This window comes from Anser cygnoides, chromosome Z (genome assembly GCF_040182565.1).
Source record: "Anser cygnoides isolate HZ-2024a breed goose chromosome Z, Taihu_goose_T2T_genome, whole genome shotgun sequence".
In the NCBI taxonomy this organism is placed as follows: domain Eukaryota; kingdom Metazoa; phylum Chordata; class Aves; order Anseriformes; family Anatidae; genus Anser; species Anser cygnoides.
Window position 1 is genome coordinate 78,408,049 of NC_089912.1, and position 288,358 is coordinate 78,696,406.

A 288,358-nucleotide genomic window follows, 5' to 3' on the forward strand; every position below is an offset into this window, starting at 1 on the left:
GCGCTCTGATAGCTGTGAAAGGAGAGCTTGCTTTTTCCCTGGAGGAGGGCAGAATTAGCCACAGCAAATGGAGTTTTACATTGGTGTTGCAGTTTGTTTATGCCCTGAGATACCCGGGGTGATTTATTTTATCTACCCGTGTAACGGCTGGCTTATCTACTGCAACTGCCAGCTCCAATCTAGCAAGTGGAGCTGACTGAGAAAAGCTGCGTGAAGTTATATACACCTGTCACCCACTTGCAGCTACCAGCACGTTACGTGAGGGCACAAGAGCAGGGAATAGCACCGGCACGTGGAGACATGCCCAAGCCCAAACCGTAATTTTCTCTGCAGATATTTGCGGATCACTGCTCTTAGACACAGAACTAGACAACTTACAACACTTCAAAAATCACAGAATTCTTAAAAAGCCTGTGTCGTCGGGGTGGTTTTTTGGAACTGGAAGAATGTTAACAGGGATTTGTAAGGGAGATGGAGTGAAAATGATTAGTTTTGAGGGGGGAAAAGATTCCAGAGGAAAAAAAAAAGAAAATAGCAGATTTGCAGATAATTTGTCGATAAGCTAACAAGCTACCGGCGGCGGGGGGGCAGACCACGGCCGGGCATTTGGCGAACCCCCCCGGCAGCCCCTCGGTGCGCCCGGCGGCGCCCCCCGGCTGCCGACGGAGGGGCCGGTGGTGGGCAGGGCAGAGCCGCCGCGTCCCTCCCCTCGCCGCGGCTCCCTCCCGCCGGCTGGGGGCGGCCGGGTCGGCGCTCGCCGGGATCCCAAACCCTCCTCCCTCGGCGCATGGTGGCGGCGGGGCCGCAGCGCGGAGGAGCCGCCGGGGAGCGGGCGCTGCCCGGCCGAGGTGAGGCGGAGGAGGAGGAGGAGGAGGAGGAGGAGGAGGAGGAGGAGGAGGAGGAGGGAGGGAAGGAGGGAGCGGGGCGCTGGCAGCGCTCCCTTTCCGTGCCCCCGGGAGAGCGCCCGGGGCCGCGGGCACGGCGCCGAGGCGGCGGCGGGGATGGAGGCGGAGAGCTCCGGGAGGGCGCCGGCGCTGCGGGGAAGGGGAAGGGGAACCGGGGATGGTGCCGGCGCCTTGCTCACCCCACCCCCGTGCGGCTTTTTTTCGTCCCCCCGCCCCCCGGGGCGATGCTGGTTGAGGGGTCTGGGGGCGGTTTGTTCCCTGGGGTCCTGCGGGGCAGGGAGCGGAGCGCAGGGCGCGGGTGTCGGTAGAGGGCTGCTGGCCCGGCGCCGGGGGTTGGAAGTTGCGGCCGGCGCGGGCTGGCAGCGCTGTGTCCCGCCGGCAGGCGTGGTGGCAGCGGGGCCGGGCTGCTCCGTCCCGGCGAGCTCGAGCTGTGCCCGAAGCGAGCGCGCGGGACGCTGCGGATGCACAGATCCCGCCGGGAGATGCGTTACGGGGAGTAACCGCGACAATGAAAAGCTCCGGCTGACCTCGTCTGGAAGAAAATGTTATATATGTGAATTAAAAGGTTTGGCGTTCTTAGGAAAACATTCCTAGGCACCATTACAGATATCTTGCTGTCAGCTCCGTCCCCGTCCCGCACTGGGTTCTGGCTATACAAGCTCACACCTGCAGAAGCCCTGTTTTTTTCAAGGGGAAGGTTGGCTTTCGGTCAGGGAAACCTCACAGAACTGTAACTCACCGAGGCCTAAATATCTACTGTGCACAAAGAGGGGTTTATCAGAAAGCATCAGTGACACTAAATCAATACTCCTCTTTATTCCTCTGAATAAAACATGCTACAAAGGTGTAATCCTAATTAATCTCTGGCATCTTTCTGAGTATTTTTCTTTTTTCCAGCCACTGTTAGATGCAGGGTATCTGCATCTGCTCTGTCACGGCCATTGCTAATGAAAGGGTTTTATCTCGGACACAGTTTCATGGCACTGTTACATGATTTTCATTGTGTAGGCTAACTGCAACCACTACGGCGTTACTCACATCTCTGCTTTCTTCACAAGTTTTCTCTGTCTTGGTCATAGGGTGTTTTTAAACAGTACTTAGGAAATTGCTCACTTTATCTGTGTTTTTTTTTTTATTTTTATTTTTTTTTAGTTAATCATCTGTTTCTGTTAAGCATTCTAGGACATGCTTGGGTGATGATGTACCTGCATATTGGGCAAGTAACAGTAGTGGGTCGATTGTTTTTAAGAATATAATTTACTGTGACTGGACACAGCATTTCTGCACAAGAACATTATATTCCTTTTCTTCCTATTCAATCAAAGCGTGTTCCACCACATCACCTAAGTTGTTCTTGATTGTGCTGTGCTGGCAAGCTTGGGTTGGGAGTACGGAAAGCAAAGGCTGAAAGGAAGCCAGTAATTGCTGTGGTCCATTTTTGTGTTGTAGCCTGTAGTTGTGCACAGTGCTTGTGGTGCTGTGTACTCCAGCAGGGCAGTGACAGATGAAGTGCTGTAGGTCACTGCACAGCCTGGAAGAGCCTCGCTGGGCTGCGGGTCATCCTGTAGCTGGCACCAGGCAAAAAACCCAGTGTCTTGTTTTGTGTACTGCAGTGGTGTAGGCAGTGTTTTCTAAATAATCATTAGATGGAAAGGAGGATTCATGATTTTTCTGAGTGATCTGAAGAACACAATGACTATTAATCAAGCTTTGTATTTCCACAAGTTTCTCCTGTGTTAGATGCGCTCAGTACCAGTTGGATGGCTCCCCAGTGAAAGCAAAGCAGTGTTTGTGACTGGAGGCTGCGTTGAACATGGGGTGGAAGCTCTTAGCTGACTCAATCCATCCCTAGCCCTGAGCAAGCTCCTGGTTCTCCGTGGTAGGCGACAACCAGTTTGTAGGACTTTCTTCCTCGTCACCTTCAAGCCAGCTCGTTACAGGGCAGGAATGAGAAGCAGTTGAGTCCCCATTCCTTCCTTCCCATCAGTGGGGGCTCTCCCCATGTCTTGCCTTCTTGCCCCTTTCTTCTCTGCTTTCAATGCTTCCCTTCACCCACAACAGTTCCCATTTCACTCCTTTCTGCTGAGGGGATAAATTGTGTGGGGTGTCAGCGTTTTTAACTGGCTTGGGAGCAAGGGCAGAGGCGGTGAGTGGCTGGAAGGTATTACCAGCTGTCAGAGCTCTTTCTTTGATGCAGAGGCAATTGCTGATGTGATTATAGTTGACAAGTCTGGTAAGTTTTGACTGGGCCATTTCCAACTTCTGGTTTTCCAGTTTTCACAAAAATTGATAGAATTCTCCCAGGTCATAGTGTCCAAAATCTTCCCTGTAAATGCAGAACTAAAAGGGTGTGTTATTCCAAAATCATTGTGGCACCTACAGGTGAACTGGAATTAAATTGAATTTACGGCCTTAGTAAAGACAGGGAAAAAACTAGTGTTGTTATTATTTGTCTGCTTACATTGCTTGGGAGGTATGGAAATACACCTTCATGGCTCTGAAAGCTATAGCAGTTCTATTATTTTATTTTTAAACAATCTTCTAATTAAATAATTTCAGTCATTTTCATGCTATGTTGTTGATCATAGTTAATGCATTTCGGAAAATACTGCTGATCTGAGATTTTTCTTAATTGTCTTACTTTCTCCCTAGGTTTAGACTTTAGGAGGTCAGACATAGATCACAGATAAGCATTTTAACACCACTTAATCAGAGAATAAAATAATCAATTTTCCTAGAAGTATTTTTCTAGAAGAAGGTTTTGTGGAAAGTAACTCCAAAGAAAATAAATCCATAATGAAAAAATAATTAAGGTATAAATTTGCTGCAAAATTCGAGTAAGTGGCTGCAAATGCAACCAATATGTGTGAGCAGATCAGGAATATACCTGGAATTCTGAACTTAGGGAATACATGTAGCACTTGAGCAATTACCTTTTCCATGACCAAGCACAATAAATCACAGTAGAAGATAATTAGAGACAGCTGTGTTTTTGACATGATCACTAGAATCCTGTAAATGTAAAACATAAATAAATTAGTCTGTTGGTAAAGATTAATTTCTCCAGTTTTCCTTGTCTCCTGGTCCTCAGAATCATACAAAAACTTTCTCTCAATTTGGAGCTTTCTGGTCAAATTAGATGTGAGCTCTTCACAGGAGAATCCAGAACATTTAAACATAGCTGCGTGGGTAGAGTGCTGCAACAATATTTGTTCCTTGAAACATTTTTTATTTGGATCAGTTTAAATATTTTGTTTGTTTGCATGTTTTGTTTTTTAAGGGTTGAGGGCTTCTGGTGAAAGCATGGAAACTAAATGATAAACTCTGAAATACTGTCAAAAGAGAAAAAAAATGTCTTGGAGAAAACATTGTATAGCGTTGCAACCATCTGAGATGACTAAGTTACAACTGAACCCCAACACACAAGGAAACTGTACTTTAAACTGGTTTTCAGATCATTTTTGCCTCTTGAAGAAAAGATTAATGAAAAAATTTTGCCAAAGCAGCTGTACAGCTTCCTTTATCATTGGTGTCAATGTCCCATTTCAAGTTATATTGCCTTAATACCGTCATATTATTTTAAAGACTGGAGATATAGTTAGATCCATGTTATATACATGGTATGTGTAGTCTTATCTGTGAAAATGTTTTGGTTTTGAATTAGCATTAGAGTTCATTAATTGGCCTTCATTATGCAAACACCTGACATTGCATGTTTTGTATGTGCTCTCATGCATCATTTATGACAATTCACCATTAACAATAGCTATGCTGTTGCTTTGTTCTAGATGAATAATAGTAAGTTTTGTAGATAAAATCATTTAATGGGCTTTAGTACAATTGATATTTATTATAAAATTTTATTGTGTGTCATTGGCCTTTTCATCTTGCAAGAATTTTTTGGATCCAAACTAGACTCATATGTTATGTTGCTTTAGGATAATTATTTTTAGTTTACTGCTAATAGAAAGTGCGAACATGTTAATTTTAGCAATTATAACTTGGATGTCATTTGAACTGAAATGTTGCAATGGTTTGTTAAAGGCCATTCAGGTTTTAAAGTAGTTTCATTTAAGGAGTGTGACTTCTTAAGGTAGCAGGGACTATGGATAGCTGTGGCACAACTTCATTCAGTTTCTAGTTGTAATCCCATAAACCTGTTTGGAAAGAATCACCTGTGATGTGGGAGGATAAATTCAGGCTCTGTATTTGATCTTCTGTTGAGACTGCAGATAGGGTGCCAGTTGGTGCCATCTGTGTTTATAGATTTTGCAATGGTATTCACCAGAAGATTATTTGAAAAGCAAATAAGTTTACATAGGTCAGTGAATTGCAGTTTGCAAGGCTTACATCTGGGATCATTGTAAACACTTTTTTCGGAGTTTGCACTGAGCCTTCTTTCTCAGAAACTGACTTCTTTACTAGAGTGTGTGGTGGTGCTAATGCACTGGGTTTATATGCTTTCAAATACATTTGAGAGAAGCTTTATTTTAATGGTTGCGTGCTTGTGTGTTGGTATCTTAGAACGTGTTTTCCTTTGATAATGTCCTATGCAAACAGAAATTTTGTGGAGAGAAAGCTGTAAAAAAAGAGTGATTTTATATTTAGTCTTTTTTTTTTTTTCTGAAACAAGTGACATATATGCAGTGTTGTAAACATAGTTACTGTTTTTTGCAGTAAAGCATGTGTAAAAGACAAAGTGCTGCAAATGAAGGTTCAATCTGTCAGATGTCTGGAGCTTTATATCGGGTTTACATGGGAAGAGTTTTGTAGCAGGGGAGTTGCAGGGGTGGCCTCTGTGAGCAGAGCCCAGCAGCTGCCCCATGTCAGACCAGAGCCAGCTCCAAACAGCTGCAAAAGGGACCCACTGCTGGCCAGAGCTGAGCCAGGGAGAGACACTGGTTGGGCCTTTGGGAGAGGAGATTTAAGGAAGGGAAAAATGGTGTGCTACAGCAGCTGAGAGAGAGGAGTGAGAAGCAGCCCTGCAGCCCCCGGGTGAGTGCAGCAGGAGGGCAGGAGGTGCTCCAGGCAGGCAGCAGCAGTTCCCCTGCGGCCTGTGGAGAGGCCCCTGGTGGAGCAGGCTGTCCCCCTGCAGCCCACGGGTCCCACACGGAGCAGATCTCCACGCTGCAGCCCGTGGAGGAGCCCCCGGTGGAGCAGGTGGATGTGGCCTGGAGGAGGCTGCGGCCCATGGAGAGCCCCCGCAGGAGCAGGCCCCGGGCCGGAGCTGCAGCCCGTGGAGAGGAGCCCACGCAGGAGCAGGGGTCTGGGGGGAGCTGCCGCCCGTGGGGGACCCGTGCTGGAGCAGTTTGCTCCTGGGGGATGGACCCCGTGGTACGGAGCCGTATGGGAGCAGTTCTTGGAGAGCTGCTGCCTGTGGGCAGCCCCTGCAGGCTCAGTTTGGGAAGGACGGCATCCCGTGGGAGGGACCCGGCGTGGGGCACAGAGTGACCATGACCAAAGAGACGAAGCGCCAGGGCCTGACCACAGTCCCCATTCCCCTGCATCGCTTGGAGGGGGAGGATTTGAAAGAGGGTGGATGGGGGAAAGTCTTTTTAATTTGCTTCTAGTTTCTCACTGTTGTAGTCTGCTAGAGATAGGCAATAAATATAATCTCCCTATGCTGAGTCTGTTTTACCTGTGAGGATAATGGGTAAGTGATATCCCTGTTGCTTCTTGCCTTTTATTTCAAACCTTGAGCCTCTTCTCCCCCTTACCTTTTGAGGAGAGCGAGTGAGAGAGTGGCTGTGGTAGAGTTCAGCTGCCCAGTAGTGTTAAAACCACTGCAAGTTCACTGAAACAAGATTTCTACAGAATGTCTCAAGAAAGTTCTTTGCATGCAAAGAACAGCATCTTTTTGTACAGCTGTTTAGTATTTATAAATAGTGTGCATTGAATAGTGCTTGTAATCAGCGGAGAGCACCTTATGCGAATTCTCAACTTCAGCCTTCCATTGATCTAATTTATATCACAGAATAAGACAGGAAGTATATGTGGTTGATGTGACAATTTTAGCAATTGCAGCTGCGTTTCAGATGAGACAACTGATAAAACCTGACCATCATTCTGCACAGGTGGGCCTGGGTAATTTAAAGTTTATAAGAAAATTCTGGTTAGAAATGAGAGCACTTAAATGGAAATTTCAAATGTAGGTTCTAGTTTAAATATTTTAATGTACTTTTTATGTACCTTTTTTATATGTTGAAATTGGTTGCACATATGTTAATTTTAAATTCAGTCATTTGAGGACTTGTTTCTGTGCTTTTAAGAAATCATTTTAACTTGTGAGTTCAACATGAAGTAGTGGGCCAAGTTTGGCATGATAGTGAGGTTATAGTTTTATGCTCAATACAAAGTTTAATGCAATGTCCTCTCCCTGTTCCCTCTGTGCATTGATTTTTTTCATGATAGTGCTGCTCTGGTATGGCTTACCTTTCAAGAGTTAACTAAGATCTCATTTTTCCCTCTGTTTTAGGTTTTCTTTAGGCTACTAATAGACATAGTACATGACAGCTGGAGTGCAAGATTTTCCACAGACTGGCCAGCTGATTGCTCTGTTGAGATGCTAGATAATTGAGTGGAGGTAGCCAGTTTTCAGAAATGTGCATGAGGCTTGTGTTGAGCATACATGTTTATTCAGTCATTAGTCATGATCATGACTGCATAAAATCAGTGTAATTACCTTCAACCAATCTTTATATCTAAGTGACCCAGACCACATTCCATGACAGCCCTGACAGCTTGAATTAGAGCTTGCCTTTTATCGCAGCCAAATTTGGAGAACAGAAATATCCAGTCTCTCTTGAGTTTGCTCAGTGCAAGAATGGGACATGTTAACGTGAAAGGGTGAAAGTCCAGACTAAAACAGAGCATTAGGAATGCTCTAATTCTTTGATGCTTGACTAGTCCATATCAGCATAATTTATATAGTTTTGCTGTTTCATATTGCATGCATTATGCAGTGAATACACGATCTGTTACTTCCAGGCTGCATCAGCACTCTTGTACATGCGCATAGTATGCATCTGCTTCCAATGCATGTTTGAGGGATATCTGGAGAAGGTTAGAAAAAAGAAGCCCATGCTTTTGGTACAATTCATCCAGCTTTTGGATGCTCCTAGACTTCCTTTCTTTCCACAAGCTTCTTGGATACGGCCAGGGAGGGGGTCTGTATAAAAAGCTTGTGTATGAGCAGGCTGCTTGTAACCTTGTCTTTCCAAGGCAGCCCTGTAACTCTGTTTTTGTTTGTCATCACTGGACAGAAGAGGTTCTGATTCAAGTCCCAAGCAAATAATGAGGGAAGTGATTGTTGTGCTTTGCTCTTGTGCTGGTGCGGCCTCACCTCAAGCACTGCATGCAGTTTTGGGTACCACAATATAAGAAGGGCATAAAACTATTAGGGAGCTTCCAAAATGGTAACAAAACGGTGAAGGGTCTAAAGCGATAAGACCCAAGGGAATGGCATGGAGCTGCAACAGTGAAGGTTCAGGCTGGATATTAGGAAAAGGTTCTTCACCGAGAGGGTGGTCGGGAACTGGAACAGGCTCCCCAGGGCAGTGGTTATGGCACTGAGCTGCTGGAGTTCACGAGTGTCTGAACAACACTCTCAGACGTAGGGTTTAAATTTTAGGTAGTCCTGTGTAGTGACGTGTTGGACTCAATGATCTTTGTGGGTCTCTTTCAAGTTGGGATATTCTATGAGTCATATTCTATGAAATGATCACAAAAAGACAGGATAGAAGAAACCTTATGAATTATCCAATCCATTCATCTGCTTCAAGTTAGGAACATCTGTATCTGTCATATGTGACTTGTTCTTAAGGGACTCAGCAATCTCTCTAACATCATCTTGCCATGGGAAATTTTTCTTTTCATATTATCCAATTCATGCCTTTCTTGTTGTAGTTTAACACCATCCTACATCTGTCATGGACGGAGAAGACAGTTGTTTTTCTTATCGAGTGTTTTTATTGGGTTACTTCTTACTGCTTTTACTGTAGTCTGCTTTTTCTTTAAGCTCAGTTCTTTCACCTCAGAGTTTTTTTTTTTTTTCTTGCACACCAGTTATTTTAGATGTATTTCTTGGGTGATCTTTCATTGTTTCACATCTATTTTGAAATTTTCAGCCCAAATTAAGACTCCATATGATCTGAGGCTTTAATGACGTTGAATAAAACTCAATGAGATCCTCTTCATATTTGCTGAAATAATGTTTTTGCAGCACTGTAACTCTTTTTTCATGTTTAGGCAGATCCTCATCTGAGGACAAGTGTTTTAAGACATCATTCTCACTGTTTGTTTTATTGCTTATTGTTTCAGCCTGACTGCTGCATCTTGCACACTTCTTACTGAAGATGACACTATTTGTCAGGTCATTCTTCTACTTTGAGTTCTCATCTCTTCCTCTAACAAACATGCTACCTTCTCTAGGTTATCATTATCTGCTAATATGATAGGTTACTTTTTTTCTGGATCTGTATGGTGTGGACAAATATTTTTGGTAACCCTAACTTACAAAAGGAAAGACATTTTTGGCTAAGTCTATTTTTTTTCTAAATGTAGCTATCCTTTTCATGGAAGGAAATGTCATAGAGAAAAATAAAGTATTTTCATTGTAGAGCAAGTGGTTTAAATTAGCCATCTGTATTGAAGAATCTGTGGAATGAAAAATTCACCAGACTTCTGATGATCCTGTAGATTGGGAAAAGCAGTTCATGCAGATATTAATGCTCAGAGAGAAACCTCCTTTCTCCTGAATTCTTTCAGTTAGTTTACAGGTGATGGTGATAACATTTTTCATAAGAAACTGTTGGCCTCCATCCTTAGTTATTTTTGTGATATTAATACTAGACCATTGTGTAATCAATACTTTTTGAAAAATGCAGTTTTGGGGGTAGCAGCTTTAGTTCTTTAGTACAGGTTGTGTCTGAAAGAGGAAAACGGAAGGGACAAACTCTGGCAAAATTAATTATCTGTAAGAAGGCAGGTTAAAAAATAATTTAAGGAATAGGTTGAGGAGCAGGAAGTCTTCTCAAAAGTTTATAGGACCAACAGATTATTGGGAAATAAAAAAGAATATTTGGGGAAGGTGAGGCGATAGTAGAAAACATTTTAAGTTTTGCTCTTTTTGTTTGTGGTGGAAGAAATGGATGGAAGTTTCTGCAAGGGAGTACTTTTTCATGGGAGACTAGTTAGAAGGTCAGTTGCCATCTGAAATGTTTACAGGAGGTACAGAAAACTGACTCAAATAAAATAATTGCTAAATGTACCATGACATTTTCTGTAAAATGCTTTGGTAACGAAGGACTGAAAATGGTAAACGTGTGGCAGTTTCGGTCAGATTCCAGGGGAGATTCAGGGAACCACAAACCAGTGCGCCTGCAGTCTGTGTGGTGTGTACCAAGGAGTAGGCATGGTGGACACATGCATAAATATGAGATTAGAGAACATGAATTTTTCAAGGGGAATTAATACATCATAAACCTGGAAGCATATAGATAATGGAGATGGGGTTGATTTTTAGGTTTCTGAGATTTCAGAAAGGTTCCTAAGGAAAACAAGCAGCTATCATCGTGCAGAAAAGCAATGCTTCTTGCATGGGCAAGAAAGAAAACAAACAAACAAAAAAAAAAGGTGGACATAAACAGTTTGTTGTTACAACAGCGGGAAGTTACCAGTGTAGATGTGCATGGATCTGTCTGTTCATTTGCCAGTGCTGTTCATTTGTTCATATGTGATTCGGAAGAAATGATAGATGATAGAATTTGCACATGCTGTTTTGTTATTCAGGGTAGCGAACATGGGCACAAATACTTTATAAGACCAAGTAACTGGGCAGTGAAACAGTATATGCTGTAAAACAGACTGACTTTTGCTTATAAAGTGATGGCCTCTATGCTGACTGTTATCTTGTGGATATAAGAACATACACTTGTAATAAATGTTTCTGTGAGTATGTCACAGTCAAAACAAAACAAAAAACCGGAATGTTAGGAATCTGCCATTTGTATCCTGGGGGTACATCTTGGGTATTATCTGCATTTCTGGACCACCATGTCAAGAAGGTTCAAGTGGAACTGGGAAAAAACTACAGAAGTTCTACAAGGGCAATTGCAGATGCTTAACGCCTTCTGTGCAAAGAACATTTAAGTTGATGAGGAAAATAGACAACTGGGGAGGCAATGATAGTTTTATAAAATCATGCATGGTATGCTGAGGCTGGTAGGGATCATTGTTTCTCCTGGTTCAATAATGGGCATATCAATGAAACTAGCAGGTGTTGGGTTCAGAACAGCAAAAAGGAATATTGTTTTCACTCACACATCATTAACTTGTATAACTCTACAGGATGTGGTGGATACTGAAAATTTATAGTGATTTGAAGGGAGACTGGACAAAATGAATGGAAGAAAAAGTCTGTAGAGTATTATTAAATACATAAGCATGACCTCTGACTTTGAAAGTCGCTGAGCTGCAAATTGTTGGAGACTGGAGAGTATTTGGGGAAAGTATGACTAAATGCTTACACTATTCTTATCCTCTTCCCCAGACATCTGCTTTTGGCTGCTTTTGGAGACAGGGGTACTGGGTAGAAGATTTGACCTGGCATAAGTTTAGATTTGTCTTTTTAAATTGTAAAAACTCAAGACACATTTTTCTGTGAGTTAAAAGCTCAGGGTAGCATCTGCAAATATTGTACTTTGTAGACCAAAAGCCTCCTGTTCATTTTCTTTATAATTTAAGACAGAAGTACATTTTTAACAAAACACAAAAATTACCATGAACATTTGTATGTCTCCTGCCAGTTGGCGTCAACTACAAATTAAGTTTCATTTCAGTCATGCTAAACTGCCAGATGAGATAATACATATTGTCTCATTTAGGGAATCTAAGCAGCTATGTCTGTCATACTTGCTTGGTTTTTCTGATTTATTTTCTCTAACAGTTGTGTGAATTTTTAATTAATACGAAAGTTTTGCATTTCTTAGGCTGTCTCCCTTCTATTACAGGTACCTTTGTAACTGCTGGCATGAATACAAAATATGTGAGATTCCCTACAATGTTAGAGAAAAGATTGAAAGCTCTTGTGTCTCCAAACAGGACAGAGAGCTGTAGAGGAAGAAGAATGCTGTGCAGCTTACCTTTCTACAAACACTGATTTACTGGGTTCTTAGAGCATAGATTCAGTGGTATATCCTAAGGGCACTTACCAGCACATTAAAAAAGTGTAGTCACATGACGCAAAGATGTAGCGTAAACATACCTTGTCAACCCAAATTTTAGCCATCTTGTACTAGCAGGTGTTCTGCTATGTCACATACTGTTTGTCTGTCTACAACTGATAATGCCAGGCCAGGTATTGTTTGTCCTACTGCAGCTGGTGCAAAGTCCTCGTGAATGCAATATCCTGTGCTCTGGCAAATGTGACAGAATAGTGATTGTGTCCACACCTGCTCTGGGGTGAATTTTTGCTGCGTGGTGATCGTACCAGATGGTGATGTACCAGATGGCAATCTGGCATTAATGAACATGGAGCCATGTGCTGCACATGCATACTTTAGTGTTCTGTCAAGTATTGACAAAACTAACGTACTATCGCTGTTTTTTCTAAGGTGACAATGAAAGTTAAATTACCAACACTTCTGTTCCAGGCTGTATCAGCCGGCTTCTTCGTGTCTGACCACCTAAATGTTCCCTCTATTTTTCTGCTGCCAAATAAACTATTTTATCCTCCTTTTCTCTGTAGTTCGAGACATGGGGGAAAGCAACATTGCCTGAGGGGGAAAGCCTGTGCAGTGATTATGCTGCCATAGAGCGTTTTTCATATTGGGTATTAGCCTATTTTGTATGCCATCGATGTTAGCAGTGGCTGAATTCCCAGGTTATCCTGTGCTGCTGCAGTGGAGGCCAGGTTACAAAGGCAAGGATCATGCAGGTATTAGGAAGTTCCTTCCTGAGCCTTTGTAGTCTGTTCCCACGTATGCTGATGAAATATGATGATCGAGAACTCCATACAGTTCACTTCACGTACCGAAATGAGCTTTATTGAAGTACGTGGCTTTGGAGGCGGGGAGGGCAGGACTGCACAGAGGTCTGAGAGGCAACATTTGGGTTTGTGTAGGTGAGGCTGTTGAATTTTGTTGTAAATAGCAGTGAGTGCTGTTTTGTTATGGTTGGGGTGTTTGCATGTAGTAGTTCGTTTGATCTCTGCATGTTGAGTGAATGGTAATTAATGTTACTACAGCAGAGTTATTTTATGACCACCTTAAGAATAAACTGTAGGAAACCCCAGAAGTATTCGTATCTTCAAATGTCATCATCTGATACCTGTAAATGTTTGAACTGGTAATGTATTTGCACACAGCGAATACAGTTCTGTTCTGACAGTTTATTAAAGCTGTGCCAAACACTTTTAATCATAGTCAGCAGCATTGCAGCTGTGTATTCCTGAATTGATAAAGGAAGATAAATCTTCTGTTTAGACTGGAAAGTGGTTTAACTTTTCTGCTGCACTAAAACACCTCTCATGTATGGACAGGGGAAGGCTCAGCCATGTCATTAGCTAATTATACCTCTGAGAAATCTCTCAGATATTGTGAAGCCACTGTTCAGATACCTACCTTTAGCTGAAAAGTAATGCAGGGTTCTTTGCCAGAGAATCAGGGAATGTATTGAAGGGATTCATACGTTGGATATAATATGTGAAAACAATCCAAAAGAAATAGTTTTAATATATATATATATTTTCATTTAGCCTTTTGCTAAAGGCTGAGAAACTTAGCTAAGTAGCTGAGAAACTATTGCAAAAAAGGCCTTCTATCTTGCTGTCAATCAATACATCGACTGGTCAATGAACTCAGACCTAGTATCCATAATAATGATTCTTCCACCAAATCTTTATGTAACTAGTCCATTTTTTTTTTTTAGGATACTGTTAAATATTCTTTTTGGAGGTTAGAGTATGGAAGGGAGATCATCAATTAATTGATGCTCTTAAAAGTCTTTACTATCATCCTTCCCTCCTCTAATAATCATGGATAAAATTCAGAGTGTAGCAGAAATGTTAATATTAAGGCTTATCTGTCAAAGTTGTCAGACACTCTTGTTCTTTATTCTTTACTGTATGATTCCTAAAGGTGTAAAAGCAAGATGCTCAGCAAGTTCTAACATTGTCATAAAAATAATTTAATAACCAATTAACAAATCTTCCATTTGAAGTTTTTTGTTCTGAATCCTATTCTATGGCTGTAGAGTTTTTTGCCAAGGGATAGCATACATATGAGCTGATGTTTGTTTCACTTTCCATTCATGTTTGCTCTTACAACTAAATAGAACGTATTATTTTACTGACTACAAAAACATTCTGCAGTGAGGGTGTTTGAAATTCAGATTTGCATGAAATGAGCCAGATAACTTGGAAAATGTCCCTTTCCAGTCTAATTTTCTTGACCATAAAGACTGAACAAAGATGAAGATTGATCAAAATCAGTTCTCTCATTACTCACCTGTGTTTTTCTGTATCTGATAATGTGAAAGTTTATTTATAAGACCTGTGCCTTGCTCTCTGAGCGAAGACATTCATCAGCTAAGGGGAGTAGTGTACATAGCCATCTTTGTGAACACATATAATATACCCCATGTTATCTCTGAAATCTTCAGACATTATGACCCATTTCAGGCAGATGTTGGTCTGATAAATGAAGAATGGGTAATTAGAGTCCCATTGTGTAGCGTGGTGAACTGGTTTGCAATCTAGGGGAAAAATTATCTGATGGTTATTTTTGTGGGCTGGCTTAGACCATTAGGTGCCCCTCCTCCATCAAATTCTCAAAAAAAAAAAATATATATATATATATATTTTTTTTTTTGAAATCAGTGTTTTATAATGTTACTTTCCCATGGTTTCCTGCAAGGCCTCAGAAACTCAAAAATTCTCCTTATTCAGAGAGGAAACAGGTATGGTCTAGTGTTAGTGTTTTTACTTTTTAAATGAATGGTAATTGATAAGAGTAGCTAAAAACAGTAACAGATAAGCACTAGCTACGTGTTCGCAGCCATTGTCTAGAACAGTGCTGCACGCAGGGCAATGTCCTCATAAAGAGAGGAGCAGGCAGAAGGTCTAAGGGAGGGTGTGAGGGTGAACACAAAGGGCTCAACATGGACTCTGAAATCTGTGTGTGAGAAACAAATGTTGTACCTTCTAATCTGTGTTTATCTCATTACCAGATGGTGGAAGTAGTCTGTCTGCTGCTCTCGCAGTGTAACTACTGTCCTGTTTAAACAATAATAAATATGTCCACCCACTGGTTCTGTTTGCCATTCAAAACCGGTGACTTTGTAAAGGCTCTTAACTATATAGTATAGTACCATTCTGGTTTTGCATATTACTGTCTATTTTTTTCATACTGGATGAATTGTATGTTACAGTAGCTCTGGATTTAGCTAGTTTCAATTAAAATTTTCTTTTGTTGTAACATGCACATACTGTTACTCCATTAATGGTTAAGTAATGTAGTAATATTCTTCATTTACGAACCACGAGAAGAATGAAAATTGCTGCTCAATGTTGTCCTTAATGGGTAGAGGCAGATCCACTTTTTAAGCTTGAAATCTTAATTTTTTCTGTGCACACTTTATTTTTGTTTGGCCTTCATGTGACTGAGATACAGATTTCAAGAGGAAAATTGCTATATATGGATATAGTCAGCGTAAACCTGTATATGCAGCAGAAGCTTGATCTTTTTTTTTTTTCCCTCTGAAGTTTGCATGCTCTCACAGTGGAATAAATGATTCAGTATATTGTACCTCCCCCAGAATCATGGCTCTGCTGAAGGCCAGTTTTTTTTTTGAATGGCTCCTATTTCATCTACTTTGTTTTGAATATAGCACATGGTTCTTTATAAGGGCGGTTTTACTTCAATAGTATTCCTTACCTGACAGCCAGTTAGAGGGGAACCAGTAATTGAGTGAAAGTTTTCATATCTCTTCTCTAATTTAACAGTCAGGAAGTACTGGGTTGTCTTTTCCCTTTTTCTTAGATGTATGGATGTTTGTAATTTGTAGGCTGGAACAAGTTGATCCACACCCACTTCTGTGGTTGTCGGCTATGGCTCAGAGAGGTCGGCAATTCTGAGGGCTTCTCCATGTGGAAGTTTTAAAAAAATAAATGAAGCAGTCAACAGAAGACTTCATGTAAGCACAGATTTGTTGCTTTGGAATTATTTGGGGGTCAAAGTCTGAGCAGAGGCCAGTAGCTACTCTATTCAGTCTGGCCATGGTAGTAGTTCTTGAGGTGGTAGTAACCATTTGGGGAATGTCTATTTTTCTAGCCATATGTTAGTGATCTGAGCATTGCCCTGAGTGGGCCGCTTCATGATTACTGTGTGTGACTTTCGGGAGGGAGTGTGTGGTCCAAGAGACCTCACAGATTTCCTGGATGCGGCCCACGCTGTAGTTGTATCTGTTATTTATTATATCCTTTCAGAAATAGAAGATAAACTAGTTTCCCTAATGATTATGTGGGTTGTTTTTTTCCCTTTTTTTTTTTTAACGGTTAAATGAGTTTTTGCCTTTAGAGGGAAACTGTTTTGGCTCCCTTTCGCTTATTTTTCTGTGCAGTGGTGTTCTTGCTCAGCTCAGTTGGAAGATTCACTACCTACACATTTGTTTGTTCCAGGATATGGTAGATAATTATTTAAATATGTAAACAGTTCAGTTTTTAACATTTGTGCTGTCTGAAAAATATTATAAAAGCAAGTGCCTGAGCATTGGAATTTTTATTTAATATAATTATAATAAAAATATATGATTACTTGTTACATAATTATCTTCTGGAATGTATTTCTAGTCTTATGTACAGAGATGGAGTCTTAATTTTGTTGATTAGACATTTAAAAATATTATTTGGCCATAATTGACATGATTTCTTAAATTATTTTTTAAAATTCAGAGTTGACTCTTGTGCAGAACTAATATATTATTTTTCAGGACAAGAATCTGTTAAGAAAATACTAGCAGATATACACATCACAGTATCCCTCATTCAGCATCCAGCTTCCCAAATTAGAAATTTCAGCAGAAAAACCACTCTGCTGAGCTTTATCTTGAAAATGCTATTTAATATTATGCAGCTATGCAGTTTGAACTGAAAAGCAAGTGGGACTGAGAAACCTAAAAACTGTTAATATTTAAAGAAGTGGGAGAATACACAAGGTCTGAGTTTGAGATAATAATGAAAAAGATCAATTCTAATTACATCTGTGAAAATATTCTAAGGACCAATAAAGGGACAAAAACATTTTTTCCCTGTTTTATAACTTGCCTTTCTGTCTTGGAAAACATGTACGTTTGTTTGAATTGCAGGCAGTTTGAGGTACCTGTTACAAATAGATGCTGACAGAATCAAAGTCATTGAGAGGAAGGTATTGAAAAGATCAGAAGGTCAATGGGATTATTTTTGAGCAAAACAAAACTTCACCACTGTTTAACAAAGACACTAAGAGTTTAAAGAATAAGTTTAAAGAAACAAGGTGATATTTGGTTGAAATGAAGAAAATGTAGGATATGTGTCAATGTAACTCTGTATATTGAAATTCTGTTTTTTGGAACTTCTCCCTGTCAAATACTAAAAATTGCATAAGTTATATTAAAATTAAATAGGATATTCTGATCACAAAGCAATGCTGTAATGAGCTGTCATTCATTGACCTAGACTAACCAGACTGTCTTCTCCCAATCTCCAATTTCTAAGAGCAGGTTTTTTTAACACAGCTTAATTATTGCTAAAGTTCACTGCTTCTTGAGCATGCATTGGAAGCTTTGTTGAAAATATTCACTGAATATTGATCTTAATATACAGAACCTGGAGTCTCACTGCAATAGTCAGATGGGTAGGTCTGCAGTTAACCCTTTCACAGCCCATCACTGGGACTTTCTTCCTTGCTATGTGTTTAGACTGGCTTGTTTTGCATGATTTTTCCCCTCTCATGTGTTTCTTTTTTTTTTTTTTATTTAGTAATGTGGTTTTCCCTGTCATGTGGTCTCCTGTCTTTCTTGAAGCCCATTAGTCATAAGCAGAGAGGGAACTGAACTAGAGGAATTGCAGATTGTGCCCTCGTGAGAACTCCGTGGTCCCACCGTGCATTCGGGCTAGGTACTTGTCCACTGGATGTGTGGCCATGTGAGGAGGGGACACGCGTTGGTTGTGGAGTGAGAGATAACACCATAGCTGTTTTGCCAACTGGGATTTGTACATTTGGATAGTATGAAGGTGTATACACGTTTATTTACAATTGAATCTTTAGGAAAGTATGTGTCTTGCAGTAACCAAAAAAGTGGATGCTCAGTTTCATTGAATGTTCACCAGACATAGCAATACAACTCATTTTTCTTAGAGCAGGTGCATTTGAAGCCACTTATTTTGAAAGGATGGACTAGTTCTGGGGACTTAGTATACTCTGGGTGCTAGTGATGGTACAGCTCGTAGAAAAGTTCCCTTTCTTTCATAAGTGTTGATGTGAAGATAATGTTTATAACACCTTTCATTGGAACTCCAAATGCAATGACAATTAAATACATTGGAAAAAAAAAAACAAACAGCAAATACAGCCTGTGTTTTAAAACTTGGGGAAATGTTGATGCAGATTGTTTTAAACAGGAGGAACAGCTGAGCTCTTTCCACTCCCTTTCCATAGCCGCAAAACTATATCCCCTCTTGTGAATTAGTCAATACCACTCACAACATACTTATCTGATAACTCTGGGTCCAACCATGTTGTAGTCATACGTTCTTCTGCTGTTTCCAGTGTTTCCTGAATAGGTGAGGTGTGGCACACAGCCATAAAGTGTGGTTTATTAAATTAATTGTCTGTGATAAATGCCACTTTTAAAGATATGAAGCACTTTCAGACTTCACAATTTTAGACAGTTTTCTGTGACTGTTTGCTTTTAAGTTAGTGCATTTACAGTTAATATTTTGAAAAGACGAACACTGTCTAATAATGCACAAAATTAGTCCTTAAAGGCAAAGATAGCTTAGCCATTTTTACAGCTATCCTTTCATCTCATTGCTGACTTATGAGGCTTTCTTAATGCATGAATGATTTTATTAGGTAGACTTTTTTTATTTGTCGTCTGACTTCTACAGAAAAACAAAGTCCTGAGACTGCATGTCAGCAGCTTTGGAGAGGAGATACAGTGCAGGGAGCTCATTGTGTGGTATCAAATGATCAGTGTGTAAAAGCCTCCAATCATTTAATGGCCACTTCTATACTCCCGTGAAGAGTCATGTTGTGTATGCTGGTTTGCTTTTAATCTCAGAATAGCCGAGGGAAACCTAATGTTCTTCTTTTGTCGTTGCTTTAAATCTCTTCCATTTTTGCAGAGTTACCATGCCTTTCAACTCTTCAGAGGCTGAATCTAGACACAGCTTGGGAAATGTTTGATTTTGCTCAGAAGAGGCTGGAACTGATCATATTGACTTAGTTGAGGTTAGGTTTTCTGAGTACTTGGTGAATAGGAATTTTCCTCTGTAAAACTGAATTGAAAAATAATATTTCAGTTACTTACAGAAGTCTAATTCAATATATATGCGTGTGTATATATATATATCTATACATATATTAAAATACAGGATAAAAAAACTCCAATCCTTAAAATAGGGTAAGTCTAAGTAATACTTACATCATGAGTTGTTTGTGATAAACATGCGGGTACTTTCAGAAGAGCTGTAGTTGTGAAAATGAGGGGAAACAGTTCCATTTTGGGGGGAAGATGAGTTTGTTAGATAATGCCTTGAGCATTGCATCTAATTCTTTCTCTTCAGGAATGATTATGGATTAATTTTGTGTAGAGCTTTTCTTTTTAAGGTCATTATGCACTATTGAGTTCATGTTGATGAGAGCTTGGGGTCTTCCTGAAGTTATCTTGATAGGTGACTGACACCTAAGAAATGTAGTCTTCCATTACTTTGTAAAACTCTGCTTACTAACTTGATGGTAAAATATCAGTATCAATTCTAAAGGAGTTTATGCTGAAAGTTTTAGTAAATCTAGGAATAGCTGCTGACAGCCTTTAGCTAGGGAATACTTGTATTTTGAGTTTATATGGATCTTTTGATCTAAACTGAAAGAAAAGTATTCTTCTTAAGTGTTGAAAGGCAGAATACCAATTTGGCAGTGATCGTGTTTCAGTGCAGGTGGAGATTTGACTTAAGGTTATATAAGTATTATGCACGGTAAGAGGAAATGAATTGAAATGTATGGTTTCCAGCCATCAAGTTTATACATATTAGATATACTTATGATCATGTATGTGAGAATAAATTAGTTCTGCATGTGCAGAAATTCAAAATGGAAACTGGAATGTTAAAAAACCAAACCAGCGTAGCTGATGTAGTCACTGCTACAGCTCTTTTTCAGCAGTAACTGTACCATGCCCACTTTCAGTTGCCATAAAACTCTGGAGGAACGTCCAGGCACTTTCTTTGTGAATTATTAAAGAGTACAGAATTGCCAGAGGGCCTCTGGATCCTGAAGCCTGTTCCCCAGCTGTTGAATGCAGCTATTTAAGAGATTTACAGTTTTCAGATATTTCCAGAGTATCTCTTTGCCCACCATGATACACAACTCATAATGCTTCCTAATGCCACCCACCAAATTCTGCGTGCCCACATAAGACAGCCAAATATCTGTAGTAGGCTTCAAACATACAAAAATCACTTTTTTAAAAAAAATTATTATTTCTCCACATTTATCCTTTGTATTTGAGTTTCTTAGGATTGGATAACAATCAGTGTTCTCAGAACTCAGTCTCATCGTGTTTCACCTCCCAGGTGACTTAAGTCTTTGGGCACTGGCTGTTGATAATTTATCGTTGTATTGTGTAAAGAAGTGCTCTATACAGGGTTGCACTCAAACTGTTGGAAAAAGGTAATCAGAACTATACATTTTAGCTTGTTGTGATAGATCACTGTCTATACAAAGGGGAGCCAGCTGCAAATCTTGTTTAAACCAAGAGTCTGCCCCATGGGTGTAATTGTCCTGATCCCTGGATTAAGGTCTGTGGAAGCTGAATTTACTGTATCAGGAACAAATCAAACTGCAGCTTTACAGTTGTGGAGTTACTAGATAAAAATGGTGCAACTGTAAATGAGAGTGCAAAACCAGCAAGGATTTTATTAGACAGAGTTGTTCAGTATTTGGAAGAGGCAGCGTAGCTCTTTTCACAGGTTTATAACAAAACAGATTCCAGTCCAGTAACGTCAGCCATTAAACAGCATCCTTTAAAATCCCCCAGGCCAAAAAAGTGCATCCAGAAAATTTGGAAAAGCGGAGCATCAAGTTCCCTGCTTTGTTAATGTAACTTTCATCCCCTTCCTCACCCCCTCTTCCTCCATTTTTTTTGTTTACTTTTGGCAACGTTTCAGAGACTAGAAGATGACATCAGTGCTATGTCTCTTATTTTATTAGATTACATGGGATGACTTAATGTTGTACAACAGACTTGTGGGCTGGATCTGTATGTTTTCTTTGCGGGCTGCTAGGGAAGAGAGGCTAGGAAGCCAGCTGGATGTACAAACAGGGTGGGTGGACTGTGCTGCCAGCTGTGAGCGGTCGGATTGCTGTTGCTGCCTGAGGAGGTAAGAGCACACTGATCTTGGTGGGCTAGGGGTAGACCAGAAACCATCAGTGGCTCCTCTCCCGTCACCAGCAGCTTCAGCCTGACCCTCTGCATCAGGCTGCAGTAGGCAACTTTAAGGTAGGACATCATGCTGTCTGTCTGTGATGGGATTGAATTAATAGGTGCTGAGAGCTGTGTTAATAATTATTATGGGGTTGTGGAAAGTTTGTCTGATCAAATTAAGCTGGTAATGTTTTTACACGACGCGACGAGTTCAAGTGATAGATAAAGATGTAATAGACTTCGGTCAACACACATTTTTGTTCACAAAGTAGAAGAAAGCAAAATCAAAGCATGAGCTTTGATCTGGCTAAATGACCAGTGCCCAGTGTAACTGTAAATACGGTGTTGACATTGGTTGGGTTTCCGGATAAGCTGCTGGGCTATTCACTGATGTTTTTATTGGTGACATAAACCAAAACATTGCATTACCCATATCAGACCTTGAAGAGTCACAGAACCAGAGCTTATGAGGCCTGAAGGGATCCCATGGTCAGGTAGTGTGGCTTCCTGGGCAAAGGGAGGCATTAGGACACTTCCGAATTAATTCTTATTTGAGCTGCAACATAGAGCTTTCCAGGTGAATTTAAAACTCACCAGTGATGGCAGGGAAAGGAATGACTTTCCAGTGGCATGAAAAATAACAGAAAATGACAGTGATGTGGGTAGATTGGCAAGCTGAGTCCAGCTAATGACAATTCTCAAGTCAAAGTTGTAGAGAAAGGAAACAAGAATACAGGTAACTCTCACATGGTATGTGTGAAATGTGGCACCTCCAAATGGAGGGTCACAGGATAACGAGCTAAACACGAGCTCTCAACAGAGCAGTATGCCCAGAAAGTACTAATGTGATCCCTAGATATAAAAAAAATAAGGTGTTCTGAGTAAGAGTAGATAATACAGAGATTATGTCATTTATTTGGTACTCTACAACTGCTACTGGAATACCATGCTATTGCCCACAAATCAAAGAAGATATTGATGGTGGACAGAGAAGAGCCAGAAAAAAATCTATAGAAGACTGAATAATGTGCCCTGTAGTGTATTTATTTGGTTTAGGGTGTCAAGAATCAAGATCTGAATTAAGGTTACAACTTCCTTCCCACCCCCCCACCCCACCCCCCCCAAAAAAAAAAAAAATAGACTGTAATTCAACACAATTATTTCAGGAAGTCATGTACTGTGGTGGTCTTACTTTGCTAGGCAGTTGAACACCACAACCACTCTCTCACTCCCTCTCCTCAGAAGAGGAGGGGAAGAATAAAAGGAAAGAAACAACTCACGGTTTGAGATGAGGATACTTTAATTAAAGGAAAAAATAATTATTAAGGAAAAATTATTAATAATTAAACAATTTAACTAAAGGGAAAAAGGGAAGGGGAAAAAGGGAGGAAAAAAAAACCAACAAAAAAACAAGTAAAGGCTGTGTGGAAGTGCAGAAATACTTCCCACTAATGAGCGATGCTTGACCACGTCCTTGAAACAGGGCCTCAACGCACATAGCCGTTGTTCGGGAGGACAGACATTTTCACGACGAGAGCCCACCCCTCCCCTCTTCTTCCTTTTCCCACCTCTTATTGCTGAATGCGACATCATATGGTATGGAATATCCCTTTGGTTGGTTTAGGTTTGGTCTACTGCCCTGGTGATGTTCCTTTCTCACTTTTTGCCCGCCCCCTAGAAGGGTTAGAGAGAGTCCTGATGCAGTGCCAGCACTGCTCAACAGCAGACACAACACTGGTGTAATACCCCTGCTGTTCTAGCTTGAAGTGCAGAGCACAGCACTGTATGGGCTGCTGCAGGGAAAGTTAACATCCCAGCCAGACCCAGAACAACCTGCACCCCTTATTCCATAACATTTGTGTCGCTCTCAGGCCCCCCATACTTTAGCATATAAGTTTTCTCATCACCATTGTTCCTTGTCCTTTAACAGATTAATAAGTAGGTATATCTTTTCATTCTATGGGTCCTTCTCAAAAAATGTTCTTAAAACTGTTGATGATTTAGTCTTCATCTGCCAAAGTGGTCACTCAGGGCAGGCAGAGTTGGATGTCTGGGCGCCAGCACCAGCTTAGCTCAAGTCCTTGTTGCACTTGCCTGGTTCCTTGCAAAGGTGACCCGTTGTTGATCCTGCAGTGTCTTCCTACAACATATAACTTAGGTCACAGATTAGTTTTCTCCCAAGGTTAAATCTTCTTGAGGCACGCACCTGATATCCCCATTCTTTTGCATGACCCAACAGGTATACTCTGGTCCTTGGGCGAAGACAGTCCCACAAGTGGGTTTGCCTTTTCCCGAGGCAGGAGCAACCCACACCGCCTTCCCCATCCACTTCCCTGCATACACTATGGGGACTTTAGCTCCTTTCACTGTGCATAGGGGTTTTGTTTCAGCAGAACCAGGACTGCTGTCAGACCCCCTGTTGTTAACTAGCCAAGTGGCTTCTGGTAGGTTTATGTCCCATTGTTTCCATGTCCCGGTACCCAATGCTAGTAACATAGTTTTTAACAGTCCATTGTACCTCTCAACCTTCCCAGAGGCTTGTGGGTGATAAGGGATGTGATACACCCACTCAATACCATGCCTTTTGGCCCAGGAGGTGTCAAGGTTGTTTCGGAAATGACTCCCATTGTCAGACCTAATTCTCTCTGGTGTACCATGATGCCACAGCACTTGCCTTTCTAGGCCCAAGACAGTGTTTGGGGCCGTGGCATGGTTTATGGGGTATGTTTCCAGCCACCCAGTAGTTGCTTCTGCCATGGTGAGTATGTACCGTTTGCCTTGGAGGGTTTGTGGGAGTGGTCCGATATAGTCAATTTGCCAGGCCTCATCATATTGAAACCCTAGCCACCTCCCCTATTCCAGGGAGATTTTACCTTCATGGCTCTCTTGATTGCAGCACAGGTCTCACACTCATGGGTAACCTGTGTGATGGCCTCAATGGTCAGGTCCACCCCTCAATCACGAGCCCATCTGTATGTGGCATCCCTCCCCAGATGTCCTGATGTTTCATGGGCCCATCGAGCTACAAACAGCTCACCTTTACGTCCCCAGTCTAGGTCCACCTGAGCCACTTCAATTTTTGAAGCTCAATCCACCTCTTCATTTTTCTGATGTTCTTCAGTAGCATGACTCTTGGACATGTGGGCATCTACATGACGTACTTTTACATCCAGGTTTTCTACCCGGGCAGCAATATCTTGCCACAGGGCAGCAGCCCAGATAGGTTTACCTCTGCACTGCCAGTTGCTCTGTTTCCATTGCTGCAGCCACCCCCCCAGAGCATTTGTCACTATCCATGAGTCAGTGTAGAGATACAGTACTGGCCATTTTTCTCTTTCGGCAATCTCTAGGGCCAGTTGTATGGCTTTTACTTCTGCATACTGACTCGACTCGCCTTCCCCTTCCATGGCCTCCACAACTCGTCATATGGGACTCCACACAGCAGCTTTCCATTTCCGTTGGCTCCCTACCACATGGCAGGATCTGTCAGTGAACAACACATACTGCTTTCTGTCTTCAGGCAACTCATTACGTGGTGGTGCCTCTTCAGCATGGGTTACCTCTTCTTTTGGCTCTGCGAAATCTCTGCCTTCCGGCCAGTCCATGATCTCTTCCAGGATTCCTGGGCGATTAGGTTTTCCCATTCGAGCCCGCTGTGTAATTAACGCTATCCACTTACTCCACGTAGCATCAGTCGCATGGTGTGTAGTGGGAATTTTCCCTTTGAACATCCAATGTAACACAGGTAGCCGTGGGGCCAAGAGGAGCTGTGCTTCTGTACCCACAACTTCTGAAGCAGCTTGAACACCCTCATATGCCATTAGTATCTCTTTTTCAGTTGGGGTGTAATTGGCTTCTGATCCTCAATAGCCCCAGCTCCAGAAACCCAGAGGTTGACCTCAAGTTTATTCTGGGGTTTTCTGCCAGAGGCTCCAGGTGAGGCCATGCTCCCCAGCTGCAGTGTAAAGTATGTTTTGCACAGCTGGTCCGGTACGGACAGGCCCAAGGGCTACTGCATGAGCTATTTCTTGTTTGATTTGTTCAAAGGCCTGTTGTTGCTCAGGGCCCCAGTCAAAATAGTTTCTCTTTTGAGTCACTCAATATAGAAGACTCATAGGCTGACTGTAACCTGGAACATGCATTCTCCAGAATCCCACAAGGCCTAGGAAAGCTTGCGTTTCTTTTTTGCTAGTTGGCGGAGACATTGCCATTATTTTGTTGATCACATCCATCGGAATATGGCGACGTGCATCCTGCCATTTTACCCCCAAGAAATAGACTTCCTCTGCAGGTCCCTTGACCTTACTCTGTTTAACGGCAAAACCAGCTTTCAGGAGAATTTGGATTGCTTTCTTCCCTTTCTCAAAAATTTCTTCTGTGTTGCCCCACACGAGGATGTCATCAATGTACTGCAGGTGTTCAGGAGTTCAGGTGTTCAACTTTTGACACAGTTCCCCACAACATTCTCCTCAGGAAACTGGCTGCTCGGGGCTTGGACTGGCGTACGCTTCGCTGGGTTAGAAACTGGCTGGATGGCCGGGCCCAGAGAGTTGTGGTGAATGGAGTCAAATCTGGTTGGAGGCCGGTCACTAGTGGTGTCCCCCAGGGCTCGGTACTGGGGACGGTCCTCTTTAATATCTTTATCGATGATCTGGATGAGGGCGTCCAGTGCACCCTCAGTAAGTTTGCAGATGACACCAAGCTAAGTGCGTGTGTCGATCTGCTCGAGGGCAGGAAGGCTCTGCAGGAGGATCTGGATAGGCTGGAGCGATGGGCTGAGGTCAACTGTATGAAGTTCAACAAGGCCAAGGGCCTGGTCCTGCACCTGGGGCGCAACAACCCCAAGCAGAGCTACAGGCTGGGAGATGAGTGGCTGGAAAGCTGCCTGGCCGAGAGGGACCTGGGAGTATTGGTTGATAGTCGGCTGAATATGAGCCAGCAGTGTGCCCAGGTGGCCAAGAAGGCCAACAGCATCCTGGCCTGCATAAGAAGCAGTGTGGCCAGCAGGTCTAGGGAAGTGATTGTGCCCCTGTACTCGGCTCTGGTGAGGCCGCACCTCGAGTACTGTGTTCAGTTTTGGGCCCCTCGCTACAGGAAGGACATGGACGTGCTCGAGCGAGTCCAGAGAAGGGCAACGAAGCTGGTGAGGGGTCTGGAGAACAAGTCTTACGAGGAGCGGCTGAGGGAGCTGGGCTTGTTCAGCCTGGAGAAGAGGAGGCTCAGGGGCGACCTTATCGCTCTCTACAGTTACCTTAAAGGAGGCTGTAAAGAGGTGGGGGTTGGTCTGTTCTCCTACGTGCCTGGTGACAGGACGAGGGGGAATGGGCGAAAGTTGCGACAGGGGAGTTTTAGGTTGGATGTTAGGAAGTACTTCTTTACCGAAAGGGTTATTAAGCATTGGAACGGGCTGCCCAGGGAGGTGGTGGAGTCAGCATCCCTGGAGGTCTTTAAAAGACGTTTAGATGTAGAGCTTAGCGATATGGTTTAGTGGAGTACTTAGTGTTAGGTCGGAGGTTGGACTCGATGATCTTGAGGTCTCTTCCAACCTAGAAATCTGTGATACTGTGATACTGTGAGAATTTGGATTGCTTTCTTCCCTTTCTCAAAAATTTCTTCTGTGTTGCCCCACACGAGGATGTCATCAATGTACTGCAGGTGTTCAGGAGCTCCCCCTTGTTCCAGTGCAGACTGGATCAGTCCATGGCAAATGGTAGGGCTGTGTTTCTACCCCTGGGGCAGTCGATTCCAGGTGTATTGGCATATTGCCCCTCCAAGTGAAAGCAAACTGGTCTGCATGCTGCTGCCAAAGGGACGGAGAAAAATGCATTAGCAATATCAATTGTGGTGTACCACTTGGCTGCCTTTGACTCTAGTTCGTACTGAAGTTCTAGCATGTCCGGCACTGCAGCACTCAGCGGTGGCCTGACTTCGCTCAGGCCGCGATAGTCCACCATTAGCCTCCGCTCTCCGTCAGACTTTCGCACTGGCCATATAGGACTATTAAATGGTGAGCGAGTCTTACTGGTCCCTCCTTGGCTCTCCAGCCGATGAACCAACTCATGGATGGGGATCAGGGAGTCTCGGTTGGTGTGATATTGCCATCGGTGCACCGTTGTGGTAGCGATTGGTACCTGTTCTTCAGCCTTTAGCAATCCTACAATGGAAAGGTCTTCTGAAAGGCCAGGCAGGGGTGACAGCTGCCTAATCTTCTCTGTGCTCAAAGCAGCTATGCCAAAATCCCACCGGTACCCTTTTGGATCCTTGAAGTACCCTCTCTTAAGGCAGTCTATGCCAAGGATGCATGGACCCTCCGGGCCAGTCACAATGGGATGCTTTTGCCACTGATTCCCAGTTAGACTCACTTCAGCTTCCAATACAGATAGCTTTTGGGATCCCCCTGTTACTCCAGAGATACAGATGAGTTCTGTCCCTTGGTAGCCTGATGGCATTCAGGTACATTGTGCACCAGTGTCCAATAGAGGTGGACACGGTTTAGTTCTGTTAGGTGCCATTTGTGGTCGTCAGCGTGTTTGGGGCTGGAACACTGTTTTCTCCTTCTCTGAAAAGCTCTTTGAGAGGAAGGAGGGCTGTGGGGAAACTGGGAGCACTCTGCATGCTGGGGAGTCATTTCTCCCCGTGCTGAGGTTGACACAAAACTTCCCAATCTCCTCAACCTTTCCCTTTCGGCCTTCCAACAGGCCCCTGACTCCGAGTGCCTGCAGCTGCAGGTTCCCTCCCAGCGCAGGTCTGTGTTTCAGTGCATGGGGCGTTTCTGGATGTGTCTCCTACAAGAGTCGGGAGCGTGAGTGTGCAAAAGTAGCGCCGTCCCCTGGGCTTTTGTTTTTAATCAGTCCCAGTTTGCTTCTGGCAGTCAGGTTTGTAACCAGGAGGTAGCCAAGCCCACTGGGAAGAAGTTGGCCTAAAGTGAGCTGTGATGACCAGCCCTGGCAAGGCTGGTGCGTGGGAGAAATGTGCAGCAAAGCTATGAGAGGCGCTTAATTTCCCAGGTAGAAAGCATGGTTCTCTTTGATTTCCAGCAGCGGGGCAGCCCCCCCAGCGGCTGCACGTTGGGTGCGGAGCGCATGTCAGGAAGGGGAATTTCCTCAAGCAGTTCCATCAGAGCAGATGAGGTTTTTGCGTTAAGTGTTCTTCCTTCCTTATACACCTGTGGTCCCTTGGTAAAAGAGGGAGCAAACTGGTTTCCAGACTCACACCTGCAGACACCGGTCTTAAATTAGGACCCTTAATCTGCTTTGAAATACTCTTGATGCCAGTGTCTGAAGAAGCGGAGGCTGGTGCACTCGCTCCTTCTGCAAAAGGCAAAGCCCCCCAAGGTTTCCCCAGGAAGGGCAGGAAAAAGCAGCCGATGAGGTTGTGAATCAGAACGTTTATTTGAGCAGCATTAGAGAGAGACATGGGATGGGGTGGGGTGGCGTGGAGGCGTGCCGAGCTCTCTTTGTCCATAGCTGCAGGGCCCGTTGTTGTGCTTGTAGGACCACAGTAGGGTAGAGACGGGGTCCTTGTGTGCTTCCTGCTCCTTCGGTGGCTGCGGTTGTAGAAAGCTGCAGCAGCTTTCAGGTCAGTGGCCGTGGATGGATTGGGCAGAGGAGGGAAGGGAGAGTGGCACACCTTGGTGTGCTCGGGGCTCTGTGATGGGGTGAGAAAGGAAAATGATCAAAAAGAGCAGCCCCAGCCCATGGCCAGGAGCAGTCCCAGCCTCCCTGCGTGAGGCACTCGCAGCCTGACAGCAAGGCCGTCCTGCCTGTGTCTCCCTGACAGCCAAGAGTCAGCCGTGTTGGGCCAAGCCCATCACCTTCCCGCAGGCAGTGAGACCGGGGAGGGGAATGGGTTGGGGTGATCTTATCTGTCCTGGAGAGCGTGGTGAATTCTCCATCAGAGTGCTGGAAGAGAGAGGCCAGGAGTGTGCCATGGCTTCATTCCCTCACTCTCAGTGAGTCCACCTGTAATAGAGGAGGTGACAAACAGAGCAGGCACCCCCTGCCAACACTGAAAGCCATCCCTTCCTCCCTGAGCAAGGCTCTCCCAGCCTCACTCCAAGGCTGTCCATCTCACGTCTCCCTGACGGCCAGGAGATGCCCCTCGTAGCCCAACCGTGTCATCTTCTGGCATGCTGTGAGACTGTGGTGGGGTATGGCTTGGGGATCGCTTACCTGTCCTGTAGAGTGTTGGCAGCTCTTCCTTCCAGCTGAATTCTCAAGGGCAGAGAGGCCAGGAGCGTGCCGTGGTCTTGTCCCATCGCTGTGTGTTTCTGGCTGAAAGAGAAGAAGCACCAAACAGAGCAGCATCCCCCTGTGACCACGGGCAGCCCCTGCCTGTCTGCCCAAGAGTCTCTAGCGTCTCACCGAGGCTGTCCGTGTCCCGTCGTCCTGATGGAGTGGTCACTGCTGTCCTGGTCCAATCGTGTCACCTGGCTGCTTGCTGTGAACCATGGTAGGTGTGGGTTGGGGCAATCTTACCTGTCCTGTAGAGCGTTGGCAGCTCTTCCTTCCAGCTGAGTGGTCGAGGGCAGTGAGGTCAGGATTGTGCCGTGGTCTGGTCCCATCTCTCTGTGATTCTGGCTGAAAGAGAAGAAGCACCAAACGGACCAGCAGCCCCCTGTGACCACGGGCAGCCCCTGCCTGTCTGCCCAAGAGTCTCTAGCGTCTCACCGAGGCTGTCCGTGTCCCGTCGTCCTGATGGAGCTGTCACTGTCGTCCTGGCCCGAGCGTGTCACCTGTCTGTTTGCTGTGGACCCTGGTAGGTGTGGGTTGGGGCGATCTTACCTGTCCTGTAGAGCGTTGGCAGCTCTTCCTTCCAGCTGAGTGGTCGAGGGCAGTGAGGCCAGGATCGTGCCATGGTCTGGTCCCATCGCTGTGTGTGTTTCCAGCTGTTAGAGAGGAAGCCAAAAGAGAGCAGCCTTCCCCTGTGGCCAGGAGCAGACCATGCCTCCCAGCCTAAGGCTCTCCCAGCCTGACATTAATGCCGTCCATCCTGTGTCTCCTGACAGCCAAGAGTCAGCTGTGTTGGGCCAAGCCATCACCGTCCGGCCGGCAGTGAGACCGGGGAGGGGAATGGGTTAGGGCTGTCTTATCTGTCCTGTAGAGTGCTGGCATCTTTTCGAGCTGAGTTGTCAAGGGGAGAGAGGCCAGGAGTGTGCCGTGGTCTGGTCTCATTGCCGTGTGTGTCTGGCTTTAAAAGAGCAGGAAGAAACCGCGCAACGTCCCCCTGTGACCATGGGCTGCCCCTGCCCAAGGGTCTCCAGCGTCTCACCACATCCGTCCGTCTTCCCATCATCCTGATGGAGTGGTCACTGTCGTCCTGGCCCAATCGTCTCACCTGGCTGCCTGCTATGAGACCATGGTAGGGTGTGGGTTGGGGTGATCTTACCTGTCCTGTAGAGCGTTGGCAGCTCTTCCTTCCAGCTGAGTGGTCGAGGGCGGTGAGGCCAGGATTGTGCTGTGGTCTGGTCCCATCGCTGTGTGTTTCTGGCTGAAAGAGAAGAAGCACCAAACGGAGCAGCATCCCCCTGTGACCACGGGCAGCCCCTGCCTCTCTGCCCAAGAGTCTCTAGCGTCTCACCGAGGCTGTCCGTGTCCCGTCGTCCTGATGGAGCGGTCACTGCCGTCCTGGCCCGAGCGTGTCACCTGTCTGCTTGCTATGAGATCATGGTAGGGTGCGGGTTGGGGTGATGTTACCTGTCCTGTAGAGCGTGGGCTATTGTGTGGCACAGTGCTGGAAAGGAGTGGCCAGGTGTGTGCGGTGGTTTGGTTTGGTCAGTGTCCTGTAGGGTGCTGAAAGCCGTTTGAGGTGTGGGCCTGAGGAGAGAGGAGAGACGAGCTGAGTTCCTCTGGCTGAGTGTGTGTCCAGAGCTGAGGCTGGAGCAGCAGGAGCAGGCAGCTGAGCAGCCTCCCTGTCAGCACGGGCAGCCATCTCAGGCCTGCGTGGCCGTTGGGGCCAGTGTTCCGGGGCCGAGGCCGTCCGCGCCCCTTTGTGACAGGGGGCACCCCCTGCCTGCTGTGACATGGGCAGTGCATCACTGCGGGGTGGCAGCAGGTGATACGGAGCCCAGGCCTGGGCCGGGTGGTGGAAAAGGCGCCCAGGGGTGTGTGCAGGGCTGCAGGGCCGTGCCAGCAGGCTGTGGGAGTGTGCTGGGGTCCGGGTGGGGCTGTGCTGCCTGCCCTGCAGAGCTCTGAGAGCTCCCCGCCGAGGGGGAGAGGCCAGGAGCGTGTCCCGGTTCCGTCCCATCGCTGCCTGTGCGTGCGGCTGGAAGAGGAGAGGCAAGCAGAGAGGAGCCCCCCGGCTGCCCCCCATCGCCGCGCAGGGGGACACGTCTGTTCCTGCCCACCGTGGAAGCACGAAGGAAGAACTAAGTGAATAATAAACATGGAAAAGCCCAAAGCCCCGGGTTGTGATTCTGGGGAGGGGAATCGAGTAGCTGTAGCAGAAATTGCTTTGAAATGAACTTTATTTCAGCTAAAGAGTAAAGTTGAGGAAAAACTAAGAAATCCCAAAACTCTACTAAAAATGAAAGCAGCTGAAGTGGTGTCAATTTTATACGTCATTTGCAGGGACGCTTCCCTTAACAGAAAGGATACTCCTAAAGGAAACTCTGAAGGACATCGTTAAGATCAGTCTGACCTCTAGTCTTGGTGTGACCAAAATCAGTCCAATTCTGGTCAGAATTCTGCCTGACGTCATGCAGAGGGGCTCTGCTGAAGCCAGCGGAGCTCCCCACGCAGTGGGTCCCCAGCCCCAGCGACAGACTTCAGTGACCCTTGTTGGTCGCTTACCAGGACAAAGTGGCATTTGGCTTCGTTTGACCATAAGTGAATGCACGGAGCTTGCAGAGCAGCTTCCATGTTGCTGCATGAGCACATCAGGCCGTTGGGAAGTTCAGCCCGCGTCCTTGCGGAGAGCCAGGTTAGAATAAAGCAGGCAATTGTAATGGGAATGAGGGAACACTGCCTGGATGGCCTGCTGCCTCCCCATAAGAAGGAGAAGGCATTTCTATACAGAGTATTTTCTCCTCCTTTCCCTACCCACAAATACCAAACGTGTAAGAGTAAGTCAGAGGTTTCTTCCCCAAGAAAAAGACGGGGAAAGTGTGCTGAAGGGCACGGCACATTGCAGAGAACAGTGACCGATCTGGAGGTGAGAGAGGCTGCAGCGCGCAGTGGGAGGCACACCCAAGGCTGTCCAACGTGGCCCTGGATCCCGCTGAACAAAACTGCTGTCAGGGACGTTGCAGCTCTCAGCTCCCAGCTGTTCCAGCCCAGGGTTTGCTCTTCCCTTGCCCCTCAGGGTGCAGCAGGCTGCGGTTTGCCAGCTTTGCCATGTTCTTCGGCTTTCTCTCTGGAAAAAGGCATTCTTGGCGTTCCATTTTTGCCTCTGCAGGGGGAGTCCCTCGTGGCACCTTTGGCCCAGGCTGGGTCAGCTGGAGCACCTCCCCACAATCTGTGGGGCGGAGGGGGGAATGGCAGCCCTCTGGGGAGAGGCTGGCGGTGGTGTGGCACGCACAAGGCTCAGGCGGCTGGAGCGCAAGCACGCTGTGCAGTGGCTGCTGAGCCCCTTGTGCGCAGCGAGGTGCCGGGGGGGGTTCTGTCCTTGCAAGGCTCTGCAGAGATGTTCCTCTGAACCACGTGTGGCTGGAAACATGCCTGCTGTTGTAATCCAGTTCAATTTAACTGGAGTTAAATCCAGGTGGAGGCCGGTCACTACTGGCATCCCCCAGGGCTCAGTACTGGGGCCAGTTCTCTTTAATATCTTTATCGATGATCTAGATCAGGGGATCAAGTGCACCCTCAGTAAGTTTGCAGATGACACCAAGTTAGGTGCCTGTGGCGATCTGCTCGAGGGCAGGAAGGCTCTGCAGGAGGATCTGGATAGGCTGGACCGATGGGCTGAGGCCAACTGTATGAAGTTCAACAAGGCCAAGTGCCGGGTCCTGCACCTGGGGCGCAACAACCCCAAGCAGAGCTACAGGCTGGGAGATGAGTGGTTGGAAAGCTGCCTGGCAGAGAAGGACCTGGGAGTACTGGTTGATAGTCGGCTGAATATGAGCCAGCAGTGTGCTCAGGTGGCCAAGAAGGCCAACAGCACCCTGGCTTGCACAAGAAACAGTGTGGCCAGCAGGTCTAGGGAAGTGATTGTCCCCCTGTACTCGGCTCTGGTGAGGCCGCACCTCGAGTACTGCGTTCAGTTTTGGGCCCCTTGCTACAAGAAGGACGTCGAGGTGCTCGAGAGAGTCCAGAGGAGGGTGACGAAGCTGGTGAGGGGTCTGGAGAACAAGTCTTACGAGGAGCGGCTGAGGGAGCTGGGCTTGTTCAGCCTGGAGAAGAGGAGGCTCAGGGGAGACCTCATCGCTCTCTACAGGTACCTTAAAGGAGGCTGTAGTGAGGTGGGGGTTGGTCTGTTCTCCCATGTGCCTGGTGACAGGACGAGGGGGAATGGGCGCCAGGGGAGGTTTAGGCTGGATATTAGGAAAAGCTTCTTTACCGAAAGGGTTGTTCGGGATTGGAATGGGCTGCCCAGGGAAGTGGTTGAGTCACCATCCCTGGAGGTCTTTAAAAGACGTTTAGATGTTGAGCTTAGTGAGATGGTTTAGTGGAGGACTTGTTAGTGTTAGGTCAGAGGTTGGACTCGGTGATCTTGGAGGTCTCTTCCAACCTAGATGATTTTGTGATTCTGTAATCCTCTAAGTAGGGGGCTGAACTTCAGTGGGAGCTGGGACGTGTCTGAGCAGGGTCAGTGCCACAGTCAGGCTGTGACCCAGCCAAAAAGCTCTGTCTCTTCTTGGCTTCTATTGCAGGAGTCTTTTTGGGCAGCAGCGAGGATGGGCCCGGAGCAGTTGATGGACAGCAGAAATGTGGCAAAAAGTTTTTTTTCCAGTGACTGCTGGAACCTCCTTGAATGATGAAGTGGGGGAGCAGGATCTGGAGGCTGTGCTGCTGCTTGCACTTGACTTCCCCCCCCCAGTGCCTCTGCCCAGTGCTGCTGCATCCTGCTGCAGGCACCCCTTGGCAGAGAAGCAGCGCGTCAGAGGCTCTGCTGGCTGGCAGGCATGCCTGGGAGTGAAGGATAAGCATTTATCCCGGTGTAAAACAACCAGCACTTTCCCAAGTGTATAGTAATTTGCTTGTGGAATTAAGTACGGAAAGATCACAGAATCCCAGAACGGCTGAGGTTGGCAGGGAGCTCTGAAGATCATCCGGTCCCAGCCCCTGCCCAGCAGGATCACCTGGAGCATGCTGCACAGGGTGGCATCCAGGTGGGTTTGGCTACCTCCAGAGAAGGAGACGCCACAGCCTGTCTGGGCAAAAGATAACATAAAGTGTCCGAGTGAAGAGCTGCTGAAGCCCTGAGGACCCAACACCAAGAAGATGTTTCCCCCTCCTATTGGCAGAGCCTACCTGAAGGTGAATTGTAGTAAGGTCAGGAGTTCTGGAAACCCGGAATCCCCTGGCAAGACTTGAGGAACTTCCCTGGGCACTGACCCTGCAAGGGGGACTGCCCACAGTGCCCGCACAGCCTGCAGAAGGGGCAGGGGAAGCAGGCACCGACCTTAGGGTCTGAGCAAGCTGCTGCAGGTGGGGAGCTCACTTATGCACAGCCTTGGCTCCATGGTCGTGGTAACCAAGGAGGTTTTTCAGCCCCTCGGTCATGGTTAAGCATTTAGTTTTGTTAGGGAATGCCTCACGGAAGAGGGGCATGTTGTATTCCAAAGCCAAATGCCTTTAATAGAGCTGTGCAAATGAAGTGACTGCTTTACCTCCACCTTCTCTCCAGCGGTTGAGAATTCCTTGGAGATGCTTTCCTTTATTAACAAGAGGAGTGTCTGCTCTGCCAGAAGCTGAGAAGAAGCAGGCTGCCTATTTCTGGAGGACAGAGTTACAATAGGCTTTGCAGCCGCCGAGGCACAGTTTCAGGATTTCCTGTCTGAGCTTTGCAGGTGCCGTGCTTGTCAGGTTGGCTCCTGGACTAAACTTGTCAAACATCAGCTCTCCCAGTCTGATTTTTTGCCTTGTGGCTTCCTGGTGGGTCCTGAGAGGGAGCACAGCACCGTTACGCTTTCTTATTGGTGCCAGGAAAGGACCAGGTATGTAAACGCAGGTCTACTGTAGTTTTTTTGCTGATAAAACAACGCTAAGCTCACTGAACTGGACTGGCAAGTACTCTAAATGAGAGTTATTCTACTGAGAGGATTTCCAGCGACCTCAGGATTTGCCCCATAGATAAAGGCAGCAAGGTCCTGAAGCAAATTCAGAGAAGTGGAGTTCAGATATTACCTTGGGCAACAAAGCCCTTCTCTTCTGTCTGACAAAAAGCAATCCACTTGTTAGATGGTTCTGGACGTGCCAAGAAGAACCTTCCACCAACAGGAAGCAAGCCCTCGAAGACAGCAAACCCCAATGACGCGCCCGAATTCCTTGCTAATTTGAGCACAATAAATATCTTCCTGACCAATCTATTGGCTTCCTCTGCCCCTCTCTCTGAAGCCCAGAAGGACTGCAGTGCAGGTTTAATGGACAGTGTTTGTAAGAGGCAACCCAGGTGTTTGAAGTGTGCAGAAAACCCAGTCACATCCCGTTCTCAGTCCTCAAATTGGTATAAAATGCTGATTGCAAAAGAAGTGACGGGAAGGTGTAGTTCTGACGATGTATCCAGAGGTCGGCTCCAAGGAGTAGAGCCATTTTTGATGGGCTGCTGCAGGGAAAGTTAACATCCCAGCCAGACCCAGTACAAGTACATAAGAGGCTTATCTAGCTCCATAGGGTAGGCATCTGTTTCACTTGCTGGTCAGAAGATCACATTAGCTATATCTGGAGGTGTGTGTATTTCCACAGGGGCCATGTGGCAAAATCTTGGCTTTCATATGGCAGATTCTGGGCTAATCCGTGCAACATACAGTCCTGGTGGACATTGATGTATCTCAGGATGTTGCACTTTGAGAACTACAGAAGAAGTCCTAACAAAAACAACAATAATAAAATAGTGATGATTGAAATTGGCTGAGCTGCAGGGCTGCTTTCACGTAACTCAGGATAACCAGTCCCTGTCTGAGTGTGCTTTCTGTACTGGTGAGCTTGTTTTCGGGTAGCCCCTCCTGCAGCATGGTCACCTACACACAGCTGCAGTATCACCATGTTTAACCAGCCTAGTGGACCACTAGTGCTCACCTCGGAGTCAATCTGTGGTCTAGAATTTGTTCCCCTCACAAGCCTGAACATTTTTTTTGGAGATTTCTCTTGTATGAAATAATTGAGGTCTTGAAGACCTCAATATAATGGAGAACATCTGTAAATCCAAATAATTTCTCTAGTTATAGTACTCTTTGATAATATACTGTGGCAGCCAGGGACTGCTTTATTTATACCTGCCATGTCTTATTTCCAGTTTCAGACACCAACACATGTATTTGATTTCTTCAAAAATAATAAAAAAGTAAAAATCAAAGTGCCCTTCCCAGCTGCAATACATGAATTCTTAAGGCCAGAAGGCAAGATATCTTGCTGGATCTGTTGTCGTTGTCATTTAATTGTACGTCCATTTCAGGCACTGGTTTTGGCATACTTTCATTTGCAGAGTGCTCTGTTTGATATTTAAGTCTTTTCTTTTCAGCATAACATTTGCTTTTTAACCAAAAAGAGGCGGGGGAAAAAAAAAAGCAATTAAAATTCTTTTTTGTGCTTCCCTGACAAATTAGCTTTACTTGAGATCCCCTATGGTACAGAAAAATAAAAACAAACCTTGATCAGATGTAGTGCCTTGAAGAAAATCCTGAATTATGCTGTGAAACAAGCCTTTATAATATATTGATTTAAATCTAGAGACACATCTGGATTCTTAGCTTAAGAAAAATAGTACAATGCTTTATTAGCTGATGTAACTGATTTCAGATGTTAAAAAAGCAAATGAAAGATGTCTGAGCAATGTAGACTTACCATTATTTTGCAAAAAAACCAATAGATTAAAAACAGAGTCAAAGTGCAAAATGAAGTCAAAATGCTAGAAATGTCAGATAAGGCCTGGTTCATGCTAAGATTTTCAGTCTGAGTATGTAAAGACTTTTACCTAATAAGAAAAGGAGGGAATAATCAGTTGTTTCCTGCAATTAACCGATCTGCCTGCAGGATGATAATTAAAATGAGTCATATGTAAAAGGAAATTGAGTCTTTCTCTCACTTGACTCATTTTTCTTCCATAAATTTCTTTTCAGAATGGCTTGCTTTAGAATTCTGCCAGAAATTGATATAACATTATAGTTAGACATTAAACTGCTGGGTGCAATTTCAAAGCAATTCCGTGTACAAATGCCATGTATAGGTGAAAAATTAGGCACTGGATTCATGTCACCTGAGCTTAGTGCCTGCAACGTTTGTAGTTAGTGTGAGAGAACTGGAGGTGTCAGAGGGAACGGTGGGGCTGGCAGAGTTAGCCCATGGAAGGTGTTGCTCATGTACTGCCTCCTGCTGGAGCAGAAACACCTGGCTGAAGGGTGGTGGTCATCTCTACCAAGGTTGGATCCTCTCTTGAGGACACACAGGTGTGCTCTGCCCTGCAGTCCCACAGCATATCCAGTTGAAGAGGTGCCACCTCCACCTACCTTTGGCTGGTAGATGGGGAGCTTGCATGGAAAATGGGCAACCTGTATTGATGTCCTGCTGTGGGCTGGGGAGCCCATGTCCAGTCACCACTGCTAGCTTGCTAAGGGAGAAGATGTGAAGAATCTGCACCTCGTATTGAAGATAAACCACTCATTCTAAGAGTAACAGAGTCAGGAAGACAAGGAGGGGAGAAAATGGTTGAAGGAGTCTGATACTGTGCATTTTTTTAGTCTGTGTCTGCAGTTGGGAGTGGGGAGTTATGGTTTCTGGTCCCTATGCTTAAGATCATGACTGTATTTAGGCATATTTGATATAGGTGTGTGTGAGTGTATATATACATTTTCTTAATGTATTAAATATGTTTTTAATTTATATTAATATATATAAGATGCTCAAAGAGCCTAGGAAGTGTGAAGTACCATGTCCATCCCATGATTTAAGCACAGTTATGGATTTATCTACTAGTGTTGATGAAGCTGGGTGTCGGGCTTCTGGTGCCGTTCTGCACATGCCAGGAGCTGCTGAAAGAAACTCTGAAGCCCAGCAAAGAGCTGACTGCTCAGCTGTTGGTGCCTGTGGGGCAGACAGGTAGGCTGCTGCAGTGTTGTCTTGTTTGACTTGTATTTCAGAAGCGCACTCCCTCTGAATTCTAATTTTAAGTGCCAGCGTAAGCAACATGGTGTTAATTTGACATACCTAATTACCAGCTGTGGCTGGTAAGTTCACTTAAAATATCACCAGAAAAAATTGAATTATGCTGTATTTGCTAATATGTTTTGGAAGTATGTGATGTATCCTTTGTTTATCGCTGTGATACATTCCTGAGTATTCAAGGCCTGATTATTTTCAAGGAGCTGAAAACCATTGGCTCCAGTAAAAGGAGTGTACAATGAGCAGTTCAGTGGAAGATGTACTGCTTGCTATCCCTGGCTGGTTTTTATCATAGATAAAAGGGAACTGGTCTTGTTTTTCTTAAACATGCTAGGATTAGAGGTGAAGTTTGTCTCTTCTGTAACATGTCTTCTGCTTTGGTACTCACTTAAGACTGTTTACTTGGAGCTGTGCTAATATATGTTGGTTATTTTTTTCCAAAGAGATAGTAAAAAATTCATTTTTAAAAGTTGGTTTTGTTCTCTAAAATTGGCTATTCTCTTCTGAAAAAATCCAAAAGAGTAATCTCTGTGATTCAAGAAATGGAGATTTATCCAGCAACTGAGTTAAAATATTTCACCAGGTAAACTTTTCAGGGATTTTTTGATGTTGTTCGGTAGGATTGTAAAGCCTTTAATTGTGAAAATTAGTTTCTTGGATGATAAAGAATGAAAAATAGTGTTCAGACCACCTGGTTCCTAGTTGATAATTAAAGTGAGCCTTAAGAAAGTTACTTCATATGTAAATGTTTCCATTTGCTAGTGGCTATCCTATATATTTCCACATCAAAGGAAATAGGCTGCAAATAGTTTTTTAAGACTAACTGACTTATTCTTTCTGCAGACTGAAAGAGTTAATGTTTAAACACATTGAACCAAGGGGTTAACATCTCTTCAAGTGATTGTTCAGACTGGTTAAATATTTTGCCAATTAAGAAGCAATAGATTTTATCTTTCCCTCTAGAGTGTGTGTGTGTGTGTTTGGGGGTTGTCAGAACTTGATCATTTTAGCAGTTACACTCGCTGTAAGCGGCTTATACTTATTGACTGAATTCTTGGTCTGAAGAGAACATTTTCTGAAATATAGTGGAATCTAATTTTATTTCACATTGTTGCCAGAGAAAGGATTATTGAGTTTTGCTTGTTAGAGACGCAGATGACAGATGCACTGACACAGAAATACATATATATTGCAGATGGATTTAAAATCTGGACTGTCTTTGAAGCTGTTTGAATTTATCCTGCATAAACTGAGAACTGACCTTCACTGTACTTAGTGTGTAAGTAGCATAGTAGCCAAATGAGGCTTAACTAAAACCATGAAACCTGACAAATTTGCTCTGCAACACCTGCAGTATGAGATTGACACGCAGAAGAGAGCTAGAAAGAAAAGGACTAGTTTTGTATGGTATCCAATCAGGAAAAGGAACAGGTTTTTCTTCTGTAAGAAGAGAGCAGGTTGTATCTATTTAAAACAAAAGAACAGAAACAAAACACATTTTTCTAGGAAGGTAAGTCTTGCTGTGGTTGGGTAGAAACAAAGCGGGACTGCTAAAGGCACACAGGATGGCCTTTTCCTGATTTTTTTTTTTTTCCTTTTATTTGGGTTGCTGATCATCTCAAAGGAACATAAATGAAGAATGTCTTCTGACCCTGGGAACTAAAACATCCTTCTATTTCCAATGGTATTCAATGCAGGCATGTTTTGGGAAGCATGCTTTTGAAATGATCAATAAAAAGTGCCTCTGGGTTGCTTCTTGATGTGTTGTGGCCAGTGGTTCTCTTGTGGCGTGACTCTTGTTGTTAGACTGAATGCTGTTAGCCTACTTTTGCTTTTTTTGTTATATGCCTGTTTTTCTGTGCAGTATGACTTCATGCATTTCTGCTGCTCCCAGAATTACTGGAATCTTTGTGTCATTATCTCATCTGCAACAAGAACTACTGTATTTGTATTAACTACTTGTGGTAAATTTTTGGTAACTAGGTGCTTTGCTTGAAAGCTTGGAAATCCTTTATAAAAGGGTGGTTGGTTTTCTTTTTTTGGTCATTGTTGGTAAAATCTCCACCCTCTTAAGAGAAGAGCTTGCCAATTCTCTTTCTTTTGAAGAAGGATGCAAATGAAGTCTTATCTGAAGACAGATTTCTTTATCTCGATTGGGACAGGAGGTTCTTCCAATGTCACCATTTACTTTGTTATCACTCTAGAAGGATAAAGGTCTGTTTTCCATAATGGCCAGCTGTTGATGTTTCTTATCAGGAGTTAATTTAGTTTCAGAGGGTATCCACCCTTGCAGTTCTGAAGCTTGGGCATCACATTTACCCATAACACTGTTTTGGCACTCTCTTTTAAGTAGGTTTATTCAGGTGGTATGGGGCAAATAATTTTTGGGGGTCATTTGACCACTGAAAAGCATCTGGTGATGTTCAGAACAGTGGTAAATGGAAAGATTTTATAACTGTTTTCCTTTCTGAATTAAAAATTACATAACAGAAGTGCTTTATCACTTGGGGCATATTTCAAGTGATCAGATATGGGTTCAGATATAATCAGGGAAATTAGTTAGTTACCTGGTAGATAAGTTTAGGCTAATGAAACTCCTGTTCTTTAATTAAGCTTTTTCTGAACTACAATTTAGAATACATGTGGTATTTTAGGAGATCCTGTGTGCTTGCATAGTGGAAATGAAAGTTGTAGGTTTATTATTATTTTTTTGGTTTGTTTTGTTTTTGTAATGTTAAGAATTCTAAAAAAAAAAAATAGGCAGTAAATCATTAGCTGTTATTATCATACTCTTTAAAGTTATCTATGTTTTGTCATTTGAGAAAAGCAGTAGCCTATAAGTACAATATTCTGTGGAAGCATCATGTTTTCCAATAAAACTGTGAAACATTCATTTGTCCCCGAAATGGGATAATTTTATGCACATATTTGTAATATATCTATTTGCTGGTTACTACACAATATACTGTGAACACATCTATGGCAAAGTATTTAGGACACATAGTGTCCTTATGGAAAACTTTAGTACTTTAACACTTTAGTTTGAAGATGTTTTTTTTTTTTTTAATTAAATGCTGTGCTATGAACTTAACTGTTCTTCTGTTACTCAGTAAGAAGGAGTGCATGGTTTTATTTATGTTAAGCTGTTGTGCTCTTCAGTCAGTTAAAACAAACAAGCAAGCACATAACATTTTTAGGTAGGTCTCCTAAATCTGAAGGAGTTTCTGTTTATGTTCTGCTGTAACTGAAGAAAGCCTTGGCATGAACAATTACCGAGACCATGTATTTTTTCACTACTGCAGTTTTAATAGAAAGCAGAGATGTCTGGAGTCATCAGCAGAAATGAATGCATGGGCGTGACTTCTGTCAAAAGATACAAGAAGAAAAACTGCAGGGGAGACAAATTAAAGGTGTTTTAAAATCCTGTGGGTGAAGCAGCCTTTTCAGATGGTACTTAAACTGAGCATTCTTGTGAGCTGCCCAGTGTCTTCATCCTGAAACCTGAGTGAGGGCTAATGACTGTTCACAGGGTGAAGTTCCTGCCTCTGCTGCTGACCAGTGCTTCTCTTCCCTTCTCCCTGACTTGGAAGAAAGCTATCCAAGCTTTTAAGTGTAGTGTCCTACTAAGAGGGTCTATCAAGTGCTGGTGTAAGGGAGGGGAAGAGGTTGAACTAAGCAGCCAGGTGCAAGGGAAGAGGAGAAATGAGGGTAAGGAGCGACAGAGGGGAGGAAGGCATCTTGTTTCCTTTTGGATGGCAAGAAGCCTCCAAACTGGCTCAACTGCTCCTGAAGCTGCAATCTTGGGGTTATTTGCAAGCCTTCAAACCAGCCCTCTTTCTTCTACCAGATGCTTTTCCTTTTGGGTGCAGAAGGGGCTACTCATCATTTTGATCAAAGGAGGTCAGTGGACAGAGAAGACTGTAAGATGTATGAGAGGCTTTAGGAACAGATCTCAGTCTTGGCTGCCTCTAACAGCCACGACATGTCTGAAGTCATGAAACCATCCTTGTTCCGCTTCAGATCAAAGCTTTGCAATCTGCTCCCCATCTTACTTCTACTTCCAGATAATTGGGGACAAGCACAGCAGGACGCTGTCTGTCTGACACTTCCAAATAAATTCTTAATGTGGAGATTCCTCTTCAAAGCATTCCCCCTTCACCGTCCCCAGTGGTTATTCTTCGCAGATGGAAGGAAGCCATTTTGTTTTCACAATTTCTGCTGTTACCATTTGATTCTCCCCCGGGTATCTCTTTTTCCAGAATTACAGTAGCAATAATGTTAGTTTTGGAAAGAAAAATACTCAGTTCTGTTTTTTTGGAAATCTTAAGTAGTGCTTTGTGCAAAAAGGAGAGCTGTGGTGCTGTGGCTGCTGTGTATAGTACTCTGGATTGAGGAGTGACTTGGAGACATGGCACTGGCTGTGTGGAGATGGGTCTTTCCAGGTACAAGGCTACGCCTTAGAAAAACATTGACAGAAGACACTGCTGTCTGCAGCAAGGAGTAAGTGATACCACAGAAACAAAGCTCCTCCTGAGACCTACCAAAATATTTGGTGTCTCACAGAGGCATACTCGGTGACTGAGTTACTGATCCAGTGATTACGGATGTCTCTCTTCCACATCCTCATCTGCTGCAGGGATTGTACACATCTGCATCTATTGGTGGCAGAGCAGAACATATGTTGGGAGGGGTCTTCCTGATTCATTTCAGGGTATAGGCATTTGAGGATCCCCTGCATTTACACTCTGGAAGAGAGTGGTTCATGTGCTGCAGATGTGCACTGGTGAGTATGTTGGTACTCGTAATGAAAACTGCAGAGCGATTCCCCTATACAAGGTGAACCAGAGCTTCCAGTCTCTTTGCCAGCTGGCCACACTCCCTGCAAAGGACGACAGATCAGCTCCTGTGTGACAGTGGCAGGGTACGTAGTGCACTGTAAGCCCTGCTGGTAGGTTTGCGATCGATCTCTATGCATCTCTATGCATGCTGTGTGCAATGGGTTACAGTGGGAAGTGTTATTTGCTGGTTGTTTTTTTTCTTTTTCTGTCTTGTTTTTCTTTGTACTTGGATAAGGCTGTACTTGGATAAGTTTTTTTTGTTCATTTTTTTTTTTAACATGTAATGTATATACTTAAGTCATCTTTTCATTGGTCTCCTGTAACGGAATAAAAGACAGGACTACAGGCTAGCCCTAATACTGTCTATACCTTTCTGTCTGGAGAACTCTTCTCTCTCTCTCTCTCTCTCCTTTTGTTTCTTTTTTTTTTTTTTAAAGGAAACACTAAAGCCTTACAAATGCACCTTGGCAGATGGAGTTTACTGGTGAATAGCAATCTTCTATTTGAGTTCATGTGAATTTAAAATGAGTGTTTGGATGATGTGGTACGTTGCTGGACTAGGCTCCAGAAAGAAGTGAGCAAATGGGTGTACTGGTTTATGTAAAGTCCATCAGTTAAATACCATGCTAAACACGTGAAACGTAATGACTTTTTATGAGACTTTTGGGTAAAAGTATGATGAAATACAGATGATATTAGCACATTCAAGAAAAGTATTCTTTGCAAGGATCCTAACATTAAATGTTTCCTTAAGGCACAAATTTTATTCCAACCCTGCTGTTTATAGATTGTGACTTGATTTCTCCCAACACTATATTAAAATATCTTGCTGTATGTAGAGATCTAGTACATCTCCACTGGGAGATTTTATTTGAATTTGAGCACTTTCGTAGGAAAAAATAAATGTTTCTTAATCATAAAACCATTTCTTGTAACTGTCATGCCCACTCAGTCTATTATATTAACTCAAAAACTCTTCTGCCTTCATTTTAATATCAATATTGTCCTTACAAGCTTTCTGCCCAGAACAGTTGTACAACTTGACAGACAACTAGATCCTTATTCAAGCACTAGTTCAGTATTGTGCACATTCCTTTTTCAGTCTCGATCCCCTTGCAGATATTATATCTAATTTCTGTAGAAGCACAGGACAGGCAGAAAACCGGAGAAGAAAAGAGCAGACAAAGGAGGACGATGTTGGTTTGCCACGTGCTGTATGTCTGCACCTGAAGACTAATTCTGTTCTCTGCTTCCTGGAGGCATGAGTCCCACTCAAATGGATCTGTAGATGTGTATGTAAGGAAAAAAGAAGAACTGTAATGTTTACCCCTAACTTTGTTTTCTTTATAGGATAGGTTTGCATAGACTCTGCTTAGTTACCTATCTAAACAGTGAAATGGACCTCTTGGAGTTTGAATTTGTTTCTAGGTAGAGCATAGCTTGCATTGCAGAAAGATGAATGAATTAGAAGTTTGCTAAAAATAATCTGCAACTTAGGAAATCACCTTTTACTGGATGATGTAGGGTACGTTATAGTATGATACAGCTTTCCAGAATGGCGTGAAGCACAACAAAGGTAACCAACTGCATCAACAGATTCAGAGACAAGTGACAAGCAGGCTTTTCCGTTTTATTTTCCTTTGTGGCAGGCTTAACTTTTGGTGGCTTATCAGTGAGGAACTGGATTTGCTGTTACCTTTTGACTTTTCCAGCTGCACTCTTACTTCAGTTCAGTCTGTGCTATCCGTGGCTTCAGGCTATTCTAGGCTTCTACACAGATGAGAAAGCAAACAACTCCTGACATCCAAAACCAAACTAAAACAAACCCCCCTGTAAAAAAGTTTTCTGTGCCTTTTTTACCTCTGCTCTGCCATACTCTGTTTTGGGATTTGAGATAATCCTTACTGAAGTTCTATATACTGTCCCCATCCAGCAAACTATAAAGCAGTTAATGCATGATTAATTGTCTTTGCTAGTTAAGTGGGACTTGACATCTTTGTGGGATGTCAAAAGAAAGTAAGTTTCCTTTATAATTTCAAAAAGTGGGATGGTTTCAGTAAGGAGAACTTTACATCCAGTGCCTGGAAAGTTTTCAGAGATATTTGAGAGGGATGAATAAATTTTTTTAAATCATAGAATCAGAATATCCTGAGTTGAAAGGGACCCATAAGGATCATCAAGTCCAACTCCTGGCACCACACGGGTCTGCCCAAAAGTTTAGACCATGTGACTAAGTGCACAGTCCAATTGCTTCTTAAATTCAGACAGGCTTGGTGCAGTGACTGCTTCACTGGGGAGCCTGTTCCAGTGTGCGATCACCCTCTCGGTGAAGAACCTCTTCCTGATGTCCAGCCTAAACTTCCCCTGCCTCAGCTTAACACTGTTCCTGCAGGTCCTATCACTGGTGATTACGGAGAACAGGTCACCTGCCCCTCCACTGCCCCTTGCGAGGAAGTTGTAGACTGCGATGAGGTCCCCCCTCAGCCTCCTCTTCTCCAGGCTGAACAGGTCCAGTGACCTCAGCCGTTCCTTATACATCTTCCGCTCTAGGCCCTTCACCTTCTTCGTTGCCCTCCTCTGGACACTCTCCAACAGTTTCATGTCCTTTCTGTACTGTGGTGCCCAGAACTGCACACCGTACTCGAGGTGAGGCCGCACCAGCACAGAGTAGAGCGGGACAATCCCTTCCCTCGACCGACTAGCAATGCCGTGCTTGACGCATCCCAGGGTAAGGTTGGCCCTCCTGGCTGCCAGGGCACACTGCTGGCTCATATTCAACTTGCTGTCAACCACAACCCCCAGATCCCTCTCTGCGGGGCTGCTCTCCAGTGTCTCGTTGCCCAGTCTGTTAGTATAGCCGGGGTTGCCCTGTCCCAGGTGCAGGACCCGGCACTTGCTTTTGTTAAACTTCATGTGGTTGGTGATCGCCCAGCTCTCCAATCTGTCCAGATCTCTCTGCAAGGCCTTTCCACCCTCATCCGAGTCCACAACTCCTCCAGGTTTGGTGTTGTCAGCAAATTTGCTCAAAACACAGTATCACAGTATCACAGATTTCTAGGTTGGAAGAGACCTCAAGATCATCGAGTCCGACCTCCGACCTAACACTAAGTACTCCAGTAAACCATATCGCTAAGCTCTACATCTAAACGTCTTTTAAAGACCTCCAGGGATGGTGACTCCACCACCTCCCTGGGCAGCCCATTCCAATGCTTAATAACCCTTTCGGTAAAGAAGTACTTCCTAACATCCAACCTAAAACTCCCCTGTCGCAACTTTCGCCCATTCCCCCTCGTCCTGTCACCAGGCACATAGGAGAACAGACCAACTCCCACCTCTTTACAGCCTCCTTTAAGGTAACTGTAGAGAGCGATAAGGTCGCCCCTGAGCCTCCTCTTCTCCAGGCTGAACAAGCCCAGCTCCCTCAGCCGCTCCTCGTAAGACTTGTTCTCCAGACCCCTCACCAGCTTGGTCACCCTTCTCTGGACTCGCTCGAGCACGTCCATGTCCTTCCTGTAGCGAGGGGCCCAAAACTGAACACAGTACTCGAGGTGCGGACACCTTCTAGTCCTACATCCAAATCGTTTATAAAAACATTGAAGAGGACTGGCCCTAAAGTGGAGCCTTGGAGGACCCCACTAGTGACCATCTGCCAGCCAGATGTGGCCCCATTTACCACAACCGTTTGAGCCCTGCCTGTCAGCCAATTGCTCACCCATCGTATGATGTTTTTGTTAAGTTGTATGCTGGACATTTTGTCCAGTAGGATCCTATGGGAAACCATGTCAAAAGCTTTGCTGAAGTCCAAAAAGACCCCATCAGCTGGTCTCCCTTGATCGACTAGATGGGTGATCTTATCATACAAGGAAATCAAAGTTGTTAGGCAGGACCTACCCCTCATGAACCCATGCTGGCTGGGACCAATGACTGCATTGTCCCCCAGGTGCGCTTCAGTAACTTCAAGGATCATCCTCTCCGTAATTTTACCAGGCGCTGACTTGAGACTGACAGGCCTGTAATTGCTAGGGTCTTCTTTCTTACCCTTCTTGAAAATTGGAACAACATTTGCCAGCTTCCAGTCTACTGGGACCTCTCCAGATTCCCAAGATCGCCGAAAAATAATTGAGAGAGGTCCTGCGATGACATCAGCCAGCTCTTTAAGCACCCTGGGATGAATCCCATCCGGACCCATGGACTTGTGTGGACCCAGGTGGAGCAGCAAATCCCGCACACGTTCAGGGTCGGTTGGGAGTTTGTCATTCCCACCATCATGGTCCTCCAGCTCAGGGCACCCTGGGTCCCAAAGCCCATCATCAGTGTTGAAGACAGAGGCGAAGAAGGCATTAAACGTCTCTGCTTTACCTATGTCATTGTCCGTGAGGAGACCTTCCCCATCAAGTAGCGGACCTATGTTTTCTTTGGTTCTCCTTTTTCTGTTCACGTATCTAAAAAACCCTTTTTTATTGTCTTCCACAGACATGGCCAGTTTCAACTCTAGTTGGGCTTTGGCCACACAAATTTTCTCCCTACAAACACGAACAGCATCCCTGTACTCCTTCCTCATTGCCTGACCCTCCTTCCAGCAGCCGTATACTTTCTTTTTTCGCCTAAGCTCCAGTAGAAGATCCCTGGTCAGCCAGGCCGGCCTTCTGCCCCGCCTGCCTGCCTTCCGATATTTTGGAATCGTCTGATCTTGTGCTTTTAGGAGGTAGTGCTTAAAGATTGACCAGCACTGATGGACACCAATGCCATCAAAAGCAGTTTCCCAGGGGACCTTGCTGAAATGAAACCTTGGAATTCAATGCTTATGCAAAGTATGGTTTTTATCAGTAATTTACATATAATTATTTTCTGTCTTCGTCTTTAGAACATTTTATTCCTGCTTCCAAAGCTTCCTTATTTTTTCTATTTTCCTGGACCATCACCATTCTCAGTCCTTGTGGCCCCTGAAAGAGGAAATGCAGATGGTATCAGTTTTGAACAAAAGCAGGTAAGGTTTTTACCTGCTAAATGGTGATGTGTCAGCCTCCATCTTGTAGGTTTGAGGGTTTTTTGCTTAGTTTTGGGTTTGCTTAGTTTTAAATCCAACCATTGACTTCTGAAGTCACTCCAAGGCATACGTTTTCACAGCATCTCCTCAACTGCCGACAGACAGACTTGTTTTAGAGGCTTATTCTCAGTGAGGAAAACTTTACAGCAGGGCACATGACATGGTCACTATCCTGTTGTTTAAAGGCAGCCATCTGTTTACTTTTGAAAAGTGTGGGAACTGTGAAGGAGCCGACTTCGCAAATTTGCGTAAACAAAACTCAATGAGGCTGTCAGGGAAAAAACAACATCCACATATACTACTGAAATGAAGATTCTGCAGATGGGCCTGGTGAGATTATTTCTAGATGTGTAAATTGGTACTTTTTCCAAATGAATTACAACTGATGCTTTACCAATTATCCTGCTTAATCATTTAAAGAATAATTGGGGTATTTACAGATAATTCATTTTCTATCTAGAGCTTTTGTTTTGCATATGTATCAAATAATTAAAAAAAAAAAGTTGAATTTTGGGCAGTGGAAAAGCAATGTGGTATGTCATCTCTTAAAAAAAAAAAAAAGGAGAAGATAACAGGAGGCTGCCAAGCATAGACCTACCTAGAAAATTTTTGTAAGAATACAGACGTCTCTGTCCAGCTTTTGTAGATTGTCTACTTTTAAATAGCCCCAACAGTAGAAAATATTGAGATTAAAGAACAGTGTACTCTGCTTTTGTGCTTTGAGTTCTTTTGCTTCTGAAATCTGGTTTTCCCAATGCTCTGTAAAGATTACATGCAGTAAACTGACTATGTTTTGGTTGCTATGAACAAATGAGGAATTTGAAAACACAGAAACAAGAAAGGAGAAATTGATCCTGGTGTTACACAGGAACATCTGTCTGGAGTTTCAAAGGCAGCTAGCAATCAGCTAAGGCAGATTTTCTGTCTGGCTGTGTGAGGACTGTGTGAGCTGTTGTGTCTATATTGAAGCTGCTATTGTTCTCCTGCTGTGAAATGACAGATGGATGTGTCTATTCTGAGAGATTTGTGACTTTTGGCTGACTCGTGCTTTCAGAATTCATGCATAATAGAGCTTGCTCTAGTCCTTCAAGAGGGAAGAAAAACAAAAATGGGGAAAAAAAAAGCAACAAATGAAACATATGGTGCCAGTCTGTATTGTGAAATCATCAAAAGTATATTTCTATCTTCTTTTTGAAGACCGGTTATTTTTCTGACGGGGAGCTATTGGCTTTTGGTTTATTTCTGGGAGGATGTAGCATATCCAGCACATGTATATGGTCTCCTTTGACTGAGATAAAAACATAAAAAAATATTGTGCTATTCTAAAGTATTTACATAACCAATCAATGCTGAAAATCTGGATCCTCAATAAAAATAATGATGACGAAGACAGAATTTATTAACAGTTTGAGAAGGGAAAGTATATAATTCAGAAATACATGTTGTGTTTTTATTGATTAGTTTTCTAATTAAGTGAGTTGGCTTTACTTCATATGTAGCATGTATATGTATGATAATTGGGTTAATGAATATATTGTATGTATATGAAAACAGGGCTTTTGTGGCTGAGTCTTATTAATACATTCATCTATACTCAGCACAGATAAATGTGTTTCTGTCTTGAACTAAATGATCTTAGCATTAAAAAAGGAGATGGAATGAGCACTGCTCTTGGAACTTCTAAAGGAAACGTACTACCAGATTAATTGGGATAATTGTTACAAAGCAAAACTGGATGCTGATGCGTACTGCTCAGTTTGCAGTTGTTTAGTTTAAACACTGGAATTTTTGCTTCTATAACGTTTCCTCTGCAAGTTTGTGAATCGCTAAGGCAATCCATTGGTCAAGTATGCACTACTGTAATTGTTTAAACTGAGAGCTATAAACCATCCTTCTGGAGTGAACGGTCTGTTTAAACGAAGTGTTTATTTAAGCTTTGTACAAACAAATACCTAATGAAGAGCTATATATTGTAAAAGAGGAAAACATGTAGTGGGCTGTGGGTCAAGGCACCATCTTTCTTTTCCAGGATGTTTTGTTGTCACATTAATAGTAGATATATATTATTAATTGATTGGAAAGCCAGCTATTTAGTTAAATATTTGACTTGTCTTTTCTCATGGTATGCTTTAGACAGGTGTGTTACAGCATGTCTCTGTGTTACTGTTAGTACTATACAGAACAGCTGAGGGAACTGAATGAGGCAGCGTGTTGTATACCTGGACATGTGGCAAAGCATTGGTGGAAGCATATTGCTTCCAGAGCATTAGTCTGAGTCAGCAAGTTGGCGATGCTCTCTTGCTCTTTAAACTAGTAAGAGGTTGTCAAATCCAATTCCTTCGTCTGCTGTGTTCTGTGGAAAATCATTTCTTTCTGCTAATATACAACTTCATAGGTCAAAAATAATTTGTGCAATTCAAAGCAGTGTGTTTGGGTGCTAATACGGGTATTTAGCTTAATCCTCTTGTTTCCTTGATTACTTGATCCTCTTCAGCATTATCGGAGTTCCTGCTTACCTGAATGATCTTTGCCAGCGTGGATCCACAGTCCTTGACAGCTGTATTTCTGGATGATTCTAAAATGTTATGGTAAGGGTATGATTGATTTCAGCCACGTCTTTCTTGAATGATAAGGTATAGTTACTGCTGTAACTATGGGTTTTGGGTAAGTCTCTTAAACGCTCCAGCACTCTGATGTCTGATAAAGATATATTACTATATTGACAGCAAACAGGTGATGTGGGGTTTTGTACTGCTTAAGTCCCTTCAATGCGTTGAACATGACAAGCTGGAATTGTGCAGTACCCGTGCACAAGTAAAATTACAGGTCGCAAGCTGATCAAACTTTTAAGTATGGATATTTTACTGATGAGTGAGTACTGGTGAAGGGAATGGCTCTGCTATTGTACTTTCTGAGCTACAGGAAGATTTGAAACTCCAATGCATGTGTTAACCTAACTCAACATCTGCAAAGACAGGTAGCATTGATGGAGAATTTAAACAGAATGCATAATTGCCAGAAATTGTGTGTGTTGTATAAACAGGGAAAATAATATTTGACTCTTTCACTCACTTGTTCTTAGCTTTTTATTTTCTTTAAAAACTTCTTTGTCTTTATTTTTTTCTTTCAAGAGAAAAAAAATAAAAGGAGAGAAAGAGAAGCATCTTTTGATGCTTTCCTTATGTGCCTTGAAGGCTAAATAAGTTAGTGTGACAAATATTTAAATCAGTGCATTTATGATAGTATTGTCACTGGCAGTACTGACAGGCTGCTTTAGCTGATTAGTGCATAATGCATATTAGAGGTGTAATGTCTTTTTCATGTGCCGGAGCCAGCGTTCATCTTACTTTCTAGGTAACCTGACATTTCCATTTACTTCAAGGCAGGTACAGAGAATTAAAAAAAAAAAAAAAAAAAAGCCCTTTTGCTATTCCTGTGCTTTCTGTTTCCTGGCAAGCTGTCAGAACATTTTTTGTCTCCTGTCCCTGACAGGGTGAGCTACCTCACAGTCTCTTGGAGAATTTCCTAACTACGGGCCTTTTGAGACACGTTAGGGGAGAACTTGGCAGGAAAGAGACAGTTCTGACTGAAATTGAGAGCTAACAGGGGATTTCCATTAGTACAATAGCCTCTCATTATAGCAGAAACTGCCTCAGACCGGAACAATGGAGACACCAGCTTCCTGCGCTTTCCCAGCAGAGTGGCCGAAGGCGATACCCGAGCAGGCCCCCATTTCCCGAATCTGGCCAAAGGGGTTTACTGAGTTATCCAGAAGTGCATTGTTAAACATCTGTTTAAACAGTCTGTTTTATTACCCCTTAAAATGCTTCTCAAGGTAAGCAATAAGGCTACTGGCGTAGGTTATTTTTTTGCTCTACTAACGTTATTTTGTTTTATTTTTGGAAGATGTTTGACCCACTGATTCCCCTTAAGCAACAAATTACTGATTTCATTCTGTCTAGATGGCCAGGAGTAACCCTTACTAAAGTCCAGTTTCCCATCATTTTCCTTCCTCGTTCTCTCCAGGGACCTCAGCATACTGTTTAAGCCTCTGATTAATTTATCTTGCTTTTTCACTGATTTTAATAGCTTACCGTACTCATGTAAGACCTAGGAGGTTGCTAAGCCAAAGTCAGTATTATCCTTCTTTTGTCTGAATCTTCAGAGAGTCTTTGGGATGTAAGGAGGAGACTCTCTAGAGGACTGGAGAAGAGCAAATGTAGAACTAGACTCCATACCTCTTTTCTTTCTTTTTTTTTTTTTTTAATGTGATTGGCAAAAAGAAGGGAATTGTAAGCCAGTCAGTAAAATCTTTAGAGGAGGGGAAATTATAAGCCAGTGAGCGAAACCTTAATCCCTGCACATTTTTTAACAAGTTATTAAACAGTTGCTTTATAAGCACCTCTGGGAGACTAAAATTTATAAGTAGCCAGCATAGATTTATCAAAAACAAACGGTGTCAGACAATTTTAATTTCCTTCCTTGGCAGTGTAGCTGGCTTTGTAGATTAAAAGTTCAGTAGATGGATGAGATATCTTGACTTTGTTATTTTTTTCGTGCAGTGACTGCATGTGATATTCTTTGTGCTATCTCATACCTAATCCCCAGAAAATGGCTAGGGAACTCCACATGAAGTCACTCTGATGGTTGAGAAAAGGTCTCCAAGTATAGTATTGATGGATTACTGACAGCTAAGAGGGCATTTCAGATAGGTCAGTGTGTTTTCTGTTTGGTGGTCTGTATTTTATTTAGGCACTTGACTAGTAGAATACACAGAATGTATTTGTTGATAACAGCAAGCTAGGATATTGCATTAGCATGGTGAAAATTAAGATAAATTCAGAATGATGATAAAAAATAATTTGCAAGCTGTGATCTCCAAATGAAGTGAATCCAATGATTGCTTATAAGGTGTAGTGAAGGGCAACTCACAAAATAATCTTATTTTCACTAATCCAAAATTCATACGTGGTACTATGCCTCCACTGGAATATTTAATGGTGTTCTTACGTGGAAAAGTGTTGTTTGAAACACTTGTTGTCTTGATAATTTGGAGAGAGAGTCTAAAGGCTATCCAAATGCATTCCAAAATCCAACTGCCATTCCAAAAGGTGAGCACAAGTTGGTATGGTTTGCAGAAGTTTTGAAAGAATAGTTGAAACCTAAAATAGTGCAGCCAAAGAAAACCTGGGGTTTATGATTGAATGACAAATAGCACCCAGGATGTTTGAACAGGGAGTGTCACATGCAAGAAGGGCAGTAGCTGTTTTTCTCAGCACTGATGAGATCTCATACACAGTATTGTATACAGTTTAGGACTACTAGCTTTCTTCTTTTCCTTTTTTCTTTTTAAAGGACACAAACATCTTGAGAGTGTTTTAAGAAAGCAGCTGTAATAAAGTGCTTTGAAAATATGACCTACAAGAAAAATTTGAAGGAAGTGACTTTGTTTCATCTCACTGAAAAAAAAAAAAAAAGGTGGGGTGCAGGTTGTGGGAGACACATCTCATGGGAAGTGAAAGGCTTTGTAGGAGATGGTCACTAGTGGGGTCCTCCAAGGCTCCATTTTAGGGCCAGTCCACTTCAATGTTTTTATAAATGATTTGGATGTAGGACTAGAAGGTCTTTTGAGCAAATTTGCTGACAACACCAAATTTGGAGGAGTTGTAGACTCAGATGAGGGTGGAAAGGCCTTGCAGAGAGATCTGCACAGATTGGAGAGCTGGCCGATCACCAACCACATGAAGTTTAACAAAAGCAAGTGCCGGGTCCTGCACCTGGGACAGGGCAACCCCGGCTATACGTACAGACTGGGCAACGAGACGCTGGAGAGCAGCCCCGCAGAGAGGGATCTGGGGGTTGTGGTTGACAGCAAGCTGAATATGAGCCAGCAGTGTGCCCTGGCAGCCAGGAGGGCCAACCTTACCCTGGGATGCGTCAAGCACGGCATTGCTAGTCGGTCGAGGGAAGGGATTGTCCTGCTCTACTCTGTGCTGGCGCGGCCTCACCTCGAGTGCTGTGTGCAGTTCTGGGCACCACAGTACAGAAAGGACATGAAACTGTTGGAGAGTGTCCAGAGGAGGGCTTCAAAGATGGTGAAGGGCCTAGAGGGGAAGACGTATGAGGAGCAGCTGAGGTCACTGGGCCTGTTCAGCCTGGAGAAGAGGAGGCTGAGGGGAAACCTCATCGCAGTCTACAGCTTCCTCGTGAGGGGGAGTGAAGGGGCAGGTGCCAACCTATTCTCCGTAATCACCAGTGATAGGACCTGCAGGAACAGTGTTAAGCTGAGGCAGGGGAAGTTTAGGCTGGACATCAGGAAGAGGTTCTTCACCGAGAGGGTGATCGCACACTGGAACAGGCTCCCCAGTGAAGCAGTCACTGCACCAAGCCTGTCTGAATTTAAGAAGCAATTGGACTGTGCACTGAGTCACATGGTCTAAACTTTTGGGCAGACCTGTGTGGTGCCAGGAGTTGGACTTGATGATCCTTATGGGTCCCTTCCAACTTGGGATATTCTATGATTCTGTTCTATTCTATGAGATAACTACTATTTTTTTCTGCTTTCTCTACTGGAAGATAGTATGACTTGGGATGGGTAATAGAAAGATAAGAACTGTCTAAGGTATACAAGTTTCTGTGGCAGCTGATTGATACCCTGCAGTTATGATGTGGTTTAGCTGTACATATTCTCAGTAACTTCTGTGTGTAAGTTATTTGTTGAATAGATGACTTAAAGATATTGTGAAATAGCCTTTGAAATGAGAGATATCCAGAAACAGTTGAGACACTAAATATTTTTGTGGAGGAACTATCTATATTTGCTTGTATCTCACAGTAAGTATTAGATAAGATGATCTTTTGAAGCCTTTTCTAGTTCCATTTGTTTCTACTAGTATAGGTGCAATTTGATTAAAGGAAAAAAAAACCAAACAAACTGGCTTCTGAAACAAGATCTAGCCCCAGAGGAATGAGTGTTCATTTGGGAAATACGAAGTCAGAGAGCAGTGAGGTGCTCTATTCAGTGGACTTGCTTTTGACCAGAATTCTAGATGAAACTGAAGTGATGCAGATTTTGACAGAAATGTAATGGTTAACTGAAAGACAATTAACATTTAAGACAAGAAGGGAGCAGAAATTTTGGTCTAAATGATTTCTACCCTAAACTGGGTAAGATCAGCGTACTGCACTGGAACACTCCAGAGATGAGATCCACCTGTCCAATCTTGATTTCTGGAAAAGCATTCTGAAAGTGCACTGGTATTTAACCTCTTTGCAGAAAGCAACCTCAGCCTTTAAATCTGGTTGTACCTAATTTGTTTTCCTGTTTGAGAGCTGGCTGTGGATCATGGCTTGTTTCCCAGCAGTGAATAAAATCACAGATATGAAAGAGGTAAAATCATTTTTCTCATTTGTAATTTTTTTCTCACAATACTTACACATAACTGTCCAAATCTGTTGTCTTACATTATATCAGGCTGTTTGCAGAAATGGTAATTAATACTTCTTGTGGAGGGGAAGAGGATTGAATGGGAGGGGAATAACACTCTAATGTCTCTGTACATTTTATGCATTATGCCTTCATTTGGCATTTTTTCTAGTATTTCATGAGAACAGAAGAAAAGCCATATTCTGGTCTGACCAACTGTCCATTTAGCTCAATGTTCTCATGTAAGGCAGCCAATAAAGGTGCTTCAGGAGAAAAATGTAAGTGCATTAAGTGTACGTATAGTAGTTCTTTCCCATGGTTGGGTCCCTTAATTAGTGTTTTAGGGACTGCCTTAGCTGAAAGCTGCACACAAGCATGTTTGGTTTAAATAAGCAGTAGAGGGTCTGTCATTTGAGAACTTAGTTCTTTTTTGAGCCCATTTATGCTTTGTGTTTGTCCAGGGTCTTGGTGCAATGATTCGCTAACTTAAGTATTATGGGTTGTGAAGAAAAAACTTTTCCTTGTTTCAGATTTACCACTTCATTGGCTGCCCTCTACTGTGTAGATTGTTTTTTTGTTTTTGTCTTTTAGTGAGAAATGGTTGCTTTTTGACTTCTCCATACATCAGTCATTCTGCCAGCCTCTGTGCTCTTATTCTTGGTGATTTTTCTTCTTTGCTGAAGACTTCAAGTCTGTCTGGCACTGAAAAGTTTGACAGGGCTCCAGTTAGTCTCACAACACTGTGAAAGCACTGCTGGTGGCCAAGGCACTGTATTTTTTTTACTTTTCTACCAGTGAAACTGGGCTAAGATTTCTTCAATTAACCAAGGTTCTGTGAAGTCCTATTAATGCCTATGTGCAATGATTATGAATTACAGATTACACCTATAAATTAAGAAGGAACCAGTGTAATTCTGAAAATGATAACTTTCATGAGTAGAATATTATTTAAGTTCCTCTCTTTGTATGCTGTACATAGTCATTGCGATACACTTGTAATAGCTATATTTGTATGGTTTCTCCTTTTATTTTATACAAAGATTTGAGAACACTGAAGGCAATCTTATTATAGCATCTTACTTTAATAAATACGTTGATAAACAGCTCATGTGTCTGAGAAACAAGATGTTAAGTAAAATTTCAGTTAAATAGGAACAAAATTATTTCAGAATGTAAAAGAACAAACACTTGTTTTTGTTTCTAAAGTAAATCATCCATCTATACCTGGTCATGAATTGGATCTGAATCATGACCCAAATTTGTTGAGCCTGTAAGCAGAATCGTTCCCCAAACCCTGGCAGTCCAATTTTACTTTTTTCTTGCCAGTCAGCCAGCAATATGTGCCTGTCTGCAATTTATCAAACATGGTGTTACTCCCGTTTTGGCTATGCTGTACCCTTTTGGCCTTTCACAGAGGAGTGAGGTTATATGGACCATACAGTAGCGGAAAGGACAGTGTGTGTATAGCTTTGTGGGTTTACAATGTATAGTAGTGCTATGCAGTGTGGAGGATTAGTGAAAAGTGAGTAGAGCTCTGCTAAACATGAAAGTGTTGAATGTGAGGTGGTGGTAGGAAGTCAGCAGTGAGGCTGGTGGGACATGGCCCAAATGAAAATGTCCCAGTCCTGTTCAGTTGTTCATTCCTGTGTTAGGAGGAAACTGTACTCTGTGATATTAAGGAATAACAAGTGTGTTTGGCACATAGCTCTTCCTGCCAATAAGTATCTTTTGTACAGCCTCATTATAAGACACTTCCCTCCATGAGCTGTTAGTTTTCTGGACTGGGGTCTCTAAGTGCTTCTTTCTCTAATTTTTCATTCATATGGTTGATTACAGCCATTGACAGAAAGGCAGACTTGTCAACACTAGCAGAGTACCTTTGTATTTTACAAAAATAGGTGACCAAATGCAGGAGAGACTATAAAATATGCTGCCAGAAGTCTTGATAAACTGCAAAGGACAAATCTGATAAAAATAAGTTTCATTATTAGCGGAGCTTATGGAACTACTTTAATTAGTTTTCCAAAGCTGAGGAATTCTTTACCATATAAGGGTTTATTTTAGATGCAAGCTATCCATTAGCAGCCAAACACACTGTAAATTTTAATTAAAATAATTCAGACTTCACTCCTCCAAAAGTTGGTGAAATATGTCTCTTTGTTTTGTTTGATTTTTTCCATACATTGTATGGAGAGCATAAGCAGTGAAAAGGATCCAATGGATGGTGTGGTTGTCCTTACTGCGCTAGCTTGTATGGAGAATAAGACACGTGCAGTTTGCAGCTCCACAACAGAAGTTTGCACTAGACCATATCATTCTCTACTAAATGTTATTTGGAGCTGCATGCCATGCAGAATTTAAAAAGTGGACAAGAAAGTCTGCTGGAAAGCAGAATAAAGACCGGGTCAGCAAGTGAAAGGAGGTGGGCCAATACATGGCCTGCTATGAGTAACTGAGCCTAAAATTAAGGGGAAATATTTTATGGGTGTTTCCCCTGCATCTTTTTCAGTGTTGCTTTGAGTTACAGAAGTTGAAAGCAAACCACAAGTTTTGGCAAGCAGGCTAATGCTTTCTAGTGGAGTGGTCATAAATGATGACTTAAAACATGGTTTTCAAAGTAGTACAAGTGATTGCACTTGTGCTATTATCTAGTAACTCTCACAGTGTTTAAGTTACGTTGTTACGATTCCTTGGCTCTGTCCTTTGAATTGTTAAATGTCCCTTTTACTTAGAAACCGAGAATTCTGACTGGCAAGGTTTGTAAGCCCAATAGATCAAATTTAGAGTAGCATTAAAACTGTAATTAAACATTTTTACTCCTTCAAAATTGAATTGTTCTGTAGCAGTCAGTAATAGTTTAAAGCTATGCCACTGATACTAGCAGGAGCAATTGAATTCAGCAAGAGCTTATCACTTTTAAAAATTTTACTTTGAATATACAACACTTGTTGTTGTTTAAGGTTACTTTTTTTCCTTTCATAGCTAAGTGATTTTTATTATAATTTTATATTTGCTTTGCTGTAAAATATCAGTTGAAGAGCACTGGTTTGGGTGTGGAGGGGTTCTTTGTAGCCTTTTTTCTAGGCATTGTTCCAAAGTACACGGCTAAAGTGCTTTATGGGTCTTGTTTAGGGCAGGGCTTTTAATGCAGAGATCACCACTGAGTCCTTTTGATACAGTTTTGCAAATACTTAGTTCTTGATCTTTATTTCAAACTCAACATTACGTTTTAGCGGAGTGTGGCAGTCAAAAACGTGACTGTCCTGTGCTTTAAAGAGGAACAAGGAACTTCTCAATTTTTTTCTGCACGCATGACACTTTGGAGAAGTCTGGCAGCAGGGGGAGAGGAGAGGACAGGAGAATTAATTGTATTAGAAGGCTCAGGAGGTCATCTTGCTGCAAGGAATGTTAAGCAGAGAGCTTCAGCTGGATTATTAGGGTGAGGCTGTACACTGATCTGTTACTCAGTGCCCATGACTGAAGTTTATGATGCATGGTAGATGCCTTTAGGCAGAGAATGAGTAGTCAGCTTTTCATTAATTTGTAACAGAGAGACTGGTGGGAACGTTGTTCCATGCCGTGGAGAGCCTGTAGTGAATTCCTTCAGCGTTAAGAAAGCTAAAAATAATACTCTAGAAAATGTGGGCTTTAGCCAGACCCTTTGTTTTCTGAACATCCATTTGCACAGGGGTTAAAACTTCACTGTGAAAATAAGAAGAGCCAGGAGTACCTTCTCTCATCTCAGTGTAATCTTGAGACCATTAAGCTGTTAGATATATTTTGGAAAAGATTTAAAATCGGTCAGTAATGCTTATATATACAATACGGTTGGAATGATGTGGGGAATTTATCTTTGTGCAATTTACAGATTCTCTAAGAAAACTCATGCTGTTTGTAAGCTCTCTGTATCCTTGTAACTCTTTCTACGCTCCCTTCCTGTGTGTGGATTCAGTGAGGGGCCTGGGGTGGATGATCCAGCTCGTCTGTCTCAATAGATGAGCTGCCGAATCCCGTGGCTTCCAGTAAGCAGAGCTGAGGAAGAACTACACGCTAGATAAAAACCAGTTTTCCTCAGCTACTGTGTGGAGGGGTAAAGTTTCAAGAAATTTTGATTTCCACAGGAAAAGGAACCAAGATAAGAGACCTTGTCACAGCCCTTTGAAAACAGGGGTGGAATGGGTCGTGGAGGAAGATATACCAGTGTGGGGAGAAAACAATGAAGCAACAAACTGCTGAAGGGAGCAGTGGTGATGCTGTAGCTGAAAGTGGCTGGAGGAGGCTGGTGGCAGGGTGAACAGAAAGCTTCTGAAAAGAAGGCACTGAGAGGTGAGCTGGAAATCTTGGTCATGTAGAGATTTCTGATCAGGTCCCCAGGCATTTTGAAGTACGGGGGTGGGGGGGAAACTGAGGCAGGAAGCTGCCTTTATGGGCCCTTATGGGCTTCAGTATTGGTGTGAAACTAGAACACATTTAAATTGTTTTTAAATTCAGCCTTAAAAATGTACGTTTGAGGCATTAAAAAGCTTCAGAGAGTGAAGATGTAGAAATGCTGGATGAAGCTGTGTGGTGTGGGTGTGTTTCAGCAGCATCACATTCCTGAGAAGTAAACTATAAATGGCAAGGATGGTGTTCAGGAAGAAACCTGTCCCCGGTGAATGTTTCACACTTCTCAGCTCAGGAGGGATGTCCATGCTGGAGTCTTTTCCTGAAGATAAATGACAGCACTCTCTTCCCCACCTCCCCCCAAAAAAACTCAAACCAAAACAAAAGCAAATACAAAATTATTGGAGTAGTAAGATGCTGTCCTGCTCCCTGTGTGACAGCCAAGTTGTTAGGGTGCTTGGCCATGAAGTGAAAACTAGATGTGTTTCTCACTGCGAGGTGGTTCAGGATGTCACAGCTTTCCTGGCCAGAGAGAAGAGCTCAAGTTCTTGGCTCTCAAGAAGAGCGTGAAGATTACCACTGCTCTGGAGACTCTTATTGTGGCCTTAAACAGTAGAACAGGACTTCTTGAAGTCACTGCAGTGGTTGGTTGTGATTGGTTTCAGTGGCCATGGTATTGTTCGTGTGTCTGTGAATCTGGGAAGAAAGAAAATGAAAATACTCAGCGTTAGGTTAAACTGCACAACTTGTAAAACGAGCTATATGCACACTAGAATGTTCAGCCAGATGGTTTTTTGTGGTGTGCAAGTCTATGAATAAAGGTCCTGTCACTCACTTGGGTGAGGGTCTGGCAAACATAATTCCTTATATATATATTTTTTTTTAATATGCAGAAATAAGAAAGATGCATTTATCAGAAAAAATCCTTCCATAAAATTCAGACAGGAAACAAATGGAAATCCCATTAGTATTGTGTTGAACCAGGAAAATACTCTTAATTTACAGATATCCTTTTGACTGAATACAGGAATGCATTTCTTTTTGTAAAATGGGGTGGAATAGTTGAATTTTAAAGCTGTTTGGGGCAATGTAAACATCTTACTTATCCCAAATGCTTAAGTGAAGGAAGTGTGCCCTTCATGCTTTCCCTTAGGAGTTAATGCTTTGCATTAAGTGGTAGTAATTTGCACAACCTATAAATAAAATAAGTAATGTAAACTATAAGGGACTAAAGGTATTTTTTCTTTCCTTCTCTTTTAAGGAGTGCCCTTCATCTCTTTGCTTTGCATAGCTGCATTAGAAAAGAGAGCTGTATTCAACTATATTCAAAAGCACTAGAAGGAATTTCTTGTTTTCTTACTCCTGAGCCTTAAATATGTGTTCATTTAATATTATTATTTATGTTAATGATGACTTTAGAGACATACTCGATCAATTCATAAATAGGGTACTGAAAGTTGCCATGAAAGCTTTTTGTTTTGCTTTGTTTTTGTTCTGTAGGAATATTGAAATGTATTTTGGTCTTATTGTTGGCCTCACAGCTTTCCTGCACAGGTCTCTTTTTTTTTTAATGTTTCATCTTAGAGTATTAAGCACACTTAGCATTCTGTCTTTTATAATGAGCTTTTTAAAAATGTAGACAAAAACATTAAATTTCTTTTATATAAGCATTAACAAAATTGGAAATTAGAGAAAGATGGTTGCTCCTTTATTATCCTCAAGAGTTATTAAAACATTCTTCCACCTCCATTCTTTTTTGCATTTTAGTTTTATTATTAATTTATTTTTTTCACTTCAGATCATCTGTGTTACAAATGGAAAAAAAATATCCCTCTGAAATTATTATTTAAAAGAAGTTTTGAACAAGGTTGTTCTTCCACATAGGCAGAAGGATGACAGCTGCATCAGTAACAGTCTAAGATTCCCCAAAATTGTTTTCAAGATGCTCTTTGGCTTCTCTTCTTGTCCTTGCAATGTTGGATCACTGCTCAAACATGAAGACTCAGAGTGCCTTCCAGGTGTTGTTCTGTGGCTTCAGAGGATGTGCTTTATGTTCATCTTCAGGCAGTGCCTATCAGACTTCATTTTTTCACTCTTCAGCTTTTCCTTGTCTTGGCATTCATTTCTTTGAACTATAGCATCATAGAATGGTTTGTTTTGGAAGGGACCTTAAAGACCATCTAATTTCAACCCCCCTGCTGTTTTCAGGGACACCTCCCACCAGATCAGGTTGCTCAAAGCCCTATCCAAGCTGGTCTTGAGCACTTCCAGGGATGGGGAATCCCCAGCTTCTCTGGGCAACCTGTTCCAGTTCCTTCACCACCCTCATAGTAAAAATGTCTTCCTTATATCTAACTTAAACCTACCCTCTTTTAGTTTAAAGCCATTCTCCCTTGTCCTATTACTACGCTCCCTGACAAAAAGTCCCTACCCAGCTTTTCTGCAATACCTTTAGGTATTGGAAAGTTATCATAAGGTCTCCCTGGAGCCTTCTCTTCTCTTGTTGAACAGCCCCAACTCCCTCAGCCTGTCTTCATAGGAGAGGTTTTCCAGCCCCTTGATCATCTTTGTGTCCCTTCTCTGGACTTGATCTAATATGTTCACGTCCTTCTTGTGCTGGGGGCCCCAGAGCTGAACGCAGCACTCTAGCGGGGGTCTCACAAGAGCATTGTAGAGGAGAATTTACAAACTTTAAACAAAACTTTGAAATGTTCTCAGTAAACAAGACTTTGCCTTTCAAACAGTAAGAGCCTGGTGGTGAAATCTTTGGTGAAGTCTTTGACTGAAGAAGCCAGACCTGCAGTAGTAGGGTTCTTGAATGTTAATCATTTAATCATTCTGTGGTAGATAGTTAATAGGATTAGATAAGTTAAAGGTTTAAAGGAACTAAAAGCAATTCACTACTAAGAACTTTGGTGCTGCAAAACTATGTTAAACCTAAAAGACATGATTACTAATTTTAATGAAGAACATGCTTTTTGTAGCATAACATTCAACTTTTGTTTTATATGAATGTAAATTTTCCAGAATCTCCATAAAGCTTGTGATTTTGAAGACGCAGAAAGAGGTTTCAGTTTTCCTTGTTTGTCAGCAGCAGCTGCCTCTGAATTTCATTTTTTTTTTGCTAGCTGATAATTGCAAGCAACACATTTTAACAAGCCAAATGTGATATGCATCTTTATATTACTTGATAGAGACAAAAACAAACAAACAAAAAAACACCAGCTGTGACTAAAGGCTATATGAAGCTAAGTCCCTGGCCTCACAGGTTCTTGATTGTTGATGCATGTAATTTTTAAAATTGTCAAAAAAAGTGGTTGAGGCAACCAACTACCAGTAAAAAGCTTCTTTGATCAGGCTTTTAAAACTGCCTGTAAATATTTGTGGAGTTTGCTTGTAGTGTGATAATGGAAACGTTGTACGTTATTTAAGAAGAAAGTAAGGTTGGTGGTTGGAGAAAATGAAGTAGTGTTCAGCTGATTGATCTTTGATACTAGTAATAATAATAATTAAAAAACGTTTCAGGAGCAAGATGCTTCTAATTGACTTTGCAGGAAGCCATTATGTTAGGCACGAAGCTTTGAGAGCCAAGCTTAATATCAGTATGTGCCACCATCATAAACTGTTTGTCTTTAAGGTTTGCAGCGAGTACTTAGGAATGGGGTGAATAATTTTACTAAGCTTTTAACCTTACAAATAAGCCTGGAAAATGTACGGGGTTTTGATTCTTAGTTATAACAACAACAACAAAACAAGAAGAGCTTGTTGGGAACTAAATGTCGTGAGATCTTGGGATGTCTGCTGTGTAAAGTCTCTGGAGCTGTTTAAGTTACTTACTTCACCAAAATCCAAATGTAGGCTGGGAATGTTCAGAATTACAGATCTGTGTATTGTCTACCCAGAAGCAGGTTTTCCTTCATGTATCAATGTCAAGAGCCAGATGTTTATTTCCTGAGGGGCTGGACTCAGCCACCACTGGTGGAGTTCAGGCTGTTATCCCAAAGAAAGGGAAATTTAGTCTGCAGAAGCCACACGCAGCTCCTGCTCTGCTGGAGCCAGCAGGGCAGGCAAGCAATTTCTGGATGAGGAGTGTGCGTTTCTGAGCCCCTCTGTCTGCCAGAGACTCTTCAGCCATCCCTGCTCTGGCCAGACCACTTGGACTGTTTTCCCAAGTACGATATACCACTGAGGTGTCTTTCTGTGCAGCAGCATCGCTGTGTCTCATCAGTTGGCACTGGTTGCCTTTGATTTGGCTGCTCTGTGGGAAAAGCAGCCACGTCCACATCTAGAACCATGAGAAGGTGCCTAAGGAAGAGGAGTACAGGTGAGGACAAAGTGCTGCATCAAAATCTATATTTAATTTGAATATGCTTGAAAAATCTGTGGAAAAAAGCAAAGAAAACTCAGGGAATGCATTATAAATTAATTGAGTGGACAGTTCTGAATCAATTTGTATCTTACTACGTAGTAGTCAAAATCAGCACATCTTGTTATAGGATGCCATCAGGGTGGGCTCCAAAAGTTCAGTTAAATTTTGTAGCACCTCAAAGGAAGGTACCAGAAACACTGAGGTACTACTACCTATAAAGTAAAGGCAGAGGTCTCCGTTCTTTTGTAGGAAATGGCAGGACTCTGGCAGTTTACTCTGAATAAATGTTGTAGATAGATTCCACCATACATCAAAAATATCACTTAGCTTTCCTGGAAAGTAATGGAAAAATTGACTTCAAACCAATTTATTGACAGTACCACAGGGGCATTGCAGTTGTGATGGCTTCAGCTGTGACTCAGTGAACGATGTTGCTCCAATATGCAATGTTCAGACACTTGGTTATTTAGACCTTTATTTCACTTTGAGTATTAAAACACACGTCTGTTCAGCAAGTTAGGTTCTGGGCAGGGGAGTCTCTGTATTCATGGCTTAGGCAGGATGGCAGGACAGAGTTTAAAATCTGATAGCTTGTTTAGTGTCTAAACCGCTTTTGAACAGCAGTGACAAAAGGCTAAAATAAGTAGGATCCAAATGACAGATTAGTCTTGGAGTCTCTGCAGCCCTGTCACATGTGATTTAGGGAAAAGACTCACCTTTTCCTGTTATCTAACTCTGTAAAGATAAGGGCCCATTCTTCCAATGGTGTCTTGCCTCTCAGTTTGTAGGGATGTTCACCAATGAGCTTACGTGACGGAGTGTGGGGGTGCTCTGTGGGTCCACACCACAAGCCCTGGTGGCGGTGGCCTGAGGGCTGTTGGCGCCCCTTCTACCAGGTGTTCTGCCGTAGCCGTGTGTTCATTGTGTATACAGTATTAATAAATGCAGAAGAGAAATCGTAGTTCATGCTTCTACTGTTGCATAAGTAAATTGGACAGAAAAAAATAAATAAACGTGTTACGCCTCTTTGAAATGCTTCAAATGGCATGTATAGTAGGTAATACTGTTTTGTTTGTATTGGAAAAGCCAAAATGGTATCTAATTAAGTAAAAGCAAACTGTTTAGATTGCAGGAGTAATAAAAACTTGTTGTAGATATACAGGCTTTTTGAAGTATTTTTAAACTTGAGAACACACTTTGTAGAAGTACTGTATCTTGCAATGCGATATGAGAGATTAATTCACAGAACCGCAGACTGGCTGAGGTTGGAAGGGACCTCCGGAGGCCATCTGGTCCAAGCCCTCTGCCGAAGCAGGGACGCCCAGAGTAGGTTGCCTGATGAGAGCAATGTTACAAGTGTCTTGAATACATACCAATAAATTAACAGTAGCTAATACTAGTGTCTGTGGTTCTTTTTTTTTTTTGTGCAATTAGATTTTTAGTTAATCATTAGGAATCTTTCATTAGAATACTTACGAGTTTATTCTACCTAAAAACACTGTTAGCATATCAAGTATTTTTAATAAGACTGTAAATTATTCAGAAGAGAAAAGACAGGGATGTTTACTTGAAACACAATTGACTGAACTTTTAAAAGTAGCATTTCCTATGGATGACTTGTTATATGTGGACGCTAGAATGCTGTACGTGTATGCACAATCCTGAATGTGCTTTTTGCTGGCTGAACTTTGTTTCCAGAAAACTGGAAAGAGCTGCAGAAACTTTAGTGTGTATTCTGGGATATTAGTTTCCTTCCAGAGTGTTCAGTGATTGTGAAATATTTATGTTGCCTATGACTTGTGAAGATGCATACCTTTTGTTAGTGATAGTGAGAACGGCTCTCCTGCTACTTGCAAGTTGTGTTTCTAATGTCCATCCTTAATGTGTGACTATGTGTAAACCAAGGGCTTTGTAATATGATTATTTTCTGCTGTGCTTCTGGATTATTGCACATAACTTGTTTCTTGCTTACTTCAGATATTTCTGATGATTCTAAGACTGAGATTTGATAAACCCTAAATCACTGAGATAGTTTTTTGCCCTCGATTCAGAATTTGGAAGATGAAGACGAATTTTAGGATCTCAATAGTAGGTGCCCTGGGAATTAAAAGGACATTTTGTAATATGTAAGACTGGATGTTATATAAGACTTTGTATATAGGAATGGCAGTTCTGTCTGCTTTCTGTGGCTAAAAAATGCACCGTAGAAGTAAAAGAAATGCCTATATTCCATCTTCTCTTTTTTCATTTTCTGTCACTTCTTTTCATGTTTGAGAGCTATTGTTTTCTCTTACTTTGAACAGTTACATGATTGGAATAAACTTCTGATTTCTTACAGAAAAGCTGCAATGTGGCTTTTTTGTTTACTTTAAATAAAATTCACATTTTGCACACTTCTGCCTTTTGTCCTATGTTAATGGAGGACATCTCAAGTTTCAGAAAAAGCGAACGTGCTATTTTGCACAAGCAAGCAATTTAAAAAAGTGGGAGTGGCATTAATCACAAAATTAAATCACAAAATTAGTCCATTCTCAAAAAGCTAAATGCAGAATAACTAGCCTTGCTGGTACTTATTATACTGGCTGGGATAATAAAAGTGGAAGTGTGGATGAGCATTTCTTTGACAAATTTATCAGTAAATGTGGTAGGAAAGGGTGTCCTGTGTTATGTATTTGTCTTTTATTTTAGTTATAAAAAAGAGAATATGTTCAGCTTTGCACATGAACGCTCCTTTGATCTGATTCCTCCTCTGGTTCTTTGTTGTTGCACGGAGTGTTGATGTGAAGTAAGATTTGGTTCCAAGCTGCTTTCCTCTTGTAAAGTGAAAAGCAGAGTCTCTTCATGTTTCTTGGTTCCCCTTTTGTTTTATTGCCAGCTTAATTTTCTGTTCCGTTGCTTGATGTTCATCCTTACTTTTTTCACAGGAGGCATTAAATAGGTGCTGTGATCTTTTTAAGAAGGCATAAAGCCATTCTGATTGGGATTTCTCTTCTGTCTCAGTATGTTAAAATCAGTTCAGTGGTTGCATGTTACAGTGCTCTCCCTCTGCTCTCCTCCCGCTGGAAATGAGTGGATTAATCTAGTTCCAAATTGCTGCATGGAAACCCTTTGCTCTAAGTCAAAAGAAGTCGGTGCAAGTCTGTGAATCGTTTTATGAAAATACTGGATAGAGTTTCAGGCTTCAAGTCCCTGCTGATGCATTAAATTCTTCTTGGTATTGGCAGGGGAGAAGCAGAGGACCTTTCTTTAGCTGGATAAATAGGAGAAGTGTCAACTCCAGATGCCTTGAGAGACTCCAGGCAAGCTTTTAGTATAATTACAGAAGGACAAAGTGGATGGGACCTGTGGGACTCCTACGTGTACTGAATTTTGTTTAGCCTTTTGGTCACCCTAGCAGGAAAAAACAAACAAAAAAACAAAAAAACAGACGTATACATCTTTGAAGCATATAAGTTTATATTTTTGGGGTATAAATATAGGGGTGTAGCATATTCATATGCACACATGTAAGTATTAAAAAAAGTTGTAATTTTTTAGGAAATGCTGTTGGCAGAGGATACTCATACTTAAAAATAAATAAATAAATAAAAGTACATGTCTTCCAGTGCCTAGAACACATGAAAAGAAAGTTGTGAAAACTTTGGTGCTGTATTGGCATTAGTGGAGTTGGAGGTGTGGGAGGGAATTTTGTTTGTTCATCTGATCTTTGTCTGCAGATGGTTAATGACTGTCTAATCTTACCTGACCAGCAGGGAGCCTTCAGTGATTCTTCACAGTGTTAAATGATATTAAATGAGACAATAAAACTCAGTCATTATTGTCTACAGCTGGGTATGATACAGTCGGGCTAATACATTAACAGTTGTTGATTGGTGTGATAATCACACCTGCATAAGCTGACCCCTTTTTATATAAAAATAAGGGTATATGTTGTATTTTAGTTGTTCAAGCAATATTGCTTATCCTTTTAGTGTTTTAATAGCTTCAATACAGATCTGGTAGGAATATTTCTTCCGAAGCACAATGCTGTCTGATCACATGCTCTGCATTTTTAATCTTTCCTTTGTAGCATTCTTTAAGTTACATAATCAAATTAAAAACATATAACTATCATATGCAACAGGTCCTTTTTGTGTCTTCTGACTTATGGAGTGGGTTATCCTACACATTTTAAATTGAAGTCCTTAATTAATTAATGCAAGATAGCAATTTTGCTTAGCAGAAATCTTTTAAAATCCAGCAGTTACTTTGCTGTAGAAGGCAGACTTTTTGCCTTCTCTGAATAGTGTCTTTTTACACATTGTAAGTATTTTGTTAGTTTGTTAGTTGAACTTTATTTCTCCTGTGTCTTTTCTACTTCTCTGCTTCAGGAAGCCCACCCAGTTCTCATTCATGTTTTTAATCTATTTCATCTGAGGTGTTACAGTGTTTCAGAACTGGCCACATGTGGGAATTCTGGAATTCTGAGTTTTAATCTTGTTTTCACTATTGCCAGAACCAGCAAAGAAAAAGGAGGAGAAGGAAAAAAAAAAAAAAAAGGACAATGAAAACTGAAAAGAAAGAAAAGAAATACTCTCTTGGTCTTGGAGGGTTTTTTTTGGGGGTGGGGAGCTTCTGATGTCATCCATGTTTCTAGTCCTAGTGAGTGCAGAGAAAAATTTGAAAACACCTCTTAAAATGTGAGATAATCATGTATCTCTGGCATTTGCTGTCTAACAAAATCATCAAGTGTCAGGAAGTTCACAATAAAATTGTACAAGTTGGCAGCAGTATCTGGTTTCTTTAACTGACTCATCAGTTTGCTCTGACTGAATGAAATTTTGGCCTTTCTTTGACATGTCCTCATAGATGACTAATTATTACTTCAAGCTCAGCATTAAGTTTTTTTTTTTTTAAGGCATTTTTAGCTACCTTGTTACATCCCTATGAATTTCTTCCTGAATCATTACAGTTAATATCACTCTTGTACTTGTTATCGAAGTGAAGGTCCATTATCTTGGACCTTCGCTTGACCTATATATATATATGTCAAGCGAAGGTCCAAGATAATGTCGTAAGGCCATAAATGAAAAAGTAGACCAGAGGTTTATTTAGCCTAGTATATAGTGATAGCCAGTGGCCTAGAGAACAGAGTAAATATACACTGATGCTTTTGTAGCATCCATTGTTCCACATCTCAAGGATGTACTGAGTCAAAGGCGGCAAGCTTGTGTTTAATCGCTTTCAGTGGATCTTTCCTTCATTAACTTGTCCAGTAATTTCTTGAGCAAATGAGAAATTTAGCATCCAACTGCATCTCACATGGAAAAGTGCTTTCTTGAACCTTACATTCCCCGTTACCCTTTGATATTGTCTGCACTTACATTAGCAAAAACAGTGAAGAGTTCTTATCTACTTTTCTGTGCTTGTCAACATTTCATTAGAGATCTAAAGAAAATACGTTCTTATCACTGAAATGTGTGATCCATTCACAAGATGCTGACTCTCTGAACTGTAGAAAGCTCTCTCATAACTGTATGGCTTCATGAAGAAGCCATATATTTTATGTGTTGTTGCTTTTGCCACTTTGGAAGAATTTTTTGAAGTTACCTGGCAGACCACAAAATGGATTTTAGCTCTCTGGGTAAACTACTGGGATGTTTTAAAACAAAACAAACAAACAACAACAAAAAAAACCACCACACATTTGTTAGGAAGAAGAGTTGGGCTTTGCTTTTTTTTTTTTTTTAAGTTATAATGGATAGCTTCTCAAGCCATTATTAATCATTTCCATCTGAGAATATATATATATTTTATCTACTTAGAAAAGAAACAAAAATATTCAGCAAAAAAAATCTTCTTAGACTCATGGTGTTTTCCCCTTACACTTTGGGATACTATTACACATGCTTGTGATTATCCTCTCTGCAAACAATTATCAGAAAAATTCATCAGTTTTCCAAGTCCCACAGAAGAACAGATGTGGAATTAAGTTTCAAACAATGTACTCTTAATCACTTACATGTGGATACAAAATGAACTGGAGCTCAGTGGGAACGATTGGATGCTTTGTTAGTCAAGCGTGGAGTGGAGAATTTGCATTTTTCTTGGGCTTCTTTCTCCGAACAGTCCTTTGAAAACAGTGCTAATAAATGAATAAGAAAAGTGTCTGTTTCAGATATTTAACTCTTTCTAGAGAGCCAAAACCCCTGGGGACCACCTGAGTTGAGCCGGAATATATTACGTATATGAATATGAAAGAGATTGTGTATATCTGTAATATCTGTATAATTTTCTCCCTTAACTTGAAAACTCTTTTGATGCTGCAAAGGATATTGGGGAGTAAAGTAGCTGCATATCGTCTGTGCGTTTTCAAAAGCAATAATTTAAAGCAGCCAACTCTGCCTGTAAGAGGTTTCGAATCAATATTCAATTGCTGGAATACCATAAGAAAACAATTATGTAAGAAAATATACTCCTGTTGTGTTCTGAAACTCAGCCTGCATTGGAAAAAGCCCTTAAAAAGATAGATTGCCCATACAAATACTTCAGACTTCAGAAAGCTATTTACTGGGAAGAAAAGGTTAGTAGATAAGGTCTCAAATTTACAGTTTAAAGCTTTACAGAATTACAGATTTAAATTAGTGCACCAACCAGACAGTGAGACTTAAGGAATTTTCTGATTCATGTTTTTGGAATTAATTTGTTTATAATTCATAAGAAATCTCATGGAAGCTGGGCTCTTCATAGTTTTTCCCAATATGTTTGCCTTCTCTCACACATACCTACGCACATGTCTTGAAAAATATGTTTTCAGTTGCTGCAGAATTGAAACTATTGTTAAAATGTATAATTTATACATAGAAGATTATTTTTTTCCAAGTTATTTGATCCAACATAAACTGGAAATAATGTGCTACCATGAATCTGCCAAAAAAAAAACAAAACTAACGAATTTGTTGATTCTTAAATTATAGCAAACTTCACTGAACAGACAACATTATATCTTATTTCAGAGTCTGATAGTGGTTTCTTGGAAGTCATTGAGCTCCTGTGGAAGTTTTAAAAATAGCCTTGTAGTGTCAAATTGAAGGGTTAAGAGAGCTGTGAACTCAGTTGCAGATTTTCTTGGCCCTCTAACCTGGAGTGGGGCATGAGATTAGTACTGATGCATTTTCCTGCCTTCCAAGGGTTTGGAATGTGAGCCTTGCATCTCACTCCCTTGTTGGCTGGTCCTTAACTTGTCACCACCTTGCATATTCATCATTAGGTTTATTCTGTTAGCAAGGAAGTGTCTGATGCCAATTAAAATATTCATTGCTAATAAAATAGCAAAATGCAATGTTTTGAGAAATCGAGGGAAGAGAAGGTATTTTCAGATATGTTTGTTAATGTTCTGGTCAAGTGTTGTCTCTTAGCTCAATTGGTAGAGAGATCTATGAAGGCTAAAGCAAAGTTTGTATATCCTTAAAGAAATCTTTCCTATGGATTTTTTAAGGCTGTTTTGCTTGTGCTTTGTGAACTGACCAATTTCTTCCTTCTTTGTTTTTGTGGAGGTCTGCTTGACCTTAGTTTTTCATGTTTTGTTTCAAAATTTATTTTCATGGATATTACTTTGTTTATACACTTCACAAAAAACAAAAGAGCTAATCGTATTAAAAACAAACATATTTATACCACTATGTCTTGTTTTTTAGCCTTGGTCTAGAATGACATAAATGGCCAAGTATTTCGTGTTCTTTAAACATGACTTCGTGAATTTACTCAATGTAGATCTCTTGTGCAGATTCAGGACTTTTAATAAATGCAGTTGTCTGCAGCATTTGAGAATCAAAAGAACAGGACACAGCTAATAGTTCCATAACCTTGTAGGGCTGGTAAAGCTCAGATGAGAAACTACATTTTTGACATTTAATACTTGGAGAGTATTTTAAATGAACTTACAATGTGTGTCTCACTTTTAACAGCGGGGCATGGGGTGGCTTTAAGGTATTAAGTACATACTTTCTGAGAGGTGATTGAAGGGTATGCTAACATATTGTTAAAAATGTACATATCTTTGGAAGAGCTTCCAAGTTTGTTCCCTTGGTATTGCAGACAATCAGGCTGTATGCAATTCTTTTCACCATGTCATCAACTTCTGACATAAAACTACGCTTCCTGTCTCCACTTCTCTTTAAAGGCTGAAGTAGAGTCTTTGTCTTTCAGATGGTATAGAAGTATAATTTTAATGTGCAACTTAGACACATTCACAGTTAGTTTATGATTATTATGTTCCTGCTCCAACATTGGCTTGTTGTTTCAATATCCCTTCTTTTTTCTTACCTTTTAACCACTTACAGTAACTGTAGGAAATAATTATATTTCATTTTTAGCACTTTTTTTTTTAGGCGAAAGAAGGCAAAATTACATATTTTCTCAACTCTCCCTTGATCAGTTCAGCTGTCCTGTCTTCCTAATTCAACATGGATGTTCTTCGTGATGAACACCCTTTCATGAGTTTCAGTAAAGCTTGTAGGAGGTGACCTTATGATTACCATAAACTTTCTGGCACGTTGAATACCTGTTTTGGGAAATGTAAAGGTTAGACACTGCTGGCTAGGAAGCCCAAGGGTGCATATTCAAGGGAAGCATTTCTGACTATGATTTGTTCCTTTGGAAAAGCAAGCTGGATGGAGATGACTTAAGAATTTTCAGGCATCTGTAGAAACTGCAGGATGTTCTCCAGAGCAGGAATGCTGGGCAGATAAAACTTGAGTAAGGATTTTTGTTTTAATAACAAAAGTTTACTGAAACACTCAAGACAGGCACATGGAATCTTGCCCAGTGTTTCTTCTTTCTTTATTTTTTCTTTGTATTGCATTTGGTTTTTGTCTTCTGTTTCTGCAAGACTGAAAATCAGTTCTAAGACATCAACAGAATCATAGAATATCCTAAGTTTGAAGGGACAATAAAGATGTTGGTGTTCTAAGCAGTATTTTTTTTTTAGCTTTGAATTAAAGTCTGAGTGCACGATAGGCCTACTGGCTGGATAATGTTCAGGTAGGCCACATAGCTTGACCTCAAAGCAAGTTCCTTCTACTGATACTAGGCTAAGTTCTAGGTTTTGTGACTTAGCAAGGTTATTAAATGAACCACTGAAGTGTTTCATGATTAAAAAGAAGCTTTGTGCTGGTGGAAGGTCATCATAAAATCATTAATGTTGGAAAAGACCTCTAAGATCATCCAGTCCAACTGTGCACCTACCACCAATATTGCCACTAAACCATGTCTCTAAGTATCACATCTACCCCATCTTAAGCACCTCCAGGAACGGTGACTCCACCACTGCCCTGGGCAACCTGTTTCGATACCTGACTGCTCTTTCTGAGAAGAAATTTTTCCTAATACCCAACCTGAACCTCCCCTGGTGCAACTTGAGGCCGTTCCCTCTAGTCCTATTGCTAATTATCTGTGAGAAGGGGCTGACCCCCAGCTCCCCACAGCTTCCTTTCAGGTAGCTGTACAGAGCAATAAGGTCTCCACTGAGCCTCCTCTTCTCCAGACTAAACAACCCCATTTCCCTCAGCCTGTCCCCATAGGACTTGTGTTTCAGGCCCTTCACCAGCTTCGTAGCCCTTCTCTGGACATGGGTTACTAAGAACTGTCACTAATATCTATGGTTGCTTTAATTTTATAAGCCACTTTTAATGTGTATTTATTATTGCATCTCTGAAAATGAAAACTGTGAGGGGAAAGCCTGGAAAAAAGTCCAGTACAGAATATGTGCTTAAGGTATACAGTGCTGTTTTCCTGGCACCACAGAGGAGTTTGAGAGTGTATTTTGAGGTCTTGTAAAATCTTATTCATGCCTTAGTAAGTTGGTTGCTGGTTATACGTTTGGTTGTTCTGTTAGAAACCTTGTCTTAAATGTAAAGGAATTTGAATGTTAAAATGATTCTGCTTTTTGGGAGGTGAGGGTAGGAAGAGGGGAAGATTTTGCTTAAGGGAATTTCTTATTTCAGTTGAAACCACAAAACAGGTTACTAATTAGGTTGTGGTGCAGGAGTACTCAAAAGTGCAGGAATTTTATAAAGCCATTTGGAAACTTTATTGATTGTTTCCATTGAATTGTAATAGTCACAGCTTGCATCACTGGGATGATACTCTGAATATAACTTTGGCATGAGAAAGAGATGCTGGATTGAAAACAAAACAAATCCCTGAGCCGTTGGTTTAAAGAGTGTGTGTGCATGCGTGTGAGATAACAATTTTCTGTTCTATCATGAAGGGAGAGCCATGCAGTGTTCTGTGACAGTCCTGGGCTGTCTACCAATTAAATACAGTGGTGTGCTATTTGCTTACATGTGATTGCAAAACTCCAAGGTTACCATCCCTAGGCCTTCACAAGAAGATGACTGAGCTGTCTCACTTGGAGTCATTCTGTTCCACTTCTGCCAGTAGACTACTTTATTTGTAAACTTAGCATTTTGCAGGCCACAGTGTGAGGTAATCTGGGGCAATAATTTGGATGCTAATAATACTCTTCAGAAGTTGTTATTTATTAAACCATTTGACATTTAGGAAGAAGAATAGCCTGAGCCAACCAAGTGTTTCAAGTTCATTGCTGAAGAACGTGCTACTGGTAAGAGTATTTAATTAGCAAACAAATGTCAGGGCCCCTGAAGGCACTAATGGGCCTCGCCATCCCTGCTCAGCCTCCCCTGGGTCCTCTCCTCACCTTTGTCTGTCAGCCCAGGGGCTTGTTTCAGCCCAGCTGGAGCTGACAGACCGTGCTGGAGTGGTGTTGCAGGTCTGCCTGTTCCCAGCTTGCTCCCCGCTGTTACAGGTTGACCTGGTGTCTTCTTGTGCCTGGTGATGAGCATTAGACTGTCCATGGGACACAATTCTGTCACTGTGCCCATGACAGGAGTGTGATAGAGCTGCTTTCTCAATTGCTTCTTGTCTAGTCACTCATGGTAGTGGCCGAGCTGCAGCCACCTAGAGCATCTTTCTGTCCAAAAAGGGGCCAAGGACATTTTTGGTGACTGGGGACATGTTCTTGTTGAAGGGATTACTGCAAAGCTGCTCGCTAAGTTTGGCTGTCTTAATGAGGGAAGGTGTTCAGTTGCTCTGGAGTTGTCAGAAGTGATGTGTTTAATGGAGCAAGTCCAAAGTATTGACTGTGGTGTAACTCGCAGTGCTGCCGTGTGAGGGTGACTTGCCTTTTTGCTTTGCTGTCCCTGTCTGTGACATGGAGATGTGACTTAGGAAGTGTGTTGTAAAAGTGGACTTGCTAAGTGCTTTTACACAGCCCTGAAAGTAAACAATTTGTCTTTTTATCTTCACAGTTAATATCAAAGGTAAGAACTCCCAGTGATTTCAGTGAATGTGGGATCAGACTCCTAGCTGATGTTTCATATTACTTATTTCAAATAAAGTTTTAAATTTAAGTGAAATAAACACTGTAGGATGTAACTCACTTTAATGAATAACTTCACTAAAAATTAATTTGCATATCTTTTGTTTCAGTTAGTAATAAGACTTGTTAAATAAATGTGGTAATTTGGTTCACTGATCTCTCAGGTGCTTATTGTATTAGGTAATGGGCTAAGAGGGATCTTTCATTCACAGTGCAGGTCTGTTAATACTGCTGTATTTATTCTGTTTAGTTTTGTGGGAATTGCTAGGATTATAAAAATGTAGTATTTGGTTTAAACGTTTTAATGATGTGTAAAACTAGGCTGTACCACTTTCTTGGTTAAGGTGGTGTGATGGGAAAACAGGAATTAAGAACATGGATCAGCAGCATATTAGGAGTACATCTGGGTTTTATTAGGTGTAAACTTCAGGGCAGGTGCATTTGGGTGAAATGTTTTTTGTAGTGTAAAAAAATGAGATCTTTTTGTTCTCATTGAAATAACTTGTAAATTTTATTGCTTTGCATGGTATGCTGCTTTGAACTTTGAATTGTGTGTCTGTAGATATATAGTGTGATCTAGATTGAACAAATTTGGTAGATTATACTGGAGAAATGCTAGAAGAACTGCAATTTTTTTTTCTTGTGTATGTGGAAAAGAAAATAGCATGGGAAAACATGTTAAAAAAAAACCAAACTATTATGTATCTTAAGCTGTTATTTTCCTCTCTTGTTTATTGTAATTAATTTAGAGGTTTCTAATCTACTAATAGTATAACCCCAAAGAAAATGTTTTCCCGTTCTTGTTTTGCTGTTATATCTGAAGCTAGCCTTAATGACGCCTATAAAACAGTATGTTTTTTTTTATTATTTTATACTGTTCTGCATTGATAGCAAAAGACAAAGAACCCATTGAATGAATTATTTCTATTCATAGTGACATAATTGGTCATACAAACTTTCCTGAAGTAAGTAAATATTTCTTTGATTGGAATACTTGCTGTTGTATATAATACATGGAAGTATCACACAGTAGTGTATCTAAAGAAAAAGCTACTTGAAAAGGATGTTTTAAGATACAGCGGATATATCTGTATTATTTTTTTCCATTTTTGCTGGGGAGCCTGAGTATACCCTGTTCCTGTTGTGTAGAAAGTCAGGGTATGTGACAAGGGTAAGTTACCAAAATAGCTGTGTTCTGTTAACAGTGTCCAGCTTATTTGCTTCTCCTGTTGACTGTAAATAAGTTTAGATCAATGGTCTTGCATGGTATACAGTATAGAAGACTCTCCATGAATTGCACTGAAACATTTCTCTGTGCAAATAAGAAAGTAGCTAAAAATTAAGAATGTTGTATTTTCTTTGGGTGGAGAGAGGGAATTAGTGCAGCAAAATTTAAGGTTAATTTAGTTGAAATAGATTTTATGTGTTTTTGTCAACTGTTGTAGAACTTCATCTGAGCTATTTTGAAATTTATAAGAAAGAGCTCCTGAGAGACAGACCAAATGTGCAAATGTGTTTTTCTCATTCAGATTTGTTTGGGAGGATTTGGGTTGAGTGTTGGCCATCTGTGGAATAGAGGAAAACGCACACTGCTTTTGTGGTGATGGGAGAATGGAAGGTGTGTGCAGTTTCTTCTTGCTTTGTCACAAATGTAATCTCAAAAAAGACTCTCTCCTTTTTAATATAGTACTTACTCTCCTCTATTTTTGTAGCTGTTATTGTGCAAATATCTGTGGAGCGGTGGTGGAAGGGGTCTGGATGTATGCTTCTTATGCTTGAGGGGTTGAGCCTGCTACGTAGTTCAGTTTTTTATTTCACTGTTTTAGGAACTTTTGTAGCTCTTCCTAAGTCACATCTAACTTTAAAACATTGTTATGAATTTGAATGTTATATACAAATCATTTTATTTTTATTTCCAAAACTTGGCACATATTATTAGTAAAATAGAGGAAGAGAAGAAGATGCAATGTTGAGCATGGTTAGTGGTTTATGTGTTACTCCTTCACACGTGCATATTTTTTTTAGCGACTTGGTGGTTTGGAGTGAGGTCCAGAATGCTACATTACTAGCAAAGCAAAAGTGTCATGGTAGTGAAATGTTATCCGCATGCTTATAGTCTCTTGTGAGTGGAGTTGTGCCATTCTAGCCACTAGAAACTAATCATAAATATTGTTTTAATGTTTTTGGCTCTGTACCTTTCTTACATTTTACGTCAATTATTTCTCTAGGTATTGCCAGTCTTCTGAAGTGGTTGACCAAGACCTAAGGACGTGGAACACTGGTGAGTAAAAGAAATTCAGATTATATTATCTAGTATTTCCACATGCTGTCTACCTCTGAAGCTTGACTGCTGTTTGAGGGTTGGAGGATGTGCAACAGGCTATTCCTTTTAAATATTTCTCTTTTTTGTGAGCACCACAATTCTACTCAGATTATTCATCTGATATTTTAAGCATCGATTTTAAGAAAGCAAAGAGGAGGTAGTGTCAACGGCTGCTTTTGATGAGTGAAATCTCCTCACTACCCACCACCTTGAGTTAAAAAATACTGAACTTGAATGACTAAAACTATTTAAAGTAAAGTAGTTTAATCTATGCTTCAGTAACATAAACGTGATCTGTTGTATTAAATGAGTGATACCAAATACAGACTTCTCAGAATCATGGCAGTGTATACACTAAGACATGTAAAGTCAGATCTTGTTCCACAATACATGGAAACCTAATGGTGAGTTAATAAATTACTGCAAGTTGATTTTTTTTCTTTATTTAACCCCCCAACCTTATGTCTATGGTTCTTAATTCCCTGAATTTTCTCTGAAAATTGTGGTGTCCTTTCTAAAGACAGATCATTTTGTAGGTCCTTTACATCCTGTGTGCCAGTTATGTACCTGCTGTGACTAAAAGGGGACATGGAGTCTGAGAAAGAACTTTAAAGATTTTAGTTACTTTTTCAAGTGAATTTTCTTTACTAATGTGTTTATAAATATGTTATTTGCACTTCCCTGACTGTAGAGCTAGGCTGGCAAAGAGAGCCTTATAAGTGCAGAGCTAAACACACCAACTGTTAATAATATTTAATAATAATAATAAAAATCTTTCAAAAAGCACCTGCATTTTTTTTGCGAAGAGATGGTTATTTGGAATAACATATTTTTCTATTCCTCTGATTTCCTTCCATAGCCAAGCCAGAACATGTGAAATACTTAGTATTTATGGAATCTTGTTTGATTCCAATGCTGTTGGCAGCCAATGTAAGTTTTTAGCACCCACAGATTCAGTTGTGCATGCTATTGACTCTGGTGACCAAGAGCAGAGAAAATGTGGTACAGTGAGACACTCTTGCCTTGTCTTTGTCTTCCCTTTTTGCCCTTTATGACCTCTGAAAGTTGTATTTGAATAGTTCTTAATATCTAGAAGGTGCTGTTTCTTTCAAACTTTGAAGGAACTTATCAGTTCAGGACATCATTTATCTTCGTGTAATTCTATTTTACTATCACCTTTCTATTTTTGCCTGTATTTTACCAGGAGAAGCACTTAAGTGAGTTTTAAGTGAATTTGTCAGTTAATTTTGCGTACTTCCTTTTTGCCTGCTGTCTTAATCCCTCCTCCTAACGTCCCAATTCTCAGATCTAAAGGGCTGTATTCATGGTGTCACTGGTGCACTTGTGGAGTGAATTGATAGTTCCTGTGCACTTTACACCCCCCTTTTCCTTCCTCCTCAGACAGAATGAAACTTGTTCTTTCCTTCTTCTGTAAGTGTTTCCCAGGGCATTCAAGAGTCCTAAAAAATAAGTCTGATGTTTACATTAGTTCATCTGGTACTCTGAAATAAATGTTACAGATCCTTGCTCACTTTGAATGTACTCAGTTATCTAGGATAGTTTTGGTCATGGTGAATACATGACCAGAGTTGTTAGGAAGTCTGAACAACATTAAGGTTCCTAGAGAGAAATCCACATTTTGCCCTTGCCCTTGCTCTTAAGTGTAGACTTATTAGGAGCCACAGTAAGCTTCAGGATCACAAAGGACTAAGGAAAAAGGAATTCAGACTATATTGAACCTCATTAACCACTCTCAACCTCACTGAGATACCCACATGTATACGGATTTATGTGGCTTCATTTGTCTGTGTGGCAGCGTGACACGTTTATTCATGCTCTGTGTAAGTTAAGTGTTTCACAACACACAACTGTGCCACTGAGTTGAAACAGGTGTGTTAATCCAACAGGTACCACTCTGGGGTATGTAGTGTTTGATCCCATAAAAAGCTGAAGCTATTGAAAAGTTTCTTTACAGTGTACAGGGGAGAATTCTGGTCTGTGCCTCTTCACGTATGGGCTCTGTTAATACCATATGCCCGTTCTTCAGAAGTCACTTGCCCCAGGTATTCTGAAACAAAAAACTATCTTTCTGTCAAGCTAAATGGACCTATAGTGTAAGGGAAACAAAGAAAATACATACAACGTTTTTAAAAGTAACTCTAAAAAATTGCTTGTGACTGCTGCTTGTGGGTGACTCAAACGTGCTTAAAAGTAATCTTATAAACAACATAGTTCATGTGAAGTTACTTGTGATTTTTTACTGACATTTAATTGCATAACTTCAAACTGAAATCATTTCCTCCTTTACAGAGTGCTGATATTTGTTATTTTATGATTAATACCATAGCCTTTCTGGTGGGATGCTCTGATATGGGGCCCTGATTCATCACAGAATCAGAGGATATGCTTAAGGGTCATCAAAATATGGCTAAAATGCTGTTTGTTTAGAAACTAAGAAGACGAGTAAGTGTTTTGTTGAATGGGAAAAAGCTGAAGCACCAACTTTTCTTGTGTTGGAACCTTGCTCATGCTATGGACCAGTGAGATGATATACCACACTTTTCATAGCAGTTGCTGGGGATGAAAACTGAAGTGTGGGGATGAAAACTGTGTACTGTATGGTAGTTTGGCTGGCCTTGATAGAGCATAGACAGTTTATGCAGCGTTATGCAACAGCAGATATAGGTATTCAGTCTTACAAGTTTGATGCTCTTTAAGAAGTTGCTAGTTAAGAATAAAGACACTTCTTATTAATTTAAAATTGTTTCTTGGATACCTTTACAGGTATGACTAATTTTATAGTAATGTGCCTTGGACCAGTTAAGAGCTCTGTAGCGCTTAGCAACATAACAAAAATACCAGCACATGCATTAAGAGCGTGAAACTAACTTAAACAAAGACCAGCTGTCAGCATTAGCAGATGGGAAGTCTATGTAGAGGGATACATACAGTGGTGATGGTAAAATTACATGGTTAATAAGATTAGCTCTGTGTAGACCTAAAACTACAGATCTAAAACTTGAAAAATGTGAAAACTACATGTTTTGAACAGCCAGCCTGTCCAGGTGACAATACTTACCTAGCTCTCATGCGTAGATCCCAGTTAGCTTTGGAGGATAAGAGTTGTGCTTCCAGCCTTGGAAACAACTGGGAGAAACCAAGGTAAAGGAAAGCAAGTAGAGTGCCTTTCTGAAGGCCCTTCCTTGTGTCCTGATGGCCCTCGTAAGAAGGAAAGCCATAGTTTGCTCATGGTATTCCAGATGTCATCTTATCCATGTTTGAACTTCATCTGCCTCATGACAGTGTTTTTATGACGTAAGGGATTATATCTTAGGTTTTTAATAAAGCATTTTTAATAAAATGTTAATGGTTTTGATGTAATTGAAAGGTCACTGTATGTTAGTCCAGCATAGCTCACAGAGCTCACAGCAGAATACAGATCAGGACAGGGAATTGATTTTGTGGTTTTGTGTTTGGTTTGGGATTTACGGTTTTGTGTATATCAATACAGTTAAGTATTCTGTACATAACAGTACAGAGTCAGTTTCCACCCCCCACCCCCCATCAAAAATGGAGCTGTAGCCAGTCTTGCAGGTTTTACTTGTTTTCGTTAAGAGCCAGAGTAAATAGGAAGTTATATATTTGTACTGCTTTTCCTATATGAGCTACCTCTTGTCTGTGTGTGGGTGGTGGTGACGGGGGGCGGGGAGGGGGGGCCTGTTTTTTATTTTTCATGTAATTGGTCTTTGTGTGCTCCTTCTTTGGAGAACTGTAAGGTGATATTAAAACACTAACTTAAAACTGTGTCACACCTCAATTTAATAGAAACAGAAATAGCGATGGGCCTTTTTCCCCTTTCTCCTTTCTGATGGTAAATAAAAGGAAACAGAGGTTGAGTTTCTAAGCCAGGAAAATCTGAAGGTTTGGAGTTCTTTCTCTGGGAGGTCAGTGGGAACTTTCAGATGCTGTAAACCAGGCTGAACTGATAATTTGCTTATGGAGTAACAAATACAATGGCTAATTTTAATTGCGTTATTTCTGGAATTTAGCACAGCTCTTGACATGGAGGTGCCATGCCGCCAACAGTGAGTAAACAGCAATTGCGGCCGCAGGAAGGAGTGTGGCACAGAGGATAGGGCTGCCTGTCATGACCCTCACATTCTATTTCCATGACTATTATTAACTTGCTAAGTGGTATTAGGAAAGTTGATTGTTTCTTACACTTTTTGTCTGTGTAGCTTGCAAGGTGCTTGCTTCAGATACCGTGCCTCAGTGTTTCTCACTGTTTTAGTGTCTGTGGCTTCCTTCAGGTGCCGTTGCAGTGCCTGCAGAATTTCTCTCATGCAGTGATACTAAGTCTCAGGGACTCATTGTGTAATGTGGAACCCTGAAGACATTTGAGTATCGATTCTGCCAGCAGTAGGCTAGTAATACTGTACAGAGCATGGTTTAATGTTGCATCTGGACTTACGCAACTGCAGGCTGATGCCAAAAGGGGCAGTACTGCTTCAGCCTGTTCCTTCCCCTCTCTTGCATCAGCCCCCAGCCACAAGGTGAGTTCAAGGTAAGCAGCTGATTGAGTAAAAAAAAAAATCTAACTACCTGGGAAGTAAAACTACATCAGATAACTTTGTTGGGCTGGCTTGTCCTGTGGCTGTGAAATTGCTAGATGTAACACAAGGGGCAAACAGGGAATAAGCAGCTGGAAGTAGGTGCAGAGAGGGATTTCAGCTTTTTTTCTGCAAAAAATAATAAATACACCAGATGAGACATAGCATGAAAACGTGTGCTTGTTAAGAGTTGCATTTTACAACCAGGTTTTGAACATTCCAGAACAATGGCTTGCAAAGGACATGATAGCTCAACTTCATTTCTGCTGCTGTTGCTGCTGTTACAGTCTTCACTGGAAGTATATTTTCAAAAAATTGCTTTATAATTGGTTTCACTGAAGGAGCAGTCATCTTTGTGATCCACATTGCATTTTCAAGGCATATTTCTGATGCCTAAATATAGCTTCCATTTTACTTCATTTAAATGCAAGTCCACATAATCTCTCATATTAAGCTGACAAAAGTTGCTCTTGATGTGATATATTCTGCAGACATTGAGTTCATGATTTCCCCTTTAAACTCTGTCAAACAACTTCATTCTTCTTTGAAAATGACTTCTGTAATTGGAGTTGACTGTTTGAAGGGCATTTTTCACCCACTACCCTTTCTCTTAAAAATGTACCCACTATATTAGATTGGTTTCTTTGATCTTATTTTCTTTGTGAGCCTTGTGTAATAAGATCTTGTGTTGAAGGACTTGTCTTTGCCCTGCTCACCCTAAGTGTTTGTGAAATAAAAAGGGGTGAGGGGAAAAGATGAAGAGAGAACAGAAATGTTAAAATGATTTTGGAAGATATAACATTTAACTTTAATCAAAGAGCCTTTACCCACAGCCCACACATGGTGGCAAGGATATGAATATTTCCTGACAATTGCATTCACAGCTGAGGTCACTGAGTAAGTTCAACGAAGGAAGAGGAATAGTTCAGCCACTCGAAACGTGAGTACACCTCTGAGAATGCTGCAGCCCGACGGGGACCCCGGCTCCGAAGCCCCTGTATGGCTGAACTGGCCAATGATGTTGCTGAAACTTCACATCTGTTATTTCTTACTGCCCGCTTTTCTGGCAACAGCCAATCTTCATTTTTTCCATTATAGGCAGCTGCTGGAACTAAAAAGGGCTTGAGCTCATTTTCAGATGTGCTAGATAGACTGTTTTTTACCTTTCTCTTCCCCTCCTTTCTACCACACACTATAACACAGTACTTATTTCAAAAATGTGGGATCAGTGTGTTGTGCTCTCTAGATGTGTCTGAGGATAAGCAGATGTGTTGGCCCGTGCATGCAAATCAATTCTTAGGAACCATCATAACCATTATCATTTCTTAGGAACCATGGCTTAGGGCCATCGTAAATTCTGGAAAAAGATATTTTTAAGAATAAGCTGTCAGTGAAAGAATTAGAAGAAATCTGTGTAGCTTCAGTAGGACTGATTTTGAGGAATCACCACTATTTTCATTGAATCATACTTTCTACACCAGATGTGATTAGGGATACCTTGCACAGAAAGCAGCACAGCGCACAGAGTTCAGTGGCAGAGCCAAGTACTTTATGTCCAAGGAGAACCAAACTGCTTAAAAGAAGTAGCTCCTTTTCCATTTCTTGAGACTGACTGACCCCTTTTCTCTGTCCCACAGAGGAATTCTTTTCTTATGTCCTCATGGCCCTTTTTAGCTTAAGCTGTTGGAGCTGTTAGATTACTTTCCAAAGCTGTTGAAAGGAGGGAGACATTAGGGACTCTAAGCAAGCTTGCAAATAACCTATTGGTGGCTGTTCAAACTCATGTGTCTGAATATATTGTGGAATCGAAGCATAGAAAGACATTTTTTTCCCAATAAATTTATGCAGGCAAACTGTGAAAAAAGTGTTCATTGAGAGTTAAGAACTGATTGGCCTGGGCTGTCATCAGGTGAGCAAATGTTACTAGCTGAACTTTTTACAAATAACAGGTAACCACCAAAATACCAACTTCATTGATTTTAAAACAGCACAAGATCAATGGAGATGTGATTTAATCAAGGACAACTATTAACTGATGTTTGTGGGTGGGAATCCCTGACCCAAGTCCTGTGCTGTGATCAAGTGATTGCAGTGCCGTATAGGGCAGAGCTGCCCTCAGCCCAGCAGTTGGAGCACCCTGGGTAACACGGAAGGATTTAGAAGGAAGAACAAGCAATGGTGAATGAATGTGATTGACTTTCAGTGCAGTGGCACAAATGGGAGGAACAGATGGGAAGAGGTGAAGTAATGTATCAGACCAAAGTGGAGTATCTTCTTATACTATATATACTTCCTAAAAAGCTAAAAGATGCCCATGAAAGAGTAGTGTTGTAATCAAAATTTGCTGTAGGCCGATGATTTTCTTTTGTTTTGCACTTTTCATGTCATATCTTATTTATTTATTTATAGTAAAAGCATAATAGTTTTGTCTAGTCTGTAGAAGGTTGCAATTGTCCTTGGCTGGATCACTTTTAAATCCATGTATTGGACAAATAATACAGGAAGATAAATATTTTCATAAGGCTTCTTTTTGGGGTAAAATTTAATGCAGTAGAAAATGAAAAACTGAATAGTCTCCAAAGACTTGAAGATTTTATTAAATGAGGAAAAAATCCTTCCCTCCACATCATTTTCTCTGTGTATAAATATGTATTTTGTGCGTGTGTATTGGAAAAGCTTAGTCTGAGAATAACAAAAGGAAATTCTATACTGGATTGAAAACATCTATTGAAATACAAGTAGTTTTCCAGATTGTGTTGAGCATATTTTTCTCTGGAAATTGGATACAGTTCATATCCCTTCCTGAAACTGTCAAAACTGTACATATGTCAAGACAGCATTGTATTTAAAGCACTTAAAGCATTTTCTGGGTCTGCCTCCCTGGCATTTGCACCAACCCATCCTCTGATGGTTGGTTATCAGACTGGTTTTGTTCATTACTGATTTTTTATTGTTGACTGGTTTCTTGGCAGCTGGCGGGACTCTACTTTAGAAGGACTGCTAGCATATCAGTGCTTGTGACATACAGAAGGGATACTGCTTAGTCTATAGTTGCAATATCTAAGGGAATCAAAATACAACTGACCAAATGACATGACTGTCCGTTGAAAAGTCCTCATACCATATATTTTTACTTCTTTTAGTCACCAGGCTTTGTACACACTCCCTTCTAATTAAAGGAAGTCTGTGAACAGGAATAGCGTGCCCTAACTTGCATTACATTTCAGCAAAGTCTTTAAAAAATTGATCACATCTCTTTTAGGATAGACCTCAACTTTTTTTTAATCACTTCTTCTTGGATATGGAATTAACTGTAAAACAGAGTCCATGATAAACATCAGTTTCCTGATCCCCAGCCTTGAATGTTAGGTACAGGAAGGTCTACGGAAAGGAAGTTTAGCAAAGAGAGGAAACAAATCTACATGAGACATCAGCTGTGGCAGTAACTTTTTAGCATTAAGAATAATGTTTATCTTTATATTCTCAAACCATTTTCATAGTTATATGCCAACAGGTCTTGCACAGGCGTATGTAGAGTGCAGTCCTGAGCAGAATTTGGCCTGTGGTCTCCTTTAATAATATATTACAATCTCTTTCTCTAGAGATTGCTGTCTGCTTGTAGCATAGAATCATAGAATATCCCGAGTTGGAAGGGACCCATAAGGATCATCAAGTCCAACTCCTGGCACCGCACAGGTCTGCCCAAAAGTTTAGACCATGTGACTAAGTGCACAGTCCAAACACTTCTTAAATTCAGACAGGCTTGGTGCAGTGACTGCTTCACTGGGGAGCCTGTTCCAGTGTGCGACCACCCTCTCGGTGAAGAACCTCTTCCTGATGTCCAGCCTGAACCTCCCCTGCCTCAGCTTGACACCGTTCCTGCAGGTCCTATCACTGGTGATTACGGAGAATAGGTCTCCTGCCCCTCCATTGCCCCTCGCGAGGAAGTTGTAGACTGCGATGAGGTCCCCCCTCAGCCTCCTCTTCTCCAGGCTGAACAGGCCCAGTGCCCTCAGCCGTTCCTCATATGTCTTCCCCTCTAGGCCCTTCACCATCTTCGTCGCCCTCCTCTGGACACTCTCCAACAGTTTCATGTCCTTTTTGTACTGTGGTGCCCAGAACTGCACACATTACTTGAGGGGAGGCCGCACCAGCGCAGAGTAGAGCGGGACAATCTCTTCCCTCGACCGACTAGCAATGCCGTGCTTGACGCATCCCAGGACACGGTTGGCCCTCCTGGCTGCCAGGGCACACTGCTGGCTCATATTCAACTTGCTGTCAACCACAACCCCCAGATCCCTCTCTGCGGGGCTGCTCTCCAGCGTCTCGTTGCCCAGTCTGTACGTATAGACAGGGTTGCCCTGTCCCAGGTGCAGGACCCAGCACTTGCTTTTGTTAAACTTCATGCGGTTGGTGATCGCCCAGCTCTCCAATCTGTCCAGATCTCTCTGCAAGGCCTTTCCACCCTCATCCAAGTCCACAACTCCTCCAAGTTTGGTGTTGTCAGCAAATTTGCTCAAAACACAGTTCATCTTGTCAGTAGTCTTGTGTAATGTTAGTGCCATAAGATTTGATGTAAAACTTCATAGCACTAAAATTATATTCATGTTAATTTTAAAGTTAGGTGGAATCTAAAAATACTAACTCAGTCCAGTACTAGTAGGCATGCTAATAAATTGTATGAAGTTTACAGTGTTGGTAATTCTAGTGCTCTGTGATATACTGTGCCATGCGCTCTGGATATCTGATTTATTATAACACTAATTCAGCTTTTAGGACCGATTAAATAAATCATTCTAAACATAAAAGTAGACAGGCACTCTTTTAATGTTATGTTTCCCATATCTCATCTTGGCTTAATGACTTTTATAGAAATGAAACTTACGGAAGTTTAGGTATGGGTGGGTGTGCATATGTGCAGATTAGAAAAACTTGATTTTGTCCTGTTTATTCATCTCAGCTATAGTATTAGCTGCTGAGACACTTCCAAAGGTACATGTTTTCTACGCTAGAAAATGGGAGGAATATAAGAGGCTTGCAAACTTATTAAAAAAAACGTGGTTATGATGTAAGACAGCGTTGGTTCTATTTCTGTCTCCTTAATGTCGTAGTATGACATTTAGTAAGCCGTTTGACTCTGTGCTTTGGTTTCCCATCTGCAGTACTGGTTACATTATCACAACTTGTATACAAGGGTTCTCAAACATTTTAGAATGGACTCTTTCCTGCCCTTCTCCCACAACAGCTTTGTCTGTGAGTCTACCCTGGGCTGCCACGCACTGGTTTATCCATGTTTCCTTGAATCTAATAGTAAAAAATTATTATACCTTCGAATAATGCTTATATCCCAAGCTCCAGTGATGTTATCCTTCAAAGGTATGATCTAACCTATTCCTCTGCCATGCTACTGAAGTTCTGCCATCTCATTTTCCTTGGGCTACCCACAACCATCACACTACCTGGCCAGCTGTGTAGACCCTTAACTAGGTAGGCCATTTCTTTTTATAACTTTGTTTTCGGTACTCTGCATATGCAGATACCCTCTTTGGGAAGAAGTGCCCCTTCCAGGTTGGCCAGGGAGGTGGTGGAGTCACTGTCCCTTGGGGTGTTTAAGGAAAGGTTGAACATGGTACGTAGGGACATGGTTTATTGGGTAATATTGGTAGTAGGAGGATGGTTGGACCAGATAATTTTGGAGGTATGATTCTGTGATTCCTCCTGTAGGCCAACTCCTTATAGCCCAGGCCCAAAGCCAGTCTAGTCCTGGATGTCCTTGGGAGAAGTGCAGCCCTGCTTGCCATGCTGCTCCAGTTTGTTTCAGTTTAGAGAAGTTCAAGAAAGCATCTGCAGTCATCACCATGGGTGCAGTGAGAAGGGCAGTGTGTTTCACCCCATCATCTCCTATATTCTCTTCCTGCCTGTAGGTCTTCTGCATGACTGCTAGGAAGAAATATTCTTCAGGGAGGAGAGGAGTTGCAGTGGCTGAGTGTAATTTCCCCTCCCCCATCTGAGATTTTCCGCTTTTTTGTGTCATTTTTAATAGTGGATGTGGGAGTTAGGCTGAGAAGTACAAAAACATAGTTTTTAATGGTGTTTTTTTTTTTTCCAGTCTGAAACATGACTGTGTTGTTCTGTGTCTGAGCATCATTTGTTTTCATTCATGTCTGTCATATTCTGATGCTTTCATGGTGGGTGTGCATTACTGTTGTGCCCATCACAGCTGCCCTGTCACTCTTTATTAATGAACCAGTGAAAAAATATGAACTGTGCCAGTGGGGAAGATGATGTTGCTGATGAATTAAGATCTTTCTCTTCTCAACCTTGGCTCCACTATGAAAGAGTTCAGTCTAAGCAGAGCAGAAATGAAAATGAGCTAAGTAAATAAAAGCTCAAAGGAAATAGACTAACTTCATAAAAAATCATGGGAGATGATCAGCCTTATTAAATTGATGTGAAATGACATTTAATGACATGATTGTCTAGCAAGGCCATAATTTAAAAGCTCTTTCTGAGCCCAAAGATGTGTGTAGAACCTCAGTGCTGTTTTGAAATGCACCTGGACACAGAAGTCAGAATTTCATACTTACAGAAAGCCTGTCAAAAATCTTGAGCATTTTCAGGTATTTGAATAGCTTTAAAAGAAATCTGATAACATTGGAGCAGTTTTAATAATCTTACCTGTTGTGGTGTCAAATAGCTCTAGTTACTGGCAGTAACATTGTAACGCTGACTGAGTTTGATTCAGAGTTGTTATGAAGTATAATTAAGACACGTTTGAAGTGTTTGCAGTCATTGGAGGAAAAGAGTTATTTAACTGATGAATTCTTGGCTGACATTATGGAAAATGTAGTAATAGGTATCCATAATTATGATGGTTTCTCAGGAAACATCCAGTAAGAGGAGAGAGAGGAGGGGGAAAAAAAAAAATCAGATACATGGATACATAGGTCCTCTTCAGCAACACCATTGAGAAGGGAGGAGTTTCTGCATTCCCTTATGAATACCAAAGCCTCTACTTTTAGAAACATTCCTGTTTTTAAAGGTGACTCTGGAATTTCACAGGGGTAGGTGGAAATTAGAGAAGCAGATGAAGACCATGAATAGCAAATGAAAGGAAACAACAACAAAAGCCGGTAGATAGGGATTTCTTAGAGAAACAAAGATTAAAAGTTTTTAATTCCCTGGCTCCCACAAGCTAAATAATGCTTGTTGTTCCTACTATCTCCCACTCCCTAGGATGTGAGGATGTGAGCTAATAAACTCTTGGGTGTCCAAGTTTGAGGCTTGTAATCTGTTAGGGTATTACAAGAGTTTCTGAGGAACTTCCAGGGGTGGTGGCGTCACCTCAGCACAGCAGTAGCCCTAGTTGCGTAGGTAGCATAATACGGAGGTAGAAAGCATAGAAGACACACAGCAAAAATATTTTGCAAAGAGCTTCATGAAATTGTTGTTCTAAAACTAGGCTGTAGAAAGGAAGAGAAATTAGCTGTACAAGAGATGAATCTGTCACACTGGAAGAAAACTGCCAGGTTTGCTTGCTTTCTCAGGTTGTGAGATGTTCTGACTTAGAGATCCGAAGCTTATGATGAAGTGTTAGTTTCCTTATACTGGATGCTGATGATACAGAAGATATTTTGGCTCCTACTCTGCAAACCCATATGCATATATCATAGGTGTATGAGAATTCCATCTGAAATTGAGAGTTATGTATGACTGTGCAGAGACACAGACAAGTGCCTGTGGAACTGTGGCTGATACTGTGCTGGATATCACTATGTTCTACCTTCTCTCTCTCTTTTGGGTAAAACGTTACTTACAATTTAAATTCACTGAAGTGTATTCAGTGTAAATGATGAAATGAGTTTGCTCATCTGTTGCAATACTTCTCATTTTACAAAAATATTTTGAATCTAAACAGGGACTTAGATTCAATTTCTTTTCCTTATTAATACATGCTAGCTAAAAACTGCTCGTGTCATAGAAAAAATATATTTTTGTTTATTTTTGTTTTGTCATGATTGTAGTCCTTGTACCTTCTTCCACGTTTGTTAAATTTAGTGACTAGAGAAATGTCCCTCCCCTGCTTATTGATCACTGTAGTGACAGTAATGGCACTTCAAGCTCAGCCCAATAGCTGAGGCCATCAGCTTCATTTAGGGCTTGTTTTCACAGCTTAATAACTGGATTTCAGTGAGCAGCACTGAGTGGGGTGCAGTCCATTTTTTCTGCTAACAGCCCAACTTCAGGTATGTAAAATTTCTTTCCTTGTTGCTCCCTGCAACAACAGGTTTAATTGTTTGGAGGCTCATAGAGATTAATTAGATTAACAGATGTTAAAGGGAGCCAGTTTCAGGTCTTGGTGTATGAAGCAATTAATTTGAGACAACTTGTATAAGAGCTTGCTGACACCTAGGTGTTGAGTGTTGGGCTTTGAGGATGTGGGTACCATGGAATTGCATCACGCTTCTCCTCATTTTTCTGAGACCAGATGGGGATGCTTGTAGGAATAGCAGCCAGAGCACAATTGTACTTATTTTAGCAAATAACAGTGTACTCTAGGAGTTCATCATTGGCTGAATCTCTTACTGCATTCAACTCTATGGAATTCTTAAATCTATGCTTACTTGAATCTGCTTTGCAGAGAGCTTTAACGCTTTCAGTGTTGGAAATGGGGACAGGAAAAACACTTTTTTACTGTGTTCCTGTATTGAATTTAACTGATCGTTGCATGAATATTCAGAGGAGCTGAATTTTAAAATGTATGCTCGTATTGCAAGCACCTCTGTGCTTTCCCTCCCACCTTCCAACTGAGGCCATGTTGATTCTTATTACCACCATATGTATCTCAATTAGCATTTGTAAGGTCTTGAAATTATGCAACAGGATAATGTTTTTTAACAATATATATTTTTACTGTTACTATTCATTAAATTTATTTGTTGACCATTTTAGCTTGATACAGTGGTTAATTTTGTTTTTGTTTTTGTTTTTCCTATCCCTAGAATACTACTTCTAACAGAATTAAGAGATTTTTTTCAAAATTTTATGACCAAAACTACTTAGATGTGAACAGTAGGAGTAAGAAGTGTTGGAAAGAAGGACAAAAGTGAAGGAAGAAGAAGGAAGAAGTTTTCAGGGACAGAAAAGGCATGAGTGTTGTTTCTTAAGGCTATAGAGTTAGTAAAGGGGAGGAGAAGGGAAGCAGAAAATTTAGCTTCATCTGTGTTCTTGATGTTTTTGACTTGTACTGGCTTATTTGTGGGTGGAATGTCATAGTGTTGCTGTTATAAGCTGTCAAACAGATAAACATTTGTTTTTCTCTAAAAGGAAGAAAATAAGAGTACTCTCATTAGTGAAAGTACATAGCAAAGAGGACATGTTGGAAGTCAAGTATGTGGGTCTTAGTGTATTGTCACCTAGAAAGTATCATTAGTAGATGAAAAGCACTTTTGTAACAATCTCTTGCTTTTTTTGCAACCAAATCTGATACCCACTAATAGGCATGTTACCAGGGCTGTCACCTGCATGCTTCATGTACAGATGCATATATGTAAAAAGCAGATTCCTTTCAACCTCGCAGCAGTAATGAAATCATAAAATGTAATTGTAGGCACCACTGCTGAGGTTCTTAAATATATGACTCAAGCAAAACACCACATATGACTCATGATAAAATCACAAGAGCTGGAAATCATTTTAGCTCCCTTAGTTTTGATTGATATCGGTTATAGTTGCATATTTTGTTACAGGATCATGCTTGTAGATTCACCTAACAGCATATTTTTGTAGTGTTATCCATGCTAATAAAAAGGAAAATAATATCATCAGGAACTGCACAGTGGTATTTGGATAATGGAACTTTGTTTTCTGTGCCAGGTGATGAAATTGTAAGTATTGATTTAAATAATTATACCTCATCCTTCACTAAGGGACAATATTAGTTTGCATTCATATTGATTAAACAGAAGATACTAAATAATGCGGCACAGATCTTTGCAGTTTAATTCATTGGAAGCTTACATTAAATGTCATGTATTTAATAAAAGGATCGCTTTCCAAAACAGGTCCATAAAACTGAGCTTTCAGTTTCTTCTGACTATTTCTGTTCTTGTCCTTGAGAAACAAGAGGGAGTCAGAGTAACACTCTTAGATGAAGAGAAAATGAGAGTATTTTCCATGTGAGCTTAATGTGTAAATTTATTCAATATTTTTAACTGTTTGTGTGTAATAGTCCAGTTTCCTAGCTGGCAGAGGGTGCAATGATGCAGTGTCTATTGTAAGGGTCCAGCAACTTGCAATGTGTCTAAACCAACTGGAACTATATGAAGTTATGTATTTTGTCAGATTTTCCAACCAGGGTGGCCTAGTCCACCCAGGTTTAGGCATTTTAAAAAAGTTGGCTGTATTCAGATCGGAATAATCAGCACAACTTTAAGAGTCGTTACACGATCCACCTGGATTTAATGCTTGAAGTGAGAAACAGCTGTGGCTTTTTCAAGGACTATTCCTATGATGTTTGTGTGCATGCAGTTAAGTTTGAATGTAGGTCAAATATGTCTCTATCTGTAGTAAAACTGGCACATCTCTTGTCCACAGTCCACAGAAGGTAGGTGAAAAACTCCTGTTGGTTCCAGTGAGCAGTGAAGTCTGTGTTGAAGCAAACCTCATTCTAAACTACTCTTCTAGAGCTTCACAGAATATGGCACACTATTGAAAAAAGCATGTGAAAGGGTTCTTACTAGGACATTACCCTGTAGTTTTATTTCTTTCACCTCATTATATTTGAGGTGTTTTTTTTTCACCTCTAGAGTCTACAGATTATGGGGGTTAAAACAAGCCCAGAGAGAAAAAACAGGCCCAGAGAGAAATGTCAAAGCTATTAGCTTCAAATGTTTTAGAAATGCTTGGAGAAGAGAACAGAGATAGAAAACAGCAGATAAAACTTGGACCTTTTGTTATTGCCCAAAAGCAGTGTTTTTTTTGAGACATTAGTGTATTTAGATGGAAGAATCTGTTGAATTGCAAACTTCTCCAATTCTCCTGCTTTTAATTTTTAAGTAGTTTTGGGTTGTTTACAACGAACGACTTCATTTGTTTAAATTCTGTGATTTGAGGAATAAGAAAGAACTAATCGGACTCAAATCTGTTTCTAAAAGTCATAACTATATATATACTATAACTATATAACTAGATATTTCTATGGCATAGTCTAGAAAAAAGTTGAGTAAAACTGTTGTTCAATCTAAATTTATGATAGACTAGATTTTTTATGCTGTGGAAAAGTTATTTAAGCAGTGGTAGAATGGAGTTGGTTTGATGTTTGCTTAAGTGTGATGAAGTACATACTGTAGTAAAGAACTTACTGTAATTAAATGGATGCACAAGTCTTTGTGATCTTACTGTTATTATTTTGATCGTCTTCTGATAACGGTCTAGACTGAAAGTTTTTCAGCTACTAAAGCATTTTGCTGACTTGTTTATGATGGCTTGCAGTTGCACAATAAGGGCTGATGGCAGCTATGCTGATTAATGTACTGTCTTCATAATTTTAACAAAATAAGATGCAGTGTCCCAAATCATCATCATTATCTGTAATTCCTAAATGTTAGCATTAGTGTTACCTAGTACTGTTACTATCTATTGCAGGACAGAATTGCCTACTTTCTCCTTTCAAAAGGTGAATTGAATTGTACCCCTTTGTTGCAAGGAGGAACACAGCTTGTGGAATATGGCAGTCCTCAGTAGCTGACTTCTCTTTCCTAAAGAACTAAAAGCTATGGGGAAAGTGCAGTTTTGCAGAAGAAAAAAAAGAAAAACTTGGGATTCTAAATGACACAGACAATTTGGAAGTTGTGTGCAGCATATTGAATAGTACTGAAAAAAGAGTAGGTTCCAGCCTTTCTTAGCTGAGTGGGAAGCCTTCCTGCAGAGGTATTCAGAGAAAGGCTTTCACTGTTGTTTAACTTCTGCTTTTTTCTCCCATTTTCCCCTATGGAGTTTGCAGTGTTGTAGAAAGCATAAATTATGTAGCTTCTGTCATCACAGTATTCCAGCACAGTATTTTGTTTACCCATAGCTGCCACCTTTGAAGTGCAGAGTTGCTTAATGCAGTTCTTTGTTGTTCTGTTACAAGCCGACGTTTGCATACTACAAAAAATAATTAGTACCCAAACAATTTTAGGTCTCAGGAACAATATGTAATTCTTTTTCCTATAAAGAGGGTACTGTTGTGACTGCAGTGAGAGGAACAATTTCTGTTCTGTGGTGGTCTAGGACTGCAGATGGGACAGGCAAGCGAAGCTAGATCTGTAAGTTAAGAGAGATTCCTCTTGAGAGTGAGTGAAAGGTTCATTGTCTTTTTCCATCCTGGGATTAATAAGAGAACAGTAGTTCTTGGCAGAGCCTCTTGTCTCAGGCTATAAATCTTACCATTATCCCCTCTCACATTTTAAAGATGATTTTTAGCTCATAAAGGGAGGGAGAATAGAGTGGTGCTGAGAAGATGGAAGGCTGATGGATATGCTCTTACAGCAACAGTGTGAATGTTGGTCACCAGCAAGTAAATGATACTTGTTTGGAGAAGAATATTGTGCCAAAACTGTTTCTGAAATGTTCTTTCGACAAATCTCTTCCTATCATGCATGAAGTAGTCTCCAGAATAGTTTGTAGTTGTTTCAACTTGCTATTTGCTGGCTGATGCTAGCCGATATCAAGCTGATGAAGAATTTTCCATTAACTTTTTTTAAAGTCTGAAACTTTGTAAAATCGGTATTTTATCATAGATGTATATGACAGACCTAGACAAGCGTGTAATTGCTTATGCAAACAAAACATTAATTTGTTCCAAAACAGCTAACAGGGAAGAAGCAGGTCCCCATTTCTTGTGAAAGCCCTGATTTGTGGCCTTCTTTACCTGTATTAGGTCAAGATCTTGAAGTTTTCTACATGTTTGAAGTGATTAACTTGTGTGATACTGGCTTTTGGATGATGAGTTGTCTTTCTTGGTTGTTAAAAGTTGGAATGATCTCTGTTTCCCAAATAGACTGTGGCTTTCAGGTGTAGTGGATAGGATTGCCTTTTGCTTTGTCTTTCTCCACTTTCTTTCATTTTTTTAATTACAAAACAGATTTTTTTTTTTCTTCCAGGAAGGGAGAATAGTTGTGTGACAGATAAAAGTACATTGTACGCTAGTGCTAAAAAATGTTACATATACTTCCAAAATCCTTCCTGCTACACTGGTTAGAAAATTGGGTCATCTGTGTGCTTCATTACTGTGGTTTGATTTATATTACCTAATTGCAGCTAGATTTCCGGGGCTTTAGAAATGTTCCTTCCATTAGGAAAAGCAGTAGTTCTTTGTTTAAAGAAGAAGAAATTTTCTGGCAGGAGGCAAGGAAGGCTCTAAATACCGCCTGCATGGAACCTGTTTTGTGCGTGCACATCTTCATAAAATTGTCACTGAAAAATTAACGCCTGTATGCATACTCAGAAGCCGTTGTTGAAGGGTGCTGGCTGGAAGCAATCCGATCCCTTGAATAAAATACAGCAATCACTGTAGCTGCGTTCCTCAGTACAATCTGTTTTGTTTGAATTTTAATAAGAATAGGGTGGCTGCATTCATTCTTCAAGAGAAAGGGGAAAATATTTGATGAATTTGATAAAGCAACCTGGCAGGGTTTCATTTGATAATAAAACATGATTTGAAAGTTTGGATGTGTGAATCATACGTCTTACTTTCCATTTGTGTTCAAAGGACTTTTGAAAATAAGTACATGCCTTTGCTTGAGGGCAGTGTAGGATAAAGTGGCCAGAAAAATGTTGGTAAAGTCTCTGTTAGAGTCAATTTTCATTAAATTTTATTGTGTTGAGCTCTATATCTCATTTTGTGTTGTCAGACCTTATGGCTAACATCTCTGAGGTGATGGGCATTAATGTCAGACGAAGCAAAAACAGCAGTAGGAGGAGGAGGCAGTGCAACTTGGTGGCCTGACCACTTCTGATGACCGTAAGGGGCTGGCTCCGGTATGTGAAAGTAGTGATTTATGATACGGGGTTGTCTTTATTAGGGTACACCATTGTTGTGCATATTTGTAGTATGGCAGCAAATACGTGTTGTTATGTACTATTCCTCTGTGGCTATCAGAGGCTGCAGGTGAAAAAATAGTTAGGAAAGAGAAACTTTTAGATTTTCTCCCTTCTGTAAACTTCCCAGTTGATCATATTAATTTTGGAGGAGACATCTGGAAACCTTGGCTTCAGGAATGTTAAAACTCAGCAGGCAGCTATTAGTAAACGTACAGAGGGGAACATCTGCAGCAACCACAGAATGGCTTTCTGTGCCTCTCCTCAAGACCTAGCTTCTATGACAACTTCACTTACAAGCTATCTGTTAAGGCTTTGATGTAGAAAAGAAGAGAAGCAGATGTAAGATATGATCCTTCTGAGTTATTAGTGGGTATTACAAAGCAACAGAGATACAAGTGGCTTAGCAGCTGTTTCCAGTTAGCAGTGACTTCTTGTGTAACTTGGTGGTGATGCTTTAATCCAGGGAGGGAAGAGTATGGGTTACTCTTCCACTAATACAATGTAAATATTTGTGCAGAAGTAAAATGATTATGCAGAGCATTATTCTGTGAAATCGTAGTTCCCAAACATTGAATCACAATTACCTTTCTTTTTAAGGAAATAAAATTGTTTTTTAAGGTTAGGTCGCACATGTACACTCGTTGTTCATGTGATCTTTTACAGGCCCTTAATAATTTCTTGCTTCTTTATTTCAACTCTTTGAATACTTTCAGTTTTCGTCATACTTTCTTCCATCTCCAAATAAAACATAGGACACTTTCTTCATTTCTTTTGTTTTCCTCATTGATTTATCAACATTTTCCTTCATTATTCCAATGCCAGACAAACTGGAGACATTTGCTACTTTTATCCATAGCTAAATGTTATGGATCTCAGCTGTGAAGATGACCAACAGGACAGGCAAGTGGAGTGTCAGGGGGAATTTCTGCAGTTGCTCCAAACGGAAATTGCTCATCTGAGGAGCTTTGCAAAAGATCAAACCAGACAGCAGCAGTAGCACTTTTGTTCAGAGGAAAAGGCACATTATTACAAACAATTGACAGCTTTGCTTAAAGACTGAAAAAGGGTTTGTTTTTCATTTTTTTAAAGCTTCATTCAGAATCTTCTTAAAAGATCTTACAATGGGAGTTTGTTTCTTCATAAGGATATGTTATAGAGACGTGTTGCGAGGCAGACAGGTTGAACGTCTGCAAGACTGTTGAGAGCATCCACTGGCAAAATCTTACCTACATGTTTTATCTTGCCACCGTTGTGGTGCCGTGGCTGATGTTAAAATACTGGTAGACCAAGGTAAAGTAAAACCTCTACAGAAGTGTACGATGACCGATATAGCATGGTTTTGAAGTACCAAAGTACCCATGAAATGGATCTGTGTTCTTCTGTTTTATTTATTTATCTGCTACCATGCTCTCAGCTGAACTACTAAAGGAGGAGATTTAAAGTTTTGATAAGTCAAAATTCTTCCTATTCTGAGAACTCAGCCCTTGGCGTAAAGACAGCTTTCAGCAACTTGCAAAACAGCATAAGGAACATTTAAATTAACCTTGCGTCCTTCCTAGTTAAAAGAGAAATCTGACTTTAGGCATCAGCTATTTGCATGAGGAATTATCTTTGACTTGCCAGCAGGTAGTCCAAAAGATAGAAAGACTTTTCTATTGCTGTTAGGATAACCAGCAAAAGTTGTAGATGAGGAGTTTGTAGATTGCATTTTATAGGGGAGAGGCTTCACAGAGGAGGGGGGAATTAAATAGTAACCTCTCTCTCTGTCCTAAATATTCTGCCTATATAGAAGGAAGCTTTGTAGGCAGAAATTGAAAAGTATGATTAAAATGGCAGTGAAACAGAACAGAAAAACCAATTCAACCCACACCTAAATAGTTTATTTTTTTTTTAAGAACACCAACAACAAACAAGTGAAATAATGTCAAGCTACAAAGGAAATTAAAAGTTTTTTTCCACTTCATGTTAAAACCAACATTTCTATTAGATGATTTCCCCCCCCGGAACCTGCTGCACTAACTAGAGTAGAAGTTTTACTCAAGCTACTATAAATACTTTTTCCTAGGTTACTTTCTTCTAACTCTAAGAGATTAGAGAATATGTATTCTCTCTATGTTCTAATAAAAGCGTGCAAGCAATGCAGTAACTCTCAACTGAATTTGGTACATCTTGAATATTCTTTTCAAATTTGTTTCAAACATCTTTGTCAGCAGTAGTTGATGGTTGCAGTCAAAGAATAATGGGTCATTTTCAGCTCTGTGAATGGTCTTTTTCAGAACGTGGAACCATTGAAATTCAACTTGTGAGGACTCTTCATAACAAGAAGAGTTCTCTCAAAAGGTTTTTTTGTGGTTTTTGGTTTTCTTTTTAAGAAACCCAGTAAAATCTTTATTCCTGCAAAATAGAGTTTCACTGCTAAAGGCACAAAAAACAGGCATATTTGTATGCTTATTACATAACTCAGGAGAATTAAAAAAAAAAAAAAAACACAAACGGAATCATAAGCTTATAGAGATGGATATAAATACTGTTACATGAATGATGTTGGCATTACCAAAAAAAAAAAAAAAAGAAAACAAGGAAAATCTGTTGTAGAGAGGAGCTCTTTAATCTGTTATTGCTGGAGTCCTCTAAGGAGAATGAGATGAATGAGATGAGAAAATATCTCAAATATACTGTATAAAACTTCACATAGGCTTTTACTCTTTTCGGGCATGCAAACCTATTAATCTGGGACTTTCTGCATCAAATTGTGGTTTAATCCACTCCAGAGTGCTTCCTGCATTGTCATGTACTATGCACAAAGATCACCTCTTGCCAATTATATCTACCCTGCACAAGTCTCTTTATAGCTTTTTTTTTTTTTTCTGTGAATTTGTTTCTTCACCCTGTATTACATTGTGAAAGGCCCTGGAGGGCTAAATCCTGACTGTTACTTGAGTGACTGAAAAAAGGTTTGTTTTAGAGGACTTCTTCACATGTGCCTTGAGTATGAGAATATTCCGCTGGTGGTTGTGCTTTTTCCCATTTCAGCATTCTTTTTTTCAATCTCCATTGCTAAAGCAGTGGTAAAAGCGTTTACTAAATATGCCTTGCTATATAATTTATGATTAGATATGAGAGGTGAAGGCTAACTCAGTAGTGTATTTCACATAAACCAATGCTCTGAGTTGAGGGTCGGAAAGGCAACTTTGGCATTGAGGGAATTTATGACATTTTAAAAGCCTAGAGAAACTGAGACAATACAAAATATCAAAGGCTGGAAATATTTCATGCTCTGGCTTGAAATTTTAATTGTTTTGGGGTTTTTGTTCTTACAAGCCAAGTTAGCAGCAAAAGCTGCAGCCTTTCTATTGGATACATTTTGGGTTAATTTGATGATTTTTTGTAACATCTCTAAATACAACTTGCTGGAAGGAAATGCTTGTTTTTGGACTGTTTGAACTCTTCTAGGAACAGAGGTGACTTCTTAATCTCAGTGACATGGTGTAATGAGGGGATCAAATCCAAGTCCAGCTCAGATTTTCTCTTACAGCTTTGGAGTAAGCTGTAAGGTGCTGAATGCTCTCCTTCCTGTAAAGCATTTTGGGAAGCGGGTTGAACAGGTTAAATCCTGACTTTTCTGGAATCAATGATAAGTGCTTACACTTATGCCAGGTCAGTATTCAGAACTGTTAGATTAGGGCTGAAACCTATTGTGTCAGTAGAGAGTACATTTGGGTCCCCATGAAGACTGGAAGTACAGCTGGTTGTCTGCTGGTCCTGGGCAGCCTTGAGGAAAGAGTGTTGATTATGGGCTATAAGGGATGTTCTGCTGAATTTCCACGTCCTTCCCTCTCAGACCCCCGATTTCTTTGTTGGAATACATTGCCCAGGGGTTAATTTCTTAGTATTTTAGTTTTTGGAGTGACCTTCTAGTTGTCTGGCTTAGAATACAGACAGGCTTCAAAACTATCCAGGAAATATTTTTACAATAGCAAAACCATGTCATTACAAAATGCACGTGTTAATGAGTTATTAGTACTGTAAATAAATGCCAGTTAAGTTGAATAGGTCCTTAGGTGAGTTGGAACCATGTGACAAACACAACTGAAATGCATTTGGGCCAAAGAGCCAATGAAATATACATATTCCAGACTCTTAGACTGAAATAATGTTTTTTTGTCCCTTTATCTGCTAGTGTAGTGCTTTCTCTGAACTTCGTTTATTTCTAACCTCATATTGAACTATGTTTTTATGTTGAAAGTAATTGTGAAACTGACTCCAGGTATTTTACCAACAGATTAATGGGTAATAGCTTTGCTTCACATAGTTTTTTATTCTCTATTTCACAGTTGAGTCCATAAATAAACTTGCACAATCTGCAATTTAATCAAACTTAATCTTTCCCCCAGCACCCGCAGGAACTGCCAGTGATGCAAACATTTGGGAATTCTAATTGTATATACAGTGTTACCTAAATCCTTTAATCTCTCTTGGAGAAATACTTTCCTGTCTGTTATCTGAAAACCAAAAGACTTCAGTTAGTATAAGCTCTTCCTGAAGGGAAAAAGGAAAAGGTGATTTTTTAAATGCAAATTTACTAATGCTTGTATTATTTTGCTGGAAGCTGAATCTCGTTGCTTTCTTTGCTGTGTGAACATACAGACAGATGTACTTTTTTTAATGTGATATACACTTGCAATATTTATTATTTTTTTTAATTAGGGTTTTTATTTCAGTTGAAACTTTCAGATGTGTGTGTTCACACTGATTTTTTTTTTAAACTCAGAGGACATATCTTGCATGTAGGAAGTCACATTATGGAAAGTAAAAGTATTTTAAGTAATCTATATGACAGAACTATCTGGGACTTGACAGTCTAGAAAGAGATGGAAGTTCTCAGCAAGTACATTTTATCTTCCAAGAGCCCAGAGAAGCCTCCAACAGAGGCCTCGTCTCATTAATCCCATGTCAGGATTTTGTGTCTGTTGTTCTGATTTCAAAAGTACTCTGCCCCCAGAAAGGACCCTGCAATAAAATCAATGTCTTGGAGATAAGAACAACAGGCCGAAACAAAGTAGATTGCTGGAACTGGATGACTAAACCAACTGGAAGCTCATTCTTTGAAAGCTTGCTTAGATAGTCTGTGCATGTTTTTTTTTTCTCTTTTTTTCTCTCTCTCTTTTTTTTTTTTTTCCCTGAAATGTGCACATGTAGCTGCAGTTTCTAACTGGTGAGCTCCCTTGAGAAAATGAGCTTTGAGGAGGCAGGACTTGGAGGATAGTCATGGTAGATGAGGTCAGGAAGAGAGTTTGGGCCAAAGAGGCCCTGCATACAGCATAAGAAGAATGTGATGCAAGAATCTTTATTTCTTGCTGCAGACCACTTGGTGTGTGGTGGGTTTTTGTTTATTCCCCCCCTCCCTGCCCTGCCAGCACACGAGTTTGATGTGTCAGCTGGTGTGATGAATGGTGCTGGTCTGTAGCTGGAGAATGATGTGGCAATCCCTTCCCCGCTCCAGGAGGCTTCGTGCCACACATCTGCCTGCGATGCAGACACAGGTCAGGAGGATTCTGGAGCGGGGAGAAGCCACAGCAGGATCTGTACGTCTGTGAAATAAGGGCTGAATTGCAGGGAAACATTTGGGAAAGTAAGCTGTGCATGCTCAGTAGATTCACATTCATAACCGGCATCCTGGCACCAAGCAAGGCTGGAGGGGAATCTCTTCTCACCAGATCTCTCTGAAATGCTGGGGGTCTCTCAAAGCAGAGGGGTGGTCTAATGGATGTCTAGGGTCTAGTGAGACCCCGAGGCTTCTGGTGTGCTGACACAGGGTCACCAGCTCTGGTCGCAGCTGCATGCTGCTTGGCGTTGGAGCTGAATGAAGGCTGGACTTTCTCGTCCTGAAGCAGAGTTGCCTCCTCTCTGACCACCTGACTGCTGTTACTTGCAAAAGCACCTGTTACGGCTGAGTGCTGGATCAACAATCCTTTTATGGGTTGGGTTTAAATGTGTATTTTGGCAAGAATTCTCAGGGTTTGGGGTTGGGCTGGGCTTGGTAGGCTGTTGTTTAGGGAAAAAAAAAAAGGATAGAACAAGACTCTCCAAAAATTTTTATTATCTGAATACAAGTTCAGATATAACAAGGGTATAGCAGAAAAACTTTTTTATTAATGAAAACAGATTATTCCAGTTTTAATCTCTGAATGGGTAGGGTACAATTCAACCAGTATGATTGAATTACAGAAAAATAAGGGAGACTAAGCAAAATGATACTAATGATACTAAGCAAAATGGTTTTTAACCAGCATAGGTATGAGAGAAACAGTAAGGCTGAGTTCTTTGTGGGGAGTATACTGCACACACGCCTATGTGGCACTTCAGCACTGCTTTCAGTGGGTCACTGTGGAGTTGTGACTATGAACAAACAAATGTCAATAGTTTTGTCAGATTTTTGTTAATAAGCTTCTGTTATTAGGGGCTATAACTACAGGGGAGGTGGGGGGAAAGGGTCAGCTATTTCTTTTAAATGTTGCTTGTCTACAAATAAAGATAATGGCTTAGCATTAGGTAAGCCAAATTACTCCATTACTCTTGCTTCAAATTACTCCATTACTCTTGCTTCTAAAGCTTTGATTTGTCATCCTGTAATTTTTTAAAATAAATATCATTTAACTTGTGATGCTGAAGGCCATTATCCAAAAAGAAGGGGGAGGTCTTGTTCTCCTCCCTACCTACTCTGTGTTGTGTGGTCCTGCCTCTTCCTGCCTCCAGCTGTGGAGCTTCTCATCTCTGCTGGGAGCCTGTCCGACTTGCTTGTTTGGAAGATGCTTGTGTGGTTGTTCCCTGTTTTTTTTTCCTCCCCCTCCTTCTGGGTAATTTTTTGGTGGGATCAGTCACCCCATGGAAGGATCTATTGGCTGCCAGAATGGTCAAGGAAAGTGGAAGGATAATGTAGCCAGGAACTGGGAAGTAAAAGGTCAATTTTAGCCTTCCCTGCTAGTCTGGCTCAGCTAAAGCATCAAATTTCATTCCTCCCTTCACAGCAGTGCATGCGGACACTGTTAAGTAGCATTGCAGATGCAAAGCTAGAGAGCTTTAAGAATGCTGTCAGGCAGTCTTAAAACTGTAAGTGAGGAAATGTCAGATTTTAGGTTACTCATGCGGAATAAATTCTGCATGCTTTTAGGTGCTTTTTCACCTCTTGTCATCAACACCTAGCTGCTCTTCCTGATTTAGCTGGGTAGTGTGTTCCTGGGACAACCCCTCTCTGTCTCTTGACTGGGGAGTCCAGTCTCCCATCATGTTGCAGTTCACTTCATTCCCTCAGCCCACCCAGTCTCCAGCCATGGTTTGGTGGTTGTTTTTTTTGTTTTATTTTATTTTATTTTTTACTTTATATTTTTTTAAGCTCTTTGACTGTTTCCTTGCAAAGCAGCCCCCAGTCACTGGCAAGAGAGAGAAGAACACTCCCTGTCTTCAGCTCCCATGCCAGCTCTGGTCTGCCGTGGTGCGCAGCTGATTGAAACCACATGTTTTCCACTGGGGATGGTGACTCTGCATTCTGGGCAGGACTCAGGCCTGAGGGAATGGTGTGCAAAGTGACGATGCAGTCTTCGGAGGTTTGAGTTACTAAACTAACTTTGGTAAGGCTTGCAGCTGGCAAATCAGGGTGGTTGTGTACCCCTCAGTGTCACATGCCAGCTAGTGTAATCAGAAGATTTTATCCCCTACTATGGATCTTACTTTTCTACTGAGCTAACAGGCAATTGAAATTTGACAGGAATGTCTTTCCTTCATGAAGAAAAGGCCAACAGAAGCTTGTAATGCTGAAAAATGTAGTTTCTAGCTTCATTTTCTGAAACATCCAAACTGTTTGGCTGAAACTTGTGCAAGAAAAATCGGCCTCAGGCAGGCATCTGGTGTGGAAAGTTTCAGACAAAACTGCTATTTTGGCAAAGTGGTACACAATGAAGACGTGTTTTAAGGGTGAAAAGTGTTGAACAATCTCTGTAGTAAGACAGAACTTAAATTTTGGTGGATAAAGATAATCTGTGCTGGACTTTTAGGCTGAACTGCAATAACTTTTTGCTCTTTCCTGTAAGGGGGAACCCTTACCAAACTGATTTTTTTCCACAACCAACAGTGTCAGTTAATTTTTTTTTTCTGACACACAAGTAAGTAAGTAGCTGTTTTATGCAGCTTTAGCTATTATTGAGTGAAGCGTGGAGAAGCTCTCCTGCTAGCGTTAACTATAACTTCAGGAAGAATATCCTTGAATTGTGATGGTGTACAAAGCTTTTCTTACAGATTCCTGCAGCGAACTGCTAATGCCATCAGGAAGCCAAGCAGCAGATTGTGTTGTGGGTTTCAGCTTTATAATTAGTTCTGGACTGCTCTGAGCATGTGCATCACCTGGGCTTGGAAGTAACTGCAAATCCCCTTGGGTGTCTTGCATCTGCATCCCAGAGGAGGTGTTCAAGAAACACAGCAACTGCCCCGCACATCCTGTTTTGATTTGGTTGATTTATTGTCCTGTAGTTTATAGGCTGACTGTGTGAAGGGCATGAATCTCAAGTTTGATTGCACTGTGAAAGAAAGCTCTTTTCAAATCACTCTGCAATTCTTACTGCAGTTCTGTCCAGCAATGGGAGCTTACTACAGCTACAGCTGCCTTTGTAGCTCTTGCTGAAACTTGAAACTGGGAGAAAGGTAGAAAAAATCCGTACGTAGATTTTTGAATGTGATCTTTCAGCTTGCCCCGCACAGGATTTTTTTTTCCCTTTTGTTTTCTTATGGCTGTGTTTAGCAGTGTTTGTTTCAAGGAAGCTAATCAGCTGGTGTCTCATATATAAGGACGAAATTGTTTGTTAGATAAAACCTCCTTCTATTCACAGTTTAAGGTCTGTTTGTGAATGCTGTTTCTGGGAACCTAGATGTATTACTTACCTTCATTAATACCCTATCAAGGACCTACTCTTTCATATCAATTAAGGCTTCTTAGATCTTCCCTCGTATTTCACATTTTTAAGGTCTCTGGACATTCTTGTTGCTGTCCTCTGGCCTCCCTTCATCTTTTCTCTAAATCTTTTGCTAAAAAAAAAAATAAAAAACTTTTTTGCTAAAATGTAAAGTGATGAATTAGATGCATTGAAAGTGTGTGGAATCTTGTTGCCTTCTGTTGCCTGGTAATATCCTTGATTTGGAAGTTTTCAGTTTAGCTTTTTTTCTTTTTTTCTCTGCATTTTGTCATAATTTTGACTGCTACTTAGTTGTGACTTATTTTACACTGTTAGTTGTTCTTCTTCTCTGTTTATGTATTTGAATTCTCTTTCTTGGAACTTGTCCTTACTGAGTGTTGTCTTTTAGATTTCATGCCGCTTTATGTTGTACTTTCAAGAAATATCTAAGCAATGTTCTATGTTACTACTATGACTAAATTCCTGGATGCTTTGAGTACTTCTCAGAAGTAAAAACAAAAGCTCATTCATCGCCTTGTTCCGACTGGAAATGGGAGAATGGGGCAGTTTTGAAGTAGAGACCATTCTGATCTCTTCCCATTTTTTCCCTTCACCCAGAAACACTCCATCTGTCTGTCTGCAGTTTTCTGGACATCTGAGCGAGTACAGACATTCTCAAGATACAGCAAAAGATTGTCCATTTCTCATTTATCATTTCTGGCTGAAAAAGCAACGAAGCTTTTCCAAAATGCATCAATATAATATTACTGCACTTTTGTTTTTTCTCATTTAATCTTATTGGTGTCAGTTCATTGGTAGCTCATGATATGAACTAAGTTCTTTTTGTTTATGGTATGCAATTCCTATAGGCATGTCCAGTTACTGACTTTTATTTCTATGAGGACACCTTTAGAATTCCTCTAAGTGTCTGCCATGCAGTGAGAAGTTGTAAGGGTTGTCTTCTATTTAGTAAGTTTTAGCTTAATGTATTTTTTATTGTCTCTTCAGATGTGTCTGTCTTTCAGAGAAGTGTGGTCTCTGATAGCTTCTGGTAGCTGCTTGGTGGATTTTGTGGAAACTGCTAAGTCCTCCTAAATGGGCTTAGTGGAAACCACCCAGTTGGCAATATCTTAACACAGCACAAGAATTTTTTGATGTAGGTAGGTTCCCAGTATTACAGCATATACAAGCAATGTGACTATCATGTAAGTATCTGTTTTAATTATGAAGAGGAAAAACAAGCATCCCTGTTTTTTGGAGAGGGCTGGTGCTCAGCCTTTGTCATGGTCAGAACTTGACACCAGGATATGACAGATAAGCAGTGAAAAATTCACCATCAACTAAGTTTCTCCATTACCTGTTTTCTTAAAGAAGCTGTTTCCCAGTGATTTCATGATACATGTTTATTCTTCTGAACTTTTAAAAGGTCACTCATCATTTCAAGGGCTCTCTCAGATGATTAGTAATCAGTCTAACTTCCTGAATACCAGACAATCTAAGTGAAAACATAGTAACTGAGTCAGTTTGTTGTTTTGTTTCTAAGATTACATTTGTAGATGCATGTTAATACTCAAAAGCAGCTTGTATTTCTGTGATTAAATAGCAAGGCGAGCCTAATGGAAACGATGAGTTCATAAACTGTAGGCAATGGAGTTAGAATTTTCAAGTGATACTGAGCATATCTAAACATACCCTATAAAATCTTTCTGCTCAGAAAAACAAAATCTATGCAAACATCTTCTATTTCAAAAGTATTGTGATAGTTGAGAGGTCTGATATATCTACAGCCTTGATGTTGCATATTCATTTCTTCTGGGAAATGAATTCAAACAGTGTCACTAACCAAGGGGATTTGTCTTAATATCGTAGGGGGTGCATGAAAGCATTTAACCAGCTGAAAGATCAGTGTCACAGTCTCTTTGTTTTGTGCTTTAAGCCACAATTTTATTTTAACTGGGAGCTAAATAATATTATTCAGTATAAGTTACTGCAGAATGTTTCTAGCAACCCTTTCAAAATCAAACAAAATGGAACACCCACCACCACCACTCCTCCCCAGTGAGCGTTGCCTGGGCTTTGCTGTTGGAGTCAAATGGAGTTCAATGTCTTGCTTTCATGGCTGGGGATAAAAAAGTGGGTGGGGGTTTTCTTTATTTTCTCTCTGTCTGGTTTTTGCAGTGCATTTGTTTGACAGCATGCATAACAGTTTATCAGAATTGGGGTAACACTTGCCTTCCTGACACACTGTGTAGGAGCATGACTATGAATTAAATTAGATGTACATGTAGTAGTATTATTGTTGGACATAAAAATTTGCTCTACATTAATGCCTTATTATCCCAAGGTAAATATAAGTAGTTCTTTTTAAAAGGTATATTCCTTATATGCTGACTCACATAATGAACTAAGTTTACAGTACGTATTTAAAATGAGTGTAGATGCTTTAAGGAAGGTGCAGTAGTTGTAGTGTTATAATATCCCCTGTTTTTCCAGTATTGATGCAAATATGATAATTATGTCTCCCAAGGGAGGGAGGAGAAAAAGGCAAATAGAGGTTTTCTCCATTAATTTTTTCCATGCCTCATTTGTCTTAGAAATGCATAACTTCTTTCTGAGTGATTAACAACAACTACTTAAGTACAGTACCAACAAATCTAAGCTAATGCCTGACTTGTTTTCTCTGCTGTCTCAGAAAGCAGAAGAGAAAATGGACAAGTCATCCTCGTTTGTCACAGTATTGTGCTGCTAAACAGTCATTTTTGAACTGTTTCAAAACCAAATTTCTTATAATTCCTGCCTTCTAAGCAATATGCATATGTGCTCATAATGATCATAAGGGCATGACTCTGCAGTGTGTTGAAAAACTTCTATGAATCATAGTAACTGTATTGAACTCTCGAATGCTTCTCTGTCCTATAAGTAAGAGTTTCACTGGTAGCTTACCATTAGGAAACTGGATTGTTTGGGGTCTGATAAAGGGGTGTAGCCAGTCTCAACTCAAGTTGTCTTTAGGCCGCTTGTTTAGGCTAGTTGTGTGAGGCCGCACCTCGAGTGCTGTGTTCAGTTTTGGGCCCCTCGCTACAAGGAGGACATGGAGGTGCTGGAGAGAGTCCAGAGAAGGGCAACGAAGCTGGTGAGGGGTCTGGAGAACAAGTCTTACGAGGAGCGGCTGAGGGAGCTGGGCTTGTTCAGCCTGGAGAAGAGGAGGCTCAGGGGCGACCTTATCGCTCTCTACAGGTACCTTAAAGGAGGCTGTAGCGAGGTGGGGGTTGGTCTGTTCTCCTACGTGCCTGGTGACAGGACGAGGGGGAATGGGCGAAAGTTGCACCAGGGGAGGTTTAGGTTGGATGTTTGGAAGAACTTCTTTACCGAAAGGGTTGTTAGGCATTGGAATGGACTGCCCAGGGAGGTGGTTGAGTCACCATCCCTGGAGGTCTTTAAAAGACGTTTAGATGTAGACCTTAGTGATACGGTTTAGTGGAGGACTTGTTAGTGTTAGGACAGAGGTTGGACTAGATGATCTTGGAGGTCTCTTCCAACCTAGACAATTGTGTGATTCTGTGTGATTAGCACCATTCTTCTCTACTTGTCTTAATGGTATTTTCAGAAAACAAAATAGTTTAAGATGCATGGAGGGATAATGGTGCCTGCTTGTCCCAAGAACCTTCTTGATCTTTTTTTCCAACAACAGCAACAACAACAACAAAACTAGTTTAAACTTTGGATTTTAGCCTGTCATTGTAAAGGAACACACCATGGAAAGGGGTCAAGCTTGTTTTCATAATCTCATGTTCTTCATAGGCTGAAGGAAATTGCTTACAAAAGTTCATAGGTGTCCTGTTTCTTGCTGTTAGTTGAGGCTGAGGTGATTTTGTTTGTTTGTTTCATCACTACATTATTCTATGTTGAAAAGCCACTGCTATGGTTGATAAATTCCAGTCGTCTCTGTTAAACTTCTTTTTTCAAATTCTCCAAGGGTTTTCAAAGTTTAAGCCGTCACTGACTATTCTTTTGCATACATTTCAATATCTGCTGTTCTTCTACAGCTTCCTGTAGCAGGTCAGTAACAGGTCATCATTTAACATTTGTATCCTAAAACTACATGTCCTCGCATAATTTGTACTCATGAGTTGTATGAAGCATCTGCAGCTGAGAGATGCCTGGAACAAGGACACCTGCTTGTGTCAAACCTACCTCAGGTCAGGCAGAGCTTATTTTTCTCCAGTGTTGTCAAGAAGTGGTGGTGTGGTTGAGCTGCTCTGCAGGGCTGTGATTACAGAACAGCATAGGCTTTCCAAGTGGGCCTTTCAGCAGCAAGGCTGTTGGAGCCTGAGTCAATGCATCAGTGTCAGAGACAACTGCATGTCCATCATTTCAGTCATTCTTCATATTTTACCATATGCTCTTTTTTTTTCTTTTTGAGTCTACTAGTGGTGCAGTGACCTTGTCTTACATGTACAGCTTTCCTCTGTGAGTTATTGTAACAATCTTTGTGTGCATTCCTGTAGTGTGCTTTGTTCCACTGCACTCTTCCTCTCACCAGCTGATTCCTATTTCTTTATTTTCCTTTTTAACCATATTTGCATAAAGACTTGCATGTTTTACTGGTACTTTCCTTCCCCACCACACTCACAACTGCTCGACTTATTTTTAGTATTTCACCTTATCTCTTCCTTGCATTTGCTTGTGGTTTAAGTACTTTCTGCTTATTGTTTCTTTTTATAGCTTCCTGTAAAAAATCTTAAACATAAATATTGGTTTGAAAACAAGACAGAGGATTGTTTTACTAGGTATAACTGTGACCAGCATGTTAGTTTTACATTTCAGGCATACATGCCTAATCTAACCTAACCTGTCATGGTTTTTTTGCTTTTTCTACAAACAAACCAATTTCTCAAGTACCTTTTTTATACAACCTTATTGTAACACCTCATAAAGAAACCAAAATCTGGTACACAAAAGGTTTTCCACATCTGGGGACAGGAGCTATATGTGTTATTGTTCTTCTTGCAGCGTATTTCATTGCAGTTTCATTGCTTTTAAGCCCTTAGAGAGATGGTGTCTCTGGAATAACAAAGAGAATCAGGGTTGCACATGTACTGGAAGTGTTATCTGGCTCTAGCATATGGCAACTGAGAGCAACATTGCTGCAAAACTCCTGTGGTTTCTTATTTTAACGTGCAGTTGGGAGACAAGATGTTGGGCACATCCTAGATAAACAGACTCCTCTCAAGCTTTTGAAAGTGCTTTCCAGCTTTTCTGATAATTTTGTGTTAACCCCCACCCCCAGAGCGAATAAGAAAGTTTAGTTCCTTCAGCCTTTTATTTGCCCTTCCCTGTATAGGATGGCAGCTTTTGATGCTAGTGAAAAAGGAGCAAAGTTACTTTCCATTCCCGGGATACACCCATACAGTAACCAAATGTGAGTGTTCTTGTAGTCAGTGATGCACAGCCTGAGCATGGAGGAGCACAATTGCTGCTCTCCTCCTGCAGCACTCTGTGAAGGCCTCTACTAGTCCAGAGAAGGTACGCCTAAAAATTTTGGTAAAAGACAAGCTCTGTTCTCTGGTGCTATTTCCAGAGCTGCTCAGGCAGCATTTTAAAATATTGCTGCAAAAAGGTGCAACACCAAACCAGTCATCAGTGGCAGTGCAGGTGCCACCAGCTATGAAGCCAGTGGCAGCAGCTTTGCTTAACACATCCTGGTACTCAGAAAGGCTTTCCAAATACCAGGGCCAGCAGTTGAGGTGGATCTCAGTCCTACAAGGCAGACAGACCTAGTAAGGGCACAGAGTGCATCCAGGAGAGGACAGATTGCTGTAGAGGGGCTCCTGCAGAGCTGCCAGCAGCTCTGGCCCAGTTGCGCACATTTATCAGCCAGCCCCCGGGCAAGTCCCCAGGAGTTACCAGCTCTAAGTCTCTGATTTTTGTTTTCCAGTGAAACCCTCTTTCCAGGGGAGCTGCAGAAGAATCTAGATTTTGCAACAGTGATGATATCATCTCAAGTCATGGCGTTTTCACAGCTTCAGTTCAGATGAGATTGTTATCCAAATGATGAGTCAGTCCAGTTTAATCTTACAGCATGTTCTGGCTATGCTGCAAAATGGATCAGGCGCCACAGAAAGGCTGGGGGAGCTTCTTCTCTTATTCCTGAGCTATCTTGACAGGTCAGGTCAGACAAAAATGATTCCAGGAACAAAAACACAAAATGGTCAGTTCAACCTGCTTGTTTATTTGCTTTTGACCTGGAGAGGTCTGTCCCACCCCAATGCAAAAGGCGAAGTGACTGAAAAACTAGCTCAACATGAAATGCATCCAACCAATGTGTTTCTGGAATTTATCCTGTTCAAAACACACAACCGATCTGTTAGCTTTCACTGTAGACAGTGAAATAAAGTTTAAAATTAAAAACAAAACCCCAGTCCAAATAACCCCTTTACTTTTGTAAAGGTAGCATTCAGTGAACACAAATTAATCCATTTTATATATAATTTCAGGTAGAATTCAATCACCTTTGATATAAATAAGAAAGAGGAGCTAGCTGTGCCTTTTTGGTGCAAGAGATGCCAAGCTTGATTATGTTCTGCATGTGTTGCAGGCACTATTCATCCAACAGTGCTTGCAGACTGGCAAGGAGCTGGATGTGTATGTTTTAATTCCAGATTTATTGAGAGGGTGGTTGAATGTGCAACAGATTTTATTTTTTCTAATGCTTTGAGATGATGACCATCGTTGAAGTTAAGCTGCTAGGAAACTTTTGTGCTTTTTATATAAGCATTTTTACTGGTTAATGCTGAACAAGAGCTTCATTGTTCCCTTATCTTTTCTCTGGTTTAATGAAAAATAAATAAATCTCCTGATTCAACCTTTGTGCAGGAAGAATAAAAACTTATTTTGTAAGGAGAGAATATTGCAAAGATTTTTGTACTTTATATATAAATAGAATATTATAACCACGTCAAATAGGCAGATTTTATGTACGATCACAGATCTGAAGCTCAGTAATGGATAGCAGTCATTGAAAAGCATTTTCAGTACATGAACTGGTGCTTCATTAAAAACAAAATACAGCCCTGTTCAAAATTGGCTGCAGTGATGATAGTGTTGAACTTTTGCTCTCTACCTGCACGTTTCCTTCCTCTCCACATTTTAGGTAGTCTATTGCCACCCCCCATCCCCCTTGATTTAGGCCCATCTCATGGCTTTATTACTCAACAGTGAGAGATCATAGGGCCAAGCATTCTGAAAAAGGAAAAACAAACACTGAGAAAATACATATTTGCTCAGTAAATTCCATTTTATACTCAAATGGTTTTGATTATTTATTAGTTTTTTTCTGAACAATTAATTCTAGGGGCTTGACATAACCAAATAGGCAAAGACTCTTTGCCAGACATTGAGGCCAGTATTAGAGGTGAAAAATCCACCTGGAGAATTTGATGAGCTTTCTAAGAGACACATGTACAGCTATTTAAACTAGGAAGTTTGTTCCAGAACAGAACTGAGTTATGTGTTGAGTAAGATATTGCGAGCAGGAACGTATGCAAATGTTGATACTGCGTGATGTTAAAAGACCTTTGTGGATCAGTGAGATACGAGTCTGAGTAAAATTCTGATAAATGTTTGACTAAATGTCTGGTCTATATGACGTTATTTTCTCTCCATTTTATAAATGCTGTTACTGATTTATTGAGATCTACGTAATTCTGTCCATGATGAAATGACTTGGATAAAAATAAATATTAGGACAGTATTTATTAGGAAACAGAAGATAAAATATGTAAATTGTAACTGTGTATTTTAAACGTCCAACTAATGCTAAGAATTCACATTATCAATTTACAGAATGCAGTGCACTTTTTGGATTGTTTTAAAATAGCAAGCTATATGATAGTGGATAGACCTGTCTCAAGGTACATTGTACATTTAGTTTTGCACTGAATTCTGTGTTTATATGGATCTTGAAATGTAACAGCATGATCTAGCAGTAATCGTGTATTTAAAGATCATTTGAATAATCCCATTAAGTGCTTGAAACTTACAGAGCAGACAGATTTTTAAAGCTGATGGGATGCAGGGATCTAAATAACAGATGTCTACCCATGTATTGGGAGATCTTCAGATATGTAGGTTTGATTTTGATTTATTTGCATTTCCCAAGGGGAAGCATAATCTAGGAATTCACACCTTTTGGCAACAGTACAATCAGCTGCTTTGTTTATACTAGTTTGTAGACGGAATTTGCTTTTGAAAGGATTAATGTGAGCAAAAGCTTTAAAAGGAAAACTCACCAACTCAATGGACAGAAAGGCTGTCTGTCCTGAAGTCCACTCCCTATGACCTTGCCTGACCTTGCTGAGTATCTGCTGTTGTCCTATAGCCTCGTTCTCCTACACGCAGGGGCAGAAGCATCCCCTATAGGTGTTATGACTGAGGTTATATTCTGCACAGAATTACAATTTGAGAAAAGTTCGTGCTAGCTGTAGAGGTAAGTTTGTCTCTTAGTAGGTGAATTTGTATTATCTTATAGGATGGACAGACTGTTGTGGAAAGTTGCTATAGGAGTTATTTATTTCTACAGTGAGTATGGTAGGAAAAAATCAGTTTAATAACAAAACTATTTCTCAGTGATGAGGTGGATTGAAGCTACTCCTGGAGACACAATCTTTTCATTTGGTATCACTTGTCATTGGTCGTAATTAGTGAAGAATGAGGAACACCAGGCAGCAAGTCCAGGCTGTAGATTCAAAATGGAATAGTTGAGGATTGTGTTTGAGGTACAAGAAGAGCTGTTGGCACAATGCATGATGCTGAGGAGTACACCAAAACCCTAAAGGGTCAGGATTTGCAATAGCTGCATTTGGGTTTAGTTCACAGTGTTTCCACATACTTAGTTGTATAATTGGAAAACTGGGATGGCAGTGATGCCTTTTTCCTTTCATTTTTTTTCTGTGTATCTAGATGGCAAGAAGGTATAGCCCTGCCTCGTGCATGTGCCTATCCACGCACAGCTTCAGTTCTAGTGTACAGACCATCATCGGCAGAGAGATGATAGAGTATTTTCAAAGAAGTGCAGTTGAGAGGGATGCAGATGTTTTTTTCTGCCAGTACTTTTCAGCTTTTAAAAATTATTAGCAATTAATTTTCATAGTTGTATATATTTAAAGGACAGAAAGGGATTACTATGATTCCCCAGTCTAACAACTCATAATGCACAAAGCAAGCCAGAATTGTACATGGCTCAGCTTTTAGAAGTATGCCCAGTCTTGGCGTTAGAATTGAATCCAGTCTCTAAAGTAAGTCACCAGATTCTTCTAGTTCCTTGGTCTAAAATGGGTCTTCCAGAATTTGAATTACTTGTCTAGATTTTTCCAAGCTCTTTGCAGTGAGCCTCCATTTTAAAGTAAACTGAACATTTAATTCCTCTAATTATTGATTTATGAAATATGCAGTATCAGAAACATCTTATTTCTATTCTCTCTTGGCTGTGGTTAAATAGTTAGTCATTAACAATGGTTAAAGCTCATGTTCAGTAGATGCTTGCAGAGATATCATATCTCTGTATTTCTCTGAGTACACTGCCTTTTTCCAGACTGGATAAAAGAATCTTCGTGAACCTTTTTTCACGTTTACTGTTGTATATGATGTCCAGATATTCACATGTCTACACACAAAGGTGTGTGTGGGAACATGGCAGCTCTGATCCATTGTGACCCCTTTCACTTCCCCTGAGTCACTACTGGTTCTCCTCAGCTCGTGCACAATCAAAATTCAAAGTTTGCTCCAGAAGGATGTTTCTGGCACGTGTTTCAGTTTCTGCACGTTACTGTGCTGAGCCACTCACCTATACTGAATATTTTTGAAGGATGTTTCATTTTCAGTTTGAATGAAGATGAAATGGAGTGAAAGCATTTTTGAATTGTGACAGGTGAGTCGGATGTGCCTTCTGCAGTTTCGGCAGTAACTCATGCCTCGGTTTGCTGAGCTGTATCACCCTGATCCAGGGTGTGTCCGGCTCTGCTGAAGGTGTGGCCACTCCACACTGTGGAAGCCCTGCACACCGTGACGCAGGAGAGTAGTCCACACCTGTAATGTGACTTTCTGGAGGGACTGACATGGAGGATTGTTTGCAGGCATAAGCTGTGAGTAACACTGGAACAACCTGAGTCCTTCCAGTTCCTCAGGTGCAGTCCTCAAGCCGTGGGTCTTATCTCAGCAGAACTACCCACCGCAGGGTGTTTGCCCAAGCTGCAGATCTTTGACCGTTGCAGTCATTCTGCTAAGTGTCCACCATGGTGTTCACAGCACCAGCTTCCTTTTGAGAATTAATTATAGTGGTGTTTGCTTTGTGTAAGGAAACAAGGCTGTTTACAGGGGCATCTGCTTTGCCTAAAGGCAAATTGGGGGCCCAGTATTGTGTCCCATGCTGGCCTAACTTCAGCAGACACCTTCAATAGGTGCCTTTTTCTTCGGCTTGTTTGTCCAAAACAACTTCTCTTCCCTTCAGTTTGAAAGACTGTTCCTTCCTACACAGTCCTCATTTCTTTGATCTACTGTGTTCACGAAGTTTTTCCTGTCCTAGTATTGTCTTTTTAATAAGCAATTCTCCAGAGTTTGCTGAGAAATGGCATAATCAAGTCATTCTTTCCTGCCTGTTTTTCTCACCAGCCTCTTATTAAACAATAGCCAATATATTTGTATAATAAATATCTTAATACAATATTCATAAATTATGAAGAGCAGTTCCAATTCTGTCACAGTGAACTCATGGGAGTGAATTGCTTTTTACAACAAGCGCAGATTCCAAGTTTTTTTGGGCTGATGCTGTAGCTCATTTACACATTATTAACTGTTTGAACAGCAAAAGCCTAGCTTCCTTTTAAGGTAAAATTCTTTAGTACAAAAACAGCAAGGTTTTGTTTGGTACCAAAAATTAGCAATACTTTCCTTCTGACTTCCCATCTTCCTCCTAACCATTCTTTCTTCCCCCCCCACACACACCCCATACCTCTTTAGAAGCTGTACTGAAGAGTTGCTGCAAGAAGTGATTACACCACAGTGAATATTTGGCTCTGCTTGATGGATGTAACATTGCAGGTGACCAAGAAAGGGGGCTTCAGATGAGAATCTTGCATATTGAGACTTCAGTGACCTAGTGAGGAAAGTAAGAAAGGAAACTCACAATTCCGCTCCCAGTTGGTGAATTCCTGAGCAGTTAGGCTATCAGTAATTCTGGCCAAGATTGCTCCCTTAGTGATGATTTTTTATGTGATGTGTAATTTTCTCTTGAGATACCAACAATAGAAGTACTACACGTTAGCTTTTCTTTGCCTCATAAGTTTTAATAAATTTTGGAATTACAAAAGATCTTGAGTAAGTTTTCAAAACATAATGTAATGGCTGTAGGTTTAAGGAATTTTGTAAATCAATAAATACAGAGCAATGGAACAAATCTCCTGCTTGAGAATTTGCAGTTCAGGGGAGATGTTGGAAATCCAAGTTAGCTTGATCTCTTAGTGGGGGGCAACATGCAAAGTTTTGTCTGGATGAGGAGAGAGGGAAATGAGTCCTGTGTTTAAATCTTCCCTGCAGTTGGTCTGAAAATTTGGAAACTCTCATTCTTCTAGTGATTTTTCAGCGATGTATTGGCCCCATTAAAGTCAGTGGGAGTTTTGCCACAGCTTTTAATGAGGTCAGAAAGAGAATAGTGCATTTCAACTGTTTTTTTTTTTTTTTGAAGTTGGAAATGTTTCATACTCATTTCTTTTACAGTGATGTATTTGAGAAACAAATCTGCCTGTAATTAGATGGCACTTTCTGGAGTGTGATAGGAAGAAGCCTACCTGCAAGATGGCAAGGAATAACTATCTCACACTGTCTCATGAGAACAACAGTCATTGTTAGCGTTTTTTTTTTTAAACTTGACACACAGAATTTGGGCATTTTGGCACATGAGGGGTAGGCAGTTCAGTTACAGATTTCATACCTACAAGCTCTGTCTTTCATAGAAAAAGGGTGGAATAAACAGGACATAATTCAAAGGAAAGACAAGGAAATATGGACTTGACAGTGATACTCAGTGAGTTTGAACTATTTTGCAAAATATTTCAGTTATATTTCACATCTTACATCATGCCAACAGGATTAAGACATGATGTATAGTCAGCATTCCTTCTGTTACCAGTGGAACATGTCTGTCTATGAGCAGAATATGGCACATTTTCAACAATCTGTCACAATAATGCACTCATTAATATGCCTGTGCAGGTTTATAACAGTTAAATATTTATGATATGGAAATGTTTGCTCTCTTTAATTCACAAGCAAAGACTAGTCAAAGATTTGCTTTCTGTTCTTCAGGTAAAAACTTCTGTTCCTCCTAAGGAGTGTTATTCTAGTAGGAAATAATTTGATGAAAATATGAAGCCGGATGGAGGGGGAGGGAGTCCTTTGCTTATTTTCTGCTGTTTGACCGAAGTTGTGCAACCACTTAAGTTTTAAAGCACCTGCTCCTGTTCTGTTATCTGACTGAATATTTTGATGACTCAATCTGTTGCATTTAAAAAACAAAGCAAAACAATGACACACTGAAGTATCCAAGTTCCCTTTCTTCTTGACCCAGGTGTTTCCCGTGGTGAGTATGCATTGCTTACCACAAACCAGTGACAGCAGAGCTCCTCATGGCCTGCAGAGAGAACGTACTCATAACTTTTTGTGACAACTTGTCTTTCCTTAAGAACTAATGCTCATCCCTGTTCCCTTTTGAGAGGGGAATGTGATGAATGTACCTCCTCTTACGCTTGCAGGTCACATGTAAATGTAGATACGTAGAGCCCTTTAGCAATGTGAGTTGGTGTTCATGGTGGTATCTCCTGAGAAACATTGCTTGGTGTCTGGTTGCCTGCTTTGAAGACTGAGCAGAAGATGGCAGGAGCTTGACCTCTCATCCTGGGCAGCTCCTCCTGCAGGAACACAGGTCCTGCCGGGGACCAAGTAGAAGGAGAAGTGGCATTGGGACTGATTCACATAAGAACTGTTCTTTCTCCTGCATTCTTCCTCCTTCCTTTTCTTCCTCCCTCTCACTCTGTAGCTACCGTCTCTCAGTGGATTATTCTGTCCTCTTTTTTTTCAGTCCGTGGGACAATAAAGCTCTGTGCAATGTACCACTCACCCGGAAAATGAATAATCCCTAACGCTCATCCCACATTCCTTCCTAAAGTGTTGTCCCTCCTGGCTCTGTGGTTTGAGGGCTGCCTCGCCTTGCTGGGCAGGGTGAGCCTTCATTTGACCCCGTGCTTGTCCAGCAACACCTAAGGATGGGAGCTGCGTAAAACGCAAGCTCACGTTGACCTGACTGGGGAGACAGTCAGAAGTGATTGAGCCTTAGTATGTGAGCCTCTCTCTGTTTGTTTTAAATACCAAGTTTGCAAAATCAACATAAACAGGAGCTACTTCCACTCTTGTAGTTCAAAGCATTCTCATAGTGTTTGTAAGTGCTAACGAACAATGAGAGAAAGCAGAATCCAGGCTTCCAAGACTTGCACATTTTGGGTTATGAGATGCTCAAGCTTGTGTTTTGTAAACAAGGCCTAGAAACTCCTCTGCATACTTGTACTTTGGACTATAGCAAACTTTAGAAGAAAAGATCTAATTGTGCCTGGATTTATTTTACAAACCGGGGCCGTTTCTGCAATCTGTGTGGCCTTCCATTCAGATGTTTGTTTAAGCCAGGCCAAAAGCCACTTATCTAAAGATGATTTATTCTCACTCTTGAACTGACAGAGCCAAGCTGGGAAGGGTGAAAACTGAGTTGTAGGGTTTAGTATGAGCCCCCCCAGTCAAAACCAGAAGGGGAGCTTGAAGGACTGTCTATTACATTGTTCTGGAAGGTACTTGCGGGTCTTGAGCTTTGCTTGTAGGACACCTTTTTTAAAATAAACAGCAGTGGTATGTATGTGATTGACTCAGATTTGAACTTTGCAGCTGTTCCTTCCTATCTGCATGGTATGCCAGAGCAAAACTCTCCAGCTCAACATCTCAAAGATCAAAACTTTTACTCAAATATTATAATTTGGATCAGCTTCTGACTTCTTGGTTTTGGCAGTGTGAGCAAAATGGAGACAAGTGAGTTTCTTTATGTAGTTCAGAAAATTAGATGTTATTTATTTCCTTAGCATATAGCAATGTTGTGTGGTAAAAGGCAACAGCTAAATATTCTTAGTGACAGATGTGGAAGTATAACTTGAGGCATAATATCTGGCTGTCAGACGTGTGTCTAAAGAGAAAGTTCTAGTGATATTTTAAACTAGCATGTTTTGTTAGACTAAAGGAACCAACATATATGTTTTCTTTTCTTTTTTTTTCTTTTTTTCCCCCTTCATTTGGGAACTCAGTTTTATCTTCTTTGAATGCTGTCAGGATCTACCATCTTTTAACTCTGTTAAACTTCACTAAATGGCGAGTTTGACCATGAGCATGGTTGAGGGAACAGAGTAAATGAGACTGAGGGTGAAGGGGTGAAGTTTCCTGATATTTTGACCTTGGCATTGAAAACCATTTGCAGGTCCTCTTGCCACTTGATCCTGCTGCAGCATCAGTTTGCTGCTGCCTTAGTGGTTTTGGAGGGGCACAGCATGAACTGGTTGGCTGAAATGAACCACATTTTAAAACACCTTTCCCCTCAAAAAACAAAACAAAACGACAACAAAAAAAAACTATGCGTGTTTAACTCAGAGAGCTTCTGCGGTGCATCCAACAGCTGTAGCGGCTAACTGAGGAGCTGGGGGTGGGGTGGGGTGGCTCTTGGGACCCAACCCACCCCAACTACACACTGCACTAAATAACTCACCCCCACAGATGAAGAACATGGCCATAAAAACAGGGACAGGCCCAAATGAGTAAGGGGTGATCCTAAAACAAGGAGTCTGCTTCCTCAATGAGAATTGATTTGAGTGAGTTTATACCAGCGGGGTTAAACAGCCGTTGTATATTTTGAGTTTGGGCTGTCAAAACAAATATTTGACAGTCGCTCAGAAGTGGATGTTGAGTGGCGTGCTGTGAAGAACATGCAGTTCTATCGTGGAAAAAACTCATCAAGGTCTGGGAAACTGAGAGGAGGAATAAATAGCCAGTTTTCAGCCTGACAGGAGAGTAGCTTGAACTTTTATGAAGCAAAAATGGGAGAAAAAGGGGTGAGCAGCATGCTGGAAGGCAGCTTCAAGAAGCACAGGTATTTAGTGCAGTGTGTAGCTGGAGAGAGTTTGGTGTATGGTGCACGCATTTTGTTGGAGTCATTGAAGAAATGGGTAAATTCATTTGGAAACTCAAGGTGGTGCATGTAGGGAAGGAAAAGGTTGACTGCAAGCGCGACTGAACTGTGAATTATTTCCAGTGCTTCATCTGCAACCTTTCTCTGCCAAGTCTCACAAGTAACAAATGCCCCCTGCCCCTCCCCTGACCTGTGCACCATGTTCCTTGCATGTTTTTGTCCTTTTCCGTATAAAAGAAGGTGTACAGGACTGGCAGTCACGCTCAAGATTATCACTAGTACAAGAACCAAGTTACGCAGGTGCTCTCCTGTGAATAATCATGGGTGTCTCTGGAGATGCTTTTCATACCAGAATAAAGTGGTAGTTACTTTGGAAAAGCTGAGTTGTGAAGGTTTCATTTGAAAGCTAAGTATGTGCTGTTGAACTGTCATTATTGGTGACACTTACTAACTTCCACATGCTTTGAAGTTTTGCTGCATAGCAAAACTGGGAAGTTTATTTTCCAGTGAAGTCCAGAGATTTGATACTGCTTCCATGCCATTTTTACCAGGCAATTATGCTCATGCAGGGATTTTTCTGGAGGTACTTTATTTTAAAATGCTACCACAACGTATTTTTGAGCTTGCATTTCAAATGGAAAAGAATGTAGTGGCGTGGACTCTTCCTTCTGGTTCTAACCATGCGTCCAACATTTGCTATCAGAAACATGTTTTTATGACTTCCACTGTTCATATTAAGTTTCTACGTACATACTTAAATACACATGAACTTTGTTCTCCTCTACATTCAATAAACTGTATTTTATCATTTTATGTGGGTACAGGGTGAGCTGTACGAGCTGTGATGGGTGTTCCACTGCTGTCCTTTGCACCTTAATTAAAGTAGAGTTAATTAGAAAGATGAGGATTTAACACAGGAGCAGTGCTTGCACAAAAATACAGATTCTAGAGCTTTTTGGAACTTCTCTTGAAAATAAAGATGTTTTTTATTAAATTCTCTTTAATCGTGCCGCTAACATCAGAAGAATGTATGCTTTTCCTACGTTCCAGTTATTATTTAAAGTGGAAATACTGAGAGAATTAACTTTTTTTTGGCAGGCTGACACTTTAGTTCTCTGTTATTACAAAGGGTGTATTCGAGTCATCTGTATGTCAGGTTGCTTGAAAACTTCATGCTTTTCCCAGATTTTCCAGGGAAAAAACAAAGCGAGCTGAGCTATTATCACAGCACAGCTAAAGCACAACAAAGTGTGTTTTGCCTTTACCTAACATGTAATTTAGTAAATTTTCATAATTAACCTAATAAAGCCTATGAAATTAGTTGTCTGATTGCCAGATGTGCACTGTGCACTTTTTGTGGTGCTTTCTGATGTCTTTCTCTAGTTGGCTAGTGGCAATAGAGAGGCTGAAAGTTGCAGATTGTGCCCTGTGTTCTAAGTGCTAAGTAAAATACCAGGAAGAGGCAGGAGCATCCATCAGAAAAACAGGCAGTGTGGTAACAGTGAACTGAGGGTGGCAAAATCCAGTTGTTTGCATGGCAGCTTAGGTCCATACATCCTCAAGTCCCAGAGGAATCTGCAAACAGATCTAGATGAGGAAGAAGAGTAATGTGGATAAGATCTTGCGTATAATTCACTAATCCTAGTGTAGGAGAGAGTAAAAATGGCTGGATTAAATTCTGAATCTGTTGAAATTGTGTATTTTTTTTTTTAGTTTTGCATTCAGTGGGACTAAGAATTCAACCTCTGAACTCAAAAACTCCTAAGAAATTGAACACCAACTCCCTTGCTCTTTGACAAAGCTAAAAAAAAAAAAAAAAATGAGTAAAGGAAGGGAATGTCTGTTTTTGTGCTATTTGCTGAGCCCTTTATATTTGGCAGAGGTGTAGTGATGAGGCACTGTTTTGCTTCTCATTCTTTTGCCTTTGGTTGAATGCTGGTATCTTTTTTTTGTGTGTGTGTGTGAGTAAAACTTGAAAGCGCCGTGCTCCCATCGCCGAGGGGATAACATGAGTGCATTTCCTGTTCTCCCCCTTTTTCCAAGCGACACATTTTAAGTTCAAGCACAGAGGCGTGTGTGTTGATCCGTCTGTTATTTTAAGGAAGATATTTGGATCTGAGTTAGAAGTGTAATGATCTCCAATTGCCTCTTGTACCATGATAAGTATAGCTCTGGGAATGTCATCAGCTACTGTTCAAAGGCAGCAGAAAGGGAAGGCCCTTGGGGAATATCTTGCTGTAGTCCCAGCCCACAGAGGGCTGCAGGAGGAGCAGATGGAGGGCATGAAGGAGCCCGTAGCAGACTGGCAAACCAGGTCACCAGGACATTGCTCCACAGATTTGCATGAGCAGCGGTGCAGGTCACCCTGAGGCTGCCAGTCTCAGCATCCGTTCGCCATGAGACACGACAGGCCTGCCGGCAGGTCACTGCTGCGAAATCCTGGCTTTAAAGCAGGAGGACCTCAAGGTGCACCAGTTCTGCAACCCCGTCCCTTGGGTCCGGGCTCTGTCCCTGCATTACCTCCGCATCCTGGCGGGCAGGGGCTGTCCCCGAGGGGCTCCCCGCAGCGCGCCCCGTGCCTCCTGCCCGGACCCCCGGCAGGGCAGGGCAGCCATTCAGCCCAGCTGCGCGGCTGCAAAACCGCTTAAACACGTACGAGAGCTCCGCTGGGTCGCTGCCAGCAACCTTGGTAATTTCGAGCAGAGGAAGATGATGTGGGCGTGCTGGGGGGAGTGGGTGGGACGGCTCGGCTACGGAGACCTCGCTCGCAGACACGGAGCCGCGGTGGGACGGGACGGAGCAGATAGTAGCGTACGTACAGCCGGGCTGCGGGAGATTGATCGCTCCCCTGGGACGAGACAGGGAGGTTTCCAGCAGGCTCTGTGTGACGAGCCCTCGTGAGAGCTCCAGTGTGTCGGTTTGGACCCACACAAGATTCCAGCTTGTTGTTGGGATGTGCGGGGGTGGAGATGAAGGTTTTTTCTCCCTGCTGATGTGGTCTCTCTCTCTTGTAGGTGTGTGATGTCAAACAGTGGGCAGTCCTTGCAGCCTGCCCTGCCAGCCCGGAGCGTCATGTGCCAGTATGAACAGTAAGAGCGAAAAGCGTACTTCAGCATCTGAGAAAGAAAAAAGGAGGAACTAAACGGCGAGAACAAATGACCGCACTGCTAGCAAAACTTTGAGCAGTTCACTTTTTCTCCTGAGAAATTTCGTCTTGGCTGATGTGAGAGAACTGAAAGAGCAAGCAGAGCCGCAACAGTGATTTCCTTAGGGTCCCTTTTCTCTGCTTTAATTTAATTTTTTCCCCTTCGTGCCTGGATTTAAGACTGCCAACTGCACTGATCACAAGCACTGGACACCAATATGTGTCATGTCATTGTAACGTGTCGGTCGATGCTGTGGACTCTTCTGAGTATTGTGGTGGCTTTTGCAGAGCTCATTGCTTTCATGAGTGCGGACTGGCTGATCGGCAAAGCCAAGCCACTGAGCTCCGAGGACATGGACAACAGAACAGGAGGATCACAGGAGCCCTACCATCCAACGCTGGGCATCTACGGGCGCTGCACACGAATCTCCCACATGCAGCTTTCTAGACGAGACACGCTTTGTGGTCCTTACGCCGAAAACTTCAATGAGATTGCCAGTGGGTTCTGGCAGGCGACCGCTATTTTCCTAGCTATGGGAATTCTGATCCTCTGTGCCGTAGCATTTGTGTCTGTCTTTACTATGTGTGTGCAGAGTATTATGAAGAAAAGTATTTTTAATGTCTGTGGACTGCTACAAGGGATTGCAGGTACGTGCGTTTTGAGAGCAACTAACAATTTTAATTTTTGTGCCACTCAGCTGGAGAAACATACTAATTCTGTAGTGTCTGCAAGGAGATCTCATTAGACAGACCCAAAGCGATTCTATATGCTGGTGTTTATTCAAACACAGCTGAAATTTATAGCTACACAGCATGTAATACATTGACATTGGCAGCAGGATTGCAGCCTGTTGTGTGCCAAAATGAACTGACCAGTGTTTCTTTTGTTTGCTGTTCTGTGTTTTCCCTCTGCGTGAATTTCTTTCGGTAACAAAAACTTCTCTCCTTTGTTACCAGCAGAGAGCAAAGTTAATTCTCATGTTAAGGCAGTCCATCTCCCTCTCGCTTCTTTAGTAAATTTTCCATAGACCCAAGGCAGTTCCAGGCTCTTCATGACTATGGTGAGAGCAAATGCCACCACCCCGGGGGTGGCAGCCTGCAGTCACACACCCTGTTCTCCGGAATTTCATGCAAAGCTGCCTCCCTCAAGGACATGAGCTTGGACTAGTCATACCTGACAATAAACCCTTCCTTTGGCCAGCCTGTTGCTCAGCAGCAATTATGGAGCCCAGAGAGCTTATTTTTTCCCTGTCCCCATTGTACTTTGCCTGAAAAGGTGAACTGGTTCTAGATATATCTTGTTTCTGTTGGACTGAGGGATTAAATGACCATAGCACGAACTGAAGCTGGAAAGGCCCAGCCAGAGCAGCACTTGGCTTTCCATGCTCGCTGTGAGCGGTGGGAGGCTTGTCCTGTGTGTGGGTGTCCACACGAGCATGTGGGGCGGTCAGAGGGAGAAGAGAGGTCCCCTGCTGCTACTGACTGCCCCCAGAGAGCTGTGGGGAAGGTGGGAGTGAGCAGGGCCACCTCCGCCTCCCCTCTTGGTGGTGCTCTTAAACAGATCTTCACAATTCAGACAGTGGTTTAGGTATACAAGAACCAGGAGTTTGGTCTTGTTCGCTGGAATCAAGAGTCCAGCTTCCCCCCTCTTCACCTGTACAGCCGATGGATGGTCTCCATGTTCGTGTGCCTGGGCAGGAGGGGCTGGACGGGGCGTTCGGGCCTGTGCGAGGTGGCTGCTCCCTCTGGCCTGACCGAGGGCTGAAGCCATCTTTATGCACCACGGCCAACGGTGGCTCCTGAAGCACCGTGGCGTTGGCTCTCACTGTCCTCAGCTTCGTGCAGCTGTGGTGTGAAAGCGTACAGGTGGTTTGGTGTTACCCACAACCTAAGGTTTGTGCTGTGGGGCCCTGTGTTGACTCACACTGTTCAGGTGATGGCAGAGAATTAGCAGATGAATGTCCTTTAAGTAAAAATTACGTGTCTTGCTGCAGTTGTTCCTGGGTTACAGAATTTGTCAGCACCCTTGTGACAAGTGTCTTTGTAGTGCGAATTATAGCCAGTAGAAGGTTTTAGCTCCTTGCTTTCTTACTCTGTACTTCAGAAATAGTCCATGAAACCTGTTCTTCAAGAGATTACATTACTTCTTTTCTGTTGGAGGTATATTTGTGTGAGAGAGATCAGTTAGTGGTGTAAGTAGATCTTTGGCTCATCGTACTTGGGTCTGTTGAAAAGATAACCAGACTTACGGTTCTGATGCCATCTCAAAGTATCTGTGGTCTGACATGAAAGCTAACAGCAAGTAGATTCTTATCTTAGCGAACTGTTCTGGAGACCGTCTGTTTGTGAGAAAATGTGACAGTTTTAGGTTTTATTATCAAACCAGCTGTGCCTGTAAAGGGAGCCATTGAACAATACGGTAGACAAAACATTTCTTATATTTTAGAGGATAGAGGAGTCCTGTTTGAGCTGCACTGAGAATAGAAGCACTTCCCTTCTTATAATTCAGATAAATGACACAGCATGAAACTGGGTAATTGAAAGGTCGCGTTACTGAAACTGTTGCTATGAGAAATACGCCTGCCAATATTTGCAGCCAGGCGTCTTGTGGCTAGCAACTCGTTTTCTCAAGATTAATTTTATTGGGTCCACTGCTACTTTTGTGCCAGTAGCATTACAGCATCTGCTTACTTAGTTGAAAGTATTTTTCTTATGACTTATCACAGCTGTTAATTTCAACTTTCTCAGTCCCTGAGTTTTGGAAAACACTTAAGCATGTTGTAAGAAGGATACTTGTCGGCATGGTTAATCCATATGAGGATTATGATATCTAGACTAATACCCTGGCCAGAGAACAACTTGATACAGCCCTGCCTGGTTGTTTTAAATTTAAGATCATTCTTTCAAATGTGAGTAATTTATTTTTTTAAAAATAAGAGTAGGAAAAGAATTCACACAATCATTTTGTTTATCAGTGTATATCAACCCGATATCTCTAAGTATGTCAAACATCTCATTTTCAAAGATGAGATGCGCCCACAGTAGAGTCATCTACAGGAACTCAGGATCTTGCAGACTTAATCTCATTTAAAATCTCTATATCTTTGCTGTGGATACTTAATATAATTAAAAACATACACCAAGTTAATTTATTCCTGGAGTTCATCATGAAGAAACAAAAACAGATACCGGATATATCTTTTCTGTCTAGCAACATTGGTTGTGACCTGGATGATGCCTACAGTGAAATTATAGAACAGAAAGCCACATCTTTTCTGCTACGGCCCTTGGACAAATGTGCAAACTCTCATTTAGGTCAGTGGGAAGGAGCCATGTACGTATCTGGCCCACAGAGGGTTGTTGTTGTTGCAGAAAATTATAAATACAAAGTTATAAAGGGAGAAAATATGGCTTCTGTTTGAAATCCTGTAATTCCTGTGTAATAGAGCACAATCTTTTACCAGTTGTTTTCAGGCTGCACACCTTTCTACATGCCTTTCACTCTGGACGTGTAGAAATAGTAATCAGCGATCCTGGTTTTGGAAATGTTTGCAGGTTGTTTCATCTGGAAAAGAATCTTTTTCCTGCAATAGAGAGTGCAGAGAAGGGAGCCGTGTAATTAAATAGATAATTACTATCCAGCAGCAAGGAGTCCAGGCAGACTTTCATTCAAATGTCTTTTGGGGGAAAGCATTCTAATTTTACAGTCAATGAATCATGTGAAGTGCAGAGGCTAAAAGAGGCAGTGTGTTACTATACAGTAATTGATAAGAACCAATTCAAAGCAGATTGTCAGAGTAAACACCTAGTTCTATGAAGTAAGTAATTGGAGATCCCCTACTGATACACTGTGGTACAAATGTATGATGATTACTTATGTTTACAAGCCTTGTTTGGGCTTTGGTACTTCCCTGTGATAAGTAATATAACTGAAAGGTAAGCAGGATGGGGGTAGCATAGGATGCAGCCCAAGCCAGCCAAACACAACGTTGTTTATGCTGTTGATCGTCAAAAACCTTTCCTCGCCTTCTGGCACTCTCCATTAGCGCAGCCCACACGGCCTGCAGCTGGCTTCATCCATGGGGCTGTCCCCACGGCTGCCCCTGCACCCCGCCAGCCCCCTAGTCCTGAGGCAGAGAGCTGGCAGGGATGGGTTCCCTTCGCCCCTTCCTCACACTTCCTCTTCTGGGGCCCGAATGCTGCAAGTTTGGGATTCCCTCCGTCGCCTGCCGGCGGTTCCTCCTGCAGCGTGGCTGGGGAGGTGACGAAGCTTCTTCGTGCATGAGACTGTGTCAGCATCCCACTTCAGTGTTCTGCTCTCCTCACCCCGTGTGGAGGTTGCCTTCATACTTCACCCCATTTTATTGCTGTCCAGCTTTTCCTCTGGTTCTCCCCCCTTGTTGTAGGAGGCTGGCTTCCCCTGGCACCGGTCCTGCTCAGGCCCAAACGCTGAAGCCTCTTCCCACTGCGCTTTCTGTTCTCAGCTCTCCTCTGTTCATTCTTCTCTCCTTTCTATGCTTTATTATTTTTAACTCATATTACTGCTCATCCCTTCTCCTGTTACCGGCTGTGTTCCCTTGTGGGTCCCTCTTAGATGCTAATGCAGAACCTGGGCAGTAGTTCAGCTGCAGGAGCTGTACTCTCAAATGCAAGGAGGTTTCTGGACAGTTTTCTAACACCAGGATGCAAAACCTGCTTTGGAGCCAGCTGCATCTTTACATCTCATGCGCTGAGAAACAGTTCAGCATGCTGTACGTGTTGGTCATTGTTTCCACGTGGGCGGGTGGCTGATGGGGAGGATGACCCAAGCAGAGCCTGACGGGAACCATCTGAAGGCAAAGAGGATTGGGAGCTGCTGGCGGGGGGGAACCGGCCGGGGGTCTCTGGGGGATTGGTGGTGTGTGGGACTGATCGCCCCTGGCTGCGAGGAGCTGAGGAGGCCACTGGGAGTTGTGGGGAGGAAGCGGGAGGGCAGCCAGGACGTCCCTCTGAGGTGGAGCAGGAGGAGAGCAAGCTGCAGCGGGGGCATGAGGCTGCTGGAGCAGTGCACCAAGGCTCCGAGCGTGATGTGAAGACTCGTGGTAGCTGCAGAGTGGTTTAGGATGTTCAACTGCATGTTGTCAAGAAGCACTGCTGTGTCAGAGAAGGGGCCAAGCTGGCGAGCAAGGAAAGCAGTGTGTGCACTCACGTGGCTGCCTGCGGGTGACAAGAGGCTGTGGCTTGCTGGGCAGCAGCAAAGCAGAGCAAGAGCAGTTTTGCCCTCAATGGCAAGGGAACTTCTTGTTTGTCTTTCTAAAGTGCAGAGCATGCATTTTTCAAAAGCATATTTCCTCTTGGATTCAGCTTACAATTTTTCTTTTCTGATGCCAGAGTTCTGAATTCTTGGGGTGGGAAGAAAGAAAATAGGGCGGGGGGGGACGCTGGGGGAAGGAGGGTATTTCTAATGGAAATCCTGACAGTCTGAACCACTCTTGCTGTCTGTGGTATAGTGCTTCCTGTAACCTACATGGCCAAATGCCAGCGCGACATCTAATACACGCTTGGCTGCTGAAAGTTCAAGCTAAGGGGACTGCTGTGTTGGAGCAAGAGGGAGTATGCCAGGGAAAGAAAATGAGTTTAAGTGCTAAATTGCTGTTGGGCCTGAGGGACGGACGGTATTAGCAACTTTAAAGAAATAAAGTGAAGATGTCAGTGTTTGGTTAGATTTGGAGGTCAGCTCATGTCCTACACTACCGAAGTGGGCTCACAGGGATGAGCAGACACTCAGCAGACTGTAAATGCTCAGGTCTTCACAATCACAGTGGGGCAGCTGGTGTTTTCAGCAAAGAATGCCATCAAATGGTGTTCAGTGTGAGGCCCTCGCGTGATTCCCTGAGAAACGCTTCACTGGGGCACGTGTGTGCACCAAGGTCCATTACCTGTAGTGGTGCTGGCGGGATGCTGGGAACACCTTTGCATCTCCCTTGCATCCTGCTGCCCTGGGAGAGAGCTGGCTGCCCCGCGAGGGGCAGGGAGGGAAATAACAGAGGAGGGATCCCCTTCTGGTGGGTATTTCCTTCCAGGCATCGGAGCCAAGACCGATGCTGCTGTCGTATACAGGCAGCAAACCCTGCAGGAGAATATCCAAATGCAACAGAGGCGGTGCTTGCATTTGAACACAGGAAAAAAAGATGAAAGCAGCTTGGCCTCGGCAGGCAGAGGGGTGAGGGCGGTCTGCTTGAGCTGCGGGGTCGGTACCGAGGAAATGGAACGGAACGAAAAAATGTCTCGGAGCCCTTTCACCTCTTTGTTTAAGCTGAGGCGGATTGTTGCTTTGGCCTCCTTTACAGAGCCGTGGTCACGAGGTGTTTTTCTTTCCCTTTCTGCTGATTCAGCACAACCGATTCATGTTTTTGAGGGCACTGGCAGCAGCCAGTTGGACAGCAGTGGAAGAGGTTACGGCAAGAGCTGTGAAACGTGCTGGGTCTTTTCCTCCGCTTTTCGTGGACGGAATATTTGACATCGCCTGGTATTTCCTTTCCTAACTAAGGAACCTCCCGAATTTAACCATCCACAGTTTAGTTTCTCATGTGGCAGCTTCAAACCTGCTATCAGCTGCCTCAGGTTGAAGGCTCCCAATGCCCTGGTGGTGGCTGCGCCTCCGCGCTGGCCCCACGCGAGGATGGAGCTGAACAGAGGGGTCTGGGCGAGGTGGTAGGGAGCAGGGGTTTTGGGTGATGGGTGAGGTCGTCACAAGCATAATGAGATGCAATTTGCTCCCCTCCCCTCCTGAAAGCAGTCTACAAGCTTGCACTTTGTTAAAGAGAATACCAAGCAGTAAGATTATACCAATATTGGAAAAAAAAAATAAAACAAAGCCACCCCAAACCCAAAAAACCCCAAGCCCCAAACAGGAATCCCCCATATGCTGTCATTCTGTCAAAGCAACCCACATCAAGGCTTTATAAACTGACTTCTTTTTGGATTTTTCTGTGTGTAGCAAAATATACATAATAGTCATAAGAGCCCCAGCATCTCCCCTGTAGCCTTCCCCTCTACCTCCTGTCATGCACATCCTCCACCACGCGTTTGGGTCCCTGTTCCCACACCCTGCAGAGGTTCTTCCCTTGCTTTTCTGCATGAAGGCCGCTGCAGCCAGCCGCTTGCTCTCGGGGCTGCTGGCCCTCATCCAGGGTGACCGAGGGTGGCAGGTCGGGTACAGACCGTGGGCCCCGCTGGCTGCATCCCGCTGGCACTGCCTGCCCCCTGAGCCTGCCCCGCTGACTTCGATCAGATTAAGAGCTGGTTGCCGAAACATTGGCGGTCCTGAAGGTGTCTGTTACGTGGTGGCTGCCACTGAAGTTGCGTGCGTCTGCACAAGCCTCTTTGGGTTAGGGCAGCGTACTGCATTGACCCCAAGTTGTAAAGGCAGGGCTGTTTGGCCTAGCGGGTGGCGTGCCCTTGCACCAAAGCAGTAATCTGCTGTAGTTGCACAGAGAAGGAGAACAAGCAGAGCCACTGCCCGCACCGCCTGCGCGGTGTTGAACAAGGCTAATCCTTCCCCGCCTTCACTGTTTTTCTCCTCCTCTGCTGAAATGTTGTTGCTGGGTTGTGCCTGCTCTGTGGGGGCCTGTTGCACTGCCACCTCATTGATCGCAGCTGCTTAATTTCCTGTTTCTTCAGCAGCATTTAAAACCTTTTTTTTTTTTTTTTTTTTTTTTCTATTTTGCTAGGAAATGAGAAGATAGTTTCAGGATTTGCAATGGAAATTGGCTTTGTTAGTATACGCTGTTGTTTAACGTGGCACAACAGCAGCTGCACGGGAGACTGTCAAAACTAAATAGCATGCCTCCACTTATCTAAACAGGCATCTGCGCAACCCCCTTCTTGAGGGTTGATCCCAGGGATGGAATGAGAAAGCGTTCGTGCAGCTCTCACCCCCAGCACGCGGCGTGACACACAGATGCCCGTCATGATTGACCAGTTTGTTGGTCTCCTGTGATGTTAGCCTAGCAACGGTACAGCGGAGTGTAAAAACCAGCAGAAACAATTGCTCGCTGCAGTTCTAGGCCCTTAGGAAGGGGAAAAACTCTTGCAGCACAGATTTAAAAAAAAAAAAAAGTTTTCTTATACAAAGATCATTGCTGAACTGTCTTCAGAATTTTCCCTCACAGCAACGCACTGTCTGTTCATGCTGATATTTCTTAGTATGAGAAGTGGTTTTGCCTAGGTGTTTTAGGAGGAGGAAGCTGCTTTTATATCATTTCAACATAGAAGGGCTAGTGTTTAACTGGTTGTCTATGTTGTAATCAAGAACAGACTAATAATCCTAACAAAATTTAAATCTAATCTAAATGTTCTATTTCTTCAGGCTTCTCTTTGAGTGCAGGTGCCTCGTAATTGATTACATAACATTATGGGGGCAAATTCCCTACAGTGAAACATGGGAAAATGTTCTCTGCTGACAGACTTAAAACAGGGAGTTTTAGGTGAGTTATCTGGAGATAAAAAGATTTTTTAAATAAAGTTTCTGCTGTTTTTCATAAGCACATGACCGTGTTGTGCAGCCTAGTTTCAGATCTCTGTTTTAAGGAATCCTAAGAGTAAAGGCATAGGAGTGCTGGCAGCGACCAACAAGAAGTTAAATGTAAGTAATGCTGCATCCACTGCAAGGCAGCTGTGCGAAGAGAGAGGGGGTTAAGTCTTTGACAGAGCACGCTTGAGCCCTGCAAGCCTGTATAGGAACGCAGTGGAAAATAGCCTCATGTCATGTTTTCAGAATGAATTTGTTCCTCCCAGCAGGAGAAACAAGCAGCAGTAATTCACAGGTAGATGGCCGTGAATTAAAATTAATTTACTGTATGTTAGCGACAGGAACTGAAAGTATTCCTTGCGGAAAACTTTCCTTCAGAAAGGAAAAAATTTTGTTCTCTGTTCTTGATTCTGCCTTGAAGATTGGCTTTTGTTCAGATACACTGGGACAAAAGCAAGAAATGATTTATTAAGAAATCATTATCATCATAATCTACTGTACTCCTGCCAGATCCATCTTAAGGCAAACTGTCGACAGGAGATAATTGTTGCTTCATTAGATTATGCTGACATAGTCATACAACACAGAAATAAGCTTTGTACTTCTATGACTAATGAAAATTTAAGTGCTTTAATCTTAACTTACAGCATTAAACAGCTTAGAAAGCCGCAAAATGCGGATTAAATACAGAAGGAATATTTAAATATGTCAAGTATAGGAGTGACAGAGTCAAATTCAAGACTTGTAAGAGTTAATTGATCCAGAGAGTAATTTCTTTTATGTGATTCAGTAGATTGTGCTAGGAAGTGGTCTTGTGTCTCTGTGCGCTGTGATTATGAATGGAGGCCAAGGACGAGCCATTTGGCTCCTGTTCCAGCACCTTGTGAGCTCCAGGACAAACTCTGCCACCTTTCATTCACTTGCTCCTGGCTCCATGTAGCCCATTCACTGCCCTTCTCCACCATCCTTCTGTGGGCGCTTCAGAAAACAAAACCAAGTACCGCCACACTGCCTTGTGCTGTCCATAAATGTCTGGAAACCAGTTAATCCTCATTTTCCCTCTGTCTTGTTGCAAGGGAGGCTATGGACATGATGAAACAGTTGCCCGTGTGCTGCTCAGGGTTATCTCGCTTGTTTCTTGCTCTCTGTCTCTGCGTGCCTTGTCTGAAAAGGACGCTGTCAGCTATTGGAGGCAGAAACTATGAGCAGAGCTGCCAAGCTCTGCAGGAATGTGAATATAAATAACAAAAACGGGAGAGATGCAGGCAGGTGAGCCCCAGGGACTGAGCAGCGGGCTACAGAAAGGCGGAGACACAGGCAATTAAGCAGAGTTGTAAGGGACCTGGCCAGGCTGTGCCCTGTGGACACTAGCATGAGAAATCAGTGCTGAAAATTTACCAGTCTGGCCAGATGCTATCCTGTAATTGTTTTTTGCTCAACTGTAGCTGCTTGCATGTGTGTGAGATGTAGATCAAGGCTACGGCACTAGCCACAGAAACACCCCTGTGGGTTTTGCATGCTGCTTAAAGTGGTTGTGCAGCGACCCTTCGGTTAGCGGTGAGAGCACACAGAGACTGAACTATTCACATTGCATTTAACCATTTCTTCTGTTTAAAGTAGAGCTTGACTTTCCAAGAGCATCACAACCTCTCCTGTCTTTGCTACCACTAATACACCTGACCTTGTTCTCTCCCCATGAGCATTTTTCCTTTCCTTCCTTTTGCATCTGTGCTTCCAGAAGCACAGAGCAGTTCTGGTCTCTGGAAGTTGCTGCTCTGGCTACAGGTGGTTGGACAGAGAAGTGCCTTCTTCTGCTGACTTCTGCTTTAGACCATGGTTTGCTCCGAGGCTGGATGATAAGGAATCTTCCATCCATTTTGTTTAAGCAACAGGAACCACTGAGATGAGCTCTGTAGCATGTGACCGTCCCTTCTGTAGTCACTGGGAAGCAGCAGACGAAGTTCCTCCTGGTCCTTTACTCGAACCTCCCTTTCTGGGCAGCCTCCATGGGAAGGGAGAGTCAGGAGGGTACCTTTGAACCCTGCACAGCTCCGCCGATGCCCTTTGGAGCTTTGAGCTGATTACACGATGAGGTGTCCATTCCTCTCCGCCTGCTGTTAGTCAGTGTGAAACCCAAGGAGTGCCATTTCTGTTGTGGGTGCGTTGGGTTGGCTTAATTGGATAATCTTTATTAACTTTCCCTAGCAAGTAGGAACCAGGTATTACTGAAATTACAAACGACGGTAAATATTAGTGATAGTGGGGTGTGTTCTCAGAAGCTCTGTGTCTGCACTGAAATGGAGTAGAAAGGAGGTTCAGTGGTGAAAACTCTCCCTCCCCCCTTTATTACACTAGGCCAACGTGATTCACAAGTTAGCTATCTGAAGGGGATGGGGGGAAGAGGTGAGAATCTGGGCTGTGGCCATGGTCACAGTTAAATTTTCTCAAGATCTTTTCAACTGAGAAAGTGGCTGTAGTTTATCCAATTGTGGGCTGCATTCAACATTTCTTCAGGAATTTTCTGTACCCTTAAAAAAAAAAGTCTGAATTCAGTAATGTGCTGATGACTACACTTGACAGCAGTTCTGCAGCCTTTTGGTGGTGGCTGAGTTTTGGGTAGTGGCTTCTCAATTAGGGCAATACATCTCGTGAAACAGTAGCTTTCAGGGGTCATTCAGTGCTCTATTTTTGGTTAAAAGAGGTGGATGTAACTTCTCAGTCCTGCCATGACTCAGCTGGAAGCTAGTTTGTAGTTAAACACAGGACCTCCAGGTTTGTTAGTGATGGGGTGGTAAACGTCAAAAACTTCCTTGGCAGCAGCAGCTACAACGGCATTTCAGGCCTGGCTTTGTAATTCAGTGCTGGTGATTTTTAACTAACAAAGGGCTTGTGATCATTAGAGAAAATGGCAACTGGAACATATTAATAATGTACAGCCAGAAAAATACATTGTTTAGTCATGCTGGTTACGCTGAACAGGAAACTAGTGATGAATTGAGGAGAGGAACTGCTGGTGTTTAGTCTGAAACGGCTGCTGGGCTCAGCAGGATGAAAGCACAGCTTATCCAGGTCCGTCCAAGATAAAGCAATACTTTACACTTAATGTAGTTTGGCCAATCAGACAGGAAACGCTGCACAAAATTTGTCGCTGGTTCTTAAATGTAAACAGTGATGAAATCCCTTCAAAGAGAATGGGTATCATTCACTAGCAGATTTTGCTGCCCTCAAAAATAGTGGCATTTAGTTCATTCATGCCAATGTTGTTCTATCATCATTAGAAAAATATTGGATTAATGACTTCTGTGAAATGTCTGGCATTTACAGACATTAATTTTACACAGTTGGATGATGTTTTTGCATTTTATGTATATTCTATGCTTACTAGCAAGGACTCAGCTTTTCTTAGGAATTATTATTTTTAATTTGGCTGAATTTCTTTAAACAAACAATTAAGGAAATCTAATGTACTGCAGAATGGGCTGTTCTAGCTGAATAGAAGATGGGAACAAGTCTTAACAGTTGTTCTTGGTAATCTCTTAGTACAGAGAAACAACAAGACTTTTCTATTTCATTAGCTAGTAGAAATTGTGGTATAAGATGAAATCTATGAATGAACCAGTGCCACAAATAAAAAGCACAACTTTCAGCTCACTTACAGATGATGGTAATACCTTTACCGGCTATCAGCCTCAAAATGCCAGGCGCAATAAAGGGCTCTACAGTGCAGGACAAATAAATCAGGTGTACTACTCCTGTGATTTGGAAGGGCCGTGTTCATTTTCTGAATGAATTGGTTGTCTTTAAGCAAAAACTGCTTTGCGTAATTCTTCGTGTTCTTCTGAGTAAAATTTGAAAGAAAACTGTAGAAAGCAAATGTAGATACATATGACTTGTCTTCATGTTTAGCTATGTACCTTGTAGGAAGGAGATTAGTTTTTAACTCGCTGTGATTTTTAGCAGAGTTTGTATGAAAGCACTACAACCCCTACCATACTGCGCATTTTGATTAAAGCACTAACCTTTGTGCAAAGATGCATCATGTGTACAGGGACTCCAGTATGACCTTTTCATTTCCTAATGAAGCCCTTCACTGCTTGGGTAAAGATTGGTCCTCAGAGAAAACTATCAATAAGAGAGACAATCAGATGAGCAAAACATCTCCTCTGAGCTTTTTAATTCCAGACAGAAGCACAATAAATAAGTTCAAGTGGTTTAGCAAGATCCGGAGCTGAGACTTTTGCTTTTGCATTGCTAGAAACATTCTTTCCTGTGTAAGTTCTGCAGCAGCCGATCACCTCTTTAGAAGAGCCCAGTGTTATCCACACACTGGCAGTGGATACTTACCTCCATTCATTAGTGGCTGACTCCAGAGTCTCTTCATTGCAGAAGCGTATTGAAATTGCGGGATGATTTTTCTACTACGTCCTAATGTGGACATGTAAGGAGATGTTCTATGAGATTGTTTTTTCCAGATAAGAAAATAAATATAGGACAAATCCAGAGGAAAAGGACAAACATTTATGAATGACTAAATAAAGCTAAATACAAATTTGTAAGTTGATGCAAACATTTGTAGGTATTTGAAATGTGGAATTATGACAGTATGTAGAGATGCTCAAATGTTTGCAAGCTCTGTACACCTAACAGTAAGTAATGTCTGAAAACAAAGGATGGGAAAGGAATACATAGAGTAAAATTAACAACAAGGTAATTATATGTATATCCATATATATCCATATAATGTAGGATAGTTCCAGTTTTAAACAAAATGCTGCGAAGTAAATACTACAGTGATTTAGTATTAATACAATTAGTAAAGGAAAGGTGGATGAAGAAGAGTTGTCTTCTCCCAGTTCTTACTTATGAGTCAGTAGTAGTCATTATAACTGTTAGTACATGTGTTTCATTTGGTGTTACACTTATCTTTTGTTAAACTTCTGTCTTTTCTTTCTGTTTCTGTTTCTGTTTCTAGGCCTCTTCCTTATCTTAGGCTTGATACTTTACCCTGCAGGTTGGGGATGCCAGAAAGCAATAAGCTATTGTGGACATTACGCTTCTGCTTACAAACTAGGAGACTGCTCCCTGGGCTGGGCTTTCTACACTGCTATTGGTGGCACTATTCTGACGTTCATCTGTGCGGTCTTCTCGGCGCAAGCTGAAATTGCTACATCCAGTGACAAAGTGCAAGAAGAAATAGAAGAAGGAAAAAACCTTATCTGCCTCCTTTAACTCCAGTGGGAAAAATACCAGTGCCTGGATATTAGTTTTCAGTATAATTGACTGGATAAGGAGATCCACTTACCAGTTTCCACCATTTGTGTGATTGAGCCCCATGCAGTCCAGCCCTGAACTACTGAAATGGTCTTTCTTCCTTGCTGGGCAATGAGGATCGAATAAAGGATTCTAAGAAAGCAGAATGTAAATACTTGGGAATTTTTTAGTTTCATTATATTATCAGGACATTGTGGAATATACTAATCAGATTGGGGATGTGAGGAATCATGTATACCTTGGGGATACTGTTATGACTGACAAATTCTGATTGATCGGATTGCCTTGCCCACCTTGGTCACTTTGAAGAATTTGGATTTAAAATAATAAAAACCAGCACATTTTCTCTTATATGGAGGAGAAGCTTATTTTAATTAGGCTTTGTTTCCAAGGGCTCCCCTCACCTGTGACTATTTCACCACCACCTGGTTTGGTACCATATTTTTCATTGAGGTGCTTTTTGATATTGAACTTCCTTAAAGTACAGTGCCTTCTCGGAAGTGTTAAGATGATGGAGAGCAAAGCTGACGTGACACAGTTTACATTAATCTTTAAGCAGTTAAAGTTGAATCCCTTTCTTCAGCTTGAAACTTACAACACAAGATGCATGCCCCTTGTTGTTTAGCAGGTAAATTATTTTGATTTAGACTATGCACAGAAGCTGTTGTTACACTGGCTTTCACTTGACTCTGATAAAATTGTTAGAAATACCATTTTACCATATGTTCGGCGAAGTATTTTTACAGCTACTCTGCTTTTGTTTGAAACCCCTGAAATCCCAAGCAGATGATAATTCCCCACAGCACAGCTTAGCATTATCTTGTGAATGCCAACAGCTGGGAAGGGGCTTCAGACTCTTCTACAAATGCAGATCAAATGTTGGACTTCAATGGTATTATTCTTGCTCTTGCCAGTGAAACTTCATTCCTAGTCTACAGATCAGTATGTCTCATGTCCCAAAGCCAGCTGAGTCCTTAAGAAATTTAAATTTTTCAGGAAGTCATGCCAAATTCTAAATGGGTGGGAAGATCTTTTCCCATTTTTTAAACCACATGTAGTATGGAAACTTTTCCAACTAAATCAGCAGAAATAAAACAGACCTTGCCACAAATGACATTCTCTTCTCAAAGGCAGTTGGTTGCATTACTTGTGGTGTCCCATCACTTACTAGAACTGCTTATAAAAACAAATCTTAAAGGTATTTTAAAAAAAGGAATGATGCAACTGTGGCATAAGAGCATTGGGAAGAATTCATGTGAGAAGTAATTCTCATGAAATTTAAGTGAATTTTAGACTCCTCATCTTACTTAGTGGTAATGTTTCACATCATCCAGTAATAACGATGCTCTCTATCACTTCACTGTATAATGTGAGCAGAGATTCCGGTTTATCGCCAGGTCAGTCTATCAAAGTGTGCCATTAGCTATTTATAAATATTAAAAATCGTTACTCTGCAGGTAGAAGACTAACTTCTATACAGTGCTCCTCCCCAGTGATGCAAAATACAAGACTGATTCAGCAGCCACTACAGCAAGCACAGGCCTAGCCTTGAGCTAGCAAGCAAGCACGAGCAGTCCTGGTGTTGGAGCACCCCTTCAGTGCCTGCTGAGCCCCCCAGATGCTGCCTAGGCCTGGCTGACCTGTGCAGCAAAACAGCCTCAGCTCCTCAGCGCCCAGCCAGTGCACATCAGTGCCCACTGCGTGTTCAAGCCACATGCCAGATGGATGCAGAGGTGACTGCTGAGCCACTGTTCAAAAACCAGGATTAACTTCTGGCAATATTAAAAAGGGATTGTTTTAATCTAGCCTCTTCTTGCATCCACCTGTTGCTCCAGCCCACTTCCACCACAGTCTAGATTTTAAAACGGGTAATTTTATTCTTAATATTTAGTTTTAAAAACACAACACCAACAACAAAACAACAAAGTTATTGTCTGCAGCTATTTATGCCAACCAGCTGCACAAAGAAAGATTTAGTTTAACAGATCAAAACTACTAGTGCAAACTGGTGTCCGAGGACCAAAAAAAAAAAAAAAAACAAAAACCAACCCTCACAGCCATATTGTCCTGTCCACACTTGTGCTTTTCGTGTTTTTCCTAGACACACAAACATCCCTCTGAAGGGCATGCATGTTACTTGTACTTGAAGCCCAGCACAGCTGCTGGCTGGTACAACACATCCGTCTGGCGTTCCTCTTGAGCCCTCTACTGGAGTGCACACTACCGCGGCTGGGGCATTAGCTCAGTTGTGCTTTTGTGGACAGTGTAATGGGAAAAGAGGGGCTAGTAAGAATAAGAGTAGCCTATAAGCTGTTGAAAAAAACGAATTACAAATTAGATTTAAAGTTTTAGCTTGTCTTAGGTGGGTAGCAATCCAATGTCAATGTTGCCACTGCCAAGTCTTGAGACTATATTATTGAGGAAAATGCTGCTTTGGCTTCAACACTTGATTAGCCAGAATAAGGTCAGTTTTTCCAAATGTATGGAGACCATATACTGCTTTGCTTTAGATGTAAATCATGAACAACCTTACTATACGTGACTAGCCAACCTCTGCTACGATCTACAGCAGGCTTAAAATTTTTAATATTGGGGTTTTTAAATACAAAGGAAGTATTTTCAGTGGCATGTTTTGCTTTTGTTCGCATTTGTAACCAAGAAAAACCAGCTTTTCTGCTTGTTGCTGGTATGCTATCAACCTGCTGTGCAACAGCATAATCAACTAACTTGCACAGGTATCTATGTTCATTACATAGCACAGATAGAAGACAGGCTGGGAAGAAATACAGCAAAAAATTAGAATTTCTTTTCTCAGGGTTCTGTTTTTCTAGCAAGTGATAAGGTGGTATATAGTGCAGCTTTTTTTCTGGATGAGTTTATCAGATGTAGGGTGCACTCATTAAATTTGACAGCTGTTTAAAGTTGTTCCCGAATGTCACCTCAGCAGCAGCTTTCAAAGATGTTTCCCCCAACCAGCCCCATCACAACCCAAAAAAAGAGGAAGGAGAGAATTCAGCTTAAAGCTAAATAAATTTCATGAGGGGGACTGCAGAGTGTAACTGCTTGTTAAAGTATATGCACTGCATAGGATCTAGAAGACTTTGCTGTGGATTCTTTAAAACCTGTGTGCCAATTACTTCAGTTTAATTTTTTTTGTGGTATTGAAGAATTCTTCAAACATCTGTGGTTTGATCAACTTTGTAAACTTATATTCTGTAAAGTGCCATAGACTTTTTTTTTAATTGTAGCATATTTAAATATATATATATATATACACAAATTTGTGTGAGATGTGCAATAACAGGAATGTCTTTTTTTCATAGTTTTTGCTTTTAAACAAGATATTTGAAAAGGGACTTTCCCAGGGAAGAAGGGGCTGGAGGTTTGGTGGTGTGGACAAACTAAGGATAGACTAATGCATTAGAATTATGGAGTTTGAGGATGAATAGAACAGTAACAGTAGCTTAAAGATTTAAGAAAAAAATATCTTCTAGAGGGATCTAAAATAGGTCTATGTAGTACAGACAATTGAAATGTGAAACTGTAGCCAAGCCTGGCAAAACACAATCTAAAAGCTGAAAACGCTCAGCAAGGTTTCTTCATGTGCTTTATGCACTGCAAAAAACATTGCTACTGAGCTATTTCCTGTTTGTCTATATCACCTTTGTATCTATTTTACTCAATAAAGTTCTCTGGATTCTAAGTTTTTTTTCATCCTGATCATTTCAATTTTGCATTGTTATCCCCCATCAGAGTGTCTCACTTGCCACTCATGGTCGTAAATGAAGAGGAGTTAGTCTTCCTTGAAAGCTGTGGGCACTGGTGCCTACCACAAGGGAAGGACAGATCCCAACAAAAGCAGATCATGGCAGCAACATATACACCACAGCCACTCTCTACAGGAAGAGATGCTGTGCCAGTCCAGCTAGATGAGATTTTGAGCCATGGTTTATTTGTGGTACTGTTTTTTCTGTTTTTGAGTCACCACTATGTACATTTGTTAGCACGAATGATGTACCTAATGTGTTACTTTTTAACCTGAAAGTCAATTAAAATGTGAGTTTTTCAAACTGTAACAGGAGTCTGACTATCTTAATTCAAACATATTAAGTATGTTTAGCCAGAGCAAGTTTTCTTTAATCGTAGCTTTAATAGCATTTAAGAGCCCAGCCCAGTGATTTTGTTAGTGTTTTAGGTTTCTAACTGACTTTAACCATTATTACCACCTACTGATCAAAAAATATGTGATTTGAAACTGTAGCTATGCATTATACAATACAGTTGCATTAAAGAGACTTTCTAATTAAATATGTCTGACATGTATTTCATTTTGCTACTAAAGCACTGTAGCTCATTTCTCATGAAAAGAGGGGTAGAGAAAGTTATAAAACAAAAACTGCTTAATCACAGACCTTGAAATAGTATTTGACACAATGCAATATTAGTTTTCACCTGCAACTTGACAAACACTAAAGAGAGGTTATATATTGCTCTCTAAGCAAATTTATGGCAGAACCAGGGGCACGGCTTTTGGTAGTTCAAAGAAAAGTTGGGAAGTCTTTTTTCTCTGAAAGTTGTTAAGGTCAACTTCTATTAAATATACATTGACATCAACTAGATTGAATTGAGCTTCTGACACTTTATGAACTTCCAAAAAGTAGTTCTTGATGAAAACTTGAAACATTTTCCTTGTCTTTTAGAAACCTACAGTCCAGAAAAAAATAGAGGCTAGGTGCTACTCAGTGAATCACTACTTTAGGCGCCCTTATGGATTTCAGAGCAGGTGTATATATATATACGTACATAACGCATTTTACAAAAACAAAATACTGCAGAAAGAAAGCTCAAACTGCACTTTTTGTATAGCAAAAATCTCGTTTTTTTTCAAAATGATTAATGTAAAGGGAAATGGGGAGTTCAGTTCTTAAAATGTGTGAATTCCTATAGATTGCTGTGTTCTGGTAAATTGTTTCCTCAGTTCCAGCTAGGATTAGAATGGTGATGTAATGAGAAAGTGAATATATATTATTAACTCAGAGACAGGAGTATAAAGACGTTGTCTTGCTCCTATGATTCATTGAAAGCTTGTTTTCAAACATTCTTTTTCTTTGATTTACAGTATCCACAAAAGTGAAATTCTGAGAGAGTAGCAATCAGTGCACCCTAACCAGCTTGAAGTATCACTCTGCTGCAGTAAGATCAGTAGTTAATTTGTTCTGAGAAAAGCTAGTAAGAAAAGTTAAATTACATTATTCCAACTACTTTCAGTTGATCCAACTACTTCCAATTGGTTGCTTACCTTGGACAAAAAAATATGACCCCACTACCCAAAACAGGATATCTACTTTTTCTCTTAAGCATCAAAAATGCATGCACAGAAAAGCCAACAGCCCTGTACTGCAACATGGCAACATGTGCTTTGGCATGTGTGCAATGACTACCGCTCAGACAATACATGACTGGTCAGACGCAGCTCTTTTTTAAAAAAAAAATGGACTGGGCTTTAGCCAGCACATTCTACCCAGTTTTAAATGGACACTTCTGTAAAACAGAAAAACTGAGTGAATGGTCACAAGCAACTGGACTCTAAACCGGGTTGTACATTAGCCCTGTTCCAAGCACAGTGCCAATTAATGCCTCAACCTCCAACCTCAACATCAAAAATCAGCCTCTGAAATTTCTCATCTTGCCAGCAGAAGGTTTCCCTTCCTGAAACATGGGGTACAAACGAGTAAAACCTGGTCTTCTCAATGCTTTCTACAGCAACTGCTTGTGCTGAAGTGTTCTCCTCATATGACTACCTAGTCACCCAATGAAAGTAACTTTTTGGATGAGCTGTATATGCTTTCATTAAATTGCTGGACAATTAATTTCTTTTTTTCCCCACAACCCAATGTACAGTAGCATGATCCACAAGTCATACCTTCCAGCAACACTTTTTTTTTTCCTCACTTGTATGAGACGTGGTATCTAGTTTAATCCTATCATGAAGTTAAACTAGTATTCTGCTGCAGAGATAATGTATCTGAACTATTTCTTCATTTTTTTCTACTGATCAGAATAAAAGATATTTGTAGGCATAAAATTAATTTGTAGGGAAAAATACAAACTAAGTAGTACATTTTAAATGTAACTGAGTGAAACCTAACACTTCCTTTTCTGATTATGTGATCCACTGTGTCTTCTTCATAAGTTATAACCAGAATGGTCTAGGTGCATGACCTTTTTTTTTTTTTTTTGGGACAGAAGTATCTTTCCATAAGTATCACTGAGTTATTTCTAAACACATTGCTCTGCTCTGTGCTGTTTTCTGTGTGTGCTTGCTTTCCCAACTTAGAGCTCACAACCTCCTGAGGTAAACTAGTCTTAGCTATCATCTCCCCACAACAGCACTTGAATTGTTTAATACTTCTGATTATAAAACATGACTATTACACGGTGCAATTGTGCTTGCCATTTACAAGAAAGTTCAAAAACTGTTCCTTTAGTCTGCCACTGTCACCCTAGATTTGTAAATTACAAAGAAACAGATTACGTTAATGAAGAACTTCACTAATACATGATCTGTGCATGTGCCAGTATGCTCAAAAACTCACATCTACTATTATATCCCAACATAATTTTGAGTGCATTTCTGAGCACTATTCTCTGTATTGCGCATTTGCAAACAGTAACTACAACACAGCAGTCTAGATTATTTCATTTTGCCCTTCAAGGAAAACTGGGAAATAAATTCAGTACTAGAGAGTGGGTGTTACAGCTAGTATCGTGAAAAAAATAGTGCCTCAGGAAGAAAGCAAAAAAAACAGCAAGACAGCAGTGACACAGAAGCGTCAATTCAATAGAAATTAGGAAAACAGACAGTACCAAACCAATGCTGTTTTCAGCAACTTCATTTTACTTTCAATAATGTTTTAGGATTCACTTAATAGCTGTAGAATTTCATTCAGTAATGACAGAGCATGTTTAAATTTTAACTCTAACTTCACAGCACAAGTAAGCAGGCTGCAAGTATTTAAATGTTCTTCATAATATCTGAGTAAGCTAATTCTGATTATCCTACTATATAATTTTGATAGTGGCCATTTTACTTTCCCGTTTAAGCAGAATTACAGCATTTATATACAGAAGTACAAAAAACAAGTGAGATTTTTACATAGATCAACCGCCCTGTGTGTCATCCTGAACTTCAAAAGAAAAAAATTATTTCGTTCAAAACTATACAGAGCAAAAATCCAGGAAAAAAAGTATTTTTTTTTTATTCTACGACACTGTGTTAATACAATAAATATACAAAACTTCTGAAGTACTCAGACATGCAACAGAGGGACAGAAGAAGTGTGTTTGTACAGAACCATGACATTCACCAGGATGGCAGAGCATTGTTAGTAATTTACAAAATATACAAACATCCCCAGATAAATAAAACCAACTCCTAAATTACATATCAATGACTACTGACATTCCAGTGTTTAAACTTCATACTTCGTACTCAATTTGCCACAATACTACAAAATGACAACTTAAGGGGGTGCCATACTCTGATAATTAATAAGAGACTGTAAAATCTCATTTTAATTAAGTAAAAAATATTTTAACAAACATCAGCCTTCTGTTGCCAAAGCTACACTCAAACTTTTCTGTCCCTTTTGGGCTGCAAAGTGTCAGAGACTCCTGGTTTAACAAATCATGTGTACGTGGAATCCTGAATTTCACATGTGAGGTTTAAATCTGTATTATTTAACCCATGACGTTAGAAATCAGCGCTCAGTATACTCTGAAAATTAAATCTGTTTTCTCAAAGAATGTTTAAATATTTGCGAAAAAAAATCTACCTGCCAAATTCAGGTTTTATTCCGAAAGGTTTTTTTTTTTCTTCTCCATAATATATTATGCTAATATATGTTATTATATAATCTTAAATTTAATTGCAAGGATGTTGTCCCTGGTATTCATACCCAAGAGCTACCCAAGAGAACTGTTTAAATTAAATTCAAAAGTAATCCATATTTCAGTTCCTAGATAAAACACTCAAATTTAAAAGATTTTGAAAAGAACAATCATGTACTGCTAGAAGCGTGGTACCTGTTCTCAACAGAAAATGAATATTTTGTCTAGAAAGCTTTTAATAACATCCCACACAAATTTAAGTTCAATGCTAGCGTGTCTACTAGTGTAAAATTTTAGAGCCCCTGTATAATAAAAACTAACCAAACTGCTTTTAACTTCATGATGCAGAGAATATTTAGAAGAAAGTATATTTGTTAAAATGATCTTCAGCATAGGTGAAATTGCTACATTTATCCAAATTCAAGTTGGATTTAAAGAAGTTAATAAAAGAAAGGAGGCTAAAGCAGACTAATGGTAATACTGATCAAGGGATTAAGTTAAGTTTGTGTTTTTTTAATGTTATTATGTTATTCTAAATACACCGTAATGAAAAAGATTTAATCTATGAAGGTCAGTCCACATTCAGAACATAAAGGGGCCTCAGAAGTTTATGGCTAAGTCTCACTAATCGTGATTCTTCTTACGAGCTGAATTAATTTCAGCTATGGTGACATTTCACTAGTTTGTGGGACTTGGTCCTTCCTGTTTTCATTTTCTAAAAAAAAAGTTAAAAAACAGCCCAAATACTATGCATAAGACTCATAAGTCAGTCAAGGAATATCAGATAACCTTTAAAGGACAGAAACATTTATAATAAGACCTGATTGAACTCTAGAACATTATTATGTATGTACCATGACTGACTGTTCAGTTCTACTGCACCAATTTAATCTCCTAGGCCTCCAGTTCAATGAGTTAAAATTCGACTTTGTGAAAGATGTATATTTCTCACTTTTCCAACTCAAAATAGTTAGGAAGCTTTTATTTTCAGCTTAAATCAAATCACAGAGATGGCTGAGTTATGTTAAAATGAATTCAAGTATCTGTTAAATGCCACTACTTCAAAAGCTTGATTTTAGACAATATTCCTGTTAGAAAATTAAATACTGTATATTTGGACTTTTGGACAAGCAGTAAACAGAGTGACTGACAAGGCTAGAGATTTAGTACCACTTTCAAACACAAATCTACGCTTAAAAAAAAATCTCAAGCACAACAAAAATACCACTGCATGTAAAAGAGGGGAGTGAGGCAAGAAACTAGTGTTCTATATGTCAATATTCGTTTCTTTTCCAGCAAAATGATTACTCCAAGAAATGAATATTGAAATTAAAAATAGTAAATTTATAATCATGTAGGTCTGTGATTGAAACCATCAGTTAACTTCCTTAAACTGTACATTGCATTACACATCCTGTTACGAAGAATGTTTATGCACCATTGTCATTTCTCACAGGTAGAAAATACTCCATGAAAATAGATATAAACAAAAGCTATAAACTGGTGCAGGTAAATTCTGGACCAAAACACTACTTAAACATGATCGGGTAACTCAACAGTATTCATGCAAGCTTACAGGTTTATATCAAAAAACTTATCCTAAAAAAAAGGAAAAAAAATTATATTTACCCTACTTGTATTTGTACTCCAGCAGCAGCTGAAATTGCAAAAGTATCAGCCAAACCTAACTTACTACATCTCTCAGTCTACCCCACTTCTTACAGTAGAAATAGGGAAAACAGTTATTACAAGCAAAAATTATTGATCCAAAGTGCTTTCCTGAAGTTTAAAAACAAAAGAGTGAACCACTAAAAAACCTCCAAATTCCTAATGTATTTATTTGAACATTAAATACCGCAATTCATTCTCAGGCCAATTTTTGAAATTATTTATCTCCCATAAGATACGGAAGGTTTTATGTTAGAGATAGCAACATTTAAAAGAAGGGGCAAAGAACAGTTATCTTTTTAAAAAATAAATAAATTTATAATAGAACAAACCAAACATTTCCCATTTTACCCATGCACAGCTGAAGAGGAGACAAACATGCTGTGTGTATTTTGTTGTAGGCTTTTAGGGAATATAATAAGTGACTGGAATATAAAGAACACTCGGAGAGAACCGTAATGACTTCCCGCATTTCTCTACATTCGGTTACCCTTGAATGCATTCTGAGCTGCACTGGTTGCTGCTGTTGATGCGGCGTTGGCTGCGGCAGTTTGTACAGTTTTGTTGGACATCACTCCTGTTGCAAACTCTTGCTGTGCTTTCTCGAAACTAGCGCCAGTTGTGCGGTAGAGACCATGCACCTAGGGAGGTGTGAAAGCAATGAATAAGGTGTGCTGAGCCTTCCATTTCTTCGCAAAGTTAGTAGCAAAGTCTCAAACACAAAGCAGAGGTGTGTGGTGGAGAAATCTGGCTTGTTCATGTTTGGGAAGGTCCATAAATGAATCAACAGAATTCTTTTCCACAAATCCTACAAATTTTCATTGCCTTGCTGCATGCACAGCAGCAGCAATAGCAGCTGTAGCAATACTTGTAGCTTTTTGCAGTTTCCCCAGAATCTCATAGGTCTTTACTACATGTACAGTATCTACTGTCTGAAACAACATATTTAAATATGCAAACAGGCTGCATCCTTAGCATTACACAGGGACCATAGCTTGCAGAAGCATCTTCTGTCACAATTTGTCTACAGCTTGGCCAACCCATTGAGTTAGAGTTAGTAAGCGTTCAGGTTAAAAGAAACAGCAGGACACACAAAAAAGTTTTTTTTGAATCCACTGTGTCAATAACATCCTCAAATATTTTTTCTACATCAATTTTTAGAAACATTTTTATTTATCTGATTTACATGTTTACAAGAACCTATTAAGCTAAGCTCTTAGTGAATATAGTATAAAACATACTAATAATGCAGATACCTGTCTGCAAAACTAATGTGATGACCAATAGCTCTGCAAAATAAGCATGGATATTGAACAATATATGGCTTACAAACCCTTCAAACAATACAGCTATAGTACAACAAAATTCAAATCCCCAGTAACTTCCAATTACTTGAGCATTAAAATTAAAAAAAAAATAAAATGTGATTTAAAAATCCATAGCCAATCAAGTCCCTAACTAGCTGACAAAATAAATTGTCAAAAACATCTTTATCCCTGTGAAGCAGTCAAATTAAGGTTGTAACTTTTTTGTTAGAAATTAAATTATTTCCATCCATAAAGACATACCATATCATATCTAAGTATGCAGGGTTTTTAAAATAATCCATATGCATGTGGTAGAAAGAATGTTAAAAAAAAAGTTCTACATTTTTCTTTTTTCTTTCTTTCTCCTATCCCTGGATATTTATGTAGAAAACAAATAAGGAGAAGGGACATCTACAATCTATGCTTATAATTTCTAGCTTACTGTATATAGGACAGAAGAGCCTGGGTATGTGAAAACTTTTAATCATAATTGTGAGGTGGATAGAATTATTAGAATTGCTAGCACGTCATATGCAGAATTCTCACATTTAATCAAAACAACATCAAAAGCCTATTAGCAGGGTTATTATCTAAACTTGGACCTTCTGGAAGGGAATACACAAAAAGAACCAAGGGAAAAATGTACCTTTGAGGTTTTATTCAATGTAATCATTAACTGACAACAACACGTTAAAATCAATTTCAGGAGAAAAATAAAAATGCTTTTCTGAAGTTCAAGGCATCTCCATCTTTTATTGATTTTAATCAATGATTAAAATAGAACAATGGCAATGATTCTAACAACCAAAACTTAGCAGTCATTTGAGTCACACTGTTCTTCACTCAGACTGATGAATGAACCACCACAGATTTGAAAACTGCAACCTCGTATCTACAGCTACAACCTTAGTGTCAGTGAATTCACTTATCCCACTCACTGTAGGCTTACCTCCCAACTTATTTGGACTTACCCTTCCCCATCTCAGTTTGCAGAAAATAAGTGCATTGTAAAAACAGCTGAATGTAAATTGAATAACAGTTCAAGAAAAAAAAAATACTATAGAAGCACAAATGTTAATATGTAAGGCAGACCCTAAGAATATCATGTCATGCCCATTACTTTGTGAGAGCATACCTCTCCCAAGCAGGAAAACAAAATCTATACCAAACATAGAAAGAGAAGAGTGGAATAAGTAACTTACCTTTTTAAACATAACTAATGAGATCACAGCGGACGCTGTGAAAAGTGCAGCTATGATTATCATCATAATGCCAACTGGGATACTTTTATTAAGACCAGTAAGAGACGAAATCCATCCACTGAAGAAAGGAGAAAATAAAAACTTTACGTTGCACAGCATAAGCACACTTTTCTACTTCTTCTTTAGAAATAACACAAAAACATGTCATACACATACAGCTTCCGTGTGGGAAGACCCATTTAACTGTATCCACAGAGTGATGGTTTGTTGATTGGGATTAATGTAATAATTTTTTGAAAGTAAAAAGGAGAACATCAGATTAACCTACTACAAGATCACTATATCTTTTGACATCTCTCCATTTTTTGAAACTGAAACACCACCAAAGTACAGTATCAAATCTGAAACCACAAAAGCAGGTTGTCTTATGAAAAATAAAACATCAAGACAGGAAAGATTCTTCCAATGAAAAGAGCAAAAATATTCTGTAAACCCAAAGACCTTAAAAATTTCCTCTATCTGCTTCAAATTGCTTTGATATCTCTGATGTCTAACTGGACTTCACCACAAATCTCCAAAATTCAAACTGTAATTAACATCTTCTGATGATCTGGATACTTTTCACAACCATATGCCAAGTATTGTTAAAAGCACATTCTACATGTGTGGAAAGTTGTCCCTCCAAAATTACTTTTCCTCCCCCCCCCCATGTCAATCAAGGTATCAATGAAAAAGGAAAACACTGGATTTGAGAGCAAAAGTAGTGAAAAAGAGGTTTTCCTTATACTCTAGTTCTAAAACAATAATGTTTTGTCTGCTGTACAAATGTTTGGAAGTTTGCAGCAAAATGTCACTGATACAGAGAAACGTCATTACCAGATCCAGTACTGCCAGTCATAGTTCTCCATATCATCTCATCTGGCTACTGTAACCATGCTTTTAGTTAATTCTGTTTTGTTTGGTTATTTATTTTTTTTTCCTCCAAGAACGGTATGATTCCTAACAGCTTTTCCATGTAAAATCTAAGTACACTCTGAAGCTTACAATAAGGGCTATATATACATAAAAGCTTCACGTAAATGCTATATACTTACAAGCAGCAAAAAAGAAAAATCAACAATTATGAGCTGATTCAGACAAACAAGCTTTTCAAATAATATTTAAGATAGACCACCATATTCACCTGAATACAATGTTGACTCATTCTTCAAATTTTAGCTGAAAATTTCATTAGCAAGTAGGAAGTATATTAATATAATTACAAATAACTGAATATCCAAAACACCAGACAAGTGGCATGCTATTATATTATGTCTAAATTACTCTCATTTTCTCTAAGTTTTCCTTTTTTTAAGTTCTAAAAATAGATCACATAACATCTCTACACACCACTAAAACAGAGGAGATAAAAGAGTAGTCCAGGGTGGCTTACACTGAACAATAAAATTCTGACCAGCCTAATAATAGCAGTACTTCACACACTTTCACCATGTTTTTCCTAGTTAAGAGCACTTTAAAAATGCCTTTTTGGGTGCTAAAATAAACAATTTCAGTGAAAACAAATATATATATATATATATATATATATATATACATACATACATATATATGTATTTTGAAAAAACACATTGCGGTTGCTATATCAAATGTGTTTGTCTAACAGACAATATACAAGGCTACAGAAAACACAATACTTACCAGTTTCCCCATCTTTGAAATCCTGCAGCTTGAAGTACATGTACAGCAAACTGACAGATATATACAAAGAAGAACACAAAGAATCTGAACGAACTGTCACTCCTGAAAGAGGGGAATAAAAGATTAAAAGTAGCCAGGAAATGAACGACTTAACAAATGCTGTTGTACCAATATAAAAAAAATGCATTAAATAGAGGAAAAGTATGCTCATTTTTTGATGATATCTTCAACTGTCAAGCAGTAATTCTGTGGTTTTGGAGAGTTTATTTAGAGTCACTTCTACTTCTTTGATTTAATATCTTTGCCTTCTTCTCTAACAGAGGTGAGAATAACATCATGATTCTATTACTCAGTGTTTTGTTCAGCACACAGCAGGGCCTCTTAGACTAAACATATCAGTTTTGCTACAGTGAATGAAGAATAGAAGTCTACTCCACTTTCAGACTGAAATTTACAGCACTGGCACTATGGGAAGAAAATATTTTACTTGTAAAAGGAAATAAAATCTAATATGGAATTCCTGAAACATAATGGAGATCACAATACTGCTGTTTAAAAGCAAAATACACAAAATACGCTTGCTATTTCAATTACTGAAATGTCAACTTGAAAGACTGAAAGTGTTAAAAGCCTGTCAAAAACAGAAATATAAATAAACAGGGAAAACCTCACAGAACTCAAAAACTAATGATCACATGATATGCTTCCTACCAAAGTCCTAAAGAACGTAAAAATCACTTAGTTTAGTAACTGATTAAGAACATGGAACCAGATTTTGCTAGTGGTAGCACTTCTCGCAGAAGGGAATTTTATTTTCATTTCTATTTACTTAACTAGTTCAGTTCAATAATTATTTCATTTTCTGCTGAGCGACTGAAAGAAAGTTGAAAATGCAAGTAGTAGATTTCCTTTTCCAACCAAACAATATTCACTAAGAAAGGCTATGGATTCACAAAATCTAAAATTCTGAAAAGTAATGTGACATTCTGAACTCCTCCAGCAAATCGGGAATAATAATTATTTACAAAAATCAAGACAAACCAAAAAAACCTGCTAAGAGAGATCATATCAGATTCATAACCCTTTAATGAAAACTATAACTTGAAATATTCTCTGTATTTTCAATTGATCACAGTTCTCACCCACGTTGCTCATCCTGTTTTTAAGCCTTAAGGATATAAGAATTGTATCATATATGGATATAAGAGTCATATAGTCATAACCATGTAAGAATCAAATCATATAGTTTAATTTCCATTTGCACAAGCTAATGTGAAAAAAATACAAGTCTGCCAAATACAGACTGCTAAAACTGAAAAAAAAAATGAATTTGATTATTGTATGCTCTACTCAAGAATCTAGGTCTATGGCAATTGCAGACATTGCAGTTCACTTAACTCTCTAACATTTTTAAACAGAGCTTTATGAATTTAATTCAGGAAGCCAAAGATTTAAGATACCCTTAACTATTAGCCTGCTCAGATTCTTCGTGCAAAGGGATAGGAATATAATGCAAATTTTCCTTAAAATTGTTATCAGCCCCCAATAAAGTTAATTTCCTACAAATACTATGTTAATGGTAAAAACTGTCAATACTTTAAACGACATTCCATGATAGTTCTAAATAATCGCTGTCTAATAATTACAAAAATTCTGGAATGTTAATGCATTTCAACAAGTGTTAATATATTTTTAGAATATCCTAAGTTACGGTAAACTTGTTACCTGAAGGCTCCATAAAGTGGTCTGTACCAGCAGACAAAAGAACAAGGTGTAAAAAGCAAGAACCAGAGGATACTCAATCCAAAATCAACTCCTCGTGTAGCATCAACGTAAAACCAGGCCAAACATCCAAAGATATTAAGAAACAGTGTCACTGTGTGGACTGTAGAAGAAAAAAAAAAAAAACAAAATAAGTCTTAATTTAATTATGTTAACATAAGAAATTATTATAACTGTTATAGTAATACCTAAACAGAGCATTTTTAAGTACAATATAAACATGCTGACAATAATTAATAGCCTTTCTCTGCAATAAGCTCATTTTTATACAGTCTTCTGGCTTTCCAAGCCAATATTCCCAAGTGAAAATACTGAACAATAAAAATCAATTATTATCAGGTATATGGTGAAGAAAAAACTGTCATAAAAATTAATTTTCAATATTAAAAGGATGAAAAAAGACCTTTCCACTGCTGCAGTAATTGACACTTCCACAGTAGCTACTAGATACAGATGTTTGCACTTTTTTAATATGCTGTTTACTTTCTCTATAAATGCAGACTATCAATTTTAATATTACAATATGAATCTACTGTATTATTATGTTTAACAGAAAAGCTTATAAATGATATAAATTCAAACAAAATTTAGCTCTGTACATGCTCTAATTTGAAAGGAACTTAAAAAAAAATCTTAACCAAACACTCTGTGAATTCTACATCCCCTTATTATAGTAAAAAATATACTAATGGCATCAGAGCACCAAAATCTTTGGAATTTCCTCAGTATGAGAGTATGTATTAGGCTCTTATCACACTGGACAAGACAGACAAAACAAATGTGATGTCATTTGCAAATTTGATTCATTCAGCATTTCTCCAACCACAACACAGCACCTGAATGAGAGCAAAATTAACCCCACGAAGATTCTTCTGGGCATGTTTGGTGCAAAAAGGATAGCTGTAACATGGACTGATTTTTCAGCTAATTTACTTACACTACTTTTTTTTAAATAGACTAAAGTGATATTAAGTTCGTATTACAAACTAAAACTATACTAAACTAAAACTATGCATATTAAAGCAAATGGCTATTACTCTTTTCAAACTCACAAGTCTATTATTAACACTAATCATGAACTGTATTTCTTAACATATAAACTACTTTTAAAAACAGTATAATTATTTCTCAGGTAATAAATGGTCAAATCTGGTTTTACAACAACACTGATATTTAAAACAGAAAAAAGCAATATACCATGAACAAACTGCTTTAGGGTAATCCTTCCTCTTTTTTTTTTCCCCACATAAGTTTCTATGAAAAAAAATCAATATTTTTAAAATCAAAGCTAACAAAAAGATTTCACTTAAATGTTTAACTTCCGGATTGTAAAAATATATCTCATTACAGATGCTGCAAAACCCAAAGTAACCCAAATTCAAGTTTGAATTGGCAATTTGTTTTTTCTTTTAAAAAATACTTACACATCCACAAATAGTACATAATCTTTACTGTCTTCTGGAATTCTACAGGGATATCTACAGAAAAGTCCTGGTAGAAACATGGACCCACTGGAAAATTCTCAGGAAGAGGTGGCCAGTTATTTTTTCTACCTGCAAATCAGAAAAAAAAAAAGAGCCTTATAATACAGCTTTTATTTCTGTATACTAGAAAACGATACACGTTTGGTCTTGTTCAAATTGTTTTATGCACAAGAGTTCCACAAGCATATAGACAGCTTGAGCTAGCAGAACTCAGAGAGTTTTATCAGCAGTCCTCACACAAATTTCAGAAATAAAATATGACAAAATACAGCCAGATCAAGGAAAGCATCCTTGTAAAGCACTAAGCAGGTATCTGATAGTTCCTATAAAGAAATAAGAAAAGAGAAACCTTAAGAAAACACTCAGATTTGGGCAGAAAAACAATTTTTCAGAGTCCCTTGACTTTTAAATGCACATTTCCCTAAGTCCCACCATACACACTCACTCTGTTGAACACAAAGACTATGGAACAAATGACATTCTTAATTCTCAGAATCCTGATATTTCTCACACTGGTGTATCTCTAACACTTTTAACTACTTCCCAATATAGTTTACAGATAAAGCTTTGCTTCAAAGCCTGTAAAAATGAAGAAAGGCAGCTATTTAAATGTTCTTGACTACAGTACAGTATGTCCTACAGCACCAATATGTATGGATATAAAGTTTTCCGGCCAAGTAAGGACACAACAAAAGACAACACAGTATCAGACAGCACACTGTACTAGGGTGTGTAGATACATACTCACAGGCTAGGGTGAGTAGATACGTTCTACTATGCACAGACTCAGAGATTCAGGTAAGGTAACTATTAACAAAGCACTTCAAATTCTGGATTCAGCAGATACATTAATCACTATATGCCAAAACTAAACTAAAGACTAACCTAAAGACCTAAAGGACCCTTTACTTGAAATTCTGACAAGGTTTTGCTTGCAATTTCTATTTTAACCATAGCTTTCCTAGCAGTTTGCCTGCTAAAAAAAACAGAAAACTTGCACATCTTACATATTTGTATTATTGAATTATTTTTTCCCCTCACTCAAGACAAGATGAAGCTGACAGTTCTGTCCAAAAAGGTCCGAAACAGTGAGTACCTGTTGAGTTTACTGTCTCTTCCACTGAAGATTTTTTTACCTAGCCTTCAAGAGCTGAGGATTTTCAGAGGAAGCCTATGAAAGGTAATAAATTAATATGCCCATCCATATTAAAAACTACTCTGGAATTTCTTGTATGAAAGATATCTGATAACAATTCAGATCTTTATTCTGCAATTTATAGTTATTTCTGTCAGGACTAAAAGTTTCAAGACAGAGTCATAGAAAAATTCAGATACGTTATATAATTTGAGTTATTAAGAATAGTATTTAATGTTCTTTACCACCCCAGTGGCAAAGGTTTCAAAAATTTCAACAAAGACTGAGAGACAGCTTGATGAGATGGCTTGATACCTTAGATATTACAATCTTTAGATACTCATTTTCCAAGACAAGCGAAGACCCAGCTCAGAGTTATTTCTTTTAACACGTTACCACCTCAAAGGCTACTAACAAAACTTCAGTGACCTGCCTACAGTATGAATGCAGACACCTCCAAACTAGCTTCATGCAGAAAAATGGATTTTTCAGATATGCCCAAATGAACTAGCTGAAATAGGAAGCAGTACATTTTAACCAGCTCACATACAATGCTGCCCAGGCGTGGAGCTGAGCAGACCTACCAGTTTTAAGCTTTATTGCACTGTAGTTGATCGTACGTGAAGACAGTGTCCTAGATGACAGAGTTGGAGTCAATGATCCTTGCGGGTCCCTTCCAACTTGGGATATTCTACGATCCTATATGCAGCCACCATTTTAAACTGAATACAGTACTACTGAATACAGTACTACTGCAAAAGACCCTGCCCTGCAATCAAGACACCTCTACAGTGTTTCCGAAGGAGTTTCAATGACTGTGCAAAAGAAATAAACTATCAAAAGGAAAAGAGTATTCTTCTCTTCAGTCATGACATACAATTGCTGATTTGCAGCAATTTTTACACAATCATTTAATAAAAACCTAAAAACATTCCTTAAAGTTTTAAGAGATCTCTCATTTCTGTTCAGCCTTACTAAAAAATCCTTTAGATTCTTCACACTTTCTTCAAGAACTTTGATCTTAACAACTGAACTTAGTAACACAGTAAATACCATTTAAAGAATATTCTGAAACATGGACAGGGTATTATATTGCCTAAGATATAGATGAAAGGAACAGAACTGTTACTAAAGCCTGGAACAGATAAGTAATCAATCCAGACCATCAATGCAAGTTACTGATATCAGGTGAAGGGTAATACATGGAGAAGGAAATGAAAAAATTACAAAAAAAATCATTATGTTGGAGGAAAGGTACAGAGACTTAATGAAAATATTGAAAAGAATAAATACTGTGAAAATTTAAAATGGTTTAATAAAGGGACTGTAATTCTGTTCCTAAGAACAGCAGTTCCCCATTCCCAGACCCTAGCATGTGACATGGTAGTAACTCAAATTCTCAGGGAATTTTCTAAGCAATTATGTAATTGGGAATTCTACTACTGTATGTTCAATTTCAAGAGGAGAAAAGAAAAAAACACCAGGAAATGATGTTGAAATACAATAGTCAGAATTCTAGATACAAGTGAAAAGACCATACAAAAACAACCTTGCACACAGTGTTTTGCAGTCTTTTTCTAATTTCATTCTGAAGTTCTTCCTTTTCAAAGGGAATATTCACATAATATGCTCTTCTGGCATAGTATCTTCAGCTAAGAGTACGTGTATCTTCTCATTTGTGAAAGTACAGTATAAAAACTGTTTGTATTAAATGGCACAGTTAAAATTTGTAGTAGAATGAGATGCTGATCTTAATTATAGGTTCTAAGTGTCATACCAGAAATTAATAACACTCTTTTTGCTATTTGTATGGAATATTATGTCTGCAACACAGCAAAAGTTAAGAAAACATTACAAAAAAATCGAAGTTCTTGTACAGCTATACATAATGACAGAAGACAAATCAGAGACATGCTACTTATGAAGTTATTTTATTTTTTCCTCAAAATGCTCCACTTTATTCAGAGTTACCTGGATATTACCTTAAAATAAAAATAACTGATAGGAGAGAGTAACATGTAACAAAGGCCACATTTAGAATTGTTGCTGTGAAAATCTGCACAGGACAAGCCAATTTTTATTGACTTCATGCACTGTTCCAAATGAGATAAATTTTCTTTTCCTGAAGAGATTATAAAAATTTAAACAATGTAACTGTAAAACAAAAACAGTTTCTAAGAAGTTTAATTCTGCAAGTTAAAAAAGTATTTTTTTCAAGCATACCCCCCTGCTGATTGAGACTCTGCATTTCCCTTTCCCTGCGATCCAGTTCAGCTGCTTTTCTTTCCAGTTCTTCTTGACGCTTTAGCAGTTCTGCCTGGGCCAAGGCATGCTCCTAAAGAAAACAGGCATTGTTAGGTATTGTTAAAAAAAAAAAACAACCCAAACTCTGAATATTCCATGTCTATCTCATATAATTAAGAATTTCCAGTTATGGATGAAGACTGACTTGGTACTGCATGAAAACATAAAATAACTTAAAAGCAGTATTAATTTCTACAAATCAGTAGGAAGCAATGCTTATTTATAAAAGACATTATTCCAGAAGGACATTTATATAACTATAATTAAATGGAATCCAGTACCTGAAAGTTATAGACAAACCTTTGCAATTTGCGTGTAAGCAGGTGGTTCTTCTGTTGGTTTCATTATTGCTGGCTGAGTACTGGGTACATTAGGCATTTTCACATTTCCTGGAGGAGCCTAAGAAAACAAGATAATTATAGGGAAACAGTCTCCTATTATAATAAATAGGTTTTCATTAAGTCTGTAGGAACTGATCCAGTTGTTTTAAAGGAAGTGTTACTGATAAAATCTGATGTACTACCTGTGATACTTATAACTTGAGGAAAAAGAAGATAATATTCCATGGTGCAGCATTCTGCTTAGCTGTTTTTGCAGGGCACTGCTTGCCATAAACACACATGGAATTTTATGGATCACTAGAAAGTAAATAAAATTTTAATTTTGTTCAGACATGAATATGGGTGAGAGCAGTTATTTTTAAGAGAATTGTATGATTTAACTCAATTCTCATGTGACCTACTCATATTCTCAAACACAATGTCATTTATTAGTAATGTCTTCCAGTGCTTTCTACTTAACAAAGGCTTAAATCACCTGGTTAACCAGAGAAGCAATGTACCATATTCAGTTTTCAAATTCAGGACTCAATCTATTGCTTAACTATTCCACCAGTAGTTACTGTAGTATCTAGTTTCAAGTACCTGTGCCAATTTGGTCACTGGTTGTTACCTATAAAAAGCAGCTTACAAGAAAGTTTTTGAGGGTCTTTTTTGTTTGTTTCTTGTCCTGCTTAATCCTGTTTGTCATCTCCTCCAATTTTCTCTACATCAAGTAGATCAAGTCTCACCATCTTCAAACATAAGATACTTAAAAATCCTGCTCCAGAATAACAAAAAGCTAATGATCAAAAACTGTATACATTACACAACGTAGGCCAAACCGAAAAAAAAAAAAAGGTCTGATTATTGTAGCTCTGTGGCTGAAGTAACAACAGTTTTGAAAGCACAACTTAACCAATAAGCAGATGCTTGCTAGACTAAGGAGCATGACTGCCTACAGTCTCCAGTAAGAGCCCAGCAGCCTTCCACAGACACATGTAATAGTGTTAAAAGTGAACAGGCAGACCAGAAAATATTTGAACAATGAATTCAAAGATATTTATCCTTTAACGATACTTTGTCAAAACAGCCTGAACTGCTGCTAATGATTGGAACATGTATATATGCTTATAAATAGAGGAACCAATTGTAACACTCGTTAAAGACACATAATTAAAGATGCCAGTCAACAACATATATACCACATTAATATGAGGAACCAATTACATAGAAGATTCTTCAGATTCAGATTTCTGCTTTTGTTAGGCTCCACTATATGCTGTCATCTATACAGTGCTTGACTTGTTGCACATAGTCATGACTATGCATGCACCTGCTTGACTGCATGTGAAAAAAATCCAGTCCCTACATAACAGCATGTGCTCCATGGAAGAAACGAGACTGAAACAGTAGCTTGGAGCTGGAGTATGCATTCTGGAATTCTAAGAAAGTCAAGAGGGGCTGTGGGACAACAGTTGTTTGGGGATGTTATAAAAGCTACCACCTCAGCAGACTCTTGAGACTGGTGACTCCTCTGGGACTCTCCCTCCTCCTGGGGACGTTTCCTACTGCTGAAGCCCAGCCCTGTGCACCTTGACACACTGAAGGCTCTCCGTCCAAGGCTGATGAATGCAGCTACTGCTTTTCTGTTTCCATGTCTGGATCATCGCAAGGTTAAACACATATCCCTGCGTCCACAGAAGGACGTTAACACGGCCAGCTACGCGAGCTGCCACAGGCAGGGCACTGCCTTAAACACTGCCCCCACAGAACACTGCCAGAACTCACATAAAACACTGGTACATGCAGTCGCGTGCCATCCCTCCTCTCTCAGGCAGACCACTATTACCTAGGGTATGACCACAGACAGATACTGGCACCTAATCCACTCTAGTCTCTCCGGCTGCTGGTATGCAGCATGCACAGATGGGGTAGCGTGAAATTACACAGAAAAATAGTTAAGAAAGGATTTAACAGAAGCTGCAGTGATGAGATGCATGGCTCTGTCAGATGAGTGTACTGACAGACTGCCCCCATCTGCTAAGAACTCAAGAGGAAAAAAAAAGCAAAAAGTCACTTCTTATGTGGAATCTAAATGGCTACACACTCTCCTAGGTAGTTATTTTTGAGCTACAGAAGGTACAACTACACCATTCAACCATTTCATTTACAGCATTTTAAACTCATGTTACCCTAAGTTTTCCCACCGAACTGAAGAACCCATTTTTATACTTCCAATCTAAGCTAAGAAGCAGTGAAAAAAGCCCCACAGCTGCTTGAGATAAAACAAACAGAAGTTTGCCCTGGAAAATCATCGTTCAGCTGTAGAAAAGGAAACATAGTTGTGCAGTTCCAGACTTTCCTATAAGTAAGAAGTCCTTAAAGTAAAGAAGGTACATCTTCAAGCTCTAGCATGGTACTGCATATCTGGAGAACTGCAGGGACTCAAGTAAAAGTCCCGCTAGCAAACAAGTTTATTACTGCACTGACATACATAGTAATTAAAGGGTACAGGAAAGAAAAAGTAAGGAAAAACGTTGTTTACCATAAGATATTTCTGGAAAACAGTTAACTTCTTCATTAAGCCACAAATAATTTATTATTTTATTTCGTCTTCCGAATATATTTCCTAATATTCAGTAATCACTAGCAAAACAGCAGATTAATAAAATGCATACATGACTGTGAGAAAAATCTCAATTTTTTCAGACAAGGTCTTCTGTGAAGCTATTTTATTCATGATTGCAAAGGCAGGCGTCCTGCAAGCAGCAGCACCCAGCAAAAGTACATCATAACCTTATATTCCCTATTACCTGATGCTTGATTCTTCCTGTCTCCTCACTGGCTGAGTACTACAGGTTCACAAACTACTCGACACTTATAGCTATACCATGTATGTACTATTTGACCTACTGTTAATTTCTCCTTTTCCTTTTTTTTCTTCTTCTTCTCTTGTGGCTAGAGGGCCTGTGATTTTTGTTTTTACTGATTTCACACTGCTTGTGCTGTTTTTCTTAGCTATCCTCCTTATTTTGGGGACAGTGGGACCTTCCCCTTACCTGCTTAATGTACTCCTCACTGCTATGCTACTGTCCGGCCTGCACAATCACTTTAGAATATGCAAGGTTAGTGAAATTTTCTACTGCAAAAGCACCTTCTATTACAAAAACACAACTTTATTTCTCACAGGACAAACAAGCAAGAAGCAGAGAGAAGAGAGAATAGGCACAGTAAGCCTTAATACAAACAGGGTCCTCAAAAGAGTGTTGTTTCATAAATTCAATTAAAACATACTCAAAAAAGTCAGAGAAACAATCATTTATTAGTGAATTACTATTTTGTTTAAAACAGTAAACTAGAAAGTTCTTTATACAGTTATTAAAAAGGCACTACACAGCAAAATTCCACAAGTTCATTTTGCATTAATTTCCAAATACAGAATAAGTACAGGCTTGCACTAATTACTATCTCTTAAGTAAGCTCGATTAAGAATTAAGCTAACTTCATAAAAAAGGTCCAAAACCAATTCCAATAAAAATCCTTATTGGAGTGTTAGCCAGCTTACAGTAGGTTCTTTGATAGTCTCATGTGGTGAAGTATTTACAAGTTGTTGCCTTGAAAAATTGTCTAAAATAGCAAAGCACTGCTGTAAAAGATTCACAAGACTCCACCTGGAGCACTGTGTTCAGCTCTTGGGGCTCCCAGCACAAGAACAAGGACCTGTTAAAACAGGTCCAGAGGAGGGCCACGAAGATGATCAAGAGTGCTGGAGCACCTCTCCTATGAGGACAGGCTGAGGGGGTTGGGGTTGTTCAGTCTGGAGAAGGCTCTAGGGAGACCTCACTGCGGCCTTTCAGTACCTAAAAGGGGGCCTGCCAGAAAGCTGGGGAGGGACTCTGTCAGGGACCGTAGGGATAGGACTAGGGGGAATGGCTTTAAACTAAAAGAGAGGAGATTCAGATTAGATGCTAGGCGGAAATTCCTCACTTGGAGGGTGGTGAGGCCCTGGCACAGGCTGCCCAGAGAGGTTTTGGATGCTCCATCCCTGGAGGTGTTCAAGGCCAGGCTGGATGGGGCTTTGGGCAACCTGGTCTGGTGGGAGGTGTCCCTGCCCATGGCAGGGGGTTCGAACTGGGTGATCTTTTGAGGTCCCTTCCAAACCAAACCATTCTGTGATGATTCTACATCTCTTCCTTCCCCCTCTCAAATCTAACAGTGCAATCCATCCATCTGGAGCCTGGAAGACTTTGCCCCACACTAAGCGTAACGAAAACTTGAAAACAAAACTTGGCACATGCTAAGTAAATTTGTGGTTAAAGGAGCAAAGTCTGGCTTACTGGCGTATCGAGCCCATGCTCGAGAGTTCTGCCCTAATTAAGATATAATTTACTACACTTAAGAAATGAAACAGATGCACTTATTGATCAGCATACATGGGGCCTTGTTGGGATTGTTGTTACTTTTAATACACGGGATGTTACTTGTTAGAACTAAACAAACGGATTAGATATTATAGATAAAAATCACTGTAAGAACTGTCAAACACTGGAACACGCTTCCAAGTAAGGCCACTGATCCTTGGATTCATTCAAAACTCAGCAGCGTAAGATGCTGAGCAACGTGATACAGTGGCTCGCTTTGAACATGGGTGTGAAGAAAATGACCTCCAGAGGTTTCTTGCGACCTACAACTTGGCACTTACTTTGTCATACTTGTCCAAATGCTATTGATTATTCATTCAAGTATTACTGGGGATTTGCGTAGAGGAGAGAGATACCTGACTGACTTAAAACGTGGGTAAGACTGAGGAGACATTAGCAAAAAGACACATGATCAGCAATCGTCTTTTGTAAGGGTGTAATACTAATTACTCAGACTTGTATTGCAAGAACTGCAATGACTTAGGGCAAGGAAGCTGGTGAAGGGTCTAGAAAACAAGTCTTATGAGGAGCAGCTGAGGGAGCTGGGGTTGTTTAGCTTGGATGAAAGACGGCTCAGGGGAGACCTTATTGTACTTTAAAACTACCTTAGAGGAGGGTGTACTGAGGTGGGGATCAGGCTCTTCTCCCATGCACCAAGTAATAAGACAAAGGCAAATGGCCTCAAGTTGTACCAGGGAAGGTTTAGATTGGATATTAGGAGACATGTCTTTACTAAAAGGGTTGTGAGGCACTGGAATAGGCTGTCCCAGGAGATCTTCAAGGAATGTGTAGATGTAGAACTTAGTAGTATGGTTTAGCAAGGGACTTGTCAGAACTAGGTTAAAGGTTGGACTGTATGATCTCAGAGGTCTTCCCCAACCTTAATGATTCTGTGACCTCTGGACATCACTCGATACTATCACATCTTAACATCATACACAACTGACAACTGTCCAGGGGAACTGAGTAAACCATTTTTAGAGATCCTACTTCACAGATCCATGGTCTTTGACCCTCGCAGCCAGAGGCTACGAGGTACTAATACCCTGAAATTCAACCAGCCCCACTGTACAGCACCCCTTTCCGTCCCTATCCCAAATGGGGCTTCTTGGACAGATCTTTTTATTTCACTGCTTTGCTGTCAAAGCTGTAATGGACAAAGAAGGAAAACAATATAACCTTTCCTGAAGGGAAGAGGCTGGCCAAAGATAATTGCCAAAGACATTCTCTTGAACAGATCTCCCTGTAAGCATGAAGTAGTGTATTTACCAGTGAGGGAAAGTTAGAGGGGAAGTGAGGGAGCAGGCTTTGAAAAGAAATCAGGTGTAACTGTGTAAATGATCAATCTGTTTTTACATTCAAACTTCATACAAACATTATATACAAATTCACTGTCCAGATGCAAGACAGAAGAAGGGGACCTATACTGGAATTTACTGAAAAATATTCCTCTAATTAATAATAATAATCAAAAAATAGAAGAACATGTCTAATGATTTTTTGTCAATTTTTTAATACATCAATTTGAAAGTGCACGTTACATGCATTAATGTGTCCATGCATGTTATATGCACACAGAGCTCAAAGTACAAGTTCAACATGCACCAGCAAAACTTGTAGAAGCAAGAAGGGATTAAAAGCCTCTTTTAACAGTAAAAAAAAAAAAAGCTTCTCTTTAACAGTAGTTTCATTAAATGATAAAGCAGAAATAATAATTGCCAAATTTCCTCTGTTCCTTGTTTTCAGAAACATAACAAAAGACAAAAAGTCCTCTCCATGGTGACTGCTAGAGACTGAAGATGCAAGATATTTAATATGACATTTACATTATTCATTTAAAATTGTTTGATTTAACAATCAGAAATAAGATGGGATTTGAAATTTGATAAGAGAACAAAAAAGACTCCAGATTTCTCATGTCAGATATCAAGTAGGTGACACTTGAGACTTAAAATCTATGCCAACTCACTTTCCTCATTATCTCTGAAGTATTATTTTCCTTCTAAATTTCCCCCTTCAGGTTTAAAGGATATAAGTTGACAGAGAAAAGGGAAAGGCACTGACAAGCTGGAAAAAAAAAAAAGAAAAAGAAATTCTGATTTTTTTTTTTCCTGTCCTATCTTGATAACCAAGAAAGAATTGATAGCAAGCACCTCCCTTGGCAAAGGGAGAATGCAACTGAGCTAATATTGCCAGTGTCAGTATTCAGAATTTTGAGTCACTTTCTCACAGGAAAAACAGCAACAACAACAAAAAAATCCATATCTATGTTTGCATTTGCAATGGAGAAATGTGTACCATCCACCATGTTTTATTAACTTGAGTTTGGAGGGAAGGGAGAGTAAGAGTAATAAATAAACACTGTGTTAGTGTTATACAGTAAGACACCATCTTACCACTAGCTAAGATATACAGAAAATTTTGGGTTTATAGCTGCAGCATACCATTCTCAACTTCCCTAAAAGCTTGAACTATGCATTGTTACTTACACTGAAACATAAATATCATTTCAACTCACGCAAGCCAGTGGTTCTCAAACTAAAGAGCACAGAAATCTACAGGGCATGTTTTGCTACCACCAACCTAAGTCCTTTCTTAGGCACTTTTCACAAGTGCCACTATGATTTTCAAATATTAGAATTGGGATTACCCTCATAAAACTGCTCAAGATGGATAATCTTTGCAGCAAAGATAGAACGTGGCATAGCAGCAAATCAAAGCCCCCAGAAACCATCTGGATGTTCTTACTGTGTTGTGTTTTGAGTGCTGCTTAGAGCAGTTTCTAACCCTAATCTAACAGACATGATAATCCTCCAAGTCTAGCATTCACAAACACTGCTTTCCTACTTCTGTTCATCTGATCTTTAGAGGCATTCACTTCCACTGTCTCTTCTCCTATTCCTATTACATGCATTTATACATGCACTGTATGCCCTTCTCTTGTACACAAAGGAGGTAAGAGAAGACAGGTGACCACCATGGTGTTATAAGCATATCCTCAGCTATCAAAAATCATTCATGCAAATGCTTATCACTTTGGAATAAATAACTACAAGAAACAGAAAGGAAGGGAAGGGAAGGGAAGGATCATCTAAAGGCATGATTACTACTGCACTCATAGTTGAATATACACTTAACTGAAACGCCTTGCACAAGAAAATCTGCTAAAAAAACCTCTCTTCTTTCTTTGCAGAAAGCGAGCTGCTCATTCACCAGACAGTTTAAATAAGTTTGGTAACATCTTGGATTATTGACATGAATGTAGCACATATTTACTGTATCTGAACACTGACTTCAAGATTTCCCTTCCATACTTCCAATTTTTTATTTGAGTGACATCTGTAATGAGCCATTAGAATTTCTTTTACATGTGCTGCTGACTGTCTGAAGCCAGATAACCTCAACCATATACTTCAGTTTTCCTTTTCCCACACAGCCACATGTTGAAAAACATAAACAATAAACCAAGTCCAAGCACCTCTATAATTTTTTTTTAAACAAAATGTACTGTCTTTATGACTTACGGTCTGTTCAAAGCAATTTTGAAAATTGTCATGCTAAAAAAATAATACAATTTGTGATATTGTGAGTTAGGAGACAAAAATCTGGACTTATTTAATGTTGCTGCTTGTTGTAAATACGCTGCCTTTAAGAGCTGATCCAAGACATGCTTGAAAAAAGGGTGCTTCCAGTAAGGAACTATAACGGTATATGAAGCCATACCACAGCACTGCAAAGACTTAAACAGAAACATTCACTGTCAGCACATTCAATATCTGCCATAGGAAGCATAAGCATACGTTTGAAAAATACAGTATTTGATTGCTGGAAGTTATATGGACAGACAGTACTCATCCATAGATTTTGCAAATCTTGCACAAGATCTTCACTATCAAAAGTAACCACTGAGAAGTGTTACAGCACAAATTTTCCATTTCATTCTTCGTATTTTTCCCCCAAGAGCAAAAATGAATACAAAGTAAATAAAAAATATACAAATCAGAAGCAAAAGCCAACTGTGTTTCTATGAGATAAATTACTCCTTTTAGTACAATATGACTATTCATAGTCTCTGAACTGTTACTTAAAGTAATGTTTTTCTTACTCTGAACAGAACAGAACTCTGAACAGTCAAATGGAAATCAAAACCAAGATACTTCCTTGGTGTGCCACATTCACATGCTATAAAACTCAGAAAAGCATAAAGTACAGACTACCAAAAGTCTTACTGAATAGGGGAAAAATACAAATCTTGTTTTAGCTCCCTTTTAGGAAGAGGGAGATTCTTTAAGAGATCAAAGTTCACTTAAGTCAGTAAATCCACAGAATCCTCCGAATACTTTTGGGGAATATCTGTCCTTACAGATTTTCCATTATCTCTAGCTAACCCTTCACGTATTTTACAAAGTCAGTTCCAAACTCTGAAAACAATACCCAACAAATCTTACCTAAAAAGTTTAACAGCATGCTTAAGAAATAAATATGCTTACTGTTCTTGAATCAGAGAAAGGATTGTACTCATCTAGTCCTGGGGGAACATTTCTTGTGACTTGTGTAACAGAAGGATCCTAGAAGAGAAAACAGTTCCATAAATGTATGGACGTGTATATAAGCAACCAGCCAACACTGAAATCATTATATCATAGAAAACTCAGCTTTTGCTTTAATCTTAAAAAAAAAAAAAAAGGTTTGTTTCATCAAGAAAGTCTGTAAATATCCACCTCTTCCTCTGTGCCTGAAATGGCATCATTCCACCCCAAGCTTCTTAAAAGTCTAGATTAACACACAAACTCCATCTATTACACATTTATAAGGAAGAAAGTTCTCAACAGAGAAGGGAAAAAAACTGTATGCTGCTATTTTGACCACTGTTCTTCACAACTATACACCCAACAAAGACCACTACAGAAGAACGAACTTGCTTTAACTTTTGGTATTCCCTACCCAGGAGTCCCTCCAAAACCTTTGTGAATATGGAAAGCATTTCAAAAAGTGAAGCTGAGGAAACAATGCCCCACAATGCCAAAAAGTACCTCTGGTTGAGCTTCTACCTAAACTGGTAAAATTAAGAAGAATGTACAATTTTTTCCTCCAATGAACTATACAAGAAGGAACACTCTAAGGTTTAGATGGACTAAGCAACTTCAGGAGTTAAACATTTCTGTGGTAGAAGCAGGTAGCCTTGGTTCTTTAGAAGTACCTGCTATCATAGAACAGACAAACTTCATATGAATAAAAATTACACTTATTCCATATGGTGCCTGGTTCCACATACGTAATTTCTGTGGTTCAGCTTAAGATTTTCTGTATCTTCAGAATAGAAGAATGAATGAACAGAGGGATTTTTTTTTTTTAATTAAGAAAACCACTTAGTCTATAGGGTTAATTACATTTATGTTCACAGAAGTATAGGAAAGTGTGTAACATTTCATATGTACAGAAAATACACAGAATAGCTTTAGATACACTATTTACTTATTCATAATATGTACAGATAAATATTTTCATGATTTCCATAGTCTTCCTATGTGAAGTCCGGGAACTTCACCGGACTGCCACAACTTCTCCAACATGATGGCCAGTGACTTAGCAACTACATCCGCCAGCTCATCCAGCACCCAGAGATGCATCTGATCAGGTCCCATGGACTTGTGCACCTTCAGGTTCCTGAGATGGTCTTGAACCTGATTTTCTCCTACACTGGGCAGTTCTTCATTCTCCCAGTCCTGTGTGGCTGGTGCTCTTGCTGGTGAACACTGAGGCAAAAAGAGTCACTGAGTACCTCAGCCTTCTCCATATCCTGGATAGACAGGTCTCCCCTTTTCTTCCAGAGAGGGCCCACAACTTCCCTAGTCTTCCTTTTATCACTGATGTACATACAGAAGCCTTTGGTGTTGCCCTTGGTATTCCTGGCCAAATTTAATTCTAAAAGGGCTTTGGCTTTCCTAACCTGATCCCTGGCTGCCCAAACAACTTCTCTGTAATCCTCCCAGGCTATCTGTCCTCACTTCCACCCTCTTTAGGCCTCCTTTTTTTTTTTTGAGTTTGGCTAGGAGCTCCTTGTTCACCCATGCAGGCCTCCTAGTTATTTTTGTCCAACTTCCTCTTTGTTGGGATGCATCGCTCCTCAGTTTGCAGGCAGTGATCCTTGAATATTAGCCAGCTTTCATTGGCCCCTCTTCTCTCCAGGGCTTTGTCCCATGGTACTCTACCAAGAAGATGCCTGAAGAGGCCAAAATGAAGTTGACTGTGCTCCCTGCTTGCTGCCCTCAGGATCCTGAAATGCACCGTGTTATGGTCACTGCAGCCAAGGCTGCCCTTGAGTTTCACATTCCCCACCAGCCCCTCCCTGTTGGTGAGAAGGAGGTCCAGCACAGCACCTCTCCTTGTTGGCTCCTCTATCACTTGAAGAAGGAAGTTGTCATCAGTGCAATGCAGGACCTCCTCGAATTGCACTGATGACAGTGCAACAGGAACCTCCTGGATTGCCTATGCCCTGCTGTGCTGTCCCTCCAACTATCAGGGTGGTTGAAGTCCTCCATGAAAACCAGGGCTTGTGAATGTGAGGCTGCTGCTGTGTGTCTATAGAGGGCCTCACCTGCTTGGTCTTCCTGGTCAGCTGGCCTGTAGCAGACCCCCACTACAATGTCCCCTGTCCCTGCCCTCCCTGTAATGCAGACCCACAAGCTCTGTCAGCTCCTCATCCATCCCCAGCACTCCAGCTTCTCATTGACACAGCCCCCCTCCTCCTCTCCCCTAGCTGTCCTTCCTAAAGAGCCTGTATCCTTCTCTTAACAACACTCCAGACATGGGGGCATTCCCACCATGTCTCCAGAATGCCATGATACCAAATACAGCAAAGGAAAGCAAATATTTCACAAGCTGTAGCCACAGATTTATTAAAATGTAAGGCAATTAAAAAACTTCAGCTATTAAAATGCTCGAGGCAAAGAGAACATTGCTTCAAAAATCTAAAAAACTTTGTTGCATATTTTAATTGTATTCATGTGCACATGTACACATAAAAACTAGCCTTTCTGCTTATGTAAAATGCTAGCATTTTTGGCTAAAACACACATTTAGCTGGAAAGCAGTATTTTAAAACTGACTGAACACAAATCAACCTCTCCTTAAATGAATACAAAGCAAAGTTAAATGCATTTAAAAATCAGCTTCCCTGCATTTGACTTACACAATAGTTAGTGATTTCAGCAAAGCAACCTTGGTGACAGTCTCCCCAACAAGTCAGCCATATTTTCCATTTCCATCCTAGACCTGAATGCACTGGTTAAACTAAAACCTCATGAGGTTTTACATAGACTGACGGAGTATCTTCTTGTCACATATACTTTATTGAAGGACTGGCATAAAATATTGTGCAGATGAACAATAAAAATAAGAGAAAGCTTGGGGGGGGATATTTGCTCTTTAAATTTGACTACAAATCATTTGAAACATTCAATTAAAAGATCATAATAAATAAGAGAAAAAATGAAATCTGACACTTGAATTGGGCACTAATTTACTAGAGTTGCTGGTATAAGATCAGTAAAGATGAATTTCTTAAAACAAAGTTAACACAAATAAGACAATTGCATAATTCAAAACACAGGACTATAAAAAGTTTTATACATCTGAAAACTTTCACCTTACTGTGATGGTATATCTTACCCAAGCAAGCTGCTCACCCTCTCAGTTGCTCACTCCCTCCCCAGTGGGATGGGGAAGAGAACCAGATGGGCAAAAGCAAGTAGAACAATTAAAACGTGTGGGTGTTGAGATAAAGACAGTTTAAGTGGATTAAGGGACAGGGTGGGCACAAGCAAGAGGAATAACAAAACACACAAGTGATACAAGGGCAATTACTCACCATCTTCCACCAGCAGACAGATGCCCAGCCAGTCTCTAAGCAATAGTAATTTTGGATTCCTCTCCCCATATTATTACTGAGCATGATATTACATGGCACGGAATACCAATTTAGTAAAGGAAGGTCAGACGACCCAGCTGTGTCTCCTCCCAGACTCTTGCTCACCCCAGACCACTCTCAGGGGCAAACGCAGAGTGAGAAACAGAGAAGGCCATCATGGTGTGCAAGCACAGTTCAGCAACAGCTGAAACACTGGCACACTACAAACAGTGTTCTGGTCATAAAACTAAAACAGCACCACACAAGTTAACTATTAAAAGTAACTCCATCTTAGCCAGATCTAGTACACTTATTCTAGCCTTTAAACTACAGTGTGAATTAGGAGAGAATAAAATGCTCTCATGTTTATTCATGCTTTCTGAATTGTATTTCTTCCGCACATTCTCTCAAATTATTTCCTCTTCCATACATAAAAATGTTCTAGTGTAGACACGTATGAAACTATTGATAGATAACCAGTGGCCATAAAAAGTCAAATAGCAGTTAGTTGCTTAAAAAGCAAACTTCAGCACTCCTGTGCTTCATTGGTGCATTACTAACCAAATAACTCAGCCCAATTGTGCCCGTGAAGAATGCAATTATTTGAATAACTGGAATATCACAGACCCAAGAGACAACCACTCAACAGCAGCAAATTTCCAGAAAGCAGGAAAGAGTGGTCAAGTCAAATTCAGAACAGCAGTCTACATTTGCAAATAGGATATGCAAACAATAATAAATATCTGATAAAAGAAAGCCTTTCTTCTCCAAGTGTTTCAGGGAAGAGTTCGAAAAAAAGCTTCTTAGATCTCTTCACGTACTACTTATGACATTCTATGTTGACTTGTAAGAATGACAGGAAATTGACTCTGAGCTAAACAAGCTTACTACATCAAAAGTTTTAGTTTTAGAAATAAGTTGTAGAATTAAATACACGTTGTAAGTAGAAAAAACCCTCTATCAGAAGTCCATTCTCCTTTTGAATTAACAATTGCCGTACTTCTGCCAAATACTGCCATTGTTTGCAAAATTAGCAGTAGCTCTGAAAAAGAAACACTGAATGACCCCAAGGACATTCAGCATCAGCAGCTCCATATAGAAGTTTCACTACGTAAAAAAAACTGCAAAAATTATTATAGTTCTATTGAAATACACAAATTGAACACTGTCATGCCAGAAGCATTCAAATTCTGCTCTCATAAAACCTCAGTCTGGACTTTCAGTAGAAGTTCATGGGCTGGTATCTTCCACAAGCTGGAAGACACAAGTAGAAGTAAAACAGAGCTTACAGTGAAAAAAAAAAAAAGTAATCTCTCAGGTGAGAGAGGCAAGTACTAGCATGGAGAGAACTGCTTCTCTCCTATGCTTACTGAGATCTGCAATGCTAGGAAAACTTGCCCCTGTGGAAAGAAACTCTTCATAGTCTGGACACTCAAGTGTAAGCTGCTAGACTGTTAATTGTTCCGAACACTTACAATGCAGTGAAGAACTGATGCCAACAGGAGCTACACTTCACATTTCAAAACACTTAGAATATTCTGAAAAGATTATTAGACCTGACATTCCAAAGAACATGCAGATTTACTGTGCACCTTCTTACCTTTCACTCACTGCATCTTACTTCAAAAACAGAGCAAATGCCAACTCATCTAGATGCAACGAGAATACTGTGAAACACCCGTACTCATTGCTGCAGAGTAATAAAAGATTTAACACAGCAGTTTATCAAGGTTTGAATAATGAACAATAAACATCTGCAGAATGACGTTCTCAGAGAGTGACATTTAAATGAGTGCTATCAAATTTGTACATTCCGTGACACATGTATCCTTGTGGTTAAAGTAGATAGAACCAGAATATTCTACATGAATAAGTAAATCTAAGCTGGCATAACTTATTGTTCTATAATCAATATTCTACCTGGATAAAATGTTAAAATGCACTATTTTTTGAGCTGTTTGTGTTCATTAATATTAAGAAACAGGAAAAAAAAGCTCTAAAGATAGGTTCCAATGGATAATATACAAACCAGCAGTATGACTGGAACCACAAAGCATCCAGAGACCTTAATCACTTATCCTGCATGATTTCAGTGATAAAGAATTGGGTTACCCCCAGAAAATGCATAAGATGGAGTTTCTGGGACCAACTTTAAATATCTGATGTCAGCCACTGAACTGGGCAACTATACAATGCCTGGTCCAATCCCAAACTGGGAAGGCTATGACCTGGTGGACTACTATTTCTGCCCCAAAACAGACCTGCCCTTCCACTAACTCCTTGCCACAGCCCAGTTTTCCTAAGCCACCCAGCCAGCCCCTGCCCCTTACAGCAAGGAACCCTGTAATACATCTTGCTTACTCAGATTTTTGTTCCCTCTTTTCACTTCATACCTCTTTCTCCAGTCTTATCTCACTGAAGCTCCTATCAGTTCAGCACCTTGAGCTAACTGGCATCTTTTATTTAACTGTTAGTCATACCAATCAGGGAGCAGAATTTAAGAACAGTGCACTGTTCACAGCCAGATACCGTAGCTATTGGTGGTGCATTAGAGTCACACAGGTGACATCTCAGTCACACACTGCAGATGACATTTTCAAGATCTGAATTAGTTTACAGGACTAAAGTTTTAAGAAATCAGCACAACCTAATTGACTGTTTTCCATGTTAACTTTCATTGTACCTCCTTCTTTTAGTCTCTCTCCCACAACATCCACCTCCAAAGCAAAGATTAGAATCACTTTATTTGAAAGTCAAGAAGCACCCCAGTATTTACATCAAGAATGGAGAAGTCAGAAAAAAAAATAAAAGCAAATAAAACCACAACACATCTGTCTCACATTGGCAAGAGCACCTATAGAACTGTTAAGAATTTTCCCTGTACTAGGTTGACAAATTACACTCACATCATTCAGGCACAGATAAAATTAACTGAATATCCAGTAAACACAGAGGGTATATAAAACCAACTAATGACAAGTTAATGAAAAAAAAAGGAAGGAATTTAGCCTGAGCCACCCCCCACCCTTAGTCAGGGAGCATGTGGCTGAAATGGTGCAGAACAATCCATTCCATGCAAGTTTTTATAGCTTTAAAAAAAAATAAATCAAATTAAAGGGAACAGAGACCTCTGTTGTCTAGGAGACCAAAACTAGTCATCAGCTAACAGTTTTCATTAATACAGAACAGACTAACAAATTAAAGACTAAAGAACTAGATAAATCTGTAATGACTCTTTGTAATACTGTTCACTGGGAATCGCTCCAGCATTGTTCCACCATGACTAAGATGGTTTATAGCACACATGGCACGAAAATGTTCTGAACAATGCCACCAGCAAAGTTTACATTGTTACCTGTGACTTTCATTTCTTTTAACTGGTCAGCTGAGAACCAGGAATCCTCTACCCCTTAAGGTGTCCTTCAAATTGATAAAAAAAAAAAGAAGGCTGAACAACAATATAAAAATTTTGAGAAGGTGTACTTCAGCTTCCTTTCTGCCCCCCTTAATGGAACTAAATGAGTGACGTCATTGATGTTAATAACCAGCAAGGTACACATAATGTTTAATTTAGTTCAGTATGGTTTGCTTCCAAGGAAGTAGAAACAACTTTTCATTGCAGAGGTCAAGAAACAGAGTTAATAAACACTCGTTCAAACCACCGATTTGGATAGGGATTACAATGGTTTTACAACACATCAGCAACCGAAAACAAGAATTTCAAATTAAAATTGTATAACCTAAATAGAGGAAAAATAGAGAAAAAGAGGAAAACAGAGAAAAACTGCAGGAAACAATATGGATAAATGCATAAAATACTTTTATTACGAAAAGAACAGGGGCGGGAAAGGCAACTACTTCAAGAACAGGATAGCAAGGTAATTCTTAACACCAGTTGACAAGGACAAGTAAACAAGACAACTAAATATCTTTCAAGACTCGGATCACATTACCAGGAGTGTCCTACATCAAAAGAATATACTAATTATGTTGTTTGGGAAAACAGATAACACTGGATTTGCAAGTGACAGGTTTTTATTATTTTTTTCAATTTACATAGGAATCATAGGAATCATAGCATGAAAAATAATATCTAGGTAAACCGACAGAAGTATGCCTAGTTAGACTTCGGAAAAAAAAAGGAAAAAAGATTAAGGAGAAACAATCCACTATGAACACACAAGCGGATTTTGAAAGAGGATTAAATATTTTTGGTGAATGAAGTCAGAACAAGAAAATATGGAAAACAATTCATTGGTAAAGTAGCTCCTTAAGTACAGCTGAGGGAAGAATAAGCTGTTGTAGGCAATTCTAGAAGTCTTCATTTTTGGCCTTAGTTCAGCTTAAGTTCAAGGAAGAATGACCTCTCAATGACAAGAGTGGTTTCAACCCACGTTGAGAAAACAGCTCCCCTCATCACAAAAACCCTTTCAAGATGAAGCCTGATTATATCAATCCTATCATCTTCCTTGAAAACATTAGTCACTGGCTACCCTTCAGCTCTACCACCATATAGTTTTTGTCCCTTGCTTCAAGATCCTTACAAATAACTTCATCGTACCTGCTTTAACAGTCACTGACTCTATCCAGCTTTTACTGTGCCAACTTTTACCATCCTATAATCACATTCACCTAGCTATGCATTTACCCGTTTGCTTTTTATGCTTGGAGGCAGGTTCCCAGACAGCAAAAGAGATACAGTCCCAGTTTTATCCTCCTAACTACTCAACATGCTCAGCAAAGGTATCTTCAGAAAATTATTGACTGCATACAGACTAGAAGCAAAAGATGGAAGTCTAGCAGGACTAAAGCCAAACTGGTAAATCCACGCTAGGGAGGAAATCATGAGATTAGATCTATAAATCTAGCAAAGTCAATCTTTACCAACTAGGATTTCTTATCTGTAATTCTCCTACTGAAAGGCTGCTCCAGTATTTCAATCCCAAAGATAAGAACCCCTCTCCAAGCCTTAGTCTAAATTTACTACTGATGAGTTACACCTATCTTCAAGTATGATATAGACTTTCACAATAGTTTAGGTCCATCTCCCATCACTGTGTCCCCAATGAAATTACCTTATAGCTTGTGTTTTGCTGCACAAAAAGGATAAACTCTTTTAATTTCAAAATACGTTCTCTATTATCACAAATTATTTCCTATACCCGCTACATATTAGCCTTTTCTAAATGTGAATAATAACTAATTATACACATTCTGCTAAGAATTTGTCCAGTTTTATTTGACAGCAACAGCTGCACTTCCTGCTTGCTCTCTGTGGAGTCCTTCCTAAGATGACACCAGAAAGTTAAACAAAGCAACGAAAAATGACTGGAACTTATGTTCATTGGCCTGAGGTTTTTCTGACACCTTGATCAAACAGAACACTAACCACACCACTCCTTATAAAGGAATGAGTTCCCGAGAGCAATCAAAGCTGCTGCTGTTTCAGTTAAAACTCTCTATATGACATACTTCGCTTTCAATGTGTCCTCCTGAGTATTCCTGGGGAGATTTCTGACAAAGTTTACCTTCTGACAACAAAATAGGAAGATAACTATATTTGTCCAGCAATGGGTATCAAAGCCTTTTTTCCTCCTCTGTTAACTGTTGGTTCTCAGCTTTTAAATTAAGAACTGAGACTTGGAAAAGAATATAGCCTGCACATGAAAAGTGTTTTTCAGACCCATAACAGTGTCTACATTCAACCAGATTAAACCTCTAAAATTGGAATCGGCACATGTTCAGTAAAGATTCAGTATAAATCAAACAGAAACTCCCCAAAGACTTCCTCCCTGCTCATGCCACAACAAGCTGCACACAGACAAGCTTCAAGAAGCTATTCATGTTTTGATGCAGTATCAAACATTGTTGGTTATTCATGCTTTATTTCTCCCTTCATCACTGTCAACTCAAGGAAGATTAAAAAGTTACATTAATTTCACAAACAGCAATTTAGTTGAGATTTGCATGCTTTTCTGTCCTAATTTTGCATTAATAGTATGAACAGTTTATATTTAACAATATAAAGGAAGCCTTAATGCCTTGCAGCAACAATATACATTTTAATCTACGATTAAAAACCACTTACTATGAGAAAGAACTGCCTAGAAGGTAACGCTTGGAGGAATTAATGGCAAGTACAGAAATGGCCTTTATTTTGCCTCTAATAAAGCTGAGTAACCACCAGAACAGTTCTTTCACTATTTCAAGTTTAATATCTCAATCTTTGATCAGCCATTTTGCCCCTACCTCCTCCACCCCCCCCCCCAAATGGCATTAAGAGGTTTTCACTATAGCATCACCAGAACACAAATATTAAATAGGATACTGCAAAAGTAGCCAGCTGGGGTTTCTTACACTTGGCTCTCAAGCAGTACTCATTGTAGGCCACCTTAGCTGATAGAAGCAGAGCTCTGAAGGGTTCTGAGCTACTGAGCAAGCCAAATTCCCGACCTCTGAAACCAAGAAGGCCACAGCAGTCCCACCTTGCAATGAAGCATAGGATGCCTAACAACACTGTGGTGGTTTTACACTGAGGGCTAGCTAAACTCCATCACACTGCTCTCTCACTCCCCCTCTTCAAAGCAGTGGGGAGAAATAACAATAAAAAAGAGCTCAAGGGTTCAGATATGGGTAGGGAGATCACTGACCAATTACTGTCAAAGGCAAAACAGACTCAGCATACGGAGATGGATGTAATTTATTGCTTATTACTAAGAAACTAGAGCAGAGAGAAACTAAAAGCAAACTAGACACCTTTCTAGACACCCATCCACCCTCTTCTGCCTTCTCCCCCTGAGCAGCACTGGGGAACAATGTTTGTGGTCAGTCTATAGAACTTCGCCGCCGCCGCTCCTTCACGGTCACTCTCTGCCCCTGCTCCACGCGGGGTCCCTCCCACGGGATGCCGTCCTGCCCGAACTGAGCCTGCGGGGGCTGCCCACAGGCAGCAGCTCTTCAAGAACTGCTCCCACACGGCTCCGTACCACGGGGTCCATCCCCCAGGAGCAAACTGCTCCAGCACGGGTCCCCCACGGGCGGCAGCTCCCCCCAGACCCCCTGCTCCTGCGGGGGCTCCTCTCCACGGGCTGCAGCTCCGGCCCGGGGCCTGCTCCTGCGGGGGCTCTCCATGGGCCGCAGCCTCCTCCAGGCCACATCCACCTGCTCCACCGGGGGCTCCTCCACGGGCTGCAGCGTGGAGATCTGCTCCGTGTGGGACCCGTGGGCTGCAGGGGGACAGCCTGCTCCACCAGGGGCCTCTCCACAGGCCGCAGGGGAACTGCTGCTGCCTGCCTGGGGCACCTCCTGCACTGACCTGGGGGGCTGCAGGACTGGTTGTCACTCCTCTCTCCCTGCTGCTGTAGCATAGCAGGTTTTTTTCCCTTTCTTCAATCTGCTCTCCCAGAGGCACACAAACAACATGACTTGCTGGCTTGGCTCTGGCCAGCGGTGGGTCCCTTCAGAGCTGGCTGAAACTGGCCCTTATCTAACACGGGGCAGCTGCGGGACTCTGCTCACAGAGGCCACCCCTGCAGCTCCCTGCTACCAAAACCTTGCCACAAGAACACAATACAAGCATCATGTCTCAGCTATTCTCAACACTCTCCCCATCCTCAGCTCTGAAAGGTGTAGCATGTTTCTCTTTGTAATGTTGAAGCCTCTCCATATAGTGCAAAACTAATACTAATGCAATACTGTCTAACACTTCACTGAGATTTTGAAAAGTATGCAGCTATAACTGATATTTAATAACTATTAAAACACGTTACGGTTTTAATAGATTATGGTGCAGTAAAAGTGTTGAAGTACCCTCCTGAAAACTATCTACCATGTAGGGCAGCTAAAGGACACTTTCAACATCATGACTTTCAGCACTAAATTATGCAAGATTTTGAGGAATTTATAAATTTTGAAATCGTGAAGGGAATCAGACAATAAAATCAGACAAATTAATTGGGTACATGTTATAATCATCTAAAAGAATGAAAACAAAGTTACGTATATAGGCACACAACACCAAGTAATTAGAGTTCTGATCCTTCAAAAATGATTAGGCCTTCCCTACCTTGCTGCAAGTGTCTATCATTTTAGCTTCAGTTGAACAACAGCAGCAAGGTGCAAGCTATATAGATTCTGCTGCTATAAAAGGTGGCGTTCATCAATTCACTGTTACCTTCAGCATCAGACCTTCAGCTTGTACTTCCTGCTAAACCAGACAGAAGATTCATTTGTGCTCATGTGAGTCAGATTAAGTGCAATATCCAAATAATCACTGGAACTAGCTCTGTAGTGAAGTTAAGCTCTAACATATACTTAGCTGCAGTGACTCAAGTAATCCTGTGACCTCAGTGGTGGCAACTCAGGCGTCTAATGCCATTTTTAGGTATCAGAGCATTTCAGACATCCACACAAGAAGGGCAGTCATAACAGAGCAATGAAAGACCCACTCTTTCTGGAACAACAGCTGGAGGTTAGCTACTGTTTGGATACCCAATCCCACCCAAAGTAACTACTTCCGTAATTAACATTATATACTTTCAAGTGTTTTCATGATTATGTGCTTCCACACTGTAACTGAACAAGACAGAGTATTCCTCATCCACATCACTTAGTAGTTTTTACTTGACCACTCACATTTAAACACAAATATATCTTACTTTTCAGTTCTACCATAACTCCTATTATATCAAATAGCTGTTCAGAGCTCTGATCATACCAGATGAAGTGATAGAATTCATCACAGAACTGAGTTTTGAACTCCACCGTCACTCAGAAGTAACCACATCTGGACTATTGGACAAACCTTTTGCAGTCTGTCAGCCAGGCCACAAAGGTCTGCCAAATTAATCTCTTTAATTAAAAAAAAAAAAGTCTTCTTGTAGTAATAGCATCATTCACTTTTAAAAAAACATATTTTGCAGTAGTTGAGTTGCTCAGTGGTTTCAGAGTAAATGAAACTTACACTGGATTTCAAGAATGCAGTTTCAGAACCTTTGCACCTGTATCATCTCCCAGGATAAATGACTACAACCATACTTCATCTTACAACATAAAAAAAAAAAAAAGGAAAAAAAGGCACACCAAGGAGACAACCACATTGGAAAAGGTTTAAGCTGATTTTAGAAATTTACCTATGGTTTGTCAAACAAAATTTATTTCATACCATTTTCATCTCTTCAAGAATAAACTGTCAGAACATCAAGGGCACTCAAGCTCCTCCTACGTAGTCAAAACTGTGTCATCACTGAGGACTTGTCTGGTCATCATGGGACTGTTGGATGACCCTAGTTACTTTTGCTGGACCTGATCCTGATGCAAACCTGACTTCCTGGTTTGGCCTCAGGCCTGTCCCCTCACTATGGACTTGTCTGGCACTCTTGACTCCTGGCTGAACACAGCTGCCATCACTGGACGTGCTTTGCACACCCTGTCTGGGTGAGGTGGGGCTCCACCATTTGTCAGTGAGAATGGTGTCAGGTGTGAACTCATGCTCACAACATATGACAAGTGCTTCTCATTGAAGGAAATAAAATAGTTTTCATTATTAGACTATTCTCATTTACGATACTCCAGGTTACACCAAATGTATATTTCTGTATAATGCTGGCACTCCAAACTACAGCAGAATTATCACATTTTCACTTGTATGGAACATGGGTGCACTTTTTTCTGCACAACTGTAACATGATCTTTTTAATATTAGAATGTTATGCATCTGTGTGTTTCATTACCCCTTGTCTTTCAAATTGTAACATCTCTTGGTTTGGTTGGTACACCATCCAAAGGACAGCTATTTATAGAGGAATACCGTAATACCAAAGGCATATCAGCCTTTGGGTTCAGCTTGAGGTTTTCTGCTTTTTAATGTGGTACTCTTTTAAAATGAGAGGTTAAATAGGCGTCATCTCAAAATCAATGGTGTTTCCTGATCAATCTAAGCAAGCAAATACTTGACACAAGAATTTCTGTTTTACAAACCAAATTCACTTCCTTCCAGGAGATATAAAAACGGAAATATAATTTATTTTTATGTTTCCAAAAGAACTAACTACCCAAAACACTAGCAAACTGTATGTTTGTCCATGCCCTCCCCCCCCAACACTTTTTTTCCCCCACTCAACATCAAAAAAGAACCTCTGCTGAAATCTTTTTACCAAAAGGCATGTGAAAAGTCATAGGAAACCTCACAAGTAGACCACAGACAACCAGTAAAAACAAAATACTTAAAAGAAAGCAGTATCTGTCTTCAACCTTGGCAACAACTCTTCCATGTGATGCCCCTCCCTCCTTTCTCTGCCATACAAGTTTGTGATTTTACACAGGCACAGGAAGTGCCTGCAAATGTAAGGAAAAAAACTAATCTCTTCATTCATAAAATTATCAAGCACAGACAAATAATATGAATAAATTTGAATAAAGCGTTCAGACTACATGACTTGGGTTTGTCAGGGTCCATCTGGAAATACTGGTTCGATGTGTAAAGCATCTTAAAACACAGTCAGGCTAAACTGAAATCCAGACGCACATTAATTTCAACGTTGTCATGCCAACAAGATGACAATCAAGGCTTGGTTCACACACAAGGCCTTCTGCCCCTTGAAGTAAATAAGTGGATAAGCAAAGGTATGCAGCATTACCTTTTGCGGGCAGTGGAATGAGACAAGGTAGCAGGGACTGAAAGAAGTGAAAAAAAAAGCTTCCGAGAAAGAAAAAGCATACAGCTTTCCAAAAAAAAAACAACTACTTCTGCAAGTAAGAGTGTCCTGGTTCCAGTTAGGACAGAGTTAATTTTTCCTCATAGTAGCTGGTAGGGTGCTATGTTTTGGATTAGGATGAGAGCGAGGCCGAAGAAGAAGCGAGAAGCCGAAAAGTCCTTGGCCTGGTGTAAACACTGCTCTGTAACAATTAAAACATCAGCATGTTATCAGCGCTCTTCTCATCCTAATCCAAAACATAGCACCCTACCAGCTACTATGAGGAAAAATTAACTCTGTCCTAACTGGAACCAGGACAAAGAGAAATCCAGAACTATGTTTAACAGGGAGCTTCAAGTTACAGAGCAGTTGTTTTAGCGTACTTCTATCATGATGCATTGCAGATGAGAAACAGAGTGTGGATTTTGCCTAACAGCTACAACAGAAGTCTCTCCCTGAAGAGAAGTGGGAATAAACTATGGCACTTTAAGCAATGTCTTTATACTGTACGTATGGTTGAAGTAGGTCCCTAGCTTAGGTCTCAAAAACACTGCACAGGTCAAGTTACCTGGGCCAATGAGCCATGCAAGGGCAACTATATTGTTTCCATCCCTGCTTCCACTTTGGGTATCTGTACAGAATAAGTTTGCTATGTATTATTTTCATCACTTCCACAAAAAAGCAAGGAAAAGGGTCATGTTTTTGTTGCTGAAGACATATTCTAGAACAATGACACCTTTTGGTGCTTGGTGCCAGGAAGTACTTAAAGAACAGTGCTCAAAGCTGTTGGTGCCAGTCCAAACTACCGTTGGTGGCAACCTGAGTGCCTGGGCTGCTGTTCATCCAGAATGCCAACACACTCTGTAAAACATGAAGTGAAAACACGGTGACTACCCTGATGAATACACTTTACTAAATTTTATATCCATATAAACTAAACTGACAGACAGACTACAACAAATAAATTAGTCAACAATAACACTCCATGCTTCCAGCAGCTGCTTGTACAGAAGTACAGCTGAGATGTGACAGCTCAATTTCTAAACGGCTTAATTATTCCTGCTGACATCCTAAACTCACTGACATATAGTACTTGTACGTTTTAAGTCTCGGCGTGATATAAAAACAAAGTACGAAAGAGTTCAGTCAGATTACTGAAGTAGCTGAAGAAATCTGACGAACTGAATTCAAATAATAAAGGGCAGATATGAAGCAGAAGCACGCAAGGAGGTCAGCTCATCTTGACAGCTGAAGCTAGCACAGTGAGTAAGGAGACAATTCTCAGCTGTAAGCCAGGTCAGTAGTGCAGAGACCAAAAGCTTTAAGAGTACATCGCAACACAGCGTTTTAAAACGCAGGGCAGCAATGCCTCGCCTCGGAACCACCTCAGGAATCACGTAAAGAGGCAGGTGAGCTCGATGGGGGCTGGGAGGAGGCAGGAGAGGGAAAAGAGGGTGAATCGCTGAACTATGTGGGTCACCCAGATAGAAGGAGAGATATTGTAGCATTACACACGCGCGCACCTGCAGACACCAAGCGAGCACCGCAATTTAAGGTTCAAAAAAAAAAAAATAAATTAAAAAAGCACTTGAAAAGCAATTTATTGGCTTTCAGCAACAGAACTGAAGATGAAGCAGGGCGACCCTAGCTCGCGAGGCGGCTCTCCCCGTCCCCAGGGCTGCCACAAGCGCTGCCCGTGCCCCCCGGAGCCGCGCAGCACCCCCGGGGGGCGGCGAGAGGACCCCCCCGGGCCGGGCCGTGCCGTGCCTCACCTTGAAGGGGTTGTTGAGGTCCGGGTCGGCGAAGGGGTTGCTGTCGAAGTCCGACATGGCGGGGGCTGCGATCCGCGGCTGGCGGCGGCCCTGGCCCTGCGGCGCCCCCCCCGGCGCTGTCAGCAGCCGCTGCGGCCCGGGCCCGAGCCCGCCCCCTCCGGCACCGAGCGCCGGCCTCCCAAAATGGCCGCCCCGGAGGTGATGTCGCGGGGCGGGGCTGCGCGGGACGGAGGGAGAGGGGCCGGGGGAGACCGTGCACGGCTCGGGGGAGGGTTCGGGGCCGTGCTGAGGAAAAAGTGGGAGGAGCTGCTGGGAGCACTGGGCGTGTTTTGGTTCACAGATCCTGCCAAAATACGAAATCCTGTATCCTCGACGTCAAACAATAACAGCCTGCATCGAGGCAACACTTCTAAAACCAGTGAATCTTGAATTCTTCCACATGAATCCTGAATTCCTTCACACACTTTCTAAAGAATTTGCTTAAACCTTTATTAAAATACAAAAAGAGTTTTGAGGCAGGTTTACCTTCAATCTACCTAAAATAAATTGCTATGAGATGTGATTTCCCCCCACACACACATAACCACAGCCCGACCATGGGGTACACTGTCTAGGGTTTAGTGAAGGCTGGCTCAGGATGTTAACAATTTTTTTGTACTCTAATGGCTCTGCGTTCATTACTACCATATATCGCTAATCCCAACCTGACAATGGAAGTCATTGTTATGGCAGTGTGTCATCAGCAAGTCAGGAAAAGTCCTGCATGTACAAGGTAATCGATTTTGTGTGGGTCAGTGAAAAAAAATAATAATTGCTGCAAGGTTTGCTGTAATTTATGTAGATGTTTCTCAATTATTTCTGAAGGACTGTCAGGTATAAGATGATATGCAAATGGGACAAATCATAAAAGCATAGCTTCTAAGGAACAAAACACTTTCAACCTTTTTTTGTTGCTATGAAGTGTAAAATACTTCATGCTTCAAAAAACAAAAAGGCAGCTGTTGTACGATCAACAAAAGTACATTACAGTATTAGACACAATCGTTCATATAACTCAGTCATCATGACAGAAAATTAAATCATGTTGTTTTCCAATATTTGCCCACGGCTCAGTATATCATAGCTCAACGATACATGTTGATAGTTTGAAAGCTGTGTGCACTGGCAACTGTATATTTATTCCTTTCGGCTGAACATGAAGGAACTAATGCATACATGCCTGAGTCAGTGAATGTTTGACTGAACAGAGTATCTTTTCCTGTGTGGCTACTGGTGCTTCAGATCATGATCATAGCAACCTGTCTCTGATAATAATTTATTTGTGCACAGTTAAAGGAGAATAATCTGTCATCTTATATGACGTCCAAGGAATTAAGATAGTTTTGAAAGGATAATAATTATTTTACAATCAAATGATAGAATTTTGACAACGTATCATTCCTTGCTCATAAAAATGTTAACTTTGGGAGACAACAAATAACAGCTAGCTAACAGAAAATCCGAATGAATATCTGCTTCCAAATAATTGCAAATAATTAGTTTATTGCTTAGATGTTTCAGAATTAGAGAAGATACATGATTAGCCAAGGATGTCCCTCCACAATAAGTCCTCTCTACACCTTATTTTGTTAGAATCGTAGAATCATTTAGGTCAAAAAAGAGCTCCAAGATCATTTAGTCCAACCTTTAACCTGGCACTGCCAAGTCCACCATTAAACTGTGCTACTAAACACTACCTCTACATGTTTTCTGGAGACCTCCAGGAATGGTGACTCAACCACTTCCCTAGGCAGCCTGTTCCAATACTTCACAACCCTTTCAGTGAAGAAATTTTTCCTAATATTCAATCTAAACCTCCCCTGTTATGCAAAATGACTGGCATGGAAGATTGACTGCTAGAAACTCATCTAGAGGAAAGAAGCAAGAGAACTCCTTGGTAGAGTGATTAGATCATATGCAGTTTTAATGTCTTGCTGAAAGTTTAGTCAGAAGATACTTGGTTTGTTAGGTAAAACTTTAACTGAAATGTTATTCAATAACAGCTTTTTGAGGAATTTAAAATAGCAAGAATGCATAAGCCACTCTTTTTCTAGGTCTTACAGCACAGAGATTTTCTTACAAAATATTAGGAAGATTTTAACTTCGGAGAAAGAAAAGAGAAGTGCAGTACATGAGCACTTCAGGATAACAATAAAGGTCAGGAGTTGCAACATTCCCACAAAATTTTTGCCTTAAGTTAAAAGAAGGAAAAGTGGGGGGAATAGTTACTTGGAATAACTGATTTCACTTTTCTCTGGATGCTCTAAGGACATACTGCAAAATATCAATATTAGATCATTCTTGGCTTGAGCAAGGAATCATTTCTGCTCACCTGGAATGACCTTGTTCAATGTCATGTCATTCAAAATGAAGATGAAAGATGTCCCTAGCGGAGCCATCAGTCTCTGCTGTTCTTCCTATTCCCTGTAGTCCTATTTTGCTCTCTTTGTTTGGGGACTGCGCAAAGAAAACATGTCATCAGCAAATCATCTTTCCTTCTGCTTCCTTTCCCTGTGGACCAATTGCTGGTCCTCATTCAAGGAGCAGAGCTCTTACTTCTCCCATGACAGGTGATCCCTGTATCTTGGGAACATGCAGGCACAGCATAGCTATCACTAGCATGAAAAGTCTTCTCTTTGCTCCCAGACTGGACTCACTGCCTGTTTTCCATCCCACAGGCAGCAGAAGTAAGCGTGGGCTCTGGGGTCACACTGCATGCCATGAGCACACTTACAGAACCCAGCAATCATTAGCACTGGCCAAGAGAGCATGTAATCCTGTCTTGGATATAATTGTGGACGAAGGGTTACTACTTCTGGAAAAAGAGTTATTTATTTGTCTAGCTGAGGATAAAACAATAGCGATTAACCTCTTTTGTCCAAAGCGTTTGACACCTGTGGATAAAGCCACACACTACAGTAAATGATGCCTTTAAGAGAATGGCTAACCAATTGGGGAGGCAGTGTGTGGGAGTGATGAATAGTAAGCTGCAGTCATGAGTGAAGATATGTGAAAGTCAACACATGCTGTTTGGGAGTGGGGAGAGTGTTCCAGGCAGCCGTGGAGTGAAGCCAAGTGGCACAAGCAGTCTGTGCTGCATGCATTCCCCTGCCGGCACAGAACTGGGAGGAGCACCATAAGCTAAAGCACGTGACAGGAGTGCTAGATCAGGCAGTGAGTAGACCTCACCTGTCTTGTACTCCAGCTGTGTTACCTCTTGTGGCATGATAACACAGATGCCTGTCTCCTGAAGCCCATTGCTTACACTTCCCCAAGCTAGGGCTCTTCTCATATCTTGACCCCTCAAGACTTCAGAGGGCACTGTCTAGACAGCAGCGGGACTTGTGCTATGACCTCTTCCAACTAAATCATAGAGTCGTAGAATTATATCCCAACTCAGAAGGGGCCCACTAGGATCATCGAGTCCAACTCCTGCGTACACACAGGACCTCCCAAAAATCAGACCATGTGTCTGGGAACTTTGTCCAAATGCTTCTTGAACTCTGGTAGCTCAGTGTCATGACCACTGCCCTGGGGAGCCTGTCCCAGTGCCCGACCACCCTCTGGGTGCAGAACCTTTCCCTAACCCCCAGCCTGACCCTCCCCTGTCCCAGCTCCATGCCGTCCCCTCGGGTCCTGTCGCTGTCCCCAGAGAGCAGAGCTCAGCGCCTGCCCCTCCGCTCCCCTCGTGAGGGAGCTGCAGGCCGCCATGAGGCCTCCCCTCAGCCTGCTCTGCTCTGGGCTGAGCAAACCAAGGGACCTCAGCTGCTCCTCATACATCTTCCCCTCTAGACACTACACCGTCTTTGTAGACCTCCTTTGGAGACTTTCTCTAATAATTTTATGTCTTTCTTATACTACGGCTCCCAAAACTGCACACGGTGTTCAAGGTGAGGCCACACCAGCATGGAGCAGAGCAAGACAATCCCTTCCCCTGACCAGCTAGCAATGCCATGCCTGATGCACCGCAGGGTCTGGCTGGACCTGTTGGCTGCCAGGGCACACTGCTGGATCATGTTGAACTTGGTGTCAGCCAGAACCCCCAGATCTCTTTCTGTGGGGCTGTTCTCCAGCCTCCCATCCCCCAGGCTGAACATACAGCCAGGATTGCCTCATCCCAGATGTAGGATCTGGAACTTGCTCTTGTTAATCTTCGTGTGGCTGGTGATTGCTCAGCCCTCTAGTCTGTCAAGATCTCTCTGCAAGTCCTCTCTGCCTTTGAGGGACTCAACAGATCCTCCTAACTTAGTGTCATTCATGCAAATAACTTTTCAGTGTGTCTCTCATTCCTTCTAATTTAAAACTGTGCATAAATTGTTGAACATAAACAGTTGTCTGCATTTTGATTGGTGTATGTTTTGCGTTTCTTGTTAATCACTCCTTGTATTTTCTTCATTGAACGATTATTAAGTAGCAATTATTATGCAATTAAATTGCAATTAGAAAGCAATCAAATTGCAGTTCTGGGATCTGGAAAACAATGCAGGGAGTCATCTGTATACATGGTCAGGGAGTGAGTGATTCAAAACTGTGGTCCTCAAATGTCAGGAATTCTGCTCTTGCAAGAAATAAGAAAAAAAGAAGTTGAGAAAAAAAGGTGTGGGGAAAGGTGAGTCTTAGTTTCAATTCAACATACAAAGCTGCGAAGAACAACAAATATGTGAATTTGCATAAAATAGCTTACAGGTCATCCATCACAGTTCGGCTCTCCTGATTCTTGTGTGCAAATGCAAGTAGTTTTAAATCTTCATGCAAAGTCCTACACTATAGTAAGAATTACCAGGCTTGGGGTAGCCTAGCCTGCTGTCATTGCATCTCTGTATGTGCCTATTCTCCCTGTATATGACCATTAGTGAACTAGATGGCTCATTCCTGGCATAGAGAGTGTCAATACAGCTTCATCAGAATATGTACTGCTATCATCAGGAAAGGATCCATGCTTCTGCTGCTGCAGTCACCACTCAGGGGAAAGCAAAAATGATGTATTGCTTTTGCAGTGCTGAATGGCATCCTGGCAGTGAAGTAGTGCTTTAAGGGCACTTGTTTCTGGTGATGACGTAGGGCAAGTCTGATATTATAATCAGAAGGCCAGCTCTTCTCAAGAGACTAATCCATACATAGCCTTGCAGGGAAACAGGGAGGAGAAGTGAACTGCTGCACACACAGCAATTGGAGCATCAGGCTTCTTGCCATCCAAAAATCTCTACCATTAGCTCTTGCTAAGTGAACAGTGCTGTTGGAAAAGTACCCTGGTGTCTGAACTGACTCAAGCCTGTACGGAAAAGTACCCTGGTGTCTGAACTGACTCAAGCCTGTACTCCACAGTAATATGATGTACAAATGCAAACATGGAACCACAGCTTTAGACAGTGAGGGAAATTTAAGACAGTCACCTGTGCTCTGAAGCTAAATCTCAGATACACAAAAAAGATAATTCCAAGATAAAATCTAAGGATCAACTGGTGAAAATAGTCTTGCACATAGCCATGCTACAGGAGAGATATGGTGTGGTGGAAATGCTCTGAAGGCTGCAATAGCAGGTACAAAGTGAAGCTGACAGGAAGACTCATAGCTGTATGATCTAAGCATTAAATAGGAAAGATACAGTGTTGAAGGAAAACAGGGAAGATTTTGCTTTAATTTTGACTGGCATGATTCTTATGGATTGATGTCAGATTTGTAGATAAAGAAGAAAAAAGAGTGATTGCCAGATATGTTAGAGACTGGAAGAAGCAGAGGTGACAGTAATATCCTAGTTTGAGTAGGACTATTCTTTTTAACGGCATGCAAGAATTTGACTGTTTTTCTCCCCTTAAAGTTTACTCCTGAGAATTTATTTGGGGCAATGACAAAACAAGAAACAGTGACCTTGCATATGTGGTAGTCAGGTGAGCTAAAGCAAAGGGTATATGTTCTATTCCATGGCATCCCTTTATAAAAAAATTTCTAAAAATAACAGCTTTCAGGAAACTCTGTAAACCCTCTGCTTGTAAACCTAACCAACAACAACAAATAAAAATAATAATAATGATAATAAAAGATGGTATTTTGTCCATGACAGCATATGTAATGTGGAGTCTGTACTCTTCTTTTCAGGCAGAAGACTTTATGTTTTCATAGGTATAGGATGTAGGCTTTAGGGTTTAGGAAAGCACATCCATTTAAAGGTTGATTTTTTAAAAATCTTTTGCATCTTACTTTGAATAAAATGGTATGCAAAAGGGTAGGAGACAGACCAGGCAGTGGGGATTGATGCAGAAAAGAGCTCTGAAAGTTTCTGATGGCTACTCATGCACACAGTTGTAGATACAGCATGGTTTGTAATGAGAGACATGACACAAAGGTTCATATTAAAAAAAATACTTTCCTTTGAATTTGCCCTTTGACATATAGAGCAGGTTATTAATCATATCCTTAAAATAAAAAACGTCTTGGCAGACCTAAAAAAAAAAAACAAACAACACTCATTATTTTGAGAGGCTCATTTTCAGAAGGGGCAAATTATGAATATGAAAAATGATAGATTTCAGCATGCAGATTAGGCTTCTTCTGAAAACAAAGAATCATATATGAAATATTACTTAAACTTGTGCCTCTTCAGATTTAAAATCATTTCGAAAAGAATGATATTTTATCTTAAAAATGCAGTAATTGCTCTCTCTCTTCTAATGACAGTAGCAAGAATTTTTTCTTTACAACAGTACATATCTCTGGAGGAAATGATTTCAACATCAATTCAATTTTGTACTGACTCAGTTTACAGATTTATTTAAAAAAAAGGAGGGAAGGGAAGGGAAGGGAAGGGAAGGGAAGGGAAGGGAAGGGAAGGGAAGGGTATACTGTTAACAATTATGTGAAATAAAGTGATAAATAGGGTACACATTTAGTGTAGATCTATTAAATGGGGTTGCCAAAATATTTCAAATATTCTGTGGTATCATTATTATTGAGTGTTAAAGCTATAGTGCATGCAGAGTGCACTCTGCTCCAGCCAAATATTGTATGTCTATCAAAAGAGAAGATTTTTGGGGTGCGTAAATACTATTATGAGAGTGTGAATCAATGCAAACAAAGTTTTAACCCTTAGAAACTTAGATACGTCCTTTAGTAGGACTAATTTATTAATTTGAAATAGAGAAATAAATGTAAACATCTCCAGCTGCTAGGATCTGGACTGCAGCTCTTAACCATGCATTAGAAAGTGCTAGATATTACCCTTTGATAAATCTACATTTATAGAAGAAATGAAGAATTAATTTTTCACCTACTAGAGCGTTGTAAGAATCCTAAATTATCAGTATCTACATACTAGCATTATGGTTTAAGTACTCTAAGTGACCAGCAAAAGGTGAGATAAATAAACTATTACTGCAGTTCTCAAAGCCTTTGAAACCCTAACTTCTTTTCCATTATCTTTATGTTAGCATTGGACAGGTGTGTCTGAGTTAATGTAAATAAATAAATAAATAAATTAGACCTAAATATGTAAGCAAACTCATTCAAAGTTCTTCAAATGCCTGAGTGGAAATATTTTTCAAAAATAGCAGGTGAGAGCTGAATTCCTGGCACCTTGACTGCAAGGAAGAATCTTAGTTGAACATTAATAGTATAAATGAGACTCCTTACATAAACAAGAGTTCATGAAAATAAAAGCTTTTGAAAGAAAAAAAAATGAAAAAAAAATGGACCTGGCATATGTTACATTAAAGAAGAACTAGTTAATAAGAAGTTGTCACATGAAGTTGTTCTGTGAGCTTTTTTGAAAACGAGAAAATTTCTTCCAGTTTTTGTCCAAGTAGTTATTCCAACATGCTTGTCAAATACTACTTATCCTTAGAAATCTGTCATCAATGCTTTTCTCAGTAAGTATTTATTCCACCCCTTCCTTCCAATTTCCTCCACATAAATAATAGCAGAGGAAAGAATTAAGATTCTCTCTGTCATGGATGGGTGTGCAACTCCATTTCTTTAGAAGCAGACTTCCATCACACCATACAAATTAACCATTCCACAGGATGTTTAAAACATTTGATAGAGGCCCTGTAAAGTCTCGACCTGCTGTGAAATGTGTTTTTGTAAAAATGGTAATAAAAGGGTTCCATATTTTTCGCATTTCTGCTTTCCAAATGTAAATAGATCAGGTCTGAAAGAGTGAAGAATTTTGCTGCTTTTAGCTTTTCCAAAATGTACAGGTAAGTACATTCTTGCACTCAAGGGAGTTTCTGTTTCTCAATACACACTACCACCATAACTGATATGTGCTTAGTTTTTTCATGCTGTATGAATCAGAATAATATCCAGATTTGCAATCAGTGAAAACTTGAATAATGTAGAACTCAGATGTGATACAGAACTTGAAGAGCAAAATTTTGAGTCAAGAATACAAAATTTTTATTCAAAAGTATAGTTGCATTGTAAAATATCTCTTCTTCAATTTACAATATTTATAGTAACAGAATAAAGTTGTGTACTTTCTGCTTAGTGCCAAGTTCATTTCTCTGAAATGCACTTAACATTTGAGAAATGCTTAGCGAGTAACAATGCTGTTAATATTTTTGTGAAAGGGTGTTTCTTAGAGCATTATAGAAACACAAAGAAAAGGCAGTCAGGAAAATAACTTGGTATTATTTAGATGATGACTTATTGAAAAGATTAACATAAGTACTCCATCCACTTACTAACAATCTGAGAAATGTTTAAAAAATAATGCATTTTCACGTAGACGTTTCATCCAAAAGATAAGCTTGGTCAGTGGTTTTGCCAAGCATTGGCAAAGAAATATAAATTAAAAAGAAGTTAGTATGTTAGCAAGATACAGTCATATTGACCCCCTTTCTTATCCACCCTCAACAAGGCTTTCATCAGCTCCTATCTCATTTCCTGTAACATCCTTTCCCCTGATTAATTTGTTTTTTCCCACTCAAGTCTTCCCAGAATACTGTTGCAAAATTCATTACCACATCATTTTTGAATCCCTACACTAGTTCTTCCCTCTCTGTCACGTCCTCTATGAAGTGGGGCCTGTGTAATTTTACATTTCACATTGATATCTGGGACAACAGTATTATCTAATTATAGAAAGATTAAAATGTTCTCTGAAACAGATAGAACTGACCTTCTGGTATCTGGTTAATTTTGAGATAGTATTTGTGAACTGTGTTAGCTCATTCTAACCTTTTTCTGTTGGTTCATATTTGCAATTCACACTTCATAAATTTATGGACTTTGAACTTGTGTTTTTAAAACCACAGCCTTGAAATAATACATTACAAAACAACTTCCACTGCCTTTGCATGTTTCAGATTTCTGTACGAAATTTCATAAGGTAAATAGCTTTACTAGCTTGTTTTCTAAGAATCTTTTTATCAACGACTTTTTGTAAAAAACTGTCATTATAATTATATTTAAATAAATATATATATTTATGTTATAAATACTGATATAAATACTATGTTGTCTGAGGTCATATGCCATGAATTAATCTTTCAATTTTTTTCAAATTTTGAATGATTTTTCTTTTGATTCTAATGGGAAATCACCTCTATCCCCTCTCTCTTTCTCTGCATATAGATATGAACGTACAGATATGCACATACGTATGCACAGAGTGTATATATATACATATAATATATACACACACACATAAAATATAGAAGCTAATTACATACTACCCAAAGTGCTATAGACTGCTGCTTGTGCTTTCAAATTCCAGACATTGTTTCATGCTAATCATAATTTTTAGAATAAAGGTTTTGGGCTTGGTTACATTACAGGATCTAGGTCAGTAAGTTCTGTTCTTTTCCTGAAGACGTGTTTCCACTTGGAAGTATATGACAGCACTGCTCTGATTTGTTCTGCTACAGAAGCTTAAAGCTTAAAGCTTAAATTGCCAGGTAATTTGCAAAATGGAAAAACTTTATTTGCATATATTTTATATATTGCAAATCACCTGGCAATTTAAGCTTTAGGAATTGTTTAAATATTTTTAAAGATTTCTTTGGGTTAAAAGAGATTCAAGAAAAAAAAAAAAAAAGAGATAAAAAAGCCCAACTAAATTCCATTTACAGCCCTGGAACTCTCCAGGCCATTTAATTGGTAATAATATTTTCCCATTTACATCATAATAAGTAATTGTGATTCCATATTTCATTGAAACAGATCCTCCTTCTTCAGAATATTAATGCCAAAATATCTAAATTTATTATCTATACATTTTAGAAGTTATTTGTCACCCTTTAGTGTTTTCAGATACAACACTGTATCTGTGGCTTATAGTAAAGTAGTTCATACTCTCAATTCTTAAAAAATAAAAATTAAAAATACAATAATCCTTTCCAGCTTTAATATGTATGTTGCATGGAAAACATAATGTCATAAGCATTTAAGGAAATCTTATTTTCTGTTTCCAACAGGTAAATACCTCAGCTGCTTCTGTGTCCCCTAACAACTGTGCTATGGCTTTATAATTAAATAGTAAGTATGTTAAGAAATGTCTATGTCTTTTTCTTCTGTATAATATTATTTGTCGTGGTTTTGCTACTGTTTTCCAAACAACTAAAGAATTATTTAAAGTTCATTCCTGAACAATTTTTTTGTTTGCCAAAACAATTTTCTTTCATATTCTGAACAAGATAGGAATTCTTGACCAGCCTGAGTATTCTTTCTCCTTAGATGAAATGTAGTTTTCTTTTTCCATAGTTCTAGATATCTGTGTCTCATGTAAATATGTTGTCTTGCACACAGGCCTTCTTTTCTAAATCTGTTTTCCTTTTTTGCACCAGTTATATATATATATTTATTTATTTATTTTTTCTTTTTTTCTGAATGCCATTTTTTGGATGAAAAATATTCCTTAAAGAAAAAGGCTTACAAGTTGTTGTAGCTAAGGAGTCTTCATCTGATTCATATATCAAAGCTATGTTTGTCTGATAGAATGCTGTGGTTTAACTCAGCAGGCAGCTAAACATCACACAGCCATTCACTACTCTCCACAGTGGGATGGGGGAAAGAATCAGAAAACAAAAAAAAAAAAGAAAAGGAAAGAAAAAAAGATGTAAACTCATGGATTGAGATGAAGACAGTTTAATAAGACAGAAAAGAAGGGGGGGGGGAGTTATAATCATAATATACAAAGAAAATGATGCACAATGCAATCACTCACCACCTGCTCACCATTGCCCACCCAGACCCCAAGCAACAGAAGCCCCGCAGGCCAACTCCCCCCGTTCCTATTGTCCAGCATGACACCGTGTGGTATGGGACACCCGTCTGGCCCCCTTGGGCCAGCTGTCCTGGCTGTGTCCCCTCCCAGCTCCTTGTGCACCCCAAGCCTCCTCACTGGCAGGGCAGCATGAGAAGCTGAAAAGGCCTTGACTTAGTGTAAGCACAGCTCAGCAACAACTGAAACATCGGTGTGTTAGCAGCATTATTCTTATCTGAAGCAAAGCACCATGCCAGTTACTCAGAAGAAAATTAATTCTATCCCAGCTGAAACCAAGACACGCAAGAAACTTAATAAGCACTTTATTTCACTTCAAGATCAGAGCACATATATTTACTAATACACTTGCCTGTATTAAAAGGTAGTATCTGAAAATGTAATCATCAGATTGAGGATCCTTTGAGGATATTTGAGATTCTTTTATTTCTTTTTTGCTATTGGATTGTGTGTTCCCTCTTTTTTGTTACATATCTAAACAGACATTGCCAGCCTCTCAACTATGCTGGCTTCCAGGCCTCTAGTCTCCGCCGGAATCCATTTGAAAAATTCCATTAAACTATGTTAGTTCTTGTGTATATTTGGGCAGGGCTTAAGTTTTGATAAATGGTAAGAGGTCAGAGAAAGGCTGGCTCTTACTGCACATTCTAAAATGTTTGGATATCGAATATGTATGAATGCTGAGTGTAAGTTTGACCCTTCATGACATTTAAAGTGAATTGCCATTAAAATACATATATAAGTACTCTGAAGATACCATATTAGTATCTTAATAGTTTCAGTAAAATATTAGGTAGACAATGTCAAAATTTCACGTTTAAGTATTTGGAAGGTCCTTTGTCTGAAAATACCTCATGAACAGATAAAAAAGCCACTTTATCACTTCTAGATTCTTTTCATGTAGCCCTGTACTTCGTGTTTTATAGAGCAATGTTTCTTTTCTAGCCATTTGTTGCTTCAAGTAAAATTTTAGTTTTGCAGTGTGTACAAAGTATTTTCTTGTAGCATGACCCTTTAAGAACTGTAACCACATTAGTTTTATATTACAGGTTAGGAATAAAATGAGATTTCACAGAATCACGAAACGGCTGAGGTTGGAAGGGACCTCTGAAGGTCATCTGGTCCAACCCCCCTGCTCAAGCTGGGAGCAGATGGTCCAGGACTACATCCAGATGTCTTCTGAGTATGTCCAAGAAAGGTGACTCCACAACCTCCCAGGGAAACCTGTTTTGGTGCTTCATCACCCACAAAAAAACAAGTGCTTCCGGATGTTCAAATGAACTCTAGTGTTCTGATTGTGCCCATTACCTCTTGTCCTGTCAATGGACAGCACTGAAAAGAACCTGGATCTGTCCTCTTAGCACCTGCCCTTCAGGTTTTTGTATATGTGGTTAAGATCATCCCTGAGCCTCCTTTTCTCCATGCTGAACAGACGCATCTCTCTCAGCCTTTCCTCACAGGAGAGCTGCCACAGTCCCTTCACCATTTTTGTGGCCCTACATTGGACCTTCCCCACTACGTCCATGTATCTCTTGTGCTGGGAGGCCCAGAAGTGGACACAGAAGTCCAGGTATGGCCTCACCATTGCAGAGTAGAGAGGGGAAGGGTCACCTCTTTTCACCTGCTGGCAATACAGTACTTTGCATGTCTCCTTGATGAACTTCACGAGGTTCATGAGGTACAAATAAGCAGCTATACTGAGTACCTGTGAACTGAAAGGCCTTTCTACTCAGCTGACAAAACTTTGGTCTGTCACATTGGAGACACGGTGTCTAGTCTCACAGTCTCACCTCTTAGAGTGTGCTGGTTACTTTATTTGTTAAGTGAAAGAACATTGTTACTTTCTAGGGAAGAAAAAAAAAAGACTACAAGGTGCACAGATCATTAGAGATCACCATTAGATGTGATGACTGAGCTCATGTCTCTCATTGTGGTACTTCCCTTCCATAACAATGAGCAAGTTACAGTATTAGTAGATGCTGACCAGTAAGAGCTCTGAGTCTGGGTAACTATACAGCTTTAGTATAAAGATGACCTTACGAACAACAAAAAGGAGAGCTTGTGAGTGGAGAAGAAAGATCTGTTGATTTCTCAGTCTGACTTCTCACCAGATTGATTCTCACAAGGAACCTGTCGCTCTAAGCACAAGTGCTTTGGAAGGTTGTCACATTTCAGAATATTTTAAAGTGTTGGCAAAAACAGGACAAATGAATGCTGGCTACTAATAAACCCTTTTTCTAAACCTAATGAGCAAAGCCATATCAATTGTAAAAGAGCTTTAGCTAGTTCAAGAGCAAACACATTTTAAAATAGCTAACTGAAAAAGTTCCTCACGCAGACCTAATTTGAACGGGAAGCTATCAATAAACAAAAGGCACAGCTCAGCAAAATTTTCAATAATAACATAAAACGCTGGGAAGAGAGTGAATTACACTGTTGTCTGTTACTTACTATTTTTGAAGCATGAGTTACTATCTGGAGTACTTACTTCATAATTGGAGTAATAAAATCTTTTTTCCTGCTTCCCAGGGGAGTAGTATTTATTGTCTAATAATAAAAAGCCAATTCCTGTAGAAATGGACAGGTGAGAGAAAAAGGAAAAAAACAGTTGGTTAAAGAATCACTTTTCTGAAGAGCATGCCTGACTTTGTGAAGAGCAAACATCTATTTCCGTCCTTGTGTGTCTCATTACACAACATCTGGCATGCTTTAGAGGCTAGGCCTGTGTAAACAAAACTCCCATTGTCTTCAGTGACAAACCGGAATACTTAAACTTGGCTTTTAAACTATTTGCTTTAATACTGCACTATAACTGTGCAACATTAAGCTATATATTCAGCAATGTTTCTACAGACCTCTAGGGAAACAAACAAGCAAACAAACAAACAAAAAACCTTCTGAAATTGGTCAAAGAAAAAAAAAATATTAAGATACCAAATATTCATAAGTGAAAATGAAAATAATCCAAACATAAGTGATTAAAGCTAAATGACACTCCACATGCTTAACTGAGACATCCTTTGTTTGTATGAATAGTCCACCAAGACAGGAGAATTAATGAAATGATGAAAGAGTACTGACACAAAAAAAGGATTACAAGTCAGGCCTTTAGTCTGAACCTTTAGCCATTTTGCAGCAAAGAGGAAACCAGAATGTAGATCTTTTTTTTTTTTTTTTTTTTTTTTCCTATTTTTAAGAAAGGCAGAGTAGGCAAAAAATACATTTAAACCTAATGTAAAATCATGAAGTGACGTATGAGTAAATAACCTTATATAGCTTATCCATACTTTGAGGTGGAGAAAACAAGTATTTTCAATGCCAAAGTGTAAACAATTAAATGAAGAACTATGTCATATCAGTAGTTGTTATATTGTGGATATTACTAAGTACTACTAAATAATACTATTGCCAGAAGAATTAATATTTAAAGAGAATAAACGTTAATATTTAATAAAACATGTTTAATAAAAAATGAGTATTATGTGTGAGGAATAAACTGTCAATTAAAGCTATTTCCTAAAATGTAAAGTTAAAGGAAAATGTATAAATGCAAAATGATGTAGAAACAACTTGTTTCTACAATGTCAGTGGTTATTTGTGTTGTATACAACTAGAGTTATAATGCCATTGATGTATCTTGAGAACCAAAGAAATACAATAACTGAACACAATAATGCAAAAACAATTGTCTGTGTTGAATTAAAGTCCAAGAATAAAATCTGAATACAATCTTATAATGTATTAAAATAATAATAGTAATTAAAAAAAATATCAATTATCCTGTTGCACTTGCTCTAAACAAGGAAGAACCTGGACAAAGAATCTCAATATTACTAAGAAAACAAGCTTACTGTTTTATATATCTTTATATGAAGTTTGAAGAGCCTATTTTTGGATTGCATACTCAGTTGTGGTAGTACAGACTATAGTTTGAAAATAACAGAACTTGTGAGGCTGCTCCATATATTAATGTCTTGATATGAAAGTAAAAAAAAAAAAAAAAAAGTAAAAAAAATAACTTAAAAAATCAGTTTTGTACTACCATCCAAAACTGAAGAAATGTGGGCACATGTTGCATTTAGTTTCTATTTCTGACTGGCATAGAAAGTGTTTGTAATTATTAAATTGTACTATTGATACCCTTGCGGGGTTCTAAAAATAAGAAAATAAGAGATGTGGAAGATTTGCATACTAGGACAATTGTATTTCCCCTAAATTTCTTTGGTCCATTTTTTTAGGGCTTTGTATGGATTAGGGATTGTTTTGATACAATTTTAATAATGAAGATCTATATTACTGCAGTCTATTATTTATAATAATATTTAACCCTTCTCTGCTCCAGAACAAAAGCTTGCCTTAAAAACAGTGAGATTTCAATAACAGGAAAAGAGGTTTTCTAATATCTATTTTAATTTCCTAACTTACAATTAACACTTTTATTATATTTTAAAGCTTTTCTGCAGCCATGAGAGACTGAAAATTTAAAGTCAAGATTCCCATATGTCCAAATTCATCTAGCAGTTTATGTTATTTTTTCTAGTTCATATTAAATACTCACTTCTGTTGCTTCATATCTCATCCTGTTTTCATATCACTCCTGCAACTAAGTAACTGCTTAAAGTAAAGTAAAAAAAAAAAAAAAAAAAAGTTCAGTACTGCTTTATATTACTTACATATTTTTAAAAGAACAACAGAAATACAAATCAGGTGGGTCCAAAGATGACAAACGAAGCAATGAAAGATAAGGCATCCAATAGTAATTACAGTAAGTGACTAAACTGAAAATTATTAGAATAAATATCTCATCATGCATTTTGACTTGCCTGTCTTGCTTAGATGGAGATGTCTCACAGCTTTGCTGTAATTTAGCTTTAATAATATGTCTATTAGGTAGAGATGCCTGTTGAACAGACAAGCATTATTTATATAATGACACTTCGGTAGTGAATTAACTTTCTCCTGTGCAATTAAGTAGCTGTCCATCACATTGCTGAGCTTACTAAATTGTCTTTCAGTATCTTCATTATTACATATTAGCCACCCACATTAATTGCTCAGGCAGACCATACAGTGACTCCTTTCCAGGATGAGGGTTGAGTCCTTTACATACAGTAAAGCTGATAGTATTGCTGAGGAGGGAAGGGATGGTGATAGCTGTACTCAAAAAATCCCAGGAAAAGTAACTTTTAGTCTTATAAAGGACAAAGGTAGTTATTTGCCTTGTACAGCAATAAAATGTTATGTTGGTGTAATGGTGTTTTGCATATACAACCATCTCAAATATAGGTATACTCATTCGTAGATAGAGGTCTGCAAGGTCTATACTCTGTTTCAGATTTAAGTTAGATTCAGATTCATTCTGTTTTGGGATGGAGGACAGGGATGGTTTCTTCATGTTCTTCTATGTCATTTATACTAAATGTGTGTTTTCTAAAAACAGAAAATCACAGAATCACAGAAATTAAAGCTCAAATGTAATTGTGAAATCGATGATTTAGATCTCCCACATAACATGGGCCATAAACTTTGTCTGGTTAACCCAGGTTTGAACCAAACAATCTGAGTGTATTGAAGAAAACAAACATCTGATGTTCATCTGAATATACTTGTTTGTTCCAATGACTATCCACCTTAATTATTATGGATGAATACCTTATTTCTATTTCTATGACTTTAAATTCAAAGTTTTGTTCTTGTGCTTCCTCTGGATAACTTAATTTTTCATTAACTTAAATCTTCCCACTCTGTTCAAGTACATCCTTATAAGGTCATCTTTCATCTTTCTTTTGATAACCAGTCAAATTGCACAGAAAAAGTTGCTTTCTGTAAGGCTTTCTTAATAGGTTTTGGAAAACTTTTTATGTGTCTCTTTCATACCCTTTCTTGTTAATCAGTATTTTTTATAACAATAGTTTAATGATTGTAGTCCTGTAGCTTATACTTTCAACAACTTTTTTGGAAAGTGGCTTAGGGCTCCAGAGAACTTGAACATTGCATTTCCACACAGGTTATATAACTAAGTATTTGTCTTCTCAGTTCTGTGCTTTCCCTTGGTCATGGGATTTAATGGTAAAATTACCTGCCTTTCTTCCTCTTCAACTTATTTTCATGACTACTGAAGTCTACAGTAACATGCATGATCCAGCAGGTCTTCAGGTAGATGGTCAAATAGATATCTTAAGGAGAAACTTGCCTTGCAGAACCAAAACCTTGCCCAACCTTGCCCATTTCTTTTTGGATGGGATTAATTTAACCAAATGAACCTGTCTACAGTGACAGGTACCTCCACATCTGAACTACTTAAACAAGATACCATTTATAGAACTAGAACTAGAACTAGGGTGCTATACATCTGAACAAGCAGATGTGTACTTTAGAACAAAACTCTTTGGTCTCCAGTAATAAACCCTATTGTTCGCATTTTGATTCCATCTTAGTGTATGTTGATTCATTTGCTTTCTCTGATATTCTTCCAAATAAGAAATCATCGGTGATGATCTCTAGGCTTTTTCTAGAACAGCTTAGAAATCTCCTGTGGCAGCTCTGGAAATCTGAAAATCCACCTTAATTTTAAGAACGCTCTCTCTCTTCAATTTTTGTGTACTTTTACTGGTGTTGAGGTCTGTTTCATAACCACTAAAATCAAAATTGCTACTGTCTCTGAAACAACTTTTCTTTTTAATATTATGTTATTTGGTAGCTATCTGATCTGCTGCATAGCTCATGAAAATGTTTTCTCAGAAGTATCATCATTTGGCACACTCTTCTGTGCACTGATTATCTTTCTGGGGGCTATTTACAAATTAAATATTATATTTCAAAAAGTTTTGCCAGGCTGATTGAAATCTATCTTTCATTTAATTATTACTATTCAAATAAAATATGAAAACTATTTTAATGTATTCTAATCAGTAAAAACATTCAAGGAATTTAGTTTCTGAATTAAATAGCATTTATTGTTTTTCAGGATTTGCAATATGGAGATATTAATTTAGAGTGACAGAGGCATCTACATTCTCCTTATTGGATAGAATTGCATTTTTCCAAAGCCAGTATTCATAGAGAGATTAGGCACTGTTAATATATGCATTTAAAAAACAAATTACTACAGTACCTGTGGAAATTTTAAGATAAATTAAAACACAAATCAAGGAAAGAATTTGCCACAGAATATGCACAATAGAATTACTTAATTAAGTAGGAAGAGAAAAAAATCCCCCTATTGCTCCTTTTAAACAACAGCCTAAATGGGATTTGCCAGTTACTGAATTAGTTTTAAAGCTTGTTCAATGGGATTAAGCTTTCACTTTTTTTAAGTGCAACAAAATTCTACTCAAGCATAATTTGGTAGAAGTGAATTGCAGAATGGCAGTCCTGGAAGAGCAGCAGTAAGCTTCATTCTCAAAGAAACATATCCAAAAATTTTAGATTGGTGCAAATCACATAGTAGCATGGAAAAACAACCAAATTTAACTTCGTGGCACATGTGTCATTTAAACTCTTGCAAAATATAGCCATCTCCATGAATTTCACATTTTGCCACAGCAAAGAGAACAAATGTTCATTTGAGTCATATGTTTGGAGACTGGGTATTAAAACTAATAGCCAAAAGTTCTGAGTGATTTTTACTTTCCCAGCCAAAGTTGCTAGAACAGTTCAGCCAGCTTATTCCACGCTTTCATAAAGGTACTTCAGGGACAATCTAAATCCATGAAATTAAAAGACAGAAAAAGTTTATTTTCACTTTAAGTTCCTCACTTCTAAACTCCATCTAGGTACTGTTTTAATATCCAAAAAGAGGTGTCCAGTAATCTATAAGAAATTCCTGGAAACTTAGCAGAACACAAATTTACCAACACTATTAGCAGTTGGAGCTGTTGACCAAAAATTTTCACGAGCCCAATTTTGACTACAGTTTGATTCTCTCTGTGCAAAATGCACTGAATTATTCTATGGGCATTTTCCCCATATATTAGTATCCATCACGAAAACCATCTTTCCTCATATAATAATAGTTCAATTAAACCTCTCTGGTTCTATATAGAAAGCCTTGGGCACTTCCCAGTTGGATCTAATAGGAACAAAATCAAGAGTTTTTCTATCTCTCTGCCTCTAGTGCGGTAGACAATTAGCACTTCTCTTGAAAATCTCAGAGAAAAGTAAAAAATCCTAATAAAGATTTACATGCGCAGATATATTTATGTGGGATAATATGTTATATATTCCATGCTGTCTACATAGCCTCCTTCAAGAACATTAGAAAAACTATGATGAACTGTATTCCTACACCAATCCTGAATCATATATGCACAGGGAACACATGATTGCTAAATCTAGCAAAAAAAAGATAAAATAGAAGACAGAGTCTAAGGCTGAAATGACATGAATTCATCTTCAAATACACTGAATTTTAACAAGAGTAATCAGATATGTCAACCTAAGGGATTGTTTGTCATTACATCATGAAGATAAAATGTTCTCCTAAATGAGAGTCACAGGACAGAACAGTTTTCATGTGAAATAGGAGTCAATATATATTTTATAATTTGGCCTGTGGAAGAGACCACATCATAAAACACGTTCTTTCTGGAGTTAACTGATTCTACAACTCAAAATTCTGTATATGGTACTCTCTCTGAATAGTAAGGAATAGATTGTTGAGCAATTGATGCCCTGGCTATGAGATAATTTCTCTGGAGAAAAGGAAAGAGAACAGATTAAATGGAGCCAACAATGGGGAAAAAAAAATAGAGAGAGATTTACAGCTCAGCTTAATTAAAATAAGGAATAGGTAAAAGGCCATATCAAGTCTCCATTTCATAATAAAAAGACTATCCCGAGCCATATAAGCAATTATTTTAATTAAACATTTGAGTCTACATGGTGCTAAAATAGCAATTTATATGAGGAATTACAGTTTTATTAAGTTTTCACAGCTGTCTTCATAGTCACTGGATAACTACCGTTAGCAATACACCACTATTAAATTATATTTTCACTGCTAATATCCTATTTTACCCTCACTTAATGAGATTAAATTTCAGAAAAATATAAAGAATATAGTTTAAAAGAAAGTTTAGAAAATATTCACATTTTAATAGTAGCTGGAATTATTTTTCAAGCTTAGCTCTGTTCTGTAATATGTCTAACAATACCCAATGCCTCAACTCTGTTCTATGTTTTTTCATATATTTGTATTCTAAACCACTAAAAACTATGGAATTTGTAGCATTAAAAATCATACGCCCTATTCTAAGTTAGCGGGTGTTGAGTTTTTTAGTGATCTTTAGTGATCTTTAGATTTTTTAATGTCTTTAGTGAGGTTTAGTCTTATAGTAAATTTAGTGATTTAATGTTTTTTTTTGTTTTGTTTTGTTTTTTGTTTTGTTTTGTTTTTTTAGTGAACACAATTCATCATCTTATTATTTCGCACTGTTTCTGCAAGCATTTTTTAAACTTTTTGTCTGGTACATTTGTGTTTTGGTGTAACCTGGCAGGCAACTCAGCACCACAGAACCATTTGCTCATTCCCCTCTCCACAGTGGGCTGCTGTAGAGAATCAGGCAAAAACAAAAGTAAAACTTACGGGTTGAGATAAAGACAGTTTAAAAGGAAAGAGTGGGGGTGCAGGAAGGAATGTACAAAGAATATACAAAGCAAGTGATGCACAATGCAACTTGCCACCAATGCCCACCCAGACCCCAAGCAACAGAAGCCCCGCAGGCCAACTCCCCCGTTCCTATTGTCCAGCATGACGCCATGTGGCATGGGACACCCGTCTGGCCCCCTTGGGCCAGCTGTCCTGGCTGTGTCCCCTCCCAGTTCCTGGTGTACCCCCAGCCTCCTCGCTGGCAGGGCAGCACAAGAAGCAGAAGAGTCCTTGACTCAGGGTAAGCACTGCTCAACGACTAAAACATCAGTGTGTTAGCAGTATTATTCTCATCCTAAATCCAAAACGCAGCACCATGCCAGTTAGTCAGAAGGAAATTAACTCTATCCCAGATGAAACCAGGACAATTTTGGGTAGTCAAACAGGAACCCTAGTCCAACTCAGAAATCTAAACTTGCCTGGTTTTGACACTTCGTATTTTAACTTTTTCGTGCTTTAGTTTCTTGCTGAAATTCATTGCATTTGATATTTATTGCCTAAGTATATTGCAATTACGTTCTTGACAAAAACTAACTGTGCACCACAGGCAAGCTGAAGTTTATATATATTCATAACCTGTAGTTGAAGTATTGCTCCGTGGGCTGCTGTGTTTCAGCGCTTGACTGCACTGTCCTTGAGGCTGCTATAGCTCTATGTAGTGAAGGGCCAGGAGGCCAGCCAAGCACTGAAACCTGCTGCTAAAAACATGGTAAGCGGGTCAGTCAGGATGAGAAGCCAGCGAAAAGGACTACTGCCAAAACTGTTCTGCGGGTCAGTGCTCACGGAAGAAGTCTGTAACCAGAAATTTGTATCACAGTAGCACTGGAGCCCCACTGCTTCTTGGGGGCAGGACAGGGGATGTCTGTGGTCTCTCTGTTTCTCACCCAGCCATTTCTGGCTGGTAAGAAAGGCAGATCATTTACAAGTCACACTCAGCTCCTACAGGCTAGACTGGTTTTGCTTAGCACAGGCTCTTTACTTGTCAAGCCTGTAGTAAGTCTAACTAACTGAAGTTTCTAGCAACTCACCCCAAGGCAGTTGGTTATGGTCCTTTACTGCCCAAACCTGTCTCTGTCTGTTCTTTCCGCTTAAACTCCTACATTATTAAGAGTGTATTAATAAAATCTGTTTGGATTGTTCATCTTCAGGATTTTCTTAAGAAATAAGTGAACTAGGAAGTATAAATTGCAGGCATGTTTTTGTTATTTGTTTTGTTTTGTTTTTGTTATTGTTCCATAGGTGATTTAACACGAGAAAATGTGACTCTTTTACATTTAAAATGCTATATTTGCATGAAGGAAGTTATTAAATTAACCTAAATACCTAGTGTTGTAATGTATGCAGTGAAAATTTTCATACAAATGCAAATTTAACTAATGAGCTAATGATATCTTCCTCATACAGGATTTGAACTTTTATTATGTCTGTCTTCGTGCTCTTATTGGTGTGAAGTAGTGGGATAAAATCAAAGATTTCTGAGGGTATTGTAAAATACACTATTTCAATCAATACTTCTTCACTTTCAACTGTAGCATCCTGAACACCTGTTGAAATCCAGTGAATGGCTGGCACACAAATGAGTGATATAAGGACCAAGAAAAGATTTTTTATTATTATTATTTTTATTTATTTATTTATTTTGCACATGTGAGACTACAATTAAAGATCATCTTCTGTGGCAGGGGTTATGTACTTAAAGCATCAAACCTATGAGTAGAATTGAATGGATACAATTCCGTACCAAGACATTTGAGGAAAATACAGTGTACAGTGGATACAGGAATCTGCCAGTTTTCGCAGTGACTGAGGAGTATCATAAAATAACTGCATATCCTGATGCTGTCAGTATTGGAAGGCTACTACACAGGAAAGTTAGGTTCATCACATAAATGAAGCAGAACAGAGGAATATTTTCACAGGATTTCAGAAGATTAATGGCAAGTAATTACTTAAAATTTCAGACTCCTTTGAAGTAAATATTATCTTCTATAAAATAACTTTCTTATTGGCAACACAAATATAACCTTTAGATAAAAAAAATGTGAAGTCTGTCATTGACTACAGTTCCTGCAAAAGCTTTCCAGGCCACAACATACGATAAAGTAATTTCTCCTTCTGAAGCTTTCATTTGTGCAAGCAGTCCTCACTCACATAAATAACTGCACTAAAGTTAATGGATGAACTAATGAACATACATGCAAAGCCAGAATCCACCATATTTACCATCTCATACCGTTAGCCAATTGCTCCTGAGATTGTAGAAACAAATAGATCAGCTTTTTACATTGGATACTGTGAGTCTATATAACACAGATATCTGAAATAGTATATCTACATTTAAAATTTATACTGCTGCCTTTTAAAAAATCATGTTTATGTAACTGTTGGAAGATTAAAATATAGGGAATATTTAAATTGATACTGAATGTAATCATCTGACTTAGGTCTGTATGTAAAACAATCCTCATGTTACATTAATACAAAAATCTTTCATATTCCCCTTAAAAAAAATTCATTGATAATCCTTCTGCTAGGTGTCAGTTAACCAGGGAATGTGTGTATGTGTGGGGATCCCTGTGAAAAATAAGTATTGGTGATGTCTTGCATTTTCTCCATGATATATAGAAATGGAAAAATTCTTGCAATTAAAAAAATATATATATATAGTTTTTTTAATAGACTTAAGCATTTATTCCCTATGACTTCTTACTGAAGAAAAATATTATGTACATAATGTAAATATAACACTGCCTAAAACTGAATAGTGTTCAAGGGTACGATTTACCATCCTCTTGACTCTTGATCATTAATTGTTTAGCTTGCAGAGAGCAAGAAGTAACTTACAAACCAGTCCCAAAACATGTAGAAAATCATTAGATTCAGTGCAGGTCAGGTAAAAGCCAATGACATATGCCAGCAAAATTAACGGTACCATTTGTACTCTGTTCTCATAAGTGCATACAAAGTTCAAAGTTTTTGTCTGGAGAACACAATATTAACAAGACCCTTCATCCCCTCTGAAGTCCTAAGATGCCTAAGTAAACCACTGTAGTCCATTATGTTAACTCATTGTTATCTCCTTTCTCCAGATTACATATTTACAATTAATCTTTTTTTTTTTTTTTGTAAATATATGACTACCTATAACATAGAAAATGAAATGAACAACTGACAATAATTTCTCACTTTGAAGATAAAGGTGAGTTGTTCAGTAATGTTGAGTATCTGTTCAAAGTTTCCTGTGAAAACATCTACCTCTTGTGCCTGAGGCTGGAACTGCCACTGGAAAGGCTGATATTCATTTATCGTTCTATAAATAAATAAATAAATAAATAAATATATTAATATACTTAATGTTTGTTTTTATGTGGATGTATGTATTTCTATAATAAAAATTATATTTTATTTTGTATACAATATTTGTATTAATATATTTAATGCAATATATTAACTATATATAATATATATATCAGATGTCAAAACTAAGTTTATGTCAAAATATTTTTATTATATATATACATAATTTTGTGTATATGTATATATGTAGTTTCCCTTCCACGCTGATACAAGTGAATTATACAGCTCTTTATTTTGCAAGACAAATGTAGATCTGTGCACGGTGCTTTTCTGCCTGTGGATTTATAAACACAAGCATAAAGCAGGCTAGAAGCAGCAGGGGCTCCCGTGGGCCAGCCAGGCAGCCAGCGTTGTCCCACAGCCCCAGCCAGGAGAAGGGCATCAGGGGGCACTGGTGCAGACCTGTCCTCAGCATCAGGCACCTCCATCTGGATGCGGGGCAGCTGAAACAAGGCCAGGAAGTCAGTCCAGGTAAAAGAAGTTCCAAAAAAAAAGATTTTTAATGTAACTTAGTTAAATCAGATATCAAAGCTAAGTTTATGTCAAAAATCTTGAAGTAAATTTAAGTGTAAAAAAAGGGAAAAAAAAAAAAAAGCACCTGGTGAATGTAAAGCTTAATTTTCTGTTTGGAGGCTTAGAATTTGAATTTACTTGATGCAGGCGGAATTGAACAAACAATATCAAAATCTTTAGAGAATCAGATTTGGTGTCTTTAACCTTTGTGTTGTGCAGAGAATGGAATGATTTTTTTATGTTATATTCTTTCAACTCTTCTTCTAAAAGCATGTTTTCTAGGTAATTTTTCTTCTGACTTCCCATTTACTGTTTCATGCAACTTCTATACTATTTTTTCACTTACTGCTGCAGAGGACATTTTCACATTCTACTTCCATGTCACAGTCTCAATTACAAGAAAAGCCATAGTGGGTCAGAATGAGAGGTCGTCTCCTTTCTCCTTTCTTCAAAGAAATGTAAGAGTAGGCCAAAAATATATAATACATTTGAGAGCTCCCCCAGACATTCTCAGTGTTCAACATAGAATTTTCTCTTCATTTCTGTCATAGAGGTTGAATGACAATCAGAGAGACTAAAAAAGAGCAAGCCGTGTACAGAAAGAAATTAAGAACAGTACTTATGAATGTCTGAAGTACAACAGAGGAAGGAAAGAACTGACATCCTTCAGGCAAGCCAAACTGTTAAGTTTCTATGGAGCTTAATGGTCAAACCTACTTCTGTTTCAGGAATGGTGAAAGTTCTTCAGTTAGAAGAGTTTCGCTGGTGTACTCTGTTCTACTGTTTCTAAACCTATCCCTTAAAATGACAGTGCCTGAATTTAGGCATTTTCATTCATTAACAAATTCTTGGGTAAAAGTAACCTGCTTTTAGAGGTGCTAATTCTGATTACATTCATTTTTGCTGAAAACTCTGTAGGTCCTCATCTTTTATGAAAATCAACCACTTAAGCAACTAGATTGGTAAAATGCAGATAAGAGGCAGAAAGCCATCAGCCATAACAAGAAACAAGTATGAATGGGAACCTGAGGGCTTAGACTATCTCCAAAACATCCCTCCCAACATCAACCATTCTGTGGTTTGATGATTATAGAAAGAGGACTAACAGGGCCTCAGATTTGCTGTACTAGTGGCTTGGAAACCATGCAGAAGAAGTGCTGTTTGGTCCTTGTCTCTGTTTTCAGGGAATAGGACATTATGTACAAACTGCAGCAAAAAATATTTTTTCAGGGAAGAAAGAAGGCTGTTTGAAACCACAGATGAAATCTCTGGTGCTTTTGTCTTCTTCCCCGCTCTCCCAACCCCACAGTTAAGTGAACTTGTGCATGGGTGAGGTACTGTTCTCCAGTGCTCTGTATTATCTTCTGCTCCAGTAGCAAAGCCCAGTGCACACAGCTCTGCTGAGGAGAACCAGATGCAGACCACACTGGCCGCTGTGTAGGTGTGGTATTCCCTGTTGGCCCAACTGCGTTCCTCATCCCACTCACCTCCGCCCAGTGACCGGATGACTGCGCCAGGTTCATCTATGCTGCATGCTTACTTTTGCATTTTCAGAGTAGCTAACACTCCCTCTGTGTCCCTACAGAGCTGCTCCTTTTGTACAACATTGTCCATTATTTTGACTTTGCTTATCCCATCAATTTCTTCTTCTAATAGAAATAAGCATGAAGAACCTTAATTATTGGGTAACAACTCAGACCAGTAAAAACCAGCTATTTTTCCCTGAGGAAGACCAAGTAGAAGAAGGTAATAGAGAAACAGCTGTTTTCCTTCAATAGCATTTCATGAAGCAGTCATTAATGGTAAAAAGAAGGAAGAAATGTAGACATCAAAGGCCAGAAAAAAAAAAAAATCAGATGCAAATGGTGTCAGAAGGTTTGCATAACAATTCGTCAAATCTTTAAACACTTTATCATGGTTTGAAAGGAAATACGTGATAGCTAGGTCCTCTGCTAGTTGCTAGCTGTGTGTCCGATACTTTTTTGGGTAACACTCTTATCTCCAAATACAGTAATTAATTTCCAATGAACTTTTGCAATGTAGCTTTTCTCTTTTGAGTTCAGTTATGGAAAAAAAAAAAGAGGTATAAAAGGTGAAATAAGATCTTCCTCTTCAACATAATCATCTTGTAGTTTCAACTACAGAGAAAATAGACTTTTTGTGTAAGTCGTATTGGTTGCTTGACTGAAGTGATGAGAAGAAGGATTGAATTCCTTTGTGGAGATCTGTACCTAGTAACTATGCATCACTGAAGTGTTACAACTGAAGGGCTAGACAACCAGCAAGCTGGAAGTTTCTGTCCCTGAGAGGAGAACAGATGGGTCATTCTTGATATAACATCTTAATTACCTTTTAAAGAAAGTCTTTAATGACATAGCATCATAGAATATCCGAGTTGGAAGGTACCCACAAGGATGACATATAAACACATAGAATTTTTAAAGACTGTTCATGGTGGTTTGGCAGGAGTGAACGCATATTTTCTTTCACAACTTCAAAGGCAATACAGCAAACAAGGCCTGAGGGGATAAATAAGACTGAAAACAAAGGAAGATTCTGTTTTTCTTTGAAATAAAGCAAGAAGATGCACTGATGTTTCAGCTTTTGTGAATAGTATGGGATGTGTAGCTTGATTTGCCTTATATGTGGTATTCTTTGACTACAGATATGGTAGAATGGTGCAATCCAATTTCTTAGAAGAAGAAACTGAGTAACAGAAAGGTAGCATATAGCACTCCTATTCCAACAGACTACAAATCTTTGGTAGGAGTTGAACCATTTGATGGTATATGTGCTAAATCCTTTCATTACTTGTGTTGAAAGTCCCAATAATGGTGTACGGACTGTTTGTGCTCTACTGAGCACTTCTGTGTAATTTGTACAAACTTGATTCGTCACTTTCAGTATTTCATTTTTCAGCTGCTGAACAGTATTACAGGATAGTGAGGCACCCACAAAATTACATAGCTGCAATAGCAAACTAAAATGCACCACATAAGAACAGTTGTACCTATAAAGGTCCAAATACTTATATTTAAATTAGAGTATGTAACGTAGAATAAGTAAGTAGGTTAAGTACCAGAGTCTTATGGAGGGGCGTCAGAACAAGGAATATATAACGATACTAGTCTGCAATAGATGTGTGGTTCAGGAACTTCCTGAGCCAGATATGTTATCTTTGTATTTAATAACCTTTTCCTCCTTGAATTTGTCTTGTTCTTTGACTAATGAAAACTTCTGGCGTCAACAATATCCCACGGCAACTATTAAAATCCACATTTCAGTTGTGAACCTTATCTCATTCCAAGACAAGCCAGAGAGATTGTTCAACCTGAACAAAAGTTTCCATGGCCTTGGAGTTTCAAGTTATGAATGGTCACTGTTCTTACATGACTGCAAGGGGAGGCTGTGACAAAAAAAAAAAAAAAAGTCTGCTTTTCTTTTCTTGTCTGAAATTACATTCTGTGTATCCAGTGTTATTTCCAAGATAAATCTTTCAACTTCCTCATTCCTGATCTGCCAGGAAAATAATTTATTGGCCTTTTCACCCCTTTCATATACAAGTGCACTTGAGTGTAGCAATTGCTTACAGACCTGGTTCTCAGCCAGCTCATTATGTTCTTTCCAGAAACCATTTATAAATTATCATACATTAAAAAAAAAAAAAAAATCCAGTGGGATAAGTAATACAAGGGTTTTAACCCTTAGGGATATGCAAGGAGTAAACATTTCTTGGCATCAGGCTTTTCTGTTCTCTCTTTGTTATTCCTCCATTAAAAGACTCTCTTATGTTTCTTCCCCAAATTTTATCACACTCCGTAATAAGAATTTTATCTTCTTTGATCACTGCGATCTGAGCCTTCATTTCTCATTCTGCTCCTTCTTATTACTAAACAAAACTTTTTCCTTTCCTCTATTATTTAATTCCAGTCTTCACTCTATATTTTATTTTTTACTTTATGATCAGATCAGATTCTATTACAGTCTGATTAGTTTGTGTCCTCAAATTGCCCAAAAATGCTAGAGAAGAAGTTGGATCTCCTTGGATAGGGACTTTTTAAAATTTTTATTATTTTCTCATCCCATGGGACAGGATGCATGCTGAATGCGGCAGAAGTTGGTGTGTTTGAAGGACATTGTGCTCCAGCTATCAGAAATTGGTCAGACCTGTTCCTATACTGCTGTAATCTATACCAGTACTGATGTACAGTTGATCCCGTGGCGAGGAAGTTGCAGTGTGTTTACATCCAGCCTTCTCCTGCTTATGGGCAAGGGGCTCAAAATTGTCCAATTTTGCTTTCTATTGTTGTGTGTGTTGTAATTGCTGCTTACTTAATGGTAGGCTGAATTCAAAACTCAAGAACTGAATAAAAGTTATTGAGGACGAATGTATATTCTCTGTGCTGAGTGGATGATACAAATACACTCCAGGAAGTTCTAATTATCGTGCCATTCCTTCTGTGAATATTTGGCATTTTATTTCTGTCATGCAACTCACTTGCAGTAATAGTAGAAAGCAGACAAACAAATATGCTTATTAGCTACTCTAGCACAAACTCCAGTTTGAAGGTAAAGAATAGATGATGTCCAGGTCCACAGGAAATGAGAAGTCTAAAATACTTTTAAGTGCAGCTTGATTTTCTTTTAAAAATTCAGGATACAGTAAGATCTATTTCCAATGGTCAAGGTATATATTTCAAGGGCAGCCTAACTTGGTGGAGTTTTTAGATTACGGCTAGTAGACTGTACAATAAAGAAAGGAGACATATTATCATTAAACATTACATGTATCTTCTTCTTAAAGCCTTTATTCCAAACTAGCTTAAAAAAAGTCTCCCAACAATTTTGCTAGCTTATGAACTTTAACTAGCAAAGTGTGAAATATTAATAAAGGCAGGAAAAGCTGTGTTTTAATCTGTCCATGAAGGCAAACCTTTAATGAAGTCTGGAGCTAATCATCTCAGCCTAGTAGCTTTATCCAGCCCAATATGTTACCGTATAAATATGTACAAGGTTTTAAAAATTTATCTAAGCTGCATTACTTAAAAGAGTAATATAAAATATTTTCTTCTAACTTAGTTAGACCCTATGTTTGTTTAGATTAAGAAAAGCAGAAAAAAACTGGAAAATCAATGACTATAATTGAAGAATTGTTTACTTTTTCAAATAGTTTCTCTTCTGTTTTTTTTTTTTTTTTTTTACCTATTACATTTTTCCTACTCATCAGTGTTAACCAAAATCTTTGTAAACATTCGAAGGAATATTAAGTGATGAAGCTGGATGGCAAATATTGTGTAATCTAAGAGTTTACAGAAGAACTGTAGGAACAAAAGAGAATTTGGGGTCTGCTGGTTTCAACAGTGCATATGTAAGCAACCCCTGTGAATAATAGCTATAGGGAACAGATATTTTTAAAGAACCATGGTTTGCTTTTATTTGTTAGCTTGTCCCAAAGCTACATTTAATTGGAGAGAGGCAGACCAAAGGTTTTTTCAGAGCCATTAATTTTCTCACCTGCATAAGAGTTTGCTTGAATTAATCAGGAATACTTGCATCTCAGTTCAGGTCACAGACTGAAAATGCATTGTAAAGACAAATTAGTATTCCAAGTTCAGGAATGAGTTCTTGGTGTTTAATTTTAAACTAACTGACTATAAATCAGATTTCAAAATCATTACAGAATAAAAAGGCTTAATATACAGAAGTTTGTATCATATCATTACTTATCTTTCATCTCTTACATATAGTAAAAAATAACTTAAAGTCAAAAAACTCTTATAGGTGTGTGTGGGATCTGGAATAACAGCTCATTTTAGGTATATCAGAAACTATAAGCAATATAGAAAATATGAACAAAGCATTTATTATCATAAAGTTTCTGTTACATAGGGCTTGAACTCCATTAAAAATGAACTTCCTTAATAATGCACCTCCTGAATTCGTTGTTATGGCAAATAGAGTACTAGTACTATGATCCACTAGAGGGCATCAAGTAAGCATACGGCAACACAGTACAACTGAAAACACAAATGGACTTAATTAACTTGGTAAAAACCACCAAAAGATATCTTCTGTAAATGGTTCAGAAAGCTGAACAAAGTTAATTGTGTTGAAAAAGTTGAAGATTTTTTTCCCATAAAATGTGTATGTATATATATAAAATACACATATATACATGTAAGTTTTGATGAAAAAGAATATTTATTTATCCGTATAAATTCATCTTTCCTTCCACAGAACCTGGGAACTTATTGCTCAGTGCAATCATTTTTAAAAACTGTGTCCAAACATAACATATTACATAGCTGTTTACATCTATGAATGGAAGACTAAGAAACAATTCATTTTACCAGGTGTTATGTGTAGTAATTGTGAAGATGGTCATATAGAAATATAGAAATGAATCATGATGGTGAAATGATTTCAGAAAGAAACATGATGAATGAAAAATAAGAAGCAAAATCCCATTATGGTTCCTGTTTTAAATCTTATGACTTTTTTTTTTTTTTTTTTTTTTTTTTAATGCTGTGTAAAAACCTGAAGTAGAATTCTGTAATCAATGAATGTAAACGGAGAATTTAGATTCGGTGGTATTTTGTGTTTCATAATCCAGTATTCTTAAAATAATTTTGTACAGGTGTAAATTCAATGGGCAAATACATTGCTCCTGCAGGGTGATCGTGAAGAGTTAATATAGCAAGTAGAAGGCTATTCAAGGAAGTGGTGTGGTGTATTTCAGGCTAGAACTAGATAGCAAGAACTGACAACGAGAGCTTGTATCCAGCCCTCCTTATATGACTATTTAAATGTACTTAAGAAATCTCCATATAATATTTGTTTTCTGTTCTCAGTTTCTGCTGCACTGCTACTATCTGTTCCACTTTTTTGTATCACAGTCCCATGATCACCCACCTCAGTAGCCTGTTTGTGTCCTTTTCCATGTGTTTGTACTCCCCAAAATGAAACAATCTATAAACTTACTATTGTCTCTTTTTTTTGAGTGTTAATCCTTCCTCTAATCTTTCTTTTTATGTGTCATATGTAGTATAAAGAGGAGAATTAGTTTGTTCTACTTAAGGTGTTCCTTATCATTATCAATAAATACACATATTTTACAGCTTTATGCAAAGAAGCAAAACAGTTTAAAGTCTCTTATTTCAGAGAACCAGCAGAGTCAGTCTTCGAAGGAACAAGAATAGATCTACCTTAAAAACTATGGACTTGGCCTGATATAGGTTACCTTTTCCTACCCTGCATGTGCCTTACATACAAATAAAAGATGTAAGCCAGGGCCCCTTTCATGTATGCATAACCACGTATGGGACCAAAGTTCAAGCGCTCTCACTGTTACACTGTGAAAGTAATGCATGGTTTGAAAAATTGAGTCAGAGATGTTTTCAAAACGCTGCTGGTACAAATTCAGAGAATCAGCATCTTAAACTTTTAGGAGATGAATAACTGTCCTTTTTACATCTGGTCTTGCTAGATGCCTACTGGCATCTGCCTCTGAGAGCCTACTCTGGTTTTTGATCCTTTAAAAGTCAGGTCCTAGGATTTCACCTGACTTTGTAAGATCGAGAGATGTCTGCCTCAAGTCACATCACTGAAAGAGTATCAACAGGTGCCGTGAGAGTTTGTGGTAATTATAACGAGAGATCTGCATCTGCAGGGAAAGAAAACTGGTGTGGCTGTTCCTGTGAGCAATTGGAAGGGATAGTATGAAAAATTGTAAATCTGAAGAACCAACAGGCATATTGGTGATGGTCAAGAATATTTGCATTGTGACTGGGAGCCAACAGTGGCCTTTAATTCTCTAAGCCTTGACTTTCAAGAGACTGTACTACAAAGAAGAAGGCTATTAGAGACCCTGAAAGGAAGCTGAAATGTTGGCATCCACAGAAGGCAACTGAAGTGATCAACTGACCTTATCTCTGTCCCACTCTTTTAATAGATAACGTATTGGTAACACCTCCTGTCAAGTTTATTTGCTTGGCACTAACCCAGTTTCAAACAGAAATGTACAAGTTGGTGAAAGACAAGAAATTTGAAGAGCTGCCTCAGAAAAATATTATGACAAACCATTTTTTCCCCTCTGTAAGATAAAAGGTATTGATTGTGAACTGTAACCTTTTGGAAATGAGTTTGTTCTCAGGATGAAGAGGCTGGACTCCGCTAACATAATTTAGATAGATGGATAGAAGGGCATTTTAATGAGCACAAATTATTCCTCAAACAGTAGGAGGTGTGGAAGAAGACAGGATACTTTGGTGTGTGTAGGATGTATATAGTAAAATAAGACTGTAAAAAGAAATTAAGAGAAACTTTTCTCGTATGACTTCTAGTCATCCTTTTATGTTCCATGGGCTCGTATATGTAAGTTGCTGCTGTGAATGTAGGCTGCGTCATCGCTCCTGGAACGGCAAGTGTTGTTAACGCTGGGACTGGAGCCACCTTGCTATCAGATGAGATACCCTGGGACTGTTTCTCTTTTCTTTCCTCCTTTCTAGTGGTGGAATTGATAGGACTTAACTTTTAACTTGTTGAATATTTAGCAACCTGGAGCAGACTTGCAGCGCAGTCAGTGTGTATGACTAATTAGTACCAAGCTGGTTAATTTATAATATTGGTTACTACACGCAACAAGAGTTGCTTTTGCTACGTGTAGGGGCCACGTTAGTATTCTGGCTACACAAAAATAAAACGGCCTGTGCCCAGCAGAGGCCAGGGGGCCGGGCAGCGGCGTGCTTAAGGTTTGTGTTTGGACATCTTTTGGATTTTTTTTTTTTTTTGGAGTGTTTGGACAATTTTGGAGATTTTTTTGTGCTTGGACATCTTTTAACTTTCCTTCCCGCCCAGGCACGGCAGGGGCCGGTCAGCCCGGCCGTTACAACACCCGCCTCACGGCCGGGCCGCGTTGCCGCGGCGACGGCACCTCCGGGCGGCGGGGCGGGGCGGGGCGGGGCGGGGCGGGGCGGGGCGGGGCGGGGCGGGGCGGGGCGGACCGAGTCCCGTCCCCCCCCCCCCCCCCCCCCGTCACGTGGCCCTCCCGCCCCGTGCCCGGTGCTTGGCGGGGGGTGTGTGCCGTGCCGTGCCGTGCCGGTAAGTTTGTCGGAGCGGGCAGCGAGCGGCGACATGTCCGGTAACGGGCACAGCTACGGCGAGCAGGCCGGCGAGGCGGCGCCCGAGCTGGCTCAGGAGGCGGCGCCCACCACGGCCCCTTCGGTGCCCGCGGCCTTCGGGCTCTTCAGCAGCGACACCAAGAAGTAAGGAAGGGGACGGGGGCGGGACCGGCAGCGGGGTCGGGCGGTGAGGGGCGGCCGGGCCTCCCCGGGCCGCGTTTCCGGGCCGGGCTCGGGCGGCGGGGAGGGGATGGGGGTGAGGGAGGGGAGGGGAGGGGAGGGGAGCGGGCCTCAGCGCCTCGTCGCGCCGCGGCGAAGTTCGTGTGGCGGCGTTTGGCGTGTGCCCGGGGCTGTGGAGCTTTTTTTTTTTTTTTGGGGGGGGGGGGCGGGGTTGAATTTTTTTTTTTTTCCATAAAGAAGCTTTTTATCAGTTTTGCTAGCCAGCCGCGTTGGCGCAAGTTTCGTTTTGTTTCCCGTGGGTCTTAAGAAGCGCTCGGAAGTTTGTCTGTGGGAGCTGGGGACGTGGTTGGCCGTGACGAGGTGGCTGGTGTGAAATGGGAGGGAGTTAACACGGTCCGGCTCTTGGTCAGAAGTCAAAATGAGGAAATAGGCAGGGGGAAGGAGAAAAAAAAAAAAAGAAAAAGAAAGGAAACAGTCTAAAGTGCACCGACACCGAAAACCTTTAGCTCCTTAAAGGAAAAGGGACCTGAAGCGACAAAAAATGCCTCTGGGAAGGATCAAGAGGCTTGCCAAGCTGGAATGGTATCCTACAGCAAATCGGAAATCTATTCCTAGAGCGACCAGTAAAAAGGACCATAAACTAAGGTCTCGTGTACATCAGGAAATCAATCATCTGTTCTTTAGTTTGATTGTTCTGCGCAAAGAGAGCATCCGTGCTTAGAAACCTCGACTGATGTGTTTATTTTTATGCCACACTGAAGTAAATCACAACAAGGCGAAGCTGCTGTGATTCTCATGCTTGTCTCCTTGAGACAGCAGCTGATAGGCCTCCTCAGTTTTCCATACAAGTCATACTTCTCTTCATCTGCGATTCCTCTACATCTTTTGCTTTTTCATTCTGTTCCAATTAAAACTTTCAATGATCTAGCATGGATGCCCTAATGACTTGTGTTTGTATCTGACTTATGTTGCTTGCGCCCTGCTTTTGTTGTTCCTTTCTGTGGAAACAACTTTGTGCTTTATTTTTTAACCATCGTTCTTCTTACACTTTTCTGCAGAGGAGAGTACCCCTGATCCTTGATCGTGGCTGTAATTCTATATATAAACTCATTTCATCCTAGATTTCAGACTGTTTTGCAGGCTAAGTATATTTGTCAATGTTTCCGCAGCTGTGGGAACAAATTAAGTAATTCTACCTGAGGCTGTCCAATGGTTGCAGAAATACAGCTCTGGGGTCCTGAGGCTTTGTGTGTACGTGTTCGTGTATGACTTTCTGAATATGGAAGAACCAGAGTAGCTGAGTAGCTTGTGATATGTGTGTGCCTTTTTAATTTGTGTTCCAGGCTTGCTTCTTTACTTAAAGGAGGGGAGAGAAGATCCCTGAAGAAGGGGCTTGAGGAGAAAGCTGATTTTGATCTCAGTGGTCTTTGCAGCTGACAAACAAGTCCTTGTTAAAACAGGAAGTTTGCCCTGATTTGAAACTATGTGGTAAAATCCTAATCTGTGTAAGAGATTTTGAGAAATGGACACTGCAGGAAAGCTCTCCTAATAGGCCCCAAACTCCTTACTGAGAAGCAAACAAAATTTCTTACACCTCGAGCTGAAATGGAAACCTTCTCAGGACAGTGCCTGTAGCCCGTGTTGAAGACATGGTGTCTTCTTGGTTCGTGTTCTTTAAACTGGTCAGATCTGGACCCTCTCTAGTGTGTGCACAGAGGAGTGCAAGATGTGTGTCTGTGTCTTGCATTTTCAAGGATAGATGTAGTAGGATATTCCTCTAGTGAAAATCAAGTTACTCTTGGGGCTCTTCACGTTTGCTGCTCTCTCTTGGCTGGCACTCAACACTGCTGTATTTGATCTTAGATGTGCCTATGTTCCGTACCGTGGTGTTTCAGTACTTTGTGAGCTTCTTGGTTGCTGGGGAAGGAGAAATTGTCGTTAGACAGAGGGGCATGTAATGTATGGCTGTCCCTAGAATAATTGTTTGACCAGAGACCCAAATTTGCCTGTTGCAAATTAATCTGAACAATGTCACATGGTTAGAGTGTTACTGTCGAGACTATCATAAACACTTAAAACCAACAAAGAATATAGGCTTTTTTGTTTTCTGTCTTCATGTATTTGTCTTGAAGTGAAAGCAAGCTAAAGTATAATGCTTCTGAAAAAAACAAGTTGTTTATAGGGTTGTGCTGTCTTTAGTCTTACAGAGTATAGAAGGGTGTATGACAAGTTTCTCAAAGATGCACGAATGAATATCAGTAGTCTTAAATCTGAAGTCTGAAGTTGACCTAATATAAACTATTTGTCCTAAATGTCGTCTTTTTGTCTGTTCAGTAGAAGTGCACAGCTGAAGTACTTACCACATAAAAGTTCTGAGCATACTTTGGTGTCAAATGCCCACATTTTTCACTCTTCTGCTAAAGCTGACTTTTTAAATTTTAGCAATTCTAGGATTTGTTCATTAGTTTTTAATTACGAATAGAATCTTCATTTAACAAATGTAGTGTTTTCTCAAAATGCTAGTGCTGTGGTTTGATTGGGACACAGTGTCAACATTGAAAATATTTCAGGGCCTTGAAAGTTCTATTGTGAAGACATCTTGAATCTGAGTAAGTGGAAGGTTTGACAGTGGGAAGATTAGTAAGGATGAAATAGTTCATTGAAATAGTTACCTTGCCACAGCCAAGTAGCAAGAGGTTGCATGTGCCATGTGCAAATATGTTTCTCACTATTTAATACATTGTATGTATCCAGTGCAATGAAAAAAAAAAAGGTTGTCAAAACAAAACTCTTGTTTGCATCATTCAGGTAACCACGTAAATGTTCAGGACAAAAAAGTGAGGAAAGATGTATTTTTTTGCTAAACTCTGTTATAAAGATTATCATTATTTCGGCAGTCCTGGCTATCAGGGGAGGTCCCAGTCGACTGGCGGCTAGCAAACGTGACGCCCATCTACAAGAAGGGTCGGAGGGTAGATGCGGGGAACTATAGGCCTGTTAGTTTGACCTCAGTGCCAGGGAAGCTCATGGAGCAGATTATCTTGAGGGTCATCACGCGGCACTTGCAGGGCAAGCAGGCGATCAGGCCCAGTCAGCATGGGTTTATGAAAGGCAGGTCCTGCTTGACCCTGATCTCCTTCTATGACCAAGTGACGCGCTTGGTGGATGAGGGAAAGGCTGTGGATGTGGTCTACCTTGACTTCAGTAAGGCTTTTGACACCGTTTCCCACAACATTCTCCTCAAGAAACTGGCTGCTGGGGGCTTGGACTGGCATACGCTTTGTTGGGTTAAAAACTGGCTGGATAGCTGGGCCCAAAGAGTTGTGGCGAATGGAGTCAAATCCAGTTGGAGGCCGGTCACTAGTGGAGTCCCCCAGGGCTCGGTACTGGGGCCGGTCCTCTTTAATATCTTTATCGATGATCTGGATGAGGGGAAAGCTGCCTGGCAGAGGAGGACCTGGGAGTACTGGTTGATAGGCAGCTGAATATGAGCCAGCAGTGTGCTCGGGTGGTCAAGAAGGCCAACAGCATCCTGGCTTGTATAAGAAGCAGTGTGGCCAGCAGGTCTAGGGAGGTGATTGTCCCCCTGTACTCAGCTCTGGTGAGGCCGCACCTCGAGTACTGTGTTCAGTTTTGGGCCCCTCGCTACAAGGAGGACATGGAGGTGCTCGAGAGAGTCCAGAGAAGGGCAACGAAGCTGGTGAGGGGTCAGGAGAACAAGTCTTACGAGGAGCGGCTGAGGGAGCTGGGATTGTTCAGCCTGGAGAAGAGGAGGCTCAGGGGAGACCTCATCGCTCTCTACAGGTACCTTAAAGGAGGCTGTAGCGAGGTGGGTGTTGGTCTATTCTCCCACGTGCCTGGTGACAGGACGAGGGGGAATGGGCTAAAGTTGCGCCAGGGGAGGTTTAGGTTGGATGTTAGGAAGAACTTCTTTACCGAAAGGGTTGTTAGGGATTGGAATGGGCTGCCCAGGGAGGTGGTTGAGTCACCATCCCTGGAGATCTTTAAAAGACGTTTAGATGTAGCCCTTAGTGATATGGTTTAGTGTAGGACTTGTTAGTGTTAGGACAGAGGTTGGACTCGGTGATCTTAGAGGTCTCTTCCATCCTAGATGATTCTGTGATTCTGTGATTAAGTATAGTATGTACATAAGGAACTGTTTTCCTGATGGTTATGGCTAAATGGAAACTTCTTGAATGAGAAGTCTCACAACAAATATCAGGCTGGGGCTAGTCATTACTCAGAGTATTGAAACCTAACTAAAGAGACAGTACATACCAAACAGGATGTTATATTTATGTGTTGCTTAAAAAAAAAAAAAGGCAAAAGAACAACAAAAAACAACTGACCAAACAACAACAAAAAACACAAGACCAACCTTTTGGTTACTTAGATCATTAAAAATAAATAAGAAATGGGTCTGTGTGCTGATGGTGGAATTGTCGTCTTTGTGCTCATTCTTTTGAATATCTCAGTAACCGAATAGTTAAAAGATTTTATGTACCTGAGATGAGTCAGTCTAAACTTAGAATCTTTTTGTGCTGAACAGGTCCCATAGCGTGACTAGAGATGGCTATTTCTTTCATCTCTCCTTCCCCTGTATTGATCATATGAACTAACATGTATGTTATTCCCTTTACAGAGCTTGTATAATTACATTTTTGGAATTTATTCATGTGTCCTGGTAGGTAATCTGTCTGTGAACAGGTTGTGTTTCAGGCACAGGTCTCTATAAGTGCTCCAGATGTGCTTACATTCATATGTTCTGCGTTTCTTAGAAAGAAAAAGCATCAGGTTGTGGGCCACTAGAATAATGGAAATGTTCTGCAGTCACGTCTTTGCCCAGAACAGGGCTGTTCAGTAGGAGGAGGAAATTGCTGAGAGGTAAACAATATAGACAAGCTGAATCCAATCTGTGGACCACAGGCTGTTTTTTCCATGCCCTGGATTAGTGGAAGCAATGAAGTAAGAACTTTCTAAGTGGAAGACTGTCAAAATTATATCTGTAGCATGGAGAGAGAGTTTCACAGAATGATTAAGGATGGAAAGAACCTCTGGAGGCCATCTGGTCCAACCCTTGCTCAAGCAGGGACACACATAGCAGGTTGCCCAGGACCATGTCCTGTTGTCTTCTGAGTAACTGCAAAGAGGGTGGCTCCACAACTGTCTGGGCCACCTCTGCCAGTGCTTTGTCTCCTTCACAGCACAGAAATGCTACCTGGTGTTCAGGGAGAACCTCCTGTGTTCTGACAAGGAATGTCAAGGACAACAAGAAGGGCTTCTTCAAATACATCAGTAGAAAATGGAAGACGGGAAAATGTTGGCTTGCTGCTGAATGGGGAGGATGCCCTGGTGACAAAGGATATAGAAGGCAGAGTTGCTGAATGTCTTTTTTGCTTCAATTTTTACTGCTAAGATCAGCCCTCAGGAATCTTGGGCCCTGGAGACAAGAGAGGAAGTCTGGAGAAAGGAGGACATTCCCTTGGTTGAAGAGGATGGAGTCAGAGATGATTTAAACAAACTTGACATCCACAAATCCATGGGACCCGATGGAGTGCACCCACGGGTGCTGAGAGGGCTTGCTGATGCTGTTGCTAGGCTACTCTCCAACATCTTTGAAAGGTTGTGGAGAACAGGGGAGGTGCCTGAGGTCTGGAAGAAAGCCAATGTCACGCCAGTCTTCAAAAAGGACAAGAAGGAGGACTCAGGAAACTACAGGCCAGTCAGCCTCGCCTCCATCCCTGGACAGGTGATGGAACAGCTCATCCTGGAGGTCATCTCTAATCATGTGGAGGAAAAGAAGGTGATCAGGAGTAGTCAGCATGCATTCCCCGAGGGGAAATCGTTCTTAATCAATCTGAGAGCCTTTCACGATGGAATGATTGGCTGGGTAGATTGGGGAGAGCGGTGGCTGTGTCTACCTTGACTTCAGCAAGGCTTTTGACACTGTCTCCCACAACATCCTCATAGGTAAGCTCAGGAGGTGTGGCGTAGATGAGTGGATGGTGAGTTGGACTGGCAATTGACTGGATGACAGAGCTTAGAGGGGTTGTGCTTCGAGGTGCAGAACCTAGTTGGAGGCCTGTAGCCAGCAGTGGCCCCCAGGGGTCAGTACTGGGTCCAGTGTTTTTCACCTTATTCATCAATGAACTGGATGAAGGGACAGAGTGCACCCTCAGCAAGTTTTCTGACCACACAAAGCTCGGAGGAGTGGCTGATACCCCAGAGGGCTGTGCTGCCTTTCAGAGGGACTTCGACAGGCTGGAGGGTAGGACGGAGAGGAACCTCATGAAGTTCAACAAGGGCAAGTGCAGGGTCCTGCACTTAGGGAGGAATAACCCCAAGCACCAGTACAGGCTGGAGGCTGGCCTGCTGGAGAGCAGCTCTGCAGAGAGAGACCTGGGAGTCCTGGTGGACAGCAGGCTGACCGTGAGCCAGCACTGTGCCCTTGTGGCCACGAAGGCCAACAGTATCCTGGGCTGCATTCGGAAGAGTGTTGCCAGCAGGTCAAGGGAAGTGATCCTCCCCCTCTACTCAGCCCTGGTGAGGCCACACCTGGAGTATTGTGTCCAGTTCTGGGATCCCCAGTGCAAGAGGGACATGGAGCTACTGGAGCGAGTCCAGAGGAGGGCTAAGAAGATGATGAGAGGACCGTAGCACCTGTCGTACGAGGACAGGCTGAGACAGCTGGGCCTGTTTAGCCCGGAAAAGAGAAGGCTGAGGGGAGACCTCATCAATGTGTATAAATATCTGAGGGGAGGGTGTTGAGAGGATGGAGCCAGTCTCTTTTCAGTTGTGCCCAGCGACAGGACAAGAGGCAACGGGCACAAACTGAAGCACAGGAGGTTCTGGCTGAATATGAGAGGGCACTTCTGTGCTGTGAAGGTGACAGAGCACTGGCACAGGTTGCCCAGAGAGGCTGTGGAGTCTCCTTCTCTGGAGATGTTCAAAACCTGCCTGGATACCATCCTGTGCCATGTGCTCTAGGTGATCCTGCTTGGCAGGGGGTTTGGACCAGATGATCTTCAGAGGCCCCTTCCAACCCTGCCCATTGTGTGATTCTGGTTTGTGCCCGTTGCCTCTTGTCCTGTCACTGGACATCACTGAAAAGACCCTGGTTCCATCCTCTTTGCACCACCCCTTCGGGTATTTGCATACATGAGCAAGACCCTCCCTGAACCTCCTCTTCTCCAGGCTGAGCAGGCTCAGCTCTCTCAGCCTCACCTTATAGGAGAGGTGCTTCAATTCCTTGATCATCTTGGTGGTCTTCTGGACTCTTTCAGTATGTCCAGGTCTGTCTTATATTAGGGGCCCAGAACTGGACACAGCACTCAGGTGCAGCCTCACCAGCCCTGAGCAGAGGGGTGGGATCGCCTCTCTTGACCTGCTGGTGATACTTTGCCTAATGCAGCCAAGAATACCATTCTTCTTTGCAGCAAGGGCACATCTCTGGCTCATGTTCAGCTTGGTGCTCACCAGCAACCACAGGTCTGTTCCTGCAGAGCTGCTCTCCAGATGGGTGGCCCCCAGCCTGTCCTGGTGCCTGGGGTTGTTCCTCCCCAAAGGCAGCCCTCTGCACTTGTTGAACTTCATGGAATTCTTGTCAGCCCACCTCTCCGGCATGTTGAGGTCCCTCTGGATGGCAGTACAGCCTTCTGGTGAATTAGCTACTCTCCCTGGTTTCATGTCATCCACAAATGTACTGAGGGTGCACTCTACCCCACTGTCCAGCTCATTACTGAAGATGTTAAACAGGACTGGACCCAGTGTTGACCCCTGGGGTACGCTGCTCGTTCCTGGCCTCCAACCAGACTTTGCACCACTGAGCACTACCCTCTAGGCCCAGCTGTTCAACCAGGTTTTGATCCACCACACTGTCTGCTCATCCAGCCCATGCTTCAGCAGCTTCCCTAGGAGGATCTTATGGGGGACAGTGTCAGATTTCTTCGTGGAGTCCAGGAAGACAATACCCACTGCTCCCCACTCTCATCCAGATGCATTTTTATGCAGATCACTTAAGTTAATGGGGTCAGTTTTTATGGTTACATTGCCTACCATTGCTCCGTGTAGGGGCATGAAATGTCTAACCACTTTTCAGTTTTAAAGGAAAACTAGAAAGAATAAGTAACATAGAAGCCACATTAGTTGCATGTGCTAGGCTGCAGCTATTATTGTTAATTCCAGGAAGATGGAGGACTCTCATGTATATTAATCACTTTTTAAAAAAGAAAGTTATTTACTTGTAATATTAAAATATAGTAATGTTTTGTTCTTGGAGATGATAAGAATTAAATGACAGAATTTTTTGTTGCTGTATCTAAATCAAATGTAAAAAACTTTCAGGTGAACTGTATGAGTAACATCAGCAGGTAGTGATAAGTATAGTATTGAAACAGATGGCAAAATTTATAACAAGCATTTTCAACTTTACTGATTTGCATCTTTAAACTATATTCCTGCCAAGCAAAATACATTTGTAATTTATTAGAGTTTTTCCTGCAGATCTGGCTTAAGCATTCTGTGGAGCTATTCATCAGGAAACTCGGCAGGACTGCAAACCCATTTTTTTCTGCTGAGATTTGCAAGCTTGTTTTGCTGAGAGCTGATCTAAGGTGGTGATTTCATTAAGATACTCATTCCCCAATTCTCTGTGCAGAAGACTTTTCCAAATTCATCAGAGCTAAAAACTTGCTTTCAACAGCTGCCAGAGATGTTCTTGGAGTCTTAAATTGATTTAGTTTTGCCTTGGCATATCCTGTTCAACCAGTCATGGAAAGCTTGTATAGACTGCCATTTATGAAATTCTTGGAGGAGAGTCCAGCCCTAATATTCAAACTTGATGCATACTGTAGCTCATTGGCAAGTCTGCTTTCTTTCCCCATCTGTTAAGATGGCACTCTGCCCACTCGTATGGTGGTATGCCAGCTTCACTAGGATGTACAAGCCAGCGAAGATGAATGGTTTGGGTGAAATGATGACTCTACAAGATAAAATCTGGTCCATGTAGTTGGTACCACAACAGGATCTAAATGCAGTATATGAACAGGAGCATAGTATGGCAGAGCACTTCTCGAGCTGAAATTGGCTAGATCTGATGGAAAGTGAGACGCAGTGAATGTTTTCTTATTGCCACGCACTTGGCACATATGAGGATGCAAGCGATGAACTGTTGATTTGCTGTGATTCTCTGTAATGCAGTCATAAAATTTTTTTTGAAGCTTTCATATCTTTTCAGAAAGATGTTAGTTTAAGGTCTTCACTGTGGCTGCTGCGTATTTATTATGCTTATGTCATATATTTGTTGTAGACAGTTGCTACGATCTGCGTTATGAATGGCATTAAAATGTCTTTTGTAATGTTACAATGTAAGGTTGGCAAAAAAATTCACAATTGTCTTAGCTCTGCTTTTCTGAGGATTATCTTTGCCTGGTCCCTTCTTCTTCCTAGTAGTTTTCTTAATTTGAGAAAACCAGAATTCTTTTGTCATTTAAATATTTCTGGCATTCTGGTAGAAGATAAATGGCAGTACACTTTAATGCTCTTAAGCAGTGTTTCTGAAATGTTAGCATATATCTATGAATATGTTAACACTGTTGTAGATTCTGGCAGTGACAGCACCACCTTTTTGGTATCTTTAAAGGAAGCCTCATAATTTTCTGGTACTGCTCCTCTTTCTCTTATAATCCCTTTATATCTGTCAATACTTCTAAGTGATCTACAGATGTCTGCATATTCTGACCACTCGTCTGTTCAAGACAGGCTGTAAATGGACACAGCTGTTTAAGTGGCAACAGGTCAGGTGCCACAAAGGATGATTTTTCTCTTTCAGAAACTACTGTGGTGTTGGGGGTGTTGGCACTATCAGAAGAGGTTGTACACAGTGGTGTTGCTTGATCGTCTGAAAGGACGACAGGAAGCAACCTTTCTTGTGACTGTGTGAAGTAGGGTCTTTTAACTACTGCAGTGTCAACAGATAACTTTAGATTAAATCATAGTCCTCTCCAGAAGATCTTTCAAACTACTTTGTCATATTAGCTGCTGTCTGGGCAGAGATTTTAAAGTGTAGGTTATTTACATTGATGTTCATGGCAGCAGCACCTTTCAGATGTTCATGCTCTAGGTTGCTCAAGCATAGGTCAGGTAGCAGCATAGTTTGACAGAAGTGAGCTGGAAAGATGCTTTATCCAGTGTTAACTTCATGCTTTTCTGTATGTTCGCGTACTGAGAAGGAGGAGGCTGTACCAAAACTGTCCAGATTGCAAGTGCTTTGAGAATGGTGGCACAGCAATCATTAAATGAGTTAATTTTCTTGGTGGTTTAACTATAACCTGTCTTGTTCTTCTCTGTGTCTCTCAGATATTGTAGTTATTCTGTTTTTCTTGTATCTCTGTCTGCTTTTTAAAACTACAAAGTTCACTTTTTGAGCAGTATCCTTGCTTTTCAGATTGAAAAATAAGTTAGTTGTGGCTTAAAAGAAGACAGGAGACATCTGATCTCATCACTTCTCTCTAAACCACAGTACACATGAATTGTCCACCTTTAAATAATAGTTGAATTCTAAGGTGGTGTTATGAATTAACAATAATAAATATAAATAGTGTTGTAATGAAAGAAGATAGCAATACTGAATAGCACCACAAGATGTCATTCAAACAGTTTGTGGTATAGAACAAAATGCTCACAGTGAAATGTGAATTTCTTAATTTCCTGCTAGAGGAAGAATCCAAATCAACAGCAAAATAAACTCAAATCACAACATGTGTTTGCTGCTGTTTTAGCTTCCATGTTATACAGCTCCAAAATAAATTTGCATTTCTCTTTAAGTGTTAAATTCAGTTTTGTAGAGTTTATGCAATTGTCTGAGCTAGATTAAGCCAATTTATTTTAAGGATTTTGCAGCTCCTCTAAACTGTAAAAAGTTGATTTTTGGTGTGTGTGAAATCTTCCATCGGACTTCATTACTACAGAAATGCCAAAGACAGTTAATTTGTGCTGTCAGTCTGGATTTCGTGTTTCAAACCTGGTAACATTTATAGTATTTTGAACTTCATGTTGGAACATTTTGTTATGAGGCTGCAGGTAAAATAAAATCAAAAAAGTCAGTATAATGTAGTTGAAAATATGTAATCCAGACTGAGGTTTCCTGAAGACTGAATGTAAGAACAATGTGGTTGATGTGTAGGTGAACGTATGTTGCAGTTGTAGAACTTAAAACACAAAATGCGTTGTTAAAACTTTTTAAATGGGACATCTGTAACTTCTGTTCTCATTCTGTAACAGGTGGTTCCGTGGGATTAAAAATAGTGAAGTTTGCTTCCTTCCGTGCTGTGGATTTGTTTGATATTTCTTGTATCTTACCTATGCAGTAATCTAGTGCTCTCATTGCAAATGAAGAGCCTGTATCTGACCATGAGTTCTTTAAATAAAGTTCTTTTCCTGTATTCAGAGGTGATAAAACAGATCCTAGCTTATTGGGGCATACATATGGAATGGAGAATCATAATTAAATTATTATTTCATAAAAACACAGGCAGATAAATTTTAATGAGTAAAGATTTTTGTAGATGAAGAATCATTGGTGTTTTTTTCTTGCCAGTTGGGTTTCAGTTGCTGGTTTTGATATTTATGAAATTTCTGCTTTTTAATGAGGAAAACCTTAACGTTTGTGGGTAACTTCTTTCAGTAACTGTTTATGTTAGAAATGCAGCAATTAATAACAATGTATGTGTTTTTTATTATGGTGTTACTAAAAGAGAACAGGAGATGCAATAAAAGTATGTCTTAACAGTGTGACTAAATGTTCTCTTAATAGTAATTGTTTGGAATAAGTAGGTGCAGTGGCAGGTTATTTGTAGCAGGTCATGGTTTAGTATTTTGCTGTAGATGAAATAATTACTGCACTTAGAGCTTTTCTTATAAGAAGACAGAAACAGAGGGAGAGGCCTAGATTTATCACTGTCATAGCTGATTTAAACCTTAACGATGTACGTATACCTACCCTTTTTGGCATTTTTTTGTGTTTGTTTTGGTAGAGATGGGTAGAGTTGTTCAGCAGAAACTGAGATCCAAGTTTTGATCTAGGCAAGAGGCCAGTTTTTGTGACCAAGTGTGCACTGACAAGAACATGACCTATTTTTTAGTTGTTCTTCAGTTGCTGTTGGTGGTTAATTGAAATGGAGAATAATGGTCAGGTTCCTTTACAGCTGTGTTCCACATCCTGCTCTGTTGCTCAGCTTCTGGCGTAAGATCCAGGCTGTTAATATAATTCAACAGCATGTTGTCTCAAATGCTGAGTTCTAGGTTTCTGGGCTTTTATTTTGGCATATGGGGGTGATTTTTTTTTTTACACATAAGTGAATAAAGTGATCATGAAAGAGATTAAGAACTTTCTGTTTTCTTTCTTGGAGTAGCATCTAGAAGATTAGTACTAACCTGTAGATCTATCATAGACCCTTTCATATTTATAGTCCTGTCACATCCAAAAATGTTGCCAAGACATAAAAACAAAACAAAAAACAGTGCTTTGAGGTGGGAAGACAAATGATCTTAAAGGCTAGTCACAAAATGTAAAAACTTTAGAAGAAAATTAGAAATCATCTTCTACTTAACATACTCTCTTTTAATCTCTGGTCAAATCATTATATTGAGGAGTAGAACTTTGTGGTGGTAAAGATTACAAAGGTAGCCGAATATCAGATCATTAGTGTGTTAATATTAACTGAAAAAAAGGCTTACAGCCTTTTTTTTTTTTGGCAGGTGATGTACAAATAATAAGTGTGTTTCATAGAGTGTTCAAGTTGTATATGGATATTGTGTTTCTAATTAAAGCCACATACTGGTGCTTTAAAAACTATGCAGTTTCTTAGGACAGTGGGGATGTATTATACAGGTAGAGATGTTTAACTATAACTATGGGAAACCTCATTACATTCTTCGATGCAGCAGTTGTCAGGCAGGTAAGATTCCTGTTTTTTTGTTCCTTGACTGGGGGAAAAGCACAATGAGAGAAAGCAGTTTCACCCCTTCTTACTGTCAGGATGGAAAATGTGCTCACAGGCAGTATATTTTCCATGAAATTTTTTTATTTGCACCTCTTGTTGGGATGAATACTGTCCTGCTGAGAATAGTTAAGTATCATCCATAACTATCAGATTAGGCTACTTTAAACCTGATTTTGCTGATGAGGTAATGGAGTTTATATGTCAGTTACCTGCAATGTGTATGTAACTCTGTAGGCTAAAATCACCCTCAAAGTTTTAGCAGGGAGAGGCGAAAGTATTGATGTAGCGGGACAGTTTCCTGTGCTTTCATGAGTTTCAGGCAGGTAGACATATAAGTGATAAAGGCATTATTTGTCTAATGTTGTGTGCTGAAGAACTGTCACTTCAGAGGAATTAATGAGTATAGAAACACGAATGACACTGTGAAGTTGTTTTTTTTGGGGGGGGGGAGGGGGGGAGAATTCCCTTGAGTCTTCTTACTATTCAGAAGATAAAAATATTGTGGAAGTGTACAATAAATTATACTATGAAAGACTGAAATGTATTTGCCTTTACTCTTGTTAGAGGCTGCTGATAAGAGTTGTTTTTGGAGGGAAGTGACCTTTGAAATCTACATAGGATATTTGTTTCTAGAAGTTAAAACAGCAAGGGAGTGGGTATCCTGTTACATAGTAAGATTATAAGATTTTCTTTTCTGAGTAGACTTCAATCTCAGCAGGCAAGCTTGGTTGAGTGCAGTGGTCTTTTTTTAAACACTGTACTTTAAAGGATGGAACAAAATTCTACAGTGCTGGGTAAAATAATTGAGGTTTCTTGTACTATTAAATCTGCTTTTAAAGGGGGAAACCTCAAAGTTACAGTGAAACCATATGTAAGTGTAGAAGAAAAACGGCTTGCTGCTGCTGATGATTATGAATATATGGAACAATATTTTACTCTGTAAGTATCTAATGCTTGCTAAACCCAGATTACAATTTGTGTTAGAGTTTAAAACAAATCATCAGTTACTTAGAAACTAATTTCCAAATGGATTCATCAAGAACTTGCTTTTTTATTTTTTTCCCTGCTGCTTTGGTCTTAGAAAAGCAATGTTGGCAGGTATTCATGTTTTAATTTCTGATTTTCTTTCCTATTAACACTTGAAAATATTTTTATTTGAAATATGTTAGAAAATATTCTTTAAGCAGTTTTAAGTACATTTCATCAAGTACTTTTCTTTTGTCTTCGTGTCTTAAATTTACCTTTTGTCATCTTTATTTGTTGCAGTAGTAACTCATACTCATCCTGTAAATGCTGTCTGCTTTAGTCATTCCCAGCTTCAGTCAGCTAGTTTTCAACATGTACTTGAATCCTGTCCTGTGTAACTTCCTCCATTTTTTTTCCTAGTTGATTTTCAAAGTCAAATCATTGTCTGCATACTTTCTCTTGGGAATTTTTTTGACATATTTCTATTTTTTCATGTCAACGTTCTTTCATTCAACTTATAACATCAACATCCATGGTACACTGGATGTTACTACTTGCACTGGATGAGAAGGGCAACTATAAACAAAATAAACTGACTTCAACAGGATGCAAAACTACAGAACAAAGTTGGGTAGGACGTATAATGTAAAGGACAGAAACAAATAACTAAAAAAAAAAAAGCACCAGTAGTGGACTGACTGACAGTTCTTTGAACACTTCCAGGAATAACTGACAGCAGTAGATTGCTATGTGTCAAGCAGGGAAAATAGGAGGGGTTCCCAGTGATATTTGGGAAATGATGCTGAAGCAGGCAAGAAAATACTTCCACTTTTTTCTTTTAAATATAATGTTTAAATATTTAAGCTGTTAAGTGGAGCCAGTACTTAAAACAGGTCATATCTGTTGCTAAAGCATTTCATAAAACACTAGTTTCTGAAAAAGCAGCTAGATCTCACTTGGAAGTTGCCTGTAGGTATCTACTTTCTGTTGTGTGGGTTTGTTTTTTTTTGCATGTCTTTCTTTTGGCTTAATAGGGAAACAATTTTTTTTTTTCCTTTGACTGTGGCTCTTATAATTGTGAATGTGTACTGAAGTGTAAAAGTGATGTGGATTTCTCATCGGGATGCAGGGAATAGTTGCAGTACTGGGTCTGAGAATATGAGAAAAATCATCTCTATTCTTTGCATGTAGGAAATATGCAGTTTAGTGGTTAGTGAAGGAACAGATGACAAAATTTTGTTTACTAACTAATTCTTTTTTTTTGATCTAAACTGCCTTTTCCTCTCTATCTCAAATTATGAGTGATAAATTAGTGTATATTTAAACTTTCATATCTGCTTTTAAAGTCCAGTCTCTGGATTTCCATGTTGCTTTTCACTGTCAGAGCTCAGAGGGTTTGTAGTCTTGGAAAATTTTCAGAGGTCTTTGGAATTTTGCAGTTGTTTCATCTAGGGGAACTGCATGATCTTTTTTTTTTTTTTTTTTCCAAACCAAGCTATCTAGGAATCACAGAAGGTTATTTCTTCAAATAAACTTTCGTAAATTCTCAGCATCTATAAATGCAGCTAACCTACATTAATAGACTGTGATTTCTTTGCATTCAAAAAACCAGACAAGGTTAGGGTTTGTGTTAGAGCTGTATCTGTGAGAGAACATCCTTATCAAGTTAATGTTTTCATGCCAGAATCTTGCTTTGGCTGTAAAAAGTACTTGGATTTATATGTGTCTAACAATGTGGCTGTCTTAATCTTATACGATGTAGAATAGATATACTACTGATCTGAGGATTTTCATTCTGAAGGGAGTGAATGGCAATTTAAAATCTGAAAAAGCACATGTAAAAATAAGGTTGCGTGCTTGATTCTTATTGGAATTCAGACCATCCTGAAACTTGCTATTGTTTTTTTTTCAGTGGTTAACATTAAATTGATGCTATATTTTAACACAAACGTCAACCTCAAGCTATTGCATCTGACTCTTGCTGTGCAGGAGGGGGTGATGGGGAGTGAATGAATCATTGGTTCAAACTGAACTCTGCTGTTGCTTCAAGACTTCAACCTGCTAGCCAGGGATTGGCTATTAAAGTTGTATGGGCTTGATTTAGTGTTGGAATTGGATAGATCCTTTTACTAAACACATCATTGTTCTAGGCCAGAATGTTAACAAATACAATTTAAAAAATGGGCAAGAAGGAGCAGCACTTTATCTGAAGCTGCTGGAATGATGCAAGAATATAAAAAATGGTATTCCGACTTTTTCTCTTAATTTTTCTAATTAATGCTTTTCTGTGTTTCTACCGTAGAAATGAAGACCTAAAACAAATGCTGGAAAGCAGTAAAGATTCTGCAAAGCTGGATGCTATGAAAAGGATTGTTGGGGTATGTGTTGTGTGGGTTTTTTGGTATGAATACTGTTACTACTTTACAGATCCTTACCAAGTCAGAATTTGAATATCTAAATGCTGTTTTAAAAACTACTATGGAGTCCTTAATTTGGTGTTTTCTATATGAAAATATATGCGATCATACTATTTAAAATTTTTGTGTAACATTGCCAATATGCTTGTAAGTAACCCCTTTCAGTAGGGAGGTGAAATGTTAAATATGAAATGATTCCTTCAGAGAAGATTCAATTGCTGTCTTAATTTAGCAGTCAGATAGCAACAGAAATCTGCTGGAGTGTATGTACAAAAAAAAGTCATTTGTTTTTACTTCTAGGTTATATTAGGCTTTTTTTAATTGAGCAGGTTACCTATATATTTGACTAAGTATCAATATATATTTATATTTGTGTATTTGTAATCAATATATATTTACTTGCTGTCAGTGAATTGTTTGTATTACTGGATCCTCTCTTCTCATTTTGTTTCACATTTTCAAGGTGTTAACCTGTGCTTAAACTGTGCCTCATAACAGATATCTGGTACCAACCTCTGGTTCACATAACAAGTCAAAACAATGATCTTTACAGGCCAGGACTGGGACCTTGCACGATTAGCAAAAAGCCTGTAGCTGTGGTGATAATGGTCTTGCTGAGTGCAAAGACACCTTTGCATTAGCAGTTGTTTGCTTACATTTAGCAAGCTCTCCGGCAGGAGGTGTGTTTTCCAGAGATAAAAGGCTTCCTCTAGCCTTACTACTAGAGGAAAAAGGAACTTGTCAGAGTATTGTTTAACATGTCTTACGGGAACAGTTTTTTTCACTAATTTTAGGTAAAGGAGAAAGCTTTACAAACAGGTAGCTTTCTTGCTCTTTTAGTAGACCGATAGCTTTCTTGCTCTTTTCAAGAGGCTGAATTTTTATTGGTACATATAGATGTGGTAGAAAAGTACCAGGAGAAGGTTTCTTACAGTTCTTTTTGCTGCTTCTTCCTCTTCTGGTTGTTGGCAAATTCTCTCCTGGGACAGATTCTTTACAATAAAACAGATCTGTCTGCCAGTGGAATTTTGCTCCCGAAAATTTTTAAAGCATAAATGCAGAAACAAATTTGTGTGCCTGATTTCCCACGGAGAAATTCATACATTTGTCTCATTCCAAAAAAAAACAAAAAACAGTTTATCACACCCTCTTATGCACAGTGTCTATATTTTGTAGGGACATAAGTACATGCAGACTTGTGGGCATGTGTAAAGCTTCTTCTAGAATGAAAGTTCCTGTCTGTGCAGGAACTTCAGGTATACAAGATGACACAGCTGGAAAATGTCAGGCCATAGCAGCAAAAATGATATGATAGACCTTGGTCTTGGAAAAACCAGTAAGTTTAAGTTTAGTGCTCCCTGGGGTAAGGAGTGTTTATGCTAATCATGACTAATGCTAATGACTTTATGCTAATTATGACTTAGTGAGTCAAAGTATACTCTTTGAAAAGAATCTAAATACAAATTTACATGGTACACTGGCGATATTACAGTGGGTCAGTTAAATAATGGAAGTAATGTGTAGGGTTTTAGCCTATCAGGTAAATCTTTGAGAATCACGTGCATTTCTGGATAGCATAACTTTGCTGCATCGAGATGTGAAGATTGATAATGTGCTATTCTATGGTACTTCTATACAATGCGTATTGTTACTGAGTTCTGCTTGACTCTGGTCATTATGAATTTTACTCTTATTACAAGGTTGTCCCCCAGTCCTGACAGTAATGCTTAGTTTAGATTCTTATTTTAAAACCCTTGAAATGTTTGCAGTTTGCTTACTTATTAGTTTGAGTTATTTCCTGTGCTTAAATCCAGCTGAAAAAAATAGTTTAAGATATTAAGTCAGTTAAAATGAAACGTTATGTGGCAAACTGCTCTTAAGGCCTTTCAAAAGGCTCCACTCAGTGACAGCTTGAACTTGAGACATGTTCTTTCTTGTTTCACCTTTCTTCTCCAAGCATGAAGTCTGTCAAGATATTGCCTGGTTTCACTTTTTCTTTTGATTTTGTTGCACGAATACTAGTTCTTCATGCTCTTAATGTGTTCATTCTACCTACGAGACAAACAGACCTGTGAGTTAGGAATATGAGGTTTTATCAGCTGTATAATGTTAAGCAATGGTGGAAATGTGAGACAGTTAGAAAAAGCAGCAACTCCATTGCAAAATACATTCCTGTGTTGGATCCATGCATACTTGATTGTCTTGATGAACTCTTGTTCTTTCCAATTAGCTTGATGTTTGGCTGACTGTATCCTGGCTCATCTGTAGCTGGGGACACTGTTCTGAGTGAGTCTGTCTGCAGCGGCACCTTAACTTGAAGATGTGTAATACACCTCTGAAATTTCCAGGGTTTGCAACGTGGATATGAATTATTGGCAGGCATTCTGCTGGAATTAGATCTAAGAGATGAGAGAGCTGTGCAGCTGAAGTGTTTGTTGAAGTACTATATTCCTTTTGATGTACTTCTTTTTATAAAAAAACTTTTTCTTTTAGGCGTTCATATAAGGGATGAAGCTGAACTGGGCTTTTGTTACTGGTGCTCTTCACTGAGTGAACAATTTTGTTGTTCACTATGTGCCCTAGTTTCAGACTTCTCTGAGATCAAATATAAAAACTTTCTTTAAAAACAAACACTAGTAGGTTGACTGGTCATGCTTTTACTTTCATTCTTTTTTGTTCTCCATAAACACTTTTAGGCCTTTTATGTTTAACTTCCTAAGGAAACCAACCCTACTTTGTTTTTCAAGTGTGATGTCTGCCTGATTTTCCGTTTTCTCTTTGTTTCTGTTGCACACCGAAATAATCTCTGGAAGAGGAAAAAGGATTTAATCTTATGCGGTTTCTCCTGATCTATCTGTTTGTCTGTCTTTTTTTTTTTTTTTTGATAATAGCTCCCAAAGTGACATTCAGTAGGGCTTTTCAAATGAGCAAGATCTTCATTTGTTTTGAAAGCATTAATTTTAATTTCTAAAGCATTAAAATTGGTTTGCAGTCCGGTATGGTAAAGTCTAATGTGTTGATTCCACCACTGCTCCCCTACAGTCATTACCAGCCTGAATTTGGTGGTTTCTTTGTATGGATGGCATCCTGCAGTATCTAGTAGTTAACAGAAAAATATTGATCGGGAATAAATGTCTCTTTCTTTTAGTTAAAAAAAAAAAAAAAAAAGAGAGACAAAGATGCAAAACCAAAACACTAATAAATAATACTATTATTTTTTTTCCAGATGATTGCAAAGGGAAAAAATGCTTCTGAGCTCTTTCCTGCTGTTGTGAAGAATGTTGCCAGTAAAAATATCGAGGTATTCCTACAGCATAGTAAAAACACTCTTACACAGGATCTGTTTATGAAAATTTTAGCAGATTATGTCTGAATTCTGTATAAACTGTATTTTTTCACTAGCACTTTTTACTAGAATTTCTTTTCTGTGAAGCTGTAATTGGAAAAAAAAATCGTGTAAATAAAGGAAACCCACTGTGATTTGGTTGGGGGGAGGGGATAATACTATTGACATTATTAAAAAAAAAAAAAAAATCAAAACCACAAGGGGATGTGTTTTTGACTGGTATGTGTTTAAATGTTTTTATTGCTTTAAAGAAGATTGATCAGAAGTTTATGGAATCATGTGGTTACAATTACCTGCCAAGAAAAGTTACTATATTCTATTTGAATTGTGGTGGAACTTGCAAAGTTTGGCTGGGGGATTGTGCTACATATTATTTGGAAATATCTATTGCAGATAAAAGCTGAGAGGCAAGATTAAAAAAAAAAAATGGTTAGATTAAAAAAAAAAGTTTTCACTGTGCTATTCCTGTAGTATAGTCGTAAAAAGTGGAGTGTTTCATCAATTGTATTGCAAAGCAAGATCACTTTAACTCAATTAAGCAAGTCTCTGTAGGAATTTGTGATTAGACAAAATGTGATGTTACTAATACAGTGTGTTTAAAATAATGTGTTTGTCCACAACCCTTAAATGGTGGTGTTTTTGATAACGTAGTTTAAAACTAATGCATTACATATTAACGTGAATGCCTGTGATCCCAGAAGATTACAAAACAGATGCTTTCAAATGTTAGAATCTTTTGAAAAAACATGACTACTTGGGGGGAGAAGGGGAAGAGGAATAGGTCCCATGTTGAGTACAGAAATTTTTACTAATATGCAATGTAATTCCAAATGTTTGGGTTGCTTACAATATGCTTTACAAGACATGTAGACTCTTTATTTAAAAAGTATTTTAGGTCTATGCCTTTAATCATTAATTTTGTATGAAGAATTATGAGAGGAATTGTATGAAAAAGGGGCAGACTCCAGAAAGATTAAACTTTTCCATGGGAGCAGCTGGTGAAGAAGCTGGGTGAAAATCATCTGTTATAGGAGTTAATTTCTTAAGACAAGACCTTTGACTGAGTTTATTCAACTTACACTAAATTATGTGATTTTTGATTAATTGTAAGGAGACTTAATAGGTGTTTTCAGGACTTACATAAATAAAAACAAAAGCAGATCTAAAAGCTTTCTTTCTGCTATTTACCATGCATTTTATTGTAGCAGCATATTTATCTGGCTTTGCCCCAGTATCAGGTGTTTGATGAGCAATGTAGCTTGCTTCTGTATCTTTTTTTTTTGCCCTTATAGGAAAGCAAGAAAAGGTCCTATCTTGGACTAGGATTTTATTCAAAAAAAATTTTCAGGAATTAAAAAAAAAAAATTTGATTACCTTCAACGATGATGTGTTTAAATCCACAGGCTTTCCATGTGGCTCAAGGAAATCTAAAGCAGCATTTGCATTAGAAAGTTGTACGGACAAGGGTTTTATAAATAAATAGCTGTTACTATGATGCTCACTACCAGTACTATGCATACGCTGTCAGCTCTGGAGAGGTGTCAGGAGTTGTAGTTGACTTGACAAACGAAAGTGAAAATAATGTATGTAATTTTGCAGTTCCAGACAGTATAGTGACCAACAAGTGTCAAGTCCTCAACAAGTTTGAGGACAGCAGAGCAAGCACTTGATAGGATTAGGTACTTACTATTGTACAGGATCATAATTTTGGAAAAATGTAACAAATGGTGTTTTGAAGCACTAGGTTCGAAAAAAACTATTTGAATACATGCTCTAATTCTTCTCTCCTCTCCTGGAAGTGTATATTATGAGCGTAAACAAAAAGTTCATTTTGTGGGCCCATGCATACATACATGTGTGTATTGTCTTTATATATAGATATATGCATTACATACATGTGTACAGCAGCAGCTACAAAAATTGGCACAGAGGACTTGCATGAATGCAAACACCACCAATGGCTTGGCCCTTCAAGGTGAAGTTCTGCTAGGGGGAGTGTATATACACATACATGGAGTGTGAGTCCATCCAGCAGCTTTACTTCAGTGGCTGGTAGAGGCTCCAGTGACTCCAGTTGCTGGCACATACTCTCTGTTGAATGTGAAGGTGTGTATACCTCATGGAGGACAATGGTTTAAAATGGAATTTAAAAAGAAGATATGACAGAATGATCTTCTGTGTCCTGCACAGGATCAGCAAGGCTGCCAGCCAGAAAACTGTTTAGATGCTACTGTCTCTTTTTATCTGCTTATCTTTCATTCGTCTCTACTGATTCCAAATTACATAGGTCCTTCCCTTTACATGCCTTTGCTTCCTCCCCAAAGTGTCCCGTAAGTCCTATGCAATCCTAAAATACATTGCATCCTATACTGGGTCCCGTACCCTTAAGTAGCAAAACCCTTCAGTCTGAGATGTGCTCTGGTGTTAACTCTTGATGGGTTTCACACTTAGACACTGGAGCTGAGAACATCCTGGGAGGGGCACAACACGGTGTCCCTTCCTCCGAGTCCTAAATTTGGGTTCCCTCCTGCTGCTGTGCCTCTGTGCACCTGTGGGTTTGTGGAGATGTGGTGGTGGCTTCTGACATGGACCTGTCATGGAGAGTAGCTAAGGCAGGCTGTTATTTGCTTCCCCCTACCTTATTGTCTCCCTTTGCTACTTTGTGTGTGTGAAGATGGTTTTATAACATAACCTAACATTAATTACTGGAAACGTTTCTCTGTTAGTATTTTATGTTCTTCTGTTATATTTTAAAACAAAAAGACAATTATATGAATTCACATCTTCCTCTGTGCAGTGGTTACAGTTATTTTTTCTACAATTTAGTGCTAGCATTCATTTGGGAGGAGGAGACTGTTGAAAGAGATCAGGGCATTTAGAAAAGACAGTTCAGTAACTTCTTTATGAAGGTTAGTTAGATAACAAATTTAGGTCCCAGTGTAACTACACTTGGGCCTAACCAGTTCAATGTTTTGAGTAACTTGTGTCGTGATTCAGTTTTTAGGATGCTTCTGAAGTTACTAGAGATGACTTGGAATGGGCTAAGTCAGATTCTTAGTGCATTGATTCTGATACTGTTTTCTGAAATCATTTTGCCAAATTTCCCCCCCATCTTTAATTCTAATGGAACTCTGTCTGTACTAATTGCTATGATGCAGTAGCATAAAATACATCAGTTTATCTGAGTGACTTTCCTGACCAGAAAAGGCTACTGTGTTGTTGTTGTTTGTTTTTTGTTTTGTTTTGTTTTTAATTTTAAATCAATGCTGAATACTCTAGTACAGGGAAATGGTGGTTAAGAAGCAATAGAACATGTTGATTTGCCTTAAGAAAAGCAAAGGGCATCTTATTGTTTACGTAAGTGCCTTGTGATTTTTTTTAAATTTTTTTAAGTACACACTGACCTCAACTTGATTATGTGCATCATGTCATGAATGGTAAGGATACAAAAAGTGACCTAATAAACAATCGGTGGTATAGAACAAAAATAGGTCTTGGTCAATACCTCATGGAGTTTTACGTGCTTATATTGATAAACTAATTAAACAAATCTGCCTGTGTTCCTCAAGCCTAATGTGCCCCTGTTATGATTAGTTTTACAGAAAGGAGCATTTTAACATTGAATGAAGGTAAATGATAAAAGAACAGTGTAGTCACGAAGCTCTAAGGGCTTCCATTTCTAGTCACAGAGTGGTTTCAGGGAAAGGAGGCTTTCTTTGCACACCTGCAGTCATTCAGTGCATAGGCCTCTTGTGGCCAATGTTGATTGCTGCTTGTCTGGAGCTGAACAACAAATAATTTAGTGTGGTGTAACCTTCTGTGATTTAATATTATGCTTTTTGCCAGAACTGGCACAAAGATACATCTTCTGATAGTGATGGTAATTATAGCACAGCTGTAGTTGAGGGTCTTTCAGAGTTTTCCATTATAAGCCCCAATAGTCAGTTTACAACTCCAATGTAAAAAATATTTTCCCTGCTTCCTTGACATGTAGTGGCCATGAGGGGGTAAAGTGAACTAAATTGAATACCCTCCTCCTCCAAACTCATATTGAGGTTTTCTTAATCTTTGAACATTGCATCCTTTGTAATATGACTATATTAGCTACATATTTTGAATGCTTCAAGCCGGGCAAAGGCGGATCTAATACCCTTTGCTTTTGTCCAAGACATAGTCAGAAGCGTTTCTTTTAATCCGAGTTAAACAGCATAAGTTACCATACTTCAGCTGGAACTTATATTCTCTTTCAGATGTGTTAAAGTAACTGATTTTGAGTTTCAGGGTAAAATGGGCTTGTTTAAACTGTAATTGCCAAGGATTTCATGCTTTTTTTTTTTTTTTTTCCCCCATAAGAATGTATTAGGAGTGCTCACGTGGTCAGTTGCCATATGGCAGCTTCTTATGTTATTGAAGTCTTTATTTACTGGATGATAATATAATGCAATACTTTGTATTGTTAGTCTTGATCTGACTGTATCACTAATTAGGTAATATTGTAGCACCTCAGGGAATTACTATTAAAGGAATTACAGTAAGTCATAAGGCATTTGAGAAATGTGAGTATTCTAGTGATGTATTAACTCTTCCTTTAAGAAGAGCTCAAGAATAAAAGAACAAAAATCAAGAATAAAATGTTGCTTCTGTTTTTTGTTTTACAGAGTTCCATAACTTTCTTGTAACAATGTTCTTTGTGGTTTTTTTTTTCAGATAAAAAAGCTTGTATACGTTTATCTGATGCGTTATGCAGAAGAGCAGCAAGATCTAGCATTGTTGTCCATCAGTACTTTTCAGCGTGCTTTAAAAGTGAGTGACTCTTAACATTTAATACAGAATTCTGAGCAGGCATCACAAAACCAGATATTTTTAAGTGTAGTCAAGTAAACTAAAGCATATAAATAACTTGAAACTACTTTACCAGATGCAGATACGTCATTGACAGATTCTTTTGTGCTGCCTCAAACCTCATCAAATATAAAGCAGCTAAGCCTTCATGAAGTTAAAATTACCTTACTAAGGAAAAGTAGCTGAGTGGTGCTCTTGAGTCCACATGCACAACATTTACGTCTGGACTGACTTTGCTCTTTACTAGGTAGATTATGCATGTAGAAAGAAGACCTTATTTTTCTGTGATCTACCTGTTTCTTTTAGTTTGTGTAAAAGATGCTTCTGTGCAACAGAAGTGTAACATAAGGAAGACAGCAGTACTTAACAACACTCAATGTCTTGCATGTGCTGCTTCTAATAAAAAGTGCTGAAAATGTAGCCTTCGGTAGAGTTTTATTTCTGATTCGTATTAAAACGTGGTATGGGATTTGAGAGCGAAAACTTGGATTGCCTTTGAAGTGTGACTCTAGAGATTTAGAAAGGTCTTTTAAGTCTCTGCTCTTAAGTTTGGCCAGATTTTATAAGAGGAGGCTGGTTTTTTGTTGTTGTTGTATTATTCCTTGTACTCTTCTTATATGGCTATTATAGATGTGTGCAAAGCCCATGGTGAATGGACTAGATTTACATAACTGTTCTTCAAAATACAGATACTACAGGCTTTAAAATTGTAAAGTACAGGCTTTAAAATTTCACATGTTCTTAAAAAAAAAAATGTATTTCATTACTGGCTTCAGATTATATCTTGCAGTAAAGAAGTGGATATGTAGTTAGGAAGAACTTGAGTGGGATTATCATAGCTAAGAACCACATTTTAGTTTGCTAAATATTATATTTAATAATAAAACTAAGCTAGTTAGTTTTTTGAGAATACCTCAATTCCACTTGCATTGCGGTTTCAGATCATTGATTCATGAACCAACATTTTATTTAATAAAAATGAATTATAGTTTTCCAGACTTCTAGATTTTTAATATTTTAATGTTTTCTGTCTTTTGTTGTTGTTATTGTTGTTGAAAGTTCATTGCATGAAGTTTGGCACATTTACTTATTAGTTTGTCCTTAAATTGCAAGTCTGATTGATCTGGTAGATATAGGTGCCCTCGCTAGTGTAGATGCCACAGAGGATTTGATGATGTTTTTCTGCACTATCTTGTTTTATTTCTTCCCTTCTCTGCCATTTCTTAGGATCCTAATCAGCTAATCCGTGCAAGTGCTTTGAGAGTTCTGTCTAGTATCCGTGTGCCAATTATTGTTCCTATTATGATGCTTGCTATTAAGGAAGCTTCTTCTGATTTATCACCTTATGTGAGGAAGAATGCAGCCCATGCAATCCAAAAACTGTACAGGTGAGTCATTCTGAAAAGTACTGAAATGTGATTTTAAAGATCATTGTGGACTCTTTAGTAAGACTACTGCGGGGGTTGTGTGTGCCTCAGACATGTTTATCAGATCTGTTTATTAAAAAGTACAAAATGTATATAGACATTCAGTCACTCAGCTGATTTGACTGGAGTTCAGGCACCTTTGGACTTTTTTCCCAAGTTACTACAGCAAATGTTTTCAGATTCTTGATTTTAACTGTTGGCCAATAGTATAATTAACTGTCTGCTGCTCTTTTGAAAGACACTGAGTACTGTGAGAATTTTGTTAAATCATTACTATCTGTTTAAAATGTCTTCATAAAAATTTGAAAATACAATTCTGTTCTTTTTGAATTTGCTTTTTTACCATAGGGTAAACATTACATTGTTTTCTTTCCTCCTTTGTTTTCCATGGTATATTCTTGTAATACTCTTTTAAGATCAAGGTGTTTTGGTTAATAACCATAGTGCTTTGATATATGTATAGCAAACTCGGATGTATTGTAAGTTTCAGAAATTAAAATCTTCATTTGTGGAATTGGTTCAAACTTCATACAGTAATGCACCCCTGAACTGTCTCATGCTTGCTAGAATAACAGGATAAGTATGAAAAGATTTAGAAAGAAACTGGTACACTCACATCTTTTGCTTTTTAATATGCCAGTTACTGTCATCACTTTAAGTAAATATTTTGATGTGTCTTCTCAGAATCTAAGATTTGTGTTTAGCATCTGTATCTTTCATCTTAAAGGCATCCATTGTGGTTTGTAGTGTAGATGACAAATGAATACCACCTAGTACAAATTTTATCTATGCAAATCCACCTCTTCCAAATCCTTCTCTTCCCTCTTCTGAAATTCTTGTTATGGAAGAGCTCTTAAAAAGAGGTGGGTACAAAGAGGTGGGTACAGTCTTATTCAGCAAGATCTTGAAATCATTCTTGCAAATACTGTAAAAAGCTTATCCCTTGCAGCATGATTTGAAGAAACTAGCTTCACTTTCTTCTAATTTCCATGACTTCCTGACTGGTAGTAAAATGGACGTGCATCTCACAGTAATTAATCCCTGCCTGTTTTCATTTGCAAATGAAAATAATATTCCCCAAATTATTTTTAATGGTTTAGAGGGCCTGTACACCCTTCACAAAAGTTTTTACTTCACATAAATCATAATGTGAGGTTTCAAACTGCTGTAGCCGTACAGTCCATCCTACCTGGACTACAATAAACTTCATTGTAACTTGTGAATAGAGTCGTAACTAGCAATTTTATCCATGGTAGAAGGATTTGAGAGCTGTTTATAGAAAGCATGCCAACTTTACCATCATGTTTTAAAAATACACTTGTACAGTTGTCATAGCTCATAGCCCTGGTTTACCACAGGACAAAGGGAGAGAATATAATTTTCTGGATTATGTGAAGAAGCAGCAGTTCTCAGAACAGGTGAAGAGACCATCAAATTAATTTCTCTATAGGCAGATACAGTTGGTTTGCCTTCAAATAAGGGTCTTTAACTGGCAGTGTCAGCAGATGTGTCAAGAGGGATCGTGACTGGTAGCTCCACAGTTCAGTGATACAGATCATTCACTGGTGGCAAGGCTGTCTTCTGGCCTATTTTTTTTATAAGCAAATCATTTCAGAAGACTCTGAATTTGGTCAGAATCAGAATTTTGCAGGGCATGGATTTTCGATTTGAAGATCAGTCAACAGTTTATGTACTGTCCTACATCTAATTACTCCATCTTCTGAGAGCATTTAAGCAAGAAGCACTAGCAGTTTATTCTAATAGTGCCTGCATGCTTCATTTACTTTTTGGTTTCCATAACTTCTCTCTTTCATAGTCCTGTGTCTCACTTAGTGTTACAGACTTATGGATGCAGGCTCGATACTCCAATCTTCCTTGCATTTAGTATCATGGTGTTTGGATGTATGCCTGACCTAGAAGAGCTTGTTCATTAGTGGTTCAATCAATCTTAGCAGCAGGAACCTCACATATCCAAACAGAGGAGATTTCAGGCATAGTATGAACAGCAACATTTGTGCCCAAAGCAATCAACATTGGAGTAATTTTATCATTGAAAATGTCAGACCTCTTGCTTATTTAGAGTGCACTTCAAAGCTATTGGTGTCTTCTGTCTATCAATAGAAAACTGTGTACTTGAAGTTACTCGCAGCAAGATTTGGAAAAGGACTTCTTAAAAGTTCCATCACCAGTATTAATACATACCATGCTATTACTAATAGATGCCATCATGGGAACACATCACTCTGAGCTCTTTAGCCTTTTCTTGTCCTTATCTAAAACTTCAGAGAGAGGAGGTGGAGAAATGGGAATTCAATCATCAAAACCCTTCTCAGTGATTGTCTTGATCACGTACAGAATTGGTATTTTTCAAAATGTCTTAGTACTAAATTATTCACCTCCCTCTTTCTCATGCCAACTTTAAAGATTTGAAATAAGGCCTATTAGAAGGACTTTGGGCTTTTCATCTGAAGGTTTTGGTCATTGGCAGAAGATCCATTGAAATTTGTTTTTTTGTTTAAACAAAAATAGAACTTGCAACAAAGGGTGACTGTAAAAATAGGGATAGAACAATGCTGTTGTTTTATGTATGCTGACAGTAGGGGCTTCTAACAAAGTTTAGTTATCCATTTAGCATGCTCTGGTATTGCTAGATATTACAGCCGTAGTGAAGTAGTATGCAGCTAGATACTCATTTGTGAATCTGTACTGTAAAGAATGTTCTGTGCTTTAGGGCAATTCATCAGTCAGCGTTGAAACTGAAGTGTACAATGATGACCAAATGCTTCCTTACTTAATTGTGATTGTATCCATATTGAAATGAGTTTTCAAAGTTACAGAACTCTATGTCCATATGGTTCTTTGAGTCTGCTGTATCTTTGTATTTTCTTCTGCCTTGGCTTTGAGTTCTTCCATGCTGTATGGATCCATGATGAAGAAGAAACTGGAATGATAAGTTAGTCCTTGCCTACCAGTTGTGTCTTGCGTATAGTACAAAAGAAAGCTAGGAAGCAAGTCTGGCAATGAACACTATGTCTGGCAAACTTTTCTTTGCTTATTGAATATGGAAAAGGTTAATAAAAAGCCTTTTTTTTTTGTTACTGCTGTTTTACCTCCAGCTTTACTGTTTATATAGGACTTGAAGCAGCCTATTTTTCTTTAGATTACACATCAGCTTGGTACATATACCTTTGACTACAACTTGTAAAACGTTTTGAATTCCCACGCTTCTGACTAAAATTGATCAAGTTAACAAAGTGTCTTACTTGAAGCTTTGTTATTAATCAAGTAGTAAAGGTATCATTCTGCTTGGTGTGATGTTCATTTACTACTGAATTCTTTCATGCTTATGGTCTCTTCTGCAGAAGCACTGATGTCCTCGTGATTTAACGTTTGAAGCTGTAAAGTTCTCCCTAATGTGTTGGTCTCTCAATATTTCTTAAATCTTAAAATTTTCATCTTTTTTTTAAGTATTAAGATTGTTATCTTTGTTATACTACCTATGTGTGTTCTGTAATCTTTATATTTCTTCAATTCATATTTATATTCCATACTGAACTTTTCTCAGTCAAGGTATTTTAAAACCATTTCTTTGGAATACTTGATTTCTCCGGAAGTAGTTTCTTTAACACTTTTGGTTCCTAGCTTGTGCCTGGAGGACAACAAACCTGAACTTAAAAAATTTTTGATATCTCTGACCAAACATGTAAAAAGTTTTCATTTTTCCTTCTAGTCTTGATCCAGAGCAAAAGGAAATGTTAATTGAAGTGATAGAAAAGCTTTTGAAGGATAGAAGTACGGTAAGAGCCAAATGTTGCTATTACATAAATACTCCCTCCCTCCCTCCCTCCATTTAAGTGTGTGTGTGTGTGTGTATGTGTGTATATATATATAAAAATATATATATATTTAAAGGATTATATTACATACTGTTGAATGACAGCCCGTGGTTTCTACTTCCTTAAGTCTTGATAATGTGTTTTTATGTGTCTTGGTTTGGGGTGGGATAGAGTTAATTTTCTTCACAGTAGCTGGTATGGTGTTCTGGATTTCGGAAGAGAAAAGTGTTGACAACATACCAATGTTCTAGTTGTTGCTGAGCAGAGCTTACACGAAATCAAGGACTTTTCACCTTCTCATGCTGGCCTGCCAGCCCTTGCTGGGGGTACACAGGGAACTGTGAGGGGAACACAGCCAGGACAGCTGATCCAATCTGACCAAGGGATATCCCATACCATGTGGAATCATATTCAGACAAATAGGGGGTTTAGCTGGGGTGGGGATTCTGCTGCTCAAGGCCTGCATGGGCATCGGTCAGTGGATGGTGACAAATTGCATTGTGCATCAATTGCTTTGTATATTTTCTTATCATCATTATTATTATTTTCCTTTGCTTTCTGTCCTGTTAAACTGTCGTTATCTCAACCTGTGAGTTTCTTTTTTTTTGTGATTCTCTCCCTCATCCCACTGTGGGGCAGGGGGAAGTGATTGAACATCTGTGTGGTACTTAGTTGCCTGCTGGGTTAAACCACAACAATATGCTTCAAAATATAAGCATCATTGTATATATATGCAGGATACTGTCTATTTAATACTGATTATCTCCATCTATAAGACAGGTAATTTTGCTTGCATCATAGGTATTCTTCATCTGTTTTGTTAGTGTGTTTTTTGTGAGAAGCTCAACGTGAGCCAGCAATATGCGCTTGCAACCCAGAAATCCAACTGTATCCTGGGCTGCATCAAAAGCAGAGTGGGCAGCAGGGCGACGGAGGTGATTCTCCTACGCCTACCTGGGCAACCTGCTCTAAGGAACCCGCTTTGGCAGGGGGGTTGGACCCGATGATCTTTCGCGGTCCCTTCCAACCCCTTCAATTCTGTGATTCTGTGTATGCTTTTTTAAACTTAAGTTTGAAAATGAAAGTTAGATAATGACACGAATAAGCATATAAGTGTCTCTGTATAAACACTTTTTCATCGAGATGTTATCTAGATCATTTCTATTTGCTTGTGATATTTTAAAAATACATTACTTCTGTATGATGCATAGTATACCTGTTGAAGTCCATCTGCTTTGTAGTGTGTGCAGCTGTTAAGCAATACTTGATGAGCACTAGTTTGTCCTTGCAAATATTTCCTCTTCCCACCTGTTAAGTAAAACTGATGTCCCGTTATAATTTCTGTAGATTTAACACCCCCTTTATATTTTGCTTGCCCTATAATACATACAAGTCTTCTATATGAGCTCCTGGATGTCTCACATTCTGAGGTCAGATGTTCACATTTCTAATACTTTTCTTTCTGTACCCACCACAATTAATTTTCACAAGTTTAAGTCAGGTAATTGAGCAAGGAGTCAAAAGATGGACTTCAAATATAAGATAGAGATGTAAATTAAAACATTTCTCTTATTCTTGCTCAGATGAGTAATGTAGCAAATGTCATGCTTTTTGATTAAAGGGAAGTATTGCTAGGTACCAGAGAGTGTGTTGCTTCAGCTACTATTAGCCACTTGCTTGCTGTTTTTTGTTTTAACTTTAATTTTACTATTTACATCTAACATTATCGTCTATTACTAGTGAAATGTACAGGAATATATTGTCTGTTGTTCTAGTACAGTCCAGATGTCCGGGACATAAATGGTGTCGATCTCTAATAGGCATCTCACAACTTCCACTGAAGGGTTGCTGAAGGAGAGTGTCAGAGCTTAATGGCTCAGCAGACAGTAAATCAGTTAGTTAGTTCTCCTGACTGCATCCACACCTGACCTGTACGCATTTGTCAGAGGCCTTTGTGCTTCTGTGGAGTTGCCCCCCAGTGGTTCTTTGTGTATTTTGTTTTTGTGGTTCATGCTCTTGGCGTGCATGCAATCTGTGAATGTGAGATTAGATTCTGTATACCTGTGGAGGCATAAACGACAGAGAAGCCATCTTTGTTTCTTTTTATTGCTCATGGCAGGAAAATGAAATCCTTGAATTTTCACTCTGTTCCCTAGTCCTTATTCCTTAAGGTAAAAGGCAAGTTATCCAACAAGTAGCTTTTACGCATATATATTTTCAAAACATTAGAGGAAAAAAGTAGGTTTGGATCTTCTTTTTCCCAGTGACTTAATTGTGGCACTTGGAGATGCTTACAGAGGAAGTTAATTCTCATTGCTTAGTATATGCCATTATTCTGATGCCTTTGTGGCAACGAATGATGGACATAGTGTATGAGAATACTAGCTGAAGCAATAGTCATAGTTAAGCTATTTTATCCCCCAGCACATTCAAGAAGATAATAATGATGGTCTAGATCTTGGTCTTCTAGACCTTTTCAGAAAAGCATTGGAGACATAATACAGTTAACTGCTGAAGTGTTTTCCTCCTTCTGTTCCTATTGGTCTGTTCCTTAGCAAGGCCTGATTTTGGGCTGAGACATTTCAGCTTCAGAAATTTTACTTGTTCAAGAAGGGCTAAGAAGAATTCTGAAAAGGAACAATACAAATCTCTTTTTGGGACTTTGAATCAAAACTGCATTGTAATATACAGTGTTTCATCCCAGGCTCCACAGCTTATTGTGGTATAAAATGGATCTGTCTCTGTTTACTTCTTGATAGTTTGTCTTTGGGAAGACCAATCTAGCACAGTAAAGCTCCAGTTTTAGTAGTCATTTTCGGTCATGTTCCACTGAATGTTCCCAGGAAGCCTCCAAATTTGCTAGCAAAAAGCATAAAATGCATAAGTGTTTTGTTACCAGATAACCGGTGTGAATAAGTTCTCATCTTTTGCCTCTAGTTAGAGAACATAGCAATTCACTCACAGTGCAGGAAACAGTTTTGCCATTTTAAGCTACTTGTATCTTTTTAGAGTAGAAAAGATGCAGCTGCTGTACAGGTAGAATGGAATAGAATAGTTCAGTTGGAAGGGACATTCAAAGATCATCTAGTCCAGCTGTCCAACCTCTTCAGGGCTAGACAAAAAACAAGGCTTATTATTGAGAGTATTGTCCAAATATCTCCTAAACACTGACAGGCATGGGATATCAGCCACCTCCCTAGGAAGCCTTTTCCAGGGTTTGACCACCCTCACAGTAAAGGAACTTTTCCTAATGTCCAGTCTGAACTTCCCATGGTGCAGCTTTGTGCTGTTCCCTTGTGTTCTGTTGACAGTGACCAGGAGCAGAGGCCAGCACCTCCCTCTGCATTTTGCTTCCTCAGGAAGTTGCAGAGAGCAGTGAGGCTGCCTCTCAGCCTCCTTTTCTCCATACTGGACAACCCAGGTGTCCTCAGACTTTCTTCACAGGACAGGCCTTTCTGCCCCGTTACCCTTTGTTGCCCTCCTCTGGATGCTTTCATGTACCTTAACATCCTTTTGTAGAGCCCAGAACTGTATACAATACTCAAGGTGAGGCTGCACCAACACTAAATATAGCAGGAGAATCACAACTTTTGACCAGTTGGCTTTTAGCTATGCTGTGTATAATGTACCCCAAAATGCAGTTTGCCCTTTTGACTGCAGAGCACACTTCTGGCTCATGCTGAGCCTGCCGTTGACCAGCACGCCCAGATCCTGTTCTGCTGAGCTGCTTCTCAGACACTCATCTCCCAGTCTGTACGTGTGTATTCAGCATTGCTCCATCCCAGGTGCAGAACCCAGCATTTTCCTTTGTTGAACTTCATGCCGTTGATGATAGCCCAATGCTCCAGTCTATCTTGATCCCTCTGCAAGCCTTCTCATCCCTCCAGGGAGTCAACAGCACCTCACAGTTTAGAGTCATCAGCAAATTTGTTGAGGATGCACTCCAGTCCAGGTGGTGGTCTCTACGTGCAGGTATTCATATGTAGACTACACAAGCTTACATAGGATACTTAATCTTTCTTACTTAGGCTGCGATGCCTTATTTAAGCTCTTCTTTGATGTTTATATTAATTTGAATCAATCACCTTCTTGTGTTTTGTAAGGAAAACTAAATTTCCTGTACTTAACATACAAGAAAAAAAACGTGTCCTACATGGATAAATAGGCAAAGACTGCAAAATATTTTCTAAAAACTTTCGTGAAGAAAATTGCCAGGTTTGTCTTCACAGGAATTCTAGAAATGGGTCTGAGCTGTAGAACAACAGCATTTCACTGTAGCCATGTGAAATCCATCTGTTTGATTAATGCTATTTTTCACTTTTTTGCAGCTTCCATTGCCTGTTTAATAGTGAGTTGGTCTGAAATTTGAAGGGTAGTAATGTGGGACTCAGACCATGTGTTTACTTCATGCTAGTCTTTGGATTCCTGCAATGCAAGTGCACAGAAGCTATTCCCTTATTATCAGCATTAGTTACCACCTCCTTATGGTTTTAACCTAATTCCAGTAGTTCAGGTTCACTATACTATTTCATTAGATAGTGTCTTTACCAGAGTTGGAGAATCCTAGTGAATTTGGAAACTGTAGAACAGTAGTGATTCTCAGCTTTTTCTTTTTTCCCCCAATGGAAGTATGTCACAGTCCTCACATCAAAGTGTCTGGTTACTTTTGGCATTTCTGTGTGCTAAAGGCCAATAATCTCCAAACAAGCATCATGCTTGCTGTATATGATATTTGGATGGGGGAAATCCGGCATGTGATTTTTCATTTTTGTTCTTGTTCCATTCCTTTTAAATATGATTGGAGGGGGAGTGTACCTTTTATCATTAATGATGTGTATTACAATTGAGTATTGTTTAAGTGATGCCTGAAAATTCTCTTTAATTAAAAATAAGTTTTTACTCAGTTTCTTTTCTATAACCACTTGAATTCTCACAGTATTTTTGAAACTTACTAACATAACCTCTATATTAAAATGAGGTAGAATACCTACTAAACATAGATACCTCTACATTTAAGGTAAAGCAAATTTATTTGAAGAGAACATGCTATTGTGGATTATTAATGTAGTTTATGTTGCATAGAAAAGGTAAAATATATTTAAATTAGTTGGAGTCATTTTACATTATAAGTAGCAAGAAACTGTCTGGATGGGAATTTTATTACAGTAAAATTAAACTGTTTTATCAGACGCTACAAAATGTGTTCATTTGTTAGGTCTCAATCAGTAGAAAGTTTTAATATAAGCTGAAGTAAGCAAAACTTGAAATGAGAGAGAACCTTACCCCAACATGTCATTAAAATTTCTAGTGACAAATGAAAGATCATTCTGCTTCTTTAATGATTTAACACAAAAGATTCAGGTAAAAGCCAAACTCTCAGTTAATCTAAGTTGCAAAAAGAACCAAGTTAACCATCATTACCATATCCTCAAAAATGGCTAAATGAATTGCAGTGTTGAGTTTTGCATCCTGATAAACTTGCTGTGCTGCAAGTGGGTTCTAACATGACTCTTCCCTCCCTTTCCCTTCTCCCTCCCCAGCTCATCTGGCCTAATTAAGCACAACTCAGGACTGATAGTGGTTTGCCTGGAGCTGACCATTGTATTCTGGTGAGCTTTGGAACCACATGTAAACAAACTGTCAGCAGTTTTTAATGACAGAACAGCTTAATGCAGCAAGCTGTTAAGAAGAAAGTTTAGTAAAACAACAACAACAACCTATTGTTTTTGTGATGCAGCAAAAATTAAGAAATTATTTTAGGTGTTGTATGTGTCTTATTTAGCTGTATGAAATAATCAAATTTTACACCCTGGAATGAAGAGGCAATTTGGGGAGAGTACAAGGAAATTGCCAGCATATGCAGAGAGAAAATCAGGAAGGGTAAAGGCAATCACAAGCTCAACCTGGCCACTATGGTTAAGGATAACAAAAAGTGTTTTTACAAATATATTAATGGTAAGAGGAGAGCCAAGGAGAATCTCCATTCTCTGCTGAATGCAGGGGGGAACATGACTACTGAGGATAAGGAAAAGGCTGAAGTTCTTAATGTGTTCTTTACATCTGTCTTTACTAGTCAGACTGCTTATCCTTGGGGTACTCAGCCTCCTGACCTGGAAGTCTGGGATGGGGAGCAGAAGAAACCCCCCACAGTTCTGGTGGAAACAGTTAGGGGCCTGCTGTTCCACATGGACTGTCACAAGTCCATGGGGCCAGCTGGGATCCACCTGAGGGTGCTGAGGGAGTAGGTGGATGTGATTGCCGGGCCGCATTCCATTGTCTGTCCGTGGTCTTGGTCATTCAGAGAGGTCCCAGATGACTGGAGACTTGCTAACGTGACGCCCATCTCTAAGCAGGGTCATAAGGAGGACCCGGGGAACTACAGGCCTGCCAGCCTGACCTCGGTGCCAGGAAAGGAGAAGGAACAGGTCATCTTGAGTTCAATCAAGCAATGTATGTATATGTGGGACAACTGAGGGATCAGGCCCAGCCAGCATGGGTTCATGAAAGGCACGTCCTGCCTGACCAACCTCATCTCCTTCTATGACTGGTTGACCTGCCTGGTGGATGAGGGAAAGGCTGTTGACGTAGTTTACCTAGATTTCAGCAAGGCCTTTGACATGGTCTCCCACAGTATTCTCTTGGAGAAACTGGCTGCCCATGGCTTGGACAGGTACGCACTTTGCTGGGTTAAAAACTCGCTGGATGGCCGGGCCCAGAGAGTGATGGTAAATGGAGCAAAATCCAGCTGTTCACAAGCGGTGTTCCCTAGGGGTCGGTGTTGGGGCCCATCCTCTTTAATATCTTTATTGATGACTTGGATGAGGGAATTGAGTGCACCCTCAGTACATTTGTAGAGGACACCAAGTTGGGGGGAAGGGTCAATCTGCCACACAGCCAGAGATTTATTTAGCATAATTACAGTGTATCAGCAAATCTGTGATTTTGTACCAGTGTGTCTGTTTTTTTTAAACAGATATTTAGAAGTATTTTATTACAGTAACCTAAACTAATTTTTGTTTTTACTGTTGCTTATAGAAAAACTGGCCCAGACTGTGGTAAGCAAATAAAATAGCATGAATGTCTGCTGCTTTTATTTTGCTAGTGACTCTAGATAACTGAGCACCTGATGTGACTTTGTCGAAATGAAGATAAGACCATGTTTTTTTATGCTAGTGATTCTTTTCAGAAAGTAATACAGTGTGTCAGATATATATAATATGTGTGTGAAGGTGTACATATTATACATGTGTGTGTGAAGGTATAATTGGATATTTTAGAGTAATTTTTTTTTCCTGTTTATTTATGTTATTTGCTTAACAAGCCTGTTGGGTTTGGGATTTAGGGTTGGAGGAAGGACTTATCACTTAAGTTGCTTTTGGCATACTGTGAAGGACTACAGAACTGCATTGGGTTTTTAGCTTGTGTATTTTATAACTCTGATTTTTGCAAACAATAAAAATCACATGCATTAGTGATACCTGAGTTATAGCAGTAAAAAATAAAATAGTGTCAATATTGAGAAGGAATCATATCCATTTTTAAAAATCTTCAGGCAAAAAGAATTTGTGACATGTGTTCTCCAGTCCAAATTAAAGTATCCCAAAGTTGTGCATCTAAAGTTCCATCTGAAAAGTAAAGGCATAATGTAGACCTTTAGCTGGGAAGTAGTTGCAGCGATGATGGGCATCTTAAAAACGTCCAAATTCGTTTCCATTGTCTTTAATCTGATTTTATTTTATTTGGACAATTGCCTCTTTAAGACAGTAAACATTTACTATAGTTGTATGAAAATATAAATATGTGTATGCTTGCTGATAACATGACATTTTTCAGCCACATCCAGAGGATGGGGTTGGAAAGTAGCCACATATATTTTGCAGTATATCATAGCTGTTGCTACTACAGCACTTTTTCTGGGACGAGGTAGAATACAGAGTGCAGTGCTACCTTTGAACTCCTCTAAAAAAGAAGAATATTGGAGAGAAATTTCAAAACATGTTGGTAAGACTTGCAGAAGCTCATTGATTCCAAAGTATGTAGTCCTAATGTGTCCCCAGAAGCTTCTGTTGTGAAGAAATACTGAATGGGATAGAGATGTGTTTTAGGTGAAGACTGAGAGTAAATAAGTTTTACTGCATGGAATCTATTTATTGCTAATAAGATTTACACTCTTTTCCAAAGGCTAACTTCTTCAGCCTCTGTTTAAATAATATTTTACCCTTTAATGAGAATTCTCCCATCACATTAAGCTACTTCTAAAATTAATATTCATTGTTCTGTTCTGGTGCAAAAATGTACTTCTAAATATAACAGATATAACCTAATTTGAACTCTGTTTGGAGGACAAAAAGTCTTTATACAAATGTGAGATTTCTTTTACAGACTGTGTAGTTACTACAGATTCTTGTGAAGTGAGACCTCTAACATTTAAAAAATGATCCTAGGAATCGATGATGGCTTTGCAATGAGTATCTTGATCTTTGAAACTAAAGCAATGTCTTTGGGTATAAAGAGGGGAAAAAAACACTAGGCTTTCTTCTGTTCAACAGTAGGCTTCTGTTAATAAGTTAATGTTTTGGTTTAAAAAACAAAATATATGTCTAAGACATTGTTTTCTTAACTTATTGATGTAATGTTGGTAAAAGCTTCACTTCTGTGGAAAAAAATTACTGAGTTTGTGCAGATGTTTTATTGTGATAGATCTATTATCCCACTATTAGAAGATAAATGACTGATCTTTTCCAGTTTCCTTGCCTTCAGAAAATTGAAATAAGAAGGGGAATATCATTTGGGCTGTATGATTAGGGCAGGTGGGGTGGCCATTAATTTAAGAGAGAGAAATCTTGGCAGCATAGGCCAACTTGCACTGTATTATCAATCAAACCTCGATGCACTTCTTGTGATGACCCAGCACTCTCAGGTTTCCGCAGCGTTAATTAGAATTCATGACAAAATAGATGCAAGGAAACGTTTTGTACCCTTCATAATTTTATAGAAAATTTATTGTTATTAGAGGAACCATTTGCTTAGTGTGATTTTTTTCATTACCAGCTTGTCAACTAGCATAGATAATCTGGAGAAAATATGAACTCCATAGATTGGGTGTCACTTTTGTTGATGGTTCATGTAGTTTACCTTGGAGCACAGCTAATGGCTGAAGTTCATAGCAACAGCACAGAAAAATGTGGCAACCAGTGGAAGACAAATGAACCATGTTTATTGCTTTAATATAAAAAATACATAAATGGAAAGCAGCATTTGAATTTGATGAGCTCATTGCTAGTTTTGTTGGAGTGATTTATATTTTCTCCTTACACAAAAAGCTACTATTGACATAGTAAGATGGAAATTAACTGACTGTTTTTTGGAAACCAATATTTTTTGGTTTTATATTCTGATTGGATCATTTTGTTTTAATTCGAAATATTTTTATGGAATGTTGAGCATTTAATAAACAAACATTATTAGCTGTTCATCTGATGTTTAGATGTATAGTGGGATTGTACTACAGGGAGAAGAGTATCAAATAGAAAATGGTCTCATATTAAGAAATCATTAGGAAATCTCAGATAAATCCTTTTTAACAATGCACAATCCTTTTTAACAAAGACTGTTATACATCCCCCCCAAAATGAAAAGCTTGATTTTGGAGAATGTTGTAGCAGGAGGAGAGAGGCGTGATCTTAAGTCATATTGTCGTATACGGCAATTCCTGTATTACCTTGTAAAACTAGGGACTTGCTACAGGAATAAAATTATTGTTCATCTTGTGCACCCCTTGTAATACATAGCATATGTTCAAATTTTTGTTAATATTTTCAAGTGTTCATAAGTGTCAGTATTCTCATTGTAAACTTAAGAAGGTTACTAACGTGAATTGAAATAAGCAATTATTTAAAATTCCTGTATTTCTATGTGGTTGGCTATTTCTTTATATCAAGTTGTGTTTTGTTCGCGGTAACTTTTTTAAATACTGTGCTGTCCATATGAGATGACCCAGAGCATTCCATTCACTGTCCCTGCTCCCACTCTTTTGCAGAAGAAAGACACAGATTAGTTCTGTGTCACCTCTGTGCCCCACCATAAATTTTGAATCACAGAATCACAGAATCGTCTAAGTTGGAAGAGACCTCCAAGATCATCTAGTCCAACCTCTGTCCTAACACTAACAAGTCCTACACTAACCGTATCACTTAAGCTCAACATCTAAACATCTTTTAAAGACCTCCAGGGATGGTGACTCAACCACCTCTCTGGGCAGCCCATTCCAATGCCTAACAACCTTTTTGGTAAAGAAGTTTTTCCTAATATCCAACCTAAACTTCCCCTGGCGCAACTTTACCCATTCCCCCTTGTCCTGTCACCAGGCACATGGGAGAACAGACCAACCCCCACCTCGCTACAGCCTCCTTTAAGGTACCTGTAGAGAGCGACAAGGTCGCCCCTGAGCCTCCTCTTCTCCAGGCTGAACAATCCCAGCTCCCTCAGCCGCTCCTCGTAAGACTTGTTCTCCAGACCCCTCACCAGCTTTGTCGCCCTTCTCTGGACTCTCTCGAGCACCTCCATGTGCTTCTTGTAGCGAGGGGCCCAAAACTGAACACGGTACTCGAGGTGCGGCCTCACCAGAGCTGAGTACAGGGGGACAATCACTTCCCTAGACCTGCTGGCCACACTGCTTCTTATACAAGCCAGGATGCTGTTGGCCTTCTTGGCCACCCGAGCACACTGCTGGGTCATATTCAGCTGCCTATCAACCAATACTCCTAGGTCCTTCTCTGCCAGGCAGCTTTCCAACCACTCATCTCCCAGCCTGTAGCTCTGCTTGGGGTTGTTGCGCCCCAGGTGCAGGACCAGGCCCTTGGCCTTGTTGAACTTCATACAGTTGGCCTCAGCCCTTTGGTCCAGCCTATCCAGATCCTCCTGCAGAGCCTTCCTACCCTTGAGCAGATCGACACACGCACCTACCTTGGTGTCATCTGCAAACTTACTGAGGGTTCACTCAATCCCCTCATCCAGATCATCGATAAAGATATTAAAGAGGACTGGCCCCAGTACTGAGCGCTGGGGGACGCCACTAGTGACCGGCCTCCAGCTGGATTCGACTCCATTCACCACAACTCTCTGGGCCCGGCTATCCAGCCAGTTTTTAACTCAAGGAAGCGTATGCCAGTCCAAGCCACGAGCAGCCAGTTTCTTGAGGAGAGTGTTGTGGGAAATGGTGTCAAAAGCCTTACTGAAATCAAGGTGGACCACATCCACAGCTTTTGCCTCATCCACCAAGCGTGTCACTGTCATAGAAGGAGATCAGGGTCAAGCAGGACCTGCCTTTCATAAACCCATGCTGACTGGGCCTGATCGCCTGCTTGCCCTGCAAGTGCCGTGTGATGACACTCAAGATAATCTGCTCCATGAGCTTCCCTGGCACTGAGGTCAAAACTTAAAACTTTCTTCTATCTTGTGAATTACAAAGGGACCAACAAGTCTGTAGTTCTGAAGATCTGGCTGGCGGACAGCAACTACCAAGTATGGATTGTTCACTTTTTTTTGAGAAAGAGGGAATGAATATATGCTCAGCCTTTTATTAAAGCAGCTTGATTTAAATTGATTTAGGAATCTATTTTAGATACCCATTCTATGAATATGTGCTCAGTTTTAAAAAATCAAAATTACTGTTAAATGAATTGTCAGCTTTCAAAGTATTATCTAAACAGAAGGGAAATACAACATAATGCTTGCACAGTACTAGTAGCAGTTAACAGGCAAATGTATCCATGCCTGAACTGCAGTCAGACACCAGTGTCTGTATCGTCCTTCACCTATGAACCTAAATGGTTTAAATACTAGTCTGCAACTATTTTTGTAGTCATAAATACGTGTGTGTATGCACTCATGCATTTCTCTCCTTTCTTCTCTCCCTCCTTTTCTCCTCTTATATTTCAAACCTGTCAAGAGATCCTATACTATGCTGTAGTGTGGAGGTATAGAATATCCACAATAAAGTCAATGGGATAGTGACAAAAAAAGTCTGTGGTCTCAAGTGTCATCTGTTTCTTCTAAAACTTCACATCCTTCACACTGTTTTCTGCAACTTGGTCTTAACTTTAGTTTATGGTTTTGCATTGTCATGAAATCACTTGCAGGAAAGCAGGTTTTAACATGTGACGCTTTCCTCATTTTGCCTTCTCCCTCCGCAGCTCATCTGGCCTGGTAGTGGTTTGCCTGGAGCTGACCACTGTATTCTGCTGAGCTTTGGAACCACATGTAAACAAACTGTCAGCAGTTGTTAATGACGGAACAGCTTAATGCAGCAAGCTGTTAAGAAGAAAGTTTAGTAAAACAACAACAACAACAATGACCTATTGTTTCTGTGATACAGCAAAAATTAAGAAATTATTTTAGGTGTTGTATGTGTCTTATTTAGCTGTATGAAATAATCAAATTTTACACCCTGGAATGAATTGTATGCTTGTTGAGGCCAGCAGGTATAAGTATGTGGATGGGGCTGAAGACAATAAATGCAACTTCACGTTTATTCTTATTGGTAATTCATAAAATCCCCACAGAGCCTGAAACTTGTTTAGCATAATAGGAAGACTATATTCTGAGCTGTTTTCTTTCAATTGTAATGTTGGGCGCATACTAATAAACCAAATGTCAGCCAAATACAGGGAGAAAAATGTAGCATATGAATATCATTGTATTTAATATTTCTCAAATAGTACCATTTCAATAAACTGCACTCCTATTTAATTGCTTACTTTAAGTCATTGGGGAAATTTTAGAGGTTGAAATGCAGATCCCCAGTGCTCAGATAGAATATGACATTAATTTGCTGCCAGAAGGCTATACTGCATGCATGCTAACTGCATACATATCAGCTGCTTCATATAAAGTCTCATATTCTAGTTACTTGACTTAACGTGTACTTTGACACAAAACAAATCTTAATTAAAGCATTAGAACAGTAATTTTATGGCACACAATGACATGTCCTTGCTATACATGGTCAGCTTTTTTGGTTTACCACAGTTACAGTAACTTGCTGCTAGAATTTAAACAGTTATCCCAAGAAAGGTTTCTTTCTTTATATTTAGAAGAAGAAACCCATCAGGAGGTTTGAATAAGCCTTGAAGTGTTAGAATGTTGGGAATGTATTTCATTTTCTCATGAAACCAAAGCTGATTTTATAATCATAGTCTGTAGGAGGATCTCTGTATATATAAACATTCATTTCACATGGGATCAGAAAGTATGTGAGGTCATAACAGGACATAAACGATACATTTCTGTAACTTTAGAACTAGTAAAAGAAGAAAAAAAGGTGAACATGCAGAAATTCTGCTTGTGCTCTTTGAGGAAAAGTGTTAATAATATATTCTCTGAATTGTATTGCTAATTTTTGTGCCTTTTTTGCACAGCGTATTCATGAAATGCTAAAGATGCAATTTCATATTACAGTTAATTTACAGTCATATCAAGAGAGAAGTTTAGATCCCAGTAGTGCTGGGAAACTTACCCCAGCTCATCTTTAGTTTGATCATGCCAGTGTTGATAAGAGAACCCAAATAGACCTTGTCGGGCACATTGCTGTATTATGCTTTGTTGCTGTGTCCTGTTATTTCTGAGTTAATTGCAAGTTCCCTGATAATTTATTTAGAAACTATAACTGTAAGAAAAGAAAAAAAAAAGTGCTTACATTGCACTGTGTCTTAAGGGCTGAGAGCTAAGATTTATGTGTCTAATAGGAACAGTAAATGTTTGCTCTAATAAACCTATCCCAATTCTATTTTAAATAAGATACAATTTCTTTGGGCTTAGGGCTTTTCGTTACTAACCTTTGTTTTCCTTGAATAGAAACATTTTAAAATTCAACGTATCTTAAAATGCTGAGAATTGCTAGTATTAATTCTTTATTAATTATTATATTAATTATTAATTCTGATTCTGATTTGTGGATGAACTGTAGAGGGAATACTGACCTTCTGGTTTATATTTTGTTTTCTAGCTGGTAGCTGGGAGCGTTGTGATGGCATTTGAGGAAGTGTGTCCAGATAGAATAGATCTGATCCACAAAAACTACAGAAAGCTCTGTAACTTGTTGGTTGATGTGGAAGAATGGGGCCAAGTTGTTATAATCCACATGTTAACTCGATATGCACGTACACAGTTTGTAAGCCCATGGAAAACGGTAAGTTTGTGAGTCTTTTAATTATTAGTGTGTGCTCGAGTTCTGAATTATTTCTGATTTTGTTTATGCTTAGTTTTTAATATGTGTTTTTATGCAGACTTTTAACAAAAATGGAAGTCAAATGAATAAGCCTTAACTCTCACATAAGACTTCACAAATACAAGGCTTTCACCCTTCATAGTGTGAAAATTCTTTTTATAGGCTCTCACCTGTTGTGATGTACCCCAGGTGCAGCCCATTAGCAGAAGGGACTTGGCTTTCTGTGGTTCTTTAAGTGGCATAGTTCTGTGCTGTAGGTGATTTTACGTGAGTCAGCATTGAAAAGGTTTGCCATTCTGCCCTGAAACTGGATAGACTCTACTTTCATTGTAAATTCGAATACACAGTGCCACATCATACTGAACTCTTAACAGAGCTTAACAAAGTAACCTAATAATTTCAGAGGCTATGTGGAGACTTACATATTTGTTCTTGAAATGTGTACTGTAAATATTGTGACATTTTTATTTTGTAATTAATTATAAGTATACCCTTAAAATTTAGAAAAAAGAATATTCAAAATAAAAATCATACCACTTGTAGCAACAGAATCAAAGAGCTTAAGAAATTAATGCTATTGACCTTGGTTTCAGTATGGCTTTAATTCCAAGTAACAGTTTAAATTAAAAGAATACTTCTGGAAAAAAGATCATAAAACTGCTCCACAACTCTGATTGTTTGTATTTATTATACAGACTTGGGGCATTACTGTTGTTAAGTTTTACCACCTAATTTGAAACTAATTCATGTTTAAAGATGTACATATTCATTGATCTGTATACTGTTTTGTGACAGTAGTTGGAGATGAACTTCATACAGTCACATAAAAGGATGTTTGGTGTACCAAAGTGTAATGAATATAAAATGATCCCAGAACCTAGAGAAAGTTACATCATTTGATTTCATTTCAGGTGAAAATTATGTTGTAAGAACGTATCTTTCCATAAAATTGCTTAAAATAAAGAAAGCCTTTTACATAATGAGACAGAATGTTTATTGTATGTTGCTTGTTGTAAGAAAGCTACTTTCATTCTTCACCCTCTGAACTTCAATTTTTAAAAAGAATCAAAATCAGTAATTTACTTTACCTAAAGATATGGTTTCACAATTGGTTTCATCCAACTTCAGTCTGTGATTGGATAAAGGAAGAGAAGAAGGGGATGACCTGTCTTGGACTGAGCTTGGAGGTCTTGATAGTATTAGATTTCTTTCTCACTGTAATGTACATTTTTCACTGAGACTGGCTGAATGACAGTTACTGCTGTGACTTCAGCTATACAAATTTAAAAGGTTCATGTAACAGTACTGCTGGTATCAACCTAAAATTGTTCATCAGTGGTATAGTATTAATAATACTTTGTTTCCACTTTCATGGGCTTCAGTGCAAAATTTAGTTTGTCTACCTATTCAGCAATTAAATTAGCAGATTTTTTTTTTCCTGGGGCTAGTTGAAATGCATGCCTTTGTCAATAGGTTCTTCAATGAACACATCATACAACAGGGCATCTTGTGCAGTAGAAGAGATTTTTAATTTAGTTTATTTGCATCATTATGGATCAGTATTTAGGCTGTTTATATGTAAATGTACGATTTGAGGAACAATTAAGTGTTGACAAAGTAGATTGCAGTCATATCAATTGCAGTGTACTTTCCATAATTTTTCTAACTGACATCTTTGATGATAAATAGTGGATGCCAAGTCAAAGCCGATTATACAGTGCACTAGGAATTCATAGCGCTGTCAGGGAGAAGACCGATTGACTTTAAATTTACATATTAATGAGAAGATTTGTTAAGAGGGTGCTTGACTATAGAAAATAACAGCACATTTATAGGGCACGACACTTTATAAATAAAGCTGATGCAGGAAAATGGAAATTAAACCTATCAGATTAATAAATTCAAGACTGCTAAAATGCATATTTGCATTTTTATTCACTAAAATTTGCCTTACTTTTTAAGAAACATATGCTGCTTTTGTTCAAGTTAAGCTAATTTTCAACAAGTAACTGTTTAACATTTTGATTTCTTATGTGTTTAGAACCCTAAAGAAAAATACTGAAAAATTAACAGTTAGGCAGAAAAATCCATTTTTGAGCAAAATGCTTGAAACTGTTGCAGAACTCTTAATTGAGTTACTGATTAACTGAGAATACTTAGTTTTATATTCATATTTTTAGCTTCTTGGTTGGTTGAGATTTTTTATTCTGGTCATGAGTACTGTGAAGAATATCTTTGTTTTATTCTGTTAGTCTCAAAATACTTACAGGCTGGTTTTGAAGTAGTTATATGTTTATGAATAACCTTTTTTTTGCAAAAGAATAGTATCCAGCTTTAAGATGTATTAAATTACGTGGCAGCAAAACACTCATTCTGGAATGAAAAATTCTGCCCAGAAAAAAGTGGACAGAACAATTTCAGCCATTTTCTGTGCAGTGACATATTTGATACCAGATAACACTGAAATGTATTCCAACTTGAATTTTTTGCCCAACACCTTTCCCAGAAGTTTTTGAAACTGCTGAGTTGTTTGTAAACAGCTCCTGAAGCATTGCAACTTACAGCTTAATATATGAAGTTGTTTAAAACAAAGAAGCTATGGTTTGCACGAAACTGTTGAGTTGCAATCTATCAGTTCAGGGAACGATTTTCAAACTGAGCAGCCATCCCTGTTTCAGCAGGGAGACAGGGATTACAGGAGGCAGTGACTTCTTCAACTCTCCACTACTGAATGTATGTGCCATTTTGGAGGCTGTTTTCTAAAAACAGTGGGATTGGTCAGAAATTTTGACAGTCATTGTAGAGAGCAAATGGAGCTAGGAGCTCTAGCCTCTTGGAGGGGAAAAAAAAAAAAAAAAAGAAACAAACAAACAAAAAAATCAACCACACTCTCAAAGCTGCTCAGCTTCATTTTGGGCAATTACAGGTTACAGAAATAATCTTCCTTGGTGTTCCACTAAGATTGGAGGAAAAAAATGGACTTCAATCAGTGAAGTTACTTATAAACGACAAGTTATGAGAAGCATGTTGCAAGTTTACATTTTTGGGATTATAAATACTTTGAATTATTGAAGCATTGATCAATTCAAAATGCTTAAAAGTTGAGAATGACATCACTGATGGGTGGTACAGAATGGGAATACAGCCTAAAGAAAATGACCTTAGAAAATGAAGACTTTTAGGAGAAAAATAGCAACTCTTTCAATGTGTATAGCTAAAACCATCGATCATGGAAAACAGCCTGGGTCCTGAGGAATAAAAAGAAGAAAAAGATGAAAAAATAAATAAAAATCATCATTTACAGCTCTGACAAAATAATTGAATGTTACAGTGTCTTTTTATGCTTGTTTTATACACTGATTTGCATGTTTAACATAGAATCTCATCTTCTTATTTTGTTAAATATGTTTTTGTTTTTATGTGAATTTTTCATCATTGAAGGTTAATTGTATTGATATAAGGGGAAAGAAATTAATTTTCTCATGTTTAATTTGTGGGGTATAGACTATTTTGATTATCTTTGCAAAAAAAAAAAGATTGTGTTTTCCTTGGACAAAATTTCGTAATGTTTAATATTTAAAAAGTTTTCTGTAACACTGAATTTAGGAAGCAGATTTCACTATAGATACAGGTTTCCTATGCCAAGACCCTGCTGAATATCAAATAGGCTTATTTTTCATGGTTCTTAGTATGGTGTGTAATAAGAACTTTGGCATTTGTTGTAAGGCAGGCAAATACCAGTATTTGTCACTTAAACATTAAACTAGGTACCACCTTAAGGTTCCCTGAAACTTTTCAGTCTAAGGCCATTTAATTACTACTTTATCCTGAACGGTTTGGACTGATTTCTTCTATGCTGGATAACTGCTTCAAGTTTTTATATTAATTTATTTAAAAAAACCAAAAAGCTCTTTCTTCCAGATAAGATAGCAAGGTATTTGAACAAAATCTCCTGTAAATATCAGTGGCTTTGTTGAGAGAAGTGAAGAATGGTAGCTTTTTCATGGTTAGGAGCATGCCTCTACTTGGTAGGAGAGTACTTCTTGGAACAGCTGTGCCTTCGTGTTCTCTCTGAAAATGTACAAGAATGGACAAAAGTGCAAAAGGAGAATGGAGAGGGAGCAAAGGTGCAAGGGGTAATTTAAAGGGTAAAGATACTTTGATACTGATTAAAAGTCCCCCCCCCCCCCCCCCCCTTTTTTTATAAGTTCAAAATTTAAAGTGGAACTTGTAACTCATAAATTTGTTTAAATGCTTTAGAGGTTTTTATGTTTTTAATGTGGTTAAGGTTCTCAGTTTAATCTGTGTAAGTACCTGAAGAAGCAGTAAATGCTATCTCATCAAACTATCAAGCACTTACTTATATGCTGACTGCCAAGCAAAAGTATAAAAGTACTCTTCCACAGGCTTGCATAAGTGGACCATGAAGAAAATGATGTAGTTGTCAGTTACTTCGGGGATACAGCTAAGGGAAGGGTACTACTTGCCCTAGGAGTTGTAGTCTTCATCTATCCTGAATTATGAACAAATCAGTGATGAGCAAGGATTTCAGAGATCTTTAGCCTGAACAGAGCTGTGATGATGACTATACCAATCTACCTATTCTTAGATTGGCAGTCTGAAATATGCAAGTCTGCTGTCCTCCCAAGGAAGTCTACCCAGCATCAGCGGGTATTAAATCCTAAATGGTCTAAACAACATCAGTGGGTATTAAATCCAGTATTACAGAATTTTCATCCTAATACATAAGTAGGCAATTGAGCTGAAAATATCTTAAAACATCTGTTGATTTGTTTCAGTGATATTCACACATCAAAAATTAGTGGCATATTTGTTCTGATGGAAAAGCAGGTGTTGCTGCTGTTCAGGTTCAGAACTAAGTTATTGCAGTTTCTTCTTGTCTGGCATTTTTCCAACCATAAACGAACAAACTTGTGGATGCACTCTTAAAGAAATGGTTGATCCAAGATAATTTGAACTTCTTGATAAAGTACATATTGTTTCTCATGGTCATTTAGAGATGTGTCATAACCAATCAAGAATTGTACCTGGCATTATGTACAGTGAGAAATGTGCAGTCTCAGAAGACTACAGTTTCGTCATAGCAGTCCAACAGGTCTTTCTCATACAGAAGAAAAAGTAAACAAAGTTTTATTTTTGCAAAGAGGAAGCTAAGAAAGCTTATTTTGCAACTTTTCTGTATGTCTTGAGAAAACCTTGATATATCAATGAAAAGGTCACTCAAGCTACTAGACAAAGAGCATCACGTGGATAGATGTCCACAACAGAATTTATGAATATGTGGCATCCAGAAGGCCCGTAAGTACGTAAGATAACATTCACATTATTTCTGAGCACATTACTTCTTGCATGAATTTAGTGCTTTGATCAGTACCCTGGAAACAGGAAAGAATACCTACAGGTATGAACACAATGAAGGCAAGGAAAAAAAAGGAAAGGTTTTCTTCTTTGATAACTACTTTTGCCCATGTTGTCCTTCATTCTTAGCTTATGGTTCTCCATTTGCCTCTTTCTGGTACCTGTTGGTAAAGATCTTAAAAGATCATTGAGACTGTATTGGTCATTGATTTATGGAAAATCTGATAAGAAATTTCAATGGTATGTACATTGTAAACCCTTTTTTGGAGATTCTTATTCCCTGGCAGATGCTTGCATTTGAAAAGTAGGTTGGTTTTCAGCATCATCTGACTGTATTAGCCCGGTGTGAAGTTTATAGAGTGAGGGTTAGAATCAGAAAATATAACTCATAATGTGACGCAGATATTTGTTCAGTTTGTCACAACTACCATTTTCATTAATAGTCACTTCAGTATCTGTTAGCTGAAACCATATTAGTCTCTTCAAATAAGCAAACTTTAAAAATCCAGATATTCTGTGCAAAGAAGCACGAAATCTTGTTTGGCTAGAGTATGGTACCTTTTCTCTAAATAATACAAACTGAAGTATCAGTTTCCATTGTAATTTATTGGAATTATGTATTGTCCTTTATATAAATGTACTAATCGGTTATACTTCCAGTATAATTCCAACAGACTTGTTTGAATAGAGTTATAAAATGAAAATGTTCCTCAGGAAGGAGTGCTGTAGTGTCTAAGTCTGTTTCAGTAGCTTCAAATCTGCATAGTTATACATATCCAACTGAAAACTCAGGTTTTCTTTGACCTATCCCAATGGTAATGAACAGACTGTGGTTGTAATTGAAGTAAAAATTATGGTATCAAACATGTCAGAGTAATTTAATGATGATCTTGTGAACTTTTTTGGTTCATTCCATAATACTTCACCTAAATGAAAATATGTATACGCTTTTATGATTTGTATAGTAGCAACAGGTATTGTCCCTCATGGAGTGATAGACGTAGTGTTTGGGTAGTATGATAACTTTATATGAATATTTTATAAAAATAATATATTCTACATATTACTACTTACATGTCATGCTACCTAAACAGTGCAGTGTGTATTTGCTGACTTTTGGATGGGAAGTGTTCAGTCTATTTGAGCTTAATTTAAAAGGGAGTAACAGACATATGTCATCCAGTCCGATCACTCTGTATTTCATCAGGAAGCCTCCTTATGAGTACTTTATTGATAGAATAAAGGAATAAAGGTCATCTCCTGGACCACTACTTCATTACCGGAATCTTTTTAGATTCTGTTTGTGGTAAAGACAGAAATTAAGTTTCTGAAATTGTCTCATTCCTTTTAAAGCAACTTTGTTTCTTAAAGCTGAAAATACATGTTGTTATGGACCAAACAAAGCATGCTGTTCTGGTCTGGTGGCAGCAAAGTCTCCTCCTGCTTTCTGTCCATTGAGGAATTGCTACAGTTCATAACCATATCTTTAAACTTTACTGTGGTACTGTGATCCAGTTTTTCTCATCAGTTTTGTAATCCCCAATCCATTCCTTTCCAAGGACTAAGGACACATGAGTGTCAGCAGAAGTTTGTTAGGTACTATAAACTTAGATGTTCTTCATCTGAGTTCTTCAATATAAGGATAGAAGATTCAATGGGTGTTTTTAAGTAGGAAAAGAGTTTAATGATTGGCCTCAGTAACTTCATCTTGCAGAAGATGAAGTATCTGAAGCCTTTCAAGTTTCACAGAAACCAGTATGTGTTTGATTTATGTAAGGGTCTGGTGTTGATCTAATGCCATAGGATAGCCTGTCTCATCTTCAGTTGTTTTGGATCTCCTGCAGGGCCAATGCTTTCAGGAACTGCCAGGCTCATGCAGATCTTTTTTGTGCTTGAGGGAACACAAAATGGCACTAGATATTCAAGTGGCTTATGCAGTTGAAATGTTCACTATTCAAGTGGCTTACGCACTTGAAATACCACCTTACTTTAGCATTCCATCAGAGTATCTCATGAGATCATTATTAGGTTATGTTACTCTCTTCACAGCAGCATGAACCTTTATTACACAACTAGTTAAAAAGTCAGACTACCCAAGAAGGGGGAGTATGCTTGGTTGGTTAGTATTTAAAAGGAATCCATTGTTTTGTGGGGTGGATGATCTGGTCATTTTATTCTTTGACTCTTCAACTGCCTTTGGCTAATGAGAGAATAGTTACAGCTCACTCTCACTCAGTTTGTACATGGAGATTTCCGTAGAAACCTTGGCTTTGTGCCTTTTATGTCTTTTCTCCAGACAGGCTGCAGGTTATGTTGGTTATGCTTTTCATTTCTCAGATATTTTTACCATGTTAGACTGTGCCTTTTTTAAGACCACTGGCAATTCTTCATGTTGAGCTTTAATCTGTAATTCAAGGACCTCCTGTTATGGAGTAGATGGATAGTTCTGCCAGCATTAGATTACTAGCAAGCATGATTGGTTTAGGTCTGCTAATCTGTCTGACAGAGGTCGATTTGAAACTTACCATTTATCTGATTGACTTTTTGAGCAGTTTGAGGATTAGTTTGATTTTTCACTGAGACACCAAATAGATCCTTACCGGTGTTCTGAAACACGTATTTTAAACATATGGAAGGATTTAGGTAGGCATCTTCACACACAAATTTGGGATCTATTTTGGATACATTATTAATCCCTTAGCAGAAACTTCTCTATACCTTTCCTACCATTTCCCTTTTCCAAGAGTCCTATTCATGATACAGCAAGTGGACTGCTGATGTTGCTTGACTGATGTGTTTTTGACATTGCAATTGAATTCATTGACTGATAAATAGTCCCAAAACTCTTCTTAACTTCCAAAGTCAGCTTATTCTAAACTCTCTTGAGAGCAGTTCTTATAAACATTGGAAGGGGCTCAGAAACATAGGAAAAATCATATCACAGAAGATTCTGCTACATGAATCGAAGCTGTGAACGTATTTCTTTACGTCTCTGAGGAGAGAAATAGAGGTCTAGAGCTTTAAAATCAGTTATAATTAGTCTAGGAATACAAATATTTGAATGGATTTTGAATACAAGACAAAGTTAGGGATAGTAGAATGGGCAGATAGTGTGTGTTCATGCTTCAGATTTCCGTGAAGTTTTACTTTAACTCTGAGTTTGCGGATGCATGAAGCTCTGTTTGGAGGTAATTGTAGCATTCGGGTAATATGCTTTACTAAGTGGAAGGCACATTCTCAATTTTAATGTCACACTGAATGCAATTTCAAGCAAGAGCTTAGTTAAATGTTATCTTATTTACTTAGTGACTTTAACAACAGGCTAATGGAACTTGTTATTTGGCAGTTTCTTCATTTAAGCTGTTAATACTTCATGAAGATGTCCTTAAACTGAGTGTCTGGAATACTGTAAAAAAGAATTATATATGTTCTCTGGCTCTGAAATACTCACTTTGCTACTGGATTGAATAAGTCACAGAAGATGTGGAACACACAGAGTCCATTCTCAAATCCTAGCCTGGAATGCTAGTGGTTTCTCTGTTTATAATCAGTTCATTCTCCTGGGGTTCTGAACCTTATAGTGATTTACCAATTTAGAAGGGCTGTTAACTGCACAATTAGATCATGTGCTACCACAAATTGCAAGTGTACTTAAGGCAATTTAGCTAAAGAATGCTGCTGAAAAGGAATGCCTCTTTTCTGTCCTCTTCCCTTTACCACCTCCTGCTTTTGAAAATTCAGCAGTTCTAGTGATTCTATGACCACTTGAGAGCACGATCATTTTACTGATCCTGGAGAAAATGAAACATGCTTTTATAAACAACAACAGCCTTTTAGGGACTTGGTTGGTCTCAAATCAGCTGTGAAACTGCTTCTGAAGTGTTTGGAAGGACAAGAGAAAGTGTGGGAACACTTTGATTTACTCCTTGAACCCTCATACTATCTCTGGAGGATTGTAATAAATAGAAGGATGCAGGCTCTTCAGGAAGAACAGGCATCAGAGACAAGGAGGGGGGTATCACCCTGTATATCAATGAGCAGCTGGAGTGCATGGAGCTCTACCTGGGGATGGATGAGGAGCTGACAGAGAGCTGACAGAGACAGGATTAACGGAAAGGTGATGTTATAGTGTAGGTCTACTACAGGCCACCTGACCAGGAAGATCAAGCAGATGAAGTCCTCTATAGATAGGAAGCGGCCTCATGTTCACAAATCCTGGTCTTCATGGGGGACTTCAACTACCCCGACATCTGCTGGACAGATAACATAGCAGGACGTAGGTAATCCAGGAGGTTCTTGGAATGTATTGATGATAACTTACTTCTCCAAGTGATAGCGGAGATGAGGAGAGGAACTATGCTGGACCTCCTTCTCATCAACAAGGAGGTGCTTACTAGGAGTACAGAAGTCAAAGCCAGCCTTGGCTGTAGTGACCATGAAATGCTGGAGTTACAGATCATTAGGACAGTGAGGAGGGAGTACAGCAAGCTCACAGCCTTGGACGTTGGGAGAGCAGATTGGCCTCTTCAAGGATCTTCTTTGTAGAATACCGTGAGATAAAGCTCTATGGGGAAAGAGAAGGGTCCCAAGAAAGCTGGTTAGTAGTCAAGGATCACCTCCTCCAAGCTCAGGAGAGATGCATCCCAACAATCCTTGCCGAGGCGATCAGCTCCGGGGCAGATGCATTCTGCAGCGGAGCTGGGGATCGGGACAGGCGGGCTTTTTTTCCGGCATCGAGGCCACTCGAGGGGGCCGCCAGGACCCGGCAGCCCTCGTGGGGGAGGCTGACGAGGCATAGGTGGAGCCAGCATCGTCCCCTCCCTGGCCATTAAAAAGCAGCCCCTAGGCTGGGGCTAGGCTGGAGTACTGGAGGCAGTCCTCTTTAATATCTTTATCGATGATCTGGATGAGGGGATTGAGTGCACCCTCAGTAAGTTTGCAGATGACACCAAGGTAGGTGCGTGTGTCGATCTGCTCAAGGGTAGGAAGGCTCTGCAGGAGGATCTGGATAGGCTGGACCGATGGGCTGAGGTCAACTGTATGAAGTTCAACAAGGCCAAGGGCCTGGTCCTGCACCTGGGCGCAACAACCCCAAGCAGAGCTACAGGCTGGGAGATGAGTGGTTGGAAAGCTGCCTGGCAGAGAAGGACCTGGGAGTATTGGTTGATAGTCGGCTGAATATGAGCCAGCAGTGTGCTCAGGTGGCCAAGAAGGCCAACGGCATCCTGGCTTGTATAAGAACCAGTGTGGCCAGCAGGTCTAGGGAAGTGATCGTCCCCCTGTACTCAGCTCTGGTGAGGCCGCACCTCGAGTACCGTGTTCAGTTTTGGGCCCCTCGCTACAAGAAGCACATGGAGGTGCTCGAGTGTGTCCAGAGGAGGGCGACGAAGCTGGTGAGGGGTCTGGAGAACAAGTCTTATGAGGAGCGGCTGAGGGAGCTGGGATTGTTCAGCCTGGAGAAGAGGAGGCTCAGGGGCGACCTTGTCGTTCTCTACAGGTACCTTAAAGGAGGCTGTAGCGAGGTGGGGGTTGGTCTATTCTCCCATGTGCCTGGTGACAGGACGAGGGGGAATGGGCGCCAGGGGAGGTTTAGGCTGGATATTAGGAAGAACTTCTTTACCAAAAAGGTTGTTAGGCATTGGAATGGGCTGCCCAGAGAGGTGGTTGAGTCACCATCCCTGGAGGTCTTTAAAAGACGTTTAGATGTAGAGCTTAGTGATATGGTTTAGTGTAGGACTTGTTAATGTTAGGTCAGAGGTTGGACTCGGTGATCTTGGAGGTCTCTTCCAACCTAGACAATTCTGTGATTCTGTGAAAGAGGAAGTCACACAAAAATGATGGTGGGTGGATGGATACATGGATGAAAAAGGAACTCCTGGCCAAATTCTAACACAAAAAGGAAATCTGCAGAGGGTGGAAGCAAGGACAGTAACCTGGGAGGAATATAGAGACCCTGTCTGAGAATCTAGGGATCAAATTAGGAAAGCTAAAGCCTAGACAGAGTTGAATCAGGCCAAGGACAGCAAGGACAACAAAAAGGGCTTCTACAAATACCTCAGTGACAAGGAAAACTGGGGAACATGTGGGCACTCTCTGTAAGGAAACAGGAGACCTGGTTACAGTGAAAAGGCTGAGGTACAGAATGCCTTCTTTGCCTTAGTCTTTACCAGCAAGACTGTCCTTCAGGAATCCCAGGTCTCAGAGGCCAGATTGAATGGCTGGAGCAAGGAGGATGTACCTTTAGCAGAGAATGATCAGGTTAGGCAATACTTGAACACACTGGCCATACCCATGTTCATAGGCACTGATGGGATGCACCTATGAGTGCTGAGAGAGCTGGCAAATGTCACTGTGAGGCCACTCTCTATAATCTTTGCACTATTGTGGCAACTGGGAGAAATGCCTGACGACTGGAAGAAAGCGAATGTCACTCCTATTTCAGAAAGGGCAAGAAGGAGGACACAGGGAGGCACAGGCTGTTTAGCCTTCTCTTGATCCCTGGGAAAGTGATCAAACAGTACAATGGCACATGGAGGCAGAAGAGAATCATCAGGAGTGGTCAGCATGGATTCACCAAGGGGAGGTCCTGGCTGGCCAACCTGATGAGCTTCAGTAATGGAATCACCAACCTGATGGATGAGGGGGAAGCCGTGGATATTGTCTTCCTGGACTCCATGAAAAAATCTGACACTGTCCCCCATAAGATCCTCCTAGGGAAGCTGCTGAAGCATGGGCTGGATGAGCAGACAGTGTGGTGGATCAAAACCTGGTTGAACAGCTGGGCCTAGAGGGTAGTGCTCAGTGGTGCAAAGTCTGGTTGGAGGCCAGGAACGAGCAGCGTACCCCAGGGGTCAACACTGGGTCCAGTCCTGTTTAACATCTTCAGTAATGAGCTGGGCAGTGGGGTAGAGTGCACCCTCAGTACATTTGTGGATGACACGAAACCAGGGGGAGTAGCTGATTCACCAGAAGGCTGTACTGCCATCCAGAGGGACCTCAACATGCCGGAGAGGTGGGCTGACAAGAATTCCATGAAGTTCAACAAGTGCAGAGGGCTGCCTTTGGGGAGGAACAACCCCAGGCACCAGGACAGGCTGAGGGCCACCCATCTGGAGAGCAGCTCTGCAGGAACAGACCTGTGGTTGCTGGTGAGCACCAAGCTGAACATGAGCCAGAGATGTGCCCTTGCTGCAAAGAAGAATGGTATTCTTGGCTGCATTAGGCAAAGTATCACCAGCAGGTCAAGAGAGGCGATCCCACCCCTCTGCTCAGGGCTGGTGAGGCTGCACCTGAGTGCTGTGTCCAGTTCTGGGCCCCTAATATAAGACAGACCTGGACATACTGAAAGAGTCCAGAAGGCCACCAAGATGATCAAGGAACTGAAGCACCTCTCCTATAAGGTGAGGCTGAGAGAGCTGAGCCTGCTCAGCCTGGAGAAGAGGAGGTTCAGGGAGGGTCTTGCTCATGTATGCAAACACCCGAAGGGGTGGTGCAAAGAGGATGGAACCAGGGTCTTTTCAGTGATGTCCAGTGCCAGGATAAGAGGCAACGGGCACAAACTGGAGCACCGGAGGTTCCCCCTGAACATCAGGAATTACTTCTGTGCTGTGTGGGTGATAAAGCACTGGCACAGGTTGCCCAGGAAGGTTGTGGAGTCTCCTTCGGAGATTTTCAGAAGGTGTCTGGACATGGTCCTGGGCAATCTGCTGTATGTGTCCCTGCTTTAAAAGGGGGTTGGACCAGATGACCTCTAGAGGTTCCTTTCAATCTCAACCATTCTGTGATTATTCCATGTCAAAAAAGATCAGAGTGCTTCCCCCCCCCGCCATTTTTTTCTGTTTTTCTGATATTGCTGCTGATACATACTAGCTGCCATCAGTTTGAGAGTTTGAGGTCAAATCAGAAATCTGGAGAAATAAAGTTTTAGTGCCAGCAATATCTGGCATTTCTTCAAGGAAACTTAAAGAAGTGTCTCCCACAGCTTAGTGTAGATGCATTATTGATACTGAGGATTGGAGAAAAAAGATTGTCGTAAATTATTTGTGGAAGGTGATGACTGTTGATTCAATGCTATTAGTTAAAACAGCAAGACTTTCATTTTCCAAGACCAGAGTCTTATTTTCAGTTCTGTGCTGTTGGTAATTAGAGTAATATCGATGTTGCTTTCTCTTGTACCTTATTCATACTTTATTTCCTGCTTGGAGTTCAAAGTTTAGACGTAATTTAAGGGGCATGCTGTTCTGGTTGCTGTTTGTAATCCCAGACACCAGTAGCACTGTTGCTGAGTGTAGATGCTCTTGCCTTAGAAAAAGTCTTTTGCACTTTGTTATGTTAAAATAACAAGAGGCTTCTCTTGTGCTTGCCACCTTGAAGCTACCAGCTGTGTGCCACGTTAGAGGAGAACTAATATGCATCCCAAGTCTATTCCTTTTGTGCAAGACTCAAGACTTACAGTATAAAGTTGCTCTGGGGACAGCAGTCTTTGCCAGTTGTCCCTGTGTACCTCTGATACCACCTGTGGAAGTGATAGCCCCACTGACATTTTCCTAGTGTTTCAGAAGCATTGCCAAAGTGAAGATATTTCTCGTTGAATTATTTTCCCCTTTCCTTATAACTCTGTGTAAGTGCTTATGCCCAGCTGTAATTAGGGAAGGCTCTGCTTGGATTGACGCAGCACAGAAATTACATGTAATACCAGTATTCACTTTTAATTTCCATACCTATTCAAAACAGAATTATGTATAATCAGAGTCCTACAAGGTCTCATAGCTGAAATAACAATGAGGCTCTGAGCTCTGCAGTTGCTTCATCTAGCACCAGCAAGCAGGATCTCCTTTCTGGGACCTCTGTTCTTCACTGTTTTTTTTTTGTTTGTTTGTTTGTTTGTTTTTTGATGTGGTTTTCACTTGGTGGTTTGAATTCTTGGCTATAATCTGTTTTGCCACAGTCACAACAGAATGCTTTGATTGCTTTTTTTTCTTTTTTCCAGACCCCAAACTACTTAACGGGATATGGGTACACAGTGTTACTGAAAATGAGGTTTGTTTTTGACAGCAGAAATCTTTGAGCATCTCAAAGAAAATAAATAAATAAACAAAAGAAAACCCACATTACTCAGTTAAATGCAGACTTAAAAAAAAAAAAAAAAGTTGAGTTTCCTTATTCTGGCTGCAGTTCAGGTTGAGGCTTAAGGGGTCACTGGTGACTGTCACTGTCAAATGTTTTGACATTTTCATGTAACAGCTGTCCCTATCTGGGATAATTAAAAGAATTGGAAGCAATTCTTATACACAAAGAAGCCTGTAGGTTCCCGTGTTCAGTCTCCTGCCTCTTTTATATAGTACTTTTCTTTCTGTTCCATTGTAATGTGCAAATTTTGCAGTATTATTTTTTTGTTATTGTTGATTTGTTTTTGTTGCTTCTTTTCAGTGACATAATGTTTGTAACTTCATTTAAACAACTCAAGAATTTGTACTTCATCAGAGAAGGGCAGGCTCAGGATATGTGACTTTTTATATCATAAAATTTCTTAAGAAAAGAACTGTCCTTTCTTTAGAGATTTGCTGCTTTCGTGAATAGTTTATATATTACTAGAAAACGAAAAATGCACGACTTCTGTTAAGACTTCCAAAAAGTGAATTTTAAAGAGTTGTTCCTCAGAAGATTCAACTTTGGATCATAGGCTTTCAGTCCAAAAAGAACTAACATCCTTACCTAATCTAATACAGAGTACGAAGGTATTTCATTTAGTAGTTCATCTTACTTGTAAAGATATCTTGCACTGTTGTTACATTTGTTGTATCACATTTATTACCAACTGGGATGGAGGACATTGTTCCATGGGCATATTGCAAAACACGTAAATCCTGCATGGAGCCATGGTGTTGTATGTTACTTTGTAAATTAATACAGCTGGATGATTCAAATATTTTGTGTATCTTCTTCTAATTTTGTCTTTTGGTAGGATGATGATGTTGTAGAAGAATACAATGAAAACAATTTCTATGAATCTGATGGAGAACAGAAAGAAAAGGATCGGAATGTGAAAAAGACTTATACTATGGACCCAGATCACAGGCTGCTGTTACGAAATACCAAACCCTTGCTTCAAAGCCGAAATGCCGCTGTATGACAAATTCCTTTTTGATATAATATTCAACTACTAAATACCTATTCTGCTAAAAAACTTAAAAGTTTAAAAAGTCAGATCTATTCCTCTTTAAGTCAAGTGATGATTGTACAATGTAGCAACTGTTACACAGAAGAAGAGTCGTTATTTCTTTTTTGAAATTAACTTAGCTGTTAAGTAAAACACCTGAACTGCGTGTCACGTATGCTCCAAAGACAAACAAAATATTGGAGAAAATTTGAATTCACTTTCTGTTGCATGTGACAACTATACTATGGCTAGCTTTTAATGCTTAAGTTCTTAGCATCTACGATGGAAGAAAGTGTTAGTTTTGGTGATACAGACTCACAAAGAAAATCATATTTGCTGTTGAACATTAAGTGGTGCTTTCCTTTGAGTCTCACATTTTAAAAATGGACAGTTACATACCTAAATTTTTTGTGACTCCCAGACACGTTCTTAAGGTGTGTTGCCGGGATTCCAGAGTAGATGTGACATAACAGGTGCAGTATGCTCTTCAGTATTTCCGGGAAATTTTAATATGCAGGTGAATTCTTTGAACCAGGAAGATCCATGCTGATGGTGAATCATTGTGATGTTAGTCAGACCATGGAACTTTATTTCTAACCTCAGTTAGTCTTGTTACTCAAGACTAGATGTCTTTGGAAAAGATTTCCAGTGACAGTGAATACTCATATTACAGATACAATGGTTGCATCATGATTAAATCATCTCCTAACCTGTTCTTGATCAGCTAAACAGATCAGGTTTTTGTTTCTCTCTTGAAACGCATTTTTAGACTCCAACTAATGTAACTTTTTTCAAAACCACTTCTACTCTGTTAGCAAACTCTGGAAACAAACAACACAGTTTTGCAATAGTAGTTATATCAGAGTACAGCCTTTTGCTAAAATCACTGTTCAACATCTATGTAGTATTTCCTCATCTCTTGCAAAAAGCATCTGTGTTAGAAATGTTTGCTATCACACTACGTTGAGAAGAATTGTAGTTGCTTATCTTCCACATTCCATAAATCACTTTCTTTATATCTGTTAAATACGATATTGATTCTAACTTTTATGGTCTTTAAGTTTATGATACTAAAGTTAACTGAGAAGTTTAAATGCAATTTGTCAAATGAAATACTGATTCTTTGAATTGCTACTATTATACTAATTTTTGTAACATTCACAGAATTTACCACAAACGAAATTTTCTATTTGACTTTAGATTTTTGTCCATAATAAAATGCTCCCATAGTCTATTGATAAAAATATTTCAGTTATTTCCTCTCTTCATATTTTTATCAATTTTTGTTTATTAATTAAAAAAAGATATTAATTGGCATTAGGGTTTAAGGCACCAAGTTAAGTGTCATGGTAGTGTCTTCATTTTGAGTCTCTTTGTTCTGTGATTTGTTTAATTTTGATTAAGAAAGTTCATCAAGACAGTATTGTAGGGAAGACTGAGACATGACTTAGTCATTGGCATAAAGTTTGTCATTTGTCTTATACTTAGGAGAAAATTTTAAAAATATAAATTACGAGTTTTAAGTTGCTTATATTTCCGAGTCATCTGCTTTTTCTTACTTGTTACTGTAGTTCTTTCAGTTGGATTTTAGACTTCAGAAGCTGTCAGTAAATGCACCTGTCATTTAATAAGTTGTGTGATAGAATAATAGAATGGAAGTTTAGTGGAAATGAAAGAACAAGTGATATTGAACATGTATTTAATAAAAATAAAAGCACTGGTATTGTAGGATTTTTTAAACACAGAACAACAAAAAAACCACAATATCTCTTCATTAATTAGTAGACCTAATTTTAGCAGTAGTGGGTTATTAAATATGATATCATTATGATCACAATTTGAATTAGTTATATTTTTCTCTGTCTGGCCCTCTCCCTCTGTTCTTTATGTTATACTATCCAGTAAATACTGGGAAGAATGAGAGGTACCTACTACCTTTGATTTTTGGAAACAAAAATACCTTTCTCGTGGTGTTTCTCTCCCAGACTGCTTTCTTGATTTCAAAGAACATGGGTATGCACTTTGCTTTCTGAAGAGGCTGTTGGTAGGTCATCAGGTATGAATTGAATGTGATGCATATGTTTGAATATTTTGAGTTAACATTCTTTTCTGAATGTTCTTCTTTTAGGTGGTAATGGCAGTTGCACAGCTTTATTGGCATTTGGCACCAAAATCTGAAGCTGGTATTGTTTCTAAATCATTAGTGCGTTTACTACGTAGTAATAGGTAGGTCAAGTCTGTACTTTAAATTCCCATCTACTTTTCTAAAAAAAAAAAAAAATTTGTTACATACTTGTTTATCTGTAGCTATACATATAAATAAATAATTATTGCATTACTAGAGTTTTGTTGTAACATTGTCCTGTAAAATACTAATTTTTACTCAATATGTGAGAATCATTAAATGCAGTTCCATCATTTTCAGTCTAACTTTCAGTGATCATTCAGTATCATAAGTGTTTCATTCTTAATTATGACCGTCCTTCTGAGAAGACAGCCTGGTGAACATACAAATGTAGATAGCAGCATACAAATGGAGATAGTACTAACTAGTTAGCTTAGTTTCTTGATTTGCTTAATTACTGGAAGTTATTTGAAATGTAATTATGTTGTAGTTCTTTACTGTCTTGCTAAGCACTCAGTCTTCAGATGTGCATTTTATTTTTCTTTACTGTATATTGATAACTTCTTGTTGACAGAAAAACTAAGAGTGATACTTGTTAAATTACCAGTTGTTACTGCTCAATCCCCTGTTAGTCCTTGGACTGTTTCTTAAAGAACTAGTTTATATTTCATTCAATATAAGTAAGTTTGACTTAATCATCTTCAGTGTTACTTAGTCATACTTTACTATGAAGGGTTTCACTGACCACATGCTTCATAAGATTGATAATACTCATGTGTGTTTGTGTGCGTGCATGTGTGCGTGTTAGGTAGATTTGGCGTATTATTCCAATATTTGCCTAAAAGTTTTTTCCCTCAGTTTTTAGATCTTAAACTTCTGTGTATCTGTATAAAACACCTTGAACGTTTGATAGCAGTTACAATATTAAGATATTTTCAGAATAACTTCCTAGCTAAATATGATATTTTTGGATAGCTGAGCTGTCAAAATTATTTATTTTTAAAAAGTAAGTCAAATCAGGTAGACAGCTTTAAAAAGAAAAAAATTGCTCTAGTTGTGTCTGACAAGATTACTTGACTTAGATGGGCTTCATGAGCCCCGTCACCATAGAGCTCTTTCTCTATAAACTTTTGCAGCTCACCTATGGCTAACAAATCTACCAATTAAAAATTTGACTACTGAAGTAAAATTGGGCTTGTTAGAGAATTCACACTTTTATTTAAAATGAAAATGAATTGCTGTTATTTCTGTGCTTGGTTTTATGGTACAATATGCTTCCCATTCTCCTTATGCAAATCTAAATGAAACAGCAAAAGCAGTTTGGCATTTTTACAGGTAATGTGTAGAACTACACTCATACTCACAGGTTGAATTGCTTAATTTTGAACGTTGTTTATTCCTCATTTATGCTCAAATTTCTTCAAATTAGAAATCACTTCTTTCTTGTGTCTCAACTAGCACCTAAAACGGCACTAGAGTTCTGATTTTCATGTTGAATGACTCGTCTGTTCTCTGTCACCAGTCTGTGAGAAACACTTTTGCTATTAGAGCCACTTTGAAATAAGCTTTTGTTGTTTGCCCTTGAAGTTATGTGCCTGTGGCCTTTAAATTAATGTCAAATATGTTATAATCTAGCAAGGATATAAGTGCTTGGAAGAACATTTCATAGCGATTTCCAGTCTTGATTCCTGATGTGCAGCTGACTGTTTCCATGTACCTATATAAGAATTACATAAAATTATATTTCAAAGATGTTACGTACTTCTGCATTATTACCTTTCTTTGTAAACAACAGGTGTAATTTCTACAGGGCTATTAGACAATTTTTAATAAGAGGAGATAATGGATGAGGTGATTTGATTTCTTTATTAGGATGAGATTTGCATCACACAAGAATTTGAGGACACATTTAGAAATTTTGTTTATAAATTATTATTTGGTCTGTAAGTGATCGGTGCAGAAACTCTAGTTTAAAAGCTTCAGACTAGTATCCAGACTTCCTTCTGCTCAGTCCTACTGAGTAGACGGCTACCTCCTACTGAGGTAAATTAATATATTAATGAAAACATCCTCCTAGAATGCTTAATGTTTTTGTGTTTAGAATATTACATAATTCTGTTGTCTATATCTTGTCAAAGTCTGTTAAAGTGCTGCTTTTTTACAGATGTGTGAATCTGTCAGTGTATATTCTAAGTGAGAGGCAAGCTTGGCCCTTTTTGAGAATTAACAGGAAATTTTTTTTTGAGATGAAAAAGAATGAACTGGTTCTTACTAGTTATTCAAGCATCAGCTGTTGTAACTAACACAGTAGTTTGCATGGTACAGATAAAGTCCATATCTTGTTATGGTGGACAAAGCGTGAGGTTTTTGTGAGCTATGTCTGGAGATGCCAGAATGGAGATGTTTTGAAGAATTGCTCATTTTTAGTTTAAACAAAGACCCTAATGCCAAAAAGAAGAATTGCACCATTATACTGGTATTAGTGTTTTTTTTCCTTATTGAAGTTTTTAAAAATGAGAGCCTAGTTTAATTGTTCCCCTTCTTGTGAAGCACATAATAAACTTGTATCAGTTGGCAACAAGCTTTTTCCTTGTATGTTTGAGCCATGTCAAATGTATAACTTACTTTTGACTTGAGTATAATTGAGCTTTCTTTGCCATAATGCATTATTGTGTGTTTCTGTAATTTTGTAGAATAACTTTTGTTTTTCTTTCCAAATTCTAGGGAGGTGCAGTATATCGTTCTGCAAAATATTGCCACTATGTCGATTCAGAGAAAGGTATACCATGTTCAGAGTTTCCAAAATTACAGTTTATGTTGAACTCAGGTGAACTATTTATTTATATATGTTGCATTTTTCAGGGCATGTTTGAACCTTATCTGAAGAGTTTCTATGTTAGATCAACTGATCCAACAATGATCAAAACTCTGAAGGTGAGTTTAAAAGAGAATTTACCTCTACATTGCTGTAGAAATTACTGTTTGCAACAGGAAAGCAAAATTTTCTTGTGCTGCTATGACATGCATCTTGTGCTGTTCCTTTAAGTATAGTAGTGTAGCTTTTAGTTAAATCCACACATGTCCTTCAGGCTTGTATCCAAATGTTCACTATTTAGCAAGGTTTAGGTAGCAGGTGCACTGTGTTTTTCTGCTGCATCTTTTGGTACTTTTCAGTACAGAGCATTACTAATTCTTTCTAAGTAACTAGCCATTTGCGCATTTAGAATTTGACTGTTTTCATAGGAGGAGACATCATCTCACATGAAAAGAAATTAAAACTGTTGATATTGTTTGATTGTTGTCGATACTGTTTGATTAAAAATAGTTCAAATCTGTTTCACTGAATAAAATGGGAGTCAAATATGGGACAAAGTCAGAGTACCAAGTTGCCTTTGAGGTCAGCATTTGGCATAAAGATTTTAGATTTTCCTCTAGTTCACACCTCAGTATGTTTTTTAGGCTATTTTCTTCTTGTTTTCTATATTCTTAGTCCTTAATAGATGTGAAGTCCTTGACAAAACAATAGCTAAGAATTGTCTACTATTAAGTGCCTTCTATTTTGTTTTAGATTGTCACAGACACTTGTGTTTAGGAGTGGAATATACAGAATATACATTTCTTAAAGAGACGTTATTTTATTGATACTTTATAATTTCGTTATTAATTGGTATAATATACTAGTGAAGAGCTGGAGAATGAGAAATTGTGCTCTTTTCTTTCAATCTCAATTATTACTCACTGGCTGAAAAATCTGTCAGTTTGCCCTGTTACATAAAATAGCTTGTGCTTTCTTTTTTTTAAATTTTGTTCTATTGTATCTGCTTTAAGATAGATGGACCAGAACTATGGCAGCATTTACGATGTAGGAACATGCTGGAATTCATCTACCGTATTGTTTGATTACTGTTTTGTTTTCTGTTTCTTTCCCAACATCAAGTTTGCTTTTTTGTTCACTACTTAGCATTGACCTTATATTTTCAATGAGTTATCTGTTCTAACAACAAATTCTGTTACGGTTTTCAGTAAGCAGCTCATAGCCTATCATTTTCTGTAAAGTTTTCATCCCCCTTTATCAACATTGCTGTGCATTCATGTGTTGAATTTATTTTCTCAACCAGCCACCTAATATTTGAAGTTTTCAATGCAGCTTCTCTTAGTCAGACTTCACCTTCATTTTTGTGAAAGCTGTAGCATCAGCAGAAGATTGTGTCACCTGTCTTCTTACCACTTCCACAGTTCATATATAAATATATTGAAATGTAAAAGATCAACAAAGTTAATTCTGAGATCCTATTGATAGCTTTCCTGTACTGTAAAAACAGTCACTTTCTTTGTGCCTATTCCTGTCTTTCAACCGTTTATCCACTTGCTTCATGTGCAATACTGGCTATAAAGGCTAAGAGCCTCTGGAGGTCTTATCAAATTGGTCCCGAAATACCAGTGGATTGTGTCTATTAAGTGTTCTTGTCTGTGTGCATCCAACTCAAAGAGTACCAACAAATTCGTGAGGTATGAATTCCTTTTACAGAGGCATAATTATCTTTTTCTTCCGTTTACCTCATTTAAATGGTACTGGAATTTCTTCTTCAAAGTTAAAACGGACTGGGAGCATAGCATCTTAATGGCATATGCCTGATGATGCATATCATCCTCTTGCTCAGCAGGAGTAAGGAAGAGGCCTTTCAGGGTCTGATGTTGTTGATTTTGATTGAGATCTGAACATTCATACAGATGTAACTGTTCGTTTCCTGAGCTACATGTCTTTTACTGCAGTTCATCTGAATGTAATGGACATTGCATTTATCTCTCCCCATCTGCAATTGTGCTTTCCATTATTTCTTCTTACGGTGTCACATGGTTCTTATATCCAAAGCCTGTGGTATCACATAGGAAACAATACTGCTGGAAGTATTTCAGGTCCATTTGATATGCAGTGCAACACTGTAAAACAATAGCTCATAGAAAATGCATCACTGAACCCTAGAGTCCTGTTTTGAAAACCTTGCATGTGCTTGCAAGGAGAATTTTCCTCCTGAGTGCAATGCTGCTATCAGTTTATTCTGAAATCTGGTATACACTATTGAATTCCAAGTAGTATATTTAATAGTATTATAATTTATTTATATGCAATAAAATTATTGTGTATATGTGGTACTGTTTATGGAATTTCATTTTAGCTTTTAATATTTTTTTTCTTTCAGCTTGAAATCTTGACAAATTTAGCAAATGAAGCCAACATATCAACTCTGCTACGAGAATTCCAGGTTTGTGCAAAAATGTATTCTTTTGAAATGCTTTCTGTTGTCCAATTGCCATTATTGGATGTTTCATCTAGAGTCTTAGTCTTAATATTTTCAAGTTAACATCTTTTCCAGAATAAAGTGTTCTTGGAATTGAAGTGAAACTGTCTCGTATCATAATGGATAATGGTGCTTTTTCTATGTGAAAAGTTTCAGTGTTTTGTTTCTTATTCTTTCTAACTTCAAAAAAAAAACAAACCAACCAACCAAAAAAAGAACCAGTTGAGAAGAACTCAGCCATTCCAAATTCCTTAAAACATGTTCTACCAACTTGACTGACACTTTAGAAAATAGTGTCTTAATTTTATTAATTTTTGGTCATTAGCAGATATTGCCAAACCTCATTTCTGTAAGTCATTTGATAAAACAGCATTAGCTCCAATATATGTATATGTATCAGCAAAACGTTTTGCATATATTGTGAAAAAATTTGTTCCTCTTTGCATATGACATCTAGTTTCATTGCTTCAGTTCTCTGGCTGGATTTCTCTGAAATATACTAGTTCTCAGGCAGGTAGGTTATTCATAGTTTCACAGATGCTTCTGGTTAAATGAACTGAAACTTCCTTGAAGAGAAAGCTCATCAACTCTTCCAACCTTGCACGCAAACTAATTGCTGTTTTTGGGTAATTGCCCCCTGCCCTTGGCTTCCTTGAAATCAGAGGATCCCATGGCTGTGGGTGACCAAAGCCAGCAACAAAATGTCTTCTGGAAGTGACAAAGAGATGGAAAGGTATAACTTTTAACATGTGGTATAGCTGTCTAGATTGAATGTATTATACAATATGTTTGTCGTAAGAGTACAACATGGTAAGTTTCCTTTTGACAAGACTTATGTATTGACTAATGAAAACCCTGTTTCCATAGACTTACGTGAAGAGCCAAGATAAACAGTTTGCTGCAGCTACTATTCAGGCTATAGGCAGATGTGCAACTAACATCACGGAAGTGACTGACACATGCCTTAATGGCCTTGTATGTTTGCTGTCCAACAGAGATGGTAAGCTAAATGTTCTGTCTGTTTTCTGAGTGGCTGATGGCTTGAAACCTTTTCTTAACAGGAACTGCACAGAGCAGATCACACAATAAAGTGTGCGGAAGCTTGGCTTGTGTAAGAATTTCAGTGACATAGCTGGATAAAAATAGTGACTTTGGTGCTTGTTTGAATCATGTCAAAATGCTCTCATAATCACTAGGTACTTGTTTTCTCTTTTGTGCTCTCATAGTCACTGGGTATTTGTTCTCTCTTTTGTTAGTAAGATTAAATCCTTGTTGCCGGCAATGATGAGTTTACCCATTTTTTCTCAAAATGTCGTTAATTGTTGAAGTGTACTGTTGTGAGTATCATAGATGATAGTAGAAGTTTTGCTGTTATGTGTTCAGTTGCATCAAAATGGTTATCCTGTAGAGGGTGCTGAAAGCTTGGAATGGCTTTTTAGTACATCAGTGCCTTACTGGAAAAACATATTAAATAGTTTTAGTATAAACAGTCCCAAATTTGTCTTGTTCTTATAATTTAGTCTTCTGCTATTTTTATATAGTGATATGTAGTTGCAAGAAATAGAACAAGAATTAGATAAAATCAAATAGGATATAGTAGCACTGTAAATCAATACCTGATAATATTGTATATTCTGACTAGTTACCGAGGAATATTATGCAGAAGGAAGTCAATAAGATAATCAGAAAATGATTGTAAAATGTGAAGTCAACATGGATGTTGTTAAATATCAGAAATAGAGTTGAGACAGAAATAGTCAAAAATAATAATATCAGGAAAAGGAGGAGAAGCATGTTTTTTTTCATTGGCGAGGGGGGATAGAGTAATCAGAATTGTACAGATAACACAGATGAGATCTACTCTAAGCTTTGAAAAGCAGCATTGATTGCTCTTCATATCTATTGGATATATTTTTTTCTGATAATCCTAAGAAGGCCTTTATTACGGACATTGCTTTGGTAGGGTGTAGTCCTACCAGTGTGACCCACTGATGCGTTCAGAACTTTCTCTTGTTTGATTTATACTCTGCAAGTCCTCCTTCTCTCCTGCTTAACCTCATAACAGAAGTTTCTGAGAGGCCTCAGTGTGTAGCTTGCTAGTTTTAATCTGTGTAACTTTAATTTCATGTTGCTCCGGACCTTTTGTCCCTCTGTGCATTTCTAGTTATCCACTGTGTTAAAAATGTATTCCAGTGTTGTGTTATAAGGCAGTTTCTGCAATGGGACTTGGGTAAGTTTTTTTGTACTACAGTTAATGAATGTGACCGTATTAGAAATACTACCTTCAAAGTTTACTCTTGATTCCTTTTAATTCTATTAGCAATGTTCTTCTAGGTTGGTAGGCTCCTTTCAGCATGTACAAATCCACATTTTCTTCTATGTATGATAATTAAACTTCAGAATATTGAACTTATTATCTAATAATCTTCCTTTTCGTTTTCTTGCATGGGTTTTCTTTCTGCTAATAAGGAACCCAGATAAGAAAAAACAGCTTTTTTTAATTATAACTTCTCAAGTTAAGATTTTCTTCAAAATAATTCCATATATGTTTATACACACACACACACAAAATACATATTTATTCGTATAAATGTGTGCATGTATATAAAGGTACGTCTCAACAAGATTAGTTGTCTTGACTGGCTCTAAGTAATTGTCTAGCAAGTACTTCTGAAGGTCCTGAAAGACTTTTTATTACTTTATTTTATAAATCTAACCATGATCTTCTTGTGCTTACTATTTTGAAAGACCGCAAGGGACATATTTAAGAACTTTTAAACCTGGCAACTGGCAAGTTCCTTTACCATATGCGCAGTGTCTTTTTCTAAAAAGTGAGTTGAATGGCTTAACTTACATGGTACCTTTCCTTAGGAAGCAGGAAATTTCTGGTAGTCACAGCTTGTTGAACATGAAGAGCCTTGAGCATGGGAGGGAGGAAAAAAACAATTTGGTACATGTAGGAGAACTAGAATTCAGTTGTCATGGTTGATCCTGCTTTGTCCCAACTTTCATTCTTAAAGCGTACAAGCAAGCTGCTTCCCTTGCCATTACCTACATGGCTGTTCCAAAACTGGAAGCAGTTCAGCTCCCTCTGCATAGCGTGAAGCCCAATTTGGTAAGTCTAGTAGGTTCTGGGATCCCAGAAAGCAGAATCAGCTCTCTCTGCTCTGCACTGTTTTATCATTGTGGGGAATTCACTTTAGCATAGAAGAAAGGTAGACAGACAAATTA

The 288,358-nt window shown here is 39.6% G+C and overlaps 3 protein-coding genes, 1 long non-coding RNA gene and 1 pseudogene across 14 annotated transcripts in view; 3 read left to right on the plus strand and 2 right to left on the minus strand.

Annotated features, from left to right (window-relative positions):
- Positions 1-708: 708 nt before the first annotated feature.
- On the plus strand, positions 709-140,485 carry LHFPL2 (LHFPL tetraspan subfamily member 2). Of its 8 annotated transcripts, XR_010827956.1 has the most exons (5): positions 709-848; positions 78,514-78,566; positions 124,528-125,306; positions 138,143-139,069; positions 139,899-140,485. XR_010827956.1 is itself a non-coding variant. In XM_066988982.1 (4 exons), the coding sequence occupies exons 3-4, from the start codon at positions 124,877-124,879 to the stop codon at positions 138,397-138,399; spliced, it is 687 nt and encodes a 228-aa protein (XP_066845083.1). In that variant the 5' UTR covers positions 709-848; positions 78,514-78,566; positions 124,528-124,876; the 3' UTR covers positions 138,400-140,485. The 8 variants fall into 8 exon arrangements, 7 of the variants coding, with proteins under 7 accessions (XP_066845083.1, XP_066845082.1, XP_047910986.1 ...); XM_066988982.1 differs by having other exon boundaries at positions 138,143-140,485; XM_048055029.2 differs by lacking the exon at positions 709-848 and adding an exon at positions 75,490-75,508 and having other exon boundaries at positions 138,143-140,485.
- Positions 29,018-30,138, minus strand: LOC136789143 (uncharacterized). The gene is made up of 3 exons (XR_010827957.1): positions 30,065-30,138; positions 29,759-29,860; positions 29,018-29,548 (listed from the first exon to the last, which is right to left on the minus strand). It is a non-coding gene; the product is annotated as an uncharacterized lncRNA (long non-coding RNA).
- Positions 138,451-140,485, plus strand: LOC106042091 (uncharacterized; annotated as a pseudogene).
- A 5,190-nt stretch (positions 140,486-145,675) lies between these two features.
- On the minus strand, positions 145,676-184,215 carry SCAMP1 (secretory carrier membrane protein 1). Its single transcript, XM_048055028.2, has 9 exons — positions 184,028-184,215; positions 168,143-168,220; positions 159,212-159,310; positions 158,831-158,942; positions 155,413-155,541; positions 153,932-154,091; positions 152,207-152,308; positions 150,509-150,626; positions 145,676-148,640 (listed from the first exon to the last, which is right to left on the minus strand). The coding sequence occupies exons 1-9, from the start codon at positions 184,082-184,084 to the stop codon at positions 148,476-148,478; spliced, it is 1,020 nt and encodes a 339-aa protein (XP_047910985.1). The 5' UTR covers positions 184,085-184,215; the 3' UTR covers positions 145,676-148,475.
- A 33,610-nt stretch (positions 184,216-217,825) lies between these two features.
- Positions 217,826-288,358, plus strand: part of AP3B1 (adaptor related protein complex 3 subunit beta 1) — a 165,250-nt gene continuing 94,717 nt past the window's right edge. For 2 of the 4 annotated variants that reach the window (XM_066987680.1, XM_066987682.1), the window contains exons 1-13: positions 217,827-218,066; positions 234,372-234,447; positions 237,713-237,787; positions 242,540-242,635; positions 243,902-244,062; positions 247,832-247,898; positions 261,943-262,125; positions 277,508-277,669; positions 279,831-279,928; positions 282,552-282,606; positions 282,690-282,761; positions 285,029-285,091; positions 285,995-286,127. In XM_066987680.1, coding sequence (XP_066843781.1) covers positions 217,936-218,066; positions 234,372-234,447; positions 237,713-237,787; positions 242,540-242,635; positions 243,902-244,062; positions 247,832-247,898; positions 261,943-262,125; positions 277,508-277,669; positions 279,831-279,928; positions 282,552-282,606; positions 282,690-282,761; positions 285,029-285,091; positions 285,995-286,127 — 1,372 coding nt within the window. In that variant the 5' untranslated portion in view covers positions 217,827-217,935. Of the gene's footprint in view, positions 218,067-234,371; positions 234,448-237,712; positions 237,788-242,539; positions 242,636-243,901; positions 244,063-247,831; positions 247,899-261,942; positions 262,126-277,507; positions 277,670-279,830; positions 279,929-282,551; positions 282,607-282,689; positions 282,762-285,028; positions 285,092-285,994; positions 286,128-288,358 lie in introns of all 4 variants that reach the window. The other 2 variants (XR_010827451.1, XM_066987681.1) reach the window with 2 other exon arrangements.

Coding starts and splice junctions, on each gene's coding strand:
- LHFPL2 (XM_066988981.1), top strand. CDS start 33,061: ATGGCAGCCCTCTGGGGAGAGGCTGGCGGTGGTGTGGCACGCACAAGG. Junction 33,960..124,527: donor GACCTCATCGCTCTCTACAG/GTACCTTAAAGG, acceptor TCTCTCTTGTAG/GTGTGTGATGTCAAACAGTG.
- SCAMP1 (XM_048055028.2), bottom strand. CDS start 184,084: ATGTCGGACTTCGACAGCAACCCCTTCGCCGACCCGGACCTCAACAAC. Junction 168,221..184,027: donor ACCTCAACAACCCCTTCAAG/GTGAGGCACGGC, acceptor TTTCTCTTCTAG/GATCCTTCTGTTACACAAGT. Junction 152,309..153,931: donor CCACTTTATGGAGCCTTCAG/GTAACAAGTTTA, acceptor CCCCTCTTTCAG/GAGTGACAGTTCGTTCAGAT.